Below are 279,432 nucleotides of genomic sequence, written 5' to 3'. Positions count from 1 at the left end.
GCAAAATTCTGGGCTGTCTGAAATTTGGTACAGCGGATAGTCCGCGGGTAAGAGGCGGACAGTCCGCCGTTCAGGAGACTTGTTCACCAGAGGCTCTGCAGAGAACTTCTTAACCGCCAAATTACACTGCGGACGGTCCGCGAGTCATCGGTTCATCCGGCAAGCTTCGGATACACCGGTGGTTTGCCACTGAGCAAGGAGCGGACGGTCCGGCATAGATCTGCGGACAGTACGCCTGTGTTGGGAAGAATTTACCAGAGGCAGTTTCAGTCGGGTGGCAGTGTAAAAATTCAAAGGCGGACGGTCCGCCAGGATACCGCGGACAGTCCGCGACTGGACAGAATGGTGGGGTCGGCCAGACTTGACTTATAATGGGTGTCCCTCTCACTCCCCCCACCAAACTGCACACATCATCCAAAAGCACTCTCTCTTTCTCTCTCAAGCACGTGGGGGAGACGACAAGGTCAAGGCTTTTTGGCGTGGTTCCCGGACGGTCCGAGAACATCCCCGGATTCTTCTCAAGATTGTGCATCATGTCCTCTCGGTATTTTGACGAATCCCTAACTCTTGTTCTTGGATTTCTTTATTGGAAAGAGTTAGGGTTAGATGCTCCGATCTGTTTTTGGACCATGAATTCTGGAAAATAATTGGGGGATCTTGTTCCTAGTGATGAGGAGATGCTATAGTTAAAATTTGGTTGGTGGATTTGAATCAAAACTCAAAATATGGGTGAATCAAAGTTGAGGGCGATTTTGTGTTCCTGCGCAGAACAGATGGGTCGCGGATAGTCCGCCTGCTAAACGCGGACGGTCCGCTGTGGTGGTTCATGAACTACGGACGGTCCGCGTTCAGAAGAGCGGACGGTCCGCCAGTGTCAGATTTTTCAGATGGCTGCTGAATTAACTTATATCATTATGGATTGATTCTATTGTTTTAGTAATTATTCTTATGGTTAAATCTTGATCTCATGCCATCCTTGAAGATCCTAAAGGCCACTGCTTCCAAAATCAAGAAGGCTATGATTTCCAAAAGACAAAGAGACAGTGATGACTCTGATGACGTGGACTATGCTCCCAATCTCAGTGAGATGGCTGCAGCATCTTCAGTGGGAAATGTTGGTGATGAATCTTCAGAGGAAGAGACTGAGGGAGTTGAGGATGATGTTACAGATCTGATGGGGCTAGATCTTCCTAGCCGACAGTGGACTGCAGAGAGCTATGCCAATGCTAGAGCAGTGAATCAGTTCAGCTTGCCTCGTGACACCAACATCCTCTTCTTCAAAACTGAGGTAAAAAAGATGCTTACTTTGGTCATCTAGTTAAGAAGAATGTATTCAAACATCAGACCATTGACCTAGGCTATATGAGACAACAACAAGTCATGTCTGATTTAGTGGATAGATTTGAGCAAATGGGGTTAGCAAATTTTCTGCAGCATAGATGTGATTGGAATGAAACAGTCATACGTCAGTTCTATGCCACCCTAGAGATCAACATGGTTGAGGAAACATTTTGGTGGACAACTGGCAAGAGAACCTATTATGCTACATTTGCACAGTTTGCTGAGGCTAATCAGTTGGATTATGATTTTATTACTAGTGAGCAAAGTGTGAATGTTATGTTAGAAAACCCTCTAGATGAGAATGACTACCCCATGTACTATGAGCCTGCACATCTTGGTATTGCTAGAAGCTTTGGGGGCACTCAGGGTTTGAGGCATCATCCTGCTGTGATTAATAAGATTGTCAGAGTCACATTCATGCCTAAGAGTGGCAACAAGGACAAGATTAGAGGGCTCTATTGGAATGTGATATCTCATGTCATGAACGGAAATAGAATAAATGTCATTGCTCTTATTATGGATCAGCTTGCAGATTTAAAGTTTAACATGGAGATGAACTTATATTTTTCTCCATATATTATGTCCATCATCAAAGTCAAGTCTAGCTTCAGAGGGATATGTGAAAGCAAGCACACTCCTTTCAGGCCATTCAAGAATGACAATACTTTTCTTTTGGGGCCTTTGACTCATTTCCCTGGAGATGATATGGATGCTGAAGCACAGGGGCAGGATGGTGCTGATGATAGTGATGATGATGCTCACATGGGAGCAGCTGCAGCTCAGCATGCCATGCCACCACCGCATCCTCCAGTACAGCAGCAGTGGGTTCCTCTAGCTGGCTACTTTGACCCTTACTTTGCATCCATGCAGGAGAGTATGTCCTCTCAGATTGCGGGGTTGGCTAGTCAGATGCAGAATCAGATGAACCTCAACTTCCAGAACATGCAGCAACAGATGTTCCAGCCCATGATGGCTCAGATGCAGGGGGTTCAGTAGAGTTTACACTCAGACATAGCAGCTCTTGATTCACGCTTTGAGGATTTGCCCTCTTCTGAGCAGTTTGAGCAGCTTGAGCAGAGACAACAGCAGCTAGAGCAGCGCTTTGATACTTTCAGCACAGCCTTCACCGGGTTTTCTGACCACTTCTACTCAGTATTTCCGGCTCCAGTGCCGCCTCCAGAGTTCTACCCGTACCAGCCGTTCCACCCACCACCACCTCCTCCACCGCCGATGGACTGACTTTCTTGGCAATTGATGCCAAAGGGGGAGAAGGAGCTTTGGAGTGATTGGATCTAGGGGGAGCTCATGGACTTCTCATGGAGATCATTCGCTTTCGGCTTCCGCTTGCTACTTGTGTTTATTTTGTGTTGAACTATTGCATTACATATTTATGATTTGTGTCTTGCATGAACTCGGTTTGAGACTTGTGTTTGGATTTGAACATTTGGTTTGTAATCTGTGATGAACTATGTTGGTTTGTGTTACTCTTATCTATTTATGTTCATCTTGTGGTTGTGAGGTTGTGCTAACCAAGCTAAAATTCATATCATATATATCTTGTATCTTGCATGCCTCGATTTCCACTTGTAGGGAAAACTCTATCAAAATTTTCAAATATATATATGTGCTCTTGGTATTCATTCAAATTAATATGCACATATCAAGGGGGAGTTCTCTCTTCTCATCGAACTTGGTGAATTTATTCATACCATATTCTGAAATTTTCAAGAAAAATGAGTAAGTTCTTCCAAATTTCAATTCCAAGTCCACCTTATGCCTAGTGTATAAAGTTGACTTGAACACTTTTATCACTCCAAAATTTAGTGTTGTCATCAATTACCAAAAAGGGGGAGATTGAAAGCATCTAGGCCCCTAATTCAAGTTTTGGTAATTAATGACAACAGTTTGTGGATTAACGATTTCATTTGAGATAATGAGTATAGGTTGATCCACGGATGAAAGAGATTTGGTTGTGAACGTGTGGAATTTTGGAGATGATGAGCAAAGCTTGGGCTCAAGGCAAAGGTATAAAATAGGGGTTTTTGTATTTTACCGGTCACAAGGTGTTAAGTGGATGAAAAGTGACCGGATTTGCTGGATAGATAGCCGTACTATCAAGAGGGGTCGAGTACTCATGCTTAACGGGTCGTTAGTGCCATTTTGCTCAAAATATCTAGGTGCATGCATCAGGGCTAACGACGTTTTGAAAAGATTTGAAAAAGATCAAGTTTGAGAGCTGACTGCACAAACGCGGACAGTCCGCTCCATGGAGCGCGGACGGTCCGCACTCGTACCAGAGAGCACGTTTGACTCTGGTGGAAATTAGAAGTGACTGGGGAACAGTCCGGCCCAGGTGGGTGGACGGTCCGCAGTTCTAACTCAATTTGTACCAGAGAGGGTGTTTTCTCTGGTTGAAGTTATGATCTGTGCGGCGGACGGTCCGTCCCTGGGGCGCGGACGGTCCGCCGGCTATTTGACAGTTTGTACCAGAGACATTGTTGTCTCTGGTGGATTTTAAGGATAAACGGCGGACGGTCCGCCCCTAGGGGGCGGACGGTCCGCCGGCCTTTTTCAAAGTTGTACCAGAGACGATGTTGGTCTCTGGTGGTGTGGAAAACATAACTGCGGACGGTCCGCCCTTTGGGTGCGGACGGTCCGCTAGGGCTGTAACGGCTAGTTCTGACACGCATTAAATGCACTCTGACTCACTGGTTTATAACTGCGGACGGTCCGGTTTTTGAACCGCGGACGGTCCGCGACTTCGTAGAAAAGAGTGTAACGACTAGTTTTTGAAGGGATGTCTATATATACCCAATGCCCGGCCATTGGGTGCCTCTCTTGGCCATTTGGACTGCATACTTGACACTATAGAGCTAAGGCATCCCTCTCTCACACACACTTGCTTAGATATTGCATTCTTGAGAGTGTGAGGGCTTTCTAGTGCATTGCATCAATAGTTTGAGCTTTGTGGCACTAGGAAAACTTCAAGCAAGCGTCATCGACTTGTTACTCTTGGGAGTTGCCGCTCCCTAGATGGCTTGGAGAAGAGGATTTCGTGGAGCTCCTCCAAGGAGATTGTTGAGGAGCCCCGATTTCGGTTGTGAGAGGTCTTGTGCTCACCTCACCGGAGTGGTGAAGAGCAACTCTAGTGAAATCGATGTGTGGAGCAGTTCCTTGATTCAAGCCGGCTCAAGATCAAGAGGTTTTTGATAGAGGAGCGGTTGATTCTTGGAATCCACCTCAACGTGGATTAGGGGTGACCGGCAAGTCATCGATACCACGGGATAAATTCTTGTGTCAAGCTTGGTTACTTCTCTTACTCACTTTAATTCTTGTTTTTACTTTGACCAATTTACTTTACTAGAGCTTGATTTGTATCTTGTCACCCTAGGTTGCAAACCCATCTAGAGATAGTAACAGCATGACATAGGGCTTTCCTTTGTTACTAATTAAATTTCTCTAGTGTTGTTGGCTTTAGATTTTAAACCATCTATTCACCCCCCTCTAGTCGGTGTTCTTGATCCTACACCGGGGGACTGGTCTTCATTCTGGTTTTACCACAAGGTACCCCTCGACCCGGAGACAAAGCGCCACCCTTTGGTTGTTCAGAAGCTTGGAAATTTGGGCGACACCCCGAAGGTTGACGTGGCTCGCATCCCTGCGAACGAAGCCTTCATGACCGTCCTTCGTGAGGTGTCAAAAGTGCTCAGCATGCGTGACATAACAGAAGAGTTCGTCGCATGCGGGTGCTTCCCCCTCAGAGAGGGCTGGACCATTTCCTCTTGGGCTCCTTCGGAGAGGGAAATTTATGGGCTTCCGATGCCCAACTTTAGCGAAACCTTCGGACTTCGAAAAGAACGTAAGTTTTTTTTTGCGAGGATAATAAGAACTTTTGTCTTCGTTTTGAGAAATAGATGTAGCGGAGGTGGAGACCCGCGCTGACGAGATGCTTGGACCAGTGTCCGGCAATGAATATGACTTGCTTCTGTCCAAACTTACCAGCGCGCGAGGCAATCGGGTGTTTTCCTTCTTCGGCATCGAAACCCCTCAGCGTGCTGCCGAAGCTCTTCTCGCTTTTCAGAAAGCAGGGGGAAAAGCAGGAGGCACCGGTGGCGTCACTGCCACACTTGAGAAGAAAAAACGGAAAAAGGGGGGCTCTGGCCCTGGCGGAGGGAAACGCTCGAAGCTTCTAGATTTTCTGACTTCCTCGCCCCTTCACAGCGCTGGGGAGTCCGAAGACAACGGGGGAGACGAAAATCCTATCACCGCTTCTTCGCCTCCCATTGCCACTCGCCCTATCGCGGCCGTCGCTCCACCGCCGAAGCCCTCATTGGCTTTAGAGTACAGCGCCATGGAGCCAGACAGCGATGACGAACTCGTCCAGGAGATCCAATCTGTCCTGGCGACCATGGAGCCCCATGCTAAAAATTCAGCCGCAGCCCCTTCGTCTCTGAGTTCATCATCGACGTCTTCGGATTCATCGTCGTCATCAAGCGGCGAGGACGTGGAGGGGTCCCGTCCTGGTCCCCAGGGACATGCCACTACCCCCGAGATGGCCCCGACCGTCGCTGTCGGCGAGGGCGGCCGGGTTCCTGCCGCCGGGTCTTCCAGCCGAAGGCCCGCGATGTTCACCTCGATAGAGAGCAGCGGCTACCACGTAAGCACCTCCGACCCTATAGAGGTGGCTGCCACTCTCGGGATGCCGGAGGCGAAGCTGATCGGGGGCAACATCGTCGGCAGTCTTCGGTTTTCGAGTAGCGACCGGGAGAGGAGATTCCTCGCCGATGCCGGCTCCTCCTTCGGCTTTCCCCTTATGGAGAAGTGCCTGATGTCCACCGGAGTGAGCCAAATTCTTCAAGCCGTCGAAGACCTCTCCTTAAAGGCCTTCGTCGCTTTGCGCTGCGCCTCCCGTCAACTCAGAATTGAAAACGAACGAACTTCGCAGTTGACGAGAATGGAGGAGCGTGTGGTAGCCCTGTAAAAGGAAAAAACTGCTCTCGAGGAGGCACTCGTTGCTGCACATGCTGAGGCGAAGAACCATGCCGAGGCAGCCGAGGCTGGTCGTCGGGACGCACTTGCTGCGGAGAAGGCCAAGGAAAATGCTGAAAAAGCTAAAGCTGAAGCCGAAGAGGCCCGGAGGGTTGCCGAAGCTCAACGTGCCCGTGGGAAAGATGTTGTTCAGCGATGGCGCACCGCTATCAGCTCCTTCACAGATTTGGTGCAAACTGACATTCACGGATTGCTCGCGAAGTTCGCTATTGACCCTCTGGAGATATCGCAAGAGGAGAACGTCGAAGTGGCGGAGCTCTTCCGCTGGATCCGTGCCTCCTTGGCGATGGCCAGATCTGGAGCGGACTTCAAATGCGAGCTGTCCGCTACGGTTGCGGCACGTACTCTTAGTGCTGCCGTCTGCCGTTTGCTTCCAGCGGAGAGCAGTGCCTCTTCGACGGGCATCGTGAAGGCTCAGCTGCGACTTCTTCGGGACTCGTGTTTTGAATGGCCTTCGCTGGACTCCTTGCGCCCCGAAGCCCTTTCTGCCCTGTCGAAGAATATCGCCAAAAACTTCGCGAAGTATTTCCATGAAAAGGGGCGGCTACTTGTCGATGTTGAGCTGGAGCGCATGAAAGATCAGGTACCACTTCGCGTTTCTCAAAGGTTCACTTTTTGTTACCGTCTTCGCTTATCGACATGCTTGATTTCTCTTAGATTCAAGAGAAGGCAGAAATCTTCGCTCGAGGCTTCCTTGGCGAGGTTGAAGCCGGCAACTTGCGCCGCGGCGCTCCCGGTGGTGGCGAAGACGGAACCCCTGGCCATGGCAAGGGCGAAGATGGCGGGAGGCAAGCAGATGATGCGCCGAAGATCGGCGAGGTGTGATGACTAAAGGCCTAGTGATTTTTGTAGTAGTGTAGTATTGAAAACAAAAGTATTACTATATCTAACGCCTTTGATGTCTGTGTAGGACCCTGCGTTGGCCCCTGCGCGGATCATCGAAGGTATAATTCCTTGGCGCTTGAACCGCGGGAATTTTTATGTTTCTGGTTTAACCTGGGAGAAGTTCCGTGCCCGTCGCCCTTGGCTTTCATTTGATGAGTTTTGGTCTGACCGAGAATGCGTATATGATTATCGGAACGCCGATACAAAATGTTTCTTAACGGAATTCCACCGCAATTCCGAAGAACACGCAAAAGTTCTGTCTGAGCGCCGGCTTCGCCGTGAAATAAAACGTCTTTTGGACACCGATAGGCCTTATAAAGCGCCCATGGGCATTCTAGAGCCGAAGCCGGAGCCTGTTGAAGATATGGTTGCTCCGCATGAATTCATGTATCGTCGCCAAGGGATTTTTGACGAAGGCTCTTCTTAACGATGGGGTGCCCTCGCTTGCAGGGGTTGAATTTGAAGCATTTCTTCGCCGGACAGCCGAAGAAATAATAGATGTTGCGGTCCGCGAAGTCATATCTGACTTGGACCGCCTTATCTTCGATGAAGAAATTTCAGATGTAACTTCATGATTTAGTTTTCGTGGAATCTTCGACTTAGCACGTAGGGAAGCAATTTGTACCTTTCTTCGCTTTTGTGCGAAGTGTACACGTGCGTTTTCTTCGCTATTATTGCGAAGTGTAATTTTTCTTGTAACGCGAACTGTTCTTTTTATATACAAATGAACATATTTATGCTTCCTAGTTTTATCCTTCGACTGTGCAAACTTGTATTTTGCGAAGCGCCACCCCCCCTTTTGCACGGGCGAGAGGATGAAAGTCATCGACGCAGCAGTCGAGCGTATGTACGTTTTGCGAAGCGCCACCCCCCTTTGCTCGACTTGCGGGGGGCGTTGAATTTTTACTCGAGATTTCGACTTTGGTACTTTGCTCATCGACTTTCCTGCCCTGGGATCTTCGCACATGATGATTTTTTGTCTTCGAACTTCTGCCTTGGGCTCTTTGCTCGCAAGGACTTTTCTGCCTTAGGCTTTTCGCTCGTAAGGACTTTTATGTCTTCGAATTTCTGCCTTGGGCTCTTCGCTCGCAAGGAATTTTCTGCCTTATGTTTTTCGCTCATAAGGACTTTTATGTCTTCGAATTTCTGCCTTGGGCTCTTCGGTCGCAAGGACTTTTCTGCCTTAGGCTTTTCGCTCATAAGGACTTTTATGTCTTCGAATTTCTGCCTTGAGCTCTTCGCTCGCAAGGACTTTTCTGCCTTAGGCTTTTCGCTCTAAAGGACTTTTATGTCTTCGAATTTCTGCCTTGAGCTCTTCGCTCGCAAGGAATTTTCTGCCTTAGGCTTTTCTCTCATAAGGACTTTTATGTAGTTGGAAGTGAAGCTAAGGGGAGCGAAGCCCCTGTCCGGGATTGCGTCCCATGCTTACTTCTTTCAAGCTTCATCGCTTGTTTTATTCGGGATTGTGTCGATTGAAGGCTTTATATCTTCCTCTATATTGTCCGTCCCTTCGGACGTCCTCCAAGATTTGAGCTTGATTTCTTCGGGCGTGACAGCTTCTTCGCCGTACAAGAGTTTGAACGGAGTAAACTTCGTTGTCCTTGACTCTGTCGTATTGTGTGACCAAATTACCCTTGATAACTCATCTATCCACTTCCCCTTCGGCAACTCAGTGATATTCTTCTTTATGCCTGCGAAGATGATGCCGTTGGCCCTTTCCACCGCGTCGTTCGATTGCGGGTGATAGACCGAAGAGAAATATAGCTTCGTCCCAAGCTGCGTGGTGAAGTCTCTGAATGTGGTGCAATCAAATTGCTTGCCGTTGTCTACGGTGACTTCTTTTGGTACGCCGAAGCGGCACACAATGTTTTGCCAGAAGAACTTCTGCAAGGCTCCGGCTATGATATCTCTGAGAGCCTTGGCTTCGACGCACTTCGAGAAATATTCTACCGCGACTGCAGCATACCTGTAGTTTCCTGGCGCTGTGGGCAAAGGCCCTACAATGTCGATGCCCCATCGAGCGAGGGGCCATACCGGGGGCAATAACTGCACTTCGTCTGGTGGAAATTTGCTGTACGGTGCATGCCTTTGGCAATTTGAGCATTTTCGGACCACTTTGTGCGCGTCTGCAACCGTCGAAGGCCAATAGAAGCCTTCGCGAATGGCTTTGCCTACCAATGCCCTTGTTGCAATGTGTGAAGAGCACATGCCTGCGTGAATCTCTTCGAGCAACTGTCGGCCTTCTTCACAAGAGATGCACTTCTGGAGGGGCGCGCAGACACCCCCTCGATATAGGTTTCCGTTGATGATTTTGTAGTTGCGAGCACGAAGAGCCATTCTCTTTTCTTCCTTGTCATCTTCAGGGATGAAATTCCCTCGCAGATAGGCCATTATGGTTGCCCTCCAGTCTTCGCTGGTTATGGCGTTGATGAATTTCACAGTCTCTTCGGCGCAGTTGACAGAGCTCTGCTTCAATGTTTCAAGGAACACATCTGGTGGCAGCGGATCATATTGAGCTGCGGCCTTCGCCAGTATATCGGCTTGCTTGTTTTGCGATCTTGGGAAGCTCCGTATGCTGAATCCGAGGAAAAACCTCTCCATGCTTCGGACGGCTCTATTGGTTTTATTGATGTGTCCGGTGATTAGCTCCGAGTCGGATCTGATCGACAGCCTTCGCGCTCCCAGTGCTCTTACCTTACGAAGACCTAGGAGCAGGCCTTCGTATTCTGCAACATTGTTTGTGCACCCTTTGAAGTCTAGCTTCGTTGCATATTTCAATTGTGTGCCCGATGGGGCAGTGAGGATTGCCGAAGCCCCTGCCCCATCTCTCTGGTATGCCCCATCACATTCAAGCTGTCATATTGATTCTAACTTCGGTGTCTCTTGCGAAGGCACCGCTGGAGTCCAGTCTGCAATGAACTCTGTCAAGACCTGGGACTTGATTGTTGTTCTGGGGACGAAGTCAATTGTATGCTCCGCTAGTTTTGTAGCCCATTTGCCTATTCTGCCGGAGGCCTCCTTGTTTTCAAACATATCCCAAAGAAGGAATGAAGTTGAAACTTTTATCTTGTGACTCTGGAAATAGTAGCGAAGCTTGTGCGAAGCCATGACTACTGTGTAAGCCATTTTTTCCATTTCGGAGTAAAGTAGTTTCGAGCCACTCAGGGCTTCGGAGACGAAATAGATGGGGACTTGCTTAAGTTCGCCTTCGATTAATCTCTCTTCGACGAGAGCTGCACTGACTGCGGCACCCGAAGTGGCGATGTACAGCAAGAGCTCTGCCTTCTTAGAAGGGCTAGACATGACTGCCAGGTTTTCTATAAATGTTTTCAAGGCTTCAAACGCCTTCGCTTGCTCTTCGCCCCATTGCATGTTGCCTGCTCCTTTCAGTGCTTTGAAGAATGGGAGAGACTTTTCTGCCGACCTGGAGATGAATCTGTTCAGCGAAGCCAATCGACCTGTCAATTTTTGAACTCCTTTCTTTTTGGTTGGCGGCTTCATCCGCCTGATTGCCTTGATCTTCTCAGGGTTCGCCTCTATACCCCTTTCTGTGATCATACAACCCAACAGCTTGCCTCTTCGAACACTGAAGACACATTTTTCAGGGTTTAGCTTTAGAACGTGCCGGCGAAGGTTTGCAAATGTTTCACGAAGATCTTGTATGTGATCTTCTTTTTTCTTGCTTCGAACGACCACGTCATCCACATATGCGGAGATGTTTCTGTCTAGCTGATCCCCGAGCACCTTCTTGATCATTCTGTTAAATGTACAGCCTGCGTTACGGAGGCCTTCTGGCATCCTGATGTAACAGTATGTCCCGAAGGGAGTGGTGAAACTAGTTTTCTCTTCGTCCCCCTTATTCCTGAAAATCTGGTGATAGCCGGAGAAACAATCCAACATGCTCAGCATTTCTGAGCCGGCCGCCGCAACGACCAATGTGTCGATGCGAGGCAAAGGGTATTCATCCTTCGGACAATCCTTATTGAGGTTGGTGAAGTCGATGCACATTCTCCATTTCCCATTCTTCTTCGGTACCATTACCACATTTGCCAACCACTCTGGGTATTGCACCTCGCGAATGACACCTGCGTCTAGCAATTTCTGCACCTCACCTTGTGCTGCTTTCTTCCTCTCTTCGGACATTGACCTCTGCCCCTGCTTTATCGGTTTTGCCTTCGGGTTGACTGTAAGCGTATGCTCAATGACTTATCGACTGACTCCTCGCAGGTCGGACGAAGACCATACGAAGACGTCTTGATTGTTCCTCAGAAACTGTATGAGTCTGACCTCTTCGTGCTCCTCGAGCTCCTTGCCGATGATCACCAGACTATCAGGCACATCTTCGTATAATGGTACCTTCTTTGTATGTTCTGCTGGTGAGACCCCTTCATTTTTATGGTCCCTTCGCACGTCTTCGGCAACAAATGTTCTTGTGTCTTCTGTAGCCTCAATGGTATGCACAATTTTGTTGGTGCTATACGCGTTATCTTCGCACCTGCGCGCTTCTTCTTGATTGCCATAGACGGTCACAACTCCCCCTGCCGAAGGTATCTTCATGCATAGATAGGGCTGATGGATTATAGCTGCAAACTTCACCAGGGTGTTGCGGCCGAAGATGGCATTGTATGGATAGTTGATGTCCACTACATCAAAGGTTATTGCTTCGGTTCTTTGCGTGACCCCTTCGCCGAATGTGACGTTGAGCTCTATCTTGCCGAGGGCCTCGATTATCTTGCCTCCGAAGCCAATGAGAGGGTATTGCGATTTTTCAGAGCTTGCTCTGTGAACCCCATCTTGACGAAGCACTGCCATACCAGAATGTCTGCGGAGCTGCCATTGTTGACCAATATCCTTCTGACGTCGTTCCCAGCGAAGTGTACTGAATTCTTGCCAATGTTGGTTCTGATGACAAGGGGATCATTGTGAGGGTAGTGTTGCAGCCGAAGATCAGCCTGTGTGAAGGTTATTGGGACATGCGACCATGGAGTTCGGAAACATTTGCCTTCGCTCACATGAGAGACAGTTCTGAAGTATTCTTTGCGTTGCCTCTTCGTCTCATGAACCGGTTCATTGGATCCTCCGATGATGGCGTTGATGATGTTAACCATGCTGCCAGATGGTCCGTCGCCTGCTCTTTCCGGTATCTGTCCTGGCTCGATCTTCGGTGGTGGGGGTAGAGGCGTGGAGCTCCTTGACCATGTGTTGGCGTACTGCTGAGTGGGTAGCATCGGCATCGACTGGTGCGAAGGTGGTGGCATGGATTGTTGCGAAGGCAATGACATTGGAGGTGTGTATGATGGGTTGTAGTTGTAAAGTGGGTATGATACTGGCCAATTTGGAGTTGGGGTCCAGGTGGTTTGTGGAAGAGGAACTGGATGCGGTGGTTGTGAAGTGTAATTTACTGGTTTTGCTGATTGTGCATTTTTGCGTTCGAGCTCTGCCTTCGTTTCAATTGCGATTGGGCATTCATTGGTCCAATGACCTTGGTCCTTCCCATGGAAATAGCAAAATTGTGTTTTTTTCCCCTTCGGCCCCCCTTTTCTCTTCGGCCTTTTTGGTAGCGGTCTTCGCGATTGTATCTTTCTTCGCGGTTGGACTTGTCATCATGGCTGGGCCTGTCTTCGCGGCTAGATCTATCTTCGCGGCTAGATCTGTCTTCGCGGTGGTCTCTGCCGCCCTTGTTCTTGTGGTGCCTGGTTTCACGTGACTCCTCCTCGGAGACGCTATTGACAGTTTTTTGCTTCAACTGGTCGGAATGACATGGCTTCTGGTGCGACCACTCGTTATTCCTTGACTTTCTCTTCTCATTCATTTCTTCGAACTTCTGCCTCTTCCCACGGTCTGATATGCAATATTCTTGCATTATCTCGAACAATTTGGTAACTGTCTTCGGCCTTCATCGGGTTAAGTATTCCCCGCATAGGCCGAGGCAGATCCCATTGACTACTGAGTCGATAATGCTCTGGTCAGTGATGTCTGGCCCTCTTGCGCGAAGCTTTATCAAGCTCTGAAGGTACTCCTGTAAAGTCATGCTTCCTTGCTTCAAGTTATGGAAGTCGCAGGATGTGACTTCGTCGGGCCTGACTGCTCGAAAACTTGAGCGCAACTGGGAACGAAGCTGGTTCCATGATAAATTGCTTCCTGGGGGTATGTTTGCATACCATCGCTGAGCCAATCCTCGCAGCGCGAGGACAACTGCCTTCGCCTTGCACGATGTGCCTCCTCCGGCTGCCTCTATGGTGGCTTCGTATTTCAGGAGAAACTCTTCGGGGTCTGACTCACCATCAAACTGAGGTAGTACTGCTGGGTTGAGGCGATGAGGCCATTGTATCTCTTCCAACTCTTCGGACAATGGCGTTCTTCGCGGGTGGCCCCTTCGATAATACCCTTCCTCCTCTGGCTCAGACTGGTCAGAGATCTCTTCGACTGGTATAGTCCTTGTTCGGACCCTTGCGTTTCTTGGTGGGTTCGTTGCGACCGTGCCCTTCGACAGTGGCTGCGGCGGCTGCGGTGCCTGCGTAACGCCTTGCAGCGAAGTTCTTCTTCTTGCAGCTTGTTGTACTGCTCTTGCCTTTCTGCTTCAGTCAACATTATTTCCTTCCCCTTCGCCCTCGTAATGATTTGAGGCTCCGCAGTTTCTTCCTGAAGAGCTTGTATCTTGGCTCTTCGCGCCTCTTCGAGGCGAGCATCAACCCTTTGCATTGCAGCGATGTCTTCGGCAGAGATGCCAAGGTCCAGCAGATCGACTTTGTGTTGACCTTCTGCGATGTCTTCGACGGTGATGTCTTCGTTGCCGGTTGCAGGCTCTTGTCCGGGGGCGGCTTCGTCTTGCGGAGTTGTCGTTGTTGTTGTCGTGTCTGTTGAAGTGGTAGTAGCGTCTCCCTTCTTCTTCGCCGCCATGTGGTGTGGCGTGGTGTGTCGAACCGACGGGTGGGCGCCAAACTGTTGGTGGAGAGTGCTTCTGGAACAGACGAACACTATAACAGTGAAGGAGCGCACCGGTCTAAGTGAACAACTCCAAGCCAGAAACGAGGCTTCGCACAGTAAATTAGATTCTCTCTCTGTATTCAATGTGTCCCATCAATGTACAGGGGTCGGGTATTTATAGGTGACGGTTCACCTACCACCCTCCGTTATTACACCGTAATGCCCTCTAACAACTATATTCCAGGAATATTCCCGGGGTACAACCGTATTTTTACATCATTTGGTAAATTACATCCGAGCCTCTTCTGCCCATTGGGCCCATTACAAGATTCCCTGCGCGGTTTTCGAAGCACTTACTCTCCGACGCCTTCCCTTCCGGTCTTCGACTTCGCAGTCGGCGCCCTGGTCTTCGCCGTAGGCGCCTCGGTCTTCCCCTCTCTCCGCTTCTCTTCGTCTTCGCCTGTGACGAACCGGTCTTCGCCGTAGGCGCCTCGGTCTTCGACACTATTCGCTTCTCTTTGTCTTCGCCTGTGGCGAACCGGTCTTCGCCGTAGGCGCCTCGGTCTTCGCCACTCTTCGCTTCTCTTCGTCTTTGCCTGTGGCGAACCGGTCTTCGCCGTAGGCGCCTCGGTCTTCGCCCGAAGTCTGAAACCCTTTGACTGCTCAGCTTGCCGAGCCGGGAGGAGACCTTGTCGTTCCATTCAAATTGCGCGCGGGCCTTCGGTCGATGGCCGAAGGTGGTGCCCCCAACAAGATTTCAACTATGTTTGCTGCTAGATTCTAAAGAAATTAGCAATGATGCTGTCCCACCTGCAGTATCATTAGGTAAAAAGCAGCCTTGATATGTAAAAAGCAACTGTACAGTGAAACACAGGTGCCACGGATGCTGATGTGGAACCTGTGCTCCGTTTCTATTTTCTTAACTTGGCTGTCAGCAAAGCAGTGATCAAAGATGTCTACATCTAGCTAATGGTCAAGTGGGTCAACATAAGCTATTTAGTTGGTCCAACCTAAGCCAGGGAAACCTTGGACTAAAATGATAAGTTCAAGCACAACAATCTTAACAGTCTAATCATGGGTTAACATCATAACAGGCTGCAGATCTAGCTCCAAAATGAGCTTATGTTGTTCTATCTTGGAGTAGGCATAAGACATATTCCTTCATTTGGATATGACCACTGTGTTCGATTTGTTTCACAGCTTGCAGCTTTACCGGCAATTTTTCCACATGACATTATCATTTTCCAAATTATGTAGTATTATAGTACTTGGCCACCTAATGCGAATGGCGTTCATTAGAAGGTGATCTGCACCTTGGCTTTGCAACTGAAGGCGCTGGGTTTATTTCACGCGTTGTTGCAGCTATAAACTGTATGATTAGGATAGTGGTTTTCTCAGAGGGATTCAGTCCTAGGTTTATTCTACGGCTAGGCTTGTTTCATACTTTTTTTGCATGGGTTCTGTGCATGGTTGTTCACTCTAGGACATATAATCTATCACAAAAGCAATGCTCATCCCCCACATTGTTAGGTATCTGAAGATGGATCTGATAACATGAATTTGAATTGGCATTATGGTAATGTTTTTGGTGTTTTGTTTTCAAGCGAGCAATAACGCGTGAGCAAGGCTTTATTTATTTAAATGCAATTTATAGCTAGCTTATAAGAATTGTTCACCAAACAAGGATAAAATTGTGCGAAACACTGGCTTCGTCTTGCAGAAACACTGAATTTATGTTAAGACATGTTGTTGCATGATTTAAAATATGAGGAATTAGGGTTTAGGGTTCTTTTCCCTAAAAAATTGCTTCCATTACTGTTGATAACATGCCACTCATGCTAGGTTCATATATTCTTCTGTTAGCTCTTTGCACATTTTTGGCATATATTTTATTATCTAAAATGTGAATGTCTGCTAGAGGATGGTATTGAAGATTTTAAAAGGCTTGAATTTAGATATAAGTAAGATACTATATTCTTTGTGCAGCATCATAAAAAATAATTATGATTAAATTGTTTATAATCTTAGGATAAAGGCATATTCAAATTGGTATGAACTTTGTATACATGGCTGATGCTCTACCAGTAATTTGGCCACACACCCGATTTCCTTCTATTCCTTTACGCCAGCTCGCAAAATAATTCAGTTTCTCCTACAAATTCAATTACAGATTCAATCGACTGGAGCTTGTGGCAGTGCATTACTGTGGTTTGAGATGTGCTGGCACCACGAAAGATGGTGCCCGAGTTCACTGTCAAGGGTCTCAAGTGGGTCTTCCTTGAGATTGATGATAGCAAGGTACGTGTGCTGGTATGCCTTGCTATTCTATCTGCATTTTTTTTATTGTGTTTACAACTCAAGATGACACTTTCAGATTGTTGTCGTTCCATGTTTTTCAGCGAGGCAGAATCTCCTTGGGTCTATAGTTGCATCAATTTTAGATGTATCACTGCCCACCTCCTCTGCAGTTTTGCACAGCCATGCACCTCATAGATATTATTTATGTTATCAGTTCATAATCCTGTCTTGCTGCCATGATACTTATAGATCGTTCCACTGTTTAGCTTTTAGCATTCTATATGCATCATCCTACCCTATGTTTGCTTACCTGGAGTCATGGACCATATGATAGATAGAATTGCATTTTTACACCATTTTTGCATTTTGTACATTTGCTGGAATTCAGAATTCTGTGTGTTACTCATATTTTATCCAATAAGTGGAATAATTCATGTATACTTTTTTTTAGATCTTTGGGGGTCTCCACTTCCAGCGCTAGAAAACACAGGATTGAGATGTTCAGGGTGGAAAGGAGCTTGAGGGTATTGTTCCTTTATCTCAAAATTGTGCTATAAGATATTACATCCCTCATTGCTGTTTGAGGTCTTAGTTTATATAATTAGTTTAATATATTTTTCCTGCTTGCACCATACAGGTCCCACATGTTGGTCACACTGAGTATGAGCTAATTGAAATTTGTAAGCTTCCAACTTCATTCAGCTTTGTGTTTCTCCCAACACCTTCCTGAGTTCCTGCTGATAATAGCGTCATGGATGTTTTATGGGTCACCCTTTTTATAGAGAGTGGCAACCCTGCAAGCCCAGGTTAGTGCATTGTTAATGGGGCAAAGCGCACAGTTAATGGGCCAAGCTTTGGCCTTTACTGCTAATGTTTCAATCTCCTCTTTAAGAACTTAATGTCTGCAGATCAGGAATGGATACCAATAAATGGTGCAAGCTTCGCCTCTACTGCTTCTGTTCCAATTTCTGAACCTCTTAGGCGCTTTGCATATAGTCTGCAGATCAGGAATGGATATGTCAAAGGAAAGGATCCCATCCATCCTAATTGTGATGTCCACCTTTGTTGACGAACAGATCTGTTCTCTCTAGGAGATTGGGGGCAAAGAGCTAGGCCATTGCTTTGCTCCTGCTGTTGCCTAGGATGATTGCTCTCTAGCGTTGGGTGAGATGCTGAGTCGAGATACATACATAGGCTTACATGTTATCAATGTTTTCATTTTACCTGTAAATCCTTGAGATGTTACTTGGTTATCTATCTTTGGTGTTTTTGAAATGAGTGGATAATGTACTCATCAATTGGAATGGCAGTGTATCTGTTATTAGGGTTGATGATGGTGACAGCCTCGCTGTGAAGGTTGTATTGCTCTTGAAGTCTTCATTTTATTCTATGTTTGTAGAATCACAATTGCTCTTCCTATGTTTGTAGAATCACAATTGCTCTTTCTTGTTATGTCCTCTAGATAGTAACAAGCACAATTATAAATCACAAAAAAAAAACACGGGTCCTACGCGCGCATGGGCGCGCGCATAATCACGTATGTTGATTATATTTAGCGGACAGCAAAAGCAGTCAGTGCTCTAAATTTTCAACTGGATCCAATCTTGAGAGATGGGATAATATATCTTGTCAGGAGACTGTTATAAAATAATTTAGGCAAATAGTTCATGTTTAAGCTGTCATTTTTGTACCTAATAAACAATCTATTATTTCCTAATAATGGTTTTTTCTCTTCCAGAATTTGTTGCACAAGTGATGGTTGATTGACTAAAACATTGATGTTGTTGATTCTCTTGTTTATCACATTTCTACCAAAATGTAAAACAGGTTGATGAAATGACAAAGTGCGCCCATATTCTACCAACTCTATCTTGTACTCTGTTTTACTAGATCCGCCAATTCCCAAGGCACCGTATTATATCTTCAACTCTCTATTGTGGTTTGCAGCATGTTAAGAATTCTCCTGGGATCTTAGCAGCTATAAGCTGATTATGCGTGTTAGGATTCTTGAAAGATGAGCTACTAAATATAGATATTGTAGTTACTAAAATGCTGACTTGGCTCTGTTGTTTTAGCCACCTGAAAATGCCTACAAGACCGTGCCATCCACTATCCAGCAGCTCATCATGACTGGCGAGTAATTGCAGCTCAGTTGGGGCCAACGAGCATAGGTGCAACAACATGCTGTGAAGCCCCAGATCTCTGCTGCCTCCAAATCAAAAGCGGCTTGCAGGGGTGCTGAATGCTAGGACCTTCTTCGTGCAAACTTTGAAATGCTTATGTGAAGTCTGCCCCTGCTTGGTCAGTTTCATTTCATTTGTCATCAATATGTAAATCTGCTCCCGTAAACTTCAGATTCTGCTCACAACACAGGCCCAAAGCTCTTGGGAACAGACCTAGTTTCAGTCGAATTGGATTTGTAATATGCACCTCTACACATGACGAGATATTTAACATGGAATGATCATAAACAATGGTACTTATGTAAATCTATTTAGCAATGATGTATCATAAATAATGACACGTGCGAAATGTGTCCCACTTGGCATCTGTAACAATACCTTGTGTTAAGTGTTAACACAACACGAAGAGATTTGGAATACTAGTCCTTGTAAAAAAATGTCAACATGTTTAACAATGGATCTTATGTCATCTTGAAATAGAAACAAATTTTCAAAGAAAAGGGAGAGAGTGCTAACAATACATGTCGTTAGTTATGAAGACAACACTTAATTGATGCTAGGTTACATACAATTGAATTTTTTCTGTTCACATGGAAATACATAAAACCTTGTGCTGTTACGCTTGAGGTCTAATGGTAGAAGTAAGTAGGATGATGTCACAATTAAATTGCAAGAATGAATACATGAACAGACGAGCACATATTGGCATGCCAAACACGGTATGTTTCTGGCCCCTCTACTCTTGCTCATTTTCTCTTTTCATACGGACAAATCACTCAAATACATTCCAAAAGTAGATGGTACTGCCAAAAGATTAAAAGAACGTAGTAACACTACCAAGAAAATAATAATAACAAGAACTGGCCACTTCTAGCCAATCTACTATGACATCATTTGTTCAGGCGTTAAGACCAACGCAACAAGATGTACAGTACTCAGGGTATCAAAAGATGCTTGTGTTGCGTTGCCTGTAAATGAACGCTGCCTAAATTTTATACTTGCACTTTAGCTCGCAACAGTCAACAACATGTGGCCTGATGTCTTCCGAATGCACCTAACCATATTAATTTCGCAAGCTGCAAAAGAGCTAACCATTAGTATATGCAGAATAATGATGTGTTATCAGAGGGACTTCAAGTTTGGTCGCAGATGATTTCACTTGTGAAATTTATAAAAAAAACCACTTCACATATTTATGAAATAGATAATATGCATCATAAAAATGTTATTGAACCAATTCCTTGGTCACCTATTATTATGTGTAGTTACCAAGAATTCAAGACCACTTGCTAGAAGTTTCTCATGTGAACAAAAAATAACCAATGTAATATTTGTGAAAGAACATGTATGAGTTTTGGATGGGCAAGATTCAGCCTAGAATGGTGGAACTAAAAAGTTCACAGGAGTAAGGCGTAAACATCAATAAACAGCATAAAAGCATGCGCGCATTATAATAAGGCATAACAGTAAGCAGTTCCTTGCAATAAAGTAGAATATAGGCATTAGTGCGTGACTGATACAGCATAAGAAGCTGAGCTATCTTCTATTCATTTCAAAATAGATTCACATCTTAGATAAAGCTTCTAGGCTGAGTTAAGTTTTTTTGTTGCATAAATGAGAGGGTATGATGCTTACTAGTATTCAACAAAAGAGGAAGAGATGACACGCTAACATTTCATCACTATCAGCTGTGCAGGAAAATATAGTATTCCAATATTTAAGTCTGGATTGAGATAGCTAATGCATCAACAAGAACAATTATATGCAAGCCTTGTCACAAACTACATTCTCCAAAATATGAGGTACCAATGGAGAAGCGAGTGTGAGCAGGTAGATAGAGAAGGGAAGAACTACCAAACACCACCTTAGTGTTATCCTGCAAAGAAATACTAGCACAAAGAGATGAGTGATCTACAGTAACAAAACAGATGATTCATGGCTACATCAGGTTATAGAAACAATGGATGAATGGATTAGATTTGTACAAAGCGAGTGACAGGTGAAAGGAGACATCACAAATCTGAAATATAAGAACTGAATAAGACAATGTTCCTGTTCTCAGGATGAAGATGTAAGACCTAACAAGAGGAAGTACCTCAAAATGATAACGTGTCTTTATCAGTTTGTGGCATAATCAAGACCATTTTGCTGCCTCCTCCCCCCCCCCCCCCCCCAAATGTGACCAAAATAACTTGAGAGCAGATAAAATCATTGAAATAACCTCATTCCCCTGCATACCGACGTGAAAACCAAAAAATCAATGAAATTTGTATTGATCTTGAGCAGGGAAAAAACTGTACTCTGACTGATTATGCAAAACAGAAAACTGATGGAGAACATGACACGCTAGGGCATCCTACTCATTACGACTATAAAATAACTACACTGAAGGAAACCCATTAGTAAGAGAACAATAATTATGTAAAATTAAAGGTTATGGTCAGAACGATTTGATTCACATGCCATACACAATAGCATGTTAGTCAGACCGCAAAAGGCTATTTGTTAGCACTACATTACACTACATGGAGAAAGGTACATGGGACCAGGTTTCCCAAATCACAAAGTTTGAGCTGCTAGAACATAAGTTTACATAAGTCGAGCAATGTAAGAACCTAGGCTGTTTTTTGGCAGCAAATACCAAGTAGTAATATGTACATCAAGGCCAAATAAAAAATTTCAGAAAAAAGTTGCGACAAGTACAAGAAGATACACTATCAGGTATCAAGAAGTCATCAGACAATAGATATGGAATATTAAAAATGTGATGAGTAGTTATCAATGGCCATTTATTGTTGTCAATCCAATGTATTTTTTTTGCATAGACAAGGTAGCATTTGTGATTTGTGGTTTAAGTTCCTTTTTCCTCTGACAGAATTGAGTTCATTGTACCCCTAAAATAGTGAGATCACTCACAAATATTAGGAAGTGTAAAAAAGGAGTCCATATAAAAAAAGAGCACATGGTAGTAAGAAGTGCCATAAGATAGCACACAAACAAATAAGCAATGAACACAAATCCTAGCTTGTATGAGCAGAAAATATTACCAGATTCAGAAATAATATAAGATGTGAACAAAAGGATATTAAAAATAGAAAGGAGGTTGTAAACATATGACTGAAACACAAATGCGAGGTTTGTGTGAACACAATAGTGCAAAGCATATAGGAGAGTAGATAGTAATACTTGCATCTGTGACTACAAAAGTGATGAGAAGAGTCGGAAATTACAGCAAATGCCTAATTAAATATGGCTCCACAGGGGAAATGTTGCTGATCATAGTTACTGCAGTGTTTTAACATAAAATTTTCCATCGCCATGATAGAAAGCGAACAAAATACAAAGTGCAAGCTATCTTACTTTATAAATGGAATTACCTATAATTCAACCCTGGAAAATAAGCATAGTGAACCTGCAGGAGTGCAGATTGGATGTGCAACAAGATAGCAGGATTACGATGAATGGTAAAATGAACATTTGAAAGACTAAAATGGAGTGTGAACTACTTTGCAACAAAAACACGATATAGCTGTCATAAAACTATGGGTTCATGAAACTATGACAGAACTAAACTGCACGATGAATATGTGATTATTAATGATGAAAGGCCATTTATTGGGAATCTGATCATTGTTGTGCTCACACAAGCTAGTACTTGAGCACTAGGTTATTATTCCCCAAACTCAGAGTTCAGCACATAGGAATTAAAAGCACGCCTCTTTTAACAAGTGTGATGACTGGATACCATATGATGAAACATTGCAGATTATAATTATCTAATTTATTACAACATAAATACCAACACTTATGCAATCAACAGTCGGACAATAAATATTTGTGATCAATAAATGAACCAATTGTGTTCAGAAACCAACACTTGTGCTAACTAAATATTTCTGATCAATAAATGGACCAATTGTGTTCAGAAACAATAAGGTATGATCACAGAGTAGAAACATTTGAATTTTTCTACCATAGATAGTAATTCGTATGACAGAAAATATAGAGTATTGGCTTCCTAATTATGCAACATAGTGTAGGAAAGACCTGAGGATCCCACGACCGCAGCGAAGAAAGAGTGATATACTGATATGTGCAGCTTTTTATTTAGTGGGATACTAATTACGGTGAGGCTGCAGTGGGGATCCAACGCGACAACGACCTGCACGGAGAAAATAGTCGGCATCGGAAGATTGGACAGACACGACCACAATGCATCGTGAGTACAACTTGCCGCCGCCGGAACGAACCTCAAGCCCAACTCCCAGGTGCTGGACGCCCAAAGGCAGAGTACAGGTCGAGCCGTCCGCCAGGCAGAGGAAGGGCCCCAGTCCGCCGCTCGACGAGGTGCTGAACAGAATGAGCCTAGGTGGAAGATGCTATCCAGCGCCGCTCAGAGGCCGAACCGTCGAGGACCAAGACCGGGGCACCGGGCGCGGCCGCGGCCGCGGGGCTGGGTCCGATCGGTGGGCGCACGGGGTTAGGTGTTGGATGCATCCGGTTGGCTGCATGCACGCCGCTCCCTTCTTATGGGCAGCGACGACCTGGAGAGACGTAGCTCCGCAGACTCTGGCTGAGCTCACTTCGATCACTTGCGGTGTGGCCGTGTGGGACCAGGGTTTACCGTTCCGTTTGAAAACAAAATCCCGCCAAGGACCAGAAATGGAATTTCGGTCGGAATTCTGTCGGAATCCGAATTTTTCGAACGGAATGGCAAATCAAATTTGGAAAACGGAATTCCGGTAAATCCGGGCGGAATTCCGGTGTTTTCCGCTGGAAATCCTGTGTTTTGAGCTGGAAAATGCAAAAAAAGCTAGAAAAACCTGGGAAAATCTATGTGCATACAGAAAAATTGAAAATTTTGATAGAGGTTTCCCTAATTATATGTATATTGACAGTTTATAATGCATAACATATATGTAATTCCACAAAAGCAATGACAAATACAATAATAATCACATAACTCATGTCCAAACTCCAAAGTCCACACATACAATGCAATGCGTAGTCCAAAGTCCATTAAAATTAGTCCTACATAGTCCAAAGTCCATTAGAATTGTTACAATCAAGCCATGTAGCAAAGGCATACAACACAATCACCATGTCATCCTAAGTCCATCAACCGACGACATAGTCCCTGCATTGCATTTTGTATCAAATGAACGGATAAATAGAGAAAGCAAAACATACAAATAAATACTATTGATATGATGAGTACCTACATTCTTCACTCCTCATATCTCTCTCCCGGTGGTCCCTCATACGGCTCACTTGGTGGTGGTGAAAGGATCAAGATGTCCAAGAAGGGGGGGAGTGAATTGGACTTCTAATTTCGAAACTTAAAATTAATTCCTATCGCACAAGTCCCAATTCACCCTAGTGCGAAAAAGAGTGAGACTAGAATTCTACTCGATACAAGGAGGTTTGCAACCTAGAGCCAAGCAAGTAAATCTAGAAAAGTAAAGGCACAAAGTAAATACGGAAATTAAAGGGAGCAAGAAGTGACACGAAGATTTGTTCCCGAGGTTCAGGGAGACCGCGGTCTCTAGCCCCTACGTCCTCGTTTGGTGCCCCTCGCAAGGCTTTGCTCTCGCGGTCTCCTCGTGAGGATTTCGGCCCCAAACCTCGCAAGGAGTGGGGTTGGCAAAGTGACCTTCGCAAAGGTCAAGCAACCTCTTGATCCGCGGGCCAAGCGCTCTCTTCAGGATGCTCTTCTCCTCTCCGGAACGGCGAGCTCCAAACCGCGAACAATGCCCTCGCAAGGACCTTCTTCCTTTTCTCCCACAATCTCCGGAGAGCTCGAGGATGGCACGACCACAGCCGTCTAGGTGATCGCAATCACCAAGAGTAATGAGCTTGGCTTCACTTGATGATCTTCAACCCTCAAAGTTCTCTCTCTCAAGTCTCTAGCCCAAATCTCAAGTGATTTGTGAATTTGTGTGGTGGAAATGACCTTTGAGTGTGTATGAGTGTTTCCTGGTTGCAAAGGTATGAAATGAGGGAAGGGGGAGCCTTTAAATAGGGTGAAGCTAAAAAACTAGCCGTTGGGAGCTCCAATTCCTTTTTTTGCGTACCCGTCGGACAGTCCGATGCGTTGCCACCGGACAGTCCGATGGCTTCTAGCGTTTAAACATCCCCATTCGCGCCATGGGCTGTAGAGACGGCAACCCGTCGGACAGTCCGACGGTGAGTTTAAGCTCTAGCCCGCTTGACGCCCCTCAGTCTATAGCGTCCGACGGTGACACCGGACGATGTTATACCGTCCGGTGGCTCAAGGAGTTGAACCTAGACGCGTAAAAATGCCCTCGGTCTATACCGTCTGACGGCGGCGTCGGACTGTCCGGTGGAAAGCCACCGGACTGTCCGACGGCACTTGGGAGTCCTGTGCCGAATAGTATAGACTCAACGCCGTTTTTATGCCACCGGACAGTCCGACGGCTACCCACCGGACAGTCCAGTGGTATAGAAAATTCAGTTTTTCAGCGCTATTTTTCAGATAGAGTTTTGAAACATTTTTCGAGGGTTTTTCTTTCGACTTTTGTGATAGAGATGAGTGTGTTGAGTTATGTTTTAAGGTACTTGAGCTCTAAGACATCAATGCACTCGAAAAGAGTAGAACATCAAGAGTCAAAGTCACCGAGCTACTCACCTCAACCCCTCTTGATAGTACGGCTCGACTAAACCTAGCAAAGAAACCTCTAAGTGCCCTTCTATCACCTTTGCGGCACTTAGAGCTAGAAATCCTTGATCTTCTTGCTAGCTTCATGAAACCGAGAGCCGTCCTTTAGAATTTGAATTTGGGGGACCTCTTTCGCTTAACCAAAAAAGCTTAATTATACAATATTAATCCTTCAAAGCATAAACTCATTAGAACGAGATTAAGTTGTCATTAATCACCGAAACCTCTACCTCTTAGGGTCATGTTTCTCACAATCTTCTCCTTTTTGGTGATTGATGACAACAAACAAGAGGAGCTTTTAAAGTAAAAAAAATAAACGCAAAGCTCAAGGTAAAACATGAATATAAACACATAATGTCACAAATACAACCACGGATCCATAGTCATGAGAACCTCAAACATGCGCAAAAGCCAAATGTCATGACATGGGTCAACATCCAAAAGATCCATAATACAACTAAAATAACTAACTGTCTAGCTCCCCCTGACTGAGCTAACCCTCTCTAGGTCTATCAACTCTCACAAAAGCTCCCCCTAAAGCTAACTCTTCCCCTTTGGCGTCAAGCACCAACAAGGGAGGCCTACTGAGCAGGAGGATCCTGAGGATCCGGAAGGGAGGTGCCACCCTCGGCGGCAGAGAGAAGGAAGTCAGACGGAGATCCCGAGTCACTGTCAGCTGCGGCCTCGTCAACTGCCTGCTCGGCGTCGGTAGGAAGAGAAGCGCCTGGTGCCTCGAGCGGAGCAGAGACGGTAAGAGTCGGCATTGTCGTCGTGGCCGGAGCAGTGGCACCAGTCGTCGAGCACGTGGTGGAAGCAGTGTGGAAGCTGGGCTCGGTCGACTGAGTGGCAGACTGGAACTCTGGAGTAGGCTCTGAGGCTGACGGCTCGGACGACTCAGGCACTGGAGATAGCTGAGGTACACTGCTGATCGGGGGCTGCCCTGAAGTCTGTATCTGACTGACTGGAGCTGAAGGTGCAGGCCCCGAGGGGGGTGGCAGATCTGGCAACCTCGGAGGAGTATCGAAGTGCAGGGTGCGAGCCTGAAGCTGTGTCATCTCCATCCGGGGCTGACTCGCGAGCAACTCTGAGTAAGAGAAATCGAGCGGTGAAGTACATAGAGTACCGAGCGTAGCGAACGGGCTCTGCAGGCTCGTGTCAGTAGAGGGTAAGGCCTGAGAGACGACAGGCGGCCGAGCAAGCTGAAACTGCTGTCGCAGGGACTCAATCTGCTGGTGAGTCTCTGCCTGGAGCCCGGCGACAAGCGAGGTAACTGTCGAGAGAAGTCGTGTCTGCTGCCCTGCTAACTGCTGAAACCGCTCATCACTCCGCTGCTGCATCTGCTGCTGCTGCTGTAGGAGTAACTGAAAACGCCGGTCACTCTCCTGCTACTGCTGAGCATAGCACTCATCTGCCCGCCTCTGCTGCTCCATCATCCTCTGTAGCACTGAGGCTATATCAGAAGCTGTAGCGAGTAGCGACCTGAGAGGCAGTGACGGCAGGCGGAGGTGGGGGTGGTGGTGGAGTACGGGAGCCACCTGCCTCACGATCATGAGGAAGAATGGGCAATGGTGGTGTGCGCTTGTCGTCAGAACTGTCATCCCCACTGTCCGTGTCTGCAGCAGTCGCTCCCCGTCTCTGGTACTGTCTCTGTTTCTGTGTCTCTAGGGGGAGACTCGTCTTGCGATCCCTGTGGAGGCACAGGCCCCTGCACCGGCGCTCTAGGAGCGGGCGGTACACGAGTCTTGTGTGTCGGGAAACTCGTGTGGACCGCACGGAACATCACCATCTGAGGTAGCGGCGGTGCCTCTGGATCGTGATCAATCCGACTCAGCATTGGGAAATGTAGTGAGCGAATGGGAAGCTCCTGGGAGCACCCATCCCTTCGGTGATCACGTCCTCCACCTCTGCTATCAGGAAGTCCACAACACAAAACCTGATCCTCTGCATAAGGGCCCTAAGCAGGTGCTGCTGAAGAGTGGTAATGCCCTCTCTGTATCCACTCCTAGGCATCAGTGTACGGCGCATGGCCCTGTGAATTATCCCTGACTCAGGAGTGAGCTGAGGTGGTGTGCGCTCCTGGGCACCCTCCCTGAACAAACTGCGCACCTCGTCGTCCAAGAGTACTGTCCGCTCATTCTTCAAGCAACGAGGTGGCTTCGAGTCACCGTATACGTCAGTGTGAAGACGACGGTCTGACAACTCAAGCCCAAGTAGAATCGCCACGTTCCCCTTGTATAGTTTGACTGGCCGACCCTGAAACATGAACTGAATGTACTCTCTATCTGGGCCGACATACAAGGTGGTGTAGAACACTCGGACCCAGTCCTCCACATACTTGTGGATGTGCTGAAGGAAGTCTGGTAGTCCAGGAATGTGATCGAAGTACTGAAAGAGGTTCCGCTGGATCACATTCCCCATCCTAGGGATAGCAAGAACTGCGTGAGGAAACAGACCCATCCCAGCGGCTCTGGAGCTCTCGTAAAGTGAGGCCTGGTCAAGGGTCTGGAAGCGGGGGTCCACTCTCACATCCTGCTCCTCTGGCTGCCACTACGCAGGTGTAATATAGTAGCGAAGCTTCTTGAGCTTCCTACCCTCATAGGCCCTGTAGTCTGACAACTGTGCATCACCAAGAAGTGTGGGAGGTGCTGGAACTGAGGAGAATGCATACTCCTACCACACTGAGGCAAAAGACTGCTCCTCCCCCTGAGTCTGACCCTGTCCCTGATCCTGCCCCTGACTAGAGCTGTAAATCTGGGCCGTGCTTAATGGGCTGGCACGAGCACGGCCCGAAAACCTGGGCACGAAGCCCGGCCCAGCACGAAAACAACTGGGCCGTGCTGGCACGGCACGAAGGGCGGGCTGGGCCGTGCCTGAGATTTCGGCACATCGTGCCACCCGGCACGGCACGGTGTCCTGGGCCGTGCCTGGGCCGGCCCGGTAGCTGCAGATGTGGAGGATCACTAGTGTTAACTTCTTGTAATTTTTGCCATTGTGGAAAAAAAACCTTTCAAATGGTGGTATTCATGATCTGTGGGCCGTGCTTGGGCTGGCACGGCCCAAAGGTGGCCCGACGTGCTTTTGGGCCGTGCTGGGCCGTGGTTTTAGGTCTTAGGCCCAGCACGGCACGGCCCGGTAAAATTCCGTGCCTTATCGGCCCGGCACGGTTCAGCCCGAAGCACGATGGGTCCGTGCCGTGCCGGCCCGGCACGGCCCAACTTTCAGCTCTACCCCTGACGCTGTGCACGTGACTGAGTTTGGACAGCTGCTCTGCGAATCCGGGCCTCCTGTGCCTCTACTCTGCAATGATCTCAGCAGGCGATATTTACCCACGTCTCTGTCTCTCCTGAGGCTGACGAAAGGGAGTGGGATGCTTCGTGCGGGCCCGGTGAGGAGAAGGAGGTGGTGGACGGCCGCTGCGAGGTGGGTCCTGACGAGGCTCACCAATACTAATCCCACCCCCACGCCGGCTCTGCATGGCGTCGAAAGCATCGACAGCTCGCTCAGCTGCCTCTGCCTCTCGCTCCTCCTGGGTCTTCCTCTTTTTCTGAGGTGGCTCGACGGCCTTAGCCTTGCCCTTGTCGCCCTTCTCACGACCCATCTGTAACAAATCACGGAATAGATAGAGACGAAGAGTAAGATGAGCAGAATTAAACTAAACAAGGTAAGACCTAGAGCAAGAACTGGAATTTTGGACTTGTGGCATGCATGTCAAGCTAATAACTTAGAGTAATTTTCACCAAAATGCGTGACCATCTCACATTAGGGCTAAATTACTCCATTCCATAGGTGCATTGACATTTAATTTACTCAATTTTCAACCACATGCCACAATTCCAAGGAGATTTGAAACCCTAGCCAAGAGAGAGCCTAGATAGCAAATGGGAAGAGAAGAACGAAGGCTCACCAAGATTGGAGGAAGGAGGAGCCGGATGACGATGAGGAGAAGGCCGGAGATGAGGACCCGGCGGCGGCGGTGGCGTGTAGGGAGGTGAGACGGTGGCGCGGCGAGGGTGCGAGGTGGCGCGGGGCGGCGAGAGGCGAAGTTGGGCAACACGGGGCGGCGGCAGGGAGCAGCGAGGGTGCACGCGATGGAGAGAGGCGCGAGGTGGCGCTGGGCGGCGCCGGGTGGTCGGGAGTGGGTTAGGGTTAGATGCGGGGGAGTGCCCCACGCACTAAGGATTTAAGTAGTAACACCCTAACTCTCGAGGAGCCACCGGACGGTAAAGAAATGGCCACCGGAAGGAGTAGAAACGCCACCGGACGATATAGACCGAGAAGAAAACAACAGAGGAACTCGGTTGAAACGGCCACCGGACAGTCCGGTGGGTCCGTCAGACAGAAGAGAGTGAGCCATTGGACGATATAGACCGAGCGAGTGAGAGGAAGAAGTCGGGGGAAAAATACGCGTCGGACAGTTCGACGGTTAGCCGTCGGACGGAAAAGGCTAAGCGAGAAGAAATAAAAGAGAAGGGTTACGCCACCTGACAGTCCGGTGGCTAGCCACCGGACAGTCCGATGGCCACACCCAGACTCTAAGATGCTGAACTACATCCTTTTCTTGTCCAACTTTTGAAGATTCGAACAAACACAAGTGTGGACAGTCCAAGGTGAAACCTTTACCCCTCAAACACTCAAAAATAGTTGCATTATCTCATGCTCTATATAGTTTTTGTATTTTCAAAACAAGAAGATCAAAACCAAGAGAATCTGGCAATTAAGAACCAATGAAATGTATGAGTCTTTTCCGAAGAGCTCAATAGAGATGGAAACTCTAGTCCTTCGGGAATATGACTCAATAAGCATGAAGAACAATGCTAGACCTTTGCTCTATTCTCTTTTCATGACTTGAGATGCTTGCATATGAAACAAGTCTCGATATCATCAAGAGTGCTCCTTTGTGACACTACCGGATGCAATGCAAGTGCAAGCTACAACAAGCATGGATTAGAAATGATACGTGCACATTTATATGACAAGGAATGCAATGCACGCGGAAGGTAAATCGATACTTGCCACATTTACTCCCCCCCACAAGCTTCTTCAAGAGGAGCCTTTCAACATGCCATGAGCGAGACCAAGTTCCACCGGCTCATGCAAGACCCTTGCTCCTCTCTATCTTGCAGCGGTTAGGCAAGTGACTTACTCCTAGATGATGCAAATTATATGACAAGCAACTTACATGATCGCTCTAGCATCTAACACGTTTAGCTCACCTCGTAGCCTACTAAAGGTACTCTCATCTAATGGCTTAGCAAAGATATCCGCCAATTGCTCCTTAGTTCCCGCATTTCGCAAGAGGATGTCTCCCTTTGCGATGTGGTCCCTTATGAAGTGATGACGGATGTCTATGTGCTTGGTTCGAGAGTGTTGGACCGGATTGTTGGCAAGCTTAACCGCGCTCTCGTTGTCACAAAGGAGAGGAACCCTAGAAAGCTTAACTCCATAATCCAAGAGCGTTTGCTTCATATATAGAAGTTGGGCACAACAAGACCACGCTGCTATATACTCTCGCAGTGGACAAGGATACACAGTTTTGCTTCTTGGACGACCACGAAACGAGTGAGCGCCCTAGCAAGTAGCAACCCCCGAAGGTACTCTTACGCTCAACCCGGCATCCGGCAAAGTCCGAATCCGAGTAGCCTAAGAGTTCAAAACTAGCGCCCTTGGGGTACCACAAACCTATGCTAGGGGTGTGCTTGAGATACCTTAGAATCCGCTTCACCATGGTGAGATGGGACTCCTTTGGATCGGCTTGAAACCGGGCACACAAGCACACACTAAACATGATATCCGGCCTAGAAGCACACAAGTAGAGAAGCGAATCTATCATGTACCGGTAGAGAGTTTGGTCCACCTTGATGCCACTTTCATCAACCTCAAGAGCGGTGTTTGTAGACATTGGGGTATCAATTGGCTTGCAATCATCCATCTTGAATCTTTTGAGTAGATCTCTTGTGTACTTTTCTTGATAGATGAATGTTCCTTCTTTTAATTGCTTGATTTGAAACCCAAGGAAGATGGTGAGCTCGCCAATCATTGACATTTCAAATTCCTTTGCCATCGGCTTGCCAAACTCCATGCAATACTTTTCATTTGTTGAGCCAAATATTATGTCATCAACGTAGACTTGACAAACGAAGAGATCATTATCCATCTTCTTGGTGAATAGGGTGGTGTCAACTCGGCCAATCTTGAACCCTTTCTCAATGAGGAAGTCTCTAAGCCTCTCATACCAAGATCGAGGTGCTTGCTTTAAACCATAGAGAGCTTTGGACAACCTATAGACATGATTTGGATTGTTGGGGTCTTCAAATCCGGGTGGTCGTTCAACATAGACTAACTCATTGATGTAACCATTGAGAAAAGAACTCTTCACAGCTCCAACTGCATAGTCACTTGCATCACACATGATCTCAAAAGGTAAGTTCCAATCTGGCGGTTGAATGATTGGCGCACTGATGAGTAACTCTTTGATTTTTTTGAATGCAATCTCACACTCTTCAGTGAATATAAATGGAACATCCTTTTGGAGTAGCTGATTAAGTGGTTTGGCAATTTTTGAGAAGTCTCTAATGAACCTTCTATAAAATCCAGCATGACCGAGAAAGCTTCTAAGAGACTTGATATCAGTGGGTGGTGGTAGCTTCTCCACTGTCTCTATCTTGGCCTTGTCAACCTCAATTCCTTTCTCGGATATGATGTGACCCAACACAAGTCCTCTTCTGACCATGAAATTGCACTTCTCCCAATTTAGCACTAGATCAACCTCTTCACAACGTTTCAGTACTTTCTCAAGATTTTGCAGACAGTGGTCGAAACTTGTGCCATGGACTGAGAAGTCGTCCATAAAAACCTCCATTATATCTTCAATAAAATCTAAGAATATTGCCATCATGCACCTTTGGAAAGAAGTTGGCGCATTGCATAGACCAAATGGCATTCTCCTATAAGCAAAGGTTCCGTATGGACAAGTAAAGGTAGTCTTGTGTTGATCATCTGGATGGATAGGGATTTGAAAGAATCTAGAGTACCCATCTAAGTAGCAGAAGTGAGAATTCTTCGCAAGCCTCTCTAGCATCTCATCAATGAATGGAAGTGGAAAGTGGTCTTTCTTCATAGCTTTGTTGAGTTTCTGGTAATCAATGCACATTCTCCAACCAGTCACTGTCTCTGTGGGATTAACTCATTCTTCTCATTCTTGACCACTGTGAGTCCTCCCTTCTTAGGCACGCAATGGACTGGGCTCACCCACTCACTGGTTGGTACTGGGTAGATAATTCCGGCATTTAGAAGCTTGATCACTTCCTTCTTTACGACCAGACAGTGGTCGAAACTTGTGCCATGGACTGAGAAGTCGTCCATAAAAACCTCCATTATCTTCATAAAATCTAAGAATATTGCATCATGCACCTTTGGAAAGAAGTTGGCGCATTGCATAGACCAAATGGCATTCTCCTATAAGCAAAGGTTCCGTATGGACAAGTAAAGGTAGTCTTGTGTTGATCATCTGATGGATAGGGATTTGAAAGAATCTAGAGTACCCATCTAAGTAGCAGAAGTGAGAATTCTTCGCAAGCCTCTCTAGCATCTCATCAATGAATGGAAGTGGAAAGTGGTCTTTCTTCATAGCTTTGTTGAGTTTCTGGTAATCAATGCACATTCTCCAACCAGTCACTGTTCTCTGTGGGATTAACTCATTCTTTCATTCTTGACCACTGTGAGTCCTCCCTTCTTAGGCACGCAATGGACTGGGCTCACCCACTCACTGGTTGGTACTGGGTAGATAATTCCGGCATTTAGAAGCTTGATCACTCCTTCTTTACGACAGTCCTTATTTCATTGCTCAACCTTCTCTGGTTGTCGACCACTGGCTTGAAGTCTTCTTCCATTGGAATACAGTGAGTGCAAAATGCTGGACTGATTCCCTTCAAATCTGCTAGAGAGTAACCAATTGCCTTCTTATGCTTCCTTAACATTGCTAGTAGCCTCCCTCTTCCTCCGGACTCAGCTCATTGCTAACGATCACTGGGTAAGTCTTGTCTTCTCCCAAAAAGTATACTTAAGTCCTTCAGGCAGTGGCTTCAGCTCAACATCTGGTGCCTCCTGGTGGTTTAGGTCGCCTAGGGGCTCTACTGGAGTGTCTTGGGTTTCCTCTTTATTTTGTTCAAGTTGATTAGTGGCAATGGTTGTTTCCTCAGAGAAGAAACCTTCCTCTCCTTCTAAGACTAGATTTAAAGGCTCTCTAAAAGCATTTATATAATTAATACTCTCTATCTCCTCTATATCGGGAGTGAGATTAATGGTGCCTTTAGATGCCGGTAGGAAATCAAAGTCATATTTTAAATTATTAACATTAATAGTGATTTTACCTTTTTCATTATTAACTACTGCATTAACCAACTTAAGAAAAGGTCTACCAAAAATTAAATTAAAATTATTATTGTAGATATTAATCACATAAAAATCAGTTGGTATAATTTTATCTGCAAAGTTAACTTCAACATTTTTAATTAACCCTATAGGTTTAATTATTTCATTGCTAGAAGTTTGATCCTAAGATTGGTAGAAACTAAACATGGTTTATCATTAAGCTTAGAATAAACTTCGTAGCTCATTGTACTTACCTGGGCTTCCATGGAGCAGTGTATGTTGTTGAAGTCTTCTTTGTTGATGGAGCATGAAATTCCAGTTGAAGATTCCTCAGCAGGTAGATGGACAATAACCTCTTATGTAAGTGATGACTCTGGCTTGACTCCGATCACTTGCTTCACTTCAGAGACAAAGTCACTATCCAGCTCCTCCTCTTGAAATAATTTTTGCAGCATCTCCCCTGTATCTTGACTATCAAAATTTCTCCTTAGTGGAATTTCTGGTGGAAACAGCTCTTCTTCCTCCTCTAAGTATTCTGGTGGGAGTGATCCTGCACACTTGAGTGAATCTCCAAATTCCACTGGCATCCAGCTCATTCTCTCAAACTCTGTCAGACTTTGCACTGGCAAGACTTCTGTACTCTACACTCTTGATATCCTCTTGAGGTGCAAAACTTCCGAACTCTTCCTCATCAAATGCATAAGGCACTGGAGCCTTTTGGACAGGTGGCTGGTCTTCAAATATAGCAGGTGTAAGCACCATAAGCTCCTCATCTGATTCTTCCACTTCTCTTTCTCTCCGTTCTCTTTCTTCCTTGGAGGTCAAACAGATATTGGATAAGATCTCTATAGCTTCACTGCTTGACTTGCTCATCAGTGATCCTCCTGCACACATGTTCACATATCTGAAGGCTTCTGATGTTAATCCGTAGTAGAATATCTGCAGTGCCATTTCTGATGTCACTCCGAGCACTGGTCCTTGCAGTAGCAGGTCGTTGAGTCTCTCCCAAGCTTCGTCAATATCCTCTTTCTCCTTTTGCTCAAAATTCCAAACTTTCTTCCTCAACTTGTGAACTTTAAGTAGAGGGAAGAACTTGGTGACGAACCGTTGCACTAGCAGTCCCCAGTCTCCTTGAGCTTCACTTGCGGCAAGTTGGTACCACCTCTTGGCTTTATCAACGAGAGTATATGGAAAGAGGTTCCACTTGACCCACTCTGCTGGAACTCCTTCTTGATGGAACGTGTGGCAGACTTGATTGAATTTCTCCAAGTGTTTGTATGGATTCTCGTCATCGTCCCCTCCAAAGAGATTTTCGGCAGCAATTCGGATGATTCCTGGCTTCAACTCGTAGGATCCTGCCGCCGACTTCACGTTTGATTCTTGAAGTTTCAGATCTTCAATTGTTGGAGTAGACAACTCCCTTAGCATCAGATTTCATAGATCTTCTCGCATAGTCGTCATGTCTAACACAAAAACAAACAAAGACACAAAAAAAATCTATGACAGCAAAGTTGCTAGGTTAGTCTAAACTATGAATAAACACAAGAACAAATGATGAACACAAGAACACAATTAGAGAAAAAGAATATAATTAGAGCACACTAAACAATTAGAGACTAAGATTAGAGAACACTAGACAATTAGAGAATAAGATTAAAGCACAAAGACTAAACACAAACTAAAGAATTAGAACACAAAAGCTAATTAGAACGTAATTAGAAAACTAATAGCACACAATTAGAATTAGATTAGCACACAATTAACAAACACACACTAACTATTAAAACTAGTAGTAAAAGGCTAATACAAGATTAATAATAACTTAAACGATAGTTTTCCCCGGCAACGGCGCCAGAAAAGCTTGTTGACGGCACTTAAGCACGCCAAACCTTATACTGCAAGCGCACAGTATCGGTGTAGCGTTTCCCCGATATGAGTATCAAGGGTTTGTCAATCCGTGGAAAACTAAGTTTAAACTACTATTAATCAAGGATTAATCGATTACTAGCTAGCTCTAATAGATCTAATAAGCTAAAGGATGATAAACGATAATCTAATCACAAACTAGATAAAACACTAGACTATAGAATAAACTAAATCAAAGATGAAAGCTTGTTTAGAACAAACTAAGCAAGATCAAGATAGGCTAAATACGGCTAAGGAATTAGCAAGAGATATGAGACAAACTTCTTATAAACTAAGAACCACCTTGAGCAAAGATCTAACATGCAATACAGAATAAACATGATAACGAACGTCATAGAATTACTAGAACCTTTCCCTCCAACCACTTGTCACATAAGTCAGGGTAATCGACAAACTAGCAAGCCTAAACCAAGTCTAAGCATGAGTAGATTCAATCAACTAATTAAAGTAAAAAGATCTACTTAAAGACACGTGGATATCAAATCTGGCCAGATCACATGTAAAGATGAAGCATTGCAAAGACATGGATCGTATATCATGTATAAACAAAGAACTAATAGCAAATAGACTACTTCATTGATCGAACTCAAGGTTTATCATAATAAAATAAGAACAGAGAGTTACTCGAAGAACATCATGAACTAGACTCGCAAAGATGTCGATTTCGACGAGACGAAGCACGTAGTCGAAGATGAGCTCGAGACTCCCTGGGAACAGCTGGGGTCGGCCGACCCTAGGGGGTTTGGTCGGCCGACCCCCTCTGTTCCTGCCTCCTCTCGCCGCCTCCTTTCGCAGGGATCTCCTTCTCGACGAGCTCCTTCTCGACGAGTTGTGCGACCATGGACCCTCAACCCTAACTTTGGAGCTCTTGTTTACAATGAATTGGATGCCTCTCCCTCTAGGGAGGCCATATATTTATACTCCGGAGAGTCCCCTATACATGGAATCTAATAGGTCGGTTACAAGAGTCCTAAGACACCTAAAGCATGTATCTTGAAGGTTCTTGGGCGTCCATGAAGCTTCCTTGCTTGGAGAAGAAGTCCTTGTCCTAGTCCTTCCCGAAATCAGCTTTCCATATTCTGCAGCCTTTACTATTTCGACCATAACTCCCTTATCCGAAGTCCAAATAATGCAAACTCGTTCCATATTCTGCAGCCTTGACTATTTCGACCATAACTCCCTTATCCGAAGTCCAAATAATGCAAACTCGGACTCTAAATTGTAGAGCTCGAAGAGATCTACAACTTTGGTATTCAAAGTTTATTCATTTGACGTCGTTAAGGTCTCCGAATTGGGCCCGCAAGGTGCTGCTGTCCTGGAATCCGAGAATATCTCAAGATTTAATTGGGGGTTGGATTGGACTCTTGATAAACCTTCCTTGTTTTCATAATCTTCATCCTCAAGCAATCCTTCGCCTCCAGAACCTTCTCCATAATGGGCTTGGGCCTTCTTTTGCTCTTCTTTTATTAATCCTCACCTCCATGGACTTGTAGCATTGATCCATCAACGAGCAGTTTTCTCAATTATTGCAATTATTACCTATTTTCCTGCAAAAATCAATATTGCACAAAAACAAAGAGCATACTCGAATATGGGGTTAATTGTTAGCAAATTAAGACTAAATCATAAGATTAACTTCTGAAAAAGCATAAAATTATTTAAAAATAGAGTATAAAAATCGTCGTTATCTTGCGTCAACACATTGGTGTATCTCCCCCAAACGTAGCCCACCAGGCTGCAAGTGAAGTTTTAGGGTCAATGGCCATTCGCTTAGCAATGTCTGTAGAAAACTCACCTTGCTTCCTCCTGAATGTTTCAAACTCCCGCAGTGCAATTGCAGCACCATCAGTATCCAACATTCTATCGAGTCCGGCGCGCATTAACTTCAACACACTCTGTGACGTGCCCATAGTGTAGTGCACATAAGGGTTGAGAGCACAAGCAGTCGGTATATAGGTGCCTGTCATGAAGGTGGTATCCTTGCATCTATCACTTGCATGAGCCTAGTAAAGCGAGGGGGTCATGAGTGAACCTGCTGCAATATGTCTGTCTCATGTTTTGATACTGCATTACCACCTCACCCAAATTTGGAGTCTTGTCTGAGTCAGCAAATCTCAGGAGCATGTAAAGAGGCTCAACATCATTGATCACATGCTCCATGTTGTTCCACCAATCAAGACTTGTCATGCACTGAAAAGCGTACCTTCCATTCTCCGTCTTGAAGTGGCAGGTGTTTCTGAACTGAGGTGAGATTAACCATGACATGAACTAGTCCTTCTTCTTCATCATGCTGTCAAGGAACATGTAGTTCATGCTGAATCTTGTTGCATTCCACTTGACCAACTCCCCATCAATAGCTTCCCTCATTATGCTATGAAGATTGTTGGAGTTGTAGAGCCAACTACAAATCTGCTGCCCACTTGGAATGCATGCATCATGTTCCGGAAACTTCCCTATGTCCTTGAGCATAAGGTTGATGGTGTGCATAAGGCAAGGCAGCCATACGATATGGGGAACTCATCCGTGAGAATGGTGCACGCCTTTTTATAGTTGGAGCCATTGTCTGTCACCAGCTGAACCACATTGTTAGGCCCCACTTTCATCACCATTGCTCTGATCTCCTACACAGGAATGCCAAGGTGAAATGAGTATGATCCCGATGGTCATTATGGTTCGGTGGATGAAGCAGGACTTACCTTCAATAAGATGCATGGTCTTGTATTTCCCCGGACGCATCGATCGACTTCAAGAAATACATAATGCCACTGCTATAGACCAAAAAATTGATAACTGAGTTTCGCATAGGCCCGGTCCAAGAATCACACATGAGGGTGACACCACATTCATCCCACTTGGCCTTCCACTTCTCTGTCTCCTTCTCTATCTCCTTCACATTCTCATCCAAATATTTTCCACCAATCTCCCTTCCAGTTGGTATTTTGATGCCAACACCTGCACTAAAGGAAAGAGAAAGTGTTTAGACCACAAAGATGGAAAGAAAACCATGACTCAAAATAAACGTAGTTACCTTGTTTCTGAGTCTCAATGATGGCAGCCTTAAAGTATGGGTCATCAACTTTTCGGCTAGGAATACCTACAACATGGCATGCCTTTGCCCATGCCCTCCCGAGAAGCTCCCTCGATGTCTTTCCCTTGACAGTCCATGGGCCAGTATCTATCCATTGCTGTCGTGGAGCTGAGTTCAACCCTAGGTGGTAGTCCCTAACCCTCTCAAGGACTTGTGACCGGATCCTAGTGAACATCGAAGGCAGCGATCCACCACTGGCTCCCACACCACTCCCTCGAACACCGCTCCCACAAACACCTACGGCCTCCAGCACAACTGCTAGATACAGATCCACCACCAATCTCATATCGTGGCCCAGCTTGCTGCATAAATTCATACTCTTGCCGTGACTAGCGTAAGTCAGCCTGCAACTTTGCATCCTCATCGTGCCCCTAGGCCTCCTCCTGCTCTAAGTCATCGTATGACGCCCTTGCTGCTTGGTCCCTCAGCAGCCTTTCTCGGGCCCTTGCTTTTGCTTTAGCCTTGTTCTTGTCCAACTGCTCAATGAAGAAGGTCTTAACCTCGGGTGGAACCGAAGGGCAATCCTTCACATCAGAACCCCGGTGTGCCAGATGCTCCTTTGGCCGGGTTGCCCCTCCCCCACTCTTCTCTTCCCTGCAATACTTGCATCTGAATCCACCCTTGACCTTGTGGCCATGCTCCCACACTGGGTCCACTATTTTCCTACAATCACGGAGGATAGTTCACATACTACCAAGTAATGTATCACATACTACCTAGTAACATGAAACCACTGGCCATTAAGTTCATCACTACTCACCAATCGTAACATCAGTATGCACTCAATGTAACAATAATAATTAACACTAATACTAACAGTAGTGGTTCCTTCCAAGCATTTATACTCAAATAACCTAGGTTCCGTATCATTAATATTATTCACAAATAAGCACTAGGTTCCATAAATCGACATAAAAAATCCTAGGTTTTCCAAGCATTTAAGCACTAACAATCCAAACCCTAGGTTTTCCAACTGCACACATTAATATTATTCACAAATAAGCACTAGGTTCCATAGATCGACATAAAAATGCATCAAAATCACCCAAACCCCTCTCCTTCCTTCGGATTCCAGGCGGCGGCGGCGGCTTCCCGCTCTCTAGAGGCGGATTTTCGGACAGCGGCGGCGGTTTCCCGTGCGGGAGGCGTCGGCTTTCCGCCTGGCGGGAGCTCGTTGGGATCTGGACGTCCCGGTAGGAAATCCAGACCCTGGTGGCGGTTTCCCGCCTCCCTGCGACGGAAGAAGGGCGCCGCGGCGGCGTTCGCCCGGGGACCGCAGAGGAGAGGCGTCGAGTGGACAGTGGGGGGATGTGGGGGACGAATGGTGTACGGTCGAATGGCCTGAGGTGAGTGGATAAGGTGGTAGATGCTTAACGGGTCCGAAGAATCCGAACCCAAATAGCAATTTTAACCAACCAAATCACCTTGGATTTGAACAACTTTTAGACCCAAATGCTCAGAAAAACACCTAGTTTTTTTATCATCATTGTTCCCGATTTTTTACAAATTTTTTTAAATTTTAAATTCGGAACAGAAAATGACAAAAAAAACCGAATTCCATTTTTCGTACATGTCCGGAAACGAATTTTTCCCCAAAAACTGCCGGAAAACAGTCGGAAAGTTTTTCCTTCTGTGGGACTGGGAGGCAAAGAGAAGGTAAGAGAAAGGGCAGGAGATGCATGTGGTGGGCCCCGCTCCATATGGAAGCGGCTCTCGGTAACCGGAGTGAGGATTTCTTCTCTCTCCTTGTTTCTCTTTCCTACGTGGGCTTGCTATAGCGAGAATCCATTGCGTTGTGAAAATGGATGCTCTGTGTAAATACTGATGCGAGCAAGCGGTGTCGTGGTGCGTGTGTGCATGGATGCTCAACCGGGTGGGGCATGCTTGTGAGGAAATGGCTATTGGAGTAGTGTTCAAACCAGCGGGGAAGAGCAGTGCAGCCGTACTGCTCTAGAAAGCTAGCATCTCACGTATTTGGCACACACGTATATATGACACACACACACGTGAGATTGGAATAGGATCTAAACCCAGACAAGACAATCCAGAGAAAGACACACACACACGTGAGTGGAATAGGATCTAAACCCAGACAGACAATCCAGAGAAAGTCTAGGTCCCAAAAGCCACGTATCCAATCCAAACCAATGCACAAATCCAAATCCAGTCTAAACATCCAAATTAGTTAGTCAAGATGGTCAGAGGATGCAGGGCGGACTAGTGAGCAGGAAAATCCCCATCCCAAATCCGTCGGACCCGCGGAGGTCGAGCGGGAGGGCCACCTTGCCGTGGAGCCGGCCGCGCTTCGCTCAGTAGCGTAGCCAGGATTTGGCACCTTGGTATTCGTTATAAAAAAATTTGTGCAATGCAAAATAGACTCATCCTCTAGAATCGAGTTATGGCATTCTATCGATCACATAACAGTACACACCTTGCCTTGAAAAAATCGGCTTCGCTCGCCGTCTCTGGGCTCACCGCTGCAGCGAAGGCGCCATAACCAGTGGTGATCACCGCTGCAGCTAACTGCTGAGTGCCTGTTGGCTGCTGCCCTTTGGCGTTTGCTTTTTGGGATGCCCTTGAAAAAATCTAATGAATGATAGTCATCCACTGAAGCAGAAATTTAGATGAATAACATAGATATGTATGCAATATATTGACCATAGATAATAGGTGCTTGATGAGGACAAGACCAATATGCATACGACCAAGGCCCAAGCAAAGATGGAGTTTGAAGCCCAATCCGAATTAAAACCCAATTTATTCACGAGTCCGGTTGCGTTCTACATATCGTTGGAAAGCTAAGGAGATAAGATTTAAAACCCAATTGGTTTCACGTCATTTGGACTTCGGATTCGACGGGAAATCACGTCGCAAAGTGACGGACAGAATCTGTCAGGGTGCTGCGACACCGGTTTTTGGGCCCGCTGGCCTTGTACGCCCTAGGGCTGCCCGGCCACCCCCTTAGCCACCCCCTATCCCTCTCTCTTCTATATACACAGCCGCTGCCATTAGATTAGATGGGTTTTGCTTAGATTATTCTGCTTAGACAATTTCGCCGTTGATCGGTTTGTGGAACCCCAACTTCGTGTGTTTAATCTTTTCTATTCGCAATTTCAGTTGCATCTACCGTGTTCTTGCTTGTGCTCTTCGATTCGCAGGCAGGGATAAGTCTTCGTGGTGAGGTCAGTTGTGTGTGCACGGTTGATAACCAGAGGAGACGTGGTGCTGCGATTGTAGGGTTCGAATCGTGTTGATTGGAAGCCGGATCGTGTGTGTCGTGCCTCCGCCAAATTGATAGTTATCCCCACCTGATGGAAGATCGGGAATCCCCGTCCCACTGCTAGAAAATCTCTCATTAGTACAGGTCGGGAACCCCCGGTTTGTACCGGTTTCCCGACTGTACCGCTCCTCCGGTACTAAGTACACGCGCACTTAGTACCGGTCAGCTGGCCCGGTACTAAACGACCCGTTTAGTACCGGTTGGTAACACCAACCAGTACTAAACTGGCCTGTTTAGTACCAGTTGGTAACACCAACCGGTACTAAACTGCTGGCCATGCTAGCAGCTAGTCCGAGCAGTTTAGTACCGGTTGGTAATACCAACCGGTACTAAATGTTTTTTTATTTTTGAATTAATTAGTATTAGTAGTCGTACTCGCAGCGGTTTGTGTATTCGTACTCGTGCTCGTATCTAGAATTCGTATTTGTATATGGAGCAAAGCAAATAAAAAAAATTATATACATATACATACATGGATAAAAGAAATGTTAGAAATTATATACATACATAGATAAAAGACAATAATATTTACAAGTATGAATTCTCATAAGTTTTCTCCGACAAATTCTTCAATAATTCTAATCATCTGCATCGTCATCGACACCGGCATCCTTCTTGCGGCGTTTGTTGAGTTTATCAGCTCGAGCCACACTTATTATTGGATCGGAATAAAATTCACCTTTTGGATTTATCACCTCATCCAACAGGAATCCACAGAGTGCTTCTTGAATTGCCCTGATTCTTTCCAGTTCGATGAGGTTCTCTTTCAGTCTCCAAATATGTAAACAACAAATAAACACCAATAGTTTAATTTAGTACCTGCATGGAATTAGATACAAGAAATTGTTACTAATGTTATACGTACTTCGAAGTTTTCTTGTGTCACCCTCTTGGTTTCTCTGCAAAAAAAGTGCATGTGCTCACATACGTAGTATCCGCAGAGGTTGGTTCCTTGTTGCTGTCTCAAACACTATATACATATATACATGTTATGAAATATTCATGCTGTTTGAATAAATGAAAGTAGATGTGCGATATTCGTACCGGCTTGTTATAGTTGAATTCAAGCTCATTCAGTGTTGACGCGACTCCTAATTGTGTTTTGAGGAACCGAGACCATGCCCTTTGCATGATGTCTACGAGATTTTGATATAATTCTGGTGGCTTATTCAAGGAGTCCCACACAGTAACTCGGGACCGATCGATTTCGATCACAAGTAGGATCCAGTGGAAACTGTTGATACATACATATGGATACAAGAAATGTTAGATATATACACTTATTGGCTAGTTGAAGTGACTCAAAAAGTGAAAGGACTCACTTGAAGTTGTACGGCAACAGAATGAATGTGCGATCGTGCTGCCCTTCCAAGGACATGACTAAATTATTCTCGGTCCGATTAGAATATTTGCGTACACACTCCTCATGTATAACATTCGGATCTATGAAGCCAACATTGTAAATCCCGCTCTTCCGGCATTCTTGCATTTTCATCCTGCACGATTACAAATAAAAGGAGGGAATGAGAAATCTAAACGGCTTAGTAGAGCTAGAGTATACAATTGACATAAAACACTTACATAGACCATACACTGACGAGGGACTTGTCTAGGGCGTCTTGATGGAATAGAAACAAAAAATGGTCAAAATCAATCCAAATGTCATCCATTCCCCGATAGAAATGGGTATGTTTAATTCGAGCAGCTAGCATTATATACCCCTCTGCACATGCTTTCAAGTACCACTGATGTAACTCACGCATTCTTGTTGGTAGGGTGTCAATCAACTCTGGCCACATCAGAGGTTCCCCCAGTACAAATGGTTTTTTCCTGCCCCTTGGTGAAGCGGGATTTTTTCCAGACCTAGGAGCTGAGCTTTTGTGAGGTTCGTTTCCTTGACAAACTCAGCAGTAGCTTCATCCTCATTTGAAAGCACTACTAGAGGGGGTACGCTTTGTTTGGGTTGTTCGCCGAGCGGGGGGACTTGGTTGTACCTTCGATTACTCTTCTTCTCCCATGATTTTGTAATCGAGCGGTCATAGTTCGACATCAGTGGAGGCTTTGGTTGGCACATCATGGATAGATAGAATTTCTTCGCTGCTGGATCCACTGGTTCCTTTGGCGGAGGCTTCTTTGGCTTCAACTGCTTGCGCACGTCTTCTTGCACCCAAGCAGTCAATTCCTCTGGAGTCATTTCGTAACCTGACTTCTCTGGTGCGGACTTCTCTTTCTTCTTTCGTGCTTGGGTCTTCTTCGGCCTTGGAGGTGGCGGTGGCGGCACCCAAGCAGATTTCTTCTTCTTTGCGCGCGGGGGGGGGGGGGGGGGGGGATGGCGGAGGCGGACTAACACTGGGCTCCCCGGAAGCGGCCGATGACGGCGATGGACTAACGCTGGGTCCTGGGCAGCGGCCGGTGACGGTGGATCCACACTTGGCCTCGGAGACCTTTGAGCAGCTGGCGGTGACCTCGGAGACGGGCTAGGATCCCTTCCTGCAATTCTTATGTACTGTTTCTTCCAACAGATCCAATTGTGGAGGGCCTGTCCTGACTCCTCTTCTCCATCGCCTCCAGGGATCTCCAGGTCGAGGTCTTCCCATCCATTCTCGACACGGGCAACCATGACTCTAGCATATCCTTCTGGGATCGCCATGCCATGGATTGTCCCGCCTTGAACGGGAACTTCAGCATCCCCGTGAGCAACTACTTTCAGTTTTTTCCTGAGCTGATATAGAAGCTCACAGGGGGTCCTCACGGCGATGTCGTCCACAGGGTAATGTTCCGCAACCGCAACTCTGCGCTATCATCTTGCACAGTCGTTTGTTCTGTCTGGTTATCATCGCCATCGCCAGTATCGTTAAGGTATTGGCTGCCATCGTCCTCGGCAGCATCCTCTTCGTTGTGGTGCGTGCCTGTACCAATTATGTCCGCAAGAAAGGCCTCGTTGTCATCACGGTGAAAGGGTTCCATTTCGTTTCCTATGTGAATCAACATATGTTTGATATGCAATTTTGTACTAATTGATAATGTATAAAAAATTTACAAGTGCATACATGGACAAAATTTCTAAAATTTACATCATATACATCTTATATACAATGTGCCCTAGAATTTTATAAAATGTGCCATGAATTTTCTAAGATTTTCAACTATTTTTCTACAATTTTCACCAATTTCAAAGATTTTCTAACATTTTCTACTAATTTCACCTATTTATAGTATAACAACATAAAATTTACAAAGAAAATTACAAATTCAATAGATAAAGCTGTACAAGACAAAATTCACATCATATACATGTCATAAAATACACAATTCAAAAATACCAAATAAAACAATAAATGTTAAGCCGTAAAGACATGAAGTTTTCTACAATATTCAAGATTTTTGTACAATATCCATAATTACTACAAGATATAAATGTGAAGCCCGTAAAGACATGAAGTTTTCTATGTATATATCTACCAATTTTTTACAAAGTTTTACAAATTTTGTAAAAATTTCAACAAATTTACTATATATTGAACAAATATCTATAATTTTCTACAAATTTTCTACAATTTCTACAATTTCACTATTGCGTATCAATTTCTAACAAAAGTATGATCAAGGAGCCACTTGCCTTCCTCGAAACGCTGCTGCTTAACGGCGTCTTCAAAGTCTTGCTCTTGTTGACCCTCGAACGGCGCGTCGTCTACGCATCACATGAGCACATACAAGCAAACACATACAACAAATAAGAAAAAGTACACCAAATAATATAAACAGTACAAAAAGAGGGTATAAAACTATTCTACACATTGCAAGGATTGCGTGAGCGCAAGAATCATTGAAAACGGATTTAAAACGGTGAAGTTATGGCTAAAACAAGGTGCTAAGGGCTTATTTGTAAAGGTTTTAAAACAACAGGGGCTAAAACATCAAGAAAAGGACTAAACTGAGATTATTTTTTTAAAAGGCTTGGACGGCGGGTTGATTTTAGAAAACCAGAGGGGTTCTTTTGCAAAAATGCCAGAGTTGACCGGCACTTGGCTGGTTGACTCGGCTTGGGACAGATCTGGACCCTTGGATCGATCGGGCGGCTGGTACGCGACGCGGCGGTGCGGGCGGCGGCGCAGAGCGCCGGCGGCGATGCTGGGTGGCGGCGGCTCGCCGGCGTAGGCCGAAATCGGCCTTCTGGGGCTCTTTTCGAGTGCGGTTTGTACGGGGAGAGAGCTCGCGAGATTGCGAACTCATTTAGGGGCTCGGACGGAGCGCAGAGGCGGCGGAGGGCTTGCGCGGCGACAGAGCGACTCGACGGAGGCGGCGGCGGCGTACGGAGGGATGGAGGCGGCGGCGGAGGGCTTGCGTGGCGGCGTACGGAGGGGCGGCGGCGTACGGAGGACACCTCCGGATGATGTGCTTGCGCGGGGGAGGAGGTCGGCGCCGGAGGGGACGACGACGGGCGGCGGCAGCGCGCGTGGGAGGGCGCGGGGCCAACGTCCGCGGTGCAGGGCGGCGTAGAGGAGGCTGGCGCGAAGGATGGCGGTGCAGAGGGCGTCGGGTGACGCGCGCAAAGGGGGCCGGACGGCGGTGGCGGCGTCGGCGACGGGCGACGGCCGGCTTCAATCGATCTCGTCGGGGGGAATGGCGACGAACGCTAAGTCCCCCAGGTTATATAGAGGAGGCAGTTTAGTACCGGGCCATGGATGCGCTCGGTACTAAACTGCCGATAGCGCAGTTTAGTACCGGCTGGTGCCACGGCCCGGTACTAAACTGCCCAGTTTAGTACCGGGCCGTGGCACCAGCCGATACTAAATGTCCCCAACAGGCGGGAAAAATTGGGGAGGCAGTTTAGTACCGGCTGCAACTATGGCCCGGTACTAAACTCCCAAAATGATTTTCCAGTTTTGTAATTGTTTTGTAATTCGTTTTATGTTTTATGTGCAATAAAATTCAATAAATGATTAAAAAATAGATATATGTACTATTATTAAACATACGTTAATCTTAATAAGTATTAGTCTTTGCACTAAATTCAAAGTATTGACACTAAATTTCAAATTTCAAATTCAATAAAAGCCTAGAAAATAGATAAATTTACTATTTAAGCACTTAATTTATCATATTAAGTTCAAAATTTATAACATTAGTGTGTCAAATGTGTTTTAGTGTCTAAAGTATTATAAAAATGCATATATTTAATATTTAAACACTTAATTAATCGTATTGAGTTCAAAATTTGTTATATTAATGTGTCAAATGTGTTTTTAGTTTGTAAAGTATTATACAAATGTATAAAAATGCATATATTTAATATTTAAACACTTAATTAATTGTATTGAGTTCAAAATTTGTTATATTAGTGTGTCAAATGTGTTTTAGTGTCTAAAGTATTATACAAAAGCATATATTTATTATTTAAGCACTTAATTTATCGTATTGAGATCAAAATTTGTTATATTAGTGTGTCAAAAGTGTTTTAGTGTCTAAAGTATTATACAAATGCATAAAAAAATGAAAAATTAAGTTTCAGAATCAAATCGATTGTAGGTTTACGCTCTGAACTAGTCATATTGAGTTCAAAATAAGTTTCAAATATATTACATCAATCACTTGGTTACATGAACATGAAAGTATAACATAATGATTACACATCATTGTTTAATGGAACGTTGACAACCTTTCTTTTTACAAATGTCCCTTGATCATGATCGAGGCGTAAGTAAGGAGCGTCCTCTTTGGACAACATGATGCTAGGGTCAACATCGATAGAGAATGGAGGACGGTCGTCAAACTGATCAAAGTCTTCTGACTTGTCCGAAATGTCTTCAACTCCAACGATTTTTCTTTTTCCTGGAAGAACTATGTGGCGTTTTGGCTCGTCGTTGGACTTGCCTTGATTTTTCTTAGGTTTGCTTGCCATGTCCTTCACATAGAAAACCTGCGTCACATCCTTGGCGAGGACGAATGGTTCGTCTTTATATCCAATCTTTTTGAAGCCCACTATTGTCATTCCATACCGGTCTATTGTTACACCGCCACCTGCTCGGTTCACCCATTGCCATCGAAACAAAGGAATCTTCAAGGGGCCATAGTCAAGCTCCCATATTTCCTCTATGACACCAAAGTAGCTGTCCTTATTTCCATCATGGCCTATTGCATCAATACGCACACCACTATTTTGGTTCATGCTCTTTTCATCTTGTGCTCTTGTGTAAAACGTATATCCATTGATCTCGTATCCTTGGTATTGCATGATTGTGGCCGATGGTCCCCTAGCAAGCCATTGTAGTTGTACATCAATCGTGCGGTCACCTATGAGTTTTCTTCTTAGCCAAACCGCAAAGCTATCTATGTGATGACGTGTAATCCATGCCTCAGACTTCCCTATGTTTTCATATCGGACAATATTGATGTGCTCATCCATATATGGGGCCACGAGGGATGAATTCTGTAGAACGGTGAAATTTGCTTTGTGGATTTCACTTTCAGGGATGTGCATATTAGATTTCTTACCTAGTGTGCCCTTTCCTTCCAATCGCCCATCATAGCGTGACATGGGGACCCCAATCGGACTAAGTTCATCAATGAAATCAACACAAAACTCAATGACCTCCTCTGTTCCATAGCCCTTGGCGATACATCCTTCTGGCCGAGAACGATTCTGAACGTACTTCATTAAGACTGCCATGTATCTCTTGAAAGGGAACATATTGTGTAGGAATACAGGGCCTAAAATGTTTATCTCTTTCACAATATGAACCAGGAGGTGGGTCATAATATTAAAGAACGAAGGTGGAAAGACCATCTCAAAACTGACAAGACATTGGACCACATCATTCTGTAGCCTTGTGATCTTATTTGGATCGATTGCCTTCTGCGAAATTTCATTAAGAAAGACACATAGCTTCACCACTGCTAATCTTACATTTTCTGGTAGAATACCCCTCAACGCGACTGGAAGTAATTGGGTCATCAAAACGTGGCAATCATGAGACTTTAGGTTTGTGAATTTTTTCTCTTTTATATTAATTCTTCCCTGCATATTCGAGGAGTAACCGGACGGTACCTTCATACTGTTCAAACAATCAAACATGCTTTCATTCTCCTCTTTGCTGAGAGTGTAGCTAGCAGGACGTAAGTAGTGCTGTCCATTTTCTCTCTTCTCAGGACGTAGGTCTTCTCGTTGTTTTGTTTCTTTCAAATCACGTCTTGCTTCTAGTGTATCTTTTGACTGCCCGTACGTACCAAGGAATCCCAGCAGGTTCACGCAAAGATTCTTCGTCAAGTGCATCACATCGATTGCATTGCGGACCTCCAGAACATCCCAATATGGGAGCTCCCATAGTATGGACTTCTTCTTTCACATTGGGGCATGGCCGTTTTCATCATTCGGAACTTGTTGGCTTCCACGGCCCTTTCCAAACACGACATGGACATCCTTCACCATCGAGAAAACACGCTTCCCGTTTCGGAATATAGGCTTAGCACGAGTTTCTAGTTCCCCTTTGAAATGTTTTCCTTTTCTTCTTAAGGGGTGGTTGAGGGGAAGGAATCGATGATGACCCATGTACACGACCTTCCTACAATTTTTTAGATACAAGCTGTCGGTTTCTTCTAGACAATGAGTGCATGCCTGGTATCCCTTATTCGACTATCCAGACAGATTGCTAAGTGCAGGCCAATCGTTGATGGTAACAAAAAGCAATGCTCACAGGTCAAAATTCTCCTGTTTGTACTCGTCCCAAACACGTACACCTTCCTTCTTCCACAGCAGCAAAAGTTCATCAACCAACGGTCTTAGGTACACGTCAATATCATTGCCCGGTTGTTTTGGGCCTTGGATAAGCACCGGCATCATCATGTACTTCCGCTTCATGCATAGCCAAGAAGGAGGATTGAACATACAGAGGGTCACAGGCCATGTACTGTGACTGCTGCCCCACTCGCCGAATGGATTCATTCCGTCCCTATTTAAACCGAACCTTATGTTCCTTGGGTCGTTATCAAAATCTGGGAAATCTCTATCCACGTTTCTCCACTGGGACCCATCCGCAGGGTGTCTCAGCATCTGATCTTGCTTACGCTCTTCTTTGTGCCACCGCATCAATTTAGCATTGGATTTATTTCTGAAAAAGCGCTTCAAACGTGGTATTACTGGGAAATACCACATCACCTTAGCGGGAACTTTTTTCTTGACGGCCTCCCCGTCGACCTCACCAGGATCATTTTGCCTGATCTTGTACCATTTTGCATCACAGACAGGACAAGCATCCAGTTTCTTATATTCTTCGCCTCGATAGAGAATACAATCGTTAGGACATGCGTGAATTTTATGTACCTCCAATCCAAGAGGGCAAACAACCTTCTTTGCTTCGTATGTTGTAGAGGGCAGTTCATTTCCCTCTGGAAGCATGTTCTTTACGATTCCAAGTAGCTCCTCAAATCCCTTATCGGTGACACCATTAGCTGCCTTCCACTACAACATTTCAAGTGTGGTACCCAACTTTTTAAGCCCCTGCTTGCAATCTGGATACAATATTTTTTTGTGATCCTCCAACATCTTCTCAAACTTCTTTGACTCCTTTAAAGTTTCACAGTCTCTTTGTGAATCCACTAGAACCTGACCTAATTCATCAGGTGGTTGGTCTTCTGCTGCATTTTCTCCAGCCTCGTCCATTTCTTCAGCATCATCCATGGGTTCATCTTCAAAGGCTCCTGCTTCATATAGACGAGCCCAATCTGCAATATTATGATCATCATCTTCTTCACCATCTTGCATCACAACTCCAGGTTCATCGTGCTTGGTCCAAAGAGTATAGTTATCCATGAAACCCTTTTCATAAATGTGGGCATGTAGAGTGCTCCTCTTAGAGTATTCCTTATTATTTTGGCAAACGCGGCACGGACAACACATAAAACCTTTCGATGACTTGTGGGCCTCCGCCGCATCGAGAAAAGACTTTAGACCATTAATCCACGGCATGGCGCACCGGTCGCCGTACATCCATTGTCGGTCCATCGATCTACATTTTTGAATTAAGTAACAATATTATTTTACTTGTTTTCATATCATTTAAATTGGCACATAACATAATGAAATACAAAAGCCATTTTTGCGAATTTAACATTGAAATACAAAATTAATAGAAGTCCAAATTAACAGATACATTACACTACATGCTTAAATTATAGAACATGATAAATAGAAGTCCAAATTAATATATACATTACACTACATGCTAGCTACCTAATACAAACTACTCATCATGAGATCTTTGGACCAATTAATGCCTCGTGAACTGCCTCGCGAAGTCTTGACACGGAACGGTCATATTCCGCCAGCCCCGACTCTTCACGTCTTGCATTATATAGAGCCATCAACTCACGATCATCATCAGTACCATGCAACTCGACATTAAATTCACGACAAAATTTACGGCTTTCTTTGCCAAGGGAGAATATATAAAAAGCTTTCTTAATCAAATGACGAATACGACCGCTAACAAGACCAACACGCTCTGCAGGGTGGAACTCAAGCTTTCTTAAAATGAAAACATAAATTGTAAACCATAATTATTTTGACACTCTTCAGTTCAATGCGAACACGTCGTTCCACGCCATAAGGGATGCGCAATCAATGTTCACGGCTTTCTTTCAGGCTCACTTTCTCTAAAACCATCGAGAAGAAAAAATATTTGTTTCGAAACATGTCTATGTCGTCAACATTGACCCTGCAGTGATAACACTGACATTCGGGGCTACTATTGACATCCACGACACAGTGAGGTACAATAGGACCAGATGAAGGAGTACGGCCTTGGTCCGGATAATTTCATTCTTAACTGGCTCAAAAGGTGTGGATTTCATAATTGAGACCAAGACCGTACTCCTTCATCGCGTCCTCATATATACCGCACCATATCGTGGATATCGATGCTAGCCCCGAATAGCAGTGTTTTCACTGCAGGATCAAGGTTAACGACATATTCATGATCCGAAACATATATTTTTTAAACTTCTCGATGGTTTCCATATGAGCCCGAATAAATACATCATTAGAGTGCCAAAATAATGCAATTAAATACATAATAAATACCAAACTAATTAACCATGCCACTTGAATAATGCAAAATCACATTAATTCTCAATCAAAAAAACCTGAATAAATTAATTGAGAGAAATATCTAATTAATTGAAATAAATCTCTATAACTCCTAATTATTTTGACACCTTTCAGTTCCAGGAGAACACTCTTTTCAATATCCACAAACCATCTAGAAGAAAAAAAACTTTATTTCGGAAAATGTATATGTCGGTAACCTCAACCCTGCGGTGATGACAATGCCTTTCGGGGGGACACGGTGCGGTACAAGGATGTCACCAATCGGCCAGTCGCAGCACCAATATTTCTGGTTAATAGGAACACAGCACTAGGCACAGGCATCATGCTCGTTGATATGCTCTCAGTGCAACAACGGCCACGCTGACTGCGTCAAATGCTGTCTTCGTATCAATCAGAAGTGCTGGTGATGCGACCAACCGATTCGCGACGTCCATATAGTGCATAGTGTTTCCCCGAAAGGTAGTGTCATCACTATTGGATGGAGATTAACGACGTATACTTGTTTCGAAATAAAGATTTTTTTAGCTTATAGATAGTTTCAATGTGAGCCTGAATAAATACATCACTAGAGTGTCAAAATAATCAATTCATAATAAAAAAATCTATTATAATTCTTTCATTAGTTCATTATAAAAAAATTAACTATCCACATTATGGTTATATCTACTACAATAACATGTTTTGTCTACACTCATTCTAAAAATTTCTACTATCCACGTGCTCATCTGAATCTAAAAATAAAAAATGTGCTACGGTCATTTGTAATATATAGAAAATGATTGAAAAATATGTCTATAAATTTTTCATATTCAACCTAGCCAATAAACATACTCCCACATTCAAGTCATCGGTTCTATATATCTCAAATCATTGTATAAATCAAAGAAATCATACTCATCCTCACTATTTCTAAAAGTCACAAATTTCTCCAACTATAGAGCATAAAACGAAGAATAAAGACTATCAATAAAGAGAGGATGAAGTCCAAATCACACAAAAAAATGGATCAAATAATGGGGGCGCAACTCTAATATGAGAGAAGAAACCGAGCTCGAGCTAGCTCTCTGGTGAAATGGGCGCTAGCTCGGCTCGGGGAGGAAGAAGCCCCAATTTATAGTGGGAGCATTAGTATCGGCTGGTGGCTACAGCTGGTACTAAAGCTCCCCATTTAGTACCGGCTGGAGCCACCAGCCGGTACTAAGTTTCCTGGCGCCAATTTAGTACTGGCTGGTGGCTCCAGCCGGTACTAAATTGTCGCTAGCCGTTCCAGGCGGCTATCGGGGGCTGTCGGTGGCGCACTTTAGTGCCGGCTGGAGCCACCAGCCGGTACTAAACGGCTCCCAAGGGCACTGTTTCTTTGACCCGGTACTAAATTTGCATGTTAGTACCGGCCGAAACCGTGACCGGTACTAACGGCCGCGGACGAATGTGCGTTTTTCTAGCAGTGTCCCCATCAAGTGGTCGTATGCGTATTGGTCATGTCCTCATCAGTGCTGACATGTTATGATCCCATACAAACATACTGAAATGTTGTATGATATGTACTCTAAAGACGGTCATCGAAATAATATTATAAAAAAATAATATAGCATTGACATGAATTCAGATTACCCTTTTGGCAAACAAAGTCATAGAGAATTGGTGGGAGATAAACAGCACCTAACTGATTGTTGAGAGAGATTAGGAACAAAAAACATAGTATGATTAAGAGAGCAAATGAGCAGCAGAGTTAATGAACCCAACATAACTGAGTTTGCAAACAGCCGAATTCAGTTAATTTATGTAAATTGTTCTAACTGAACATGGCATAATAATAGTTCAAGAAGCCAACGTACCTCTTGTGTTCACATACATCTGAATGCAGCTAATCCATATAGAATTGTATATGTTCTAACTGTAAACAATTGAGTGGCATAATAAACAGAGTTCCCAAAACCAGCACACTTCTTATCTTTGCAATAGTTGAATGCAGCCAACTCATGTAGATTGTTCAACAGTCAATAACTCAGGATATGGCTTTAATAATTTTTTATTGCTTTTCTAAGAAAACAAACTAAAAAAGTTTGATAAAAATTAGCAGAACCAATACATGATGCATACATGGGGGCATAAGTCGATGACCTCATGGGGGGAAGACCAATTAGGGGTTACATCACGATATGAAAGTTAAAAGAAATTTGAGGTGTAAAGCTTGATCAATATAATCCAATTTGAAATATATGGAGGTAGCAAAAGTATTAAATTAGTCGACCTACTAACCTGTATAATCAACACAGAATCAAAGTTTAGCTGCTGAGAGTATTTGGGTACACCAAGTATTTTGCTCTTGTGCACGTAAAATATTCTAAAAAGTTTTGTACGTGGTATCCTAAGGCGGACTGCGTGTAATTGTTTAACATGTTGGCAACTGGAGATCCGAACACCAACCTCTGATTAAGGGCAAAAAAAAAAAAAGAAACAGAGGGATGAGAACACCATAACGACGGTAACATAATTGGCAAGAAAACAAAAGAAAAATGTAAGAATCAAAGTTTCTCAAAATGAAAACCTTGAATGCGTGATAACTTGTAGTATATGAAATTTAAATTTATCTTAATAAGTGATACCTAAAAACCAATCAATCAATAATACAAATGAAGGGGACTGAATGATGGATCAACCAGACCTGAATGAAATATATGGCAAATATGTTTGCTGGTGGGCATCGATGATGAACCTGATAACGCTCAACGGACTGGACTTGGCGGCGAGGATGAATAAGCGTATGTTTTTTTACCTCTTGTGGGTAGCCACCATGGTTAGCGAGTTGGTTCTGAACAACACCGGTGAAGGAAGGGATGCACATCAGCATATATTGGAAGAAGAACAAAAAGATTAATAATTGGAAGTAAATCTGTGGCATTAGTGAACGGCTCGTAATTGCTCTTCATTGCACACTGGTGGCATCAATTTTGGAACGGAGGCACGCCTGTTGGGCTGCTGTGCAGCGGCAAAAGATGGAGGCTCAGGGACGTGTGGAGTGCGTTGGCGAGGCGGCATGCGTCTGGGCGAGGAGGTGGGCAGGCGCGGAAGGTTACGTTTGACGTGTGAGGATGTGATGACCGGCGTATGATGTAACGAATATCAGATGGCTATTACGGATGTCCGGTGAAGATCAACGGCTCAGACAATAGGTTTGAGAGAATTAGTAGTTGATGACATGTAGTGGGTTGCACTTATATAGGGTATATAGATATAGATAGATAGATAGATAGATTATGAATCATTATGGTCTCTAAGCAATGGATCTCGTATGTGAAGAGTGTACGCCAGGTTTGGCTGGCCCATAGTATGATGGGCCTGCTTTGGTGGCTCACATGTGGCTTCTCATCGTTCACTTGTCAGTTTTTTACAGTTTACTGAAAAAATGACCATGCGTTACAACGGAAGAAAAAACATATTTTATCATATTAAATATGTTTTATATCCATAAATATGCGTCAAAAGAACCTGGACTTGTATTTGACAATTAGTCATCAGGTATATATGTAACCTAATTTTTTAAAGATTTAAATCAATGTCTTATCTTATATTGATTTCAAATTAAGAAATAATGACTAACATAATTAAAGACTTGTGTTAACAGGATTAGTGGCTCCTGTCCTAACAGAATTAGTATGATGAAGTTTTTTAGCAATGGATGGACAGTGGAACCACTCCTTTATGTCGATCTGTATAAAGACCAGCGTGTTAATAGAGTTTTGAATCCACCTCATGATCAGTGGCGGACCTAGCGTTTCCAGAAGACTAGGGCCAAAATTTAACCTCATAAAACTACACATACGGGGAACCGAGCACAGCTCGGTTGGCAAGGCCAGCCGGAGCGCTGCCTGCCCACTCGGGTTTGACTCCCGTCTGGAGCAACCCGGGTGTCCCACCGGGGATTTTCCCCTGAGGGGAGAATGTGTGTAGGTGTGTGTTAGGTGTGAGTTGTTCAGTAGGCGCATCCTAGATCAACCAGGCAGCCTCACCTGCGTTTGAGCGCGTGGTCGGCGTAGGTGCCCAATCTGAATTCTTAAATGATGTACCAGTGCTCCTGGTGTAGTTCAAAAAAAACTACACATACGATCCATAATACAAGCCATATGAAGAAATTCCAAAAGTAGATGAAAATCTCTTATATTTCCGGTGATAGTTCAACTATATATGGTCGTCCTTAAAGGTAATGACTTTACTGCGGCCGGCGTATTTTGGTCCTTCCGCACGGCCACTCGTTTCCACCATCTATTTTCATCAAAAAGACTCGAAGCGCAAGAGTTCTTTTCCAGGCCACCGGCCAGCCCCGCTCGGCTGCTCCCTCACTCTTCAAAATCATTCCGTCTCCTTTCCTTCTCTCTCTAGGGTTCCTCTCTCTCCTCCTCAGATCCTCCTAGGCAACTTCACTGCTCGCATTCTCTTCACATCCCTGGTAGATTTCTACGTCTCCGCCATCCTCGTCACATCGCTCGGCGGCTCCCCCAACTCTGTTGCATAAGTGTGAAGATTTGGCGTGTGGAGGGTGACCTCCCCTCCTCCCCGGCCACTGACGCCAGGGCCGGCCGGCAAATAACCTCACCGCCGGCCGCCGGGTAAGTGCCGAGTATTCTGATGTATCTGCTTGCAGCGGCGTATGTGGATCACGCTCGAGGGGAGTACGAGCAGGAGAGGCTGCGAGGATCTGGGAGAAATGGAGTGGAAGCAAGCAAAAGCTTGTTATCATCGACCTCGTGTCCTCAATCCTCGTCTAGATCCTCGCTTATAGTCTGTTGCTTCGTGCCGTAGACCCGTGGAGGTGGAGCCGAGGTCTGTTGGGCAGATTGTGCGATGCCTGCGGTGCTGGTGCCTGCACGGAGGTCGCTCTAGTACGTACTCAATTTGGCTTTTTGGGACCGTGGATTCCTGTGCGTGCGGAGTACTAGATAATATGGTTGTGATTAATCTATTGCTGATTACTTCTCTTGCATATGTAGTTTCGACCGTGGCTGATTTTCCACTGTACGTATCCCTTGCATTTGTTTTGTTCAATGTTCATGCAATGCTTGTAGCATCATTTCCCTTTTTCTTTCAATGTTGAATGGATCTACATGAACATGGTTGTTTGTGTTCTCTTATTCCACATGATTGTGTGAGTAATGTGCACAATCTTCAAATGTAATAGTAGATAGTCACCAAATGTTCTACAATGTACTGACCCCCAATGCCGATTCCGCATTGCAATCTGAGTTTCTAATTTAGAGTTGCAAAATTGCTCCAAACTTAATTAGGCAATAATATGGGTTTGGAATAATATGATTCATTTTTATAGCTTAAATTGGTGTTGTCTAGCATGTTTTGGGCATTAAACAATGCTTTAGCTGCTCTTTCTAATTTAAAGTAAGCCTAAGCCCTGATTTGAGAGGAAAAGGAAGAGTTGCTAACATATTTGCTTGATTAGAGGGATGGAGAATGAGACTGGGGTTTGTGGGTGTTGAATTGGGGTAAAACTAAAATAAAGAAATCCAACTCAACTCAAAGATGGCGCCACGATGGGGATTAGAGGAAAGGAAAAGAATTTATAATTTTTATTTGTACTAATGATATAGAATTTTTCATTGTTAGTTTTAATTGATGATTTTTACCTATATAATAGGTTGTGCAATAATACAGCTCTTCATGTTCGCATTTTGATTGTAGGTAGCTTGTTCGGTTCTTCACATTTTATGCGTGGTTCTGCATTAGGCAATAATATAGATATGATTAGGTAAGAATGTGCTATTAGATAGGCAATGATAATTGTCCTAAAAGCAATAGTTATCCTACTGTTATTTTTTAAATTGTCCTAAAAAGCAATAGTTATCCTACTGTTATTTTTTATCTCCTCCGTTTATGTGTACATGCATGATCTATTGTTTTCAAAATCTTTAGTTAGTTGTTGGCTAATTCAGTTCCATCATACATAAACTATTGTAGCTGCCCAACAATTGCAGCTGCTGGCTCTAGATTTCCTTCCCCTCTTTTCTAGACACCATGCATCATTATGAGTTGGTGACCTGCAAATTCTGCATTTGTCTTCCTCTTTGGTTCAACATTCACCCCCTTAGACCTTAGCCTTTTCTCTTTTTTTGCATGCACTTAACTGTTACTTTTTCTGGTTCCCTACAATCCACTTCATTAAGCAATAGTATGATTATAATTAGGCAAGCTAATTAGCTGATTTAGTACAACATTATTGTTATATAAAGAATGTCAAAGTAATGAGGAATTTTATATAATTTTCCATTTAACCATTATATGCAATCAACATTGAAATTAGAGAGTGCATTTCCATGTTCATCGTTGTTAGCTATTTAAAATTTAGATCCAATTGAACCATATTTCTTTATCAGTGACCAAACTGAAAGATTGCTACCTCTAGTGCTGCTGTGGTGGTGGGCCAAATGACATGCTGAATAGTTCAATCATGGGAGTGTTTTTTCCTTAGGATGTACTTTCTTTGTTCTTCTATTTACCTGCAGCTTCCATTCAGTTTGATGACTCAAATAGAACTGAAAAGCTTAACTGGGGCTATTGATAACCTAGCTAAAATACTTTATCCCTATCTCGTATGATTTACTATTGATGTATGCTAATCAATTGGATTCTAATAATTAGTATTACAGTTAATATGAATTTTATGATATGACTGTGTGCCAAACAATACGTTTATTTATTAGACAAAATGATACACTTCATTAGGCACTCATATGGTTTTAGTTATGCAATAATATGATTTTGTTTAGGCAATAATATGATTTTGAAATCGAAGAATAATGCATTTCATTTGGTAGGGGTTTTTTAGCATCTCATATTCCCTTTTTTATTGTTTCCCTTTAGTACTAGGTCTACAATTGCCTTTAGATAAGCTAGCTCTTTAGTCTGTATGTATTTTTAGTCCATACTCTATGTGAGTAAAATGATGTGAATAGTTAATGTTTTACTTAGGAATAGTTAATGTTTTACTTAGGAAAAATAGTTCTTCAATTAATTTGGTATAATATTGTGACTTAATTAGTCAAAAATGCTATTTTAACTAGGCAAAGTATTGTATTGGCTAGGCAATTTAATGTTTTAGTTAGGCAAAATAATTTCCCAATTGATTTGCCATAATATTCTGATTCAGTTAGGCAAAAATGTTATTTTGACTTGGCAAAATTTTGTTTATGATTAGACAATGCAATGTTTCTAGTAGGCAAATTTAATGTGAAGAGTCGGGGTGGTGGGATAGATATATTAAATGCTATGCCACAAAGCACCATTTGGCTAATATTACTGAGAATTTGTTTAGTGTTTTTTTAGAAGTCGAATGGTGGCCATGGTGTCCTAAATTGCTGGTTTCAGGTGACGCGCTGCTCTAGTTTGTTGTTCATAACGCTACCTCTCTGAATAATTGCTAGTTTATCTAGTTGTTTGTTATTTAGTGTGTTGTCCTAAACTAGGTCGATGCTCGACCATTATACAGGAAGTTCCACTGGTGTATATATCTGAAATTGTGGCCTATCTGATCCGGCAATCTAGGCCATTTTTAGATAAACTTGGCACATGGAGAGATATGGAATGTTATGTTGTGTTTGCACTATCCATTGCTAACCATTTTATTCTTACTAATGTGATGCAGATCTGTGCCAAACTAGTGGTGATGCTATATAGCAGTAGAATTGGTGAGTTATTGTATCATTCCTCTCCAAAGGATAGCCTTAGCTGAGTTTGATCTCTAAGATTAAGAACCCACTCGCGTATCTCCATTCCAATTAGAACGTCAAGAAGCGGAGGAGAAATGTAACAATACTGTGTGTTTGTAAAGATGCCTGGTATTTGTATATGCTTGATGATATTCGTGTTTTCTGCCTCCGAAGCACAAAGAAAACAGCTTGCTACTAAAAGTGGAAAGAACGGATGCTATCGAGTGTTGACTTGCCAAAAGTGGTACGGCCGTGCGGAACATTTAAATTACGGCCGTAATTTAGCTGCGTCCGTCTCATGCCTTCATCGGCATGGACAACAACAATACATTTGGCGTCAAAACATATGAATAAGTTGGTAATAAAAATTAAACAAGGTCATAAGGACACAAACTAAAATTAATGATTTAAGTTTATATTGGTAATCCGAATTAGTTATTATTTTATAACATTATCACGTAACACTAGCTAACACCGGGTAACGTAAAATATAAACAAGTTCATATGGAATAAGAGATTAAGCCCTTGTTTAGTTACCTCCGTAAACTTTTTGAAATGGAATATTTTCACATTTAAAGTATTAAACATAGACCAATTATAGAACTCGTCTGTAAACTTCGAGACGAATTTATTAAGACTAACTAATCTGTCAGTAGCATATGGTTACTGTAGCAGTTACTGTATCAATTTAGTGTCTAATCATGATCTAATTAGGCTCATCAGATTCGTCTCGTGATTTACAAGCTAACTATGCAATTAGTTTTTTATTTTGTCTAGATTTAATACTCCATGCATGTAAGATTCCCGTTCGATGCGATAGATTTGGAATTTTGAATTTTGTAACTAAACAAGGGCTAAAATAGATTTCAGATTGAATTGTTCAGATAATTGAAACTTGAACCAGCTAAGCAGCTGCGGCAAGCCGGCAAGAGCTGCTGATCTGGAGCCCCGTGCGGCCGTGCGAGAGGCACCACAGGTCCAAGTGCGCGGAGCGCCGGAGCAGAGATAGAGAGAGCGCTCTGAAGACGGAGTCAGACTGCTGATGAGTGATGACCTTGTTGTCAGGCCAAAGACTAGGGCCATGGCCCTAGTGGCCCGTCCGCCCCGGCTCATGATGTACGACTGGACGTATTTAGCGACTCATCATGAGAACATGTCTAGTAGTTAGGAAAAACACATTTATAACCACAAATGCATGGACCATAAACTGAACACAAATGATGGTAAAAAAAATAGAAGGACGAACGTAGTTCCATGCCATTATTAGACCAAACTAGCTAGGTAAGTAACATCAATTAATATGGAAAAAATACGCCAAAGCAAAATATAGAAAAAATATCAAAACAATGGTTGGGTACAACTTTGCTCGTTGGCTACTCACCGACTGCGCGTGGCAGCAGTGGCGGACCCAGCTTCCATGCTAAGGGTATGCCAGGGCAAAAAAGATAGCAAAAGTAGCCTTCTCAGGATTTGAAGGCAGGTCTTTCAGATCCAAGCAATGGTGACTAACCACTAGGATAAGTAGTGTTTTGTGTTCTTAGGGTATGCCGTGGCATATATGTACAACTCCTTGGGCACCGCCACTAGTGCCAGACTTGAGCTCACCGGGCTGTGCATCACATACCTGAGGGCAGGTTGCAGGTCGATTGGCAGTTTTGATGATATGGGTAGCCACATATCTTCATTTTTGTGGAGCTCGACGATTCTGCATACTCGCCGCCTGCTCGGCAGCTACTTCCTCCGGGTCCCAAATAATTAAGTGTCGTTTTAGACATGATCTAAGTTAAAAATTTTAAACTTTGATTGTGAGTAATTTATAAATTATTTAGTTTTGAAAGTTGAAAGTCGCATGTTTAGATTTTTTTAAAGAGCACTTTTATAAAAAAACAAATTTATTATAATGTTCATTTATGTTTTAGTAGAAAATGTTAGTCAAAGATACATCTTCGAGACCGTTTCGCTGTCCAAAACGACACTCGGACTGTTCGGTTGAGCTACTTTTAGCTTATTTTCAGCTGTAGAACAATGTTTTCCTCTCACAATCATTCAGCCATGGAACAGTATTTTCAGCGCTTTTCAGCTCAAGCGAACAGGAAGACTTAATTTGGACCCGGAGGGAGTATGTACCACTGGTTCGTTCTCATCTAATGCCGTGCAGGCTCAGATCCCATATGCCTCGGTGTCCTCTCCAGCATCTTGTCCCCTTCCGCTTGTTATATGATTCAGCGTCGTCAAACATGGCGATGAATACAGAACGCACGGATCGGAAGGGAAGCAGGCGTTGCAGGGGCCGCGGCTGAATTTATGAGGGCATGCAAGGGGGCGCCATGGTGAAGTCATAGCGCAGCGGACACCGGAGATGATAATTAGACAAGAAATTTAACCACACATGGATCCATGATATATACTGTAGATAGCAAGGGACGCACGGATGAAAAAATGCATAATCGGTCCCACCCGTGAGGTATGTGTTATTTTAATATTATTATTTATTTACTTTAATATTAGAGAAATGGAGATTAGGTAGAGATAAGCGTGGGAAGCGCTGTTGCTAGCAGCCACAAGAGCAGCCTTCCTGCTTATTTTTGTAGTTGCATGTAGAAGAAACTGCTGACTGCTGAGAGAGTTGCAAACAGGGCCAAAGGACCTTGATTTGATGCACAGGCAATTGCTAAAGATGCTCTAACGCACTTGAATTGTTGCAGACACATAGAAACGACAAGATTGAAATATTCTAATACCTTCAGAAACAAAGTACACGAATGTAAAATCACAGTCACAACCAAAATTAGCAGTATGAAAACATATACAGTAATGTATATGTTTTTATTGGACCCGACCCTCACGAGCACCAAAAAGGAAGAGTCAACCTAAAAACAAAGCTGGAAACAAATACAACGTTATAGGATAACTACGGTACCTTATGACACTGGCTGCAAGGCCCCCTAACATTTAACTGAACTGCAGGGGGTACTCTTCCTATGATGTATATACTGACAACCCTGAGAGCTTCATGTGCTTCCAATATCATCTCCCTTGAAATCAGACCGCATCCACTGTATTTTTGGACACAACGCCTCCTACAATCGCCATGCTCAACCACTGTACCCTGATCAAACTGATCAAATATGGTGTCCAATGTAAGGCTTTCAAGGGATGTTGCATTCTCGAGAATATGACAAGTGAGCTCAACCATGCTCTTTGCAGAGCAGAAGCCAATGATCTGCACCTTCCTAAGCCTGCTATGCTTGTGTGCAGGAATCGACCCCACATGCAAGGCATTCCCAAAAACTGAATCATGCTTCATGTCATTCTGCTTTACCTGCACAGGATAAGATTAATGTCACTTAAGATTAACCACAGATATAAAAGCTTTTTTTTTCTAAAAAAAGATGGAATTGCATGAAGAACAACTTACACTCAGGATGAAAGTCTCCAAGGTAGGTGAAGCATCCAGAAACGAAACCAAAGACAGATAGTCATAGTCTGGGCAAAAAGCCTTAGAAAAACCAGTAAGATGAATCCTTAAGTACTTCAGATTGAGAAACTTGTCAGCTGCCATAGGTGTATTAACGATCTGCGTTAAGATACATCAGGTTACTAATACTTCAGGGCATGACTATACGCCATAACACTGGTAATCTGAAGTTTTAGAGTATACCTCATTAACCGAAGTTACTGTAAGAGTTTCAAGATTTGGCGCAGCAGAAGGAAGCTCGGTAATAGCATAAAGAAGAGAGTTAGGCCTATAAGCAAGTTGAATATCTAGATTCTTCACATGTGAAGATTCTCCAAGCGAGAGGCGTACTGGGCCACCAAAAAATCTAAAAGTGAAGAGGTTTGGAGCTTTGCTCTCTATAACTTGTAGCTTGTAGCACTCAGACACCACAAGGAAGCTGAGCCGCTCTAGCCACAATGGTATTTTCAGGAAGATTAGCCGATCGCAACATTTGAGTTCCAACTTCTCCAAAGCAAAACAATTGGAAACAAGAGACCCTAACTCATCACCTGTAATACGCACTTGATACAAATGCAGCTTTGTCAAGCTTCTCAAGCAAACAAATCCAACTGGGGGATGGAAGGCACACTCGGTGAGGCGGATGTATTTAATTGAGTTTCCACACCCACCAAATAAAAGCGAGCACGGGAAGCTGTATTTTTTCTTGTAATTTGGAGGCAGAAAAAGTGTGACTTCTTCAATCCCAGGTGTGATAGCAATCTGAAGCCAACGATTAAGTTGACAAGCATCAACTTCACAATAATAAGGGAAAGAAAGCCTAAGTGTCTTCACGCCGATGCCTGAGTGATTTGTAAGAATTTGGTTAACTGTCATGATTAAACGCCTTGCTATATAATCCTTTCCACTTGCATTTTGTTTCAGTGTTTCCTTAGTGAAATTTAGATAGGGGTAGCATCTCCAAGAACGTAAAAATGTGTGAGATATGCTGGCAGATTGAGCAGCATCTTGTAGTGACATTAGGGAAAGTATACGGCACCAGATATCCTGCAAAAGCATGAAAGAATAGTGTAACAGTGAAGTTGTAAAGGCAACATATTTTTTCAGTCTTTAAGCAACGGGATTACATGGGCATACTATCCCAGGCTCCAAGGTTATCTCTCCATGTTTGCACAAATGTGCAGCATCACAATGATACACAGTGGCAGAGGGCAGGGATGGCTGACAGAGGCAATGGCCACCTATGACTGAGTTCTTGACTGAAACAAATCCTTGCTAATTAAGTTGTTAGATGAAGCAGCAGTTTAGTTGAAGCTACTGTAACGAGGAGTGCCAAAATGCTGCCAAGATAGCTATTAAAAATTTGAAACAGTCTGCTTCAGGTTACAGAAGGACAATATTTCGCCATATGTTTCATCTTTTGCCTTCATCTTTTCTATAGGGGGGCTATGTTTATGCAGGCTGTGTATTTCAAATAGCATTTTCTGTAATGTTTTCATCTTTCTATAGCTAGAGGAGGCTAGAGCTTAGCCTTCACTGTCACAGCAGCAACAAAGTAAATACTAGAAGATCTGTTCACAATTTTTTACGTAGCTAGTATAGTCCCATCATTTAGAGCAACCATAGAGATGTTTTACTTGTAATATAAGCTTTTCATTATCAACATGTTATGACATACCTCAGGAAGGTTTGGCCCCAAATATGTGGATCTTTCACCACCTTCTTGGCAGAGCAAGTCCTTCTGTGGTACTAGAGTAATAGTAGATCCATCTGCAGCACACCATGCATGGTAATCAGACAGATATTAAGGTGCTGTTTGGTAGCCTTGCTCAGTACTATTTTGCCTTGACCATCGAGGATAGCCAATGAACTTGTGCATTTGGTAGCTTTGCTGATGCATCTCGGTGTTCGTGCGAGCAAGCTTTGTCTAGAATCTGGCGGAGAGACGTTTTAGCTCGCCGGGATGGGCAAGGATATCAGGGCTTGTGCCAGCGACGCAAGGCAACCCACGCCCGAGCACCAAACATGCCCTAACTTTAGCAACGCAAGCATATGGATGGAAGCAGAACAATCCAGTTTGTTTCTACCACAAAATTGTTGCAAACAAATCCCTCCAATCGCTAATATAGGACGTCCAGATTAAAAAAATAACTGCAGTACAAAATATATGTCCAGACATCATATATAAATATGTAATCAGGAGGAGGTAGTAATAAAATATATCTAATAAAAAAGTTGTTTTGATTCAAGAAAAAAACTACATAGGTCATAAACATTTGGAGTAAGCCCATTTTTGACCTTTGAACTATCATGAGACTCTCCTCTTAATCCTTGAACTCCAATACCAAATAACTTTAACGCATGGTAACGGTTTCACCACGTATGATACTGTTAGCTCGCCTTGATACTGTTAGTTCGCCTTGATTGTGAAGTATTTTCAGGCACCTGTATAATATCCTGTGTGCCTAAAAAAGAGCGCTCAACACTGTGCGGCGCTGTAGACAGAGAGGGTGGTAGTTGGAACAGTGGATGGGCATCCTGGTGAGCCTAGCCTAACATCGTGAATAGTAATGACAGATCTAAAAACCGTGACATTTTATAGTGGTGTGTATCTGATTAACCCAAAAAAGAGCATGGCTCTAAGTCCTAGAAAAAAGGGGCAACCTTGGTGTTTCGTTGCTTAGTATAGATCAATGTAGATGTAAAGTTTGGTTCTCCCTCCAAAGGACAGATTACCCCATGAAGTAATGTGAGTAAACATGAACCACTATAAAAGGCTAATCTTTTTCTACGAGGAAGCGCATACCTAGGGCAATGGAGCAATACTACGCAAAGCTTACAATAGATTTCAAAGAGAAGAATAACAGAGAGGTCGAGGGGACTAGGAGACGACTTACTGCGAGGTTGGGTTCGCCGGCGGCTCCACCGCTTCTGCTTGAGCGTGAGAGCTTGGGTTCGCCGGCGGCTCCACCGCTTCTGCTTGAGCATGAGGTGATTTAGCGACAGCATCCCCATGACACAACTGCCTCGGTCTGCGTGGGCGCGGCGAGTCTTTGTGTGCTTGTGTCTCCTCTAATCTACCCTATCCAATCCTTTAGATCTCTCAATTCCTAGTCTCTTCTATTCTCGTCTCTCTAAATCTCTCAATTCCGCGTCGCCTGCGCTCTCGGTTTCGACTCGAACTCGAGCTGCCAAGGGCGTAAATCGAGGTATGAAGGATACAGACCCGCACCCGCGACCCGCGACGGGTGGAAAGCTACGCCCGTACCCGTCACCCGCGGGTACGCCCGCGAACCCGCTGCGAACCTTGGAGATCAGGCCGGCGGACGGCGGATGCGGGTCGCGGGGCTCGAGCCGTCGGACGCCGGCACTCCCTGCTCGCCTCCTCCTGGGGCGCCGGCACTCCCTGCTTGCCTCCTCCAGGGGGCCTGGGGGGCGGGCGCGCGTCCGAGCCGGAGCGGGCTGGCGGCGGCAGCTTGGAGGAGCGGACGCCGGCGAGCGGGCTGGCGGCGGCGGCTTGGAGGAGCGGACGCCGGCGAGCGGGCTGGCGGCGGCGGCTTGGAGGAGCGGGCTGGCTTGCAGCGGCGGCGGCGGGGGTCAGGGTCGGGCCGTCGGGGTCTCGGCGAGTGCCCGAGCGGGACCCGTTAGAGGGAGGGCTGGCGGTGCCGCCGCTTGGAGGAGCGGGCTGGCGGCGGCGGCTTGGAGGAGCGCTGCTGCGCTGGCGCGGGCTGGCTAGCGGCGGCGGCGGGGGACGGGGGACGGGAGCAGGGGCGGCGGCTGTGAAAGGGAGGCAGGGAGGGGAACGGGGAGGGGAATGGAAGCAGAGGGCGGCAGATGACGGCCGTGGAGAGGCAGCTGGTGGTTGCCGTCGAGGGGACGGCGGCGATGGGGCCCTACTGGTCCACCATTGTGGCGGACTACGTCGAGAAGATCGTGCGGTATGCCCCTTTTCTGTCCTGTTCTGTTCTGTTCCCGGCATAGCTCATGCTTCAGATTCTAGTGCGCGAGACAAGCGGGGAGGCTTGGATGCGGAGGTGCTTGTGGGGAAATTTCTTGTTGCCTCTTTGCTAGGGTTCAGGGGGGAGGCCAGTCGCCCAGAGTGTTCGCCGTCTCTATCGCTGGATCATATCGTGGGAACCTGTGAGGACTATTTTAAGCTTTTGGGGAAATTCTAAAACAAATTAAGCTTCCAGAGATTGGGGTTGGATTGTTTGATGATTCCTGATTTGGTTTGTTGATCATTGCTTGTCGGAAAGGAGGGAATGATCTCTTTTGCTAGTGTTTAATAAATAAATTAATACGCTGGAGCACCGAGTTACTAACTGGCGATCAGACAGACCAAGTGACTATTAGGATTTAGGAGCTAGGTAGAAGGGTGTTACCTACCACTAGCAGGTTGTTGGCTTTGCAAACCATTTTTTGGAACTTCCCTTGTGGAGTTATCATCTATTTTATTTATCTGTAGTACCCATGCCTTCAATCTTCTGTCTTGTCACAACTATACACATTTTTTTTAAAAAAATAATAATCTGATTGGCATACCAAAAATCTTGGTCAGTGTTTTGAACAGTGTTAGCATAAACGCTAAACATTCGGTCACCCTTTGTTTAGCGAATAGTCAGACTACATGGCTGATTATATGGGCTAAAAACAGATTAAATGTGATGATATAGATTAAATGGCCGGCACGACGAACACAGTTGACTAGTGAGTAGCGTTTAAACAACATGTCATAATTCATTTTTCACACGACTCTGCTATGTGATTTTTACTTTTTTTGACTTATTTGTGGAGTGACTTATTTGTGGAGGAAATTCAAATATGTGCAGGAACTTCTGTGCAAGTGAACTGCCAGGGCAGGTAATTCTGTCCTAATGATTTGTTAATTGTATGTGTTCTCAGTTTGTGTATGCTATTCCAAGAATTGTGTCAATGTATAACTTGTTCTTCATGTGTGCAGAAGCTTGCAGGAGCACCACCTGAGCTTGCCTTAGTTGTTTTTCATACCCATGGACCTTACAGTGGTATGCCTATATTTCGTCCATGTCCATCACCATGTCAGCTAATTTACACTATCAAACAAGTACTACATCTGTCCCAAAAAGAATGCAATTCTAATTTTGGCCTAAGTCAAACTATCATAGGTTTGGCCAAAATTATAGATAATAATAGTATTACAATTTATGGCACCAAGAATGTATAATATGAAAATATGTTTCATGATGAATTGAATTATACTTATTTGGCACCATAAATATCCTGGACCCTACACAAGCGGGAGCTCATGCACTGGGGCTGCCCCTTTTTTTATATATAAACTTGGTCAAAAATTATAATTGTTTGACTTAGGATGAAGCTAGGATCACATTCTTTTTGGGATGGAGGTAGTAAGTTATTAACATCATTTTCCAATGCAGCTTTTGGTGTGCAGCGCAGTGGATGGACGAAAGATACCGATGCTTTCCTATCATGGTTGTCGGGAATATCATTCAGTGGTGGAGGATTTAGCGAAGCTTCTACTTGTGAAGGTCTCGCTGAAGCACTGACGGTATTGACATGTTGACGCTGTTTAAAATTTTGTTGCAAATGATGAGTTCCTCGTGGCCAAAAATTAGCAGTTAGGAACTTTTCTTTCACCCTTTATAAGATCTCAACATTGTGTATCTTCCAAGTTGTGTTGTTAAGAGAGAATGATGCCTGCAGTTAGCACAATATGCTTTCTTTTGCCATTGTTGCCTATGATTCCATTGCCTTGTTTTGTTGTTAACCAGTTCTCTATGAATAAAGATGTTTTATAGTTCCACTTGACGACAAACATCGATTCGTAGCTCTCCTTGCAGGTGTTTTTTTTTTCTAATATTGTTGTTTAATTACTTTTGTAGTTGGGAATAATATTGCACACGAATGATGATTATTTCAAATATAGGCCACAATATGATTTGCACAGGCTATTATTTGACTGAGAAAGTTTGAATATTGTGTTCACACTGTTTTGAATCCTGGACAGTTTAGTAAATGCCTTGATCAAAACACTGCCTTTCTTTTCTTAGTGTATATAGGCACCGTTCTTTTCGGTGGTGTATCTGTTTTCCGCTAAAACTGGTTTGCTACGGATGCCTCTAGACATTTGATTCTTTAAATGAATGGAGCAGATTGCTTTTGATCCTACCTGCCGTAGCTGACCGCAGACAGTGCTACTCAAAATAACGGAGCCATAGTATGGATCAGTAATAATTAGTTATTACTATTACTGGTAATATATTTGCATTACCCAGAGATAAGAATGGAGTGAAATAAGCATGATAGTCTGCTGCATTTTTTGGAGGGCATCATGCCATTTTGTTCGCAGGGATGAAACTTACGTGATGAAATCTTTGGTTACACAGCATTGATCTTTCTTTCATTGGAACATTAAATTAGCTCCTGTCCAATGTCCACAATTTTATTGATGTCATAATGGTCATTTTCTTATGTGCAACTAGATACTTCAAGGCAGTCCTAATACAACAACCCAAAGTCATCAAAACCATGAAGCACAAAAGCATTGCATACTTGTCACGGCAAGTAATCCATATCCTTTGCCTACACCTGTCTATCGTCTTCCTACTCAAAGCACTGATCACAAAGAGAACATTGAGTCATCAAAAGAGCCTTCTATTGCTGATGCTGAGACTGTTGCGAAATCATTTGCTCAGGTGCTGCACAAGTTCTGCCATAGCTTGTTATTATTTATTTCCTGTATCTCAAATTCTCAGTGGAATGCCAGTAACATTTGGTTTATTTTATTTAATATTTTGGATGCAGTGCTCTGTCTCATTGTCAGTGATATCTCCAAAACAGGTTCCGACATTAAAGGCTATATATAATGCGGTAATTTTGTCACTTGTGTTGGACTTGAACCTTCGTCTATTCCCTTTCTCTGATTCTTTTAGTTCTTTCATTAACCTATTGATGTACTGTACGAACTTTTGACTGCATGGATTCTTGGATGTCAAATAAAAAGAACCAAGGAGTACATTCAAGTAATAAAAACATACTTTTAGAGTACGATACGTCGATATCACTCACTTTAATGTACTTTCAATCTGACTTCTCATTTTAACTTCATGGATGTGGGAGTGGTTAATACATTGATTTTTGGAAAAAAAAAATATGTCTATGCCCACATCTGTGCACAAGTACTTATAGTCCCCTGATAATGTCTTTGGTGAAAAATGGTCTCAAAAACTGAATGAAATTGATTATCAAGTCTAGACTAAGCTTTTGTGACGTTTATATTACAGCGGAGGAGGCATTAAATTCATTGCTCCCTCCGGTCATTAATATATGATGTTTTTTAGTTCTAAATTACACTAAAAATATAATATATTAATGACTGGAGGGAGTAGTATTGATGTAGCAGATCGTTTGGCAATCGTAAGACTCGATAACTCGCCCTCCCTAGGAGGCTCTGAGTAGATTGAATCTATTTTATTGCCTGGCTTGAAGAGTCCAGCCGTGTCTCTTATATAGCACGGAGATTACAATTTTCCATAACAAACTCTAGTAATTTCTGAAACAAATCTACTAAAAATAGTAACAAACTCTATCCACTAGATGAAGGGCCAGCCGAACTGCCCTTTCTCCGGCGCTGGTACTGGATGCCTACAAAGGCGTCCACAACATTACCCCCCTCCTCGCGAAACAGCTCGTCCTCGAGCTGAAATTCCGGGTACGTCTCCCTGAATTCGTCAAGCTTCTCCCAAGTAGAATCTGATGCGTTTTGACCGACCCAGCGAACACAGAGCTCCCAAACGCCACGGTTAAGGCGAGCTCGCTTGACCGATGCTGGTGTAGGCACGACACGTCCATGAATCACCGGCGGCAAGGGCACGATTGCTGGAGGAGGATCACCTTGATGCTTCTTGAGAAAGACGATATGGAAGACATTATGAATCTTGGACCGGGGAGGAAGCTGCAGGCGGTAAGCAACATCACCTATGCGCTCAAGCACCAAGTATGGCCCGTAGTATTTCGGGGCCAGCTTGCCAGAAGACTTGTCGGAGATGCCGGCTGCAGAGCGGTGATGAAGACGCAACCAGGCCCAATCACCAACCTGCAAGGCAACGTCACGATGCCCTTTATCATAGTATTGCTTCATGGTGACTTGGGCGGCGAGGAGACGATCCCGGATCTCCTGCAGGAACACGTCCCGCTCCTTGAGCTGCTTGTCCAAGGCAGTGACGCGGGCCACTCCTGGCTGATACGAGGCCATGGTCGGCGGGGGGCGACCATAGACGACCTCAAACGGTGTCGCCCTCAGCGCTGTCTGGTACGAAGAGTTGTAGCAGAATTCCGTCCAGGGAAGCCAGCGAAGCCAAGAACGCGGCCGATCGCCCGCTAAACAGCGAAGGTACACGCCCAAGATGCGGTTGGTCACCTCGGATTGCCCATCGGTCTGCGGGTGAAATGCAGAGCTGAGACGAAGCTCGACGCCAGAGAGGTGGAACAACTCCGTCCAGAATGCGCTGGTGATGACGGGATCCCGATCGCTGACGATGGAACATGGAATGCCGTGGAGGCGCACGATCTGGTCGAAGAAGGCACGCGCCACCGAGGTCGCCGAGTAGGGGTGGCCGAGGGCGATGAAGTGCGCATATTTGGAGAACCTGTCGACGACGGTGAGGACGACCGACTTGCCGCCGACGCGAGGGAATCCTTCCACGAAGTCGAGTGCGATATCCTGCCATACCGCTGTGGGCACCGGAAGAGGCTGGAGGAGACCGGCGGGATGCAGATGTTCGGTCTTGTTGCGCTGGCAGGTGGCGCAGCCGTGGACGTAGTCGCGCACCAGACGGTTGGCGCCGGGGTTGTAGAACGAGGCGCGCAGCCGGTGCAGGGTCTTCTGAACACCCTCATGACCCACACCATGGGCCGTGGCGAGGATGCTCGGCCAGAGGGAGGAGGACGCCGGCACAAAGATTCGCCCTCTGTGCATGACGAAGCCATCGGTCATTCTCCAGGAAGCACCCGCGTCGCCGCGTTCGATTTCCGCCCGCTTGGCGACGAGCTCTGGCAGGGTAGACGCCTCTCGTCTGAAGTCCTCGAATAGCTCGATATCCGGGCGGGAGATGGCGCAGGAGGCCGGGAACACCACCGACTCGTCACGACGCGAGAGCGCGTCGGCGGCAGCGTTCTGGCGCCCCGGCTTGAACTCCACCGCAAAGTCATAGCCGAAGAGCTTGCTGACCCAAGTGTGCTGCGGAATGGTCGATAGCCGTTGATCCAGCAAGTATTTCAGCGCGAAGTGGTCCGTGCGGACGGTGAACGGGCGCGCCCAGAGGTAGGGACGCCAATGCTTGACCGCCTTGACGAGGCCGATCAGCTCGCGCTCGTAGGCGGCCAACTTGGCATGGTGGGGCGCCATGGCGCGGCTGAAGAAGGCGATCGGGGCGGCGCCTTGGTGAAGAACCGCACCGACACCTGTGCCGGATGCATCGCAGTCGACGATGAACCGGGCGGAGAAGTCCGGCAGGGCCAGGGTTGGCCCGGAGGTGAGGGCCGCCTTGAGCGCCAGGAACGCCTCAGTAGCGGCCGGCGACCACAAAAAGGCCTCGCGCTTGAGCAAGGCCGTCAATGGAGCAGCGATGGTGCCGTAATCCTTGATGAAGCGCCGGTAGTAGCCGGTGAGGCCAAGGAAGCCGCGCAGCGCCTTGACCGAGCGTGGCTGGGGCCAGTCCTGGACAGCTTCGATCTTGGAGGGGTCCATTGCGACACCCGTGGATGATATGATGTGGCCGAGATATGACACGCTGCGTTCTGCAAAGCAGCACTTGGATTTCTTGAGGAAGAGGGAGTGCTCGCGCAATACAGCGAGGACCTGGCGGATGTGACTCAAGTGCTCGGCCCATGTGCGACTGTAAATCAAAATATCGTCAAAAAACACAAGCACGAATTGACGAAGGAACGGACTCAGAACCTCATTCATCAACGCCTGGAAAGTTGACGGAGCGTTCGTGAGCCCAAACGCCATCACCAAGAATTCGAAGTGGCCATGGTGAGTGCGAAACGCCGTCTTGTGGATGTCGTCGACGTGCATGCGGACTTGATGATAGCCGCTACGCAGATCAAGCTTGGTGAAGAACATCGCCCCCTTGAGCTCGTCCAGCAGCTCGTCGACGATGGGGATCGGGAACATGTCGCGGACGGTGCTCGCATTCAGCGCCCTGTAGTCGATGCAGAAACGCCAAGAGCCGTCCCTCTTGCGGACGAGGAGGACCGGCGAGGAGAATGCGGAGGTGCTCCTGCGGATGATGCCCTGCTTGAGCATCTCAGCACATTGACGCTCGATCTCGTCCTTGAGGAGCTGGGGGTAACGGTATGGACGCACGGCCACCGGGGCCGTTCCAGGCAGGAGGTGAATCCTGTGGTCCAGGCGGCGCTGCGGTGGGAGCTGCACAGGTTCCTCGAAGACGTCGGCGAACTCGGCGATGAGGAGCGCCAGGAGGTCGACGGGGGACAGCGCGTTCACGCGCGGCAGTAGTGTCGAGGACGATCCCAGCCACTGAACGCGCTGGCCGTCGCGCCAGAACGTCATGGAGCGGCGCTCGAAGTCCCAGAGAATAGGACCGAGAGTCCTCAGCCACTGGCACCCGAGCACGACGTCGTACTCCTCGAGTGGAAGGACGTAGAGGTCGACGACGAATTGCTCGTGCCCGATGGAGAGGGACACCGCAGAGCAGAGGCCGGCGCACTGGACGCGGTCGCCGTTAGCCACACCGACCGATAGGCCGGGGCGTGGCGAGTAGCTGATGCCGAGCCGGTCGGCCACCTTGGTGGAGATGAAGGAGTGCGTGGAGCCCGAGTCGATCAGGGCACGCACGGTGGAGCCGGCGAGAGTTGTAGCGAGGTGCATTGTGTCCGCCGTCTTGATGCCCGTGAGCGCGTGCAGGGAGATTCCGAGGTCTTCGTCCGTGGCGGCGGCGTCCATTGGCGCGCTATCATCAAGTTCCATGAGGTAGATGCCCTTCATGGTGCACTTGTCGATGTGGCCTGGGGTGAACTTCTCGGGGCAGTTGAAGCAGAGGCTGTCGATGCGTCTCTGAGCCATCTCCTGCGGCGTCAGGCGCGTGAAGCGAGCGCCGGGCTTCGGTGGCGGCCGCGCGGGAGCGGACGGCGTCGTCGGTGGAGGGCGCGGGCCGTTGGTGCCGGAGGTGCGCGGCGCTGGGAGAGGGCGTCGAGGGAGACCGCGGTGGGGGGGCTGACCGCGCTGGTCCCCGCACAGCCTCCTGGACGTCGTCGTCGTCGATCTGTAGCCGGCGTTCGAAGGAGCGGGCGAGACTCATGGCGTCCTCCAGAGTCTCCGGCCGCTGCAACTCGACGTCCATGCGCAGTGGATTGCGGAGGCCGGCGGTGAAGAGATCGACTTGTTGGCGCTCGGAGACGTTGTCACAACGGGCGAGCAGAAGCAGGAACTGGTCCTGGTACTCCGAGACCGAGCCCGTGCGGCGGAGGTGCGCTAGCTCGCCCAAGGGGTTGCTGCGCACAGGCGGCCCAAAGCGACGGTTGACGAAATCGACGAACTGTGGCCACGTCGGCACGCCGCGGTTGCGCTCGAGGCGGTAGTACCACTGCTGAGCCGTGCCTTCCATGTAGTAGGAGGCCGTGAGGACCTTCTCATCTTCCGTCGTGCGGTGCGCCCGGAAGAATTGCTCACACTTATGAAGCCATCCGATCGGATCCTCGGCGCCGTCGTACTTGGGAAAACGCAGCTTGTGGGTTGGCGGAGGCGGAAGAGGTGGAGGCTTCTGCATGTCGTCGTCTTTGTCGTCGTTCTTCTCGCCGGGATGTCCGGACGCGAGCTTGTCGGACTGTAGACGATTGACGGCGACGGTGAGGCGGCTCTGTTCGCCCTTGATCGTGGTGATTTCATCCCGGACCGAAGTGATCTCGGCCAAGATCTTGTCCATGCTGGTCTTGAAGTCGGTGGCGGAGAGTGCGTCGCCCATCGTCGAGGTGGCGATGGCGATGCGTAGGTGCACAGCGAGAAGGATGGCGGCGGCGGTGGGAAGACGTGGAGACACAGGAAAGAAGTAGGCGCAGGATCAAGAGGATTGATACCAGATGATGTAGCAGATCGTTTGGCAATCGTAAGACTCGATAACTCGCCCTCCCTAGGAGGCTCTGAGTAGATTGAATCTATTTTATTGCCTGGCTTGAAGAGTCCAGCCGTGTCTCTTATATAGCACGGAGATTACAATTTTCCATAACAAACTCTAGTAATTTCTGAAACAAATCTACTAAAAATAGTAACAAACTCTATCCACTAGATGAAGGGCCAGCCGAACTGCCCTTTCTCCGGCGCTGGTACTGGATGCCTACAAAGGCGTCCACAACAAGTATACTAGCTAAAATTGTAAGTTATGACCTTTCACCAACTCTGATTTTCCTAGTTGACATTGACTATTCCTTTAAACTTATGTGATACAATTGGACCTTGTAAGGCCTTCAACAATTGTGATGAGCATGGACATGATCCTTACTCCATATTCTGCTACAGGGCAAGCGAAATCCTCGAGCTGCTGATCCATCAGTCGATCATGCAAAAAACCCACACTTCCTTGTTCTTCTATCTGAGAATTTCATGGAGGCGCGGACTGCTCTAAGTCGTCCTTTACATGGGAACATGGCCCCAAATCAAACCATAACGAAGATGGACACTGCACCTGCAGTTACAATGTCAGGACCAACTTCAAATGCCAATTCCTCAGGTTGAAAAGATGTTAATGTTAGGCATACTTTTTTCAATAAGTTATGTTTTTGGTTCTTCCCCTTATAGAAAGGAAATGTTGTTGATGTGATATCTGTGCGCAGAAGGGATGTTGGGAAAGTTTTATAAAAGAGGTTTAGGTATTTTCACCTAGTTTAGTGAGAATTGGTTTAACGAATACTAGTTTCAATTTGACTGAGGAAAAATTACCCAAGTGAATTTATTCTTGATGTGTCAATTTGGCCGGCATTCCTAACATATGGCAGAAAAAGTAATAATGAATATGGCCGACTATTTTGCAGCAGACAAGGGTTTTGAATATGCTATTACATGATCTAGTTTTGTGTAAAGAGTACCTTTGTTGTGCAAAAGGCTCAAAGGATTGTGCTTGTGATGCTTTATACTAGTGAGAACACATAAAAAATTGGATCACATTTGGCGCTGATATAGTGTGATTTCTTGTTGCACAGTGAAATCTACCTTCAGTTTGGTGAGTTGAAATATGTTTTATCCTGTAATTGCAAAAATGAATACACTAAACATAGAAGTTGATCACTATATTTCTAGCAGTTTGTATCACTGGAATATATTTCTGTCAGTTTGGGCAAATGTTTTGCTCAAGCACCATTATAGGACAGAGATGGTCACATATCCTAAAGGTGTTAACTGGCAATACTTGTGTTTCGTTCTGAGATGTCGATCTTTTTTTAAATCAGTCACATCTGAATTGCATATAGGTAGTAGTTGTTTGAAGGAGTTTGTCATAATTAACATGAGATTGATATATTGTGAGGCTTACACACATTAATTTAATGTATATGTACTGATATGTAAATGTACTACTACTGTGCATATGAATTCTTGTTAAGTGGCTGCATTATTTGTTCCATAGAGTAATTTTTTAGTATTATAAGTTGCTATGTGCCATAAAACACTGTTAGTCATATTTGTCAGTTTCAGGAGTTCATTTGTAATCTTCTTATAGAAATGGAATTATGATGAGTTGATCCACCTAATATTGCGATTTGCTTTTGCCTGTTAATCCATGTTATTGCATACCTTGACATGATGGCTAATTCCATCGAATATTTCCAGTGAATGGACCAATGATTGGCCGTCAATCAGTTGGAGTTGGAGGCATTTCTACTGCAACTATTGGGTCAATCAGTGCAACCTGTGGCACAAGGAGGCTTGATGGCTGGATCACAATTAGGACAAGGTGGAATTGGTGTAAACCAAAATGTGATGGGTGGCCAAGGTGGAATTGGTGCAAACCAAAATGTGATGGGTGGCCTTGGGTCTACTGCTATCTCTTCAGCACCTGCAATGATGCCGACACCGGGGATGGCCCAGCAGACTGGAGTCAATTCCCTAGGTGTGACTAACAATTCAGCCATGAATATGCCTATTGGGCAGCATCCCAATGGCCAACATGCACCACCAAAGTATGTCAAAATCTGGGAGGTAAAATCCTTGCGCCCGCACCCCACCCACCCACTCCCCCCACACACAAACAAAACTGCAAATTCTGTAACATTGATAAATTATTTATGTTTGCTGTCTATCTATATTTCAGGGGACCTTATCTGGACAGAGGCAGGGACAGCCTGTATTTATTTGTAAACTTGAAGTAAGTCTCTATTTGCATTATTGAACTCCCAAAAATTGTACATTATTTGTAAAAATTATTAAACCTTCCAGTAGTTTTTTTAATCTGCAGTATTACTAGCTGAATGAATTACTCCTGAGATATGGTGACACTTCTATGCTCATTCAGTTAACTCTTGTGTTATCTTGACCCATTTTCTTGCTAAGCTCATTGATATAGAGTACTACCTCCGATTTGGAATACTTGACGCCGACCAATTCAGATTTACACAATTCAGCATCATTTTTGTAAAAAATGGAGGAATTTGTTTAGATAAACTCCTGAATCTATAACATGGTTGCTTAAACTTGGTGTAAAAAAATTAGCTCTTTTTTCTTGTTGATATTTCTCACCCTTTCTCTGTCTGACAGGGTTATAGGAGCGGAATAGCGTCCGAAACGTAAGTGTTTGAATTATTGCAATAATCCTTGTATTTTCTTGAATCTCTATTTCATTAGTGTTTTCTGTTGATTACTATCACGGATCAGGAGTTATTGTTCTTAGTTGATGTCATTGTTGTCCTCGTCTGAAAAGAAATGAGTTGCACTAGAATTGTTCTTTTTTGGGTCTTTATATTCTATTGATGCTTATGCCATGTACAATTTGCTTGATGTGTTCTATGGGTATAATAAAGATCAATCTTTTTCTCCAATGTAACCCATTGTTGCTACTTTCAAATTGTGCTTCAAATCGTGCATGCTTCCTGACTAACTAGGAGACTGAAAGCCCTACCTTCTATGTATGCAAACTTGTAGCAGACTGGCCAGAAACTATGCAGATTGTTCGCCTCATAGTACAAGAGCATATGAACAAGTTTGTTTCTGAACTTAATTCTTTCCGATGTCGATTTATCTAATTGTCACATTTTCTTGTAATATGCCATGAGTGACACATTTCTGTGGTCATTCTGCAGACAATATGTTGGCAAGGCAGACTTTCTAGTATTCCGGACTTTAAATCAGCATGGGTTTCTTGGACAACTACAAGAAAAGAAGCTGGTCAGTGCCTGGTTCTAATCTTTTAGTATGTTTGTGATTCTGCTGTGGTTCATCTACTGTCGTCTCAAAGACTTTGTTTTCTGGCAGTTATTGTGTGGCTGGTTCTAATCTTTTAGTACCTTTGTGATTCTGCTGCGGTTCATCTCCTGCCGTCTTGAAAGACTTAGTTTTCTGGCAGTTACTGTGTACAGTTCTAATCCCAATTGGTCCTCAATTTCAGTGTGCTGTGATACAGTTACCATCGCAAACTCTGCTGCTATCAATGTCTGACAAAGCAGGTCGACTGATTGGCATGCTCTTCCCTGGAGTAATCTTGATTGTAGTTAAAAATATATATACTTCAACATAATTATCTGCATTTGCTGAAAGATTGCCTTTTTTTGTCCAGGACATGGTGGTGTTCAAACCTCAGGTATCAACTCAGCAACCACCAATGCAGCAGCAGCAGCTATAGCAACAACAACAACAGTTACAGCAGCAGCTGCTGCAACAGCAACACATGCATATGCAGCAGCTGCTGCAACAGCAACACATGCATATGCAGCAGCAAGGCCTTCCACTTCAGCAGCAGCAGTTGCCACTCTAGCAACAGCAGCAGCAGCAGATGCAGCCGATGCAACAACAGCAGACACAGATGCAGCAGCAGCAGCCGCAGATGCAACCGATGCAACATCACCAGCAGCAGCCTCAGCAGATGCAACCAATGCAACACCAGCAGCCGCAGCAGATGCAACCGATGCAACACCAGCAGCAGCAGATGCCACTCCAGCAACATATGCAGCAAATGCAGCATCAGCAGTAACAGATGCAGCCCCAGCAGCAGCCCCAGATGGTGGGCACAGGAATGGGGCAGCAGTTCATGCAGGGCCACAATCAGGCAGTGCAGATGATGCAAGGGAAGATTGCGCCGCAGGGGCCAGGCAGCATGCCTGGGGGAGGGTTCCTATCTTGAAACATCTCTTGTCAGCAGGGCATCAGATGACTAAAGGGTTTACACTGGCCCTGATGGTTGAGATGTTTCCTGGTGTCACCTTTAACTGACAATTTTAGAAAGTAGTCACTTGTGTAGTGGCACGTGATGGATAAGAGTTTATGCGGCAACACTATGTCAAGTAGTCAATACTACTATTGTACTGTAGCTAACCATGAGTACCTGACTGTAAGTGTAGTTTATACATGCACTTTTCATGACATGTTAACACTGAGTTGATGACAAACTGACGCATAATCTTGTGTGCAAACTCAAGATATATATCAGTAAAAACTAGTCTTTGCAAGACGATCATTTCATTGCAAAGACTGATTCTACTGTTCCAAAATATCGATTGTTGCAAAACAAAATTGAAAGGTCTGTGAAATACAAAAATTTTCATTGGCATATATCTTATATGCTAAACATGCACATAATTCAACTATTTTTGGCAGAAGTTTTCAAGTTCATTTTTTTGAATCCTATATACGGGCTATGTTTTCGTTGTTTTGGGGCACAAGGAGCATTTACAGTCATACGTCCTTGCTGCCCACAAATAGGAATACACAGAACTATGCGTGTGTGCGCACACGAGTTGGTTGAGTAACACTTGCTACAACGATCAACGACGCTGAGTATATTCATTAAATTCAAATATATACCTGAATATTATAGTTTGAGAGTTGCCTTCCGCAACGTGTGTTTTCAGCAACAACAATTAATACAATTGGCAATAGTCATGAATGAAACAATGACCCCCATTTTCTTCTTCCCTAGGAATCAATGGTACCCTAAAACTTTCACTCAAAGCACCAAAATTACTTCAGGTCCGTGCTTTCGTCTTGGAAACCTTGGAGGATTGTGTTGCATGCGTTCATGGTGCGGGCGTCTAGAAGGCTGTGGTTCTAGAGTTTGATCATGAAGAAACGCCAGCCCCTGTCCATCAAGCGAGGGAATTGTAAATCGGATAAGTAGCATTGCACATACGCACAGTACATGAGGTCTTGACTAATGTATTTCCAAATCAGCCACTTACCACAGTAGAGCAGGGTTCTGCACAAGTCGCCGTCCATGAAATTGGGAGAATGCCTCGCAGGCCCAAGGTACATGACCATCAGCTAGCGCCCTGCAATTTATATTTTCTGAAACAATTAGAATTAAGATCGAATGACATGGATAGTACTAGTCTCAATGCTTCGTTGGATCTACATATAAAAATGGAGCAATAAAGCAGTTCTATCCAGCCACGATAGGAAACAATAAAGCAATTCAGATGGCAAAAAGAAAGCTCAACACAGAAGCCGTACTCAACTAGAAAACAATCCTGGAGGTAAGGCATTAGGTTTGAGAACAGCGAATTCATCCAAATAATCAAACTTTAAAGCTTCAGAAAAAAAAAACTCAGCACGCATCAAGGAAGCCATTGTGAATTTGCGTGTTGGCTGGCATGGCGGAGATGATAGGCCACCGTGCCGACGTGCTATATTCTGATAAGGGTCATAGAAGTGGGGAGCTAACTTGTGACTGCCATCCACTGTGATTCCAGCAGCTGAATGATGATGCAGCGGCCGAAGCCACACCAACAAAATGCATAAGGATATTGTTAATGATCACATTGCCAATACAGCCCGTAACCAACAGTGATGTGCCATGATCGGGACCGGTGGGTATATAATGCGGTGGAAATGTGGGATCTGCAAAAGTTCACAGGAGGTGACAGCATTGAGGTCTAGTGGCGTTAATTGAGGGGATGGAGATGGTAGAACTGTCCTTGACTTGGACTGGCAACTGGCAAGAGAAAAAAAGGGGGCAAGATAAATTTGGAAGTATTTGTAATTTTGTACCATTTCTAAGTTCTAACAACAGAATTTTGACCAATGTTTTCACAGTTTTCCCATTTGATAAAATCGAAGGGGACCACATACAACTTAACAGCCAAACTTGATGAAGCACTTAACAGCCCAACTTGATGAAGCTTGTACACAAAAAAAGATGAACAATTTTTTTCAGCATTTCACTGAAAGAAGTTCTTGATAACTGCTGCTCATGTACACAGCTAAAATTGAACACATGAGAAATTATAGTTTCTCTGTTCACCAAGCTGCTTATTATCATAACAAACTAAGTAAAAATAGTAACAGCAGAATCAAACCACTCCTGCCTACTATGATAGACAGTTAGAACTAAGTAAAGATAGGCCTGACCTTTGTTTTCGAACAAATGAATTCCACATATGCATAATAAGCTTCTCATCTTTCGTAACATCAACAAAATCATCAAGCATCTGCACGGACTCAGCAAAGTCAAAATTCACAATAATTGAACAGCTAGGCAGAAATGACTGAAGCTCAAGCGGATATACAACATGCATAAATTGTATGTTTCACAAACAAGTTTGTCACTTACTCTTCTATCCTCAAAGTCAGCAATATCATTGTCAACTTCATCTTCACTATCACGGTCTGAGAACACTTGATCCAATTCCATGGGCTACAATGAATTATAATGATACAATCAGGCAAGACTTCAATGAAGGCATAACATATGTGCAGATTTAATTTATATAAAAACAGATAGTATTAAAAATCTAATAGAACAACATTTTTGTAGGAACAGTGCAATGGATCTAAGCCAAAAAAAAAGTTTGGTACCTTTTTTTTTGGAAAAATGTACTATTTGCAACTTGTTTCCCAATGTTATTAGTCATCATAATAAAATAACAAAGGGATCAAAATGTACATTACATTGCGAAAAGGTCACATATTTGAACTATGTAAAAAAAAAAGGGCGTACCCAGTGCCGTAGGCTTCCCGCACTGTGCGGGGTCTGGGGCGGGAAGCCTACGGCACTGGGTACGCCCTTTTTTTTTTACATAGTTCAAATATGTGACCTTTTCGCAATGTAATGTACATTTTGATCCCTTTGTTATTTTATTATGATGACTAATAACATTGGGAAACAAGTTGCAAATAGTACATTTTTCCAAAAAAAAAAAAGGTACCAAACTATGTAATATTTGAACTATGTAATACTATGATATTTGCTTGATTTGTTAAGAATTGCATTTGTAAAAAATAAGAAATTTAGAGCACCACCAGAACAAATAGGATGTGAGATAAATGGCATTACGCAAAGTAGGCATTGTTGGCTAAAAGTATAAAATGGAGGACCACACTCCACTATTTCTGCATGTCTCCCAGCTACATCACTGTGACTTTATTTCCACACAATTTGAAGTTTCTTGGAAATTAAAATTCTTAATCTTTAGTTTATTCTTTTGAAGGGTGGACCTGGTGCAGTGGTAGTCTCTTCACTTGTGGCCTGGAAGTTTTGAATTTGAACCAACCTCATTGCAAAATTGTACAAATAATTATGCAAGGGTAAGGCTGTCAAGAAATTGCCTTCCCCAGACTAATTTTCAGCACTAGGGAGTACACCATTTTTTTAGTGACAACCTGGATTTGTTAAAAGTGGAGTACGGCGATGCAAACCTGCTTTCAACATCCACTCACACAAAAGCCGGAAAACCCTAATTCAAAAAACAAAGATTAATCCCTTTTGCTGGTTAACAGTTTTCCTGTCACTCACTTAATGGTGTAGGCATAAATTAGTGACCTCATACAGATAGCTAGTGGAATTTGCCTAAATGCTAGAAATGATAGGAGCCATGTTGTGGCCTCTAAATCCATATTTTTCACCTAATACCTGATACTCCATCTAGTTTATTTTGTATGATGCACAAAAAGCAAACTTTAGTTAATTTCGAGCACAAATTTTTTTATCTAAAACGTCATACATTAGGGAATGGAAGTAGTAATTTGGAGGAGCATGGGGGCTCACAAGGGACAGAGGAAATGGATCAAAGTTTGTCCTCAAGGTGTTGCAAATTTTCAAACCTAGTGGGTCATCGGTTCAGGAAGGATTTAATATTCTGGTGCCATACTGATTCCCACCTTCAAGTTGTAATGCCAAACATCATGTTACATAGATCAGTAGGATTCTGGCAATGATGGATGGTGATATTGTACAGTGGTTAGAGATGTTCAACCGCGAGCTATCATTGTCATTTTCTTTTCAAAAAGATATTGTTCACATTGAGCTAGGTTCATAAGAGCATGTAGAGCCCTATAGTAAAAAACAAGGTTGCGATAGTTGAGGTCATGTACTTTCTAACACAAGATGTTTTTTTAGGAGATCACTACCTTCCACTTAGGTCTGCAAATATCCTTCCAGATCTTTGATTTCAATTCAAGAGGATTTAGAAGTGAAGGGAGTCCTTTAGTAGGCATCGGATTGGATTTTTTTTTCTAAAAGACAAGGTTCAGCTATTATTTTGTTCTTTGGACAAAATTATCAACATATTAAGCACAACAACCAAGAAAATTAAAGTATATATAAGCTTTTCCATAATCTTATGTACGCGCCAGAATTAACTAAGGGGTGGAATAATGGATCTATCAAAATACAAAAATGCATTATCAGTTTTGTTAGGTAAACTACATCAGATAAGTAGCTAAAAATAATGTAATTCAATCAACTGAACTGAACACACAAACAAGCCCTGCTTCTGCCACAAATGTGTGCAAACTACATAAAAGATAGTTGAAAAGAGATTAATAGTTTCCATTGACCTGTGCCCTGTGCGAATGGAAGAACTGCCGCTTTTGCAGGAGTTGCCGACTGCCAGATAATACAAACACAGGGAAACAATAAATCAAACAATTGCAGTAGCAGTACCTTAAGAAACAATGTTATGAGAGTAACATGATATCAAGAATGTAAACAGAAAGGACAACTTTCTAGGGTCAGCTCGCTCAGATAGCTTCCTTGTCTTCCCAAACTGTAGTACTGTTGGTAGTGAAAGATTGCTACCATGTAAAGATTGGGCAGGATCAATTGAAGCATTTGCTACAGAAGTCCCTGAATTTTACCATATGAGTCGTCAATAAAGGTAGGCAACAACAGAACAAGACCCAGAAAAATACTAGAGCAGGAAACAATAAAGTTTTTTGTAGCAAGCACATCAATGATAATAGTAAATCACAAACACCGAGTTCCAAGTTATTAAATAGGACACCAATTTTGGAAATTTCCCACCAAAAAACTAGAGGTTCAACTTTTATAGAACCATGAAGGCAAAAAAACGCTTCAACATAATGTGATATTGCACAAATGGTTCAGAATTTGCATATTTTCCAACTAATAAAATAGGAGAGACAAAAGATAGTTTTTTACAAGCAAAAAAAACACTTATAACAGATAGACGTGTTTGTGTCAGCTTTTTTCATAGATATAAGGATATAACAATTAAAGTGACCATATGATCACACTGTACCATTCTCCCCTTGCACATAGTCATCCTCAGATCCTGCCCGGGCATCTTCAGGTGACCCTGATTCCATAATATGTGAATGTACATGCCTAATTTTCTCAGTTGAGGTCTTCGATCATCTACACTTCTTAAACCTTGAGCTGATGGAACACAATTACGTAAGCCAGAGAAATAAAATGGTGCCAAAAAAAAAGGAGAATGAGCATACCGGTAATAAAATGTTTGGTGCCTTGGATCAACTCCCTCTGCAAAAAGCTGCAAGTAGGGATCATTAGTTATTACATACCAATAAAAAAGAGTTGTTCCATTTGGAGCAATATTCACCATGCATCCTAAGCATGTTAAACATTATCCACAGAAAACTTATTGAGTTGCACAACATGCTATTTCAAGAATTTTGGAGGAATGAAGATGTTAGATTTTCAGTGAGGCAGAAAAGTTCAGCTCTTTAATCCTTGGCTTCTGCACTCAAGAAAGTAAGAAAATCACAAAAGCAAGTAGTTGTGCTGGACTAAATAAAGTGCGGTGTCCTTCAAGTGACCAATTAAGTTAGGAGCCTCATTGTAAACTAACTTTAGAAGAACACTCAGGGACACGTTAAGTTGAACACGTGTAAAGTACTAAATTCGTCAACTGCATCTTCATATATAGCGAAATGAAATGTAACTGAAAAGCATCTTAAACTTCATCTCTGTCATCAATTTACCTCCGTTCTCCAGGCATCTGCCTTCAGGCTAACATTAACAATCTGGTACTCTTCAAATATCTGTGAGTAGCACATAAATGTATAATACTTATAAAACAATGAGGATTGAAGGAGATCATGCAATGGAGATTCGAAACGTTTACCAACCCAAAACTCATAGTGGAATAGGTCATGCGATGAGTTTAAATGGCATCCCAGACCCTTGTACACCAAAATAATTATATTAGATATGGCTTCAGAAAAAGAATAGGTTAATTGTAAAAACAAAGAAATCAAAATATAACAGGCTCACTAAGAAATAATATAAATTAATTGTGCACTGTGAGTAACAAAAGAATATGTGCTTTAATCATAAACATAGCAGGCACAATTGTGCTCCTTGTTGGAGTATGTGTATGCAGCCCATATAATGGCCCATGTAGGCCCATGTACTCTACTATTTACCCCACCCTCTAGGGTTTGGGATGAATCAATCCAATTATTCTAACACGGTATCATTTGCCTAGGGTTTCTTCCTCTTTTCTCTTCTTGCTCCCCAGCCGCCACCACCACCACCTCAGGCAGGCACCGCCGCCGCCGCCGCCGCCGGCCGCCGCCACTGCCATGGCTAGCAGGGAGCCACTGCCGCCGCCTCCCTCTTCCTCTTTCCCTCCCCTCCCCTACTCCACGGCCCTCGCCCGGTCCTCTGCTTCCTTCGCACCGCAGCCGCCGCCGCCGGTCTTCTCCACTGCGGCCGGCACCTCCGCGCCGCCGCCCCGCTCCTCCGCGCCGCCAGCCTCGTCTGCGCTACAGGCCACCTCCTCCACGGCTGCCGCCGCCACCGCCCAGGCGGCCGCGCGCCACTCGGCAGAGCGCGATGCGGCCCTCCAAGCCGCCGCTGCTGCCGCCGTCGAGGCTGCTGCCGCCCAGGCTGGTGCTCGGAGCTCCCTGCTCCCATCCCACGCCAGCGCAGGGTGGAGCACGGCTCCCCTGCGCTCGCTGGACTCGCTACATAGCCTCTGGACTGGGTCGGGCTGGGCCGCCTTGTGCCTGGGCGCAGAAAGGGGCCCCTTTGGCTCTATGTACACTGTCGGGCCGTCTTCGTCTCCGCCCTTCATCGCCGTCGGGGACCCTCCGGCCACCGATCCGCCGCTGACTGCCACCGCCCCTCTACCGGCCACCTCAGACTCTGCGGGGAACGGGGGTCAGGTCTTCCACGAGCTCCCCGCCGGTGCTGCACTGGCTGCCGCCCTTCGTGCAGCCAAGACTGAGGCCGCGGCAGCTCAGGAGCGTGCCCGCGCGGCTGCTCTTGTGTGGGAGCAGTGAGCGCGCTGAGGCGGATGCCCTCACTCGTCGTGTCGCCGAGGCGGAGTGCTTCCTCTATACCGCCGCCGACCTACAGCTTCACCAGGACAGTGCTGAGGGTGGGGCCACCTCTTCCCACCCGGCTCCGCCCCATCCGAAGTGCACCCGGCCTGACCCTGCCGACCCGGTGGTTGCCCAGCTTCACCTCCAGGCGGCGGGGGTCCAGAACATCCGGGCCATGGTTCCTGTCATCCTCGACCCGGGGTCTACCTCCTTTAGCCGCTGGCGGGACTTGGTCCTCCTCACCCTTCGCCGCTATGCCCTCGACGACCACGTGCTGCTCGACACTTCCGCCACGGATCGGGACCCGGCGTGGCAGCACCTCAACAGCATCGTCCTATCCTGGATCTTTGGGACCCTCTCCCAAGATCTCCAGGACATCGTCCGTGCTCCCGTGGGCACAGCGCGCCAGACTTGGCGGGCTCTCGAGGGCCAGTTCCTTAGCAATGCCGATGCTCGGGCTCTTCAGGTCGATGCGGCCTTCCGCACCTTCGAGCAGGGGGACCTTTCCGTTGGCGAGTACCGCCGGCGGATGAAGGGCATGGCGGATGCCCTTTATGACCTTGGTTGGCCGGTGAAGGATCGTTTCTTGGTTCTCAACATCGTGTGTGGCCTCAACGACACCTACGGCCACCTGAAGACCTGGATCTCCAAGCAAAAGTTGTTCCCCTCCTTCCTGCAGCTTCGGGACGATCTGGTACTCGACGAGATAACTAGGGGCTTCTCCAAGGGGTCCTCCTCCACCGTCCTCGTCGCCGCTCCTCCAGCTGCCCCTACTAGTACTCCCGCGCCACCTGCGGCTCCTCCGGCCCCTGCCACTCCTCCAGCACACTCCCTCCTCAGCGCTCCTCCCCCCGGGCCGAGCGGGGGGGGGGGGGGGCGTGGTGGACGTCGTCGACGGAGTGGGCGCAGTGGTGCCGCTCGTGGGAATACACCGATGCCTGCTCCCACCCCTGCTGCTACTGGTGGTGCCCCTTGGCCATCCTTCTCCAACCCATGGTCAGGGCGCATCTCCATGTGGATGTTCCAGGCCCCAGGGGGGTCCTCGCGCTCAGCACCAGCCATCGGCCATGTTCGCTGGCGTTGGTCCTCCTTTGCCGCCGGCATCCTGGCTTTCACCCGCTCAGCCTCTTCTTCCGGCCAGCCCTGCTGGATGGGACCAGGCTGCGCTGGCTCGCTCTTTCAGCTCCATGGGGTTGACACCGCTAATAGGTACCGAGTGGATTGTTGACTCGGGGGCCTCCTACCACACCACTCCGACTGCTGGTATACTCTCTTCTGTCCGACCTCCACCTTCTTCTTGTCCTTCTTCCATCATGGTCGGGAATGGTTCTTGTCTTCCTATCACCTCCGTGGGGGATGCGGGCAGTCTTGATTCTTTTCGTCTTCCCAATGTTCTTGTTGCCCCTCATATGGTCCATAATCTTCTTTTCATTCGTCAATTTACAGCTAACGGTTCTTGCACTGTTGAATTTGACTCTTCTGGTCTTACTGTGAAGGATTTGGCTTCCCGGCATCCACTTCTCCGATGTGACAGTGCGGGGCCCCTTTACACCCTCAGGCTTCCACCTTCCCCTGCCTCGCCTTCGATTTCGCCTCCGTCAGCTGTTTTCGCTGCCACCACCTCTTCTACTACTTGGCTCAGTCGTAGTGCAGATCTGCCTTGTACTCGAGCTCCTGATGAGCATCTTTGTCATGCATGCCAGTTAGGGCATCATGTTAGACTTCCTTTTTCTACCTCCACTTCTCATGCAGATCGCTTGTTTGATCTTGTACACTGTGATCTGTGGACATCCCCTGTACTCAGTGTTCCTGGTTACAAGTACTATTTGGTGGTGGTTGATGATTTCTCTCATTATTGTTGGACTTTTCCTTTGCGCTTCAAATCTGAGGCGTTCTCCATATTGTCGCACTTCTTTGCCTGGGTGTCTACTCAGTTCGGCCTCACCATTAAGGCTATCCAGTGTGACAATGGGCGTGAGTTCGATAACAACGCCTCCCGCTCTTTCTTCCTCACTCGCGGTGTCCAGTTGCGCATGTCCTGCCCCTACACCTCTGCTCAGAATGGCAAGGCTGAGTGCATGATTCGTACCACTAACGATATCATGCGCACCCTTCTGTTCCAGGCTTCTCTTCCCGCTCGCTTCTGGGCGGAGAGTCTTCACACAACCACCTACTTGATCAACCGTCTCCCCTCTACTACCTCCCCGGCTCCCACCCCGCACCACGCTCTCTTCGGTACTCCTCCTCGCTACGATCACCTCCGTGTCTTCGGGTGTGCGTGTTACCCTAACACCTCCGCCACTGCTCCTCACAAGCTGGCCCCTCGTTCGACTCGGTGTGTGTTTCTTGGTTACTCTCCTGACCACAAGGGGTACCACTGCTTTGACCTCATGACTCGACGGGTCCTGATCTCCCAGCACATCGTGTTTGATGAATCGGATTTTCCTTTCTCCTCCACCACCACCCTAGCCTCTGACCTTGAGTTGGAGTCCCTTTTTCCCACTGACCAGGCAGTTCAGCCACCCTTGTCTGAGCGTTCTGTAGGTTCTCTGCCGGTGTGCCTCCCTGATGTGCCGGCCCTGTTCTCGGTGGTCCCAGGTGTGCCACGTGCGGCTCTAGAGTCTCCTACTGCGCCACGCGTGGCCCCGAAGGCCCCTGCTGCGCCACGTGCGGTCCCGGAGTCCCCTGCCGCACCACGCACGGCCCCGGAGGCCCCCTCGTCCTCTGCTACACCACGCGTGGCCTCGAAGGCCCTGTCCTCCCCCGTCTGGCCACACGCGGCACCCATGCCTCCCCTGCGTTATGCGCAACCCGTGCGTGTCTACCAGCGCTGCACAGTGGTTTCTCCTGCTCCGACGTCGCCGCTGCCGGTGTCTCCTGTGCCAGCCTCATCTACGTCACCGCCTACAGGGCCGCCGGAGCCGCCTCGCCACCCTCGCCTTGCCGCCCGTGTCGAGTCGACGGTGTACCACCCGCCGGTCCTCGAGCGGGATCCTCGTCACCTACATCCCATGGTGACACGGCGGGCGGCTGGTGTTCTTCGGCCCGTGGCCCTCTCGACTACTACCGCGGAGCCGGGGGTCTCTCCTGTACCCTCCTCCATGCGCGACGCCCTGGCGGACCCTCACTGGCGCTGTGCGATGGAAGAGGAGTACGCGGCTCTCCTTGCCAACTCGTGGGATCTGGTGCCACCGCCGCCTGGTGGCAGTGTGGTCACTGGCAAGTGGATCTGGACGCACAAGAGGCGAGCTGATGGCACTCTGGATCGCTACAAGGCTCGTTGGGTTCTCCGGGGCCTCACCCAGTGCCTAGTGGTGAAGCCTGCTACAGTGCGCACGGTCCTCTCGCTGGCTCTCTCCCGTTCGTGGCCTGTGCATCAGCTGGACGTCAAGAATGCCTTCCTTCATGACACCTTGACTGAGACCGTGTACTGCAGTCAGCCGGCGGGTTTCGTGGATCCCGCTCGCCCAGATATGGTCTGCTAGCTCAACAAGTCTCTCTATGGCTTGAAGCAGGCTCCTCGGGCTTAGTATTCTCGGTTTGCCACGTTCTTGGTCACCTTGGGGTTTACTGAGGCCAAGTCTGACACATCCCTGTTTGTCTATCAACATGGAGATGAGATGGCCTATCTGCTGCTATATGTTGATGACATCGTCCTCACAGCCTCCAGTCAGCACTTGCTTCAGCAGATCATCACCTCTCTGCAGCAGGAGTTTGCTATGAAGGACCTTGGCGTGCTCCACCACTTCTTGGGTGTCACAGTCGAGCCCCGTCCTTCTGGCCTTCTCCTCCACCAGCGGCAGTACACTCTTGACATTCTGGAGCGAGCCGGGATAACAGACTGTAACCTCTGTTCCACCCCAGTTGACACTCAGGCCAAGCTATCAGAGGATGCGGGCCCTCCAGTTGCTGATCCTACTGCCTACCGTAGCCTTGCTGGTGCTCTGCAGTATCTCACCTTCACCAAGCCGGACATCACATATGCAGTTCAGTAGTTTTGTCTCCATATGCATGATCCCCGGGAGCCACACCTCATTGCCCTGAAGCGTCTCCTCCGCTACCTTCGGGGCACTGTGGACTACGGCCTTCTTCTTCACCGGTCTTCCTCCGCCGAGCTTGTTGTCTACACCGATGTTGACTGGGCTGGGTGTCCAGACACTCGCCGGTCCACGTCCGGCTACGCTGTCTTCCTGGGTGGCAATCTTGTCTCTTGGTCGTCCAAGCGGCAGCTAGTCGTCTCTCGCTCCAGTGCTGAGGCCGAGTACCGGGCTGTCGCCAACGGCGTGGCAGAGGCTTCCTGGCTCCGGCAGCTCCTGGCTGAACTTCACAGCCCGCTCGCCAAGAGCACGCTCGTCTACTGTGATAACGTTAGCGTGGTGTACCTCTCCACCAACCTGGTCCAGCACCAACGGACTAAGCACGTGGAGATCGACCTGCACTTTGTCCGTGACAGGGTCGCCATCGGCGATGTTCGAGTTCTACACATCCCGACCACCTCCCAGTTTGCCAACATCTTCACCAAGGGTCTCCCCTCTGCGGTCTTCTCCGAGTTCTGTTCCAGCCTCAACACCACTCGTGGCTAGAGTTGAGCCTGCGGGGGGGGGGGGGGTTATCCTGTGGGTGTGCTTTCTTTCTTGGCCAGTCTTAAACTCCGCTGCGCCGGAAGTTCAGACTGCGGGGAGGGGGGGTGTTGGAGTATGTGTATGCAGCCCATATAATGGCCCATGTAGGCCCATGTACTCTATACTATTTACCCCACCCTCTAGGGTTTGGGATGAATCAATCCAATTATTCTAACACTCTTTATGACCAGCACACGGCAGCAAGCAATGAAGTATGTGCAAAGATGATATGAAAGAAGTTTTACTTTCATACCTTGAAGCTTCCACATCGTACGTAGCAAAATGGGCAAAAAAAATCTTCAGTGACTGGTAAGAAGAGATCAATGATCATATAGCATAGTTAAAAATAAGTGTAATGAGAAAGAAGCAATAGGAAACTATCATGGAATCATAGATGGGAATAGTTAGATAAGAGTAATGGCCAATATGCAACAGGAAATTATCTCGATCAACAAATGTCGTTCGGCATCCTAACTGAAATACATTAGGTGATTGTGAAGTATCTACATCCAAATTTTGGCCATGACCAGCATTCTACAGAGTTGAAAATGCATATGTTTAACCATAAAGGGCTAAGTTCCATGTTAAAAATTATCATCAAAGAAATAGCAGCACACTCACATTTACTATCAACCATGCCAGCAAACGCATGATCTTTCTATCTAGAATAAGGAACTAAAGTGGTGGCTGTCTGCAAATCATTTTCTTAACATTTCTTCTTATAAATTATGACTACTGTTCCTCGATCCTTTTTAGTCTGACTGACCTGCATTACATGCGCAATAATTTGTTTTCAAGACAAAGAAACTCATTTGATTTTTCAGTTCATAGAAGCAGTTATTTACAGATCTGTGTTGTATTCCATAATATTTGAATACATACCTAAAGCAAACTAGCTCTCTCTGCAGCTGTTAGCATAGCTACAACATGAATGATTAGACAAAACAAAAAATCAATCACTCCAACCGGAAATTGATAGCTTTTGCTCTAACGAGTAGATGAGAACACATAAAAATTTCCCTATTGTTATGATGGTGGAGGTTGGTAGATGGAGGATGGCGCAAGGAGGAATCATATGAGGTTGTAGAGCGAGGGCCTGTACCACATGATCGAGGTTTAGGGGCCAGCAAAAACATTAAATTGCCTAGCCAATACAATACTTTGCCTAGTTAAAATAGCATTTTTGACTAATTAAGTCACAATATTATACCAAATTAATTGAAGAACTATTTTTCCTAAGTAAAACATTAACTATTCACATCATTTTACTCACATAGAGTATGGACTAAAAATACATACAGACTAAAGAGCTAGCTTATCTAAAGGTAATTGTAGACCTAGTACTAAAGGGAAACAATAAAAAAGGGAATATAAGATGCTAAAAAACCCCTACCAAATGAAATGCATTATTCTTCGATTTCAAAACCATATTATTGCCTAAACAAAACCATATTATTGCATAACTAAAACCATATGAGTGCCTAATGAAGTGTATCATTTTGTCTAATAAATAAACGTATTGTTTGGCACACAGTCGTATCATAAAATTCATATTAACTGTAATACTAATTATTAGAATCCAATTGATTAGCATACATCAATAGTAAATCATACTAGATAGGGATAAAGTATTTTAGCTGGGTTATCAATAGCCCCAGTTAAGCTTTTCAGTTCCATTTGAGTCATCAAACTGAATGGAAGTTGCAGGTAAATAGAAGCACAAAGAAAATACATCCTAAGGAAAAAACACTCCCATGATTGAACTATTCAGCATGTCATTTGGCCCACCACCACAGCAGCACTAGAGGTAGCAATCTTTCAGTTTGATCACTGATAAAGAAATATGGTTCAATTGGATCTAAATTTTAAATAACTAACAACAATGAACATGGAAATGCACTCTCTAATTTCAATGTTGATTGCATATAATGGTTAAATGGAAAATTATATAAAATTCCTCATTACTTTTGACATTCTTTATATAACAATAATGTTGTACTAAATCAGCTAATTAGCTTGCCTAATTATAATCATACTATTGCTTAATGAAGTGGATTGTAGGGAATCAGAAAAAGTAACAGTTAAGTGCATGCAAAAAAGAGAAAAGGCTAAGGTCTAAGGGGGTGAATGTTGAACCAAAGAGGAAGACAAATGCAGAATTTGCAGGTCACCAACTCATAATGATGCATGGTGTCTAGAAAAGAGGGGAAGGAAATCTAGAGCCAGCAGCTGCAATTGTTGGGCAGCTACAATAGTTTATGTATGATGGAACTGAATTATCCAACAACTAACTAAAGATTTTGAAAACAATAGATCATGCATGTACACATAAACGGAGGAGATAAAAAATAACAGTAGGATAACTATTGCTTTTTAGGACAATTTAAAAAATAATAGTAGGATAACTTTTGCTTTTAGGACAATTATCATTGCCTATCTAATAGCACATTCTTACCTAATCATATCTATATTATTGCCTAATGCAGAACCACGTATAAAATGTGAAGAACCGAACAAGCTACCTACAATCAAAATGCGAACATGAAGAACTGTATTATTGCACAACCTATTATATAGGTAAAAATCATCAATTAAAACTAACAATGAAAAATTCTATATCATTAGTACAAAGAAAAATTATAAATTCTTTTCCTTTCCTCTAATCCCCATCGTGGCGCCATATTTGAGTTGAGTTGGATTTCTTTATTTTAGTTTTACCCCAATTCAACACCCACAAACCCCAGTCTCATTCTCCCTCCCTCTAATCAAGCAAATATGTTAGCAACTCTTCCTTTTCCTTCCAAATCAGGGCTTAGACTTACTTTAAATTATAAAGAGCAGCTAAAGCATTGTTTAATGCCCAAAACATGCTAGACAACACCAATTTAAGCTATAAAAATGAATCATATTGTCTTCTCTTAGTTCCATCTTGTCTTCTCTTAGTGACAATGTGTTCAATTGTGTTTATTCTTGTGAAAATGCTCAAAAGCTATGGAAGACTATCATTGAGAACCATGAGGGCATGGAGGATGTTGCCAACGAAAGATATCATTTTCTCATTTATAAGCTTAATAGCTTTAAGCAACTTGATGATGAGAATGCCAAATCTATGTACTCACGTTTGAACACTCTTGTGAATGAGATCAATTCTCTAAGTGTAAAGCAAATTGAAGACTTGGAACTCATTCGCAAGATCCTTCACTCACTCCGAAGGCCGGACTATGATTTGGTGACCACAATTCTATATGAGAAAGATCTCAACACAATGACACTAAATCAAGTCCTCAGCAAGGTGATCGCCCATGAGCTCAAGTGATGAGGAAGAAGAGGATACAAGAAGCTCCTCAAGTGATGATAAAGAGCCAATGCACCCCAACTTCTACAAGCAAGTAAAGAAGATGAACAAATGCTTGAAGGAAATCAACTCAATGGGGTATATGGTTTTTCTCAAAGATGGGCCTCGCCATCAACTTATGAAAGTTGAGAAGAAGTTCAAGAAGAACAAGCAAAAGAAGGAGAAGAAGCCCAAGCATGAATCATTTGCCATATTTGGTGAATGGGTTAGCGGTGGTGAAGAATCAAGTGCAAGTTTAAGTGATGAATCAAACAAGAAATTCACCACCTGCATGGGAACATCATCCAACACCTGTTTTATGGCCAAAGGTATGGATAGCGATGTAAGTGATGATGACTCCGACTCTCCTTCAATTGATAAACTTCTTGACCTTGTTCATGAGCACCAAAAAGTCATTAAGAAGCAATCAAAAGAAATTAAAAACCTTAATGCTCTCAATGATCTACATGCTTCTATTGCTACAAATTTTGAAGATTTGATGTGCAAATTCAAATTGCTTAGCAAGGAGCATGAAGAGCTCAAATTAAAATTTGAGAGCATTAATGATACTAATGACTTTTTGGAAATGAAGCAAACTATCCCTTGCGCAATTCCAATTTCTAGGATAGATGCTTCAACTTCTTGCATTGATTTAATTGATTAATCTTGCTCTAACCCTTGCAATGAGAAATGCTATGAGAATGTTGTTGTAGAATCATGTGATGATCTCATTGCCATGGAGAATGATGAGCTCAAGCAAGAAGTGGAAAGGCTCATGAAGGACTTGTATAGATTGAAGGGCAAGAGCATAGAGAGCAATGTTCAACCTTCTCAAGATAACCGTGAAGACATAGTGAAGAAGCTTGAGAAGGGGTCCACCGTGACTTGCTCAAAGTGCCACAAAGAAGGCCACAAGTCCAACAAGTGTCCACAACCAAGGAAGAAGCTTTCGGATGAGAAGAACAAGAAGAAACTCACAATCAAGAGGTCTCTCATCTACACCAAGCCCAACCGGAGAAACAAAAGCAATAGCACCTCCTATGTGATCAAAAAGAAGACCAATGGCAAGGTGGTTGCTCACAAGGTTGGGAAGAAGGAAAGGAGTTGGAACCACTCCATTTGGGTGCCCAAGGACATCATCACCAACTTGAAGGGGCCTCAAATGGTGTGGGTTCCAAAGGAGACTTAAAGCCAAGAACGGCTTCGGGGGATTTGGAGGCTTAGCTTACAAGTTGAAGTGAAGGTTCAAGCCAAAACAAGCTAAGCTCACAATTTGGATATTTGTTGCCCAAATCCCCCATAAAGTAATGGAAGCTAGATTTCAATTCAAGTATCATGTAGACCCATTGCTTTTTGCTAGGATGTTTGCTTATATTGCATCTCCTAGTGTTATATATGGTGGGTTGCTTGTGTCATGATTCTAACCCATGAGCAACCTACATGGTTTGATAAGTGTGTTGAAAGCTACACAAGTTTACCCTTCATGGTACATGGACCTCATGAGGTATATATTTCATATGTGTATAATGAACACAAGCTATAGAATAAACTTCCCAATTGAGTCAAAATCAATGTGCACACATTTTGCTTGGTGATTCAAACACTAAATGCACACTAAATCCTATAGGTTGTGATTTTGAGACTAACATGTTTGCAAGTTTATCTTTTATAGTCTCTCAATGGAATTAACACTATAAGAGAATGTTATTCACGATTAATGTGAACAAACAACTCTATAAGAGTGATTAGATAGATTGTGCTTCATGCATATTGAGCCATGCTCTATTGAACTTAAATGCTCATATCTAAGTTCAAAGGCTATGTGCTCATACATTTGCTTAATCTTGGTGTACCAAGTGCTCTTTGTTTAAAGACTTTCTATTGGTTGCAAGTCACTTTCAATTGGTACATGCAAGGTAAAGAAAGTAACCCCCGGAGGTATGCAAGGTTCTAAACTCATTCAATTGGTATAATTGTCAATTTCTTATCTTTTTTAGAGCTACCTCCATGCATGATATGATCTAAGCTTTCTTGTTGAATCTTTTAGTTGTACACTTGATTTTCACATTATCATGTTGTGTACACACTTGTGGAAAGCTTAGCCCATGTCATGCTAGTTTCGTGATTTTGTGATCCATCATAGTAAATTTTCAATTGGTATCTTCATTGATATCATACAATTGGATCATAAGTCATGAAACTAACTCCCTATGCTACTAATCTTCTCTTGAGCTATATTGTTTTGCAAGACCTTTTAGGTGCAAGACCTTTTAGGTGATTTGATTCCAAAGGGGGAGAAATGTGGATCAAAGCAAGGTATGTTCCCAATAAAGGGGGAGAGATGTTCCCAAGAAGGAAAAGTATATTCCAAAGGGGGAAAATGCCGACTAGATCAAGTCAACATATGAGAGAAGAGTAGTAAATAGGGGGAGGAACAAAGGGGGATCATGGTTTTAGGGGGAGGCCAAACTGTCATTGGATGATGGTAAGCATCCAAGCAAGTGTAAGTGGTTAAATTTGTCAATTCTTGTAAATTTTATGCTTGCTTTGATTGTATTGTCATCAATCACCAAAAAGGGGGAGATTGTAACGAACATGGCACCATTTATGCCATTTCGAGTAATTTTGGTGATCGAATGACAATGCGGGACTAATGGTTTTGTTGAGTGAACATTTCTAGATCCCAGGAATGATGTAAAAAGGACATACAAACAAATACACGAAGAAAGAACTCAAAGAAACATTGAATTGGACGAGTTCTACTGAAACCAGTAGCACCGGAAGAACCGATGCCTATAGCATCGGTGCATCCGACGGTTGTCGGAAGATCCGACGGCCTGGCTTTGGTGCAAGACTGAGCGCCTCTGGAGATCAAGTTAAGAAAGAATGAAGCACCAGTCGAACCGACGGTGTCAAGAGAAGCGTCGGTGCAATCATCGTACTATGTTCCAGAGACGATGTCAAGCGCTAGGGAGCCGCGCTTTCAGCACCGGTTGAACCGGTGGAGTGTCGGAGCAAGGCGTCGGTTCAATGACGTCAGCAAGGGCAATGGCTACATGGAGATCAAGAGGCACCGGTTGAACCGACACTAAGTCATCGGTTAAACCGGTGGTTGCCAACTCAGCTGCAGAAGTGTCAGAGTTGCCAACGGCTACTTCAGAGTGCAGAGTGACTGGAAGAACCGATGCCCTATGCATCGGAAGTTCCGATGCCTACGCAGAAACTGGCTAACAGCTAGTAATGGCTAGTTCGAGTTGGTGGCCTATATATATGCCTCACCCCGGCTGTTTTGAGTTTGCTGGAGTTGCTAGAAGTCATACACACACCCAAGAACACCTCCAAGCCATACAAGAGCTCATGGATCATATCCTTAGGTTTTAGAACTAGCTTTGTAAAGTGTGAGTGCTAGATTAGCTCTTGAGTGAGTGAACAAGCAAGGTTGAGATGCTTGTGGCTGGTTCTAGAGTGAACCACACTTGTATTATGGTGCGCCGGTCTCTTGGAGCAATTGATAGCACGTCGGCAAGTCAACGACCCTCCAGCTTGGTGTGGAGCAGCGTCGATGACATTGTGAGGGGGACGGAGACCCCTCCTTCGTGGGCAATCTCTCTTAGTGAAGATCGGGATCAAGGTGACCATGATTGTGTTCACGGAAGAGACTTGATTACCGGGAAGCGATACTCTTTGTGAGTGCTTCAACAACATGGACGTAGGGGCGCCTTTGTGGCAATCCAAACCACGGGATAAATCCTCGTGTCGAGAGTTCGCTTCCTCTCATCCCTCTGTTTAAGCTTCCGCATTTCATGTTTCAACTTGTGTGCCTTTACTTTTTTAGTGTAGTATCTTGCTAGGTTTGGCCATAGGTTGCAAAACTCTTTTGGGATGAGGGTTTCACACTAAGGTGAACCGTAGTTGCACATCTAGAAAGCTTGTTTTAGTTTAAGTTTTGTGCAAACTATTTGGAGCCATAGGTTAAGGTTTTTAGAGTGCCTAATTCACCCCCTCCCCCTCTTAGGCTAGAGCACCCGATCGCTTTCAGATAGCCATCATAGCCAAGGACCGGAATCTTCCCGGAGTAAGTCATCGTCGCTACGGTTTTGTCACCCGTTAAGGTATGGAGAAACCTAACCGGCTCTGATACCACTTGTAGGACTGAGACGTGCGACTAGAGGGGGGTGAATAGGAGCACTTGAAAACTCAACCTCAAACCCCCTCGGTGCAAACAAACAAAATCAGAGCACTAGGCACCGTCCACTGATCGGATACGTACCTAGCCAAACACAGCGGAAGAACCTTGTCTCACCGACCAAGAGAATGATCGCAAGGCAAGTCGAGCAACAACTCATGTGACAAGTGTCTCACTTTGCCACTCCGCACCGAAATGCGTCTCACTGTCAAACAGCAAGCAAAGAGTATGGGCAAGAGGTGAGGAACACCAAAAGCAAGGTCGAAGCGAAAGCACGGAGTGAACAAACCGTAAACGCAGGCGAAACAGCAGCCACCCAGGCTCTGCCGGATAGTCCAGTGGGGCACGCCGGACAGTCCGGTGACACCGGATAGTCCGGTGAAGCCCACCAGATAGTCCGGTAGAGGTCCGGGCAGCGACCGGCACCGGATAGTCCGGTGGCCTGCACCGGATAGTCTGGTGAAACCGGATAGTCCGGTGATAGGGCCGGATAGTCCATTGAAAATCTGGAATTCGAGCAAATCAAAACCAAAATGTGACCAAATCTTGTCCAATCTTCATGAGCTTTTACACAGGCTATTCTGACACTACTCCAAAGCTTCTTCCAGAAGATCAACTCAAAATGATCACGGGATTAGCGGGAATTTCAGATCTCGTGAAGATGGCAATATTTGGGCAAGAAGGGGGAAAGCTCAAATTCAACTTGCTCATGGCAAACCTGAAGGTTTGAGATGCACTAGGGCATAATCTCCACGTCCTAGCAAGTCCAAAACACCGGCAAAAGAAGGGATTCACCCATGGCCAAAACAAGCACTCAAAAGCCAAGGATTGAACCCAAAAACCAAACTAGAGAAGGGAGAGGGAGAGGACTGCACACAAGCACTCAAATTGACGACGAATCTTGCTGGAATTGAAGTGGAAATAGGTTCATACAAGATCCCTATAGCCTACCACCCTTCATCCTTCCCTCTTGATGCAAAGTACTAGCCTAGGGGACTCCAAATCCTAGATTAGCACCCGATTTTCTCTCTAAGCACTTGGCTGCATGGAAACGTAGCCTAGGGTTTGTGTTACCGCCATAAATTAACAGGGTTAATTTATGGGCCGTAAGCAAGATGGGCTTAAAGCAGAAGATTAAGAAGGCTTGTAAATCGGCTCCTGCGTGAGCATTTGGGCCACATGGGCCATGTATCTTTAGATTTAGTTTAAGATTAGAGATAGAGTCCGATCGGGACAAGATTAGTTTAGATTGTTTCTCAAGTCTCCGGACTATAAATACGTACCCTATGTTATTCATGAAAAGAGAGAGAACGTCATCACGTCTCGCAAACAACAATCTTGGCGCATCGCCACCCCTAATCCTAGGGTTTCATCCAAGTAAGCGCCATGCTGCCCTGATCGCTTCTCGCGATCAGGGCAGTGTTGTTCTTGCTTTTACCTTGGTATTACTCGTACTGAAGCATTTTTGATGGTGAGTAGTACTAGTTATCTTCATGTTCGTAGCATGACTTTTAGTAGATCTGTTGTGCTTTGTTGCTTATCATCTACGAATATCATGTTGTCTTACGCGATCATGTCATCATCTTATACTAGCTCTTGTTGCATAGAGCTAGCTGCGTAAAGGCAACACCCTGCTTCTTTTATGTCTAGTAGATCTGATCTGTTATGGTTTGCTCTTATTCTCAAGAGTTGGCGTAATATCTGTTAGATTAGGCCTTGCAAACGGGTTGGACGATCCGGTGGTGTAGTAGATGCTTTATCTTAGCCTTAATAGGGATTGTTCCGGGAATCGGCTCTTGCTAGTTCTTAGGCCTCTGTTTTGGGTTTTGGTTTAGTTATCTGTTACGTTCATTTGGCCCAGTCACGTGTAGGATGTTCCGATCTAGCAGTGAAGCTTTTACCATCGTGGATTAGATTGACTAGATTTAATTGAAGTAGCTTTACAGTTATTTGTTTTATTCATCAATATTTGGATAGATGCATATCCAATCTGACACCGAGACTCGATCGGCTCTTTAAAGCCGATGCAAGAGTCGTCCCGGGGAGCCGACCACAGCTCGGACTTACGTTTCCACGTGTTTGTGTATGCAGGCTAATCGTTGCAAGCACGTTCGCACCTTCCTGATCAGGTATAGGTCAGGTGGCACGCCCTGCATCTTCACAAGCCGCTGCGTGCGCCAGAATTGCGGGCCATCGACGAGGGAGCAGTGCCTGCCAGCGCCCCGGCAACCTCCCGGCTCTTCATTTTGCCTGTCCCTGCTCGCCGGTGGGTTTCGACCGACAACACATTCTGGCACGCCCGGTGGGACACTTCTCGACGACAACGTCCCCTGCGACAATGTCTGGAGCTCAAGATCAAGAACCCGCTCCCAAGCCCATCACGTATGAAGAGCTCCCTCCTGAACACAAGAAGAAGTATGATGAGATCAAAGCTCTGTTGGAAGCCGATCTCATCGTCTCTTTTGAGAGGACCCACAACCATGGCATTAAGTGGAAGGGGTTCTCGCCTGAAGGTGCTCTCGACAACGTAGATTTGTCTGTACCATCAGAGAAGCGCACCAGGGCCCTACGTCAGGAGATGAACTACATGGTGGCCCATACGCTTCATCGGCACTCTCAGAGCATGATGAACGAGCTCGAGCGCGTGGCGCATCGCGTCATCCAGGAGATAATCAAGAACCAGTACTCTCCATCGGGACCAACCCTGGGGACTCACATAGAGGAAGCTGCACTGCATTCTAGGCTGCTATTGTTGTTCTCATTTGCGGCTCCAAAACCACAAAATTCGCCGATCTACGTCGTCCACAAGATCGGCGGTGATCCTGGGGAAGGCCAATTCCTCACCGAGCCACCCAAGGAGATCCCGCACAGCTACACGTGCGCCTACATCCCTGACAGCGTCAATCCAACACGCTCGGTGCAGATGGTAAACCCAGGAGCTTCTGGAGCAGACGCGGAAAAACAAGCATGGTTGGCAAAGTACTCTACCGGGCCGAATGCTGAGCCATCGGCCCCAGGAGTTCTTAGTGTGGAGCAGGTCAGTGCAATACTGAGAGACCAGTTTGGCATCCTGCCCAAGAGAAAAGCGATCGGCTATTCCTAGCTGTATCCAAGTGACTACGACTTGATCTCGTTGCCTCCCAAGTATCGGCTTCCTGAGTTCACCAAGTTCAATGGGTCAGAAGGAGCCAGCTCCATCGAGCACGTGAGCCGATACTTAATGCAGCTTGGGATTATCTCAGTATCGGATCCATTGAGGGTCCGGTTCTTCGGCCAATCTCTTACAGGCCCAGCTTTTGGATGGTACGCGTCGCTGGCTCCAGATTCTATTCGAACTTGGAGGCAGCTGGAAGATCAGTTCCATACCCAGTATCATTTAGAGGCTGCTGAAGCTGGAATTGCCGACCTCGCCCAAGTCAAGCAAAAGCGAGGAGAGACTGTGTCGGAATACATACAGCGCTTCAGAGAAGTCAAGAACCGATGCTACTCCTCGTGCATCACAGAGAAGGAGGCAGTCGATTTGGCTGTTCTGGGACTCGCTAAGCCGATCAAGGATCTGGCTTTTCAGTTGGAGTTCACCTCTCTGGCACACGTAAACATGGCCCAGGCGGATGAATCTGATGACTCTGGCGGGGAGCAAGAAGTGGCCGTGGCAGAGTGGACTCGGGGGGCAAACCCTGTCCCGTGCAAGTGGGTCAGACAGCAGGGGCTTGTGAAGGGCTTCGACTTCGACGTGACCAAAGCAGAGCAGATATTTGATCTGCTCCTCAAAGAAAAACAGCTGAAGCTCCCAGAGAACCACAAGTTATTGACGGCACAAGAGCTGCAGGGAAGGTTGTACTGCAAATGGCACCACTCATTCACTCATGCCGCGGGTGAATGTAAGGAGCTGCGTCGTCAGATCCAATCGGCTATCGAGCAAGGCCGATTAATTCTGGCTCAACACATGATGAACGTCGACACGAAGCCCTTCCCACAAGCCAACGTGGTAGAGTTGTTAGACTTCACTCCTACGAGCCAGAATTTTTCATTTCAGATCAACATGGCGGGGCCCGTACGCCATCGTGACGAGCAAAGGAGAGAGGCCGTTTCTGGCAAATGGCCCCGGGATCAAAATAAGTCAGGGCGACAGCATATTACTGAAGAGAAAGTGCGTCACATCCGTAATCAGCTTCCTGCTTCCGATCGGCTCCTGGAAAAATATGAATATCAGCACAAGTTGCGTCGCCGATATCAATCGGAAGAAGAGGAGTACGAGTGCCGCACAGGGAGGACGCTGGGAAGACGCCAGGCTATACGCGACCACTGGCATTGCCCGTTCTTCAGGTACTGCTGGAATTCCGGCATGAGCCGATTGCCCACCATAGATGATTGTCTGGAGTGAAGGCCTCGGACACGACAATCAGGCGATACTTCGGTGTTTCGACGCTTGGGGCCCAAAGTGCGTCACAATGAACATGTCGACCGGTCAGCCAGGGGTGATTCCGAGCCAGAAGAAGACAGGTACCATCGCCCACGGTGGTGTCCTGACGGGCTTAATCGCTCGCAGAAGCGCAGAGTGCAGCGCTTGCGCAATCTAGAAGAGGCAGAAGTGAAGTACCTTGACGTGCTGAGGAAGGCGCGTCCGGACCTCGCGGAACAAGTCAAGCACCCACGAAGGGTCGAAAGGCGCCCTCCAAGAAGAGAGTGGTGCCCTAAGCAGACAAAAGCCGATGAGAAGCCATCAGCTGATGTGAACATGGTGTTCGTGCTCCCAACAGAGTTCTGGGCACCCCAACCGGAGGACTTGCCTGTTGCACAGTTGGATCTTGGCCCCCAGTCGATCATCTTCGAGAAGCCAAAGGAAAAAAGCTACAAACATTTGAAGGGGCTGTATCTCAAGGGCTTCATCAATGGCAAACCCGTTAACAGGATGTTGGTTGACACCGGTGCTGCAGTCAACCTGATGCCATACTCAGTGCTGCACCGGTTGGGTCGTTCTTCTGCCGACCTAATCAAGACCAATGTAATGCTCAATGACTTCAACGGACAACCATCAGAGGCAATGGGGGTTCTTAATGTGGAATTGACAGTGGGCCGCAAGACGATCCCGACTTAATTCTTCATCGTCAACAGCAAGAGTACATACATGGTGTTGCTTGGGAGAGATTGGATTCACACCAACTGTTGTATCCCTTCCACAATGCATCAGTATCTCGTCCAATGGGATGGCGATGAAGTGGAGGTGGTCCGTGCAGATGACTCCAGCGAGGTCTCGCTCGCAGACATGAAAGCCTGGGATGCGGAAGGACAAGAGCCGATCTCAGGGATTGCCCTGGAAGATTGTGATCGGATCGAAGCGACAAAAAACGGACTGAGGCTGGTCTTATCCACTGGCCTCACAGAGTAGAAGCATCCGGGCATGCTATGGGGTATAATAGAGGTAGAAAGGCCGGTCCCATCGACCGGCCCCAAAAAATAGAAAAATCCTGTTCGAGGTCGGAATTGTTACATCATGTACATACGATGGCCTACTCTGGCAGTTGGCCATTCATCGACTATTTAGTTTTGGATAATGATGGAAGTATAGAAGCGGCCAGCCCGTGCGGTAGGCCAAATAATTTTTCTTGTCATCTCCCTGTGTTTGCCGCTGATCTTGCGGATAACGAGGACTCGCCTGCGTTCGCGGCTGGTTTTTCAGACGACGGCAAGCTCGGATACGGGTTCACGACAGCTGATGATTTGGAAGAGGTTGACATCGGTCTTGGTGATAAGCCACGACCGACATTTATCAGCAAAAAGTTGGATCCGGTCTTGCGTGAGGAGATGATTGCACTGCTGAAAGAGTACCGGGATTGTTTCGCATGGGACTACACCGAGATGCCCGGTCTAGACAGAAGCATCGTTGAGCATCGGCTCCCACTCAAGAAAGGGTTTCGGCCGTTTCAGCAACGAGCACGTCAGATGAAGGCCGAAGTCCTAGAAGAAGTCAAGAAAGAGGTGGAGAAGATGTTGGATGCTGGGTTCATCGGGCCATGCCGGTATGCAGAATGGATCTCTAGCGTGGTACCGGTGCAAAAGAAGGATGGCCGATGGCGTGTCTGCATCGATTTTAGAGATCTCAACAGAGCGACGCCAAAGGACGAATACCCGATGCTTGTTGCAGAGACATTGATCAACGCAACTGCCGGCCACAAAATGATGAGTTTTATGGAGGGTAATGCCGGCTACAACCAGATCTTCATGGCCCCAGAAGATGTGAACAAGACCGCGTTCAGAGTACCAGGCGCGGTCGGCTTGTTCGAGTACTTGGTAATGACCTTTGGACTGAAAAATGCCGGTGCAACGTACCAACGTGCCATGAATTATATTTTTTATGATCTCATCGGCAAATTGGTAGAGATCTATATTGATGATGTTGTGGTCAAGTCCAAATCAGCTGGGGGGCACCTAGAAGATCTGCGCCAAGTTCTGGAACGGACTCGAAGGTTTGGGCTCAAAATGAACCCAAAGAAATGTGCCTTTGGCGTGTCGGCCGGTCAATTTTTGGGATTCCTGGTGCATGAACGGGGAATCGAGATCAGCCTGAAGAGTCAAGAAGCTGAGAAGACGATGAAGCTCATCGGTAAAATTAACTTTGTCAGACGATTTATTTCTAATCTGTCTGGGCGCATTGAGCCGTTCATGGGTTTAGTGAAGATCAGATCCGATGATGAGTTTCGTTGGGGGGCAGAACAACAGCAAGCTTTCGATGAAATCAAAGAATATTTGTCAAAGCCTCCGGTATTGGTTCCTCCTCAGCAAGACAGGCCGTTCTACATGTACCTATCCGTGGGTGACACTTCCATTGCTTCGGTGTTAGTCCAGAAGCACGACGGCCAGGAGAGGGTGGTTTTCTACCTCAGCAGGCGCATGTTAGACGCCGAGACCAGGTATCCTGAAATCGAGAAGCTTTGCCTTTGCTTATTCTTTACATGTACGAAGCTTCGTCATATTTTGCTCTCGGCGGAAACAATTGTCATATGCAAATCGGATATCATAAAACACATGCTATCGGCTCCTGTCCTGAAAGGCCGGCTTGGAAAATGGATGTTTGCATTGTCAGAGTTCGATATCCGATATCAGCCCGCGAAAGCAGTTAAAGGACAGGCACTGGCGGATCTTGTTGCAGACAGAATCAGCACTGATATTGCCGCACTATTCATTCGTGCTTGGGCTATGTTCTTTGACGGATCGGCTTGTGATGATGGATGCGGTGTGGGAATTCTGTTGGTGTCGCCTAGAGGGGCGACTTACTCCTTCTCCATCAGGATGACTGCCCCATGCACCAATAATTTGGTGGAATATGAAGCCATTCACAAAGGAATGGAATTGCTCCTCGAAGCTAGTGCAGAAGCGGTGGAAATTTTTGGAGATTCAAAGCTGGTGATTTCTCAGCTCACGGAAGAATATAGATGTGAGAGCGAGGCTCTTTTTCCAATATGGATGCAGTGCCGTGAGTTGATGTCACAATTCAAGTACATCAATTTCCACTGGATACGTAGGACTCTGAACAATGAAGCCAATGATTTAGCACAGATGGCTTCTGGCTACAAGGATACATCCTTTTCTTGGTCAAGACTTGGGGCGCAACAATTGCAGAAGCTTGTCTTCGTTTGGAAGCCGACTGAAGTAAGTCTGGCTGAATAATCATTATCACTTTCTTCATTGATAGTGATCCTTTCCAGAAGAGTACATTAGGAGCAGTTGGAAGGAAGTGGAATGACTCCCCGTTGCTGGTCATAAGTTCTGGACCATCTTGTTGCTGCCAACAGGGTGAGCAGGATTAGCCAAGAGAAAGGGATAGAGGACTTGGAAGGAATAAAGTGCATAGATCCAGTACCTCTTCCTCGTGGATTACATATTTAGGATTAATTTGCTACAGTCGAGGACCTAGAGCTTTCCTAAATACATGTGTTTTCCACATTCCCCACCATGTGCTGAAGTCGATTGATGAAGAGGTGAAGGATAGATCGGCTGGTATTGGAATGTGGAGATCATCGAACATGATGTAGCATCTTGAGCTGGTGAGACCATCAGGCAGATCGGCTCTACTCTCCACCAAGTGGTGAATATGGAAGTGGGGATGGACCTATCCTAGGCCAAATTGCCGAGCTGCTATGACTGGTTGGTAAGATTCATAACCTGGCTTGATGATTCTATTGGAGGTGCTGATGCCAACAGGGAGGAAGCCAGGTCGAATCATCAAAGAGTATAAATGCCGAGTGCTGTTATCATCGGCAAAATTATCCAGTCTAAAGGCAGTTGGATTTTCAAAGGATTCAGATTCAGTGAATGGAAAGTAGAGTGGATTGTCCAGTCCTTTGTAGAAGACTCTGAACCAGTTTGCTGCATCTGCTGAATTCAGTTTACTGCCAGGGAGACTAAATAAAGCTTGGCCGCAGCTAGTACATCTAATTGGTTTGCCACTCTCATCAGGAAAGGAGTTCTTTGTCAGGCCTTGGAAGTTTGGGATGTGGTGCTGAAAGTACAGTTGTGCCCATAACTGAATAAACCACCAAGGGCCTCCAGTTCTCAGTTTCTTTTGGTTAAGCAAGTTAGATGTCATCAAATGGAGATATCTGTAGGTTTCTCCAAGGAAAAGTTTGCCTAGGCCGATGTGATTGCCATGGGCCAGGTGATAGGCCAAGGGAAGATAGTTCTTAGTAGGAGCTAGAGAAAGACCACAGAAGATGAAGTGCTCTAGCCAAAGATTTAAGAAGGCTGTGTGTTCCTTCTCAGTCACTGGACCTTTTGTTTTCATGTGCTGATTCATGTAAGTACCCCAGTTTGTGCAGTTTACTTTGGAAGAAAGTTTGAAGGGGACTTCTGCCATTTTGTGGGCAGCCGGATTAGGGGATCCAATGTCTAGTCCAGTGATCATGGTGACATCTAGCAGAGTGGGAGTCATGGGTCCATGACCAAAGAGGAAACAATTCAGAGCATCAGACCAGAAATAGCCGATGGTTTTTAGAAGGTTTTCATCTTTGTCAAGGGGTGATAATGATAAGCTAAGTGCATCGACTATGTTCAAATCCTGCCACAAGGGCACATAAGCTTTTGCTACTCTGCTGTACCATGTAATCCAGCTCTCAGGAGGGTTAGGCCAGGCTCTTAAGCAGTCGGCCCAGAGGTTCAAATCAATTTTTTGACTCACAAAAGGAATCCTATTTGCTTCACAAGAGATCAAATCTATGGGGTTTTCATGAGTTCGTGGGCCAAGACAGAAAGATTTTGGGTTGGAAGGATGTGGCAGGAGAATGTCTGACACCTGAGGATTCAGAAATTCAGAAGTGTGCATATGGTGTCAAGTTTCAGAAGTTTAATAAGCTGAGGAATACTAAAGGACTAGGCCAAATATTACCTTCGGGCCGCAGATTGCCGCATCATCAACAGTAGGATTTGTTGTCTGAGCTGCAGAGTCTGCCATGGTTCAGATCCGTTGACTTGGGGTTTAGTTGCTGTGGGCTCTGATTCGAATTCCGGATGCTTGGAGAGTTCTTGTTCGGATTTGTAGAGCTTGGTTTTCGAATTATGCTCGGATTTGAGAGCTTGTTTCGAGTTCAGTTCAAGGTGGAAGTTATAACTCTACTCTTATGCGGGTTGCTTCTAGTTTGAATTTCGTCGGCTCTTGGATATTTATAGAAGTCTGATGCGTTGCCATCGGCTTTTTGGAAAGTGAACATCAGATATACGGAATTGAAGGAAATTCGATTTCATTAATAAAAGGTCATTACAAGGAAAGCCGATTGTTACAAAGGAATTAATCCTTCGGCTTTGTGATCCTACCCCTACGATGCTACCTACTACTACTGATCGTAGGAACCTAGTACCTACGGCGCTTGGGGCTTCGGGCCGGTGCATCCCCGCTGCCGTCGTCGTCGCTGTCGTCATCGTCGTCATCATTGCTGCTAAAGGCGCTACTGCCGCCTTCAGACCCAAAGTCGCTCCAGCCATCGCCGCCGCCGCTCTTCTCTTCCTCGCTGTCCTCTTCGGAGGACCCGAGGAACCGAAAGGGCTTTCCGCCCATCGGCTCGTTGTCGTCGGAGGGGGAGTCGATCTCCTCTTCCGAGGAGGAATCGACTCCGTCCGAAGAAGGGTCTTCCTCGACGCTGCTCTTCGACTCCTCCTGGAATAGGAGCCGGAGGTCTTCTCCCTCGGTCTTGGGCTCGTCTTCCTCGGAGATGACCCCGAAATCGAACTCCTCTGCATCCCAATGCAGAGGAGCCAGCGCTTCGCAGGCCGCTGCTGGGTCCCACTCTGGCGTCGGCTCCCGACTCTCCGGGATCGAGTCGATGGAAGAAGCAGGGAGGGGGGAAGAAGAAGGAGAAGAGGAGGAGGGAGAGTCTCCGAAGGAGTTGGAGTCGGAGGAGGAAGAGATTGCCATGGCTGGAGGACTGGGGTTTTCTGCGCTACTGGCTTGGGAGGAAGAAGGAGTTTGCCATGAAGAAGAGCCGATTCGGGGTGAGACGGATTGGCAGTTTCACGTTCTACGAAGAGCCAGTTGCAGAGACGTTGCGTTTTCCTTGGTGGTTGCAGTGTGTTTTAATGAGCATTAACGGGAAGATGAAGCAACGGATTGGTTTTGTAACTATCATTGCCAAAACCAGGGGGGCATGTGTTACCGCCATAAATTAACAGGGTTAATTTATGGGCCGAAAGCAAGATGGGCTTAAAGCAGAAGATTAAGAAGGCTTGTAAATTGGCTCCTGCGTGAGCATTTGGGCCACATAGGCCATGTATCTTTAGATTTAGTTTAAGATTAGAGATAGAGTCCGATCGGGACAAGATTAGTTTAGATTGTTTCCCAAGTCTCCGGACTATAAATATGTACCCTATGTTATTCATGAAAAGAGAGAGAGAATGTCATCACGTCTCGCAAACAACAATCTCGGCGCATCGCCACCCCTAATCCTAGGGTTTCATCCAAGTAAGCGCCATGCTGCCCTGATCGCTTCTCGCGATCAGGGCAGTGTTGTTCTTACTTTTACCTTGGTATTACTCGTACTGAAGCATTTTTTATGGCGAGAAGTACTAGTTATCTTGATGTTCGTAGCATGACTTTTAGTAGATCTGTTGTGCTTTGTTGCTTATCATCTACGAATATCATGTTGTCTTACGCGATCATGTCATCATCTTATACTAGCTCTTGTTGCATAGAGCTAGCTGCGTAAAGGCAACACCCTGCTTCTTTTATGTCTAGTAGATCTGATCTGTTATGGTTTGCTCTTATTCTCAAGAGTTGGCGTAATATCTGTTAGATTAGGCCTTGCAAACGGGTTGGATGATCCGGTGGTGTAGTAGATGCTTTATCTTAGCCTTGATAGGGATTGTTCCGGGAATCGGCTCTTGCTAGTTCTTAGGCCTCTGTTTTGGGTTTTGGTTTAGTTATCTGTTATGTTCATTAGGCCCAGTCACGTGTAGGATGTTCCGATCTAGCAGTGAAGCTTTTACCATCGTGGATTAGATTGACTAGATTTAATTGAAGCAGCTTTACAGTTATTTGCTTTATTCATCAATATCTGGATAGATGCAGATCCAATTTGACACCGGGACTCGATCGGCTCTTTAAAGCCGATGTAAGAGTCGTCCCGGGGAGCCGACCACGGCTCAGACTTACGTTTCCACATGTTTGTGTATGCAGGCTAATCGTTGCAAGCACGTTCGCACCTTTCTGATCAGGTATAGGTCAGGTGGCATGCCATGCGTCTTCACAAGCCGCGGTGCGCGCCGGAATTGCGGGCCGTCGACGAGGGAGCAGTGCCTGCCAGCGCCCCGGCAACCTCCCGGCTCTTCGTGTTGCCTGTCGCTGCTCGCCGGTGGGTTTCGACTGACAACAGTTTGATAGTAGTGGAAGAGTCACCTAAATGACCAGCCACTTAGGTATATATAGTCCAGGCCTAACGACACCATTTAACACAAAGACCCTTACTCTAGAATACCCGAAAGGGGCTGAAATGAAAATGATACAATCGGACGACTACGATGACGGCTTGAGCATCTTCGGTTTCTCCGCCTCGCTTAAATGTGCGCCACGTAGCCAATAGTCCAGAAGCTTCCCCCGGTTTTGAAGTCAGAAATCGGGAAACTTTATTTTGCGGGCTTCCTGGGCCGAGTTGGGCCTGATCTTCTATCTTGACGAGCTTTTGATCCACTCGCCAAGTCTTGGTAGCTTGGGTGACGGTTTTGAGCCGAAGCCGTCAAAGCCTCCCTCACACACCTTCGCGCCATGTACTCGGGTTGGAGCACCACAGTGGCACACGACTTCTCCAGTCCATCGGAGTTGCCTCGCGGTCCATCAGAGGGCTTGCACCACCGTTGCCAAACCGCCCCTCCGTGTACCGAGCTCCCATGGCCGACCGATGCTGAGCTCTTGTGCCTCCGGTACATTGGAGGGCTTTTGCCTCAGTCCATTGAGGTCTTTCTCCTTCTTCTATCTCCAGTCCATCAGAGGGCTTGAGCTTGTTGACAATCACTCATCACACCAGGAGAGTAATGAAGCTGTTCCATTGGCTCTCATGCTGAAGGTCCCCTGACCACCCTGAGGCACAGTGAATGGAAGTGGTCCAGACATGCTCGTGGTGGCCATGGTGGTATGGTATCCTGAGTGACCTGAGTAGCCTGCGGTGTAAGCACCACTCATACCAAACAAGGACTGTGCAGCAGACTGAGCAAACGCACTAAGCATGTCTCCAGGTGGAGGTGGCTGAGGAAACTGCTGCTGGAACAACTATGAAGGCGGCTGAGAGAACTGAGGTGGATGGCTGTATTGTGGTGGTACTGACGAAGTCCCAGCCTGTCCCTGACCAAACTAGTATCCTGCAAAGGGATCCACTCGGAATTCCTCAACCTCTAACTCCTCCTCCTCAGGCTCTCTGTCTGGTGAGGGAGCTGGCTCTATGCCCAAGTGTCTCTGAACACTCTTCGCCCTATTATCTGTAACAATCTGGCGGTGACGGATCTCCCTCTTCTCTGCCTTGTCCTTGGCCCTGAAGCACTAGAGGGCACCCATGATGGCCTTGAAGGCCTGCACAACAGGTGAAGTGCTCCTTCTCCTCTCACTGGTAAACTGCCCTGTGCCTCTCCTCCTCTGTGGGGAGTGTCTCTGTTGCTGAGTCTTAGGCGGCACACTGGAGCTGGTAGGTGCACCTATAGCTGATGGTGCTCTAGAGATGTCTAGAACAATGGGACGCTTCGTCATCTTCACCTGAAAAGGCCGATGCTCAACATCACAGACATATGCTGTACTAGACACTCTGTCGATCATATCCATAATGAAGGGTGCATACGCACAACTCTGATATGGGTCAAAGGATATGGCCTTGATCTCCTCTCATATGAAGTTGGTCACACTGAATGGTCGTGCAACTTCCCTCATCCTAGCAAGCAGATTCTTGGCATAGTGGGAAATATTAGTGGAATCACCAACACGAGCGGCTAGGGTCTTTCTGAACATCCTGTTCAGGTATCCATAGAAGGTGTAGAGCCCCTGAGAATGACCAAAGTTGCCCTGATTGTTTGGAGGATACATAAATTTCATCTCACTATCAGGGAGACACTACTCTAGGTGAATCTTGGGCCTGTTTAGATCATGGTTATCCATCCCAAGCACTATAGCAAAATCAAGATAGGAAATAGAGTGAGTGTCACCTTCAGTCATCCATACCATTTGCCACTTCCTTGGATTTGCATCAGTGTCATCAAAGTACACGGTTGCATAGAATTGAGCAATGATCTCCTTATTCCAATCATGTCTAAAACCCATGATCTTCTGAATATGCTGCCTGTCACAAGCTGCAATTACCTGATCAAAAATGGGATCTTTCTTCTTTGTCATATAGTTCCAATCAATCCACTGATCATCTGTCACAGGATGCTTCTTAGAAGTAATCACTGTCTCATAGTAGTCTTCCTGAAACCTGGTGTGAAACCTCCAATCGAAGGCATCTCTCTGTTTAGCCCTGAAATCTTTCCTTCTTTCTCTTCTGATATCCTCAAACTTGCCTCTTGCATTGTAATTTATAGCTGGTTTGTTTGGAGGCCTGTAAGGTTTTGATGTTTTCCTTGCCAAATCTGCCTCTGGTGCAGGATTGTGATGAGGTACAGGCTCTTCTTCCTCTTCTTCTTCACCATCATTTCCCTCATGCTCATCATCGCTATGAGATGCCAGACCCTTCCCATGGGGCCTTTGCTGAACCCTAAAGGTGGCATCATCTGCACTATCATCATCTGATGAGGTAGTGTCTGCTGTCCTACCCTCATCCTCAATCCTCATCTGCCCTCGGGGGGTAGGCTGATGAGATCCATTGGTAGACCTGAGGGTTCTTCTCTCTTGAGGACCACCTGCATCGGTGTCCTCCAGTGGAGAAGAAGTGCTGCTGCCCCCGAAGCGGGACGAGATATTTTAGCTAGAACTTTTCTTCTCTGCCTGGTATACTACCTGATAGGTTCTTCTCCAGCCATCCTTACAGCCCTGAGATACAAAGATTTGGATTTTGAACCTTGACTTAGTCTTAGAAGGCCACTAGATAGATATGATTGAAAAACATGGTGAACCAAAAGATGGACATGATGTGCTTGTCACAAAGACAGGTGGAAACATATGGAAGAAATTTGGGGACTCATAGAACAAGTCTAGAGCCAAAAGACCCACAAACCTGAGCTCACTGGGTTCGACCGGATAATCCGATGGCCATCACCGGAAAGTCCGGTGACACCGGATAGTCCGGTGGCAGCTGCTGGATAGTCCGGTAGTGCCTAGTGACCCAGGTCTAGTTGATCTCCCAAACTATCCATGGAAAAGATTTGATCTCCTAGGGCATGATAGATAGACATAGTAGGAGTACTTCTACCAAAGGAAACATGAAGCATTGCACTGAGGAGAGAGATCGAGTCAAAAGTGCACAAAGTACCTTTGAGAGAGACCCCTAGGGAAAAACTGATGGAGAGGCCGGTGGAATCGGATGTTCTGGTGGTGCAGCGGCCAATCCCCACCAAAAGTTCCAACAATAGGGAAAGCAACTTTCCACGTAGGATGCACTATCATGTGAGCAAGTTTCCCTACAACTACAAATCTCTAGGGAAAACTTCTTTCTCTAGGAAAAACCCTAGGGCAATATGTATTTCCCGTCAAAAATTTCCCTACCAAAATCTATAGGGAAACTCGTTCCCTACGGTTTATTAATCCTTTCCCTAGGATTTTAGCCCTAGGGAAACAATCGGATTCTAGTAGTGAGTGTCCACATTGTTCACCAATCCAGAAAGGTTTTGTGGGAACACCCCATTTTTTCCAAAGAACGGTTGTAATAGGCAGCTAATCCTAGCTACAAATGATTTTTTACCAGGCACAACGCATTGTGGTGCAGTGGTTGGAGCCTTGGAGGCATGTCATGTTTATCAAATGTTCAAATGAGCTAGGTCATATTTGTTGCAAAGGCATTGCTCTAATATTGTGCCGTAATCTATGCATGGCAGCTCCAATGTTCAGAGGATCTATGATACACCACAAAATTAATACTTTCTTTTAGTTGTTATAAGGACAAATATTAATTAAAATAAATTCTGGTTAAAAAATATTAATTAAAATAAATTTATATGGTATTTTTTTATAATTGGAACCTATAAACCGAGATTAGGCATTTCTAGTAAATAATTGGTCTGTGCAACTTTCTATAGAATCTGGGATATATACTTACGTACATGGTATGTAAAGTTGAACTAGGAAATTAAAACAAATATTGTCCGCATTAGTTTGACAGCACTATAAACAGCTAAATTGTTGCTAGAAATACCTGAAGTATCCGTATAATGTGTTGTTTTTCGTATCCGTAGCGTTAGCACGGGCTAACTTAGAATCCGAATTGGATGCATGCCCACTTTGGGTTGTGTGCTGCTGATCAACCAGCAGCATATTATGTACATGATACAGCACTCTTAATAGTCAATTCTGTTGGACAATATTCTGCACATGCACATCACCTGTTCAATATAGAAGTCTTCCTTCTGTGTAAACCATATGATGAATGCTTGATCAATATAGAAGTAGATGCATGGGGAAGTGCATGAACACATGGTCAAGGAATCTTATGCCGGTGGCGGTTGTTTTGGTTCTCCTTAGGTGGGCCGTAAAGGGAGCAAGCCAACTGTAAAAGGCAAAGAAAATGGTTCCTTCTTGGATTGATGATTCAATCTGTTTCTGTTTCCCCAAGAAACAGAGCTGGCATATGCGCGGCACAGGCGGCGGCGGCGTTCGCTAGGTATGGTGTTGTCGCTCATGTGTTCCTTCTTGGATTGAGGATTCAATCTGTTTCTGTTTCCAGTCTCAATTAGGTGGATTCTCGTGGAGAATCCCAGTGTGCGTTACTTCCATTTTTTGGACAGCAGCTTGGAAGGGCACCGGCAGCACATGTGGATGGTCCACGCCATTGGCTGCCGGCAACAAGGCCAAGCAAGGTGGCCAACTCGACATACTCCAGCTTTACCTACAAGGAACTGCAAGAATGACTGGCTTGCGAGCAATGAAAAGCCATCACACAACCACGTTTCCTGCATTGCTTGCAAGGTGTTTGGTAAAATCTGTATACTCTAACTCGGTAATCCGAATTGGATGCATGCCCACTTTGGGTTGTGTGCTGACGCAGGTATTCCTACTTATATGCTTCTCCATTGCATCTAATATTTGAATGGCATGCTCTATGGTAATATAACAGTTTGACCATTGTTCTGCATTGAGAGGTCCTATTTAAATTTTCAGATTACCAGTTCTATCAATTGGTTATATCATCTAAGTAGCACGGGTACTGTACTTGAGATACCAATCTGAGACTATAATTCTTATTTCTTTCCCAATTATAAATGAATGCAAATTTAGTTGTTTTAATTTGTTAAGACATACAACACATGCTATATGACTGGGTAAAAATTTACTGGCATGCCTTTTTCTTTTAGACAAAAACACATACTAGAATGTGCTTCTGGTATGCTTTTTGGAGTGTGCAAAATACATTTCTTTATGTCATTGCCAGGGATGAATTTTGCATTACTTGGATGGTGTAGGATTTAGGATTTATTGTCAATTCTAAGGTAATATGATTAGCAGTGGGCCCTAAACCCTCCATCCTCCAGATGGCACTAAACTAAGTGTGTGATGCTCAATCTAAGACATGTCAAATGCTCTTTGCTTAGGCAAATTCTTCGAACTTTTTTCTGACTAGATGCTATAATCTTCTGTTGTGATGTTTTCATTCTTTTTAAATGTCTCGTTCTACTGACAGCATATCTTGGCTTATGGAGAATGGATCACAATATGTTTCCACATATTAGATGCTTTGCATGAGTTGAAAACCAACAACCAGCTACTGAAATTGTGTCCATCTGAATAAATTTATTTCAAGTTGCAGGCTGCACTTTCCTTTTGGTGGACAAATTGGAGATATAATCTTCAGAGATGAAAAGTAGATCAAGGCATCAAGACCTTGAAGAAAGGAAAAATAGGAAAAGAAAAAAAAGGGGGGGCGAAGGTATATGAAAGGATTACAGTTTGTCATTTGCATTTTTTAAAAGCATTCTATCCTTGTTCTGGAAGGCACGTAGTTCATTTTTGCTGAATAGCTATTAGAACAGCTACAGTATTTGCCATATGCATGCTTCATAGAACCAGGTCTCATAATAACAAATGAAGTTCTTATCAGTTCTTGTAAAGTTATATGTGAATCTACTTGCTTACAATGTCAATCCTAAAAGAGAGATGTTCAGAGACATGCGGTGCTTACCCTACAGGAGGCTCTGGAAGCATACTTGGTGGCTCCGTTCAAGGAAACAAAACTGTGTCATCCACACCAACTGCCCAAGGGCATTCAGCTGTCTAGGTGGATCAACGTGAGAGGGCTTAGGTTCTCTGCTATCCTATCCTAGGATATTATATGATCCAAATGATGCTATGAAATTAAACTGTGTACATGATGTACTCTCGGTTCAAATCTGTATTCTCTGGACTGTTTCAACTTTCACGTCCATGGATTCAGTAATATGGCATGATTTGCTCTTGTACCGTACCCAAAACAAATCCACTTTGTCAATACCCTTTCAGAAGTTATAGATTTTCCTTTTCATTGCCTAGGATTGTTTTTTGTAACAAATTATCTGCTCTTGTATACCCATATAAAATGTACCAGTTCCAAGAATACCCATATAAAATGTATTGATCCATGTAGTGTTCTTGGTCAGAAAAAATAGTGTGTTCTATGAAGCGGAAGAACACTTGCACTGAAATAATACTATGGCACTTTAGCTATCATAGGGCCAAGGTATATTTTATTTTTTTTGTTGTACGATACAATATAAGTGCTATGATGCAATAACATTAATTGAATTTTAGTTTGAAATCTGCATTTATTAACGGTTATTATGGTTGGCATCATATTCATGATTTCTGATTGACCAAATAAATTAATGGTTGGATATTCGCTCATACTGTCCACATCTTTTATGTCCTTATAGTCCAGGTAGGCCGTAGGGGCATTGGTGAATATTGATGGAAAAAAACTGGTTGAGTATGGTGACTATTGTAACACATCTCCAATGATAAGCATGGTGAGTAAGCTATCGCCTATTGATATTGGTTAACTGGTTATATGTCTATGTTGATAGCAATGTCTTTGTTGCATTTTGGTTGAATACTTTGATATGGATACCCGCTTGGTTGTTTGATTTGCATCACGATTTGTCTCCATATACTTGTTTTGTTCGCGTTAAAAAGAATTTGACTCCCGTAGCAACGCACGGGTATTCAACTAGTAATATATAAATAGTACATCTAACTTGTAAGAAATTATATATCATCTAAATTAAATAGCAAGTTGCAAATTAACACGCTTCACCAAACCCATGTTATGCACATGTTGTTGTGGAGCACTGGAGTGCAGTGCATCCTACCAACATGCGTACATGACTGACTGCTGCTGCTGGTTCAGTTCATTACAAATAAAACTGTTGAAATCACATCTTTCTAGAGCGTCGTATGTAGCTAATATTGGATCACTAGAGCGCCCAATGCATCCTTTGGAAAGAATGCAGAAATTGCTAGCACGGTCATTTGATTCCTTACAGTATAGATCTACATGCATGGTCGGAAGGTTCATCATTCACTAACAGCTACGACTACGACAGTGCTTTATTTGCATCGCGCGTGAACGTAGAAATGGCATACAGGTGGGATTCCACCTGATCAGCTCAGCTGCACACTCGCGACGCACAAACTCTAGTATTTCCCAGCAGATGCTGATCCAAAAGGTTTGTGCGGCATGCAGTACGGAGGAATGCCGACCAGCAGTTGGATTATTTTGAATTTCTTGGACATTTGGACTGGCCGGCCTGCCCTGGCCTGGCCTGAATAAGAGGAGCACCGGCAGCGATTGTTCCTTGTCCATCTCCATCTCCATCCATCCACCTGTAGGCTTCAGCAACGTAACCCAACCAAAAGCTAGCAGACGACGATGCACCCGGTGCCTCCGCGGTCGAGCCCCGGCAACATCGCCGCCGCCACGCGGGTGCACCCTTCCGACGCCGACGCCCTTCACCACAGCTGCCCCGCCGCCGCGGATCACCAGCCGGCGCTGTACACGGTGTGGAAGAGGTCCAGCATGGGCTTCCAGGGCACCGACGGCTTCTGCGTCTACGACGACGCCGGCGCCCTCGCCTTCCGCGTCGACAACTACTCAAGGCGCCGCAAGCTCTTCGCCGGCGAGCTCCTGCTCATGGACGGCCATGGCGCGCCCCTTCTGGCACTCCGCCCACAGGTCATTAGCTACTCCAGTTCATCTTTGCAAATTCCGCAATGCATGCCCTTTCTTGTTAGGTGGCCAAAGATATCTACTGTTGTTTTCTTTATATTTTGCAATGCGATCCAAAACTTCAGTCTGCGGTCTGTAAGAACCTTGTGATTGGCTTTCTATAAAAGCAGGACAGTACTCTGTTTCAAAAAAGAAAGAAAAAAACTCAATCCGCAGCACCCATTGTAGTAGTACTAAAAAAAAGTGATTCCTCAAATATGAATAACTACTTATTTCCTTGTACTCGTAAAATAAATTCAACTGCCTGCAAGATCATACAGATGCTGCAAGAAAACCTGTAAACCCTGTACTGCAAAAACACAAGCGCTAGCGTCCAAATGCTTGCACACAAAATGCTTTGTTTTCTCTCATATGCCTTTCGCCCATAATTTTCCTCTTCATGCTTTGTAATACATGTCACAGGCTTACAGCTGTAGTTTGCAATAAAGATACGACAATAGCAGCAAAATAAAATAAACATATTGCAGCATCAGTAGTATCTCCCCTGGACCCTGGTTAATTTTTCTCTGCCCGGCAGTTTTGACAAAGCAGAACAACCTTGCAACTACCAAATATTATGACACTAACAATGCCCCCTCTTGCCGCGGCAGATTTTCAGCATGCGCGATCAGTGGAACTGTTACAGAGCATCAGAAGAAGCTGGTGACAAGAGCTCCTCCAGGCGGCAACACCTCTTCTCCATGAGGAAATGCTCACTTGCAAAAAGCAATGAGGAAGCAGAGGTGCACATATCAGGATGCACCGCTTCATCAGATCATGACTCCCAAGCTCCTACCTTCAGGGTGCAGGGTAGCTTCTGGAGGAGAAGCTGCAAGATCCGAAAAGGCAACGGGGAGGAGGTGGCTAGGATAACTAGGAAGAAAGCCGGCGCAGTGTCGGAGACGGTCACACTTGGCGAAGATGTCTTCAGCCTTACCATCATGCCAAATGTCGATCGCTCAATGGTCATGGCTTTCGTTGTCATTTTGGATCGTATATGCCAGAGGCCATACAAACCTTTAATATGTTCTTCATAGTTCATGCCTTCCGGCTTCCAGTTGCCGAAGCCCTAATTGAACCCATGAAACTTGATGCTGAAAGTGGTAAACACTGAAATTCAACAAGGGCAATGAGGAGCTGAGGCAGTAAGATTGGACAGGTAGGGACTGCAGCAGCTAATTGCATCTGTCAACTGTCTGAAGCCAGCATGTAACATGTCCTAACTTTTTAAGCAAGAGATGGAAATTCAGAATTAAACTGGAATCTGGCATTGCAATGCATAATGGATTCCAGTGATGTAAATTTCAAGGATAGTTCATTGATGTTGTTAACAAAGATGCCACCACAATTTGCCAAGAAAACTTGAAAGAGAAACGTCAAAATCAGGGAATGACGCAACAAAACTAACAAAATTGGTTTCACCATTTTATCGTTCTTCTGTAAAAAGTTGTGCAATAAACAACATTTCAGACAGCAAGCATGAAAACACACTAAAACCTTAACAAATAGTAGGCAAACATATGAGCAGGTTGTACCACTAGAAACTACACTTCACAAGGAGTCTAGCAAAATTTGTTTTGACATTTTTAGAGCAGTACACAAATAACTAAGCATTTAAATCACTTTTGCAATATTAAAGCATAAGTAAATCTACAGCAAAGTAACATGAAAAAAAAATATTTTTATTGAGTAGGTCTAAGCTAGAGGAATCCAACAAAATTTAATTTGCATTTTTTTGATTTTTCTATGATTTACTATGATTTTCCAAAGTTTCAGCCGATTTATTGAAAAAGAGCCCTTCGCAGCACTATTCATATGAGTCTTGGTTTGTGCAGATAGACCCCTGAACTTTTTCAATTGTCGCGTGGAGCCCCTGGTCGCGATTTGGAGCAGAGGAGCTTGGTAAAACGCCGATTCCGGCGATGAGGTGGCTTGCCGGTGGCGAGGGAGGGGTGAGGGAGCATGAGGGACACGAGAGCTACCTGTGGGTGGTCTCGGTTGATGCCGGGGTGGCCGGAGGAGGGGCGGCGCCGGGAGCAGTACTTCGGATGGCGATGGTGGCGGCGTGTGGCGGCACTCCGGTGAGTGGCCGGTGACAGGGCGGCCATGGGAGGGTTCCGCAGGGCCGGACGAAGTGTGGGCGCTCGGCGGCGCGACACAGAGGCGCGTGCGCACGGCTCGCGGCGAACAACAGACGCACGGACGGCGCCGTGGCAAAGTTGGGCACGGGAGCGAGCTGGCCGGTTCGGGAGGCTTCGAGAGCGAGGATAGGCACGGGAGGAGATGACAGCTGGGGCCCACAACTAGGTAAAATATCAGGGATGTTGCAATGCAATGCAATGCAAGGTAGGCATCCGAGATTCATCCCAGCGCATGTACGCCATGAAAATAAATGGTGAAAGCCACGGATTGCGACTCGCTGGTCCGTGCCACAGCTTTCAGACGCCCTGCCTTGCTCCCTCATGTCAAAACTGTACTCCCCTTCCTCTGCCGCCTCCTTTCTCCCGGGCACACGTACTGCCTGCCGCCTCCTGCCATTTCCCACCCGCCCATCCATCCCTCTACCTTCCTTCTCAGACGCCAACACCATGGGCAATAGGATCCATCCGTCCGATGCCGGACGCGGCGGCATCGGGTCGCCGGCCGCCGGTGTACACGGTCTGGAAGAGGTCCAGCATGGGCTTCCAGGGCACCGACGGCTTCTGCGTCTACGACGACGCGGGCAGGCTGGCGTTCCGGGTCGACAACTACTCCCGGCGGCGGAAGCTCTGCGCCGGCGAGCTCTTGCTCATGGATGGACAGGGCACGCCGCTCCTGTCCCTCAGGCCGCAGGTGATTACTCTACCATTTCTCAAGCATCATCTAGGGGCAGCAAATGACTTCCTGCTTGTTTAATTAGGAGATGCATGCATTTTTTTTCCCTCAGCTTTCAAGAATCAGTTTCTATTGCCTTACTTGATTAAGGCATCAAAACAATTATTGCCAATACAGCACCAGACACTCATCGATTGTTCTTGAGGTTATCCTTTACGGTGTTCTTTTTCTTCCCTGTTAATTAGTAGTAGTTTCTTGGAAGCGACATATAAAGTAATAGCAAAGTATCAAATTTATTAATTAGCAATCCTTAAAAGCTTGATCAAAACTGGCTGAACTTTACAGTCTACTATTAGTGATGAGTTTCTTGAATTATTAGTTTCTTGAATCAAAATCTGGAGGTATCAGAAATCTATTATGCCCTCAAAAAAAATCAGAAATATATTATTAGTTTCTTGGATTATTATTTACAGTCTACATGCATGTAGTGATCAATCACAAATGTCAACTTTACATTTTTGCTATCTCCTTAATTATTCAAGCTGTCCCATTTAATCTTCTCTTTCCCGGAAAATGACAGCGGTTTAGAGGCCGTCAGATGAAATGCATTTACCCTTAATTTTGTTCAGTGGACTGGTACCTCCAGATTAATTCAAAGATTTGGTGACCTGGGACAAGATTTAGGTGCCACTGAGTAGGACGAATCCAAGGAAAATGAATGCAATCGCCTACCAAAACAAGCAAACAAAACTGCTTTCATAAGGGAAAAAAATCGTATACAAATGTCTTATTCTGATGTTGCACACACACACACACACACACACACACACACACACACACACACACACACACATATATATATATATATATATATATATATATCTTATTATTATTTTACTATATTGAAACCTTTTCTTTGCAACTTGCAACACGAAAAGCACAAGCATGATCACAAAACCAGGTTTACTGCATGTCCTTTCCGCAATCAGTTTTTGACTAAGCAAAACCAGAGCTACTAACCAAGGTAAAAAAAAAAACTGTTTTTTTCATTATTGTAACAGCTTCTCAGTCTGCACGATCGCTGGAATTGCTACATGGCAACGGAAGAAGAAGGCGTCGACAAGAAGCCGTCTCCCACATCACAGCAGCAGGTTTTCACGATGAGTAGGTGCTCAGCTCTGAAGAGCAGCGACGAAGCAGAGGTCCGCATGTCAGCAGCAGGCACCGCTGCATCGTCATCATCTGGCCTCAGCTGCGAGCACCCGCAGGCCGCCGCTCCGGCCTACCGGATCGAGGGCTCCTTCTCCAGGAGGAACTGCAAGATCCGTAGTGGCAGCGACGGCAAGGAGGCGGCACGGATAACGAGGAAGACCGCCGGCGTGGCGTCCAGGCCGGTGGCGACGCTCGAAGACGACGTGTTCAGCCTCGCCGTCCGGCCAGGCGTCGACGTGGCGACGATCATGGCTATTGTTGTTGTGATGGACAGGATCTGTCACAAACCATGCACGCCCATGGTGTGCTCGTCACAGTAGAGGTGTAGTCATGGTGAGACAGATATCAAGACAGTGTAAACCGTAGGTGTAGCAGTAGCTGAGAGCCAGACATCAACGCAGCGACTCCTCACTAACCCGTTTTGCGTCTCTGCAATGTTACCTCCAAGAAATTTAAGTATAGAGCATTTTGGTTTAATAGGTACGCATAATGTGACCTGAGGTTGCTAAGAACATGAGAAAATGGCATGCATTTGCTAGTGCCTAGCCTGGTGGATAACTGAAGCACTAAATTCTAGCCCATCTCTGAGGGTACTCTTGTTTCAGGGACCATGATCATTTTCAACAACGCCACAGAACAATAGCCTCGATTCCCACCACAGAAACAACCACTTGTTAACATTTGTCAAGTACTCCAGGGCAAGCACACGACTACATCCAGAAAATTGCCTGCTGCAGGTTGCCTAGTACATCGGCAATGTCCTGAGATAGCGGCATAGTACCAACTTGCCAGGTGCAAGAAGAAATAGCCACGTATGTCCCAGTTGCCCCCAAATCAAAACTAAACCAAAGCCTGCAACATGTGCATTTTCAACGTAAGCTAAGGCAAGCTTTTCAGAATGCAGCTCACGTCACCGCCAAGGCGCCAAAAACAAGCTCACAATGGGCTCCAGCTAGGAGCATCCCGTGGGAACAAAGTGATCTAGATACCAAGCAGGGCACAATGAAAAGGATGACAACGACTAAACTTAACCAAGTCAAAGATGCAAATCAGTAAAAGTGGGAGCTTTAAGATCTAACCAGTTACAAGAGATGAATTCACCTAAGCGTAAAGCAAGCCAAGTGTTAACATTCAAGACTAAGCAAAACTGGTGCATTCTTTAGATTCTTGCCGCATCAATTGGGATCAACGGATCATAGCCTCTCTACCCACAGCACGACAATAATAAAAACGAAGAAAAGAAAGTGCAAACCATGTTCGATGATTTTCAAACAGAACATTTGTCAAGAACTTACAATCAGAACCATCAGCATGGAGCCATGGAATAAAGTTTAACCAAGTCAGCCAGAGATCGTCAGAGTTCTGGAATTCATGAATCAGCTTAACTTTTGACGTTTGGACAGAAGCACGGGAAAACAGAAGCACCATGTTAAGAGGCAACTTATTCAGTGAAAAGGCCACTGCCGGCCAAGATTCTCCAAAGCACAAACATAATGGATAGTCGGCACTAGGAATAAAACTTTAGCTCACCGCAAAATAAGTACACATACATCTTTCGGTCCTAATCCATTTTATTTAAAACAGTATCAGTTTAACTATTAGCTGTGACTTTTAAAAAAAAAAACTATTAGCTGTGTAACTTGAGTCGTTCCAGACTTAAAGCATACTGAAGACAAAAATTTCCACTGAAAGGATTGATGGGGCAGATCTAACTACATAATATCAATGTACTTCCTGAAGTAGACCTATTATGAACAGAATATTGCCGTTGAACAATTTGAAAGGAGGAGGCAATCTCAATTCATGTCAGTGTTTAAAATGAGAAAAATATAAAGGTCATATGATTCTATAAGATACCATAAATTTTCTCCTTAGCCCTGAAGTATAACTTTTACTTTTACTTTTTGTAGGGTTTGGGCTTCAGAAAATGATTTAGCCAAAGTAACAAATGACCATAGTATTTTTGTACACTACTTGTGATTTGTGAGTCTGAGTCATAGCCAGAGCTACCAATCACTAATGGCTGCCTAATTTGATAACTGAAAATGGCTAAATTGTATATCCTCACTTACAGAGCTATGATTTCATAAAGAGAAAATTTGCAGTAAGGATATACTTCATCCAGCAAACACCTGATGCTCTGTAGTACATTAAAACTAGTTTCTAATCTAGAAGGTTTGCCCGTAAGAATGCAATCCTTACAAGAGATGACTATTTCCCCATAGTACACAACATAGCACATTAGCATCATTCTAGTTCACACCACTGAACATTAGTCCAACACCATATCAGTTAAATGATATCTGGATTGCAACAATGGAGACAAGGCAGCAGCAAGGCTTATTTATGAAAACAGTCAGATCAACCTAGAAACTAACTACTATAGAAGAGTTAATTCTAGGAGAAAAGAGCACGGTACTCATTGGCCTCATGAGCCATTTCTTCCATGCTTCTATCTTTTCTCTCAATGTCCAGGTCAAGCTTCTCCTTCAATTCTTTCTCTTTCACATCAATCTATTATACCAAGGAAAGGGGTAAGCTTTATTTGATCAGATGTCATAATAAAATAACCACATTGATGGAAAACTATGCCACGTACCGCATCATATATTTCATCATTTTTCTCAAAATCCCCTTTCTTCCTCGGGATGACATGAATGTGGACATGTGGAACTGTTTGGCCAGCTTGAGGACCATCCTGGTAAGTAATATCACTTGTTAACAAGCAACATCATGTTCGTCATTCATAGAATATAACAAGAACTCCAAAACAAGCTCCAAAGGTACAATTAGTAAAAGAGCAAAAAAAAAAAGAGTTAGCATAGGTTGTATACTTGTATGACATAGTATAAATATATATGATATTCTCCACAATGTTCATCATTCTGACATTTTAGACATTCAAATAGGACACTACTTTTGTATTGCATAAATTTGGGTCATTGAGTACTGAAAGGATGAGCTCACTACAACAATAAAATTGAAGCATATATCACACCTGAATAGCAAAGGTAAGTGAAGATGCTTTATGATACTGCTCAAGACGTACACCGACTTCCTTTGCAGTAACCCATAAGTCACACGTCTCATCAGAACTTAGATCAGCAAATCTTTTCACTTCACGCTTGGGGCACACAAGAACATGTATGTATTGTCAAGGGGAAAAAATGATGCATATAGAATAATTTTTTTTTCTCAATATGAACCCCACTCAAGTGGGAGCCGCCTGGCACTGGGTCTGCCCTTTAATATGTGATGCATCAAACTTCAAGTCGAATAAAACTTGTGTGTGATGTGACCTCTAAAACAGCTGAAAAACAGGTGTAAAAAGAAGAGAACCAATGCAAAGGTTTTGCGGAAACTTCCACTGCTCAGTTTATTTTCTAGAGTCATATTTGTTTTCGGGTGCTCTTCATGAACCTTACCGAAGTACCAGCAATCCATTAATTAGTTGTCTGCAGAGACAAAGGCGGTATTGGAATGTGGGTGCACAGGCATGTTAGTGATAAAAACTGCCCAAAAATTAGCTTCCAAGAAAGTGTTGTACCAGCTTTACTGAAATAAAAGGATATGACCTGCATAAGAAAGGTTACATGGTTAAGAAAAATCTGCAGAACCCTAACTGATAAAAATGAGATGCAATGTGGTAGTTTCCTTTACACAGCCTAATTGCAATGCCCATGAGGCCATGACAAGCTCTAGTCGCTAGTGTCAGGTTTCATTCATCAGGGGAACAATCTAGAATGTAACTGTAATGGCTTCTCCAGGTAGGCAGGGATTAGATCAAGTAGCATCAAATTGCCGGAAAGTTAGTTCAAATTACCATTTAAGCAGAAGGCATTGCCCATAATCCTTGCCTATCGAAACAATCCCCCCCTAATGGTACGGTAGTACACTGGCGCCTGGCTGAATTTATTATTAGGAGAGGCAATGGTTCCCAACAAAAAAAAAAGAGTTTTATTTAGCATTTGGGACTCAGTGTTTGATCAACGTAGCTTTCATCAGCCACGTTTGCGCAAGAAAGATGAGGAAAAGTTGCCCCTTTATCTCGCGATGGCTAATGTTCTAGCACCAACAAGCTAAAAATGATTGCTACGGCGTAGGGACTAGCAGTGAGCAAATGTCGGAGCGTGGCGGCAGGTACATGATCAACCAAGCAAAAGCATCGGCAAAGGCGAAGTGAAAAGAGAGTGGGGGGTATTACCAGGGAGGAGGGGGCGGAGGTTGACCATGGCGTAGGAGAGGGGAGTGGCGTGGAAGACCTCCCTGGCATCGATCTTGTAGGGCCCGAACTTGTAGGTGGTCTCCATCCCCGGCGGCGGCGGCGGCTGCTGAAAAGGGGAGGAGGAGGCGCGCGGGTTGCGGCAGGGGGTGAAGGAAGCGAGGAGGCGGAGCGACTGCGACTCTGCCTCTGCCTCTCCGGAGAGGAAAGCAAGGCAAGGACAGAGCACAGTTGTGGGCTTCGAAGTAAAGTGGGCCTAGATTTATAGGCCCATTCGCAAGTTTGTTCCCCCTCTGCTTGGGGCGCGTCTTTTTCTTTTTTTATATTTAAAAAAATAAAAATTTCAAAATTATATGTCGGTTTTGAAAATTTTCGAAAATACCCCCGGTCGCCCGGCCCAGGGGCGACAGGGGTCCTGTCGCCCAAGCAACGGGCGATAGGACCTTAATGTAATTTTTTTTGAATTTGCAAAGAGGTCCCTGGTCGGGGGGAGGGGGGCCTGTCGCCCCCCACGGGCGACAGGGGGCCTCCCACCCTATATAAGCCCCGGCCTCCATTTTCTTCTCATTTGAGCCCAAAAATTGCACCAAAAATTCAGAAAAAAAGAGAGGGGTGAGGAGAAGAAAAACGGCGAAACTCTGCCGAATTCCGCACTTGTGATCTACCGGTAACTTCCGTATGAATCCGTTGATATTGTATAACAATTTAATTTAATTAGCGGATTATCTGAATTAGATTTGATGCTTTAGAACACTCGTTTAGTATTACAATTTCAGTACTATTACAGACTTATTTTTAAATTAATTATGAATTAGAATAGAATTATGACAGTACCTTATTGATATTGCAGCATAAGGCAATGACTGCCTCCAATTGTGGAGGATTTTCATGGACCGAAGAAAAATCTAGTATAATACTTGATATCATGACCCATCTTGTTATCAGTAAGAAGTTGGATCTGTTAGCGGATGGTACGATAGAGATGGTGTTGTCCAAAGTAGTAGAGTTTAAAGATTTGACATTATTTCGAGGTATTACAACGCAAGATGTAAAGGGACACCTGCTAGAATGTCGGAAGATATACACGAGAGTATGTGAACTAACGAATCATCCTAATATCATTGGATTCTTACAAAGTTCTTGTAAGATATGGATGCGACCAGAAGTGTATGAGATGCACATTAAGGTAACTCTCATTCAGTTCTAATCCCGCCCGTCATTTGGAATCCATATGTTTGAAACAGTAACATTATTGTTTAATTATATGATAGGATTACCCCGAGGACACGGAGTTGATTAACAAATCGATACCAAATTTCCGTAAATTGGTATGTATCTTCGGTGGAATTATGCCGCAAACTAGGCGAAGAAGGTGAAGAAGATCTTCGGGTGATAGTACTTGGCCTCCACAAGAACAGATGACCGGAGGTTCGTCAAGTCATGCTGCAGCACCTCAAGCACCAAGTTGTGTTAACTTGGATGACAACATGGATGACTTCATGCCCCGCAAACCATGGCCTCCAACACATGATGTTCCTTCCCTTGTACATGAACCTAGATCCAGAAAAAAGATAAAGGGAAGAGGGAAGAGGTTCATCAAGTCATGCTGCAGCACCTCAAGCACCAACTTGTGTTAACTGGGATGACGACATGGATGACTTTATGCCCCCCCAAACCATGGCCTCCAAGTGTAGCAGCACCGTCCAAATTAAACTGGTTTAAATGCACTAACCATCATCTTAATACTTAATCAAGTTATTGTGCACTTAAAACGGTGTAACCTGACAGGCTGTCGGGTAAAATCCCGATTAAACTACTGTACTCCAGGATCAAAATTGCACTTAGACCCGTACGAAGACGAGCACAGGTGTTACCAGCATACAGAAATCTTCAAATTAATTTACAACACAGGTTTTACATAAAGTCTTAAATACAAACAACAGAGTTCAAACGCACAGCGGAAGTTTAAAACTGAGTTCGAAATACAATACGATAGCTACGACGACGATAAAAGGTGAGCTCCACATCCTGCCCACCGATGTGACGCCAACCTGCCCAATCTTCACGGGGAAGACGGGGCCCACTCGACGGTCCAACCTGGAGGAAGCGGCTGTCCAATCCAGGACGCACAAATCTCCTCGAAGTCCGCCGGGACACAACCTGCTCAGAAGGGTTACAACAACAACCCTGAGTATACAAATACTCAGCAAGGCTTACCCGACTCGGGGTATACTTAACCCATTACCTAGACATGCAAAGCTTTTTGCCTCTGGAGTTCTTTTGCTGAAAGGCTGCTAGATGTGAATCCTTACTTTCAATATTTTAGCTCCATTTAGTATATCAAGTATTAACTAAGTTCGCCTATTCATCTAAAACACACATGGTGGAACAGATTATCTTTTAGTAACTTCCAAACCAGTCTTTTCCAATCCGTTTTCATTCCACTTTCTTACTACGATGTGACAAAGAGATCAAGGCTCTCATAACCGCGAGTCACGGCGAATCGATCCGATTTAACCTTGCAAGGTGGACCTAACTCACACGACACATGTAAGCCCCGTCGGGCCATGCGCGTCAACTGTTTCCACATTACCACGGCATCTGAACTACGCCTGCTAAAACCCAGGTGATGGGCCCCTCGCAGTGAACTCCCGGAGAACCTGGAGGCGGCATCCTATCCAACACCCGCCAACTCCCACGCCCAGCGTAGCATGGCGGAATTCAAATCACCGCTATAAGGTGGTACACAGCTTACCGGTTTCGACTACCTCCCACTTCCGGTATGTGGTTAGTACTGTTCAATCCTCGATCAGCACTGCCAACAACGGAACGGTCCTCAATCGACACAGGCGGAGATTTCTTTTCATCCATTCTATACCAAAACCAACTCATTTCCGCCCGGTCTCCATTTCTCTTTACTCGACAAATCATTTCAAGCCAAAGCTAAGGGATCAAGATCCTAAACTCGCGAGTGACAGTAATCACTCGACTTCTACCGAAATCCTATTTAGCAAAGCAATTCTATCGACACCTGCATACTAGTATAGGCCCACGGTACCTAGGGAAACATGCATACTATGGTTCCACTCAACTCCTAGAACATAAATGCACAATACTTAAATAAACATTGAATAATTAAAATAAGGTTATGCTCCGGGGCTTGCCTTGCAGGTCAGCGGGGTTAACTAGGTCTCCGGGGGCGTGCCCAACGGCGTCCTCCTGCTGCACTCCTGCTCGTGGCTCCTGGACCGGCTCAGCAACTAGCTCGTGGACAGCGTCGTTCGTGGCGTCTACACGAATAAAATATGCCATGCAACAGATAGGACACAGAGTAATGCATAAGAGCTTATGATGCGAAAACAAAGTTCAAACATTTAGCCTAAAGTGTTTCCTTCGAAAACAACTACTAAAACGACTTAGGTTAGCATGGATTAACAGGAATTTGCTTTGCATGCATGAAACAATTAACTAACCCTAGCAAGTAAACGAAGTATAAATAGATCTACCCAAAAGCGCATAGCAACAGGCCATGAAACTTTTACAGTGGACTACATATGAAATGAGTAAGCCACTGCGAATTTTCCATAATTTTTAGAGCCATAGAACAAGTGGTACAAAATAAACTAGGTTAAACACAAATTGAATTTTTCATCAGAGAAAAAGTGATAAAATGCATGCCTAAGTATTTTTCCTCTAAAGAACATGATTTTAGAAACCTAACAAAATTTGTTTGGCATTTTTCGCATTTTTCTGTGAATTTCTAGGCAATTTAGAATTACCAGCCGAAATAATTGAAAGAAAAACATAAAAGAGAGGGGGGCTGACAGCCGGGCCCCACATGGCAGTGGGCGCCGGCCCAGCTCGTCCCCCTCCTCTGCTCTGCCCCGTGCGGGCCGGCGCACACCGGGGCGCGCCTGGTGCGCGCGCGGCGGCTGCTGGCGGGCCGGCCGGCGGCGCAGCGCTGGCGGGCCCGCGCGCAGGGGCCCGCGCACCCGCAGCCCGCGCGGAGGCGGCGCGAGGCGGGGCGACGCGGCGGCGGCACTCCAGTCCAGGGGCGGCGGCGACTGGCGGCGGCGGCGTGCGGCGTTCCGGCGGCGGCCGCGGGGTGGGGCGGCTTGAGCTCCGGGGAGGCTAGGCGTCCCTAGGGCGTGCGGCAGCGGCGAGGGGCGGCGCCCAGGGAGGTCCGGCGGCGTGCGCGCGGAGGCGGCGGCGCGTTCCGCGGCGGCGCGGCAGCGAATCGACGGCGGCGCAGAGCTGATTCGGGTGGGGAAAGCCGGGGAGTGAGATAGGGTTGCGGCCGAGCTCACCGTGGATCGATTTTGCGCGGAGGAAGGCTGGAAGGGGGTCGTCGACGTGAGGGCGAAGCTCGGGGCGGAGCTTCACGGAGGTCGACGATGGCGAGCGGCGGTCTGAGCTCGATTTCGGCCGGGGTAGGGCACGGTCGCGTTCGTGGAGGGATGGACGAGCTTCGGGGCGAGGTTGCGCAGCTCGGGGCGCGATGAATCGTGGCAGGGAGGCGAGCAGTGGCCGGTGCGACGAGCGACGGCGACTCTGCTCGACCTAGCTCCGCTCGAGCTCGAGGATGGGGATGGAAGGGAAGAACGGGACGAGGCAGGAAGGTTCGAGGGCGTCCGCGAGGTGAAGAGCGGCACTCACACGCGATGGCCGACGCGTGGAAGCTCGCCGCCGGCCACAGTCGCCGGTATGGCGTCGGGCGTCACAGTGACGAACACAGTGGAGACACTGTTTCTTCGTTTAAATGATTTTAGCCCGAGTTTGACTAGTTGAAACTCAAATTTTCATATGGGAACATGAAATTTGGCCAAAATAAAAGTTGTAGAGAAAAAGAAGATCTACAACTTTCGTTTTGGGCGAAAGTTGATTTGGAGCTCGGATCAAGGACAAAAACGAGATCGAACACAGCTAAGTAGATGTTTACTATGCAAACACGATTAGCGTTAACGACGAATTTGAGTTCACGATTAGCGAGTTAACTCTTGATTAGCGAGACGACTAACACAGGGGTGTTACACCAAGACATGATGTTCCCCCCTGTACATGAACGTAGATCCAGAAAAGAGAGAAAGGGAAAGGCAAGAGGTTCGTCGAGCCATACTACACCACCTGCAGCACCACCATCTGTCAACTGGGATGACGACCTAGATGATTTCATGCCATGATCTATAACATATGATGTTCATCGGTTCAAGATGTATTCGCATTTAGTATTGGTAATGTTGTATTATGATTGTATGTATGTCTCGTACCTAACTTGCATTCACTGGATATGTACATAATGTCGAGTTTAAATCGTAGTTAGTCCTAATGGAGCAGCGAAGCATAAACATACCATCTATCGTATGTGATGGAAAATACGAGAGTGATCAGAGGCGAATGTTGAAGTGTACAAATAAGCGGTCCACAGCTATCTCATTACAAATAAACATCAGAGATACAAACATCGGATATATCTAACCACCCCTAGGGCGTCGGACCCTCTTAGCCCTCAGCTGGGCACGGACATGGCCCTCGGAGTAGGTGTGACGATCCGGAGACCTCACCTGTGGCTCAGGACGCAAAAGGGGCTGCGGTGTCTGCTGCTGAGAGATCCCAAGTGGTACTCCTCCTAGCTGTGAATACCCCAAGACATCGGGGTCACCGTGCGCGCCAGGTGAGTCTGGAGTCAAGCTGTCGAGTTCCTCTAAGGTGGCGCCCTTGTTATCTGGAACAAACGTACTCGAAACAAACCCTGCGTAACATATAAACGTAAACCAACATATGTTGCGTGATAAATTAGTGAGTATATTGTGAGAGTGTTTTGTACCAACTAATTTACTACTACGTAACTAAAGTATCATTAAACTCCTACTTAAATGGTTCTACTATAGCACTAATTAAATTAAATTACTATACAATACCAATAGAAAAATACATAAGCTAAATGTAATAACCTGCAGATCACAAGTGCGCAATCCGGCAGGGCTTCGCCGCTTCCCTTCTCCTCACCCCTCTCTTTTTTTCTGGATTTTTGGTGGAATTTTTGGGCTCAAATGAGGAGGAAATGGGGGTAGAATGCTTATATAGGAGGGGAAGGGCCGGTCACCCGGGGGGGCGACAGGTCCCCCTGTCGCGCATGTGGGTGGGGGCCCCGGTCGCCCGAGGGGGGGGCGACAGGCCCCCTTGCGCCCGCGCGCCCACGGCCAGGGACTTTGTTGCAAATTTGAAAAAAAAATACATTTAGGGTCTGTCGTCTCCCTATAGGGCGACCGGGGTATATTTTTGAAATTTTTCGAAATGGACATATATTTTTGAAATTTTAATTTTTTTTAAATATAAAAAAGAAAAAATCGCGCTTGGGGCTGGGCCTGCAGTGAGTCCCCAGATCACCCCCATGTAAACTTGCAGCCCAAATAAACATTAGCTACAAGATGAAAAAAACAGATGAGCAGAGCAAAAGCGATGCAATCCAAGGGTGCATCAATCCGTTGACTTGCTGCTGCTACGATGCATGCAAGCTCAAAAGTGATGAGCAGAGTTGGATAGAGAAGGTGGAAGAAAGACGAAGTCAATCTAGCTAGGATAGGGACCGCCGGTATGTATGATGCAACATCCACTCGCATGCAAGAAAGGCAAGCTGCATGCTGTAAGAGCATAATGGCATTGTTTGTTGAGTTGACATGCATTATCTATAAGTTGTCCTGCAGTGTGCTTCCAAACACTAGCTAGCAAAATATAATGGTAGTGCATGCCGCGTCGGTTTTCCATTAATTGAATGGTGCATTGTTGCATGCATATGGAATTATTTTGTCAAAGGTGGTCCAGATTAGAGTTTCTATAATTTGCATACGGAGGCGGTTTGTATAGTATACGTTGCCAACAAAGTAAAGAGTCGTCATGCAATAGAAGTCAAACAGCCAGCAGCAATCGATCAGGAACTAACCGGACGGCTGCGATAAAAAAAAAAAGAAGTTTATCTAGCTAGCTAGAGAAACTTGTGTAGCTCTGTAGTTTAGCATCTGGACGCTCATACTCCAAAAGGTTTTTCTATTCCTGCACTACCGTTTCAGCAAGTGCTAGCTTAATTAGCCCATCCCCCAATAACTGTCTTCGCAGTCAGGTGAAGTGGAACAGCAGACTTCAGAAGAAACTGATGTTCCATTTTGAAGGATGGATTTCGTACAATATAATAATGGAGCACGTTCAAATTCGAGTATTCAAGAAAAAAAAACTGTGGGCATGCAGTGATGATATTTGCAGATGGTGGTACACAGAAAACTATCAAACAGAACACAGATTTGTACTATGTCAATGAAGGACCTATGCTACTCGTAGTGACAATACTGGTCTGGTACGTATAATACATTAATACCTAACATGGGCTATGTTGCGCTCTGCCTGCGACAGTGACAAACAACAGCGTCGTTGCAGTTGCATGCAGCTTCGATTCAATGTATGTATGGAGGATGACTGCATGTACCGAGACCTCGAATGGATTATTGAAATATATAAAGATGGGAGCAGAATAATCTCGGCAGAATATATATATTTGCTTGGAAATGTGTAACCACCCCAGCAACCCACGGTTTCCTGCAAGCTCATATTAGACTGACCTCAGCAGCTTCCCCCAGCCGTCGCCTTCCGCACACGTGGCCCAGCCAGCGCCCCGCCGCGTCCGCCCGCCCGCCCGCCGCGTCACCGTCTCGAAGCCTCCGGCACAAGCTGCTGAGGTCAGTCTTAGAGCAAGACTAATAATATAGCCAATTTACTGGCTCTAATGTTTATTGCAATTTTCTCTTAACTAGTACTCCCTCCATACTCAAAATAATTGACATTTAGGACAGCGACATGGTCTCCAAAATACAATTTTGACTTTTTATTTCTCTAAAAATATTTATCAAAAAGTGATATATGTATATTTTCATAAAAGTATTTTTCAAGACAAATCTATTCATATATTTTTTATATTTTCAAATTCAAAAACTTGAGAGTTATTCATGATTTATATTCTCAAGATTTGACTCAAACCTTGTCCAAAACGTCAATTATTTTGGGTATGAAGGGAGTAGTTAGCTGTTCAACTATTAATGCATGGCTCACTCGTTTCTCTCACAAAATTTCTTATTTTTTGTGCCCGAGCTGGTGTAAGTTTATATTTTATATTATATTTGCTCTTATTCAGCACCCATGCATCTGCAGGTTATTTGTACGACTAGCTAGCTAGCTGCAGAGTTCCAGAGTCTCAAGTTAGTACAGTGTGCAAGGGAGCTGCATTTTTTTTGTTTTACAAATCCCAAGTACTTCGAAGTAGATGATTAGTTGCAAGGAATTTATACCAATTCCAAAGACTTTAATAAGCCCATCTGCACGAGAGTCGCACCAAAAAATTCGTTTCAAGGGCGCCCATAAGAGCTAGCAGCATCCGAACGCGGAATACCTCTAAGGATTTATATATATACTATCCTTGAACAGTCCTATACTATTATCTCCGTTCTAAATTATAGTTTGTTTGACTTTTTCGACCCCAATTTTGACTACTCGTCTTATTCAAAAAATTTGCACAAATATCATCAAATTTAAGTCATAGGACCCGACCCCTCTAGTTATATCCATTTGCTCGAACATTCTTTACAAACACCGGATACATTCTTTAGCTAATAAGATGAACATGCATCCATATCAGTAGAGAGGAAAATAAAGTAGAACTTTGAGGGCTCCACGCAGCCATTAAACATGGAACGGGTCTAGAAGATAATAATAATAATAATAATAATAATAATAATAATAATAATAATAATAATAATAATAATAATAATAATAATAATAATAATAATAATAATAATAATGGGAAAAAACGACCACTAATCATTGTAGAGCAAGGCCCTTTCCTTGTACGTGCATTGCATTCCCTGATGCGCCCATGTCTTCAGTTGGTAGCTACACATATATAAGGGGCAAATAGGGATGTCCACCAATATTAGACAAAAAAAAAATATGAATATGTTGGTAGAAGCCACCGGATCAGCATGGTACTGTTCAAACATGTGAGCTCAAGATGAAAGACTAGCTATCTATAGTATGCTGCACAAGTTGGACATACTTATATCCAAATAGACCTAGACCTAGCTGATAAAAATATCATATCAATATCTTTATTGAACAATAATCATTGGAGCAAATTGTTGTATCGGCAAAATATTTAGCAAAATTCAAGTGTGTGTGTGTGTGTGTGTGTGTGTGTGTGTCTATATATATGAAATATTGCAGAACTCACACCGTATCTGGTACTGGGATTTCTTAGGCAAATGCATGAATTGCGGAGTTTTGTTACTCCTGCTGGTAATGCTAGACCGTGGCACACTCGGACACCTTTCGCCTAACATCTAGCGTAAGTGTTGCAGTATATCACATCAAAATCCTTATCGTATCTCAAGATCTCTCAGCTCAATTTCTTCATAAGAGTTGGCGGTGCGTGCATGCATTGTAGTGTCTATGTTGTGTTTGGTAAAAAGAAGAACAAAAAAATCCTTATGCAGCCTAACAAGTCATGACGTATGCCATCACAAAAAGGGCAAAGGTATATATGTGACTGTACAAAGCAGTAGATGTGACGCCTGAGAAGGTTACCATGCTGTCGATTTGGAGGGCAACAACTTTGTTCTCCACACCATTTGCGCTAGCTAGCCATATATGTAGCTCAAAGTTTCGTTTTGCTTTTATATTTGCCGATCAACCATGCATTATATTATCAACGGGGACAGGTACTCCTGGGAATGGATTGGATTTAATCCAATATCCAATTGGATTTAAGCACCGAATTTAGTTGGATTTGGACTTCATTGGATTTGGACATCCACTGATTTGAAAGTCCATTAGCGTTGGATAGTGTAGGACAAAAACAATGGATAATCCAACTTGAATTGGACTTCCCTCGACACACACAAACAGAGCCGAGTAGCACACCCCCTTCGCATCGCTGCGCGCCTGCGCTGCCCTCGCCTTCTTGTGCATGCGTGAGGACCAGGTGGGACTCCGGTGAGGGGTGGCCTTGGAGGCCGGAGGAGGGAAGGGGCGAGCGGGAGCTGTTGCCGGCCATACATGGGGGGCTGGAGGAGGGGTGGGGCGAGCAGGAGCCCTCGCTGCCCATGGGGGCCAGAGGAGGGGAGCTCACCTTCTTGTTCATGCATGAGGACCCAGGTGGGACTCCGGTGAGGGGTGGCCTTGGGTGCCGGAGGAGGGGAGAGGCGAGCGGGAGCTGTTGCCGGCTATGCATGGGGGCCGGAGGAGGGGTGAGGCGAGCAGGAGCCCTCGCTGCCCATGGGGGCCAGAGGAGGGGAGGGTGTGCAGGAGCGCTCCATCTCGGGTTCGCCGTGCCTGGATGTGGGACTCCAGTGAGGGGCGGCCATGTGAACCAGAGGAGGGAGGGGCGAGCCGGAGCGCTCCATCGCGGGCTCGCCGGGCCCGGATGGTTCACCGGCGAGCGGCGGTCGGGGGTCGGGATGGTTGGAGGAGGGAAGGGGAGGGGCACTGCACGCTGAAAGATTTTTTTTTTTTGAGACACACGCTGAAAGGATTGATTTGGATGGATTTGGATTTTTTATAGTTGGATTGGATTGGATTGGATGCTACAAATTCTGTTTTGAGTTTGGATTGGATGATGATTTTTTTAGTTTGACTTTTTGTTGGATTCAAACATTTGGATTTTGGATGCCAGTCCATTCCCAGGAGTAGGGACAGGAATAACTTTAACGGGGACAGGAATCACTTTGCAGTGCAACTCTATCTTGAGTAACGGAAGTAGTGGGATTAACAGGTCGTAAGGGAATGCGGTGTGGGTCCGCGATCCAAGAATAACTTCTTCCACCGAATATAATGCTGCATGGCTAGCTAAGAAATGGCTCTAGCTAGCTAGCTAGCTGGTATATGTAATTAAGAAAAACTAGTCTATCAATCCGTGCTCCCGCACGGGCTATTAGAGATATCTAATAATTATCTATCTCATGCTCTCTTAATCAATTAAATATTCTATTTCAGTACTGCAAAGATACATATTTATCATTATATAATTATAATAAATGTGATAGGTTTAGTTACTAACAATTTTTTTCTCACTTTGCATCACACCTCCATATATGTTTGATATGTGTTTAATTGAACAATTTGTTTGAGCTATGTGAATAATATGAAAATTGGTATTCTTATCTCTTCTCTTGTATATGAATATATGGTGACAAACACCTTATGGTTAGTATATGCTCCCTCCGTTCCAAAATGTAGGTCGTTTTGACTTTTCTAGATTCATATATTTTGCTACGTACCTAGACATATGTTATATTTAGATGCATAGCAAACACTATGAATCTAGAAAAGTCAAAATGATTTACATTTTAGAACGGAGGGAGTATGTTTAAATAATAATAGGAATAATAATTTAGAATTTTATATTGATGCACTTTAAAATTTTATTATAATAACATAATTTTGTTTCAGATTTGGGGTTGATTTTAACTTTTATTATGTTATTATTGGATAATATATATAAAAATTGAAGGGGTTATTTGATATTATTTTATAATGACATAAGTGGGTAATTTACATGAAGATTAGAGGGTTACTTTAGTTTATTTTTTATAATGGCAGAGGTGGGTAATTTAGACACATATTTAGGGGTTACTTTAGTTTATTTTTATAATTGCAAAGGTGGGTAATTTATTAAAAAAGATAACAGATCCAATGACTATTTTGATTAGAGTTGCCGAATTGATGGCCAATTGTTTCTGCTTTTTTGTGAGAATTTGTAGAATCTCTATTTTTTTAGACTGTCCACCTAAAATCCTAAGTGGTTTCACCTGGAGGCTTCAAAAGGAGCCTCCAATTAGTAATAGTAAAATAAGATATCCAGAGTCTTGGTCTCGCAAAAAAATAAAATAAAAAAGAATATCCTGATTCCTGCACGCCTAATCCCGCCCATGAAAACCGCTTTGAAAAGGAGTAGTCCATGCCGAGTGTGGTCGTCAGCAGCAAAGACCAGTACCACTGGCATTGGGCAGCAGAGGCCACATGCGATGCGATCATGCGATCCTGGGCCTGCGTCCTCTCATGCTCGTTGCTCGCCGTCCGTCTCCTCCGCGTCCGCAGCCGCAGCCGCCCACGCACTGACGCACTCAACCAGCTCGATCCCGCCCCCACCCGGTATAAATTCCCCACGTCTCTGTCTCCCCAATCAATCCCAAGCGCAGGCAGCAAACACAAACAGATAGAGAAACAGAGGAGGGAGGAGGCATGGCCAAGGTGCACCCCAACGCCGTCGCACCAGCAGACCCCGCCGCTGCAACCACCACCACCCGTCTCCATCAGCTGGTCGCTGCACTGTTCCCTTGCGCGGGGACAAATTAACAAGCTAAGGCCAACGGTTGAAGCACGCCGCGTGTTCCTTGGTTCAGGCACCGGATCCGGATGCAACCAACTCAATGGCCATACGTACATGGCTTTGAAAGAGAGCTGCACAATACATCTATCTAGTCTGAAAAAGTGTAGCCGCCCGTGCAGCCCCGTCTGAATCCATGGATCTTTCATTCCTCCCCTTCTGTCTCTCGCATTGCAGTGGGAAACGTAACTGCAAATAAAGCTTGCGTTTTTTTAAAAAAAAAGTTAAACAAATAGAGAATGGCATGCCATGGGATATTACAGAAGCAGGACGCGTGCGTTGGTCTTTGTTGACCTGTAGCTTTGGAGGCTACCAATGACTAACTTTGGTCCATCTCTAGGACATTCTTCGTTATCTCAAAGCTTCCCTTTTGTAAACACTACTGTGAGGAAAGTGGATGGGATGAATGGGTGGGCCAAGTGTGCGTGGGCGGCGAGGAATGAATTTGGCAGCATATACAAACGCTGAGACAAAAAAAGAGGCTAGCACTCAATTAAAAAAAAAAGCTTAGCCAGCCACCGGCGCCTCCGATCCATAGAGGGCAGGGCAGCGTGTGAGGTCAGGCGGCCGGTCACTTGTCCAAGCCTTGGACACGGCGGCCACCCAGAGCCGAGCGCAGCCCGCCCACGCAAGCACCCACCTACCTGGACCAGGATGATCGATCCGCTATAAAACTCCCCACCCCATGCCTTCTCACAACTCCTCCTTCTTCTCTTGCACCTCCAATCCAATCAAAACAATACTAATGGCCAAGGTTCACCCCAACGCCGCGGACCCAGAGCAGGAGGATCATCATCAGCAGGAGCCGCCCACGGTGCTGGTGCTCACCGTGTGGCGCAAGTCCCTCCTCTTCAACTGCCACGGCTTCACCGTCTTCGACGCCAACGGCGACCTCGCCTTCCGCGTCGACTGCTACGCCACCGCCTCCAGCAGGCGCGCCGAGGTCGTCCTCATGGACGCTGCCGGCAAGCCGCTCCTCACCGTCCGCCGCCGTAAGAGGCTCAGCCTCACACAACACTGCTGGGTCATCTACGACGGCGACGGCACCACAGCCAGGCCGCTCCTCTCCGTCCGCCGCCACGCCAGCCTCCGGTCGTCCAGCAAGACGCTGGCCCACGTGACGCCGCTGGGTTCTGCGGCCGCGGAGTACTCGTACGTGGTGGAGGGGTCGTACGGCCGGCGGGCCTGCGCCGTGCGCGACGCGCGCGGCGGGGGCGCCGCGGTGGTGGCAGAGGTGCGCCGGAAGGAGTCAGTGGGCGACGACGTGTTCCGGCTGGTGGCGGACCCACGCCTGGGCGCGCCGCTCGCCATGGGCCTTGTCATCGCGCTGGACGAGATGTTCGGCGCCGGCCATGGCTCGGCGCGGTCCCTGCTGCCAAGGACATGGTCCGTGTAGCAGCCGTGCAGGCGCCCAAGGACACCCACGTGTACAGACCTCTCTAGTCTCTGAGGCTGTGAGCGGTAGTACACTGTACATAGAGATCCCGGCTGTGAGCGGCAGCCGTTATTACTTTATTAGCAACAATACAGAGTCCGATGCTCTCAGCCAGCCCTAGGCAAATCTGGCTAATTTTGTATTAATCTCCCTCCAGGATTAATGTTTTCAGCTTCAGTTTGCTGATTCAACTTTTTAAAGTCAGGGTTCATACTCTGATCTGAGCTTGTATTATTGTCTGTTTTAGTTTCAGTATACACAAACCAATCTCTACTGCAATGCGTCTCTAGTGTGATATATGCAGTATTACAGTATGTCCAATTCAACTCAACATTTTTTTAAATGAGCAGAAAGCAGCCCGGCCTTTGCCAGCCTGCTGGCTACTCGTTGAGTCGTCTCTGTCAATCAGAGTGGCAATCACAGAGCCACGTTTTAATCGCCTCTGTGTTTTTGTTCGTTCAAGCAGGAAAATTATGGCAACGAGGAATTTGTGCAGACGAGATAGCTCCATGCATGGTCCAACTCTCAGTTCCGCGTCTGCTTATACTATTGTTGTGTGGGGGACATGGTCCTAATCTTCAGCGGTAGTGTATGTATTGGTCACATTAATTCAGGATGAGCAATCAGATCAGATCAGATGGCAGCTAGCTATCTGGGTTCAGGAGGAGAGCAGAAAAAGCAATTAAAAGATGTACTACGAGGATTAGTACAGTGATGTTGACCCATACTATAGTTTCTTTGTTTGTTCATTCAGCCAGATTCAGATTGTCACGATCTGGTGGTGAACTTTTGCGCTTTTTTTTCTCTAGCCGAAATGCAATGGGACAAGTTACCCAGGAAAGTCTGTGCACTTTTATTGACTAACTAACATAACATGCATTCTCCTATCCAGCATGCATGCATGTCCGTCCTTGTGTTCATCATGACTACTAGAAGCAAGAATGCAACTTCCTACGCATCAACAAGCAAATCGTGGAATGTGTGTGTCATGCCCTGCGTAGTATAGCTAGCCAGCCCAGATAGAAGCAGCAGCATCCAGAGTTCCAGACGAGACGACCATGCCTGCAGCGTCAAAATGGATTAGGCTGCCACTACTCCATCTTAGATTGTGCAAAATTTTGTGCACTTGCTAGCTCAATCATGTCAATGACAAAATCGAGTGACAGTTTCGTTCCTTGTTTGCGGCTTATCCATCCATCAATAAATTGACATTTTCGATCAGAAACCACCTACCGATGGTGCCACCTATAGCGGTGCAGTTCTTAATTTGTCTGAAATCTGAATTGTTTGGCTGCTCGATCATCCGTTCTGTTGGTTCATTTTCTTTGTTGCCGGCTGAGCCTGCAGGTTGTCATTTTCATGTGCCAGGAGGTTCATGCGACTTGTGGAGAGCTTTTGCGCTTTTTCCTAGCCGGGATGGAAAAGAATATCTGGTGCACTTTATGCAGTTTTTCAACCCGAAATTGGAGAAGAGTTGTGCAGAATCTCCCTACTTAACTATACAGCCTCACTCAGGTTTTCTATTTTGTACTAGGTTGTGGTGTACATAATCCAGAAGCTTTGTATATTTTCTGCATGCATGTTTGATTTATTTGTGCAAGCAGTTAACGTCATTCAGCAGGAGTAGGACAGACAGAGAGACATGTAGTGCTACGGACCTTCTCTTGAACGAAATTTCTCTGCTAACATAACACATCCGTCCGTCCACTCCAGAGTCGTCATTCGCAGGCGCTACTGTGTTGTTGAGATCGTTCGATCTCTGTTGCACTTTCTTCCTCTGACTGGCCCCCAAAACTGGAGGAAAATCTCGTTGCACCTAGCCTGGCTGAAACGCATGTATGATCAGAAGCAGCATCGCAGCAGCTGCCGGCCGCCTGCAAAGTCAGCTACGGCGTTCATCACAAGGTATGTACGAGGTGAGGTACATAACTAAAAGTTAAAGAAAACGTGGTCGATTTAATTCTGAAATGAATATGCATCGTAGCTAGTAATGGGAATTTTTGTTGTTGCATGCTCATCATTAAGCGTTGTTTGATTTTCAACCAGTCCTATTATTCACACCTTCCATTATTCAATCACAAACTATAATCTCCTCGCTCCGTCGTTCGCTCGCTCGCACCAAAAACTATAATTGCCATCTCTAATGATGTTTACAGATATATGGAGACGCGCGCCCTAGAAATTAAAGAAGAGATGATTCTACGAACTTTTTTCGGTCGGTCGAAAACATTGATCTATATGTTGCAAATCTTCAAATTTAAAGATCCGATCCACCTACAAAGTGGATATCTGGTATGCTCCACTTGTAGTATATATAGTATGTTCGCAAACCTTCAAAGTCTGATTTACATCCTCAAACTATCACGAAAGAGTCTAATTTTCAACCTTCTACTACGAAACCAAATAACATAGGCTATCCTATTGTTAAAATCGGGCAAATTTAACCCCTTATGTGGTTTTGAAAATGGTTTTTCATTTTGTGAAAAATTGAAATATTTAAATTTAAACTAAAAAATTGTAAGTAATTCATTTTAAGTAAAAAAAAAATACGAAATGGGTATCAAAAGTTTTCCAAAATATAATCTTTCTATTGGCACGATACTTGTCAATTGTTTAGATCTAATTTTTTATGTTTAGAATATTTGGTTGCTTGTAGTTATGCCTATTATTTTTTGAATAAGTAGGATTCAAATGGAGCAATAATAGATAGTTTAAATTTTTAGAAAAAATGATACTAGTTTATATTTTTCTAATTTAAATAGTTTAGTTTTGATTTTTTAGATCTAATCAGAATTTTTTATTTCTTTAAAAAAGTACAGAAACACCTTTGAAACCACCAAAGGGCCAAATTTGCACGATTTTGTTGCATGACCTATCTTATTTGGTTTTGTAGTTGAAGATTGAAAAGCGGACTAATGTAAATCGGACTTTTCCCTAAAACTAAAATCATCGTGCATAGATCGAGTAACATGTAGGATTAAATGGGAGGCTCTATGCCAAACCTCTTCTAAGGTTTCTTAACATTTATTAATATGCTTGTCAGGTACTATTGTTCTATATGTTCTTGTTTTGTTGAATATTTATTTTCACTTTGGTACTTTGAACTTACTAAAGTGGCACCTGAACTGATATCATAATCAGAAAACGAGACTTATCAATGCTCAATACCTACATGATCATGGAAATTTCAGAATTTATTTGTGTGCTAAGAGACTAAGATTCATGTTTTATGTTTTCCTATTAAGTTGAGGATTCTAAGATAGATATCATAACAAAATGAGCTTCATCAATGTTATGTGCCTACCAGCTAACCACTTCCATCCTCTATGACATATGTGCACTTATTTTTGCCGAACGAAGTATCATAAGTTGGTTCAAAGATTTGTAACCATTTAATATGGTATCCTTTATTAAGACTCTTATATTTATTTAGTGTTGTACCAAAGGATGTTGGATACCTGAGCATTTTTTAGAACAACTCGCGGATTCTCACATAAATAGAAATGTAGAGTTGGAGCACAGTAGCCTCGCTCCATCACAAAGCTTAATTATACACGATGGGCAGCATGAAACTCCTCCAACTCATCATGGTCGTTGGTGTAGTTGGTATCATGTTTGCATCATCGCATAAAGCTTTGGGCGAGCAGGATTGTTACGCGGATAAAAGAACTATTTTGAGGGTATGCATAAACAGCATCAAAATTAGTGGGGATTACGACCCTCCAAGTTATTTGTGCCGTCATCTGGTGGGGATATCTGACATGGCTTGTATATGCCGCGTACTATGGCCATCGGATGAACACATCGTTAGCGCAGCTAAACTAATTCGTCTTGCAAGTGATTGTGGCCAGGCGTTGCATGTCGGAAGCAAATGTGGAAGTAAGTATATATATATCTTTGACGCTATATATAAGTTATTTTTTTGTTCATAAAGCCTCATTGATGAGTAATGTAAACAATCCATATGATACTGATTATATATGTATGTTTCTCAGGTTTGACCGTGGAAACACAACATCGCCATAATAAGGCTGCGCATGTCCGTGAGAATTGAGGAAGACAAAGGGGCCTAATGAAGAATAATGTAAAGAAGAATAAATGTGTTCCTGGTAGAGCTTCATACTAGTATTTTGTATGAAGTGATGGCAATTCTAAAATATACGAGTACTTTGCGCGCGCCCTTGGCGCGCTATCGTTGTGCGTTTTCCTTTTTTGTGATATATGGGAGATAATAAGCTTATTTAAGGTAAGTATTATTGCAGATTGGTATGATTTGTGCATAACAGTCTGTATTTTGTGTAGACAATAGGATAATGATAGGGTAGTATAATTTAATAATATAAACAATATTTTCATAGGCCGGCGAGTTCGGATATAGATATCTAGTTATATACAAGCTCATAGTTCTATAAACATACATAAGTAGAGACATAGAAATAGGAGATAAGTTGGAGTCTTCTTTAGGTATTACAAACAAAAGGGACTAAGCTGTATCCGCCAAAGAAATTTCAGTATGACATTCTGCATGTTATTAGTACAAAATTTGTCACCTTAACCTGAGGTTTAGTATGCCATATAAATTAATCTATTGAAGCAACTAAATATTACAAATTCGCATGATACTACAATCGATGAAGAGGGAATGTTTATGAAGATTCATAATCTGAACGAAAATTGACGTGTTTTTCTTTACCTGGTATTAAGTTTATTCTTGTTCTACACTATTACTATCGAACTTTATTGGAATAGCAGCAGCTAGAGGATGAGCTAGACAACAATCGGAAAGAGAAATTACCTTATTAGCATTGCTGTTTGGTGAAGATCCACTTATCTTGCAGTATAGTATCACTGAAAGAGCATTGTTGAAACAGGTTTTACAAACCTCATATATGGAAAGGCATTATCCCCACAGTTGTAATTTGAACAGTTTGCAAATGAAAAGATAAGAGGTGAATGACTGAAACTATGATCATAAATGGCCCCAAAAAAAAGATCTGATCATAAGTCAGTTAAAATCTGCTAATCTCTGTGATTGGCACGTCGAAGAGGTCGATTATATTCGGTAATGGAACAAAAATACAATTGGCACGTCGAAGAGGTCGATTATATTCGGTAATGGAACAAAAATACAACTGTTAGTATTTTCAATAGGTATATGATTATCTGACCTTTTAGGAAGGATAGCACTATATTCTGTCACAAAGCAGTTGATAAATTCTAGTATACTAATGCCAAAAAAGGTCGCAATATGATATTGATCAGCAGAAACTATCACAAAATTCATTTATGCATAAAAATATAATGTATAAGATAAGCTTGCTATGTGCCTGTGAGAACTAACCTGTTTGGCCACAAGCAAAACATGTTGCTTCCATTCTGTGAAATATAATTGGAAGTATGGCCTTGATTTGTGTCACGGTACACCTGTTTATCCCATAAGATAGGCTATAAAAATTAAATGATGATTGATGAGAATATACATTACGCACAATAATGGATAAACATGAAATGTCAATATGAAATTGGTACTATGGACTTAAATCTTCCTTGGACTTAATTAGGGACAGCAGCTTGGACCCACAAAAGAAAGAGCAATGCCTCACCATTCGAATCATGTTCGTCCAAAATAGCATCGATACAAAATAGAGAGAGAGAGAGAGAGAGAGAGAGTATGAGGTTATAATTTTAAGTATCAATTCCGTCTTATGCTGTAGCTAACAAAATCGAGCCATTGTGACCAGGAGAATGACATTATAACAATGGCATGCTCATGAAGAGTAAAAATGGCTATAGGAATGCATCAATAGCACGGTAAAATTTGACAGGTGAATACAAGGGCAAATCAATCGAAAAATGTTAGGTGCTGTCTTAATAGATATTCCTGTTAACCCGTGCAGAATACTCAAACTCAAGGCACACATGCATGCAAACAAAACATCATATTACTTGGACCCAAGAAGGTAGCGAACAACACTGGATAACAATGTGGATAAAGGACGTCTAGCCCCATAAAGTAGGAAACTTATTTGGGTAAAACAAACTTGAACCAAAATAGTCAAATATTGTTTGGAAAGAGAGGTAGAAATATAAGAAACTTATTTGGTGTACCTGACCTTTCCAGGGAAATACTATATATGCCATAATACATCAGAACAATGCTTATATAGGCCTGGGTGAGGCAGAAAGATATGGTCATGTTTCATGTACTATATCAGAACAATGCTTATGTTGTGTTATCCATAAGCTTTGTTTCAATGTCATCACGATCTGTCAACTGTATCTATCCCTTTGAATTCTTTCATCAAATGCACATTTTTTGTTCCAAGGATTTATCACGTAGCGCCACTACATTGTATTGATATTACTTTATTCAGCATGTGTGTTCCTGTAATTTTGGCACCACCAGACTGCTACATGCCAGATTTCTTTATTCAGCATATGTACTATCAAATCACAGATCGAAGCTACATTCTTATCTTTTAAGTGGATTCCTGTCAAATTTCAACACTTGCAGCTTGGGCTCAGGCAATCCCTGCCGAGAAAAGCATCCACGAAAAAAGATTCAGTGAGATTGAGAACCATGCAATCGTGAGAGAAGTATTTTTCGCTTGATGCCAGTACATGTTATTTATCACAATCAGTGTGTGCTATGATAGAGTTCAGATGTTTGAGTTGGCCAGAACACCTACTACAGAATAGTATCTACAGATAGATTCAAGAAAGAGAATAACAAAAACGAAGGGTGGAGGGGAATACCAACTCTGCTGGGAGCGCTGTTATGTTGAGATGAAACACATCTTCTATGATTAAATAAAATTAAAAGTGGAGAGGGCAAAAGAATAGGCGCTACAGATGTGTACCTGGAAGAGCTCGTGTTGAATGAGGTTGAGGTTGCAGGGTCAGTTCGATACAGAGGTTTGCGGTCTTCACTGCAGGAAGAAGGAGAGGAGCAGAGGGAGAGCAAGTAGCAGAGGAAATAGTACTGGCAATGCGCATGAATGTTGGGGCAAGAAAGAGGAATGAAAGAAGGAAGAAATAGAAAGGAGAAAATGACCTCTCGCGTGGTCCGTCGCCGCCGACGGGTTGAGCTCGGTGGCCGGCGCCGGCGTCCGTGGCGAGGCGACTGTGACGAGGAGCGGGCGGACCCGCTCGTCGTCTCATCCATCAACAAGCTGAAGCTGTCCGGGGACCTCGCCGTGGCCTACTCCTTCAACGCCTTCTTCCGCAACGCAACCAAGAAGGAGGCCGCGGGCGCCGCGCGTGGCGGATGCTAGGTCGGAGAGCTCGGCCTTGCTTGCGCGACGGCGCTGGTTGGCCAGGGCAGTTGCGACGGACGCCACAATGGCTACGGCCGTGGCAGCCCAGCGCTCGTGGATCTGGATGTGGCGCCTCGGCAAAGCTCGTCGACCTCCCCCTTGGTGCTCCCGCTGATGCGGAGGTCCGCGCTGGGGCAAGGTCGAGCGAACGCGAAGTGCGCAGCCCCGAAGACCGCTACTGCTCCGTCGAGGATGACGACGACGATCACGACGCGCGGCGACAACCGCGTCGAGGCCGGTGGCGGCGCGAGGCGGGGTGGCGAGGGAGGCAAGCGGGGGTAGAGCCGGCGCGCGTGCGAGAAAGGCGGTGGGGCGGCGACGCTCACCCACAGCTCGAACGGCGAGGAGCAGCAGTGGAGAGGCGGCCCGACGGAGGTCGCCCTTTGATTGGAAGGGGTTATGCCAGCTTGGACGCCGCGCTGATCGGCCTCCATGGAGGAGGCTGCACAGACCAGATTTAGCAACCGCCCGATGAGCTCTGCCGCCGCGTCCTAGCCGTCGCAGGCGCCATCTTCGTCTGCAGTGGCCGCCACCACCTCCACTATTTGCTCGGAGGAGGTCAAGACGCGGGCAGGGCTGGATGTAAGAGGAGACAGAGGCGTCAGGAAAGATGTAGAACTCTCTCGACATTGGGACACGATGGGATGAATACTACTCCCTCCTTCCCTGTTTATAAGCCATACACGTATATCAAGATTCAAACCTTGTCATCTTTGACCAATAATTTGACTATTAAATTTTTATTTTTATAATGCAAATTTCATATGATTGGATTCATAATCAAATATATTTTACAATGATTATAAGTTTATAATCAAAAGTGATATAATATATGATAAATAAATGGTCAAAGTGTTGTTTAGAAGACCGTGTCATGTTCCACCATGCCTTATAAACGGGGAAGGAGGGAGTAAATGTTGATTTACCATCCAACGCTGTAAATTTTTTTTACCGACGTGGATAGTGTGGCTGGGGCCGGAGCGGTGTGCAAATGACATATAAAAATATATACCATTTGGCATGAAATATGTTGGACTCATTTGCTGCACAATTCGGCCATCAAATCGAAAAACTTGAAACTGGGGGCCTCTTAAGTAAGGCCTAGTAGTCAGCATGGCCCAACGAGAATGGTACACTAACTGATATGTGGACCCCACCTGTCACGTACACCTACTTCGAGTGAGATGCGAATGACGCGGGCCGTTCGAAATTTGAAACGGCCCCGTCTCTCCTCGCTCGCTACCCTCCAACGTCTCTCTCTCACGTCAGTCACGCAGGCCACTATGCTTCCAAATCGCTCCCCAAACTCCGATTTCTTCTCCCCACCTACCTCAACATCTCCTGCAATTCTTCTACTTCTACAGTCAGTTCCACCACCTCCCCCATCCAGGAGCAGATCGATCCGAGCAGCCATGGCGACGCTCACGCTGGGGGTGCTGCTCAAGCTCCTGCAGTCCATGCACACCGACGACCGCATCGTCGGCGACCACCACTCCCCGGTGCTCCAGGTCACCGCCGTCATCCCGGCCCTCATCGCCTCCACCTCCGACTCCCTCCTCCTCCCCTCTAATGGCTTCCTCCTCAACCTCTCCGACGGCCTCCACTCCACCTACGTCTAGCTCCCGCCCGCCGACGCCCTCCTCCTCGCCGTGCGCCCGCACCTCGTCGGCCACCTCGTCCACCTCGACCGCCTCCGCTTTGCGCGCCCCGTGCCCCGTGCCCTAGGCGTCCGCCTCGTCCCCTCCTCCCGCGCCCTCTCCTGTGCTTCCACCCCGGAGCCGCTCGTTGTCGGCCCCGCCGCCTGCGCCCGCGTGTACGTCATCCAGCCCGCCACCTCGCCCTCTGCCGCCGCTCATGCCGTCCTCTGGTTCTGAAACCAGTGATGCTGTCAAAAGGACGGTCCTTGGGCCCAAGAACGCCGCCGTCAAGCCCGCGCCGCCGCCGCCCGGCTCGATCGTCAAGCGTCGCTTCTCGTCCCTGGCGCCGTCCAAGCATCGAGATCTGTCGCTCTCCATGAAATCCGCTTCTGCCTCATGGGGGCCATCTCCATCGGCGAAGGGCGCGTCCTGGGCGTCCTCGCCCGCGGGGAGGGGCACGCCCAGGGCCACGTCGCCGGCGCCCTCCAAGTGCGTCGTGCCTAGCCTCTTTGTGGCCAAGAAGGAGAACCGCAGGGCGGCCAGGGAGCCGGCGATTGTCGTCCCATCAAGGTACCGCCAGCCTTCACCGGCGGGAGGGAGAGGGGGAGCAGTGTCTCCGTCCGTTGGTGGGAGGCGGGCATCCTTGTCCCCTAGTTCGCGGCGGCTGTCCGGGGAAGGGACTGGCAAGAAGAAGGTTGGGGTCCTGGTGGCTGGGATCTCCAAGATGACAGATTTGGGAAATGGGTCGGCCGTGAAGCCAGGAAGGAAGAGCTGGGACGATCCAACAACGCTGCAGGTTCTCTGACGAAATCCAGGGCCAAGGTTGACAAGAATACAATACTTAAAACTCAAGTCAGGATCCCGTTACTACATCATTGTGTTACATTTGCAACGTTGTGCTTGCTAGTTTATCTCCTAGCCTAATTGCTGCCAATAGTACTAGTGCCATATTTTTGTGAATATAAGCATAGGGAGGAATACTCCATTTGAGAACTCAAGGACTAAAACTCTGTTACTGCCTTCATTGTGACTAGAATAGGTAGTAAAACAATTGATCTAAAAAAGAATTAATTTATGAACTTTAGTTGAGAACAAGTTAAATTGAAACTGAGCTTGAAGTCGAAGATGTAAGTTACACATATTGCTATGCATATAAGAGATCTTGCAAGACATATTTAGATGTGATAAGAAATGGGTGGCTGTGAAACGCAAACAAGGTAAAATCTAGAGTAGGAATTGACCATGAACAGCCAAATGCAAATTGAGATGGGGTTACAAATAGATAACTGCCATCATATGAGCGAACTGTCCCCAGTGCTGGCATGATATTGAATACCCAATTAGCTCATTTAAATGGATTCGGAATAGATAGTTGACAAAAACATAAAATTGGTAAAAAGTTACTGTAAACATAATATTTGACTAATAGGATCATAACTTTGGTAAACTGTAATCCTTTTTGCATACTGTTCTGGGCAATGTTTTTTTTCCTTTGCAAATTTGGTATGTTGATATGCATGCAGTGATGGCAACAAGATTTATAAACCATAGCACCATGAAAGAAGAAACTCCAAGGACATGGTGCTATGATTACAAATTACAATCAGCTTGAAATTTTAAATATATTGAGACATGCATATACAATGGTGAGGCCATGTTTACTCTAATCACATTGTATATCAACCATTTTGCTGTTCAGAGATGATATCTGTCTAAATATAAATTCTGAGTAGCTATAAAGTTGCATACCTGTTCAGAGTACACTAGAAAGTTGTATTTTTACCTGTGCAGTAAGCATTTTTATTTGCATCTGTATCAACAGGAAGCAATATCAAGACGATTAAGTGATGCTACAACAGAACAATCCAGTAATGATGATTCTTCTGGTGATGAGCGGCCAAAGCCTCGTAAGAAGATAGACTCTACTTCAGTAAAGGTGAAAACCGTAGTTCCAAAAATTAAACTTCATGATCCTAAATGGACTGATGGAAGCATTCCATTGGATGCACTTTCTGATAAACTCTCAAAAATTAGAAGGGTAAGCACTATGCACTCTAGTTTGTCAGCTAATTATCTCCATTTGTTGTTCTTGACTTGAGTTTCTAACATAATTTCTTTACTGAATTTGCATGAAGCTATTGAGCGTAGAGATGCAGCAGCAACTGCTGCTACTAGTGCTCTGCAAGAGGCGATGCTCACTGAATCAGTTGTCAGGAACCTAAGGTATTGAGAGCTATCTTTTTTCTCCATCTGACCTTGTGAAGATAAAACCTATGCATTGTATTCATTTGAAAGTGTTGTGGATAATTATATTGTGTTGATTGTTGTCTATAGCAAGTTTTCTGAAATTTGCTCGTCATCAAAGACCTCCAATCCACTCCCAACAGTCGATATTTTCCTTGCTGTCTATGAAGATACTCTCAAGTGGAAGACAATTGCTGAGTCTATGGTGACCGTTGAGGCTGACGATGCATTCTTGGAGAAATTATCTCATGATTGGGCTCATGCTGCCTTAGCCGCTGATCTCGAAGTCCTCAAGCTACTGAATGGTGCCACTGAATCCATCTCTTGAATGAAGAGCACAAATAGGCCAAAGGCGCCTTCAGTGGAACCACCAAGAACAAGCCTGTCCAGGAAGCAGTCACTTGGATCTTCTGCAAAGGTCCAGCCTAAGGTCTCACCGAGCTCTCCAGCATGCTCCACATGGAACAACACTGAGAGCATGTATCAGACAGTTGAGTTTGCAAAGACCTTGTGGCGCGAGATGCATATGTGGTTCCTGAATTTTGTGGATGAGGCACTGGATGTGGGCTTCCACTTGTTTGAAGACGAATATGGCAAGTAAGGGAAAGAACAACAGCCATATAACAGTGGTTCTTTCACAATTCAAGAAGATCAGTGACTGGTTGGATGGAGTTGGGAAGATTGCTGAGGAGGAGAAAACAAAGGAGAAGATTGAGTGCTTGAAGCGCAAGATTTATGGGTTTGTCATTAGCCACATGGGGTCTGCATTTGAGAGCTCTGTCTCAGTTTCATATAGGAGTTGAGGGATGCTTCATGCTCTGAAGCTGTCTTCGATTGCCATTTTTTTCCTTTGGATTAAGGTTATCCAATTCTACAGTGAAGTGGTGTGGGCTACAATTGCAGTAGTGGTGTGTCTTTTTTTTTTAATTTATGACTTAAAGTCTGTGAATATGCATTGTTTTGTGGTTATGATCTGAAAATTACCGGTTATGAAGATAATCATGCCATTACCGTTTCATTGTTCAGTTTGCATTTTGTGTGACTTGGCCACATGTTAGTGAGCGACTGGTAAGATAGGATCCTTATGTTTTGTTTAGCAATATACTATATTGTTTGCAACTATATATATATATATATATATATATATATATATATATATATATATATATATATATATATATATATTTCTCAGAGCACTGCTAAAAGATGGGTCGGCACATTTTGTGAAAACTACCGCCTGAAAACCAAAATCACCCTCTAGACTTGCATCTTCATCTTTCATAGGTCGTGGAGTTCCATACTGAGGAACTTGTAGAACAATAGCAGCAAAAACAACAACCTATAACTATAGCTGCAAAGCCCTTTTTAAGAAAAAAAAATGTTTGTTCAGATGAGCAAAACAAATGTTTAGGAACTTGAACAGATTAGTGCTAACCTAACCATCATCATCACTGATGAGTCGAAAGCTGCAGCTGAGATTTGGGAACGAAGGAGACCAAACCCTTTCATGCAGACAGAAGGAGTGATTCTAAAAAAGAAAAAAAAATGCAGACTGAAGGAGTGGGCCCCGTGCGGAACGATCCGACCGTTTTGCCCACCCAATCCAACCGGCCCATTCCCACCCGCTCCTCTTCTTCCTCCGTCCCATCCCCCTCGTTGCCTTCCCGTTTCCCTCTCCCCCAAATTTCAAAATCCACCTCCCCTGCTAGGGTTTGCCTTTGCGGCGCCGCGCAGCCCCCTCTTCTCGCGATCCAAGGGCGAAGACGATGGAGATCAACATCGTGGACAAGTACGAGAAGCTGGAGAAGGTCGGTGAGGGCACCTACGGCAAGGTGTACAAGGCGCAGGACAAGGCCACTGGCCAGCTGGTGGCGCTCAAGAAGACCCGCCTCGAGATGGACGAGGAGGGCATCCCGCCCACCGCGCTCCGCGAGATCTCCCTCCTCAACCTCCTCTCCCACTCCATCTACGTCGTCCGCCTCCTCGCCGTCGAGCAGGCCGCCAAGAACGGCAAGCCCATCCTCTACCTCGTCTTCGAGTTCCTCGACACCGACCTCAAGAAGTACCTCGACGTCTACCGCAGGGGACCCAACCCCAGGCCGCTACCGCCGCACCAAGTCAAGGTAACCAACTGACAATACTCACCCATCGGAATTCTGATCACTTCTCTTTTTCCCCCCATCTATTACTGTTATTGAAAAAAAAATGCTCAATTCAACTCCATCAACTGCAAAAATGACACCTTGTCTACTGATTCTCCAGTTGATCTAAGCAAAATTGGCCACCTCGTGGTCAGAGATTCAGAACGAAGTAACCTGTGCTCCTGATCAGACTGAAAAAACGACGATCTCTATACTGATTCTCCAATTGATATGAGCAATTGATGACTTTGTGATCAGACCAAATCAGCCTGGACATTACGAACGCTATTTTCAGTTTCTGACAAAAGATGCCATCCTAATAGGACTGTAAAACAAAAACATTGGGTCATATAAATGTCGACCAAATGTAAAATCAAAGCACTTAACTGTGAAATTAAATGGGAATCTTGTGTCTCTATGTTGTTCTGATCCCGCACTGATTATGTAGTTAGCGATTGGAAACCGATATGTACCTATTATGTTTTGCAGTAAGTTGTATAGATGACGTGACAGTCTGTGGTTAAAATTTCCCAAATTTATGCTAAGAAAGTTAGGTTTTGGTAGCAATTATTAGTGATGTTTATTGATATTCTTGAGAAGACCCAGATTGGTCCCCAGTCCCCTTCATTGGCAATATGTGCTTGCATTGAAGAAAAAAGTTCTCACAGAACATATTTTGACTAGCGAAGCATTTTCTTGGATTAGTCTTGATAGCAATATAGCATTCTGTGCAAGCTTCATTACCTTGACTATTTGTTTATATTTTATAATTTGTAGTCAATTCATGATCATTAGATGCCAAGTTCACTCTCCCTTGGTTTCATTTGGACTAATGTACTTTCTTTACTTCCTTCTAGAATTTTTTGTTTCAGTTATGCAAAGGAGTTGCTCACTGCCATGGCCATGGTGTCCTTCACCGGTTGGATTTCTCATCTGATTTATGTTGCTCAACTCATCAGTCAAGCACAACATTCCATTTCATTGATGTTATTCATGCTCAATTTTTAGGGATTTAAAGCCTCAAAACCTGCTGGTTGACAAGGAGAAGGAGATACTGAAGATTGCAGATCTTGGGCTTGGTAGAGCTTTCACTGTGCCAATGAAAAGCTACACCCATGAGGTATTGCCGTACTGGCAGTTGTATGGTCCAACACAACTTTAACATTTAAAGTTTTCAACAGAATTTTTCTAAACAGATCCAGTAAACCTGTTCCTATTCTGCATTTTGTGTAGATTGTGACACTTTGGTATAGAGCTCCTGAAGTTTTGCTTGGAGCAACACATTACTCAACTGGTGTTGATATGTGGTCTGTTGGGTGTATCTTTGGTACGCAAGTTCTCCTTTTCACTCTGGATGCCATGTACCTTGTCATATATCATATATGTAAAGCGTGATGCACTATATGTAAAGCTTATGGAGTAAAACTGCAGTAAACAATGCATGACTTTGTACAAGGAATTTAATAATGCCTCACAATATACATTGTCTGCATTATTTTTGGATTTATGGTCAACCAAACTAAATAACATATTGTGTTTAGCCTTAAAATTTTGGCCTTAAATCTTCTTCCTAATTAAAAAGATGACGTGTTCAAAGGATTTCATATTATACTGAAAGCCTTTACCCCATTGTGATGTTCATAACTTTTTAATGCAGCTGAAATGGTCCGAAGACAAGCTCTCTTTCCTGGTGACTCTGAGTTGCAACAGTTGCTTCACATTTTCAGGTCCTTTTCTTCTCTTCTGCATTCAGACATTGGTGCCATAACATGAGTAATACCTTAGTTGTTAGTCAGGAATACACGACATTCTGTCTGAGTCTGGATTTCTTCATCAATTTAATTGTACTATGGATTGACTGAAATCTGCATCTGGAAAAGGTTGTTGGGAACACCTAGTGAGGAGCAATGGCCTGGAGTGAGTGGTTTGAGGGATTGGCACGAGTTTCCACAGTGGAAGCCCCAGAGTTTGGCCCGTGCTGTCCCAATGTTGGAACCCGAGGGCGTTGACCTGCTATCAGTAAGTTCTCTGTACTTGGAAGTGTTATTCCACCTACTTAAGAGACCTTTCTTCAATTATCTAACCTGAAGTTGATCCATTTCTTTTCTCACATTTGAAACGGGTCTGCATATTTTCTTTTGGTGATCCTGTATTAACATTGTAACTTGATTTATAGTTGAATGCATTTGTTCTGAATATGCTGCATTTCAGTTTATTGGTTCGTTTGTCACTGACAATATTGGCTAAATTGTCACTTGAGAAGTAGATCAATATCTTGTTATGCCCTAAAAAAAAAGGAAAGTCTGCTTATTGCTTTATTAGAATGTTTGACCATTCCCATGGAACAAGAAACTGAGTAGTCTTCCCCTCACCCCCAAAAGAAATGAATTGAGATGATGGTTTAATGGTTGATGTTTTGCAGAAAATGCTTCAGCTTGATCCTGCAAACAGGATATCGGCCATCGCCGCGATGGACCATCCCTACTTTAACAGCCTTGACAAGTCCCAGTTCTAGTCCGAAGCTGCTACTATCAAGAAGCGAGCTTTCCGATGGAGCTATAAATTTCACTTGCCATCTAGAGATTATTAGACTAGTATATGTATGTCTCGAATTCCTGAATCCTCATAGTCGCTTGGTCATTCTGCTACTACTGAAATAATAATTTTATCAAGTTGTCTCGAGTTTTAGAAGCAAGTTGGATTCTCTATCAGGAGAAAATGCAGCATAATTTATGCCGGGATATTGTTTACTCCAAATTTTAACATAATAATCGCCAGAATTTGTTCAAACTTGGACATGTGAGCTCGAACGATGAAAAGAGTCCAACGAGTCAACAAGACTGGTGCTGTCTTGGTGACTGACGTGTGGGCCTGTACGTCAACGAGGGGGGAGTCTTGTGTGCGGTTCCTCCGTGGCCTTGGGTCGGGCCATGCTAATTTACAGTCAACTGTGAGGAGCGCTCCTCACGGTCGATCTCGGACACTGCTCCCTAAAACAATAATCTAAAAAACATATACACAAAATATTTAAAAAAAATAGAAACAAACTTTTTGATAAATCTGAAATAAAGATTGGAAAAAATGTTCCCGAACAAAAAAAATACACAAAAAGTTGTGAACAAAAAAAATTAAAACAAAACGTTGTAGGCAAAAAGTTTGCGGAAAAATGAGAAAAAAAATTTGAAGATCAGAAACAAAGTTTTTGAAAGAAAAATGATGAACAAGAAATTGGGAAAAAAATTTGGCGCAAAACTTTTTTTCTGGAAAAGAAATGAGGAACAAACCCACCGTCGCTCCCGCGAGGGGAGGTCAACGGCCTTCCCTCCGCGCTCCTGGCGGCGTCGCCCCCCGCGACAGCCCCCTGCAGGCCTTGGGTCCACCTTGCTTCCCTTTCCGTCGCCCCCTCTCCTCCCGCTCCGCCGCCGCCGCGCCAGATGCGCCTCCTCGCCGCGGCGGCGAGGCAACCCAAAACACCGCACCCTCTTCTCGTCGCTCTCCACTGCCTCCTCTCCACGACGACCACCTCCTCCTCCTACGATCCAACCGCGCAGTTCCTCCATCCTGACCACCGCCGCGTCCTCTCGCTGCCGGCGTCGCTCCGCCATGACGCCCTCCTCGCGCTCGCGTGCCTTCTCAAGACCTCCCCGCAATGCCACCTCGCGCTTCACGCCGTCAGCCGCCCACCCTCCTCTGGCTCCCCCTCCTCCACCCCACTCGCTGCTCGCTTCGCCGCCGCCTCCCGCCTCGCGGCGTCGGCGTCCGCGCTCCGCCCCTTCGCCGCGATCCTCCTCGCGGCGCTCCTCCCCGCCGCCTCCCAGGACCTCCTTTCCTGGTCCTTCTCCTACGGAAGCGCCAGCGGAAGCGCTCGCGTGTGCTACGCCGCGCTCCGGCTCGCGCTCCACGCGTTCCTCGCCGCGGGCATGGCAGCTGAGGCGCTCCACGTGCTCGCACGCGTCCGCAGCTCCGGGAATACGCCCAGCCTCTCCGCGCTGGCGGCATTGCTGCGCCATCTATTCCGCAGCGGGGAGGTCCGCGCTGCCTGGAACGTGTTCGAGGAAATGGTCACGAGGGGCCCACGCCCGAGCCTTGCCATCTTCAACGCCATGATCCTTGGGTTGTGCCACAGGGGGATGCTGCGCGTTGGCTTGGGGCTGCTTGGGGTCATGGAAAAGAAGTTCGGTATCATCCCGAACGTTGTCAGCTATAACATCCTCATCAAGGGGCATTGTGTGTTTGGGTGGTCAGGGGATGCCTTTAAGCTGTTTAAGGAAATGCGCAGTTCAGGATGTGAACCGACGGTCGTGACGTATAACATACTGGTGGATGTTCTGTGCCATGAGGGGAGAATGGTGGAAGCGAGGAGGCTGTTCGATGAGATGGCACAGGTGGGGATCAAAGAAAATACAATAACCTTCAATGTCTTGATCGATGGATATGCAAAGACTGGATGGATGGATGAGGCCAGCGCAGCCTATAGGGAGATGAAAGTGAGGGGACTAGCGCCAGATTCCTGCACCTTCAACATCCTTGCTGCTGGAGCGTACAAGTTTGGGCATGCTACCCAGTTAGTCCATGATTGTGAAATATTTGGTTCACAGTTGCCGGCTGATGGGTTGAATGTGTTGGTCTGTAGGCTTTGTTGGGACAGCCGGTTGGATGATGCCTGGGAGCTTCTACGTGATGCTATTGAGCAGGGCGTTCCAGTTAGTGTTGCTGGATTTAATGCATTGATCGCTGCTTATAGCAAGGAGGGACTCCATGAAGAAGCTTTTGAACTATACAGAATTATTAAGAAGTTAGGGCTGGCGCCGTCAGCACATACTTTTAATTACTTGGTAATGGGGCTGTGCAATCAAGGAAGGCTTGATGAGGCGCAGCTAATTTTAGAACACATGGTTAGCAAGGGATACTGTCTAAGCACATCATTTACTATCTACTTGGATGCATCCTTCAGAGAGGGCGACGCAGTCCGTGCTTTGAAATGTTGGGATGATATGGAAAAAAATGGTCTGCAGCCTGATTTTATTGCCTTCTCAGCATTTGTCAATGGCCTATGCCGCTTAGATTATGTGAATGAGGCTTATCAGGCATTTGCTGAGATGACAATAAGAGGACTTGAACCGAACAATATTACTTACAACTCCATCATATCTGCATTTTGTCGGGCAGGCAATATGGCTGAAGCTTTGAAGTTACAGCAGAATATGAGGCAGAGTGGCCTTGTTCCTGATGTTTACACAAGCAACATTCTAATCGATGGTTTGTGCAGACAAGGAAACTTGAAGATGGTGGACAGCCTTTTATTGGACATGTGCAGTAATGGTCTAATCCCAGACACAGTGACATACAATACCATAATCAATGCGTATTGCAGGGCTCAGGATATGAATGGTGCTATGAATTTCATGAATAAGATGTTTGCAGCTGGTTGTGAACCAGATATTTTCACATATAATATTTGGATGCATAGCCTCTGCAGCAACCATATGTTGAACCAAGCAGGGAAGGTGTTAGATGAGCTTGTAACTAAGGGCTGTCCTCCTAATTCAGTTACATACAATACATTGATGGATGGCATTTGCAGTGATGTTCTTGATCGAGCTATGATACTGACTGGCAGGCTGATTAAGATGGCTTTTCAACCCAACACTATCACACTTAATGTTTTCCTTTCTCATTTCTGCAAGCAAGGATTTGGAAAGAGAGCCCTTATGTGGGCTGAGAAGCTCAGGGAAGATTCTTTTGTTTTTGATGATGCTACTAGAAATATAATTGACTGGGCACAAAGGGAAATGGAGAATGATCCGCAGGTTAGCAATAAGGACATAGATAGGTGCCTGTTTCTCGAGTTCTTGATGCTCATGACATATGAGACTATGCACAAAAGCAGATCCTCAAAGGCTAGACATGTGCCTGTGGATAAAGGTTTTGATCCTGCTAGCTGCAACATGATCAAAGTTTTGGATACTGGTTGATAAATGAATTTTATAACCGCATCAGGTTCTATCACAGATGCACTTACAAGAACGACATGATCAGTGCCCTGCCACAAAGCAAGTCCAGCAGAAGGACACCGGCGATCTACCATTGTTTTCTGCCAGTTACTTCAACCATCACACCTGCAGCACAAGCTCAAATCCCACTGGCAGCCGCAGCACTACAGATATTGCGCCGCAATCATCCTCAAGGAAGGCAGTATGAACCTACTTCAGCCCGCACACGGCTAGTGAGCAGGCCACATCCTTGATATCGTCAACTATGCTACAGTCCCCAAACATAAATTCTTTCTGAATATAAGCATAGGGACGAATACTCCATTTGAGAACTCAAGGAGTAAAACTTTATTACTGCCTGCATTGTGACTAGAATAGGCAGTAAACGAATTAATTTCTGAACTTTTGTCGAGACCAAGTTAAATTGGAACTTAGCTTCAACTCAAAGGCGCAAGGTACACATATTCAGAGTACACTAGAAAGTTGTATTTTTACCTGTGCAGTAAGCATTTTTATCAGCTTCTGTATCAACAGGAAGCAATTTCAAGACGATTAAGTGATGCTACAACAGAACAACCCAGTAATGATGATTCTTCTGTTGATGAGCGGCCAAAGCCTCGTAAGAAGCTAGACTCTACTTCAGCAAAGGTGAAAACCGTAGTTCCAAAAATTAAACTTCATGATCCTAAATGGACTGATGGAAGCATTCCATTGGATGCACTTTCTGATAAACTCTCAAAAATTGGAAGGGTAAGCACTATGCACTCTAGTTTGTCAGCTAATTATCTCCATTTGTTGTTGTTGACTTGAGTCTCTAACATAATTTCTTTACTGAATTTGCAGGAAGCTATTGAGCGTAGAGATGCAGCAGCAGCAGCTGCTGCTACTGCTCTGCAAGAGGCGATGCTCACTGAATCAGTTGTCAGGAACCTAAGGTATTGAGAGCTATCTTTTTTCCCCATCTGACCTTGTGAAGACAAAACCTATGCATGCATTGTATTCATTTGAAAGTGATGTGGTTAATTATATTGTGTTGATTGTTGTCTACAGCAAGTTCTCTGAAATTTGCTCGTCATCAAAGACCTCCAATCCACTCCCAACAGTCGATATTTTCCTTGCTGTCTATGAAGATACTCTCAAGTGGAAGACAATTGCTGAGTCTATGGTGACCGCTGAGGCTGACGAGGCATTCTTGGAGAAATCATCTCATGACTGGGTTCATGCTGCCTTAGCCACTGATCTTAAAGTCCTCAAGCTACTGAATGGTGCCACTGAATCCATCTCTCGGTTGAAGAGCACCAATAGGCCAAAGGCGCCTTCAGTGGAACCACCAAGAACAAGCCTGACCAGGAAGCCATCACTTGGAGCTTCAGCAAAAGTCCAGCCTAAGGTCTCACCGAGCTCTCCAGCAAGCTCCACATGGAACAACACTGAGAGCATGTATCAGACAGTTGAGCTTGAAAAGGCCTTGTGGTGCGAGATGCATATGTGGTTCCTGAATTTTGTGAATGAGGCACTGGATGTGGGCTTCCACTTGTTTGAAGACCAGAATGTGGCAAGTAAGGGAAAGCACAGCAGCCACATAACAGTGGTTCTTTCACAATTCAAGAAGATCAGTGACTGGTTGGATGGAGTTAGGAAGATTGCTGAGGAGGAGAAAACAAAGGAGAAGATTGAGTGCTTGAAGCGCAAGATTTATGGGTTTGTCATTAGCCACATGGGGTCTGCATTTGAGAGCTCTGTCTCAGTTTCATCTAGGAGTTGAGGGATACTTCATGCTCTGAAGCTGACTTCGATTGCCATTTTTTTTCTGTGGAGTAAGGATATCCAATTCAACAGTGAAGTGGTGTGGGCTACAATTGTAGTAGTGGTGTGTCTTTTTTTTAATATAATTTATGACTTAAGGTCTGTGAATATGCATTGTGGTTTGCCTTTGCGGCGCGGCGCGGCCCCTCTCTTCTCGCGATCCAAGGGGGCAAGCAAGGCCATGGAGATCAACATCGTGGACAAGTACGAGAAGCTGGAGAAGGTCGGGGAGGGCACCTACGGCAAGGTGTACAAGGAGGAGGACAAGGCCACGGGCCAGCTTGTGGCGCTCAAGAAGACCCGCCTCTCGAGATGGACGAGGAGGGCATCCCGCCCACCGCGCTCTGCGAGATCTCCCTCCTCAACCTCCTCTCCCACTCCATCTACGTCGTCCGCCTCCTCGCCGTCGAGCAGGCCGCCAAGAACGGCAAGCCCGTCCTCTACCTCGTCTTCGAGTTCCTCAACACCGACCTCAAGAAGTACCTCGACGTCTACCGCAGGGGGCCCAACCCCAGGCCGCTCCCCCCGCACCAAGTCAAGGTAACCAACTGACAATACTACTCACCCATCGTAATTCTCACCACTTCTTTTTTTTTCATCTAGTACTGTTATTGAAAAAAATGCTCAATTCAACTCCCTCAACTGCAAAAATGACAACACCTTGTCTACTGATTCTCCAGTTGATCTAAGCAAAAATTGGCCACCTCGTGGTCAGAGATTCAGAATTAAGTAACCTGTGCATTACACCAATTGATCTCAGCAATTAATCGCTTCATGATCAGAGCAAACTTTCTTGCACATTGCGAATGGTATTCTCAGTTTCTCACAAAAGGTGCAATCCTAATAGGACTGTAAAACGAAAATGTTGGGCCATATAAATGTCGACCAAATTTAAAATCAAAGCACTTAACTGTGAAATTAAATGCGGATCTTGTGTCTCTAACTTGTTCTGATGCCGCATTGATTATGTAGTTAACGATTGGAAACTGACAAGTACCGATTATGTTTTGCAGTAAGTTGTACAGATGATGTGACAGTCTGTGTTTAAAATTTCCCAAATTTATGCTAAGGAAGTTAGGTTTTGGTAGCAATTCTTAGTGATGTTTATTGATATTTGTGAGAGGACCCAGATTGGTCCCCAGTCCCCTTCATTGGCATTATGTGCTTGCAATTCAAGAAAAAAGTTCTCACAGAACATATTTTGACTAGTGAAGCATTTTCTTGGTCTTGGATTAGTCTTGATAGCAATATTGCATTCTGTGCAAGCTTCATTTTCCTGACTACTTGTTTAAATTTTATAGTCTGTAGTCAATTCATGATCATTAGATGCCAAGTTCAGAAGTTCACTCTCCTTTGGTTTCATTTGGACTAATGTACTTACTTTACTTCCTTCTAGAATTTTTTGTTTCAGTTATGCAAAGGAGTTGCTCACTGCCATGGCCATGGTGTTCTTCACCGGTTGGATTTCTCATCTGATTTATGTTGCTGAACTCATCAGTCAAGCACAACATTCCATTTCATTAATGTTATTCCTGTTCACTTTTTAGGGATTTAAAGCCTCAAAACCTTCTGGTTGACAAGGAGAAGGGGATACTGAAGATTGCAGATCTTGGGCTTGGTAGAGCTTTCACCGTGCCAATGAAAAGCTACACCCATGAGGTACTGGCAGTTGTATGGTCCAACACAATAACATTTAAAGCTTTCGACAGAATTTTTCTTAGCAGATCCAGTAAACCTTTGCTTATTCTGTATTTTGTGTAGATTGTGACACTTTGGTATAGAGCTCCTGAAGTTTTGCTTGGAGCAACACATTACTCAACTGGTGTTGATATGTGGTCTGTTGGATGTATCTTTGGTACGCCCGTTCTCCTTTTGAGTGCTGATGCCCAATTACCTTGCCTTGTACTGAATAATTGATGCATTATAGGTTCAAATGTACAATGTTTGGGTAAAAAAATGCAGTAACCAATGTTGCTGTACAAGAAACTTAATACTTCCCCAGAATCCACATTGTCTACATCATCTTTGAATTTATGGCCAACCACATACCATATTGTGCTTACACTTAAAATTTTGTCTTGCTCTTAATTAAGAGATGATGTATTTAAAGGGTTTGACATTTATAGTGAAAACTTTTACCTTATTGTGATGTTCATAACTTTTTAATGCGGCTGAAATGGTCAGAAGACAAGCTCTCTTTCCTGGTGACTCTGAGTTGCAACAGTTGCTTCACATTTTCAGGTCTTTTTCCCCCCTTCACATTCAGACATTGGTGCCATAATATGTGTGGTACCTTGCTTAGTTGCTAGAAGCCAAGGATAGTGTCGTTCTGTTAATCCTGAAGTTATTGTTCAATTATCAAGTTGATCTGATGCTGGCACTTGGCATTTGGTGCAAGAGTCGTATTAAATGAGTTCTTGCTTGGCAGAATCTGAATATGTTACTATATGTCATAATAGCTTGATTTTCGTTACTTGTCTCTGTTAGACACTACTATTAGTCTTGACTGTTTCAACTTTCAAGGAATAGCCAGTTATGCACATATAATCTCAGCCTGGATTTATTGTATCAATGTATATTGCACTATGGATTTACTGAAATCTGCTTCTGGAAAAGGTTGTTGGGAACTCCTACTGAGGAGCAGTGGCCTGGAGTAAGTGGTTTGAGGGATTGGCACGAGTTTCCACAATGGAAGCCCCAGAGTTTGGCTCGTGCTGTCCCAACGCTGGAACCTGAGGGCATTGACCTGCTATCAGTAAGTTCACTGTACTTGGAACCTGAATTTGATCCATTTCTTTTCTCACATTTGAAATGGGTCTATTATCTCTGCATATTTTCTTTTGGTATCTTGCCCTGTATCTAACATTGTAACTTGATGTATAGTGGAGTGCATTTATTCTGAACATGCTGCATTTCAATTTATTGGTTCGTTTGTCATTGACAACATTGGCTAAATTGTCACTTGATAGGTAGATTAGTATCTTATTATGCCCTGAAAAAGAAAAGTCTGCTTATGGATTTATTAGGATGTTTCATCATTCCTGTTGAACCAGAAACTGCGTAGTCTTCTCCCCACCCCCAAGAAAGAAAGGAACTGTGCTGATGGTTTTGTGATTGGCGTTTTGCAGAAAATGCTTCAGCTTGATCCTGCAAACAGGATATCAGCCATCGCCGCAATCGACCATCCTTACTTTAACAGTCTTGACAAGTTCTAGTTCTAGTCTGAAGCTGCTACTATCAAGAAGTGAGCTTTCCGATGGAGCTATGAGTTTCACTTGCCATCTAGGCAACTGGTTCATAGTCTATTAGTGACGTCTTACCGAGTGTAAAATTGGTGTGCCTACCTTTTCGTTTCAGGGTCTTTTATAGAGCCATGTGTGTGACTGAATAAACTATTATTCTTTCATGTACCAGAAGCTGTCTTGTAGCATAACACAAGTTATAAGTTGGAGGCACCTTTTTTTCCCTGCGAGGGTGAGTATTTGTTGTCCGTACGAATAAGTTGTGTGCTAAAGAAAACAAAGCTGCAACCACCTGTCGATCATTGTTTGGTGGGTTCTGTCTGGGCACGGAGAAGAGCAGGTCATCGGTTGATCCAGAACTGAGAGCGCCTGGATCAGGATGAGTGCCTGAAGTCCTGAACCTTTGCATCATACTGTATGTGTGAGATGCATTACATTGCAAAAAAAATGCTTCGGACTTTGGGATGTTGTGTGATGCCCTTTGAACGAGATGTTTAATTTATGTGTTGTATGTAGATAGAAAATGCGTCAGCGTGATCCTACAAACAGGACGAAAGGCCATTTGGCCAACTATACTTTTTACCATGTGATTCAGACAAAGCTGGTCTCTGAAGAGTGAAATTTGTTATGGGGCTATGGAATTCACTGGCAATGTAGGCAACTGGGTCAGGCATATTGGTAACGGTTTGTTTGCAATCCAGTCCAGCTAATTAATTTATTAAAAAAATCCAACTAATTAATAGTACTAGTCCCCCTAGTATGATGGTTAGGCAATTATTCATCTGTAGCTGTGGCGCCTTGTCCTGGACGGTGAATGAGGCTGCTGGAGCCTGGAGGGAGAAGTCAGAAGTCGCCCTCTCTCTTTCTCTGCTTGGATGTGGACGAGCGTGGAAACCTGACGCCTGCAGAGCAGAGCACGGGTAAGCAGTAATGTGTGGATGGCGACGTCCAACGGAACTCACGGACTTTTGTCCATCTATACAAACAGGTCGCCGATGGAATCCAACAGCGACCTGAGAAGCATCAAGCAAGCACTGGTGCCGGCTAAAGCGCTGGAATTGATTTGTTCCTGTGTTGTGCATCATATCATCCGACACAAGTCATAGTAGCAGAAATTCGGCTGATCCTTTTTTTTGTTGTTGAGAATTCTGATCCAATTTTGTTGTGGCAAAGGAAACAAATAAACAAGGATGGATGTTCATCTAAAAAACAAGGATAGATGAAAAACAGCTTTGCCGTTGGCTCCTTGGGTTGCGTTTGCGATCGCAGGAGAAGCAGTTTGACTGCTGGCCTGGCTTTGTTGGTTTCCAACACCAAGGCTCGGAGACGCAACGGGCTCTGCCTCTCTCGTCGTCAACTAAGAGAGCCTCCGTCGTATCGTCGTCAATGGAGGCCACAGCAGATAACAGTCACCCGTCAACCGCCCTCCCCACATTAACTCCCACCCGCCTCACAGCTCTCTCTCTCTCTCTTTGCGTAACGATCGACTTCTCGTGCTTTCCCTATATAATTCATCAGTTTTTATTACAAGATTTCATCCCCCAAATCCCTGGCGCCCGAATCCACCAATCAATCTATCCATCTCAATGGCCTCCTCCTCCGCCGCCGGTAACGGCACCGGCGGCATCCTCCCCACGCACACCGCCGCCCCCGCCTGGCCTTCAACTTCCAAGCCCCCGCCCACCAAGGACCCTCGCCGCCGGCGCTGCCTCTGCGTGTGCCTCCTCGTCACCCTGGCCGTCCTGCTCGCGCTCGCCATCACCCTGCTCGTCCTCTTCCTCACCGTCCTCAAGGTCCGCGACCCCACCACGCGCCTCGTCTCGACGCGCCTGGCGGGCGTCGCCCCGCGCCTCACCTTCCCGGCCGTCTCCCTCCAGCTCAACGTCACGCTGCTGCTCACCGTGGCCGTGCACAACCCGAACCCGGCCTCCTTCGCCTACGACGCCGGGGGCCACACCGACCTCACCTACCGCGGCGCGCACGTCGGCGACGCGGCCATCGACCCGGGCCGCATCCCCAGCAAGGGCGACGGCGAGGTCAAGCTGGCGCTCACGGTGCAGGCGGACCGGCTCGCGGCCGACCTGGCGCAGCTGGTGGCGGACGTGGAGAGCGGGTCGGTGGCCATGCAGGCCAGCACCAGGATCCCCGGCAGGGTCACCATCCTGGGCATCTTCAAGCGCCACGCCGTCGCCTACTCCGACTGCAGCTTCGTCTTCGGCGTCGCGGAGATGGCGGTGCGCAGCCAGCAGTGCCATGATCGCACAAAGCTCTGATGATTGATGAATCTGAATTGATGATCCATCATCCATCCAAGGAAGCATCTGGTTGCCGTGCCTGCTTGCTTGTCATCTGTTTGGTGCGGGTTCACGACACGTCACGTCATGTGGTGGCATGGCATCCATGCCAACCGTGTTGGTTGGTTTCCGTTTCCTGGTCGTGCTTGCCCGTCGCCGTCGGCACCGCCCACACGCACCCACATGCCCTCTCATGGCGTCGGCATTCTTCGCCTCATCCCACGTTGCAGTAGAGCACGAGACTGTATTATTACTAGACTACTACTACTTTGTAACAGAGACAACAGAGATTGATTAGGCCCTCTAGTTTTTAGTGGGTTATTATTACTGCTGTATGTATGATTCTGGGTTTGATCAATGCCCGCTTGTGTACATAAACACAATAGGTTGAATGGATGGATGTGCAGGTGCTTGCCTTTTTTGTCTAGACTACTTCTGTTACGTTTTGGTGACACCCTTTTCTTTTCTAATATACTGCTCTCGTATTTTCTTTGCTACTAGCTAGCCTATCTTTTAGTAAAGTTGTGGCTTTAGGAAAAATAAATAAATGAGCTTTAACTTTATATAAAATCGAAGACTTAACTTTATAAAATCAAAATAGCTTCAGCTTTATTTCTCATAATAAAGAAATAAAAGTGTAATTTGATCAAACACCCTCAGTGTACTCTTGAGTCATAGGCACGCAGCTCTTTAATTTTGGGACTTTGCTTCGAGATGAGATGATGGTGACATTCTTATGCCCACCTTCATACCTGACCTAGCACCACTACAAGGATGTGGGGACTTTTTTTCGAATCCCATATATAACGTGTCAATTACTATATATATGATATATGGGCTCACTTGCATTTTTGACAAAGGAGATTTTCTTTCTGGGCAAAATATAGTTTCACTTCCATATAGAAATAATGATTCTTTAAAAAAATAATAAAAATTTCGAATGTTCACCCCCCCTGTCAGAAGTGGGATTTGAACCCACGCCCTCGTTAGAGGACCAGAACTTGAGTCTGGCGCCTTAGACCACTCGGCCATCCTGACCTTAGCATGAACAAATTTGTGGTTTATTTTACTTATAAGATAATATAGGTTAGAAATAACCATGACCGAGCCTTGCTTCCAGCAGCTACCTATTTCAGAAATGCAGATGTCCGACAGCAAAGCATTCACGATTACCGAATTGTTCATCCCATGTAACATCCATAGCAACAAGCAACTAAAGCTAGAGTAACGTTCCAACAATTGAGACAAGAAGGGGAGGCACAAAGTTCTACTGTATACATACACCGACACCAATCATGGTTTAGTAAAGCTTCTTAAGAATCAAAGGCACGCCATTGCCAGGCTCAATGGTCAGTCTGAACGCTGGGCGATGCACGTAGCTTGGCGAAAGTGCAAACTCAAACTTTGACAGCACAAGTGATAGCACAACCTTGAGCTCAACCATGGCCAGGTTCTGGCCGGCGCAGGTGTGGGCACCCACACCAAAGGGAATGTACATATGAGGGGCCTTGCAGGCGCCTGCTATGCCGTTGGCAAACCTGCCAGGATCAAACCTGTCGGAATTGGGACCCCAGACAACAGGATCCCGGTGAGCCAGTGCAACTGGGATTCTGATGTTGGTTCCTTTTGGAATGTTGAGGCTGCCGATTTTTAGGTCGTTCAGAGCTTCTCGTGCCACAAACGCTGCTGGAGGGTACAGGCGAAGGGTCTCCTGGATCACCATTGTTATCTGCACAAGGATGATTGTAATTGTATAGTAAGCTTACGTTTGTCAGGTAAAGGACAAATACTTGGTTGATTGTGTTTATAATAGGCACACCATTTTCAACTTCCGCAGCATGTCAAATTCTATTGGTTTCTCTTGACAAACATCCAATAGCTCAGTCCGAGCGCGGGACTGCCATTCAGGGTGTGAAGCAAGAAGCATCAAGCACCATGCAGCAGTGGTTGAGGTTGTTTCATGCCCTGCGAAGTAGATGTTCTTGCAGTTGTCGATGATGAAATCCTCAGGCGTCTGTAAAGCGAAGTGGCGGGCTTTAGCACCCTTAATTATAGAGTGCAGGAGATCCTTAGTTGATAAGGCGACTGAATCTTGCTCGTGCTTCAGACTCCAAATTTCTCTATTGGTTTTTGTTGGCAAGTATCTGGATTTATATCATCATTTTCAATAAGGGAAAAAAAGATGAGTGGTGTTAGACACATACGTACTGAAAACACAATAAGGTACAATACTACAATATTTATTTAATTTGTCAGTTGGAATAGAAGTGACCCTATTGAGGGCCAATTGCTTAGCTTATGCCACCAACTTGAAAATTTGAGGAATTAGCAATCTTGTATTTGTATGGAGCTAAGCTAACAAGAGTAAAGCAAGGTAGTCATTCGCAAAGGCTAATTACACTCTTATAAAGCTTATTTGCAGTGTAACTAGCTCTGAACATTACTTTCTGCATTTCAAAATTCCATGTCTGACTTTCTAATATGAGTGCTAGAGCAGCAGTTGTGTGGGTGAGCATGAGCAGTAAGCAGACAAATACTAAACCTTTCGGACATGAAACTGTTACAAGATTTATTTCTTCAACATACCTTACTCCAGTAACACTAAGCATGCTTTGTGCTGCCATTGCAATCTGAAGTTGCCAAATTTTGTTGAATATCTCTTTACCTGCAGCAAAATTGCTTCCAAATGAAGTCCGTGATATGACGTCAGCTGAAAAGTTTCTCAAGGACTCATCCACCACAATCTCTGCATTGCCCCCTTCCTCTCCAGTTATGTTTTCCCATGAAGTCAACATTGGCATTGCAGCTTCGACCATAACGTGCAACATGCCCTGTAAATATTTCCAGGAAACAAGTAGATAACCGTCTGACATCCTTGCATAGGCCAATTTCATGACAAACTTCCTCTGATTTTAAGGCTTGATTTTACCTTAACCTTGTCCATGAAGAACTCTGGTGCAATCACCTTTCTTTGATGCGCCCAAAGCTCACCATTTGATGACAATATCCCCATGCCAAGAAGAGCCCCACGCTCTTTTTGCAAGAACACAGGCCTTCCAATATCAAAAGATTTGCAATTGGCCAGCTCCTTCACCATGTCAGGATCTGTCGTATTCAGAACTTGTATGCTCCCAGTTGAATACAAGAAGATGGAACCTGACATAGTATGAAATATACAAAAATTATTGGCATTTGAATAGGAAATGCAAAAGCAAATTCTCGCCAAGTCATGTCCAACCGAATTATCCGGTCAATATTGCCAAGTTCATAGTAATGCACTGGTTTGGTAGCTCAAAAGTGGATAAATTCAGACATGTGACTGTGAGGGGTTGACATGAAGAAACAAAAACTAAAGTCACAAAAGTGCACCTGAACAAAAAAAACAGATTCCAGGAGTCAGGAGAAACCATGAACTATGTATCAACAATTTTCAACCTAACAAACATTTCCATCACCGGCTTGCCAGATCCGTGGCAATGAAAATTCAGGTGGGGCTCAATCCTTACACAGTACACAGGGAAGCCAGTGTAGAACTTGAACGTCATCATGACATAAGACTGAAGTCGCAAAAAAAGAGAGAGAGATAAAAGCAAACAAACATTGATTTAGCGGTTTCACCTGCATCAAATCTTTATATGGCCAGAGAATTACCATCAAATGCACATCTTTTTCGAAAAAAATCAAATGCACATAATTCAACAGAGCATCCTAATCGAGGACAAGTCTGTGGTATTTCACATACCATAAATTCTGCTCCAATGGAGGAAGTAGGGGAACAGGGTGGCCGTATAATCCAAGGAGAACTTATCAGTGGTCCCTACGTGCAGTTCTTGGACAGACATGGCCAGTTCCTTCTGGATTCTCCTCATCTCCGCTATGTTTCCAAAGAGGAAAGAAGGCTTGGGCCCCTTCACTCCCTGGCTCCTCAGTTTCTCCCTGAGCCTCTCTGGTCTAAGCCATAGGATGGTGTACAGGTAGGAGAGGAGAGCACAGAGGAAGACCGGAGGTAGGAGTATCAGCCATTGGAGCGGTGAGAAGACTAGTTCCATTTATGTTTGTGGACTGGAGAGAGAGAGAGAGAGAGAGAGAGAGAGAGAGAGAGAGAGAGAGAGGCCTTGCTTCTGTGGTCCCATGGGACAAATCTGTTTTTTTGACCTGATCACTAAAGTCACAAAAGTGTACTAGAGATGTTTGTTGCGCAGCTGGGAGAGTAAAGGCTGGACAGCTACAGAAAAGCTCACGCACTATGACACGGCCATTTCATATACAACAAGAAGAAAGAAGAAAGAAACAGTAGTGGACATAAAACATTAGTTAACTTCTGTCTGCTTGCTATGACGAAACTAGTTCACGTCAACAGAACTACCCTGTGATAAAAAATAATATACAGCGAGCAAGGGATTAGAGATGTGGCCCCTTGATTAGGCGATATATATATATACTAATAACAAACTGCTTTGCAAGTTTTCAAACAACCGGGACTATAATTAAGAGTAGGGCGGCAAGAAGGTGTATTCATTTACGACGGAATTGCAAAAGACGCAGAACAAATCTAGGCAATCATGCGGACTCAAACGTGGTCATCAGTGAACTTGACTGACTAATATTATTGAACCCAGAATATGATAGTCCTAAAACAAATTCAACATCTCAAATTAACATTAGATACCTTTAAGAAATTCCTGAAACTTGGGATCATCTAGAACCACCCGACTTTTCTGAGCACGAAGAATCTATAGTCCAGACGCATGGAGGAGACAGGCTTAGTGTTGGAGTAATGGGCTTGGCCCATTCATTCTAAAATATTAAAAGAATTTAAAACCCACTATTAATGCTAGGGAATCAATGCTTAATTCCGTACCGGGAATTGAGGAGGATCTCAACCGACTTAAAAGGTGGACTTCGTGTACACCACTTGTGAAGCCGGTGAGAGGAGGACGGTGAACCACACGCGCGCGCGCTCGCTCGCCTCGCCGGGCCGGGCCGTGGCCGAGACGAGGCGCGGCCGGCCGGCCGGCCGGCCGGGCGGACGTGCGCGTGCGCGTGCGCGGACGTGACGTGACGTGACGTGCGGTGCGGCGTGGCGCGCACTATATAAGGAGTGCCATTCCCCTCATCCATTCTGCACCAGAGCACTGAGGCAACTCGGCTCCTCTCTTCTCCCTCTCCAGTTGCAACAACTGAGTTCCCCAACGCTAATTTCTGCGCGCACAGAATTAGCGTGAGCAGGCCTCCGAAACCTTGCTCGCCTTGAGATCCTGCACGGGATAGGCGGGCAATCAGGTTTTTGGGTAACGCTTTAGCGTGACTGCTCAAAAATACTAAGGCTTTGCCCGATTGTACGACTACTTCCTGGTGGACGAGTCGAATGACTACGTCGACTACATTCTGGTGGCCGAACGACTACGTCGACTACATCTTGGTGACCGTTCGCGGGACTGTACTGCGAACTTCTTCCTGCACCGATTTAGTTATGTCTACCCCTAAAACCAAAATTGCCTAGATATCTAACAATCCAAAAACCTGATTGTGTTAATAGGCTTTCGGTATCTAACTTTGCTGCATCAATCAAACCATCACCTTTTGATGGTTCAAATTACAAACGTTGGCAAGAGCGGCTTATACTGTGGTTAACACTATCGAGAGTGATCCATGTGAAAGAGGGTAAGCCTGAACAATTCTCTCCAGAGGAAGGGAGTGCGTTCGATGAGGCTGATATCCTCTTTCGAGGCTTGATCATTAGTGTTCTCAGTGATAACCTGGTGGATTCTTATATCCGGCTGCCAACTGGCAAATCATTGTGGGATGCTCTTGAGGCTCAATATGGAGTATCTGACGCCGAGAGTGAGTTGTATATCATGGAGCAGTTCCTTGAGTACAGGATGGTCGAAGACCGTTCTGTAGTGGAACAGGCTCATGAAATACATACTCTGGCAAAAGATCTCAAAAATTGCAGCAAAGAGTCCCCATGTGTGTTACCCAATAAGTTTGTGGCTGGAGGTATAATCTCTAAGCTGCCACCTTCTTGGAGGGACTTTGCTACTTCTCTAAAACACAAGAGACAGGAGTTCACAATAGATGGACTCATAGGGACTCTTGATGTTGAGGAGAAGGCGAGAGCAAAGGACATACGTGGGAAAGGAGTTGTTGGTGCTTCAAGTGCCAATCTTGTTCAGAAGAACAACTCCCACAAGAACAAGAAAAAGCCACCGCAGAACCAACCAAAGACTAAGAAGACAACCACTTTTAAGAAGAAGAAGAAAACGGGAGCTTGCTATATGTGCGCTAGTACGGATCACTTTGCTGCAAAGTGTCCGAACCGCAAAGGCAACGACTCCGCCAACATGGTTATTAGCGAGCCTGGAGGAACATCGGGGTACGGTAATTTATTACCTACTGTTCTTTCAGTCTTTCGTTCACCCGAGTGGTGGGTTGACACTAGTGCTAATATTCATGTTTGTGCTGATGCTTCTTTGTTCTCTTCTTACCAGACCGGCGGGACTTCCTCCTTGCTGATGGGGAACGGATCACATGCGCGTGTTCTTGGTGTTGGTACGGTAAATCTGAAGTTTACTTCGGAGAAGACCGTGCAGCTGAAGAACGTACAGCATGTCCCCACCATCAAGAAGAATTTAGTCAGCGGCTCTCTACTGTGTAGAGATGGTTTCAAATTAGTCTTTGAGTCCAATAAATGTATCTTGTCTAAGTTTGGTACTTTTGTTGGAAAAGATTATGAAAGCGGAGGCTTGTTCCGTCTTTCTTTGTCAGATGTTTGTAATAAAATTGCATACAATGTTATTAACGTTGATGAAACAAATGTTTGGCATTCGAGGCTTTGTCACGTTAATTTTGGTTGTATGATGCGCTTAGCTAATTTGAGCTTAATTCCAAAGTTCACTTTTGTCAAAAATTCTAAGTGTCATGTATGTGTTGAATCAAAACAAACTCGTAAGCCTCATAAGACCGCGGAGGCAAGGAGCTTGGCACCCTTAGAATTAATTCATTCCGATTTGTGCGAAATGAATGGAGTGTTGACAAAAGGTGGTAAAAAATATTTCATGACTTTGATTGATGATAGTACTAGATTTTGTTACATCTATTTGTTGAAGTCAAAAGATGAAGCTTTATACTACTTTAAAATCTATAAAGCTGAAGTAGAAAACCAACTTGAGAGAAAGATCAAAAGAGTTAGGTCAGATCGTGGTGGCGAGTATTTCTCAAATTTATTTACTTTATTCTGCGAGGAACATGGTATTATTCATGAGAGGACGCCTCCCTATTCACCTCAGTCAAATGGGGTTGCCGAAAGAAAGAACCGCACTCTAACGGATTTGGTTAACGCCATGTTAGATACAGCGGGGCTTTCCAAGGAATGCTGGGGTGAGGCTATATTGACTGCATGTCATGTCCTAAATCGTGTTCCTACAAAGAATAAAGAGATAACTCCATTCGAGGAATGGGAGAAGAAAAGGCCAACACTGTCATACTTACGTACATGGGGTTGTTTGGCAAAAGTGAGTGTGCCAATAACCAAGAAACGTAAGTTTGGACCTAAAACTGTGGATTGTATCTTTCTAGGTTATGCTATTCACAGCGTTGGATATAGATTTTTAATAGTGAAATCTGGAGTACCTGACATGCATGTTGGTACTATAATGGAGTCCAGAGATGCTACATTTTTTGAAAATATTTTTCCCATGAGAGATGAAACAAGTTCATCTAGACAAGAGTTCATCGAGGATGATGGCTCTGCTGAGCCGATAGAACACAATGAACATACACTTGTAGAAAATTCTGAGGAGAATAACAATGATGCTCCGAGAAAGAGCAAGAGACAAAGGACTGTAAAGTCTTTTGGTGATGATTTCATTGTATACCTCATAGATGATACACCAAGAACCATTGAAGAGGCATATTCATCTCCTGATGCTGACTATTGGAAGGAAGCAGTAAGGAGTGAGATGGATTCTATTATGTCTAATGGAACCTGGGAGGTCGTTGAACGTCCTTATGGATGTAAACCGGTCGGATGCAAGTGGGTGTTCAAGAAAAAGCTTAGGCCAGATGGTACTATTGAAAAGTACAAGGCTAGGCTTGTGGCCAAGGGTTATACCCAAAAAGAAGGAGAAGATTTCTTTGACACTTATTCACCAGTTGCCCGATTGACCACAATTCGGGTGTTACTTTCCCTGGCAGCCTCTTATGGTCTTCTCGTTCATCAGATGGACGTTAAGACGGCTTTCCTCAATGGAGAGTTAGAAGAGGAGATCTATATGGATCAGCCGGATGAGTTTGTATCAAAGGATCAAGAAGGAATGGTTTGTAAGTTGTTAAAATCTTTATATGGTCTCAAGCAAGCGCCTAAGCAGTGGCATGAAAAGTTTGATAGAACTTTGACTTCTGCCGGCTTTGTTGTGAACGAAGCTGACAGATGTGTGTACTATCGCTATGGTGGGGCTGAAGGAGTGATTTTGTGCTTGTATGTGGATGACATACTGATCTTTGGCACTAGCCTTAATATGATTAAGGAAGTCAAAGAGTTTTTATCTCAAAATTTTGAGATGAATGATCTGGGAGAAGCTGATGTTATCCTTAATATAAAACTGGTAAAAGAGATCAATGGTGGGGTGATTCTTACACAGTCTCACTATGTGGAGAAGGTGTTAAGTCGCTTTGGTTATAGCGACTATAAACCTGTCTCAACACCATATGATGCCAGTTTAATTCTTAGAAAGAACAAAAGGATAATGCGAGATCAGCTGAGATATTCTCAGATCATTGGTTCATTAATGTATTTAGCGAGCGCTACAAGACCTGACATCTCGTTTGCTGTAAGCAAACTGAGCCGGTTTGTTTCAAACCCGGGAGATGATCATTGGAAGGCTCTTGAAAGAGTAATGCGCTATCTGAAGGGGACAATGAACTATGGAATTCACTACACCGGGTACCCAAGGTTACTAGAAGGGTATAGTGATTCAAATTGGATTTCTGATGCTGATGAGATAAAGGCCACAAGTGGATATGTGTTTACACTTGGTGGTGGAGCTGTTTCCTGGAAGTCTTGCAAGCAGACCATCTTAACGAGGTCAACTATGGAAGCAGAACTCACAGCATTAGATACCGCCACTGTTGAGGCTGAGTGGCTTCGTGAGCTCCTTATGGACTTGCCGATAGTTGAAAAACCGTTACCGGCAATCCTAATGAACTGTGACAATCAAACGGTAATTGTCAAGGTGAATAGTTCTAAGGATAACATGAAGTCATCTAGACATGTGAAAAGGCGGTTGAAATCTGTCAGAAAATTGAGAAACTCCGGAGTTATAGCCCTGGACTATGTTCAGACGGCTAAAAATCTGGCAGATCAGTTTACAAAGGGTCTTTCACGAAATGTGATAGACAATGCATCTATGGAATTGGGCTTGAGACCCATGTGAGCCATTCTATAGTGGAAACCTGTCCTATGTGATCGGAGATCCCGTGAATTAGGATGGTGAAACAAACTAAAGTCTGACTGTGAGAAGAGAACCTTTGTGAAAAGGGCTCATTCCGTGTTTAAGGTGCATTTCTCTTCTAATCTGTATGGCAAGTTGGTCTATACCTTAATGTGTGCCAGGTGGTTTCTTTTAAACAAATGAGTTGTTTTCTTGAAACAAAGATGTTGTCCTACAGAACATCTGAAAGGAACACACCTATATGAGTTTGACCACTGGTCATGGTCTATGAGAATTGGGTATTCTCTAGAAACTCATGAAGGGCCTGGAGTATGACTTATAAGCTCCAAACCGCGGGGATGCTTATGCAGCCTAGTACCAGTGTAGGGCTCTGGTCAAACTTGTTTGCACAAAACTGGCAATTCAAGGCATAGTCCATTGCACAGTTGTGAATAAGTGTAGCCTTTGTCCTAGATGGAAGTTCAACTTAACAGTCTCTGTCGAATACTGGTATATCAATGAGGGAATGAGGGTATTTCTAGTGTGGCTTGAATTTCTTGGTGGGGATTGTTGGAGTAATGGGCTTGGCCCATTCATTCTAAAACATTAAAAGAATTTAAAGCTCACTATTAATGCTAGGGAATCAATGCTTAATTCCGTACCGGGAATTGAGGAGGATCTCAACCGACTTAAAAGGTGGACTTCGTGTACACCACTTGTGAAGCCGGTGAGAGGAGGACGGTGAACCACACGCGCGCGCGCGCTCGCTCGCCTCGCCGGGCCGGGCCGGGCCGGGCCGGGCCGGGCCGTGGCCGTGGCCGTGGCCGAGGCCGAGACGAGGCGCGGCCGGCCGGGCGGGCGGTGCGCGTGCGCGTGCGGGGCGGACGTGACGTGCAGGTGCAGTGCGGTGCGGCGTGGCGCGGTGCGATGTGATGGCTATTTTGCCGTTGACAGCAATTAATCGTGCGATTAAACGTGCAATTAAATCTCTGATGGTGTCCAGGTTCAACGATCCTGAGCACCTGAGTCACTATATAAGGAGTGCCATTCCCCTCATCCATTCTGCACCAGAGCACTGAGGCAACTCGGCTCCTCTCTTCTCCCTCTCCAGTTGCAACAACTGAGTTCCCCAACACTAATTTCTGCGCGCACAGAATTAGCGTGAGCAGGCCTCCGAAACCTTGCTCGCCTTGAGATCCTGCACGGGATAGGCGGGCAATCAGGTTTTTGGGTAACGCTTTAGCGTGACTGCTCAAAAATACTAAGGCTTTGCCCGATTGTACGACTACTTCCTGGTGGACGAGCCGAACGACTACGTCGACTACATTCTGGTGGCCGAACGACTACGTCGACTACATCTTGGTGACCGTTCGCGGGACTGCACTGCGAACTTCTTCCTGCACCGATTTAGTTCGACTACTTCGACTGAGGCCAACCGAGTAGATGTCTACTCCAGTTGGTAACAGCGCAGCCAATGCCTCCGGCAACGGCCCCGCTTCAGGGTACTCCCTGAAACTTTGGTTATTTATATTGTTTATGCTTATATGTGTGATAAGTATAAACATGTTCACATGTTTTATTTTACTCCTTAAAGTCATAGAAATATTGTTAGTTTATATATTTAATTTTGGAATTAAAATATACCGAAAATTGCCTAGATATCTAACACTTAGAACTGAATACACGGAATTGCTTCCAGAATTGAAAAAAGGGGGCAGGAGATAAGAGATTGAACGTACACGATGCACCGTGGCATTTCGCTTTTGCTTCATAGACAGGTCAAATTGGTTCAGAATCAGACAGACAGAATTCATAATTGCAGGAGAGCTGCCTGACAGCCTGAGTGCCTGACCGGTTTTACTTTCACTAGGTAGGCTTGGTACTCGGCGCATTGTCAGCAGTAGCATCACAAACATTGCAGCACATACAGACAAGGGTGGGAGCAATGATCACAACTTTGTCACCACAAGGGGCATGCCGAAGCCAGGCTCAATGGTCAGCCGGAACACGGGTGCGTGCCGGTACCTCGGCGACGGCGCGAAGGCGAACCTGCTCAGCAGGCGGACCAGCACCACCTTGAGCTCAACCATCGCCAGGTTCTGCCCGATGCAGGTCCTGGGCCCGTGCCCGAACGGCATGTACATGTGCGCCGGCCTGCACGCCGCGGCCACACCGTTGGCGAACCGGTCCGGATGGAACTCGCCGGCGTCGGGGCCCCAGGCGTCCTTGTCCTGGTGCAGCATCGATCTGGCCACCTGGATGATCGTTCCACGGGGGACGTCCAGGCCGCCTATCTTGACGTCCGTCAGGGCCTCACGCATCATCAGCGATGCCGGAGGGTACAGCCGGAGAGTCTCTTGGATCACCATCGTGATCTGCATGCATTTGTAACTGGTAACATTAGGCGTTCCCAATAATGCAGTGCGACGGATGGATGGATGAATTGCTCACGATTCTTAATCGGCGTAGAGCGTCGACATCAAGTGTTGCTCCTCCCTGGCAGACCTCTGCAGCCTCAGCTCGGGCGCGTTCCTGCCACTCAGGGTGTGCGGCCAGTAACATCAAGCACCAAATCATGGTGACTTCTGTGGTCCCATGCCCTGCAAAGTACATGCCCTTGCAGTTGCCCATGATGAAGTCCTCAGCATCACGCCCTTGCAGGTGACAACCTTGTGCACCATCGATAATGACGCGAAGAAGGTCATTGTCCGTGCTGTTATTGTGTTCCTTCATGACATCCAGGATCAGTAAACGAGCTTCCTCCTCCAACTTTCCTATTTCTCGGTTGGCACTGGTAGGCAGGTGCTTCCTGTAACAGCATTAACGACGACCTGTAACATCAATTATATTTCAAGTGCTTTCTTCTTGCCACAACAAAGTATGTACCCCTACTTACCAAAATGCAGAGAGTCCCACCAGGGCATCTTGCTGAGAAATAACTTTTTGAAGCTGCCTAAGCTTGCAAAATATCTCTTCTCCTCTTGTGAAACTGCTCCCAAAACAAACCCTGGCAATTACATCTGCTGACAGCTTCCGCAAGTAATCATCAACAACTATATCCCTACTCCCTCCCACATTGTCGAGAATGCTCTCCCATGATTCCAACAATGGAGCAGTTGCATCCTCAATCAGCTCTATCATACCCTGCATATACATATAGTATAGTTTTCTTTCATCCATGACGGCATTCCATGTTTTCTAGCACAAGATAGCATAAGCAACTGTGCTGCAGTACCTTAATCTTGTCCATGAAGAACTCCGGCGCGATGAGCTTCCTCTGAAAGGCCCATTCATCACCATTCACTGTAAGCAAACCTCCACCAAATAAGGCTTTGCGAGAAATTTTTAGATAATTAGGCTTCCCCAGCTCTGATGGCGTGCAGCGACCAATGTCCTTCACCAGTTCTGGATCAGAAACATGCAGTATCTCTAGAGCTCCCGTTGAGTATATGAACACCGGGCCTGTTCAAAATTAACAATTCACTTATCTCATTGTGAGAAGAATTAACAATTCACTTATAGAACTTTTGTTGTTCTACAATTCTCACTAATGTAGCAGATTTTCCATATCAATTAGCTGGGAAATGCACAATCTCCAATGGGAAACACAACATATAGAATCAGTGCGGAAATTTAATTCGCAAGTCAGCTGATGTTCCTTTCAAAGAAAAAGTCAAAAGATGATCATCCAGATGACTATAAAGAGGCGATGGCTATAATATTTCAAAGTGAACCCAAATTCCAAGTAAAACTGCATTTTAACCAGATTCATAAATAAAATGCATTTATATCCAGTGAAATTTCTAGGAAGATGCACACAAGCCCAGACCCTCAACAGCTGAAATCCTATCATATTTTAAAATGACCCCAGATGACAAGTACAACTATATTATTAACCACAGACTTTTCTCTGTTTCCAGTGGAAATTTCTTAGGAAGGTGCACCTAACCTAAGCCCAAAAGGTCAAGACTGTATATTTTAGAATGACATGACATTCCAAGTAAAACTATATTACTAAACAGTTAGACTTGCCTAATCAAATCCAATTATTTCCTGTAAAATTCCTAGGAAGGTGCATGTAAGCACCCAAAAATATCTATTCACAGAGTTATGTGCTACTAATGAATTTCATGCTAGTACTTCTCCACATCTTTAAATTAAAGAATTTCCTATTTATTCACAACTGAGTTGAACTAGAAGAAGAAAAGAAAAGGCTGTTTTAAACTGTTGATGATTCATTCATGTTTTTCATATAGAAAAGGAGTCAAAAGAGGTGAGTTGTCAGTTAAAATTTCGTTCCTCAAGAGAATGTGTCAATCCATGCTTAAGTTAACTACATTTTTGTAGCAATGGCATTCTAGAACTCATTCTGCATGGCAATTCATACTTCAACAGTTGTACCAGAATAAAAGAAATGTCTCCCCAATATATGATTGTTCAAAGACATAATTAAATATCATAAGTCTGATTGAACAAATAATCAAATCACAGTTATAACACTTGCAGGCATCAGACCTACCATAAGTTTCCCTCCAGAGAAGGAAGTGAGGGAATAAGGTGGACAAGTAATTGTTGGCATCTTGCATCTGCACAATCTTGAGCTCTTGCTGGATCCTCTTCATCTCTCCGGTGTTGCCGAAGAACACGGTAGGCTTGGGACCCTTTACACCTTGCTGCCTCAGTTTCTTCCTTATGTTCTCTGATCTTAAGCATACCTGGTGTAACAAGTATGACAGAACCAAGCTAAGAATAACAAGAGCAATGGTTAAAGCAGGCAAATCCTCCATGAGGCACAGGAAGAGAGAGGAAGAAAGTGTTCTGGGGAAATATTCAGATATGAGGCAATGGCAGATATGCTAGAGTACGCTAGGTCTTCAAGAAACCACCTCTATATAAGCATGTGAGTTCACTTGTTTGACCTTTGCACTTTTATATAGGCTCCTTCCAAACCTTGGCAACCATTAACAATCAGTTCACCAGATGACTTGTACGATATCATCCATTTATTAATGGCATGCTGATGGTTGCTATGTGTGGACATGTGCGTGACATCATTGCTCCTGTTGAGTAAAGGAATATGGGCCCTGTTCCAATTTCCAAACACTATGAAAGCACATAACAAATTTAACTGAAATAATGAAGGCTGAAGAAGAGATTACAGCAGGAAACAATACCTCAAGCTAATGTTAAGAAGAATAAATCAGCCAGCAACAGAACCAATGGAAGCTGTTCTTCCAGAATACTTAGCACTGGAATGTAAATTTCTTAATTTCACTACATGCAAGTAAATAAGAAATATAAATACAGTATTGTGATACACAACAGCATATACTACATCAAATATAAAAATATTAAGTACTTGTATAGTGCTCTAGCTCAAAAGCTACTTAGTACTGAACATATGAGTAATGGTTTGAATATATGAGTGATGGTTTGTCCTTTTTTCCTGACCTACCGTCCTTTTCTCATTGTTTAGATCGCTTTCCGATCCTGGGTGCAGGATAGATACAACTTGAAAACATGGCAAGTATTCATCAGTAGACTTGTAGCACCTTGATTTCTGGCTCTTTGCTTGCAAAATTTTACCTTCCCATACAGTAGTATATATAACTCTGCATTCTGTAACTGGCATGACATAGGAGACTAGATTATCTAGCCAACAGCTCTACATCAGAAAGAAAAACAAAGTTACAAATTAAACATATGCACGAGCTTCAAATAATAGATGAATCATCTTGGAATTACAGACTGGTATCATTTTTTTAACATGAAGGGCATGCCTGGAGCAGTGGTAGAGCTTTCCACTTGTGGCCTGGCAGCCTGGGTTCGAACCAGCCTCCTTGCACTGCAAGGGTAAGGCTGCTAGATAACACCTGTGGCCCTTCCCCAGACCCCACATAACGTGGGAGCACTCGCACTGGGTACGCCCCTTATCATTTTTTAACATAAGGCAAACATAAAAAAACAAAAAACAATTAATCATGAGTTAAACTTTAAGCATTACAGTCATATGTAGCAGTCAAATCATAGCAAGCATCATGATCGAGTCTTCAAGACAACAGATTTTTTACGCACTTACAGAAGAATGCATGAACAAACTTTGAGGCAGTCTTAGCTACATACTTACAGTTACAGTCTAAGCAACCAGACATAAGAAAACTAAAAGGAAAAGGTAATAGTCAAACAGCAGCAAGCAAATATATGTTCCTGAACTTGGTTACTAAAACACCTTGGTGGATCTCGTCAGCAAACACAAAGTTTAAAGTTCAAATTAAACTTGAAACTTTTCACACAAAAGTGACACAACACTGGCAACAATCATATGCCATCATACAGCAATTGGGGTCAACAGTTATGTAATGGATATTTAGAACGAGACCACCAACTTCTTCTTGTATCTACATGCTGTGTCATAGTTCTACTCTGGATCTACGGCACAGTTGCCTTCTAACATTGCCTGCAGAGTTGGTGAAGCGCAGTACTAGAGCTAATCTGACAAGACTTACAACTGGAAACTCTATACATCTAGATTTGCCAAAACGACCTACAATTTGGAATAGAGGGAATAATATTGATTTACGCATTCCAACACCATACATAGATGAAACATACCTTTTGAGGCATACCAAAGCCAAACAGATTCTGGAAACTCTACACTAGCAAATGTCAAGAGAGAAAAAGTAAAGTATGTGTACAATCTACGTAGCAGACTAACAGTAGTTTGGTATTTGTAGGAGGGAAATAATGGATGTATTCCTCCAAATCCTAGATGGGTGGGTATATATAGTCCTATACATAGGCCTCTAGATGGGCCTCTATACATGGGCTCAATATACTCCAACACCCCCCCTGCAGTCTGAACTACCGGCGCAGCGGTGTTCAACACTGGACAACAAGAAAACCAACACAACACCCCCCCCCCCCGCAGTCTGAACTACCGTCGCAGCGGTGTTCAAGACTGGACAGGAAAGTATAAAGGGCAAATACCCCCCCCCCCCCCCCCCCCCGCAGCCACAACTAGCCACCTGCTACGTTGAGGCTAGAGCGAAACTCCGAGAAGGTCGAAGAGGGTAGTCCCCTGGTGAAGATGTCGGCAAACTGGGAGGTGGTCGGGACATGGAGTACTCGAACATCGCCGATGGCGACCCTGTCGCGCACGAAGTGTAGGTCGATCTCCACATGCTTCGTCCGCTGGTGCTAGACAGGGTTGGTGGAGAGATACACGGCGCTGACGTTGTCGCAGTAGACGAGCGTGCTCTTGGCGAGCGGGCTGTGGAGCTCCGCCAAGACCTGTCGTAGCCAGGACGCCTCCGCCACGCCATTAGCGACAGCACGGTACTCCGCCTCGGCACTGGAGCGGGAGATAACCGGCTGCCGCTTTGACGACCAGGAGACCAGGTTGCCGCCCAGAAAGACGGCGTAGCCGGAAGTGGAGCGGCGAGTGTCCGGGCAGCCAGCCCAGTCGGTGTAGACAACCAGCTCAGCTGAGGACGAGCGGTGAAGCACCAGGCCGAGGTCCACAGTGCCACGGACGTAGCGGAGGAGACGCTTCAGCACAGCAAGGTGTGACTCCCGGGGATCATGCATATGGAGACAGACCTGCTGAACAGCGTAGGTGAGGTCCGGCCTGGTGAAGGTAAGGTACTGCAACGCGCCGGCCAGACTACGGTAGGCAGTAGGATCAGCCACCGGATCACCCAGATCAGTAGACAGCTTCGTCTGTGTCGACAGGAGTGGAGCAAGGCTTGCAATCAGTCATCCCAGCCCGCTCCAGAATATCCAGTGCGTACTGCCGCTGGTGAAGGAGAAGACCAGACGAGCAAGGCTCAAACAGTGACCCCCAAGAAGTGGTGGAGCTGACCCAGATCCTTCATAGCAAACTCCTGCTGCAGAGAGGAGATGACACTCTAAAGCAACTGCTGACTGGAGGCTGTGAGCACAATGTCATCGACATAGAGCAGCAGATATGCAGTCTCATCCCCACGGCGGTAGATGAAGAGAGACGTGTCAGACTTGGCTTCGGTGAATCCCAATGACAGCAAGAACGTGGCGAATCGAGAGTACCAAGCCCGAGGAGCCTGCTTCAGACCATAGAGAGACTTGTTGAGCCGATAGACCATATCCGGACGACTCGAGTCCACAAATCCCGCTGGCTGAGAGCAGTAGACAGTCTCAGACAGAGTGCCGTGAAGAAACGCATTCTTCACGTCCAGCTGGTGCACAGGCTAAGAGCGCGAGAGCGCAAGTGAGAGGACCGTGCGCACAGTAGCAGGCTTCACCACTGGGCTGAAGGTCTCATCATAGTCCACACTAGGCCGCTGAGTGAACCCCGGAGAACCCAGCGAGCCTTGTAGCGCTCCAGCGTGCCATCAGCCCGACGCTTATGCGTCCAGATTCACTTGCCAGTCACCACATTGCAACCAGACGGACGCGACACGAGGTCCCACGTCTGGTTGGCAAGAAGAGCCGCGTACTCCTCTTCCATCGCGCGACGCCAGTGAGGATCTGCCAAGGCGTCGCGGACAGAGGAGGGTACCGGAGAGACACGCGGCTCTCCCTCGGTGGCGGAGAGAGTCGCAGCCTGAGACGCCATCCGTCGAGTCACCATGGGATGGATATGCCGAGGATCCCGATGTATGACTGGTGGGTGGTACACCGCTGGCTCGGCTCGAGAGCGAGTCGGCGGAGGCGGCGGCGGCGACGGCTCCGGTGGAGGCGCCGCAGGAGCCTCCGGAGCAGGAGGCGGCGCCGGTGTCGACGCCGGTACACCTGCACCGGCTCAGCGTACTGCGGCGGCGCCGGTGTCGGCGCCGAGCGACGCTGGTACACCTGCACCGGCTGAGCATACCGCGCAGGTGCAGGGGAAGGCACCGGGGCCGCGCGTGGCGCAGCAGGAGACAGGGTCCGCGCGCGGCACGACTGGAGGTCCAGGGGCCGCGCGTGGCGCGACTGCGGGCACCGGGGCCGCGCTCGGCGCAACAGGGATCACCGGAAGCGGTGCCGGTGCACCGGTAAAATCTGCAGGGAAAGGACAGACAGGTAACGGTGGCTGAACCACCGGGTCAGTCAGAAACAGAGACTCCAGCTCGGGGTCAGGAGAAGGTGTGGAGGAGGTAGAGTAGGAAAAATCCGACTCGTCAAAGACGACGTGTCGAGAGATCAGAACGCGGCGAGAGGTGAGGTCAAAGCATCGGTACCCCTTGTGGTCAGGGGAGTGAGTACCCAAGTAACACACCACGAGTCGAGCAGGACGCCAGCTTGTGAGAAGCGGTGGCGGAGGTGTTAGGGTAACACGCACACCCAAAGACCCGAAGGTGGTCGTAGCGAGGAGGGGTACCGAAAAGAGCGTGGTGTGGAGTAGGAGCAGGAGAAGCAGTGGAAGGAAGACGGTTGAGCAAGTAGGTGGCGGTGTGGAGGCTCTCAGCCCAAAAGCGCAAGGGCAGAGAGGCCTGGATCAGAAGGGTGCGCACGACGTCGTTCGTCGTGCGAATCATCCGCTCAGCCTTGCCGTTCTGAGGAGAGGTATACGGACAAGACATACGCAGCTGAACACCCCGAGAGAGAAAGAAGGAACGGAAGGTGGAGTTATCGAACTCACGCCCGTTGTCGCACTGGACGGCCTTAACGGTGAGACCGAACTGAGTGGACACCCAGGCATAGAAGTGGAGAAGGGTGGGAAAGGTCTTAGACTTGGCGCGCAAAGGGAAAGTCCAATAGTAATGAGAAAAATCATCAACAATGACCAGATAATATTTATAGCCAGACATACTGAGAACAGGAGATGTCCACAGGTCACAGTGAATAAGATCAAAAACATGCGCAGCATGCGAAGAAGAAGAAAAAGAAAACCTAACATGACGACCTAACTGGCACGCATGATAGAGTTGCTCAGCAAGAGCTTTAGTACATGAAACATCGGTACTACGACTGAGATGAGCCAAAACGTCGCGGCCGGGGTGTCCAAGCCAGCGGTGCCAGGTGGTGGAAGACGGCGTCACGGCAAAAGCAGCAGACGAAGAAGTCGAAGGCGGAGCAGCGGAAGCAGGAAGCCGAAGAGTGTAAAGGGGCCCCGAGCTGTCACATCTGAGGAGCGGACGCCGGGAAGCCGAATCCTTCACAGTAAGACCAGAAGAGTCAAATTCGATAGAACAAGAGTTGTCAGCAGTAAACTGGCGAATGGAAAGAAGGTTGTGAACCATCTGAGGAGCAACAAGAATATTATGTAGACGAGGAGCAGAACCCACGGCGGTGACAGGAAGGCAAGACCCATCATCAACCATGATGGAAGAAGGACAAGAGGGGTGTGGGGGTCGGACAGAAGAGAGGATACCGGCGTCTGGGGTGGTATGGAAGGAGGCACCCGAGTCGGCGATCCACTCGGTGCTGACCGGCGGCGTCAGCCCCATGGTGCTGAAAGACTGCGCCGGTGCGGCCTGGTCCCACCCCCAGGCCAGGTCGGCTGCTGGCTGGGCTGAGCGGGCGGAGTCCAGGACGGTGCGAAGAGGGGAGCAGCGCCGGTGACCATGGCCGCCGGCTGGAGCTGAGGAAGAGACCCCCCTCCCGGACCCTGGAACGGCCACATCGAGATGCGCCCTGACCATGGGTTGCTGAAGGATGGCCAGGACATACCTCCAGGGGCAGGGCAGAAGCGGGAGCCGGAGCCGGAGTCGGCGGAGCCGGCGCGCCCCAACGGCCCCCACCGGTACCGGTACCCCCAGAGGCAGGGCCACCAGTGCCGCCGCCACCACGTCCCACCCGCCGCCGACGTCCACGCCCCCCCCCACCTCCGGTCTGCCCGACGGGAGCAGCACCAAGGAGAGAGGTGGCAGGAGCGGCGGAGGAGGCCGGTGGAGCAACGAAGAGCGCGGTGGGGGTGGACGAGGACGATCCGGGCGCGAGACCCTTGGTGATCTCCTCGAGGGCGAGGTCGTCCCGGACCCGCAGGAATGAGGGGAAGGGCCTCTGGCGGGTGATCCAGGTCTTCAGGTGGTCATAGGTGCTGCTCAGGCCCCGCAGGACATTCACCAAGACCCGATCGGACACCGGATCCCCGAGGTCGTGAAGTGCATCGGCCATGCCCTTCATCCGCCGGCAGTACTCACCAACGGAGAGATCCCCTGCTCGAAGGTGCGGAAGGTGGCGTCGAGCTAGAGGGCGCGGAACTCGGCGTTGCCGAGGAACTGTCCCTCGAGCGCCACCCAGGCCTGTCGCGCGGTGCTGCTGTGGGTCCTGACGAGGTCCTGAAGATCTAGGGAAATGGTCCCGAAGATCCAGGACATGGCGACACTGTCGAGGCGCAGCCACGCCACGTCCTGTGCCTCGATCGGCGTGTCGAGGAGGACGTGGTCGTCGAGGGCGTAGCGGCGGAGGGCGAGCAGGACCTGGTCCCGCCAGCGTCCGTAGGAGGAGGACGTCGGGTCGAGGAGGACGGTGACCAGGGCCCTGATGTTCTGGACGCCGGCGGCCTGGCGGTGGAGCTGGGCGACCATGGGGTCGGTCGGGTCGTATCGGGCTCCAGATCCAGCGGGCGGGGCCTAGCGGGAGGAAGAGGCATCGGGCTCGGGGACGACGGGCTGGCCGGAGGAGACGCGGAGGAAGTGCTCCGCCTCGGCGACCCGGAGAGCGGAGGCTTCGGCCGCGGCGCGCTCGCGCTCCCAGGCGAGGACAGCCATGCGGACCCGCTCCTGGGCCGCCGAAGCCTCCGACTTGGCGGCGAGGAGGGCCACGGCGAGAGCGGCGTCGGCCTGCAGCCCGCGGAGGGCGGCGGCGGAGAGCGTCGCATCCGCGGGCGACATCCCGAGCCCGGTCCACGCGGCATCAGGCGCGGCGTCGGCGGCGGGCCACTTGCCCGCAGTGACCGCGGCGTGGTGGGCCGCAGCGGCGGCGGCGGGATCATGCAGCAGCTGCGCTGCGGCCTGCAGGACGGCCGGATCGACGCCCGCGGCCTGCAGCAGCTGTGCCGTGGCCCGCAGAGCGGCCGGGTTGATGGCGGCGGAGCGCTGCTGGGCCTCCACAGCCCCCGCGCCCGCGCCAGCAGCTGCGGCGGCGGCGGCGGCGGGCAGCAGGGTACCTTGCTGGGCGGCGTTTAGCAGGGGGCGGCGCAGGGGGTCCTGCTGGGCTCCGACGGCGGCGTCGGCGCGCTGCAGGGCGGCAGCAGCGGCCGGATCCGCGACGGCGGCCTGCTAGCGGCGGGCACGGCTGGATCGGCGGCGGCGGCCTGCAGCAGGGCGGGCTGCGCGACCAGGGCGGCGGCAGCTGGGCGCCAGGCGGCGCCAGCAGAGGAAGCAGCAGAGGAAGGGGAGGGGGAGGGAAGGGGAGGGAAGGAGGAGAGAGGAGGGGGCGCCGGCGGCCGGCGGCCGGCCATGGCTGCCGGCGGCGGCCGGGAGAGAGGAGAGAGAGAGAGGCTAACCCTAGACTAATGATACCATGTAGGATGGAAATAATGGATGTATTCCTCCAAACCCTAGATGGGTGGGTATATATAGTCCTATACATGGGCTCAATATACTCCAACAGTATTATCAGAACGACCAGGCAAATCTGTACAACAAATAAATTGTGCTGCCTTTAGTACACATTCTTTTTGGTCTATAAAGGAATTCCAGCCCCTTTGTTCACGTCATTCAGCACGAATTTGGCTCGAATGCGCATGTAAAAAAGCAACTCAGGTAATCACTATCGCTCAATGGGGTTCAGTGGGTTCGGTCCTTGGTCCCACTAGTTGACGCCAGAGACATGAATGTTGCCTCCCACTCCGGCAGGTACAAACTCCAATTAGCACTTCAACAGGCACCAAGAGCTTCCCATCATATATGCTTCTTCCTCCTCGAAAATTATCACAAGAAATGCAAGTACTTTGATGCATCTCGATTGACTCACCAGCAACAATGTTCTCAGCAGAGCACCCCTGCTGCTGGACGACTGCTTGCTGCAAAACCGTCAACCTCCATCATAACCAGTATTGTAGGAGTCGACGTGTCTGTCCACTGAAACTGGCTTGCATAGGGGCTTCTCTCTGGTTGATGACTAGCTCTGAAAGAATTTATGTTCGGGGACTGTGGCATAGCTGAGGATATCAAGAATTTGGCCCGCTCACTAGCTGTGTGTGGGCTAAAGCAGATTGATACTGCCTTCCTTGAGAATGATTGCGCCGCATTATCTCTAGTGCTGCCAATGGGATTTGAGCTGGTGCTGCAGGTGTGATGGTTGAAGCAACTGACAGAAAACAATGGGGATCAGTAGGCAACTCAAGCAATCTCTCGATCGCTCAATGGGGATCAGTAGGCATGTCGCGTCCCACTAGTTGAGGCCAGATACATGAATGTCACATCCTACTCGGGCAGTAAAAACTCCACTAGGCACTTCAAAAGGCACCAAAAGCGTCACATCATATATACTTCTTCCTCCTCGAAAATTATCACAAGAAATGGAAGTACTTGATGCATCTCAATTGACTGACCAGCAACAATTTTCTCAGCAGAGCACCCCTGCTGCTGGACTACTCGCTCGCTGCTGAAAAACTGACAACTTCCATCATAACCACTGAATCTGTCTTGGAGATAGGGGAGCGGCCTCTCTCTAGTTGTTGACTGGCTCTGAAAGAATTTATGTTTGGGGACTGCAGCATAGCTGAGCATATCAAGGATGTGGCCTGCTCACTAGCCGTGTGCGGGCTGAAGTAGGTTGATACTGCCTTCCTTGAGGATGATTGCGGCGCAATATCTGTAGTGCTGCCAGTGGGATTTGAGCTGGTGCTGCAGGTATGATGGTTGAAGCAACTGAAAGAAAACAATGGTAGATCGCTAGTGTCCTTGCGTTGGACTTGCTTTATGGCAGGGCACCGATCATGTCTTTCCTGTAAGTGCATCTGTGATAGAATCTCTTGTGGTTATAAAATTCATTGATCAACCAGTATCCAAAATCTTGATCGTGTTGCTGCTAGCAGGAGCAAAACATTTATCTGCAGGCACATGTCTAGCCTTTGAGGATCTATTGTTGTGCATAGTCTCATATGTCATGAACATCAAGAACTCGAGAAACAGGCACCTATCTATGTCCTCATTGTTAACCTGGGGACCATTCTCCATTTCCCTTTGTGCCCAGTCAATTATATTTCTAGTAGCATCATCAAAAATAAAAGAATCTTCCCTGAGCTTCTCAGCCCACATAAGGGCTCTCTTTCCAAATCCTTGCTTGCAGAAATGAGAAAGGAAAACATTAAGCGTGATAGTGTTTGGTTGAAAAGCCATCTTAATCAACCTGCCAGTCAGTATCATAGCTCGATCAAGAACATCACTGCAAATGCCATCAATCAATGTATTGTATGTAACTGAATTAGGAGGACAACCCCTAGCAACAAGCTCATCTAACACCTTCCCTGCTTGGTTCAACATATGGTTGCTGCAGAGGCTATGCATCCAAATATTATATGTGAAAATATCTGGTTCACAACCAGCTGCAAACATCTTATTCATGAAATTCATAGCACCATTCATATCCTGAGCCCTGCAATACGCATTGATTATAGTATTATACGTCACTGTGTCTGGGATTTGACCATTACTGCACATGTCCAATAAAAGGCTGTCCACCATTTTCAAGTTTCCTTGTCTGCACAAACCATCGATTAGAATGTTGCTTGTGTAAACATCGGGAACAAGGCCACTCTGCCTCATATTCTGCTGTAACTTCAAAGCTTCAGCCATATTGCGTGCCCGACAAAATGCAGATATGATGGAGTTGTAAGTAATATTGTTCGGTTCAAGTCCTCTTGTTGTCATCTCAGCAAATGCCTGATAGGCCTCATTCACATAATCTAAACGGCATAGGCCATTGACATATGCTGAGAAGGCAATAAAATCAGGCTGTATACCATTTTTTTCCATATCATCCCAACATTTCAAAGCAGGACTGCATCGCCCTCTCTGAATGATGCATCCAAGTAGACAGTGAATGATGTGCTTAGACAGTATCCCTTGCTAACCATGTGTTCTAAAATTAGCTGCCCCTCATCAAGCCTTCCTTGATTGCACAGACCCATTATCAAGTAATTAAAACTATGTGTTGACGGTGCCAGCCCTAACTTGTTCATAAATCTGTATAGTTCAAAAGCAGCTTCATGGAGTCCCTCCTTGCTATAAGCAGCGATCAATGCATTAAATCCAGTAACACTAACTGGAACACCCTGCTCAATAGCACCACGTAGAAGCTCCAAGGCATCATCCAACCGGCCGTCCCAACAAAGCCTACAGACCAACACATCCAACCCATCAACCGGCAACTGTGAACCAAATATTTCACAATCATGGACTAACTAGGTAGCATGCCCAAACTTGTACGCTCCAGCAGCAAGGATGTTAAAGGTGCAGGAATCTGGCACTAGTCCCCTCACTTTCATCTCCCTATAGGCTGCACTGGCCTCATCCATCCGTCCAGTCTTTGCATATCCATCGATCAAGACATTGAAGGTTATTGTATTTTCTTTGATCCCCACCTGTGCCATCTCATCGAACAGCCTCCTCGCTTCCACCATTCTCCCCTCATGGCACAGAACATCCACCAGTATGTTATACGTCACGACCGTCGGTTCACATCCTGAACTGCGCATTTCCTTAAACAGCTTGAAGCCGTCCCCTGACCACCCAAACACACAATGCCCCTTGATGAGGATGTTATAGCTGACAACGTCCGGGATGATACCGAACTTCTTTCCCATGACCCCAAGCAGCCCCAAGACAACGCGCAGCATCCCCCTGTGGCACAACCCGAGGATCATGGCGTTTAAAATGGCGAGACTCGGGCGTGGGCCCCTCGTGGCCATTTCCTCGAACACGTTCCAGGCAGCGCGGACCTCCCCGCTGCGGAATAGAAGGCGCAGCAATGCCGCCAGCGCGGAGAGGCTGGGCGTATTCCCGGAGCTGCGGACGCGCGCGAGCACGTGGAGCGCCTCGGCTGCCATGCCCGCGGCGAGGAACGCGTGGAGCGCGAGCCGGAGCGCGGCGTAGCACACGCGAGCGCTTCCGCTGGCGCTTCCGTAGGAGAAGGACCAGGAAAGGAGGTCCTGGGAGGCGGCGGGGAGGAGCGCCGCGAGGAGGATCGCGGCGAAGGGGCGGAGCGCGGACGCCGACGCCGCGAGGCGGGAGGCGGCGGCGAAGCGAGAGCAGCGAGTGGGGTGGAGGAGGGGGAGCCAGAGGACGGTGGGCGGTTGACGTCGTGAAGCGCGAGGTGGCATTGTGGGGAGGTCTTGAGAAGGCACGCGAGCGCAAGGAGGGCGTCATGGCGGAGCGACGCCGGCATCGAGAGGACGAGGCGGTGGTCGGGATGGAGGAACTGCGCGGTTGGGTCGTAGGAGGAGGAGGTGGTCGCCGTGGAGAGGAGGCGGTGGAGAGAGACGAGAAGAGGGTGAGGTGTTTTGGGTTGCCTCGCCGCCGCGGCGAGGAGGCGCATCTGGCGCGGCGGCGGAGCGGGAGGAGAGGGGGCGACGGAAACGGAAGCAAGGGGACCCAAGGCAGCGGAGGAACGGCACAAGACTCCTCCCTCACTGACGTACAGGCCCACACGTCAGTCACCAAGGCAGCACCAGTCGCACGAATTCTAGAGGTAGGGGACGGAGCTGCCGTGTGGGGCCCACATGGAAGTGAGATGAGGTGCAGGACCCAGCTATCGGAGAGGGAGAGAGAGGACCAGATAGGGGCAGCAAGGATATTTCACCTAAGCTTGCTGACCGAGCGACAACGCGTGCGGCTGGTCGACGATTAGTCAGACGACTAGAGTTCTAGTCGAGGTAATCGAGTCGGTGGCCCTTATCGGTAGCGGCTGACCGATAAGGGTTATTAGTTGTGACTAATCACGATTAGTCGAACAACTTAAAAACATTGGGACGAAGGGAGAACTTGGTTTTGTTCATGGCAGCAGCAGGCAGCTAGTCAGGCACAGGTTTCTGATTGTGAAGCAAGTGCTGGAGCCTTTTGGCATGGAAACGGAATCTTTGCTGTCAATGTGCACGGGGTCGGTCACTCACACCAGATCATGTGCGCTGGCCTGGCCGCCCCATTTGGCGTTTGCCTGGCTAGGCTTGCGATCGCCGTAGTGGTGGAAGGTATGTTTGTTTTCTAATGGGAACGCTGCATCATGCCGTGTACTGGTTGGGGGTGTTAAACTACTCTAATTGTTGTTGGACTAGTACTATGCAGTTTGTGTTTGAGCTAATTTTGTATTGTCTTGGTGCCGGTGCCAGCTCTGCTCTGCTCTGGTAACTTGATGAGCATCGAGATGCGTGGTAGACTGATGAATCACCAGATCGACTAGCATACTATACTAGCTGTGATGTAGTATTAAGTAGTAATAACCATTGTTCCTAGTAAAAAACTGCTGCTGAAGCAAAGGATAATGTCGGCTACTTCATGGTACTAGGAATGCAATGCTTTTCAGACCTCACAGATGACGATCGATGTGCCAGTAAGTACTAGTAGGTACCACTGATTCTGATGATTAATAAGCTGATGGACGGGCTGCAGCAACAACAAGCGAGCAAACAGTGGGAACTCTGCAGCAGCGTTCAACAAATGCAGACAGGAGCAAGGCAGGACTCCTGCTGGGCTGCTGCCTCCCCTCCAACAAGAGCGATCATCAGGTGGGCTGTCTTGTGCCATAATACCTGAACTGGGTTTCTGTTGGCCCGTGCGCTGTTGCTGCTGGTTGGCCTTGTGGTTGTCCTTTCGGCTCGGCAATTTTTCGGGAACTATTTCAGCATTTTGTTTTTTTTTTTGCGAGGATGGATGGAAGTGTCATTGTCAGAAGAGAAGAAACAGCGGTTTTGGGAGCTACTTGCATCGCATCCAAAGAATGAACAGCAAAAATCCGCGCGCGTGAAATCCTTTGAAGAATGAAGACACGTTGGGGGACCCGGCCAAGGAGGGGGAAAAAATGGTCAGAGCTCGGCAACTTTTCTCGAGTTCCGTGCCTGGCCATGCGCGGGTCCTGCGATCATACATATGTTACGTTGCTCCTTGCTTCACAACGGGATGGGCGGATGGCTCGTCGGGCACTGAATTCCGCTGGATTGCTCTAGTAGTAGCTAGCTAGCAGGGCCTCCCTCTTACCAAAGGTCACCTTGCGTATAATATAATCATATAGACCAAAATATAGTTCACTTATTAAGAGCTAAACTCAATGTTTGTAAATGACCATGTGTATGTAACCAAAGGAATACGCATTTGTAGCAAAGGCAATGGGGCCCTTAATCATATGAATACAAGAAAGCCAAGGCTGATGAGTGAAAGGCAAAGTGAAAGGTGGTAAAGGGCACCAGCGTCCACTCGCTCTCCATCTCGATCGGTGGACAGCAGCGGCAGCAGCAGCAGCCAGGCAACGCTGCACAACCAACATGCATGCTACAACATCATTTCCTTTCTTCACCGACAGACGGCCTTCTACCCGACTCCACTCTATAGCTACTCTGCTGCTGCAATATAATACTACTCCTACTTTGTTTTACTTGCTTCATGGATTTCTTGCCACCTACTACATTGTTATTCTATCTACTCTACGTTTTCATAACTAATCCTAAAGCGTTTTGGAGAATTTAAACAGTTTCTTCAAATTAAAGCTGTTATAATATTTATGAAATTAAAGATGTTCATTCCAAATTGGATAACCATGGAAGAAAGCTGACCCATTTGTAGTGTTGTGAGGCGTACAAGTAGTTGACACTATGTATGGTTCATTTGTGCATCGCACCCTCTAAAAACAAGTAGGTTATTTTTCTTTGGATTACTCATCAATCGGGATATTTGGATAAGTGTATGAGCAATATAATTCTGCAAGGTACGAGCAATAAGTATCGTGGCTACATGAGCACGGCCGCACAAGATCAAGTAGCTCCAATGCAATCAAGCACACACAAGCTGACACTGGAGCAGGCCTTGTTCCCTAGTCACCCAACTATTGCTCCGTCGAGTCACTTTTCTCTGTTCCTCCTCAGCTAATCTCTCAATCCCCCCACATCAAGAGCAAGACACGAGAATACTCTGTCATAACCTTGCTGCTTTCTTTCTTTGAGAATTTGTTAATGCCACGCGCCGACGACCAGCCGTTATTCTTTCCCCTCGTCCTTTTCTCCTCCATTGCTCTCGCACCTCATCCCTAGGGAGGGAGGAGGCGTCTGGCGGCGGATCAAGGAGGACGACCAAGTAGAGGAGCAATGGGGATGGGCAGCGACAGCGCTGCGTTTCCCTTCTCCACCACCACCACGTCCCCGCGCTTCTGCAACCCCATCAGCCATAGGAGGTGAGGATTCCCATCTCTTGTTCTTTTTTCCCCACTTCCTTTTCCAGAGTTCAATCGGCTTTGCATACTTGGTTGGAGGGACAGATTGCAATGCCTTCGTATGTAGTCTTAGATCACCTCACCATTTGTGGAGCCGGCTTGTCCCCTTCGACAATTTTTTGCTGTGGCTGCTCAAGTTTGCATTCCACTGATTTCGACGACGCCCTAGCGCCACGGGCTGTTCCTTTGAACACGCCGCATTCGGCGGAACGGAAGTACGAAGAGGAGGCAAAATAAATGCTATCTCCAGGTTTCACTTTCACAACCAATTGAAAGTTGAACCAGTTGCGGGTTTTGGAAGGAAGCACCAAACTGCTACTCTGAAAATGCATTTGCTCCACCACTGCTCGGTCAAAAAAAAAATCCCCCCTCTGAAGATCATCAGATGGCACTCTGTCTTAATCAAAACATTAGATACTTTTTCTGCTTCCTAGAACGTCAAGAATTGTCTAGGTTCATGTCTGTAGGACATCCCTTCTTACACCACCTGAGCAGTTTCTAAAAAAAATCATCAACAAAGTTTTGGTAAAGCAGAGTTTTGGAACAGGCAGTGTCGATTGGAATTATTTGTTTCCATTAGTTGATTCCGCAGCATCTCATGTTCCGGAGAGTGTGTGGCAAAGGGGAAATGAACATTGTACTAGATGTTTATGCATTGCCATTTGGAATACTAATCTTGATGTTTAAAACTTTTCGAACATGCCCGTTCTGCAGGATATTTTCAGATGTTGCAGAGGATTTAACGGTATCAGTGGATGGACAGTCCTTTCTCCTGCACAAGGTTCCATTTCAATAGCTTTACTTATTTTTATTTTCTGTTTCCTTCTCAATACAACATTTGTCTTGTCTTTCTTTCTTTTGAATTTAGTACTTTAAAGTGTCAGCCTGTTTAGATTATTGTTACAATTGTTCGGGTGGTTGTATTTCTGTTCCCTAGCAATTGAATCCCAAATTTAATTCCGTATTGCACGGGTTCAATAAATTGAAAAAAATGTGCAGTTTGAAATGAACGTTGGTTATCAATGAGACATCAAATGGGATTTTTTCTTGCAATTTTGTTAGTGACATGGACAGAGTTCTTTTGTAGTGCCGTTAGTGGTTGAAGTATCAGCTTTTCTCGAATAGCTGAAAAGTAAACAATCAACGAATACATCAGGGGATTGACCCTTATCTATATTTCTTTTCAGTTATGATGCAGATGCTTATTGAGCTACTAGAAAACTATGAAAATTTTGTTGATTCATCTCTCTACATATTCCATGCAGACTACATAAACTGAAGCAAAGTTTTATGCTTCCTGGAATAAATTTCATCATACTTATCTGCCCCTGCACTTGTTTTGCAGTTTCCTTTAGTATCTCGGTGTGGTCGAGTACGAAAAATGGTAGTGGACTCAAAGGATCCAGATCTCTTAAAGCTGGAGCTTGTAAATGTACCAGGGGGAGCTTTTGCATTCGAACTTGCTGCTAAGTTTTGTTATGGTAGCAATTTTGAGATAACCACGGCAAATGTGGCCCATCTCCGATGCGTTGCAGAGTACTTGGAAATGACAGAGGACTATCAAGAGGAGAACCTCATTTTTAGGACAGAGACATACTTAAACGAGATTGTGCTCAAGAACCTTGATAAATCCCTGGAAATTCTTTGTAAATGTGATGGATTGGACCCATCAGTGGAGGAAGTCGGTCTTGTAGACAGGTGTGTTGATGCAATTGCGATGAATGCAAGCAAGGAACAGCTAGTTTCGGGCTTGGCGCACTTGGAATGTCATGTGGGATCTGGAAAGTTGCATATGCACTCCCAGGATTGGTGGGTTGAAGACCTTTCTGCACTGAGAATCGACCACTATCGGCGTGTGATTTCTGCAATGAGGAGAACTGGGGTGAGGCCAGAGAGTATTGGCACTTCTATTACGCACTATGCCCAAACATCTCTAAAAGGTGTTGAAAGACGCCATGTATGGGACTCAGGTCCCTTTGTGGGAGACGATCAGAGAATGGTTGTTGAAACACTCATCGATCTGTTGGCGACTGAAAATATTACGACGGTTACTTTGTCCTTCTTGTTTGGCATGCTAAGGATGGCAATTGAAGTTGATGCAAATCTAGATTGTAGAATCGAAGTCGAGAAAAGGATTGGTCTACAGCTTGAGATGGCATCACTAGATGATCTTCTGATCCCCTCCACTCAAACAAGTGACTCAATGTTTGACGTTGACACTGTCCATCGCATATTGGTAAACTTCTTGCAAAGGATTGATGAAGATGATTCAGGAGAGTTGTCACCTTGTGGATATGATTCTGAAGGACTAAAATCTCCAAGCCACAGTTCGGTCCTGAAGGTTGGAAGGCTGATGGATGGTTATCTAGCAGAGATAGCACCAGATCCATATCTGAAACTGCAGAAGTTCATGGCGCTTATTGAACTATTGCCAGATTATGCACGCATTGTTGACGACGGACTCTACCGTGCCATTGACATATACTTGAAGGTAATGTGCACTAGATTTGGCTGTTTCAGAAAATGCAGAGGTTCAATATACATATATTTGATTCAGTGGCAACGAATTCCATATTGTTAGTAGACAGGTTTCCCATCTAAGTACTCCAATACTACCATGTTCGTATAGACAAAATTATTCACTCTTGATGAAAATGTATGTGTGCAATCAAATAGAATAAACTCTAGCTGATTAAAACTTGCTGAATGCCTGAATCAATCTTGAAGTCTGAAGATAAACTGCATTAGAAAAAAAGCTAGTATCATAGATGAAAAAGAAAAATGTGATTTTTATATGACCAAAGTGAATATATTTAGCTGATCATCACTGGGCATTGCTCTCTCTGTGCCTGATTTTAAAAAAAAAATGTGGCCGGCCAATCTTTAATTCTTTATGTCTGACCAGATGTATCCTGTGTTTATTATTCATGATCAGGCACACCCATCCCTGACAGAATCAGAATGCAAGAAGCTGTGCAAGCTGATCGACTGCCAGAAGCTGTCGCCGGACGCGTCGAGCCACGCGGCGCAGAACGACCGCCTCCCGATCCAGATGGTGGTGCGCGTGCTCTACTTCGAGCAGCTGCGGCTGAAGTCCTCCTTCTCGGGCGGCGGCTCCGGCGGGCTGTCACAGCGGTTCATGTGCAGCAGCGGCGTGCCGAGCTCGTGCGTGTCCCCGCAGCGCGACAACTACGCGTCGCTGCGGCGGGAGAACCGGGAGCTGAAGCTGGAGATCTCGCGGATGCGGGTGCGGCTGACGGAGCTGGAGCGGGAGCAGGGGCTCATGAAGCAGCAGGGGATGCGCGGCGGGGAGGGGCGGGCCGGGGAGCACGGGCGGGCGTTCCTGGCGTCTCTGTCGAGGGGGTTCGGGCGGATAAGCATGTTTGGCGGGCCGGAGAAGAGGAGGAAGAAGAGCTCGCAGGGGTCGGAGGGGAAGAACCGGAGGCGGCACAAGGCGTCTGAAGCTTATTGGAATCAACACTGATACTCCGGATAACAGTGGAGGCTGGGGAAGATGCATGCCTGCGCTTTCAGTTCATCACTCATAGGATAGGATGGAGGAGCAGATGAAGATAGCTGTGCTTGCCACAAGCTTTGCTTAATTGCTTGTGAGCGAGATTTTAGCGGGAATGCAGGATCATGAATATGTAGACACCAACAACTGTACCTGTACGCATCTTCATACCTGACTGTACGTAATACTACTAGTAGTCTAGTATATGAGAGTATGCTTATTCTTGGTGAGGCTCCCTTTGCCCGAATGCAGGATTGCAAACTTTGCCTCTCATTTTTCAGTTTTGCTCGGCACTCAGGGAATGGATTTGCTTTAAATAAGGGCTCACGGCGACGAAAGCGAGAACTAAGACACGTCTCATGGTAACAATGATGGCACCAGAGGACGAGAGTGGTTAGAGACTTGAGTGAAGTGAAATCCAGGAGAACCATAAAAGGCAGGTGTTGTGAGGGTTAGAGTGAAATTCAGTAACGGTCTGTTTTCTACCAACAAGATAGAACTATTACTATTAGTGACCAAAATATCTGATCGGTGCTCATCCTTTCCATGAACATTCCTCGGCCAATCAGATGTGGAAACGTTTTTTCATTCAATTCATAAATTACTTGCATTAGAGAGCTATAAAACATTTCTGCTCAATTGTACTCAGCTCACCACCAACGTGCTTCCCCTCACATTGTAACCACAAGGAAATAGATCAGTTCGCAGCTTAAATTATTGGAATCACCTCAAGGATCAAGAGGTCCAGACCGTATGGTATCTTCACAAACAAGCAGCAAAATGCATTGACTTAAGTGCTGTCAGTTAATTTTGTAAACTGATTCTGCTGTAAAGCTTAAAGATAATTTTACCTGGAGATAAACACTTAACTGCACCAACACAACAGCATTTCTCTAGAGAAAAACAAATGGGACAACAGAACATTATAAGCAAATTAGAGCATGAGACATGAATAATTACTTCAACCAATTAACATATCCCATTATGATGTATCAGCATTGTTGGGAATTTGATTCATTGAACACAACACTCATTTATTGACACCCATAACAAAATGATACTTTTTAGGCAGGGACATCATTTGGTGATGATATTCCTCACTCGAGAAAACTGATATTAGCAAGGAAGTAGTGGATGCCTCAAGCGAGAAGTTCATCTCATCAATTTTGGAGAGGTAAGCACCAACCCTGATTATCTCACCTCTGTGCAACAGCCTCCTAACTAGAGCATTGAGCATACATGAGTCTAGAGTGCATCCACTCTTTTCCATTGCTAGAAACAGATTGTCAGACTCTTGGAGCGACCCTTCTTTAATGAGATTTTGTATCATTAAGTCATAGGTCACAACATCTGGGACTAAACCATGGGCAGAGACAGCAGTGAACATATCCATAGCATCTTCCTTTCTGCCACTTTTGAGCAAAGCATCAATCATAATGTTGAAGGTAATAACGTGAAGTTGAAAACCCTTAGAACATAGACTCTGAAATATTTTAAGTGCCTCATCAACACATCTATTTTTGCCAAGACCATTCAGAATTATGTTGTACGTGCGAAGGTTGAGTTGCATTCCACTTTTGACCATATTGAGATAGAATTCTTTTGCTTCAGAAAACATTCCAGACTGAAATAAACCGTGAAGTACCATGTTATAAGTGACAATTCCAGGCCTAACTTCACTGCTTAACATTTCTCTGAATAGTCTAACTGCATCATCTATCCTGCCAGCTCTACAATAGCCATGAAGCAAAGTATTATAAAAAAAAGGCATTTGGTTTCAAGCCAACTCGGACCATATCATCAAGTAACTTCATTGCTTCCTTCATCCTACCAGCTAAGCAATAGCCATCTAGTAACGTAGTATATGAGATAACGTTAGGCCTCACACCTACATGTACCATCAAGTCAAAGAGACTCTGAGCTTCTGTGACATGTCCTCCGTTGCAAAGGTTACGCATTAATGTGGTGAAAAATGTGGCGTTGGGATGGATCCCTTGATTCAACAGTTCAGAAAATAATTCCTCGGCCTTCTCCCATTTATCAACAGTGCACAACCCATAAACTAGTGAGGTAAAAACAACAATACCAGGAGTCACCCCTTCATAGATCATCTGATTGAATTTAAGCATCGCCTCATCCACTCTTCCCAACTTGCAAAGTGCATCTATTAATGTTCCATAGCTGACTGCATCAGGACTCGACCCTCGTTGCCTCATTTGGACAAATATATGCATTGCCTCATCTATCATACCACCATTGGCATATGCCCAGAAAACTATGTTGAAGGTACAATGGTTAGGTGAAATATCATTTGCTGCTATCAAATCCAAGAGACCATGCATATCAGAAAGAGATCCTTTGGTAGCATACCCATTGAGCAGAGTATTATATGTACTTACATTAGGTTTTGTTTCCTTGTCAATCATAGAATCAAAAAACTTTCTAGCCTCTATGCATCTTCCACTCTTGCAAAGATAGTCAAGCAACAAATTACAAGTGACAACATCTGACTGATGACCATGTGCGGACATTTCTTTGAGCACCCGAACCACCTCTTTCTCTTGTCCTGAAGAGCAATATCCATGGATCAGACAATTATATGTTTGAATATCTGGCTTGGCACCTTTATGAATCATCTGTTGAAGGACACCCTCAGCCTTATCAACTGCCTGTGCTTTGCACAGGCCATCAATGACCGTGTTGTAGGTCACAACTGTCGGCAAAATCCCGCGATCATCCATTTCACAAAATAGGTTGTAAGCTCTGTCCACTTGGCCGCCTCTAAAGAAGCCATTGATGACGGTGGTGTATGACACAACATTAATTTGGTGGGCAGCTACCACGTCCATCATCTTCCATCATGTGGAGCAGGTCAAGTGCCTCCTCAACTCTCTTTTCGTCTCATAAAGCCTTTAGAACTTGGGTGTATGAAAATACATCAGGCGTGCAACCAAACTCAGGCATTCGTCGGAGCAATACATCCATTGCCTCACTCACCCTCTTGCTGTCACAGAGACCTTTGATAAGCTGACTGATGACTATGTCATCCACCCTAAAACCCGTCTTAATGACGAGACCAAAGGCGGCGAAGCTGAGATGAAGGCAGCCCATGGTAGAGAAGGTGTAGATGATGATGCTGTAGGTGTGCAGGTCGGGAGCTACAGCTACCTTGTTTGGGGAGGCACGGACCATCCGGATCTGGTTGAAGAGGGAGACGAGGAGCGCAGAGCCCCTTCCCTGAGCGCGAGAGACGACCGTGAGGATATGATTCAAGGCGCTAATCGAGGCAGGCCTGGCGACCTGGAGCAATTTGTGGAACAGCTTGACGGCGTCATCGAGGCCGAGGCTTCCTGAGTGGAAGCGGCCGGTGATGACACGCTCCAGTTCCAAGCATCGGTCGCGCACGCGGCGACGGGACATGCCGACGGCGCGCTGGCCCTTCATCTGCCTCGCCTCCAGGTCGGCTCGAACAGAGGCGGCGAGGCGAGGAGGAACGCATGCAGAAAGAGATGGGAGTTGCAGAGGCGACGCCATGGCTGTGCCCATTTGTTAGGTAGGGAGCGCAGGGTCAGCTCGATGGTCTATGACCGGGCCGGGTCAAATGCATGCATGCATGCGTTTGCTTGCTAATAATAAGAAAAAAAAGGCCCAAGCACGCGGCTCTCTCTCTACAGGATATCTTTTTATCGAGAAAAAAGGGACAAAAAAAAGGAAAAGGGAACTCAACAAACCCCATCTCAAGTCATGAATATCTCTTCGAATCTTTTACTTTATTACCACCGCTCCTCCAATAATGAAAAAAGAAAGCTCTAGCCCAAGGTTAAAGCAAGCAATATTCGATCCTATATATAACTCCATTATTGTGTTTCTTTTGTGCCTATATCTTATTGCAAATTAAAACAGGGTGTTGAGTCCCGGCAAATATAATGCACACGATCTTAGCGCGCATGCACAACTTGTGTATGTCCGTCGTGATGTTGATTTGAGTCATGATTATTGCAAATTAAAACAGGGTGTTGAGGATGAATGTGAACACTAAATCACGAGCGAGGTTGAAGTGAAATATGACCCCTGTTGTTGAGTGAAATTCAGTAATCAAAATATGTCATCTGATTTGTGTGCAGGTCCCCTAATCGAGATAGTTAGGAGAAAAAGGATACTTTGGAGAAAAGGATAATTGATAAAAAAAGAGAGAAATCCAGTAACGGTAGAGAGAGAGAGAGAGAGAAGCTCCTGTGGATGGTGTTTTTCTACCACCAAGATAAAATTAGTGACCAAAATATCTGATCTGTTTTGCATTTGTACGCCGATTGCTATGGCTCTCTCTTTTTATGGAGGATATATTGAGTGTAAAAGCATACATCTTTATCAAGAAAAAAGGGACAAAAAAAGGAAAAGTGAAATCAACAAAATCTCATCTCAAATCATGAATATCTCTTTGAATCTTTTGCTTTACCACCGCTCCTCCAATAATGAAAAAAAGGCTCTAGCCGAAGGTTAAAAGCAATCAATATTCGATCTTATACTCCATTTTGTGTTTCTTTTCCTTTTGTCCGTCGTGATGTGATTTGAGTCATGATTGTTGGCCCAGAGGATGAAGGTGAACACTAAGATGCACTAGAACATTAGGCGCGCGATGCACGCCCTACCATTTAAATAATCAAATATCAGTAAATTGAAGTAATAAAAATGTGCAATTAAATATAAATAAAATCCACACCCCTGTAGCAAAGAGGCCTCAATCTGCTGTGATCCTCCTGACATGCATACAAGGTCAAGCTGAATCAATGATTCGCAGAAGAAAGAGAAAAAAAAATACTTGGGTTGTTATCAGCATCACTGAACTGCCTCAATCTGCTGTAACCTGATCACGCTCACCTGCTGTGTCCCAGAGGCCCGAGTTGACAGTGCTCCCATCCACCGAGACATTGGCACTGAAGACAGTGGGGATGTAATCCTGCAAAAGCACATAGAAAACCACACGCCCTTCATCGAGGGAGCACTGTCAACCTGGGAAATGTTGATCATGCAACTGAAGCTTTTCAACTCTTGAGAAATGTTGATCAGCTTAGCTACAAATTTTCAAATACATCCATTATGCTTGCATTATGTATCTAGTGTAGCAGTGGTTGATATAGCATGTATTTGATTAACACCAATTTTATTTTGTCCATTGTGATAGAACCAAGGTCGAGACAATAATAGTAGAGGCGATGCGTGGTAGGAACATTGATTGAGTAAACCTGATCAAATACACAAAGGCAAAGCGCAGGCTGTGTATATGTATGTAACAAAAGATAGTCCAGAAAACTATACCTCGTTTTTTAGATTGTGTAGCTCTTAGGATTAAAGTTAGGATTTGTGGTCACGGTCAATCTACTTAGGTAAGCTGAAGCTGTGAGCTCTGTCCATATATATAACCACCTAAACAAAGCATAGGTTAACGTTAATAGTAGAAAAAAAGAAGATGCAAGAGGACACGTGAAATTGATCCACTGGTCATCTCAGTTTTTTTTACACTGTTTCTTTGATATATCAATCTTTTATGCTTCTGTGACATGCAAAACACAGTTATTGAGCACAACTGCGTGTAGCACTGAGTTTGTGCCCTACAAATTATCTATTATACCTCAAAATTAAGAGTCGACAGATATAATTCATTAAGTATCAAATGCATGGTATTTTTGCTTGAAAAAGTTACTGCTTGAGGAAAAAAGAAAATTCATTTTTTTCAGATAACATGGTTACCTTAGCTAAGCACAGTAGTTCATTTTCTCTTCTTCTCCGTCTCTGTTTTCCTTCTATCATCAAAACAAAGTGCTTTCTGATGAGCTTCAGGTAGTTACATATCTTGATTAATGGCAAGGATTCTTTGTTCTGCAGAAACATGAGCATAGTTATTTGATTAGTTTGTTGAAATTAGCTATCATTCTTGCATAGATATACCATCGAGGACATGTTATCCATCCCATTCCCGTGCAGCAAGAGAGATAAAGAAATAAATTGGCAATTGGTTAACTCAACATTGTTACAGCATGCTCTTGATGAAAATAATCAGATGGATTCTGAAAACCGAAACAAAACAAGCAATCTGACTATCAACAACAGAAGTAAAAGAATGGGAATGTAGTAAATCCAACGCCACCTTTGCTCATGCAAATCCAATCAAGACTGGTACTGAATCTGCATTCCATTTTCTTGAAACCAGAGCTACCCAAATCCAAATCATATCAAGAGGAATCAAAATGCAGGAATAAAGGGGCGCAGATAAAGAATCGAAGATTGGAGTAAAATGGAGTGGATGGGGAGTCAGTATTAGCACCCTAACCGTGGGGAACTTGCAGGGGCAGCAGATGAGCATGTAGGTCTTCCCCATGGCGCCGTCGGAGGAACGCCTCCATCCGGAACCCGGAAGCGGCGGCGGCGGCCACAGGGTCAAGCACCCATGGCCGGACGGCCGAGGCCACGGCGGCCCCACCACGCCAGATCCCTCTGCTCCTCACGCCGGCATCCATGGTGCTGCACACCGGATCTTGCGGGGAGGAGAGGAAGGGAGGGGACGCCGCCGCCGATGAGAGAGATGCGAAGACTGGCAGCTAGGGTGTGGATGGATGGAACGGGGATTTCGGGAGGGGGGAGGCAGCGGCGGGGAGGCAGAGAGCAGAGAGGGAGAGAGAGTGAGGCGGCGGCGGGGAGCAGGAGGGAGGGAGAAGGGCGGCGGGGAGCAGGAGGGAGGGAGAAGGGCGGCGGGGAGCCGGGACTCGGGGAGGAGAGCGAGCGAGGGGGTTTAGGGTTCGCAGGTGCGGGAGGGGGTTAATGGAAAATTGCCCGTGGGGTTTTTTTGCAAATACGACGGCATTATCGAATTTCTCCTTCTTCAGGTGGAAATAAACGTTAGTTTAAGGTTTTATGTGAAAAATTTACAAACGCGGTTGCTGTGTGGGCTGGCTAATCTGAGTCTAGCTATGATTTTTAGAAAATTGGAGGACTTTTTTGAAAAAAATGCCGAACACTGTGGGAGATCGACACGCGTCCTGTTTTCCCCGTGGGACGCGGAGAGCAGCTCAAACAGGGGTAGGTTTTAATAACTCTGATTTGACTTGAGATCACCATGGCGCCCTTGCGCACCTCCTCCTACCATGTGCCACTGCATCAGATCAGGGTGTTTAAGCCGATAATGAAACATGTACAAGTATCACGAGCGAGGTTGAAGTGAAATATGTTCATACAGGTTGTTGTTTTTCAGCCACCTCTGTTGTTGAGTGAAATTCAATTCAGTAATCAAAATATATCGTCTGATTTGTGTGCAGTGCAGGTCGATTGTCCTTTTTTTTCTTTCCCCTAATCGAGATAGTTAGGAGAAAAGGGATACTTTGGAGAAAGGGGAAAGATTGATAGAAGAAGAAAAAAAGAGAACCTGAATCTCTTTGAATAATAACGTATCCAAAATCGTGAATATCTCTTTGAATCTTTTGCGCTGCTTCCAGCAAAAGAAGAAAGCTCCTGCAGGTGATGGAAGCAATCAGTATCTGATCCTCCTCCTACTAAATCTTTTGCGCTCATTGCGCTCATCACATTGCACCCCCCGAGATGCTGGTCCCGACGTGGCGAGCTCCCACTGGTGCAGCGTACGGCGGCTGGATTCTCGTGGGCCCGCAGCGTTATCCTCCGACGTGGCTGGCCGGAGTCCACTAGCTAGAGTCTCCGGCGAGGTCTGCTCCGGCCGGCGTAGGGCCCTGCATTGATTGTTTCTTTGCGCGGCGGCCGCCGCCGGAGATGTACTTGCTTGTTGCGCGAGTCTTGTACTCTTGCGCTGTTGAAAGCATGCAAGCTGTGGATGTATTCAGTTGAGACGGCATTTTCTTGCATTGGACGCTAGTTGACGTTGATGCTTGCAGTGCGTGGAAACGTCGCTGCAAAACAACATCACAAAGTGGCAATGGGAAACACTGATGAGATGCAGCTTACAGTACTTTGCTTTCTCTCATGATTAGTTGATCACTTTCTTTTTCCTGAACAATTTGTGTGCAAGTGAATAGGAGCCGTAAATACAGCTACATTTTTTTTGATATTGCATTGGAAGAGTATATGCATGCAACTAGATTGCATTATTTTTCTTCAACTTTAATTTGGATGATGATGTCGCACCTAAGCAAATAAACAGCGTTCTTGAGAACAACTTTGAAACAGCGAGACTGTAGGAGAACATGGAAATTTTGTAAACGTAGCCGTCAAGACGGAGGCCTGTCTGCTGATATCGTCCAAGAGACTGACTCGCAGCAAGCAGTGACCACTGGTTGAGTTGCCCAGAATTGAAACATCGATGAACAAGACCAGGACTTGCAAGTGGACGCCCGATTTTCTAGTTGCTCATTGATCGAGTTGCCGAGCTCCAATAAACACCAGCCATGCAAAAATCCTAGTAGGACGGACCCAATCAGATCTGCTTGGATCTTCCTTCTTCCCAAAATCCATTGCTTGCACTAAAATGAATAACATATACTAGTAGCTGAAAGAGAGAGGCCAGCATCTCTATACTATATGAGATGAGATGAGATGAGATGGGTCATAAAGACTGCCCCTCCTGCTCACCTCAGACCTTGCCTAGCTTCAGTGTGAGCTCCGTAGCTCATGCTGTGACTTGCTATCTTTTTCTGATCCTTGTATACAACAAGGCTGCAGCATCTCTGCTTCCGCCATGGACAGGGTCACCCAGTGGTAAGATATGCATCTTCAACAACTCGCAATCTCGTACATAATTCATTCATGGCCTGGTAGCTTGCTGCTGCAATCCAGGGTGAATGATGATGCTTATGTGCATGCGTTGCCTGCAGGGTTTCGTCCCAGCAGGATGTCCCTGCCGACCTTACCATCCGGATCGCCGACTCCATCTTCCCTCTCCACAAGGTACTGCGCTGCTGTTCCTCACAAAATGAATCCCCCCCCTTTTTTTTATGGCGGCAAAACATAACCGCTGTAAATTTACATACGATCCATCTCAATCTCAACAAAACAAAAGTTTGAAACCACGTCCTCTGACGATCACAGTAATCAAACTCTGCTTTTATTCGATCAAGGGAACGACTTCTGCTTTGAATTTTGATCGACACAATCACAATGAAACACGATCAGGAACGACGTCTGATGACGTGAACGAACTTTGTTTTTCTCTGTATACTCCCAGGCGGTCATGGTGCCCAGGTGCGGCTACATCCGCCGGGCCATCGCCAAGGAGGACCCCTCCGCCGCCGTCGAGCTCGACATCTCCGCGCTGCCCGGCGGCGCCGACGCGTTCGAGAAGGCGGCGCGCTACTGCTACGGCGCCAACTTCGAGATCACCGCGCTCAACGCCGCCGCGCTCCGCTGCGCCGCGGCGTTCCTCGACATGCAGCACCCGGCGGACCTGGCGCGCCGCGTCGACGAGTTCCTCGCACAGGCCGCGCTCCGCGCGCTGCCCAGCGCGGTGACCGTGCTGCGCTCCTGCGAGGCGCTACTCCCGGCCGCCGAGGAGCTCGGCCTCGTGCGCCGGGCCGCGGACGCCGTCGCGCTCAGGATCTGCAACGAGGCGCTGTTCCCGACCAGGACGCCGCCGGGGTGGTGGACGACCGAGCTCGCGGCGCTCTCGCCGGCGTCGTTCCAGAAGGTCGCGACGGCGCTGCGGTGCCGCCGCGCGGACCCCAAGGTGCTTGCCAACGCGGCGAGCGCCTACGCGGAGCTCGCGCTGGCGGAGGTCCTCGCCGACCCCCGGGACAGGGAGGACCAGCGCGCGCTTGTCGAGTCCGTGGTGGACGTGCTCCCTTCCGCCGCCGACGCGCCCATCCCGGCGGCGCTTCTCTGCCGCCTCCTCCACGCCGCGGTCACCACCGAAGCCTCCGCCAAGACGTGCCGCGACCTGGAGCTCCGCGTCGCGGCGGTGCTGGAGCAGGCCACCGCGGGGGACCTGCTGGGCGTCGCGCTCGACGGCGCCGGAGAGCGCGTGAGGAACACCGACACCGTGCGGCGCGTCATCGCCGCCTTCGTCGAGCGGCATGCGGCGGCGTCGACGGAAAGCGGGCGGAGCCGGCGGCGGGCGTCGCTGTCCGGCGGCCGAGCTGCAGAGGTCGATCCGGGCGCGATGGAGAAGGTGGCCAGGACGGTGGACGAGGTGGCGGCGGAGTTGGCGACGGAGGAGTCGCTGGCGATCTCCAAATTCGTGGGCGTGGCGGGGGCGGTGCCCAAGGAGGCGCGGGCGAAGCACGACGGCGTGTACAGGGCGGTGGACATCTACCTGAAGACGCACCCGGCGCTGGACGAGATGGAGCGGGAGAAGGTGTGCAGCGTCATGGACCCGCTCAAGCTGTCGTACCAGGCGCGCCTGCACGCGTCGCAGAACAGGCGGCTGCCGCTGCAGGCCGTGCTCAGCGCGCTCTACTACGACCAGCTCAAGCTCCGCAGCGCCGGCGCCGGCGGCGAGGACGACGACAGGTGGGACGACACGCAGACGACGGCCGCCGGGAAGGCCCGCGCGCAGGCGAGGGCGGACGCGGCTCTGGCGCGGGAGAACGAGGCGCTGCGGTCGGAGCTGGCGCGGATGCGGGCGTACGTGTCGGGGACGCAGCAACCCAGCAGGGGGAGCGGGTCGTCGCCGTCGGCGAAGAAGAAGGCGAGCTTCCTGGGGTCGGTGTCGCGGACGCTGAGCCGGCTGAACCCGTTCAAAGGCGGGTGGGCCAAGCAGGACACGGCAAGCATCGCTGACAGCAGCAGGGACGCCATGGCGCATGTGGTGAAGCCCAAGAGGAGAAGGTCCTCCATAAGCTAATCATTAGCCATCTCACGATCATGTTCATTTAGGAAGGAGAGTGTGGCTTGTAGTTTCGCTATTACTATATTTGTTTTTTTATTTTATTTTATGTTATTTAATGTTGTGATACATACTATGTGTATATAATAACTGTATAACATGTGTGCTTGCTTCAAAAAAAGAAACACAATAGTACTTGAGTCAGTTTTTTTCTTTCCAAAAGGGAAATTTTATTAATATCAAGTAGTGTTACATCGAGGTGATATAACAATGCTTAAACAAATTTTTGGACTCTGCTAGAAAATCACACAACCTATCAACAAAGAGAAGAAATAGGCACTCTAATGACTTAGACCAGATCGTCACCAATGTGCCTGGGTAAAAAAATTCTTAGCCATTTGTGCCAATTGTTGAGAGGCTATTGCAACTAGGGACTTGTTTAGTTCCCCGTCAAAAACTTTACACATCAATCACATCAATATTTGGACACATGCATGGCGTACTAAATTGCGAGATGAATCTTTTGAGCCTAATTAGATCATGATTAGACAATAAATTGCTAAAGTAAACATGGGCTAATGACTGATTAATTAGTCTTAATAAATTCATCTTGTAGTTTACAGACGAGTTCTGCAATTAGTTTTGTGATTAGTCTATTTTTAATACTTCAAATGCGAAAAAAATTACATTTCAAAAAAAAAAACCAGAGTAACTAAATAAGGCCTAGTTTCAAGTCAGCGGACACTTTATTTAACACCTTCTTCCCATTTAAACACACGCGACACTTTGTGTTCCGTGCTATTGATCTAGGGAACATATCAGGTGCAAACCAACCTCTCCGTGCAAACCATGTAAAATTCAATCTGGACCACCGGATACATCCAAGAGGTATGGGGGATTGGGTAATTTTACAATTAACCGCTTGCTTTTGGATTAGGTAATCACATTTTTGCAAATCTTCCCGCTCACTCCCTGTGCGCCCCCCTTGGATGTTGATCCGGTGGTTCAGATTGAAGTTTGCATAGTTTGTACAGAGATGTTGGTTTGCACCAGATATGTTCTCATTGATCTATCTCATAAATGGTCACCGGAGAAGGAAGACTATGGAAGGACCTGCATTCAATATTGTATTTTCTTAATTTCAGATTTTCCTTTTATAACTTGTTGATACAATTCTTCATAGTATTTAGGAAACAAAAAGGAACCGCTCCAAGGTGGGGAAAGTTGACGATCTCATTTTCTTTATCTTTAACAAAGATTGATTGATGTTTCTGTTTGATATAGGAGTTTTCTTTTTGTGTGTCCTTGCAGGAAAGAGGACACTTTCAATCAAATAAAAAAACACAGAGAAAGAGTGAGAATCGTTTCATTGTTGGGTCTGAATAAAGGGGCTGGGCTTTCGAAGCCCATTTACAAACCCAACTGGTCAACCAACCAACAGACATTCTGGACGCTGCTTTGCTTCGGCGGCCGCCGCCGAGTCTGAGGTATCTCCCAATCCTCATCTCCCCCCACATTCTTCCCTCCACCTGCCTTCATTCAATTCGTAAATCGTCGCCGTACGAGATCGGAAATCGGAATGGCTCTGCTGTTTCAGTGGCCGGGTCCATTCCGCACGCGCTGTCATGCACACAACCTGAAATTGTCTCCCTGATTCTGTTTCTCGATTATGTTGTGCTTGTCTGCTTGCAATCTGTGAAGTTGGTGCATCCGAGATATTGATAGGCATTGTAGGTGATGAACTATCATTTATCGAATCGAAGGGTTTGAATATTAGGCTGGCTTCCAATTCGTGTCTCCAAGGTGTTTGTTTCTATGCCTAGGATCCGACGCTGTTTTTTTCTACTTCATCTGATCTCATATTTGCAGGATGGCGCAAGTGCAAGGATCACCGCAATGGTCTGACCTTCCGCCAGAGCTCCTTGGCCTGGTGTTCCTACGCCTCCCTACCCGTGCCGACCGAGCCTTCTTTCCTGTCGTTCGCCGCACATGGTGCTCCGCGGCGCGGCAGTGCCGCCTGCCCTCGCCGTCACCAGTGCCATGGCTCGTGCTACCAGGCGGCAACGTCATCAGCATCCCTCACGGCGAAACCTTCCAGCTGCCGGAGGGCTTGCGCTACCACAACTCTTGTGGCGAGTGGCTTCTCTTGTCGCGGGATGATGGCAGCTGCTTCTTGATGAACCCATTCACCAAGGCCACCATGCCGCTTCCCAGCTTGTCTTCATACAGCTGCTACGAAGAGCCTGTGGAAGTCCCCGAAGATTGTGGGGCCGTTTAGTTGCAAAAAAATTTCACCTCCCCTTTAAACACATGTACGAAGCACTAAATATAATTAAATAACAAAACTAATTACACAGTTTGGATGTACATGACGAGACGAATCTTTTAAGCCTAATTAGTGCATGATTAGCCATAAGTGCTACAGTAACCCCACATGTATGTGCTAATGACGCGGTTAAAAACCTCAAAAGATTCGTCTCGTGGTTTCCAAGTGAGTTCTGAAATTAGTTTTTTAATTAATGACCGAAAAATCCTCCCGACATCTGGTCAAACAATCGATGTGACCTTTGATCCAAAAATTTTCACTAACTAAACACCCCTGTATTGTCCCAGACGATTAGATGCAAGGCACGTGGATGTACAACAAGGACACAGGTGACGTATCCGTACTCGCACTAGTTGTGTGCTCCACACGCCTCATTGCTGCCATAGTCGCTGTTGGGGATCTCGGTACAATTGCACTATGCCGGCCGGGGCTGCTGCATGGTCAGTGAGTGCACACGAGGACTGCAGGTGGCTCTCGCACATGGTCTTCTTCCAAGGGAAGCTCTGCGCTCTTGACGGCAATACTGACCCTGAGGATCTTATTGCCATTGACATTGTCGATGATGATGACTGCCACGAGCCAAGGGTGTCTAGAATTGAGCGCCTCATTGTAGGTGCCTCCTTGCCACCCCAAAATTATATTTTCTGGGAGGACTACCTCCTTGAATCACATGGCACACTACTAATGATCCGCAGAAAGCTTTACTACAAAGCAGAGCACCCGTCTGAAAGAAGACACGGCGGCATTTTTGTGGCTGGTAGCAGCGAGTAATCAAGTGTTTGAGGCTTACTTTGAGGAGGGCTTGTGGTCTGAGGTGAGGACTTTGGGGAATGACCAAGCATTGTTCCTTGGGCGAGGATGCTCGAGAGCTATCCATGTGTCTCCGTACGATCTTTCACGGGACTGTCTCTTCTTCCTAGATGATTACACCGACTGGATTTGGAAGAAAACAACTACATCTTGCGGAGTGTATGACATGAAAGATGAGAAGGTCTATTCGGCCTTGCCTATGGTATCTTGGAAGAGTGGAGATGTCCCAGCAACCTGGCTTTTCTGACAAGGTACACATGTTCACACTTTCCCCCCTGCAGGATTTAGTAATAGATTAAAACGTTATAATTGCTTCCATTCTTTCTCAGCAGAATCAAATTATTTGTCCTAGATTGGGAATAATTTTTTTTGAGGGTCAGACTCTGAATAATTGTAGGTTCTTTCCCATATGTTTAAATGTTTAGTAGGTAACTACAGTCTAAAATCATGTAAAGCACCAAATGCTAATGGTATAGCTATGTAGTTATAAGCAGGGTCTAAAACATACTTATTCGGGTATCTAGTGTGCTGACACATACAGATGTGCAATAAAACACATGCATCATACTGAAATATGAAGCTCTTCTTCCATGAAAGCTAAAGGCCCCTGCAACATTACCTCATGTTGAGGGTTATATGAGTATTGCATTATGATTTCCATAATAATGGGAAAATGACGTCATATTTTCTAGATGTAAATGTGTTTTAGTCAAGTCATATCCTATACACTGGAGCAATCCCAAGAAAAGAATTGACTCGAGAGTAGCAACAGCGTTAGAAGCGGCATATGTGGTAGTTGTCATAAAAAATAATCCTTATTGGTAATTTGAGGCACAAACACCATGTGATTTTGTGATGTTTGGCAAAATGCAGGTGAGACACATAAGCTGCAAGCAGCAGGGGAGCATCTGCAGGAAATTGTGGGACCAGAACAAGATGATCCTCAGATGCTGGACTATGGAGGGACTTGTGCTGCCGGTGCTTCTACTGCTCAGCGAAACTGCTAGGAAGGGTTGGTTAAAGAAATCTTCATGTAGCCATGTGTTCCTACACAAAAGGCTATGACAGTACTAAGGCACGCTTGGATACCACTAGCTAGGAGCTGCGTGAAAATAATGTCTGGCCTGTTGTTGCCGTTAAACTTGTGTTTTCATGTCTACGGCGTCACTTCAAACACCCTGTTCTAATTAAAGGTGCTCCTTACATTTGGTATGAGTGACTGCTAGTGAAGTCGATTACTGCCCGCAGTGGTTGTGTTTCTTTTCTTGAATCCTGATGATCTTGTCCTTGCATGATTTGTGTGTTTTTGAAACTCAATGGCTTTTATAACCGTGTTGCAAAGTTTGGAGCTGATGTGCTATATTATACATACAGCACGTTTGGTAGCGGTTTGTTTTTGATTTCTTGGTTGGTGATGATCGTGTGACTGGTGGAAGCAAATTCAGTGGGAGCCACCGGAGGCAATTGGCATGAGCTGAGAAATCAAATCTGAAGTCGTTTGCCTTGCCCAAACGAATTAAAGCCTAGGTAGAAACAAGAAAGAATTATGTTTGTTGAGGTAAAATGGTGTTAAGAATTTAGTCCAGATCGCAGTTGTTTGCCCTCCTGGCTTGGCTTTCTTTGTTGAGATTCAAATTGATTGGTTTTCACAGAAAAAGAGAGAGATCTGGTGTGGTGGGGGATCCAAAAATCCAATACTAGTAGATGGAATTCAGATTCCCCTCTGCCCGCCCGGCTGGCGAATTCACACCTTCCTTCCTCCTCCCTTGTCTGTTCTGTTCCTTCTCCCTCCCTCCCGTGGCCGCACCCCCCAAAACCCTTCCAAAACCACCACCTCCGATTCACTTGACGCAACGCAACCCATTCATGTGACGATCCCCTCAATTCCTCGCGATCCCGCCGTGCCGACCTCATCCTCGCCCATGGATGTCCCCGGCCACGTCGTCCGCGCCCACCTCGCCGACCCCGACGACGCCACCGACTCCGACTCCGACGACGGCCGCCGCCGCAGCGTCCGGGTAATCGATCTGCTTCCGCCCTCCGCAAGGGCGCCCCAAAGGAAGAAGCTTGTGCACTGCCCCAGCGACGATCGCCCGGGCGGGGAGCGGCAGGGCCAGGGGAGGGGCCGCCGCCAGTTCCGCGGCGTGCGGCAACGGCCGTGGGGCAAGTTCGCGGCGGAGATCCGCGACCCCAACCTCGGGAAGCGCGTCTGGCTCGGCACCTTCGACACCGCCGAGGAGGCCGCCGCCGTCTACGACGCCGCCGCGATCCGCCTCCGCGGCCGCCGGGCAGTCACCAACTTCCCCTTCTCGACGTCTTCCGCGACGCCGTTCTCGTCCGTGCCGTCGCCGATGAGCTCGACGGCAATCGCCCCTACTCCTACTCCTCCGGTGCGTTCCTCCGAGGCGGAGAGCTCCTCGGCCTCTCCTCCGTCCATCCAATCGTCGTCGGTGGTCGATGCGGACGAGGACGTGGTGGGGATGCGGTGGTTTGAGGACGAGCCTGCGTTCGAATCGATGGAGTTCTGCCTGCCGTCGGCGCCGACGGCTGGCCAGTGTGAGTTCGGCGACCTCGGTGATCTCGACGACCTCTTCTCGCCGGAGCTGGAGCCGGCGAGCCGTAATTTCCCTGGGGAAAATTTTCGTCTTTAACAAATCGTGAGATGAGAGGAGTATTATGTACAGAACTTGTCGCATAGTAATCTTGTTTTGTTTTGTTTGAGGAGGTTGGGAGCCGAATCAGTTTAGATTAGAAATTTAGAATGTCTGTATCTGCCCGCGAAATCCAACAATATTTTGACTCTTGTGCGATGTGCGATGGAACAACCTTTGCCTTCGCAACGAACGCCGCGCGTGTCTCTCCTCCGCTGCATCCTAGTCGCCTCCTGCATCACCGTCATGCCGCCGGACGCCGATGAGTGGGCCGTGGTCGAGCGCCGGGGCCCGCACCTGCTGGAGTCGGGGCGGCCCTTCGTCGTCCACGGCTTCAACACCTACTGGCTCATGTACTTCGCCGCCGACCCCGCCACGCGCCCCACGGTCACCGCCGCCCTCGCCGAGGCGGCCGACGCCGGGCTCAACGTTTGCCGCACCTGGGCCTTCAACGACGGCGGCGACCGCGCGCTGCAGCTGAAGCCCTCCTCCTACGACGAAGAGGTCTTCCAGGTGAGCTTTGGCTGCTTCGGGTGGGCACGGCACGATGCATGTTTGATGAAATGCGTGGCAACTTGCTTGGGATATTGATGATGCAGCCAACTTGCTTGGGATGCCAATTTTGATTGGGGAGTTTGGGGTATCACTTAAGGACGGGAGGTTCGGCAATGAATTCCGAGAATCTTTCATGGAGACAGTTTACACAATTTTCTCGAGCTCTTGGAAGAGTGGAGTGATTGGGGGAGGCTGCCTTGTTTGGCAGCTCTTCCCTGAAAGTGCAGAGCACATGGATGATGGTTATGCAGTTATTTTCAGAAAATCATCATCCACATTAAATGTGCTTTCAAATCACTCAAGGACTCTGGAATATTGAGAATGTGCTGCCTACTTTTCTTCTTACCTATATTACACGGTCCATGTTCTAAGTTTCTTTTTCAAGCCAAAGACATCTGAAAATTTGAATGCTCAGTGTGTAAATTGTAAGGCCCTAGTATATGTTGTCTTTTGGCTCTCAAAACTAATGTTATGTTATGTAAAGAAAAGCTAAAATACTAATTTGTAAGGTGAAATTCCATCCTTCCATCATGCACTTACCTAATGGCATCATAACAATATCCTTATGTACTGGAGTATTTTCTTGTTTGAATACAAACTGTTGTTTCATCCTTTATATGCCCTGAGTTGGTTGTCTATCATGAAATTGTTTGAAGTGAAAGTTATATTGTCCATCATCTGTGAACTTTTAGACATGTAAGAAATATGATTCCTTATAGATATGTACTTTATGACATCAAAAACTCATAAAAGGTCTTTGTTAGATTAACACTAACCAACCAAAGGCCCTAAGGTATATAGATCTGAATCCTCCGGTTCAATTAAAACTGCTACCGAAGTGACATGTATATTTTTCCCTTTTTCATGAGTGACTTGTGATCATGTTTAAAATGGAACAAGACCATATCTTAGTTGCACCCTTGAACCATTTATGCAGATGTACCTTGAATATTCACTTAGAAACATCTTTCACAAAAGTGAGATCCTAAATCTGGTGCTGATTATTGTGTGTGGCTAATATTACGAGTAGGGTAGGCCCCACACTGTAGCTTTCTGCATACTTGTATCATAGAGATTTGGCTATTAAATTAAAGAGCTGTTCTGGTGCAGAGAAGAAGGGACTGTGATCTGTATCTATGACCAAAACCTCACTGGGTGGCCACTTCTTGATCATGGAATCTTGCTGTTCAGGGTTCAGCATATGGTCACGCTCTGCCTTTATGAAAATCCGTTTGACTCGATTTAATCTCTCATCGTCTCCTTCAAAGCTTGCAGTACTAATAGCTGCTGCAGGCCACGGTCGCATCAGCATTGAAGCAAGGACTGATTCCTACCAGATAAAAAAAGTATGTACAAGTAAATTTCACATTAGAATTCACCTGTTCATTGGAGCAGATATTAAGTTTGTCAAGAAATTATTGCTAAAGAAATACGAATAGGAAGTAATAAAAAAATATCATTTCAGAAGTTGGATTATTGTAATACTATGTTTAGATTTTGGTCGTATAAGTAGTAGTTTAGTAAAGAGGGTGGTATGTTAACATTTTTCTCCCAAGGTACATTTCATACAACATAGATGTATAATACCTCTTCAGGGCTTTGTTGGGATAGTCGATCACGTTGGAATTCTAGTCTCAAGGCAACGGTTGTTGGAGGATCATCTGCTGCTGCACCAAATGTTAATTCAATCTCATTCTCAGGCAAAGTTGGTAATCCCTGTTACATGTTAATATTCAAAGGATGTAATTTGCCGCACATAATATTATGACAGAAGATTTTTAATAATAGTGAACTCATAAAGAAATAAGGTCTCTCCTGCGTGTTCGATTTTTTTTAATAAAAAATAAGGTAAGTTCATATAATTATTTCAGAGTTCTATCAAAATCTTCTGTACTTTTTGCTTCACGGCTAAGTCAATTTTTGCCCTACCTTCTATCATAAATAGTTTAGCTATTGCAACTATGTGATGCTCATGAGTTATTACATTTCGACCTTAATGTTGATGTTCTTCGCATTTGTGCTATATGTATCTTTATTTGTTGTATTGTTTATGGGTTACATTCTGATCAACTCCTACGGGGTCTATGCTTTAATTTACAAAGAAAGGAAAGTGAATGTTGAAAACATTACATCTTTCTTATCTTCATCAGTTTGCAATCCAAATGGTAGCATTGTAGCTGCCACAAAAAATGCTTGACTGATCCTGTCAACAAATTCATGCATTGCATGAATTACACTCAGCCCTCCAGCACCATGCCCGACTAGAATCACCTGGAGTAAGATTGAAAGTTAGCATGGTACACTGAGCATTAATCATAAATAGATCCTTAGTTAAGCATTTTTGCTGGAGCCAACTGTAATTCCTGACATTTATTAATATTGTATAGCAAGCGTGTAATTTCATCAGGTATTGTTGTAGATACAACTACAAGGATCATGACTTAAGTGCAATTAAGAGTTAGTTGAAACTGGTTCCACCTACTTTCATGTAATGTGTTTTTTTTTAAAAATAGCATAAATCATTATGTTTCTGGCCATTTCTGTTGCAATTCATATTACTAATATTATAGATTATATACCAAGATGTTACTCAACCATTTAATATAAGTTTTCTGGCAAAAAGGGAGAACAAGGCACACACCTTCTCACCCTCTGGCAAGGTTGAGATGAGGTCCATGAGCGGCTTGTCGTACTGCTTGAATGATTGGACAGTGTTGGGATCGGTAGGATCAACTCCACCTCCGGCAAGGTCAATGCATGTGACGCGGTAACCGGAGCCCTCAAGGAGCCAACGGAGCTTGAACCAGCACCAGGCTCCATGACCTTCCCCATGAACAAGCACAAAGTGCTCCTTTGCCATGCCCATTAGTTTGGCCTTTCCCTATCAATCCAAGTTTCTGTTACCATGGATATTAACTATTTGATGGACATGCAGCAGGGTAACTGCATTTGCATGGCCAATTCCAAATGTCAAACCAAGCAGGCATCCAGTGAGTTCTACTCTAAATAGAGGGGGTCTCATGCCGTGTCTCCATTTGTGGTATGCAAAACGGCTTAATATGGTAGATGACGCAGGGTACATTGTGTGGACCAGCTAGTTTTTCTCCTTGCGGTTTATGTGACTGATTGACATTTGGCCTTCTGATGGTTTTCTATCTCCTATCTTTCTGTAATCTAGTTGCTCGTTGGTATATTAAAGGCTCAAATATAGTTGATCCTTCATTACAAAACCTTGTAGTACATACAGGTAATATAGACATGCACCATACATATATTTAACTAATTATGTTTTGTGGTAGACAGCTGACAAACAATCTATTGATACATTGCAACTCAAATTGGCATATAACATAACTTAATGAGCAGATCAAGCCTCCAATTGGATTGCCGATACGGTTCGCCACCAGTCACAATGACCCGAGGATGAGCTCCAAGAGATGGTCTGGTGCAGAGAAGAAAGGACTGTGGTCTGTGTCCATGACCATCACCTTTCTCGGTGGCCAACGATGAATCATGGCCTCCTGCTGCTCCACCTTCAACGTACGGTCATTTGCCGTTTTTATGTATACACGATGGACTGCATTTACAGGGCTCTTGACACCATCATCGATGCAACCAAACCTTGCAGTTTGAAGCACGGCTGGAAATGGGCGCAGCAGAATGGAAGCAAGCGTGGAGTCCTGCACAAATGTTAACAATGAATGTGCTGGAAAATATCCTTGGCAAATGATTCGCTGCAGCAATTTATTCATTGACCTTGCATTATATTATACAAACCTCTTGGGAGCATTGTTGGTACAGGATTGGGCGCTGGAACTCCTTTCTTAGCACCATGCTTGTAGGCGGATGATCTTCTCCCAGACCAAAGTTCAGATCGTACACATCCCCACCAAACTCTGATAAATCAGGTACACCCTGTTCATTTTCCATCAAAGTTTTAGGCCGTGCATGCTAACATTTCTTATTCTCAGACACAAGAGGGATACTTGAACAAAGTTGTGACAAGAAAGCAGAGGGAAATTTTTTGAATCACATCTTTGATGTCTTGTTCTGTTTGGTAGCCAAACGGGAGCATGGTTGCTGCTATGAAGATTGCTTGCTTAATTTTGTCTCCGAACAAATGCATCGCGCTTAATCCTCCTGCGCTGTGTCCTACCAGAATTACCTGACAAACAACGATACAGAGTTGTCTCTAATTTCTGGAAGCAATGTATTGTCTGAACTGAAGTATTGACAAGATGTAGATGTTTAATTAAGAAAAACAAAGGGATATGATATAAGATCAGTGTGCCGTGGCAAAACGAAAGATAAGGAGACATATATAGGAAAGTACTAGAGAAACAGGCGTTTGGATCACTGAAATCACAAAACATGTGGTTGATAAAATCCACGTACGGTCTGTAAAACAAATCCATATCCACCTGTCATTGCAGTAAGAGCGAGGCTCGCTCATCTCACCCATGCGTCTCTTGTGGCTGTCATCAGTCAACCCTCTCCCTGTCGTGGATGGGCAACTGGCGGTCGCAAGACGTCGGCCAGGCCTCCATTTTTTTTTGTCATACAATTCGGCACTTGCTTGGGGCTTGAGCTAAGAAAGTAGAAGCCCTTTGAAATTCCCAAGGAAAAACTCTAATAATCCAAACAGAAGAGACCTAGATAAATGATCATCCAAGCTAGAGATATGATGATGCTCTGCATCAGTGAAGGTTGTTTAAGATCGATCGAGTACTATATATCCAACAGATGATGCTCTGAATCAATCAAGGTTTAAGGTTGTTAATAAAAACATGCTTCACGTAGTATATATGATAGGACAGATATGGCGGTCATGACCTTGTGGGCGTCCGGCAGGGCCGCCATGAACTCGAGGAGCGGCGCGTCGTAGTCATGGAACGATCGGACGTTGTTGGGGTCGACGAGGCGCCGGCGAGGTCGATGCTGGAGACGCGGTGGGCGGAGCCCTGGAGCAGGCACGCAAGCTTGAACCAGCACCAGGCGCCGTGGCAGGCACCGTGCACCAGGACAAAGTGCTGCTCCGTGGCCTTGGAAACATCGCTGCCGGCGTCCATCTTGAATAAACTTAATGGAGTGGAAACAAACAATATAATGTTAATCTTCTTAAAAAAAATAAAGGTGATGGTGTGGGCCCTCACTCCTCGTCAGCGTGAGGACAGGACACACACACGTCGTCGACGCGACGTGATGTAATGCATGGTGGTTGTCATCGCAGCTGAAACAATAATGAAAATCTGTGGTCGTCGCCACATATGCATCTAGTAGTGAACAGCATGTGGCTACATAGTACAACCTCTAGTCAACTTGACTAGTAGCTAGCTACTACTAGAATAGGGCCGTGTTTAGTTGCGCTCCGTAAATTTTTTGAAAAGACATCTTTCTACATTTGAAGTACTAAACATAGACTAATCACAAAAATAATTACAGAACTCGTCTGTAAATTGCGAGACGAATCTAATGAGCCTAATTAATCCGCCACTAGAGGTTATTTACTGTAGCATTACTGTAGCAATTTAGCATCTGATTACAGCCTAATTAGGTTCATTAGATTCGTCTCGCGATTTACAGGCAGCAGTCGCAATGCGTTTTTTATTTCGTCTAGATTTAAGTCTCCATGCAGGTGCCGGAATTTTTTTTTAGAATTTTGATTTTTGCATCTAAACACGGGCTAGATCATAGATCATAATGAAGTGACTACTGGAGGAAATGTAACCGTAGGTACGTGTGGACTAGACTTTGGATGTTCCGACGGTTTCTTCGCCCGCCGCCATTTCTTTCTTTCTACTACCTGGCCTGCGTGTACACAGATAGATGTGTTGATGCATATATATGCGATTATTATTCTTGCAATTATATTTTGACCCTTTTCATCTAAGTACAGCTGTAGTATCTGTTCATATATGTATACACACATCCACCCCTACACACGCACACCTCACACACACCACTATACACGTACAAACAGCCCTACAACTACACTCAGAATCGAAGACCGCGTCCTTCTCGAGATCACCAGAAGATTCCGTAGGCGACGGGTGCGTCGCATTTCCTTTGTGGCTCCACGCGTGAGAGCCTGCAGATTTCTCGAGATCACCGGGAGATTCCGTAGGCGACGGGCGCGTCGCATTCTTTTTGTGGCTCCACGTGCGACAGGCGCGTCGCATTCCTTTTGTGGCTCCACGTGTGAATGACTGCATATTTAATTAAAAGAATATTGTTCCCGGATGCGAATCCGCGCCGAGCAGCGCTCGAACGCGGGTGGCAGGTGCTCCCCTGAGCAGCCTTGCCAACGCGCTACGCGTGCGTTCGCTATTCTTGCAATTATATTGCTGTAAAGCTGTGAAGGTAGAATGAAATTAAATCAAAATGTTTGTGTCATATATAGACGAAAAAGCATGCATCTCAAGTATATGCATTCACACATATTTTTGCATTGTTTCCATGTGAACAACTGAAAGGCGTTATGCATGGGCGCTAACTTGTGCACCTATCGGATTTCAGGTAATTTGGATTCAGCTAGCAGCTGTCGTTCCGATCGACGGTTTCTTCATATATATATATAGAGAGAGGGGGAGAGAGCTGGGTGTTGGATTATTATTTAGCGCCCCTCCCCCTCCCCACACACACACCAGCCCTCAACCCGAAACCGGAAAATAGAATCTCAAAACTGAAAAATTCTTTGTTGAACCGGAAAAATTCATAAATAGGGACTTGAAACCGGAAAATGGAATCCCGAAATCGAAAAATTCTTAGTTCAACTGGAAAAACACATGAACAGGAATTTGAAACCCGAAAATAGAATTCCGAAACCTAAAAATTCTTTGTTCAACTGGAAAAACACATGAACAGGGATTTAAAACCGGAAAATGAAATCTCAAAATCGGAAACTTGTAATCTTAACCGGAAAAGAACATGACACACCTCTATTCAAGGATCTGGAACCAGAAAATGTATTTCTCAGACCAGAAAATTGTGACTTACCCAGAAAATTACTCGAGATAGGCTGAAACAGGAAAATAAAGATTCAATAACCATAAACGTGTTATTGTAACCAAAAAATTAAAATTTGTAACAAGAAAATTATGAATATCAAGCATATTGGACTACATAAGAAATCCATTTGCCTTGGAAAGAGTATGGGCCGTGGTCGGAAAAATCAAAATTTCTAACAAGAAAATTATGAATATATCAATCACGTTGGGTGTGGGATCACACTGAGGTTAGATAAGTTATTTAAATTGACAACATGGGTAGAAGAATGTTGATTTTTTTGCAACAGGAAAACAAAATAAGATGAAAACAAATGATTATTTGTCAAGGTTCCTGTTGATGTCTTCTAATGCCTCAGTTTATTTCTCGTAGGTTTGTTTGGACTTGGCCGTCGACTTTAGGAGCTTCATTATTCGGTTGCAAAATGAATGACCATGACTTAGCTAAATTTTTCGGTCGCACAGAATAATTTCCGGTTTGAACCTCCTAATTTTCTGGTTGCGGAATGGATGAGCTAACTTTTTCGGTCACACAGAACAATTTCCGATTTGAACATCCTAATTTTCCGATTGCGAATGGATACTTATCTTTTTTCGGTTTAAAGAAGAATTTTCCGGTTTTGAGATCGTATTTTTCCAATTTCAGAGTTGAGGGAAGGGCGCTGAATAACTTATTCTGCATCCTGGACCGACCCAGCGTGCATGCATGCCGAGGCTAGCAGGACGTGGCATAGGAGAGATAAAGGTGACTGACCCATGCATGCAATTATTTTTGTGTCTTTTTCTGCAATAACTTTTCATTCGGATCTCCAGTTCTCAAACGATTTTCACCACTAGATTACTGGAGTTTTTTTCATCATATGAGATCTATTTAGAATATTTTTTATAATTTTTTTGAAATTTAAATCTAGACATCATAGAAGCCCATAGTTATAGTCATATATTTGCAGTCATAGAAATATATGTACAGGGACACACATTCCCTCTGAAATTTAAAAATTGAACTATAGAAAAAAATATCTAGCATATCACAGAAATCTGTACATAGGACTATATTTATAGCCATTGATGTATCTGTCCTGAAATATGGCCATATTTATAGTGATTGATGTATCTGTCCTGAAACATGGCGTAGAACCATATGCGTGCAATCATATAAACATATGTATAGAGGAGAAGTTATCTCTAAAATTTGAAATTTATATTACAGAAACCATACCCAGAGGTTCCTGCGAAACATGGAGATAGAAACATATACCCGAAGTATCGGTGCTGTCGATCGGATGTCCGAATATATGTCTGGAGTATTCGGGTTGTCAATCGGATGTCCGAACATGTCTACCCGGAGTATCCGGACAATTGTATTGTGAAGTTTAAAATTGTAATCTAGTCACCACGTGAGATCAATGCCTTTTTGTTGGAATTTTAAATTTGAATCCATCTACTATAAAATCATAGGCATATAAACCAATATTAGCGGGCGTAGCATATAAATTGGATGCGCTCAACTAGCATATAATCCCAGTGGCAACTAGCATAGAATCGTTAATAAAAAATCTCCACATGCAGGAATTTGAAGCGTTTCTGCAGGTAAGAATTTTTTATGATTAGTAAAATCTTTCATCTGACCTTGTTTTGGCAACCATAGAAGCTTATAGATTTCAGTACATAAGTTTCAAGAATGCAGTGATGACTCCCAACAATTTGTTGATCATTTCAGATCATATAACCTTAGCCTAAGTAGCGTAGGAATACAATCCAATTTGTTCATGATTTCATATCATAGAAGCTTGACCGAAGTAACGTAGGAATACAATCCAACGATTTGTTGATGATTTCAGATCATAGAAGCTTAGCCAAAGTAGCGTAGAAATACATGCACGGATACTTCGCATAGTACCCCATCTATGGTAGAATAATTTATATGGTAGCATAGAAACGTATATCGAAGATGCCATGGAGGTATGTACATACACGCATAGAAAGAGACATGACATCTTGGGATGAAAATTTTAAATTTCGAATCTAACTGGAACAAAAGAAAACTATGACCATATGTCATAGATGCCATAGAGATATGTCATAGAGGAGCAGATCGGAGAGTTTCATGAGGCGGATGACCATCAGAGTGTTCCGCGGCCCTGGCGGTGCAGTGCAGAGGCGTGTCCCCCTTGCTTCTGGGCGTCGCCGTCGTCAGCAGGTCACTAAGCCTGCCGTGGATCTCGCTTGTGAACTTGAGATGGCACAGTAGGAAGCCGAGGGCGCCGTTCACCACCGCCGGGGAGGAGTCTAGGACCGCACGCCACCGGGTGTAACATCCCAAAAAATTACCAAATCAAATCACGCGCTAAATAATTTCAAAACCTCTTTTCAATCGTTGAGCTCAATCCATTCAAAATCGATCCCCGCCCGATCTCCCGAAAACCCAGTCCCGACATCCAATCGCCGCCGCGATCCCTGCCATCTCTCTCTTTTTCTCTCTTTTTTCTCTCTTTCCTTTTCTTTCTCTTTTTTCTTTTTCCATTTTCCTTCGTTTTCTTTCTCCTCCTCCTCCCTTCCTTCCCTCTCTCCTCTCCCGCGAGCTGCAGTCCGCTTGCCGCGCCGCCCCGACCACGCTCACGCACGCCCGCTGGCTATCCCGGCCGCTCCCCGTCCCTGTGCGCGCGCCCGCCCCCGGCCTGCCCATGCGCACGCGCACGCGCGCACGCACGCACGCGGCGCTCGGCGCACCGAGCCGCGACGCCCGTGCCACGCCGCTCGCCTGCTGCCAACGCGCGCGCCACCACGCGACGCGCGCCGCCCACCGTGCCACTCGCCGCTTGCGGCTTGACGCCGGCCGCCCCCGGTCCCGCTCGCCCCTGCTCCCACGTGCACTCGCCGCGCCGCCCGTCGTCAAGCTGCACAGCGCCGCCTGCCCCGCTCGCCGCCTGCCCGAGCTGTCGCGTCACCCCGTGCCGACCTCGCCGCCCGTGCCACCGCTCCGCGACGCCGAGCCGCACAGCAGCTCGCCCCCACCGCCATTAAAGCCGGCCACGAAGCCCGCCGGCCGCCACCGACGCGCCCCGCCCTCCACCGCCTCGGCCGCCTATAAAAGGGGCCGAGGAGCACCCCTGGCGCCCTGTAACACCCGTATTTTCAAATTAGGAACCTAAGTAAATTTGATTAGGTTTATTGTAGGCTCGATAAGGTTTCATCTAATTTATCTTGAATTTAGAGCATTTATCGCGAGCTTAAATAAATTATTTAGCCATAAAATAAATATAAGGAAAATAGGTGTGTGCATTTCATGCTGGTTTGCATTTTTTATTTGCTTGTTGTTCAACTTAAATTCAAATCTTTGAGTTTGAATTTAAATTGAAAGAGTTTGAATCGTTTTGGAAATTGGAAAATCATTTCTCTTTCTCTCTCTCTTTCAGCCCGGCCCACCTTTTTCTTTTCCTCTTTTCTCCTTTTATGCGGGCCGCTTTCTTTTGTTTTGGCCCAACCGGCGCCCCACCCCTTTTTCCTCCCCGCCGGCCCGTTCGCCACGCCTCCCGGCCCGTTCCGGCCCAGCGCCCCCTCCCCCCTCCCTGTCTCGCTGCCAAGGGGGTCCCGCCTGTCGGGAGCGTCTCCCTCCCCCGTCCGAGCCGGACTCTGGCTCGAGTCCGACCCGGCCACGCGCGCGCCGCCGTGTTCCCCTCGGGCCCGCACGCCAAGGCCAGCGCCCGCCCCTATAAAAGGAACCCGAGACACCCTCCTAGCCCTCGCCAAACCCGCAGCCGCCGCCCAAGCCCTCGCTAACCCTAGCTCCCAAAACCGCCGCCATTGTTGGAGCTCGGGGTTCTTCGCGCCGCCGCCGTTCCAACGCGTCCCCATCGACTTCAAGCCCTCCAGGAGATTCGCACCGAGGTAGTGAGGCTCATCGGCCTGTTTTTCTTCTCCTTCACGCTCCGTTTCGTCCGCTTTAGCTCGCCGGCGCCGCCGCTCCGCCATGCGCCGCCGCACGGCCGCTCCGCTCGCTTATGTTCCGCACAAGCTCCTTCATCAAGTTCGTGTGCTCGCGCGCGTGCTCCCGGTCCAAGACCCGAGCCAAACGAGCCCCGGACGGCTGTTTTAGCATACTCCGGCCGTCCCGCCGCCGCGCGCCGCCGTCTTAACTTACCGCCGGTCATTTCCGCCGCCGCCAGCCCGCACCAAAGAACCCTAGCCGTCAGATCTAAAACGCACGGCTCGGATTAGATCGGATCGAAGTCAACCTAGCCAGGAAAACGGTCAACCGTGTCGGTTTTGCACTAAAGCCCCTCTGTTTTTCCAAAATTAACCCGCCGTCCTCTTCTGTTGAAAAATATTTACAAATCAGCCCCTGTTTTTATGATCTAGCCCCTGCGTATAAGGTTTAATTACGATTTAGCCCTTAGATCTTGTTTTAGCCATAACTTTCTCGTTTTAGATCCGTTTTCGATGATCTTTGCGCTCACGCGATCGTTGCAACGAGTAGAATAGTTTAGTAACCTCTTTTTGTACTGTTTTTGTTGTTTGGTGTACTGTTTCTTATTGTTTGTACTTGTTTGCTTGCATGTGCGTGTGTGATGCGATAGACGATCCGCAGTTCGAGGAGCAGCAGCAAGATCAAGGCTTCGGAGGACCGGATCAGCAGCAGTTTGAGGAAGGCAAGTGGACCCTTGATCATACTTTTGACCCATGAAATCACTAAATCTATCACATTTACTTTTATGTTCATGCATGAGTCTATAATTTGATGGGAACCGAGTTAAGGACATGCCTAGTATTGTATACCTTATTCCTTGATCAACTTGGGTTTAATTTCATGTTGGGTAGCTTTTGCTAGTTGCTTTACCTTGGTTATGGGTGGATAATTTTACAAATGTTACACCTGTTTACTTCAAGTTCATGATGGTTTAATATTGTTAATCAAGATCATATGTGTTAAATGGAACATGGAGAACCACCCAAGAAAACAGTACAACCACAATTACTATATGGCTCTGGTCTTGGCTGATTAATTAGAAACTCTAGCTTGTGACAATCTTACCGAAAGGGCAAGAGGGGATGCATCGACGGGGTATAGCTCGGTCCTCTTGGGGCAATTGGTATTGTTTGATGGTCCTTTGGTAAGGTACCACCTCATTAGGACAGTGTTATGACCGCTTTGACTTGAAACCTTAGCGGGTTGTCATAGGTTAGGGAATCTTTGTAAAGGCCTCGTAGCATCCCTATGCAGTCATACCTAAGGAAGTGTGATATGGTGCTTGGCCCGCACTTGCATGGTTGGGTTTAAAGTTCTTCGGAGCTTTTACGCGAATTGTGGTGAAAGTGTACAACCTCTGCAGAGTGTAAAACTAACCGGTTAGCCGTGCTCACGGTCAAGAGCGGCTTGGACCCTCACATGATAATTGAACTTGAAGTTGATCTAAATCGATGCTTTTACTTATGGTTATGATGTATATCTTCATATATGCTTATCTTATGAGTTTAATGGTATATACTTATATCTAGTTAATGCTTGCTAATAAAATATGATCAACTAAAAATGGCTGAGTGCAGTTAAAACCGTGTCAGCTATTCCTTGAAATAGCCTTGCATATATTATAGTTGTTTCCCTACCACTTGTTGAGTACCAACCATAAGTGTACTCACCCTTGCATACTTGCTGCTCAGACCGTAATAACAACTGCCCGGAGTTTCCAGAAGACTTCGAGGATTTCTAGGCGTATGTCTCCCAGTCATCTGCCTGTGCTGAAGAAGATTCCGCTGCTACTCTTTAGACGTTTATTTATTCGCTTTCGACATTCGGTCTTGTAATAAAATCTTTAATACTCTCTTTACGTTTGCACTAGTTGTGATATTTACTTTATGTTTAATCATATGTGTGTAAACTGATCCTGGCGCACATATGAGATGCATTCGGTTTGCCTTCATAAACCGGGTGTGACAGAAGTGGTATCAGAGCAGTGTTGACTGTAGGACATTAGCCTAGATAGAAATGGTCGAAAATTAAGGTCTATCTTGCTTAGTAGCCATGCTCTTTCATGCTTATTTGCTTAATCCTTATTGATAGCTTTTATCTCAACCTTGATCGCATACTTGTCTTTTCTTTCAAGTATGTTCTAAAACCTTTTTATCATGTTCTTCAGATGGCCAGAACTAGGCAGACTGCACGCAAGCGCACCGGAGGTCGTGCCTTCGCCCGTCGCACTGTTCCTGCACCCGCTGAGCCAGTACCCGCCCCAGTACCTGCTCCAGTTCCAGTTCAGCCAGAGGAAGAGGTTGAGGAAGTGCCCGGGGTGGATTACTTCTTCGATGAAGACCAAGAAGGCAACATCCGGGAAGTCGATGCGGACGGGAACATACAACCATCCCTACCGTCGCCTACACCAGTACACGAACTAGGCCCGCCACTGGCCTATTTCGAAGCTCAGGTTCCAGCGACCGCCGTCGCTGAAGGAGGAGAAGAGGAGGAGCCCCTAGAGATGTCAGAGGATGAAGCCCCAGCACCGCCACTTGCACCTCCTGCTCCAGCAGCTTCAGCGCCTGCACCAGCTGGAGGAGACCCGGAAGGCCCAGAGGACCCGGGCGATGAGGATGATGAAGAAGATGATCAGAATGATAACCCGCCAGAAGAAAGGGGACTGTACTGCGTCTACACCTCAACCCACGAGGTGGGTCACTTCCCCCTGCTGCTTCGGGACGTGCTGGAAGAGCTTCACAACCCCGTGGCTCCCATGTACGAGACAAGGCATTATGAAGACCCAGCGCTCGGCGACTACTTCGTCACTCGGGTCCACATAAGGGTGGATACTGGACCCCGAGGCATGATGACCGTCTCCGCACATGATTCCTCGACACCCATGGCGACCTACCGTGCCGCAGTCAGCCAAGCTGCCATGAGGGCTCTCTGGTCTCTCAACCACACTAACCGCCAAGACTTGGAGAGCACAGACTATCAGCACCTTCCTCGCCGTGCTCGTGGGACAGAGCATACGGAGTTGACACTTGGAGAGGACGAGGAGAACCGCGTCAATGTCACAGTGCGAGCTCTCGCCGGAGTCGACACGGACTTAAGGAACGTCGTCATCCAGCTGGACGACACCCAAGACCGACTGAGGGAAACTCACCACAGGATTCGCCAGCTAGAGGCCCAGCTTGCAGGAGAGGCGCCTCCACCAGTTCCAGAGGAGGAGCCCCCGCATCCCGCCTTGTCACCCCCCGCGCAAGAGGCTTCGTTTTGGCGACCGTGGCTACCAGAACCGTTTCTATTAGATGATAGGCTTAAGAGTTTAGGTTGAGTCTTGTAAAGAGTCTTTTTGTAATCGCTAGCTCGTGAACGTTTGTTTAAGTGTGTTAGTTAATCAGTGTATTTGAATGCTTGGTTTTGTGAACATTTGTGAGTTGGTTTTTTTGTAATGATTGCGGTGTAATTATGGAGTGATGACCATAATTGCACCAAGTTTTTAATAAGGTTAGCTAGTTAGTAAAGCTTGGGGTTATCTATTTTATTTTATATTGTCCCTATCTCATCCTTGCACCTATATTTTACCATGGTTATTTCATGAGTCTTACTTGTCTAACCGGTCAGATGGTGAACACCAGGTCCGGATCAGGGGTTGATCAGCCACCAGTGCAGCGTCAGAGAAGAGGCAACAACCAGCAACCCAACAACATGAGTGGAGGCAACAACCAGAACAACGGGCCACCGCCACCACCAGCAGCAGGGATGGAGCAGTTCCTTGCTGCGCAGACACAGCTGTTGACTCAAATGGCCAATGCCATGGCCAATCTACAAGCTCAAGCAAATCAAGCTCCAGTTCCACAGCCACCACCGAGAGATCGCCACCGTGACTTCATGAGTCACAGACCTCCTACTTTCTCCCACTCTCCAGATCCTCTTCATGCCGATGACTGGCTCAAGACCATTGAGAAGATGCTAAATATAGTTCAGTGTACAGACAGGGAGAAGGTACTGTATGCTTCAGGCAGATTGGAAGGAACTGCAGCAGACTGGTGGGATGCTTATACCGCCGCCCATGTTGATCAAAACACCATCACCTGGGATGAGTTCAGGACCCAATTCAGGGAGCACCACATACCTGAGGGTTTGATGAAGCTGAAGAGGCAGGAATTTCTAGCTTTGAAGCAAGGTGGAATGTCCGTAAGTGAGTATCGGGACAAGTTCATCCAGCTGTCCCGCTATGCCTCCGCAGACGTGGCCACAGATGGGCAGAAGCAGGATTACTTCAGGCTAGGGCTGCTTGCACCCATCAGATATCAGTTGTTGGTGCACAGGTTTGATAGCTTTCAGAAACTGGTGGATAATGCCATCGCCGTGGAGAATGCTCGCAAGGAGATGGGCAAGCAGAAGCGGAAGTTCGAGTCACAAGGCCAGTCTAGCAATTCGCGCCCGCGCTTTGGACCCCCGCAAGGTAACCAGTACCGCACAGGAGGACAGAATGTCAATTTTGGGCAGAATCAGTATCAGTACCAGCGCCCAGCTCAGCAGTACCAGCAGAATCAGCAGTTAGCTCAACGCTCCACTCCCCAGCAGAATCGCCAGAACACTCCAGTCGGTACCCCTGTGAGAAACAACAACCCCGCACCTTCTGGAGGCAATGCTTGCTTCAAGTGTGGTCAGCTTGGGCACTTTGCTCACGCTTGTCCCAACAGGAATACCCAGGGTACGCCAGGCCAATCCAGTAACAGTGGGCAAAGGCAGACCCCCCAACAACAACAGCAGCAGCAGCCGAGGAACAACAACCAGACTCCCCAGGGTAACCGAGGACAGCAGAATTATGTTCAAGGGAGGGTGAACCATGTTGCTGCGGAGACCGCTCAGGAGGCCCAGGAAGTTGTATACGGTATGTTCTTAGTCAACTCCGCCCCTGCAATGGTTTTATTTGATTCGGGAGCATCGCATTCTTTCATTTCTGCTCAGTTCGTAGCAAAATATGGTATTCCCGTGCATTCTATGTCAAAACACATGCTAGTTAGTTCGCCCGGGGGAAATATGAAGGCTATGTACCAGTGCCTTGGTGTCGGATTCCAGATCATGGGTAGAGAATTCCGTGCCAACTTCATAGTACTGGATACTAGAGGAATCGATATCATTCTTGGGATGGGATGGTTGAGCAAGGTTGATGCAGTGATTCAGTGTGCCAAGAGATCAGTACTCCTCACTAGCCCAGACGGTGAGAGGTTTGAGTTTGCTGCAACCCCTCCAACATCAGCAGATTGTACGGTAAATCAGATGAAGGCTGCTCTGATAGAGGACATCAGGATAGCATGCGAGTACTCAGATGTGTTCCCCGATGACTTGCCAGGTATGCCACCTGAACGTGACATTGAGTTCATTATAGACCTTTTACCTGGCACTGCACCTATTGCTAAGAGACCATATAGAATGTCTGCTGGTGAACTAGAAGAACTTAAGAAACAATTAAAGGAATTGTTAGATAAGAAATTTATTCGAGCTAGTTCATCACCTTGGGGAGCCCCAGTGATCTTTGTGGACAAGAAGGATGGTACACAAAGGATGTGTGTGGACTACAGGTCATTAAATGAAGTTACCATCAAGAACAAGTATCCGTTGCCCCGTATAGAAGATTTGTTTGATCAGCTGAGAGGAGCCAAGGTATTCTCCAAGATCGATCTGAGGTCAGGGTATCACCAGTTGAGGATACGACCGTCAGACATTCCCAAGACCGCGTTCACTACCAGATATGGGTTATATGAATATACGGTCATGTCATTCGGGTTGACCAATGCACCAGCTTACTTTATGTACTTGATGAATAATGTGTTTATGGAGTATCTCGACAAGTTTGTAGTGGTGTTCATCGATGATATTTTGGTGTACTCCAAGAATGAGGAGGAACATGAGGAGCACTTGAGGCTTGTTTTGCAGAAGCTCAGGGAGCATCAGTTGTACGCCAAGCTCAGCAAATGTGAATTCTGGTTGAAAGAGGTTTCGTTTCTTGGTCATGTTATCACAGATGGAGGAATTGCAGTCGATCCCAGCAAGGTCAGAGATGTGTTGAAGTGGGAACCACCTCAGACAGTGTCAGAAATCCGGAGTTTCTTAGGACTCGCAGGCTACTACAGAAGATTTATAGAAGGCTTCTCCAAGATAGTGAAACCCCTTACCTCACTATTGGAGAAAGGAAAAGAGTTTGTATGGTCAGATGAGTGCCAAACCAGTTTTGAAGAATTAAAGAAGCGGCTGACTACAGCTCCAGTGTTGGCTATGCCTGACATTCACAAGAGTTTCGATATATATTGTGATGCATCTCGTCAGGGACTTGGTTGTGTGCTAATGCAAGAGGGACATGTGATTGCTTATGCGTCTCGTCAGTTAAGGAAGCATGAGCAGAATTATCCCACCCATGACTTGGAATTAGCAGCCGTGGTACATGCCTTGAAGATATGGAGACACTATTTGTTGGGACATAGATGTCAGATATATACTGATCACAAGAGTCTGAAGTACATCTTCACTCAGAATGATCTCAACCTGAGACAGAGAAGATGGTTAGAGCTCATAAAAGATTATGACCTGGAGATACACTACCATCCAGGGAAAGCTAATGTGGTTGCAGATGCTTTGAGCCGCAAGAGCCATGTAAACGCAATGAGAGTTAGGCAGATGCCTCAAGAATTGTGTTGGGAGTTTGAGAAACTCAACCTTGGTTTTGTTGGTCACACCGAGGGAATCACCATAGAAGTCGAGCCGACTCTTGAGCAAGAGATACGGAAGGGTCAGCTTGAGGATGATAAGATCAAAGAGATCAAGGAGCTGATGGAAAAAGGCAAGGCACCTGATTTTACTGAGGATGAACATGGAACCGTGTGGTTCAGAAAGAGGATATGTGTGCCAGAGGTGGATCATCTGCGAGAAAAGATTCTAAAAGAAGCCCATGATTCCGCCTATTCGATTCATCCAGGCAGTACCAAAATGTACCAGGACTTGAAAGAAAGATATTGGTGGTATGGTATGAAGCGTGATGTTGCAGCTCACGTGGCCATATGTGATGTGTGTCAGAGAGTCAAGGCAGAACATCAGAGACCAGCCGGTTTGTTGCAGCCATTGAAAATACCAGAATGGAAATGGGAAGAAATTGGTATGGATTTTATTGTGGGGTTACCACGTACAAAGGATGGCTATGATTCCATATGGGTTATTGTGGATAGGTTGACAAAGGTAGCTCACTTCATTCCAGTGAAAACCACTTACTCAGGAGCTAAACTGGCAGAGCTATACATATCCAGGATTGTCTGCTTACATGGGGTACCTAAGAAGATTGTGTCCGATAGAGGTACTCAGTTCACGTCACGGTTTTGGCAGAAGTTGCATGAGTCAATGGATACGAAGCTAAACTTCAGCTCAGCGTACCACCCGCAGACGGATGGGCAGACAGAAAGGACCAATCAGGTGTTAGAGGATATGCTTAGAGCTTGCGCTCTAAAGCACAGAGGCAGTTGGGATAAGAGCTTGCCGTACGCAGAGTTTTCATACAACAACAGTTACCAGGCCAGCTTGAAGATGGCACCGTTTGAGGCACTATATGGAAGGAAGTGCAGAACTCCATTATATTGGAGTGAGACGGGAGAAAGCCAGTTGTTCGGCCCAGAGATCATCAAAGAGGCCGAACGACAAGTACAGATTGTTCGAGAAAATCTGAAAGTGGCACAGTCAAGACAGAAGAGCTATGCAGACAAGGGACGTAGAGAGTTGATCTTTGAAGAAGGAGATTTTGTGTATCTCAAAGTGTCGCCTATCAGAGGTTTGCGCAGTTTCAAAGTTAAGGGGAAATTGTCACCTCGTTACATCGGACCATTCAAGGTCTTGGCCCGGAGGGGTGAAGTAGCTTATGAGCTAGAACTACCGGCCCGATTGTCCGATGTGCACAATGTGTTCCATATATCTCAGTTGAGAAAGTGTTTGAGGGTGCCAGAGGAGAAGTTGCCACTGGAGGAACTGAATGTGCAGGATGATCTAACTTATACTGAGTATCTGGTCAAAATTCTAGACACATTAGAGAGGATTACTCGGAGTAAGAGGATACGGATGTGTAAAGTTCAGTGGAGTCATCATGCAGAGGATGAGGCTACTTGGGAAAGAGAAGATGAGTTACAGGCAGAATTCCCCCAGCTCTTTGCTAGCCCAGCCGAATCTCGAGGACGAGATTCCTTTTAAGGGGGGTAGGTTTGTAACACCCGTATTTTCAAATTAGGAACCTAAGTAAATTTGATTAGGTTTATTGTAGGCTCGATAAGGTTTCATCTAATTTATCTTGAATTTAGAGCATTTATCGCGAGCTTAAATAAATTATTTAGCCATAAAATAAATATAAGGAAAATAGGTGTGTGCATTTCATGCTGGTTTGCATTTTTTATTTGCTTGTTGTTCAACTTAAATTCAAATCTTTGAGTTTGAATTTAAATTGAAAGAGTTTGAATCGTTTTGGAAATTGGAAAATCATTTCTCTTTCTCTCTCTCTTTCAGCCCGGCCCACCTTTTTCTTTTCCTCTTTTCTCCTTTTACGCGGGCCGCTTTCTTTTGTTTTGGCCCAACCGGCGCCCCACCCCTTTTTCCTCCCCGCCGGCCCGTTCGCCACGCCTCCCGGCCCGTTCCGGCCCAGCGCCCCCTCCCCCCTCCCTGTCTCGCTGCCAAGGGGGTCCCGCCTATCGGGAGCGTCTCCCTCCCCCGTCCGAGCCGGACTCTGGCTCGAGTCCAACCCGGCCACGCGCGCGCCGCCGTGTTCCCCTCGGGCCCGCACGCCAAGGCCAGCGCCCGCCCCTATAAAAGGAACCCGAGACACCCTCCTAGCCCTCGCCAAACCCGCAGCCGCCGCCCAAGCCCTCGCTAACCCTAGCTCCCAAAACCGCCGCCATTGTTGGAGCTCGGGGTTCTTCGCGACGCCGCCGTTCCAACGCGTCCCCGTCGACTTCAAGCCCTCCAGGAGATTCGCACCGAGGTAGTGAGGCTCATCGGCCTGTTTTTCTTCTCCTTCACGCTCCGTTTCGTCCGCTTTAGCTCGCCGGCGCCGCCGCTCCGCCATGCGCCGCCGCACGGCCGCTCCGCTCGCTTATGTTCCGCACAAGCTCCTTCATCAAGTTCGTGTGCTCGCGCGCGTGCTCCCGGTCCAAGACCCGAGCCAAACGAGCCCCGGACGGCTGTTTTAGCATACTCCGGCCGTCCCGCCGCCGCGCGCCGCCGTCTTAACTTACCGCCGGTCATTTCCGCCGCCGCCAGCCCGCCCCAAAGAACCCTAGCCGTCAGATCTAAAACGCACGGCTCGGATTAGATCGGATCGAAGTCAACCTAGCCAGGAAAACGGTCAACCGTGTCGGTTTTGCACTAAAGCCCCTCTGTTTTTCCAAAATTAACCCGCCGTCCTCTTCTGTTGAAAAATATTTACAAATCAGCCCCTGTTTTTATGATCTAGCCCCTGCGTATAAGGTTTAATTACGATTTAGCCCTTAGATCTTGTTTTAGCCATAACTTTCTCGTTTTAGATCCGTTTTCGATGATCTTTGCGCTCACGCGATCGTTGCAACGAGTAGAATAGTTTAGTAACCTCTTTTTGTACTGTTTTTGTTGTTTGGTGTACTGTTTCTTATTGTTTGTACTTGTTTGCTTGCATGTGCGTGTGTGATGCGATAGACGATCCGCAGTTCGAGGAGCAGCAGCAAGATCAAGGCTTCGGAGGACCGGATCAGCAGCAGTTTGAGGAAGGCAAGTGGACCCTTGATCATACTTTTGACCCATGAAATCACTAAATCTATCACATTTACTTTTATGTTCATGCATGAGTCTATAATTTGATGGGAACCGAGTTAAGGACATGCCTAGTATTGTATACCTTATTCCTTGATCAACTTGGGTTTAATTTCATGTTGGGTAGCTTTTGCTAGTTGCTTTACCTTGGTTATGGGTGGATAATTTTACAAATGTTACACCTGTTTACTTCAAGTTCATGATGGTTTAATATTGTTAATCAAGATCATATGTGTTAAATGGAACATGGAGAACCACCCAAGAAAACAGTACAACCACAATTACTATATGGCTCTGGTCTTGGCTGATTAATTAGAAACTCTAGCTTGTGACAATCTTACCGAAAGGGCAAGAGGGGATGCATCGACGGGGTATAGCTCGGTCCTCTTGGGGCAATTGGTATTGTTTGATGGTCCTTTGGTAAGGTACCACCTCATTAGGACAGTGTTATGACCGCTTTGACTTGAAACCTTAGCGGGTTGTCATAGGTTAGGGAATCTTTGTAAAGGCCTCGTAGCGTCCCTATGCAGTCATACCTAAGGAAGTGTGATATGGTGCTTGGCCCGCACTTGCATGGTTGGGTTTAAAGTTCTTCGGAGCTTTTACGCGAATTGTGGTGAAAGTGTACAACCTCTGCAGAGTGTAAAACTAACCGGTTAGCCGTGCTCACGGTCAAGAGCGGCTTGGACCCTCACATGATAATTGAACTTGAAGTTGATCTAAATCGATGCTTTTACTTATGGTTATGATGTATATCTTCATATATGCTTATCTTATGAGTTTAATGGTATATACTTATATCTAGTTAATGCTTGCTAATAAAATATGATCAACTAAAAATGGCTGAGTGCAGTTAAAACCGTGTCAGCTATTCCTTGAAATAGCCTTGCATATATTATAGTTGTTTCCCTACCACTTGTTGAGTACCAACCATAAGTGTACTCACCCTTGCATACTTGCTGCTCAGACCGTAATAACAACTGCCCGGAGTTTCCAGAAGACTTCGAGGATTTCTAGGCGTATGTCTCCCAGTCATCTGCCTGTGCTGAAGAAGATTCCGCTGCTACTCTTTAGACGTTTATTTATTCGCTTTCGACATTCGGTCTTGTAATAAAATCTTTAATACTCTCTTTACGTTTGCACTAGTTGTGATATTTACTTTATGTTTAATCATATGTGTGTAAACTGATCCTGGCGCACATATGAGATGCATTCGGTTTGCCTTCATAAACCGGGTGTGACACGCCCCCACAACCTGTAGCTCCGCCCAGCCCAGCTCCTCCCTGCCTCTAGCGCCGCCGCCACGCACGCCTTCGCCGGCCGCCGGCCCCGCCGCTGCCCCGCCTTCTCGCCACGTCCCAGTCCAAGGTGAGTGGGGGAATCAAATCCTCTCGCCTCCCTCTTCCTTCCCCCCCTCCACGGCCGTCGCCGGAGCTCAGGCCCGCCGGATTGGCCGCCGACGGCGCCTTGCCTCCCCCTCCCCTGTTTCCCAGTCAAAAGGAAGGAGAAGAGGGCAGATTTGCCCTTGGCCCCTCCCCTTCTCTCTTTTTCCTAAAGAGTCCCTCCCCCTTTCTAACTATTTTGCAAAAGAAACCCCCTCTTTTATTATATTTCAAAATAAACCCTTCCACCATATAAACTTAATTCTAAATAAACCCCTACCTTTTCCAGAATAACCCAAACACTCCTCAGAATTCTAGTCAGGTCCTTTCACTAATTACAAACAAGTCCCTGGATCCTTGTTTAGACCCTAAACACCACGTTAACTTATCATTTTATGCGCCAAACAATCTCCAATCGACCTGAAACTTTACCACGCCAAACCTAACATAATTTTGGTCTTGCCATTAGGAAACCGCCCAAAAATATTACTCCTATCTCCATATCTCAATCGTTTCCGATTCAAGCTCAACGATAAAACTTTTATTTCTTTTTCCTGATTGTGTGCTTGCTTGTGTGCGTTGTAGATCACGGTGTGAACGAGGGAGAACCCGTCGACGAACTGTACTGCGAGCAAGCGAACGAGGACCAGTTCCGCGACCCCGAACCCGAAGGACAGTACCTCGAGCAGGACTTCCCGGAAGGCTTCGAAGACGGCAAGTTCAATCCCACCCTTTGATGCATATTTTGTCCTAGTTTTTATAAACACAACCTATTGGCCTGTTTTATAAAACTGCATATGTTTTGCCTGCTGAAAACATGGTTGGATAGCCACCCCTTGATTTGTTATAACCATTCCTTGACCACCTAGATTAATGTCTGAATGTGTTTGGACGTTAATCGCCGCTAGAACGCTTAGGACCTTAAACACAATACAACTTGTTTTATAAAAGGAAAATGTGTGAGTGTGTGGGAAGGAAAAAATGTGGGATTTCGAAAGATGAGATTAGATGAGATGTATGGCACTTCTGTGTGAATTGTCGAATGGTGTGCTCGCGCCTGTGTGGCAGAGCAAGGAAGGGAGATATCCATCTTGTCACAACTAAGGACCGAGTTGGTGTGTCATCTCACCTAACTCCACTATCGTGCAAACCACTCGACTGTTGAATGGACAACGGCTTAGCATAAACCCCACTAGTTAGTCTGATAGCCATCAGGAGAACTGAGAGCAACGGGTGATCAAGGAGAAGGGATTAGCTCTGTGTGACTTATGCCCTGGTTAAAACCTCTGTGATAAGTCAATGACCCCTTGGTGGATCCTGTGATGGCTAGTCAGGTCTAGCTAAGGTGGGTAATGACTTTGTTGGGATCTGCACCGACACTACGGTGATCGAGCTGTGGTACCCCGCTTGTGGGTAAAGTTGCACACCTCTGCAGAGTTAAAATCTATTCGAATAGCCGTGCCCACGGTACTGGGCGAGTTACGGTGTGGTCACATAACTAGTGTTTCTTCTGGGAATGGACGGGTTGGCGTGAGTTGTTTTGGGAAAAGTGTCCGGCAGTTATGCCGTGTGCTATGGCGGATGAGGAGTCTGGTAGCAACTTAAAACTTGGATCCTGTGTGGATCAACACTACGTGTTACTTGGTACAAGAAAACTTGCTTTGAAAATCCTTTCTTTCAAATGAACCCCCGCATAAAAATTAGCTTTCCGCAAATTAAACCCTCGCCTTATCCTTGATTTACCCTGTGCATTATATTCTGTTTATACCCCCTCCGTGGGTGTGGTTGGACTTGCTGAGTACGTTTGTACTCACCCCATTCTAAATTTTTATAGAGGAAGATCCAGACTTCGTTCCCGAAGATGTTGAGTAGAGGTCCCGTCTTGCACCCGACCTTGCCTGTGGATAGGGTCACCCGCAGAAAGTTCCGTATGGCGCAAGACTGTGATGACACCCTTTTCGTAGTTAATATCGTTGTGTGGGTGTTAGTCATTATCCTCGCGATAGTGGCGCTTCACTGCCCACTTCTGCGTAGAGTTGTATGGTGATGTACCATCTGATGTAATAAAAGTGTTATCAGCCTTCTGGGATTGATATTGTATCACTTTTAAGTCTTCTATCATGAGGGGACGCTTCACCGGGGAAGGGGCACCTTCACACCGCCGGGACAGGGGGATTGTTGAGTGCTGCCGCCGCACCCCAGCCAGAGGACTCCAACAAGCCGCCTCCATACCAATCCACTCGATGCCACTGCAGCCTCCGCCTCTTGGACAGGGGCCGCCGCCGACGCTCGACGCAGCTTGCAGGTGATGCCGCCGTGTTGTGTGGCCACAGTGACTGCACCTCCTCGTCATTCGGCGCACGCCGGAGGGGCGGCGCACCGCGGGGGGTGGGGGATTGCCATGCCGCCATGGAAAGGGGACCGGGACCGCCGCACACCGCCGGAGAGGACACCGCCACGCCACTGGTGGAGGGCGCCAGTGGCCGGATCTGCTGGACCCGAGCTGCTGCCACTCCACCCCGCTGCTCCTCGCGTGGCGTCCTTGCCGCGCCGCCGCAGCCGGCTTGGCTGCCCTCCCTTCCCGCGCGCCTCGCGTTGCATGCCCTGCTCGTGCCGCCGCCCTGCTGGGCCCGCACGCCCAGCCTCCGCCGGTCGAGCAACTCGTCAGGTCGCCGCGCCCTTCCAGCGCCGCCGCATGCCGCCGTCCTGTTGGGCCCACGCGCCTGGCCGCCGCCGGATCTGTGCCTCCACCGGCCGAGAGCGTCGCCGGTTCGCCACGCCCTGCCAGTGCCGCCACAAGCAGCCGCCCTGCTGGGCCTGCACGCCCGGCCGCCGCTGGATCCGTGCCTCCACTGGTCGAGCGCCGCGCCGTGCCGCCGCGCCCTTCCAGCGCCGCCGCAAGCCGCCGGATCTGTGCCTCCGCCGGCCAAGCGCTGCGCCGGGCTGCTGCGCCCTTCCAGCGTCGCCGCAAGCCGCCGGCGGGGGTGCTGGAGGCATGTTGAGGGGGGGAGGAGATTAGGGTTATTGGATGAGGTGGATGTATTTATATATGCCTGGGTCTGGGCTGGGCTCAATGGGCTGGTTGGTTGAGGAGTTGATTCCGCCCAGAAAGCAGTTGGTTAGTCGAGGCTTTCATTTCTTATTGAAAGCCTTAGGCTCCTAACATATATATATATACACACACAGCCACCCACCCTTCTTTCTTTCTACCTGGCCTTCGTGTACACAGCAGATAGATGTGTTGAGTGACACTTGTGGCTACAAATAACAGATAAAATTTATTTCTACAATGAGTAAAATAATGTATGTAATCTACTATATAAGAGTTCCTTTCGTACTCCAAGACCCTCAGTTAATTAACTACTAGAGACGATCTCTCTCTCCTCTGTTCGTCGATCTTCACAATTATTGATGCATATATATGCGATTATTATTCTTATAATTATATTTCTGTAAATATGTGAAGATAGAATGAAATTAAAGCAAAATGTTAAAAGGCATGCATCTTAATTATATGCATTCACACATATTTTTATTGTGAACAACTGAAGGGCGTTATGCATGCATGGGCGCTAAATTGTGTACCTATCGGATTTCAGGTACCCATAGCCATCTCTAAAACATAGTGGAACTACAGTAACCAATGCAAGACTCACACTAGAATTACGAAATTAAATTAGAGATGCGGCTAGCAGGCGTCCTCAGCTAAATTAAGTTGAGAAGACCAGAGCGTTAGTTGCGTGCAATATATATAATCTAGATGCATGCATGTTCCATAACTGCGCGCTTGACACCGATCAACCGTACATACTCGAAATAATTAAAGACTGTACTTAGAGATGCAAGTTCCAATTTTTTTGGATCATTGGGTCGACCGAAAACATGATAAAATGAACTAGAATGTCATGTTATGTAATTAATTTAGGAGAGAAAATGAAGAAATCCAAAAACACTAACGGGGTACTCACTCGCATCCCTAGCTGTACGATCTTGCATATACACGTACGTCATGGTGCTTGCGTCACTAGTATACGTGTGCACGCATGCAATTGCTGGTGGAGCGCATGCATGCTGTGCCGAGCCGAGCCGAGCCGAGCAGCTGGCCAGCCTTTATAAACAGCAAAAGCTAGCGGAGTATGTAGTCAAGCTAGCAGCCGGCCGGGGACGATGACGCTACTAGTAGTAGGGCCGCAGCAGGGTGATGATGAGCTCCAGGCTCAGCTCCGCGACCTGATGCTCTTCTTCATGCCATCTCCGACGACGACGAAGGTGGATGATGATCAGTCGTCGTCCGGCGGCGGCACTGAAGGCGGAACAGCAGCCTCCAGCGCCGTCGTCGTCATGCTGCGATGGGAGACGGCGGCGCCCGCGGGGGAGCAAGAGAGGCCGGCCTCAAGACGACGACAGCAAGTCGTACAATGGCGGCGAACAACACCTGGAGCCTCCTCGTCATAAATCCTGCAAAACAAGGTACACTGGCTTCTTCGATTTGCATTGCACGCATGTATCATGGTAGCATGAACGATAATATATGGATTGCATTTATTTGAGCTGCAGCAGGAAGCAGCAGAATAAGCAACGGCGGCAGAAGATGAGCGGCGGCGGCGGCGGCACGTCGTCTCTCGTGACATCCGTGCCCGATTTCGATGGGTACCAATGGAGGAAGTACGGCCAGAAGCAAATCGAAGGTGCCATCTACGCTAGGTACGGTAAAAATCTTTAATTTAATTACTTCCTGCTAGCTTGTTCGTTAAAAAAACCAGAAAAGGAGCTCGATCGCCCTAAGATGCCATTTGCCCATGCATTTCATGCATATATATTGTTGTGTATCGAAAGAATTTTTAGAGATTCTCTCTGGGTAGTCTCTCTGGTGGGTGTGTGTGTGTGTGTGTGTGTGTGTGTGTGTGTGTGTGTGTGTGTGTGTTTGAAGCTCCACCCAATAATCTTTATTTGGACAGTGACACTAGCTAGCTGCTGATGGATGCCTGACGATGATGCGCTGTCCCTTTAGTTCCGTTTGGTCCCGGCCCCTCGCTACCAACGCTAGCTGCAACACAAATGATGACTGTATCTGTCATGATACACGTTAGGCCTTGGTTGTCGCATGTGTTTCAGGACCAATATAATGACCCAGCGATTGAGACAGTACGTAAGCTTGCAAATTTGTATTTTCAGAAGAATAATTGAGCTGCTAAAAGTTATATACAAGTATGAATAATTCTTGAGGGAAAGAAAAGGAGTAAGACTTGCACACTACATACTGATGATCGAGTTTAATTAATTTGTTCACACGCACGCATGCACGCAGGAGTTACTACAGGTGCACCCGGAGCGCGGAGCAAGGCTGCCCGGCCAAACGGACGGTGCAGCGCAACGACGGCGGCGGCGGAGCTGCGGCCCCAAAGTACACGGTGGTGTACATGGGGGAGCACACCTGCACGCCCAACGACGATTCCATGGAGGCGCCGCCGGTCATCCTCGAGACCACCGCCGTCGTCCCTGCAGTTATTAAGAGCACCAATAACAGGAGAACCCCTCAAGATCATCATCATGACGACACCGTACCATTACTATTACTAGTGTCGCCCCAACATCATCATCAGGCGGCTCTTATTGTTCTAGCAGCCCCAGCACCAATAACACCGTTACCGCCGGGATTGATGAGTCTCCGGCGTTCTCGGACGACATCACCTACTGGAGCAGGTTGTTCGGCGTCCATGACAGCTGGGCCCCAGCAACGGCTGCTGCGTTGCAGGAGATGGAAGAAGATTATTTCACCGGACCAATCCGGTCACCGGTGCACATCGCCGCAGCGGATGCTTGTTGGACGATTGATGACCATCACTTGCTGCTGCAGCAGCTAGCTAGTAATGATCAGCATCATACTGTTTCCCATTTCTCCTTCTAGCTAGCTAGGTACTCCCTCTGTTCTAAAATATAGATCGTTTTGACATTTCTAAATTTATATATTTTGTTATGTATGTAGTCTACACATATGATATATCTAGGTGCTTAACAAACACTATGAATCTAGAAAAGCCAAAACGACCTACATTTTGGAATGGATGGAGTATGTATTATGCGGTGGTGAAGGGCGATCCTTGTACTGCTGTATGTACTTACATGGATGCATGCTTGCTTGAGTTAGTTGCTTATTTGTTTTCTTTCTAAAAAAATTCAAATTAGGCTAAGATGATAATTAAATACTTGGCCACTTCACCAAACAATAACTCCTGCTCTGGAAAATATTATGCACTCAAAACAACTTTACATATATCATACAGTGATATATACGTACTTAGGCCGTGTTTAGTTTCTTTGGCGTAATTTTTTTAAAATAGAATCTTACTATTTCGGATTACTAAATAAAATTTATTTAGAAAACCTTTTGCACATATAGGTTGTAAATCGCGAGATGAATCTAATGAGCCTAATTAATTCATAATTAGCGAATGGTTACTGTAGCATCACCGTTGCAAATTATATATTAAGTAGGCTCATTAGATTAGTCTCGCGATTTACAACTCATCTGTGTAATAAGTTTTATAAATAGATTTATTTAATACTCCATGCATGTGTCCAAACATTCCATGTGACGAATTTTAGGGTAAATTTTTTGGATGTAAACACGGCCCTTAGGATAAACCAGACGTAAAGCGTAATCTTAATGTTCCCCACAAAATATATAAAACGGTAATCTTAATGTTCCCCACAAAATATATAAAACGGACCTAGTCTGACTATACAAATACGGGCCCTTGATAGAGGTACGCATAGCTCAATTTTGGTAGGCGACGTAGCATCTGTGATGACTTTGCAAATATCGAGGATCAACTGGCTCCATCCCTCGGTGATATTCACAAGGATAGGGTTTTATTTGTGTGTTTATAATTGTCAGTGTGTGTGCGTGTTTATGATCGTTTGCATCTGCACTATCAAGAAAACAATGTGCCTCGAGAAAAAAAACACGGGCCCTTGATGCATGGGCCAACACGAAAGTCGGTATATATGCTTACTATGCCCTGGTAGACAAAATCGTCAAGGTCCTCCGTTCCCTCCAAAAAAAAAACCCCCGTCAAGCTGGCCTGGAGCCCAGCCCAGTAATCACTATCGCTTTAAATAGGTGGCCCCACTGGCTGGACCAGCAGCCCTGCACGAGATGCACGATTTTTCCCAGGCCATGACATCACGCCCGTGGCGTCACTCTATTGCCGTGTGCAGCTTACGGCCACTGGCCGCCTAGCTAGCTTGCATTATTTGTATCTGCGATCACTATCACTTTATTATCTTGTCATTTACTAGTACTTTTAAGCTAATATATATATATGTGTGTGTGTGTGTTTGTTTGTTTGTCAATTATATTCAAGCTTAGCCGATCAACCAAAAACACAAAAACTATCCTCTGTTTTCTAGAAGCATACGGCACATACTCCACGAACATGACATATATACTCATGCATGCATGATACCGATGTGTCCTATAGCTAGTCATAGATTCTTAAAATCTTTTGACCGGTCAACCTTATTATACACTATTAATTTTTTATTTTGCTTCATCAACACTCCGTCCTTCCGGACAACGCTACGACCGACGACTACTCGCTCCCGCCTAAGACAAGCCTAGCCAATGGTATCTATCTGAACTTGACCGACAAATCACAGGCCGACCTGATTTCAAGAGTCGCAAACTGAATATAATGACGGAGGAATTCTCCGTTAATCTCACGTCCTTCCTCGAGGCCACGTCGAGCATCTCTACTGCGTCCTTCCTGAAGCCGACGTCGGAAATCTCTACCGCGCGGAAGGCATTGTCGGGCAGTCCCTACAAGGATGCTTGCTTCGGCGGTGGCTGCTTCTGAAAGGGCGCTTTTCTTTCTTAGTTTTTCTTTTCTTTTTTTAATTTCCAGTCTACGATAAGTGTTGGCTGTGTGGTTGTTCGTGTCGACGTCCCAATCCGATCGGACAGAGATCTCTTGAGACTCGTGTTGATGTCGCAATTAAACCAGACGGAGTTGGGACCTGGGTCGATGTCCCAATCCGACCTGGGCGCGGTGGTGTGGTCGTGTTGTTCCCATTCCAACCGACCAGGATGGCGTCGTCGATATATATTCAAATCCGATCGGCTTTAGTTGTAGATGTAGCTGTAGGTGTTGTAGTTTTGGTGTGTGGTTTTCGGATCCAGTTTACCTATAACTGGATCAATTCTTTTCTTAATAATATATATGCCGGACCGCAAGGTTCATGATCTTTAAAAAGAAAATCTCCGTTCACCTAACCTTCAAGTGTGAATTGCATGGTTCTTATCATGTTGTGTAGTGTACTAGTATATGTGCCTGATGTATATGCAGCGCTTCTACCTTAATTTAATTTTGTTCACTATACTATATATCTCAAGTTGTTGACCAGAAACGTGGTTAATTGATGAAAGAATATGCAAGGACAACATAAACCCCGGCTCGTGCGGGCGTACCCACAAAATTTTGAAAACTAGCTATTACTTCTAAAATATCACCATATAAACTCAAACATAATCCATATGATCTGAAATGCCGCACCCCCCCTCAGTTTCTCTCTAGCTCCGCCCCTGGCTCCTAATTATAATGTTTAGCAATCATGCATGTTTTCCTTGATGTCTCTAAAAGAAAAATATAATTGATTCAATAACTATGATGATCAGAACCTACACAATGCAATTGATAGTATGATATTTCCGATTCTTCTTATCTTATGAGATTTTTAGAATTTCTTTCCTAGCGTCACTACAAGAAGTCCCTGGATGTTAGTACCAGTCATAATTTAGTCTCGTACTAAAGTTGTCACGAAGCTATTTTAGTATCGGGTCCAAATTTAAAAGCCTCCGGAGCCATTTTAGTATCGGATCATAACACCACCCGGTAATAACGTCACCTTTTAGTATCTGTTGGTGTTTTGGCCAGGTACTAAAATGACATGGTCATTTAGTACCGATCAATGACACCGACCGATACTAAAGGGTGACATTTAGTACCGGTCAGCGTCTTGGCCCGGTACTAAATAGGCATCCACAGCTTATTTAAAAGGAAAGCATTTCGCACACAGTCACATGTGATGCATAGGTGTGATGGCAATAGAAGTTATACACGAGGTTTGAGGTTGTGGGTTTGAATCCTCACAATCGTGTGTATTTTTTCTTCTCTTTGGGTGGTGCGTTTAGTATTGGTTGGCTGTGCGTGTTTAATTAATTAACCTTCAGTTAGTAATATATAGTAACCCTTCCATGTGGTCTAAGTGAATGTAGCCGATCGGCACATGCGCATGGTATAGTGTGTTGAAAGTCTGACCTCCTGGCTCGTGCATGCTCGATGGAATGGAGAGATGGAGGTCATGCTCATGCACGCCCATGCGTTCACACCACGAAATGGATGTCTCACTGCTTCTTTTTATCCATCTTCCTGAATACCCCTATATAAGAGCCATATTTACTGACTCAGCAGCACGTGCCAATTAAGCTTGACATCACACACAGCATGCACATTCGATAATTCTAGCACTAGTACTGTATACACATATATAACCAAGTGCATGCTGATGGCCGAGTACACACTGCACGACCTCTACCTATTAGCTAAGCTACCAGCTGCAAAGTCTCGCTGTGTCCCTCTCTCTCTCTCTCTCAAAGTCGCACCCCAGCGAAAACTACCTGCAATCACAGACGCAGTGACAAACGCAAACACAAATAATTGAGAGCGTACATACTGAATGGATCGCAAGAGCAGCCTAACGCTGCGGCCCTGCTGCCATGGCTCAGAGTCAGAGATGATGTTGATGATGGAGAGCATGAGGAGTCAACAGGAGCTTCTGATGCAGCTCCGAGCGCTCGTCCTCCCCCTGCTCCACGGTGTCCATGATACCTCGGCTGACATCGCCGCCCAGCTCTTTGACGACGTGATCGGCTGCAACGTCAGCGTGGCATCTATGCTTGAAGGGTGCCTCATCATGAGTACGACCGGAGATGATGATGATGGACCAGCTGTAGAGCTCGTCGTCGACGACAAGTCGAAGAAGTCGTCGTTGGCGAGGAAGAGGAACAGTACTATTACTGGTGACAGGACGACGGATCAGGAACAAGCCAAGCCTAATAATAGCGCTGGTCAAAAGAGAAGGTACGGTGTGTAATTATATATGCAGATGCGCGCTGATGCATCAATATGAATTATTCCCCAGCTGCTTTGAACATAATCTTCATATATATGTGACCAGTATTGGTAATAATACTAACATTAATTGAACATATCTTATATATATTAACTATCTCATGCATGTTCAACAATATGTATGTATATATAGGAGTTGGTAATACTAATGCTAATCTTCTGTAACATGCATCACCAATATAATTGATCCATTTTTGGCTCATATATGTATGTTATATATCTATAGGAGGAACGACAAGCAGCGATCAAGAGCCCTTGTAACACATGTTCCACATTATGATGATCATCAATGGAGAAAATACGGGCAGAAGAACATCAACGGGAGGCAACATCCTAAGTATTTATATTAACCGCCCATGCATGTATCTCTTTTATATATGCGTCATATTCTTCATCATCAGCAAATGAACGAAGCTACGTACGTAGTTCCATGGGAAAAATTATCTAATTCTCCCTTTGCAAAATCAGGATATATATGGTCTCAAACAAACTGATGAACACACACATACATACATATATACTAATAATAATCGTATCACATGATCTTTTGACTGAGCAGGAACTATTACAGATGTGCCTACAGAGAAAGGAACTGCTCAGCAACCAAGACAATTGAGCAACAGGAACAAAATAATGCCGGTACCAGTAGTGCCATTGCTGGAGTGGAAAACGCCAAGTACACTGTTGTGTACTATGGAGATCACACTTGCAAGGACCATAACATCAGCATGGTCCAGGCACCCCAGCAGCAGCCTGTTAATATGGATCTTCAAAACGGGGAAATGGCTCAAGCAACAGCAAATGTTCAAGAGCCTGAGACAGACTTGGACTTGCCAGCTTTACTAGAGGTGTTTGACAACTCTCTCGTTGAATGGGATGACGGGAAGATGTGATATATCTGGCTTATGCACCATGAGTTGTAGGTTTACAAATTTTGGCTACTATACTGATTCAGTGGTGTGTAAATTGGTTAACCAGTATATACCCTCGAATATTTGGACGGTGAATGAAATTGGTAGGTTTTAGTTTGAAGAACCAGCTTTAGCAAACAGTCAAATTTATGCTGTACACGGATTCATTATTTAAATAACAGCTCAAAAAGCTACAATATTCAATTCCTGCAATGTGAAGTCGGCAATTATTTAATTATCCGTTAGGAGTAGTATATATTCTTGCATTGGCTTAATCATCAATAATGTAGATTAATTAAATCAGTTGATTTTTAGAATGCTTCAGATGGGAATACAAAGTTTCAATATTAGAACCACTCTTCTTGATTCCAAATACATAGGCAGTTTTAGTCTTGCTACTCTAAGCATGGTAAATAAATATTAACATTTAAGCTATTTTTGGGTGCTATTGTAGTTTTTGTGTGATTAAATTTGCGCCATGTGTTGGCTAATATATAACTGTATTATGGGCACCCCAAATAACAAAACATTTTTAATGCCTGCTTTATTTAGAGTGTTTCAGATGTGCCTATTTCTTTGTTTTGGAAAACTAAGTATGGCTAGCTACAATTTGGAAAGATGGGACAATTTATATTAGCAGTTTAGAACGGTGGGGGGGGGGGGGGGTTGTGTGTAATTGCCTTATTTCATTATAGAAAAAAAATAAGCACAGACATAATAGAATGGATGTAGCTAACTTACGGCAGGCCGTAATATAAATCTGTCTTGCGGCTGCTCCTTTATGGGAAAGGAGAACACCCCCACGTGCCATCTTTCCTTTTTTTAGCAATAAAAAACCCAGCTGCACTAGTTAAGATTAAAGTCCTGGCAGAACCAAATCTTCACTACCGCTTCCTCCTATTTTGCCTGCTTCCGAATGATTCTATCCTCTTATTACTAGTAATTTAACTCAACATCTATAATAAAAAGCAACTTTTGGGAACATAGCAGGCAAAGCTTCGAAAAGCTGTAAGCAAATTTGAACATATACAAAGGTATTTTTGACCATCTAAATTCTAAACTTTCACAAAAAAAAATCTCAGGCATCATTCTCTATCACCAAATTGAAAAAAAAAGGAATGGCTCCATCATCAAGATTTGTGTGAGCTTACTATAGCACCTAAGCACAAAAGCACCAAATACAATCGATCGCTCTGTTCCATGGCTGGTGTTCTCTAAAAATTTTACTTGGGTGCAATGTCCTTTGCTCACAGATATGGTCCTCCCCCATGGCTGACTGGACAGTCATCAAAAGGTGCTTGCCCTCAACTCCATCCTTGATCTAAATAACGAAGCATTGGATTAGTAAGCATTTTTTTTTAACAATCTTATCACGGTCAGCAATAACAGATAAACGTTGATACTTTTTGGTTAACAAGACAGGAAAGATATGTATAGTGCCATGATGACATGTGAAGCAAAAAAAATGAAATTTTCAGGTAGATTGTGTGGAACCATCCAACAAGAAACTCACAGCACAAAATTAGACATGGGCGCATAAAAACTAATTTGGCAATGTTAATTATACTTGGCAATCAAGTAGGATGCCTAACAAGGAAAATATAATAATTGCACAAAAAACCGTCCATCCTCTAGTTCTTTAAAGGTCTTACTACTTGACTTTGCTCCATGCAAAACCTGTAAACAAGATACTCAAAAGGGACAAACTACCCAAATAACTGAAATGTACAAGATGATTGTAGAAATGATTTACTATTTTCCAGGTAACTGAAATGTACAAGAATTGTCCAGATAAATGCACTGGGTTTGCCTTGTTCTTAACGCATTATTTCCTAGATAAATGCATTGAGTTGCGGATATGAAATGAGAAGAATTGCTTGGATAAATGCACTGGGTTGCCTAGCTCACTGATTAAATTATTATTTAGCAAAACAGAAACCCTAGATAAATGCACAGAGTTCTAGATACATTGTTCTACTTATCAATTTTCTAGACAGTAGACAGTTCGTAATAACTAAACCATGGAGCAAATGCTGACTACAATTTTCACCCAAAATCCCTAAAACGATGAGGACACTATTCTGAAAAGCATGGCACACAGTGGTTCATGTCACTCTTAAGCTGCGCAAAGGCATCATCAAATCACCAAACAAAGAACAATTCCTCACTTCACCGACCAAAATGAAAAAAGAGTCCTACCGCATCCTAGATCACCTCGGGAATTAAGGAACAATCCTAGCTTGCCAGATCTAGCATTCCGGAAGGTTCCAGAAACGAATCGGGTGAGGAGGGTAACCTGTAGGTGTCGCCCATGCGGCGTGGAGGATGTATCGCCCTTGTACATTGGCACCGAATCTGAGAGTGATCTTGTTGAGGCCTAAGGAACAAGGAGAAACCAAACCTGAAAAGAGATGTGATTGTGTTGATAAATGATGCATAAAACTGAAATAGATGCCTAGTCAAGCTAAGATAAATGCTTCTATAATTGATAGTTGCCTGTAGGAAAGTACTGAAAATACTTCTACTGTTTGACAAAAATGTCTATTGCAAAGTACTGAAATGCCTAAGACAATGTGAAAGAGATCATACCTAAGATCTTGCCCCTCCCAGGGATAACAAGCTCTGATGTGTCAGCATGGAAACACTCAAGTTCAGTTGATAATTTTCAAGTTCAGTTCACTGTAGCATGCAAAGTCATTAACAATCGCTACAAATTTGAACTGTATGTCAAGAGACAATCTAACATTAGATGTGCTATCTATCTATGACAAGCTGAAATTAGATGTTCAGTAACGTTGCCTAAAAATGTAAACTATTTTGTCTTTCTAGTGCCATATTATTGCCTAATTGAGAACCACATAACTGTCTAATTTGGCCCATAAGTGAATATGTACTCTCAAGATGACTATACACAACATTTACTCCCATATGGTCAGATCAGCTAAAGAACTAAGTTCTATGTTAAATACCAGTTCTGATAGTTGATATTACCTAGTACTTCAGGAACCCAATGAAAACAAATTATAAAATTTTAAACTAAACATTGGCTAATGAAACTATTTTGCTTAGTTCAGAGCCATATTGTTGACTAATGAAGTATACTGTTTTGGATAATATAGAATTAGCTTAACTGTAACTAGAGAAATGCTGAAGTCTCGAGCTGTAATTGCAAAATTATAATATATTAGTCTAAAATTTGCTAAGATGCCATAAGTAAAGTGCTTAGCTGTAATTAGAAATATGCTAGAGTTTTAGACTATAACCGCAAACAATACAATATACACGAATGACCTTACTAATAACTGGAAAAGAAAATACTAGATAGCCAGACCATCCACTTCACATAGCACTTGTGGCAGGCTGGCAGCTATACTACCCCTAACCTTGTGAACACAACAAACTGATCATAAAAGAAAACTTAACATAGCATGAGGTGGGGTTCTTACTATTTAGCATCACATTATATTATCCACACCTAGTGACAACCTCCTCAATTGCAGAGCTGAACCTCCTCACGAAAACTGCCACATAACTGCAGGAAAAGCTGATCAATCTTTAGATAATGCTAGACTTTTCTCAATATATTTGAAAATGAACTATTGCCTAGCAGAAAATAGTAGCACATGTGACGTACTATTATCAACACAATGTGCATATTTTCTTGTCTAAATCATGGAGTTGAGTGCATGTATGTATTTATATCTGTTCTACGCATTTTAGTTAATATTAAGTAACATTTTAATAGTACCAGTTAAGCATTTTAGGAGTTTAATATCGTCCGCACGAATTTATACCCAATTTCAGATTCTAACTATGCTCGCCTGGTTTCAAATCCAAACCACCAAGTATATCCATCCAAACAAAGTAGCAAAAATTCAAATAAATGCTTGAAAAGATATGCAGAGCCCATCCTGAATATCTTAGCTATGAAAGAATTAGCACACCTTTTTTTGGAAGCAACTAAGTATGATAATTGGCAAGATTTTATTCAGCTCCAGATTTGGATCCCTACAATTAGAAGACAAACCAACAAAGGGACCTGCCGACCTAACAACCACCAAAGGCATCCAATTAAGTCTGATAGACGGTTTCGATTGAGCACATACCGTGTAGCTCTCCGCTCCACCGCTCCAGGACCAACATGAACCAACAATTAATCAATAGAAGTGGGAGAGGGGGGAGAATTACTTGAGGAGGCAGAAGAGGTTGCAGTGAGCGGTGTAATGATGGGAGCCGAGGACCCTCGAGATAGAGATTCGGTGTGTGCTGACGCACACCTCGCCGGCCACTTGCCCCACCTGATTAAACTAGTAAAATTGACTAGTTCAAATTTATATCCATAAGAGGGATCCAGTGACTAGCAGCTTTCGATGGTGTTTAATCATGAGAACATGGAATCAAAACAGATACATCATGAATCAAAACCACAACTCGAATACTTGCTTTACTTGCCCTACTAAACAGATGCTGCCTGAGTCCCCATGCCCCATTCCCTGACCCAACTAACGCATCACACCTAATCACCTAGCCCGAAAATGCAAGTCTGCAACAATAGGTCAATGTGCAGAACACCAATTCCTAAATCCTCTCTAACCTTCTTGCCTCTAATCCCCTGAAGCTAGAATCCAACATGGGATCATAAAAAAGCATTTTAGTTAATACTAAGTATGCATTTTAATAATATCAGTTAATCATTTTACATTTCCGTTATGGGTAGTTTCAATAAATCAAACACATCATAATCTTGTAGCCTTACACTGGACCATACCAATAAAAATAAACACCTAGCAATCCGATACATCACTACAGGACTACCAAAAAAACATGGACCAGTCAATACTTTCCAATACTCTCCTGAATATCATAAACATTTTGACAATACTCTCTTGAATATCATAAGCATTTTGATTAGTATTGTGTAGGCAATGATACCAGTTCAGCATTTTAATGATATTAGTTAAGCATTTCAACAATTTACTCTATTGTTGCCAACTAACACAAGGCTCATGGTTGCAACAGACAACTACAACAAAAAGTTCAATTCCTGAACAAACATCAAACAATAAAAATCGTATGTACTGCAGAATCCTAAACACAGCCATCCACATCTCCAGTTCTTCACTTGCCATCCTCTAGCTACAAATATGGATTGGTTGCATCGCTCGATTCCTATGAGCCAGCTCTAGCACCAAAACAACAAGCACACAATTGATAAGTAGAAATGGTAAAATCAGAACCACGTCGAACAACTAGATCCCTAGCCCCCTCACCTCGAATCCTCGGTGATGGAGATTGAAGAACATCCATCAGGGCTGACGGTGTGGAGACCTCCACAGCCAGCATGGTCGTTCACCTCCCATTTCTTCTCGTGGATCCAGGAAGCTCTATCGGTACAGCTCCGCATAGTCACCCGAGCGCCACCGCTGCTCCTCTTGATGCGAAGTCGACAGATCCAGTGAGCAGGGTGGGGCCTTAGGGTTGAGGAACATTCGATCCGCCACTCCTCACGCCACGCGGCCCATCCTCCTCCGCACCGCGCACCGCGGCCTGCCCTCACGCCGCCGCTGCAGCTCTGCACCGCGCGCCGCTGCGGCCCGTCCTGCTCTGCGCCACGGCCTGCCCTCGCGTTGCCGCCGCGTCTCCGCACCTTGCGCCGCCGTGGCCTGCCCTGCTTCGCGCCGCGCGTTGCCGAGGCCCGCCCCTGCGCTGTCGCTGCAGCTCGATGGCGCGCCGCGCAGCTCCGTGCCGCATGCCGCCGCAGCCCACCCTCGTGCCGCAGGGGAAGGGGTGCGGAGGGGGCGGCGCCGGAGAGAAGGCATGATGGGGTGGGGAGAGGTGCGGCGCGGCGGCCAGGGAGGGCCAGCAGGGTCGTAGGTGAGAGGTGAGGTGGGATTGGGGGAAGAGAGAGAGAGGTGAATAGGATGGAGGAGGAGAGGGATGGGGAGACAGACGGGGAACGATCATTTAATCAGAGGAGAGCGAGGAATCGGGTGGACCGGCCGTGCGAACATGCGAATGTACGGCCGGCTTAAAACTAGTCTTTACCTAATAGAATAGAATAGACATAGGAATATATATCGTGTCAAAAACAACCGATATTTATGTGTTGGTAGCACTATGCTCCGAAACATATGTAAGATCAACTCCAACAGCATCTGTAAAGTAAAATGGATAGGTAAAAATAGCAAAATTAGGATAAAAACAGAATCCAACAGCTTCTCTATCTTGCTTCCCTCGCTATCATATTCGGTATCCCATGCTCCGCGTGAGGCATTTTTCCCGAACGGATCCCATTCACCATCTTCCTTCCTACCGCATGGAACCACCCTCCCCCTCCTCTGATTTTCCATGGACCTTCCACGGACCGAGATGTCCCGGCGCCGTCGCCGCCGGCCCGCCGCCCCTCGCCGGCGCTGCCGTCCCCGCCGACCTGGGCCGCCTCCGCTGCCCCCATGTCCCGCATCTGCGCCGCTGTCCCGTGCCGCCCCCGACATCCCTCGCCGGCGCGCCCCTCCGGCGGTAGGGGTGGCAACGGGTCGGGTTCGGTTCGGGTGGAGTGTCTGGACACCCAAAATCGAAACCCGAACCTAAAACCCGAACCCGCCCCAAACTACTGTTGGGGTGAGAATTCATTTCCAAACCCGAAACCCGCGGATACACGAAACCCGACGAATAACCCGAAACCCGGATAATCCAACACACGCACAGTACAGACGCCTCGAGCAGTCGAGCACCAGCCGCCGCCACCGTCCACGGCGTGACCTCGAGCAGTCGAGCCAGGCCGTCCACGGCAGACCCGCGCCCAGGTCCGCGGCGACGGTGCCCACATCAGCGCCGAAGGCCGTGCTCGTCGAGGAGTAGGCACTCCTCCGGCGTCGCGGCGGCGAACCCGACGGCACCACTGCCGCCGCCACTCCTGTCCTCCATGGAGGAGACGAGGCGGCGCAATGCCTGCGGATCCTCGGCGACCTTGAGGAGGAAATCGTGGCGACGCGGCGAACCCGCCGCCGTCGCTCCCAGCCGCCATGGAGGAGATGAGCCGCCGCAACACTTGCTGGTCCCCTGTGACCTTAAGGAGGAAGCCATGGCGGCGAACTCGACGGTGGCGGCGCCGCCGCCGCTCTTGGCCACCATGGACGAGACGAGGCGACGCATCATCTGCAGGTGCGGATGGGTCGGGACGGGAGGGGTAGGTGAGGAGTTGAAGGATTTCAGCCTTATATAGCTAGGGTTTCAAGATGGGCTTTTACTGGGCTGAAAGACTTCGGAGGCCCAATGGAGCTCCGCGGGTACAGTTTAGGATCCGCACCAAACCCGAAATATTTCGGGTACCCAAACCCGCAAATCCGCGGGTGAAAATCAGGAACCAAACCCGAAACCCGCGGATATCCGCACCAAACCCGCCCCGCTGCCATCCTTATCTGCCCCCCCCTGCCGCCTGCTGCGCCGCGGAGCAGCTCATCCCGCACGAGGAGGGACGTCGGCAATTTGCGCGGGCGGATCCGTCGTGGTACGAAGGGACCTCCACGCTGCCGCCTCCGCGGAGCGCGACGTCGTGCAGGTCGCTGGATTCAGCGTGGAAGGCGAGCTCCGGGAGGCGGGTCCGGCAGGCCGCGAGGAGGAAGCTCCGGCGGCCTTCGGCTCCATGCGCCGGAGCTCCGCCTGCTGCCCGGCGAGGCACCGGCGGCTAGCAGGAGGCAGCAAGAAGGGGAAAGAAGGCAAAGGAGTGGGGATGACGACTGGATCCCAGGTGTCATATCAATTTTTTTGGAGTGGAAGAGAGGGGTGGATGGAGAGGCTGTTGGATCTACCAGCTTTTGGCTGGCTTTTTATTGTTTTACCTAGTCATTTGGCAAGTCATTTAGCTAGAAATTTTAGCTAATCTGTTGCTCTAAGTCAACACTTTTTGCCTTCAATATCTGATGTTGATCATTCGCACCTAAAAAATTTCAAAGATTACAAAGATGCGCACCTATGTTCTTTGTCATGATTAGAATGTGCCTCAAAACAAGATCATGGCGACTGTAGTCTCTAGTCATAGCAAAACATCATGCTTTTACATGCACCTCTTAGGACGTTATTTCCGTCTCCCGTAGCACCACACACATGCACAGCTACTAAGAAAAAATAAATAAAGCATTTCTTTTAACAGAAAATCATGGCACTAACTTGCACATCTGTAATTAACTAAGGACATCCGTTTTTAGCATTTCAACCACAGAAACAAGGATTGTAACACGAAGAATTTGATGCTGTTGGCTACAAACTCCGTCAAAATCACAAATGGAGTCAATGACTGAGGGGCAAAAAAATCATGGAGCATCATTATCATTTGAAAGCTGATATTTCCTCCCTTAAACGTGTGATGATGCCATCAACGCTCATTGTGGATAGGTTGGCACTGTCTCTTACCCTAACACATACCTGCAATACACAAGGGAGCCACGTAATTATCTCACATGAACCAGCAAGGATGCTTGCATCAATATCTGAGGATTGGTACTCATACAGAATTATACAGAATGTACAAAGAAAAATGGCACAAGGAAAAGAAAACGTACATTTCCAGTCTCTGCCTCTTGTGCACCTACAACAAGAATGTAGTTGAATTGGGCTAGCTGGGCTTCCCGTACCTGCAAGAAATCGGTGCATTATTATTAAGATATATATGAACCCCGTTGCTTAAACATCAAAGACAACTTTGCTCACTGTATGGACAAGAAAAATGACATGGATAGTCCTAATAATGTTATAAATGTCATTACTTAACTAACCATCTTTTAGTGCAACATATGAAACAAATACACTTGCTACATGTAATTTCTTACCTTGTGACACAGAATTTCATTAAATAAGGATGAGGAAACAAATATAAAAAACCAAAAGAAACTGGTAAAAGAGAATGGCTACAGGGAAGTACCTTCTTTTGGATTGTTCTGTCACTAATGTCAATATCAACATGAAAACCAGCTTCATGTAGCCTGGCAAGGACCTGGTATCAGAAAACCGAAAGATCAATTAGCAAGTTTGTAAAATAAGCACAGTCAAGTTTGCCTAAGTCTGTAAAAGGGAATTTATTGGGAACATATATTACATGAAACCCATATACCACAGCAAGTTAAATGATCAAATGTTGAGTTTAAACAAACATAAGTCATAATCCTCATCCACCAACTCAAAGTTAGCAAAAATATTTGTTGTATGAATTAGAGACAAAATCTAAGTAACTTCACACCAGTAATCGCAAAGAACCATCTAAGATACCATTTCACTAGGGAGGACCACCAAATGGAATAACTAAAGCAGTTTTTTTTTGGTAGCATCAGCTACCACAGAGAACTATGTAGCTTAACTCAGTTTGCAGATACGAGGACCATTTACCTGCTTTCCATATTCCGCTGAACCAGAAGATACCGAGCAAACAATGACCTGGCGAGGGCTTAGCCACAAGGGCCATTTACCGTTGTAATGCTCCAAAAGAATGGCAAACATCCTTTCAACGGATCCTAAGATTGCTCTGTGTATCATCACAGGTCTTTCAAGTTTGGCTTCATCCTCGGCAGAGTAAGTCAGCTTGAAGCGAAGGGGGAGCTGAAAATCCAGCTGTAACATATAATATATAAGTTAGATACATGAGACTATTTTTAAAAATCTAAAGTTAATGGCAGAATAATATTCAGGTGAACCTGTAGGGTTGCACATTGAAATTTCCTCTTGAGGGCATCAAACACACCAATATCAATTTTTGGACCGTAGAAAGCACCATCTCCTTCATTAATCTGCATTCGAACATCTACATAAGTCCTCTGAATACAAGCAACGGCTAAACAATTTTGCAAAATGTATATGCGCTTCCTTGTAGAGCAACAGAAAAAACAAAAGAAGTGTACTCTTGCATAGCAACTAAATCAATCAGAATCAGAGTAAGCGTGATGACAAGATTCCAATACTTCAGTCCCAAGATGAAGCGAAAACAACATAGTTGTTTCAACATCAAATATTTTAAAGCTCATTAGACGTTACTCGTAATTTCATCCCCAGAAATCAGCAAGAATTAATTAAAAGCCCTAGACTCTTCCCCAAGGATTAGACTTGCTAGCATCCATGAATAACAACAATCAAGACAAATGATCAAAATTACAGAATTTTAACAGCATAATTTACTGAAAACCCCATTTACTGCAGCAAAATAATGAATATTGTGTACAAATGCAGGTCCAGCAGCATAATGGCATGGCAAGAATAAGGGGAGAATGGCTCCTTCATAGTCTTTGCGTAGGTACCTGCCACGGCTTCCCAAATTCATTCAAGGCTTCTGTCAATTGTTGCTCTGCTTTATTCCAGGTTTCAATATCACCCAAATACTTCTCTGGTCTCTGGTAAAAACAACATTATGATCAGGTTAGAGTATGAACTAAGAGCAACAAGTAATATCAAGGGTTATCTTTGAGGCTCAGAGAATTCACATTATGCCCCCAAAGATTATGTCATAATGGGCAATAGCAAAGATAGAAAAGAAATCGCCGTCACAATTTAACATGCAATTACTCAGTAATTATGAAAATAATCAGTCTTTTGAATCACCATAAGACAATATATCAATCCAACCAAGATGTCCAGAATTAAAGACAGACATGAACATCAAATGCTAGAAGAGAGTTTGGGAGATCATGCCATGAACTTTACCAACTCCAAGTTAAACAAGAATGCAACATACATATCTAAATACAGTTCACTGAGATAATAAAAGGGATGCAACCAGCAACCATGAACAAACTAACATGATTACCCAGATTTAAATAGGTCTGAAAGAGAAGTACGTGATGGTATAACCCTAGCAACATTCATTCACAGATACACAAGTTATCTTGTGATTCTAATTCCTTAATGGTTAAGAAAATAAAAGGGAAAAGAACAAGGCTGTTCATCAAAGTGAACTTAATCATGCATATTAAAATTGCAACTTAAAGCCCCCAATCCGTCATCATTTCGTGCCAATTTTCAGACATAGATTCTGGTTCCTATGAACCTATAAATGCTATCAGTATACGATAAGAATAGAAGAATACCGTAGACAACTCCAACTCGTATTTGAAGCCAAATATCTCGTAAACATGATTGATGAACTCCAAAACACCCTTAACTTCATCCTTGATCTGCAACAAAAACAAACTTTAATAAATGTAGGCAACAATACTGGGAAAGATATCCAACTAATCCAAGCCACAATTCATCTACAGTCAGAAAAAGGAAGGCATAGCTAACACACTATACAACTTAGTAATGCAAGTAGGGATGCAAATTAGAATGTATGCAGAGTGCTGGTCTTCACTCTTCAGCATGCAAAAGCAATCATCATAACATCATACACTTTTATATAAATTATAGAACAATTGACTATTACTGAATAAAGTATTATATAATTCATTCTAGAGGATAGTAAACAAGTATGGTCTATCCAAATAAAGCTTACTTGGTTCTCTCTGCAAAAGATATGAGCATCGTCCTGCCGGAAACGTAAACATCAAAAAAATAATTAGTATGGACAGAACAAAATCATTAAATATAACTGAAAACTCACAGAACAGCCTCCTTACCTGCTGGAATCTCCTAACACGTGTCAAACCTGTAAGTGCACCACTAAGCTCATTTCTATGAAGAACTCCAAAATCAGCCATACGAAGAGGCAACTCTGTAGAGCATTTCAAAAGAGAAGAAAGGCTTGCACATGAGATTTGTCAAAACCAACGGATGCACAAGAATGATAAAAAAAGGATCCACTAAAAATCAAGATAATAAAAAAAAGGGTGAATGGAATAGGAACAATCAAGCTTAATTACGCATGTGGTGCCATCTGGAGTTAGCATCAGTGACAGTACAGGCTTCTTTGGATCCATTCTAGCTTCGATCCGAGTTCGCTTAGGAAAAAGTTTAGTATGAGTTGATTTGATTGCATTTCATTGAAAGGCCCTATCTATCTCATTTCAAGGCAAGCCGTGAAATTATATCCGATACAAAAATGGCAAACCCCTCACCCTGTAAGCATTCTATCTTGCCCAACTCAGTTCATGGTTTTTGGAGTCCTGCACATCAGTAGTTTCAATTGTGGCATGCCCATAGTGTCCCTTGCCCAAGGACCATCTAATGTAGATATTAGCATGATTTGGAGTACTGAATAAAACAGGCTCAAATCTAATATCTTCATAATTCTACAGCTCAAGTTCTATTAGCATGATATGAAGTACTGAATAAAACAGGCTCAAATTTAATCTCTTCATAATTCTAGAGTTCAAGTTCTTTTACCAAGAAAAAGTACTTAAAAGAACATATAAAATGTGATTATAGATGACACAAAGAACCAAAGATTAATAATAAATACCGACCTAAGGATAACAAGAAAATATACAAACTTTGGCAGAAAACAACAGTTCAGAAAAGAAGAAGCTTCAAGGCATTATTGTGAAAGCAGTATGACTCACTTGACATAAAACAATTTAGAATAGAATATCAAATTAGGAGGAAACTCACCTCTGTATGAACGAACTCTATTATCAAACATTAGACAGTGGCCAGGGCAATTCATCGGCTTCAATCCAAATTCCTGCTTCTCAATCTGGAGAATCGATCAGACAAGCAACCAGCAGAAGTTAGTAACTCACTGCTGAGTCTATGGCATATGTAAAATAACCAACACTTATGATTGTGCTGTATCATCTGTAGATGCGCCTACCTCAAAAACGAACATGTTCTCCTTGTAGTTTGCCGCATGTCCAGAAGTTTCCCAAAGTTGCATATTGTAAATATTTGGGCTCAACACCTATACGTCAGGCGTAAGGAACAGAAACAGTGGAGTTGCACAACAATCTCATTGAGTAAATAACAACTATACCTCTTGGTATCCTCTATCTCTATATTGCTGTCGCAAAAAGTCCATCAGTTTATTATATATCCTAGCACCATGTGGAAGGAAGAAGCAGCTTCCAGGGCTGCATAATTGTAAATAAATCAGCAATTCATTATTAACCAAAGATGTCGAATTGAGATATGAAAGAAAGAGAAGAGAAAATCATAAAGGAGTGCTAAGGTACAGGTACCTAAGCGGATGGAAAAAGAAGAGTTCCTGTGCCTGTCCTAGTAACCTATGATCACGTTTTTTAGCCTCCTCTAAAAAATGTTTATATTCCTGCAAAATATCATGTGATAAATCATAAATATAGATGCAAAAGGAGAGACCAGTGAAATGAAAAATGTAAACACATCATTCAATGGCATATTATTATGATAGAAGATTTAAAATGCCCTGTCTTGATATACTATATTCATAGAGATATTTTATCCGAGGCTCTGAGCTGAGCAATACTAATGCCTCACAGAGATATTCCCAGTAAGTTTTAAAAGATTACCATACAGCATGGCGTGCAAATTATCCCCAACCCCATACCCAACAGGCATCGAAAGCCGCAATATCATAGATACAGTTTCAAGGTACTGATTCTATGAAAAGTTGTCATATCATGTCTGTAAAACTATCTTGCTAAGTCGGCTGCAACCCATGGATCATGAAAAAATAACTTATGCCATTATCTAAAATGCAAGATTAAGAGATGCGTTCAGCAGGGTTTATTGATTAGGAACCAGTTTACCTTGAGACGTTTAGAATCAGGGAATGAAATTCCGTACACTCTCTGCAGGCTTTCGCGGTCTGCTTTTCCTCTCCAATATGATGATGACGCCTGATTTTTGCATGCAGGTTTAAATCTGAAATAACCAGTTGGACTAAAAAGAGAAAGTTGAGGTTCACACATAACCAAAGAAATCATTTCACCTTCAGACAAGCGAAAGCTTTGACAAAGGAAGTATTCGGGATGTGCGGCCCACGGCATAGGTCCACTAAAGGACCACACCTGTATACTGTAATGGTCTTGTCTTCGGGCAACTCATTAATGATTTCAACCTAAACATATAGTCCAATTTTTTTTAAGATGAATGGAGGTCACATAATATTTCAAATAAGCAGCAAGAAGATATAAAAAAATGAAATAAACAAGACAGGAGCAAGGAAGGTTGCCTTGAATTTATTTTCAGCAAACATTTCAAGAGCCTCTGCTCTGCTGACCTCAATTCGTTCAAATGGCTGTTTTTCCTGCATCAAGTAAACTCTAATAGTTTAAGAAAACAATGTTTTTTTGCTGGAGTACTTCAATTGTGTGTTCCACACAAAAAAATGCAAGATATTGATACATCATTATGAATTCCAAATTTTGGAAACAAAGTGATACAACATTAGCAATTCTAAAATTTGGGATCATCATATGTACTTTGTGATCCACAGAAGGAGATGTACTGATACAAGCCTCAGCAAAAACTAAAATGAAATGAATTAAAAGTTCACAGCTTACCGTGACAGCCTTTTGAGCTTGGTTTTCTATGATACTAAAGTGCTCCTCATTCAATGTCAGATCATTGTAGTAAGCATCATAGTAGAAACCCTTTAACAAGTTAAGAGAAGATATTAGAAAACAGTTTAACCACAGACAAGACGGGTTAGTTAATTCATTACGCTGATTGATCCTCATATCATTTTCATACCTCCCCTCTTGTAGTGCAAGGCCCAATACACAGCTTGCAGCCATATGCTCTCTCAAGAGCCTACAAATTTAGACCTGTAATTAGTGATAATTAAACTGAAAATGGATTGTCATGTACAAATACTGAAACTCATCATTTGAAGATAAAAACAGCAAAAAAAAAAGAGCATCATCAACATGCAAAACGCCATCTCACCTCTCCAAGAATATGAGCACTTGAGTGCCAGAAGGTGTCACGCCCTTCGTTGCTATCAAACTTGAACAACTGCAATTTACAGTCACCTTCCAGTGGCCTCCCCATATCCCAGAGCGTTTCGTCCACTTGAGCTATCAAACAGCTAGCTGCCAATCCGCTGGATATCTCCTTGGCGATATCCATTGGGGTTGTTATCCACTTCTTCCCTTCCTTGACAGCGCCATCGGGCAGAGTTACTCTGAAGGACATAATAGCCCCCAAACAGTGCTTCAAAGTGTGAAAATCCAGCGTAATAATACAGCGAACAATAGGCAGTTGATGTGAATATCAAAATCTAAACTTGAGTGTGAATATTGAATCTAATTCGGCAACAAGCACGGAAGCAGATGGGTGAAATAAAGCTCTCACTTGATGGCCTCGCCGCCGATGTTGAGCCGGTGGAGGGCCTGCCTTGCCTGGATCTCCTCGAACATGCGGACCCTCTTGTTCGTGACGGCCTCCAGGTAGGATTCATCGCGCGCGACGACCGGGGCGGAAGCCGCGGTGGGGGCCTTGGGCTTGGCCTTCCCCTTGGCGTCCTTTCCGGCAGCGGAGCCCTCACCCATCCCGTGGGCGGCGGGGAGGTGGTGGAGGAAGCGGCGGGCGGGACGGGGAGCCGGCGAGGGAAGGAAGCGGGGTGCGCGCTGCCTGACGAGCGAGAGGCCTCGCCGGAGGCAAACTAGCATATGGGAGGAAGAGAGCAGGGCGGCGGCCGCCGGGGTGGAGACTGGACAAGGTAGGGTTGGACGGAAAGAAGAAAAAAAACGGTTCGATTGCTGACGTGGCAGATTTATGGGCTGTAATTTCTCCCGGAAGCTATTCATTTCCCAAGCTTCCTTTGGGCTTGTCCCACTAAGCCCCTGTTTGGTTCCTAAAAGTCCATGAGCTAATTTTAGTCTCTGGACTAAAACAAAAAGTCCCAACCTGTTTGGTTTGAGGTGCTAAAGGGATTAGAGAACATTAAATGAAGTTGTGAAAGAACACAAATACCCTTGCCCAGTCCCCACTTCTTCAACCCCGCCACCCCGATCCATCCCCGCACTCCACCTTCTTCTCCCCCGAGTAGTCATCTGTTTGTCCCCAACAAAAAAATCCCCACCAGGCCGGCCACCACCAAACCCCACCCCCATCCGCCATGGCTGCCGCCGGCTCCGACCCCGCCGCCGACTCGCAGCCCCCGCCGCCGATCCACCACCTTCCGCCCGACGCCCTCCACAACGTCCTTCTCCGCCTCCAGCTGCGCGACGCCGTCGTCTGCCGCCCCGTCTCGCGTCTCTTCCACGACACCCTCTACGCCCAGTTCCTCGCGCTGCTCCCCACCCTGCGCCTCCTCCTCCTCCGCCACCCGCGCCCCGAAGGTGGCGGATGCCTCCACGCCTTCGATCCCGCGCTCCGCCACTGGCTCCGCCTACCCTTCGCCCACTTCCTCCCCTACCACTCCTTCTCCCCCGTCGCCTCCTCCACCTCCCTCCTCTACCTCTGGCTCGAGACCTCCACATCCACCTCGCCCCTCCTCCCCTCCACATCCACCTCCACCTCCACCTCCACCTCGCCCGCGCACCCGCCCAAATCGCTCGCCGTCTGCAACCCCTTCGCCGGCACCTACCGCCTCCTGCCCCCGCTCGGATCTGCCTGGGCGCGCCACGGCACCATCCTCGCCGGCCCTGCCGCGCTCGCCTTCCTGACGCGCCCCCGCGCATCCCGCTCAAAGGCCGCCACGTCCTCATCCCGGGCGGGTCCAACACATCGGGCTCGCCATGGCCGCGGCCCGGGAGGTCGCGCGGGTCTCCAAATACCCCTCCTTGCAGAGCCATGCCGCGCCGTGCTCCTTCCGCTCGCGGCCGCCGCGAGGAGTTGCTGCCATGCCCCTGGTCTGCGCCTCCCTCCACGGCCCGAGCTCGAGGCTCGCCATGGCTGCCGCCGCCATGGCCTCCGAGCTCAAGCAGGAGGCTGGCCGTGCTCCGCCGCCACAGATCCTCTCGAGGCCGGCCGGAGTAGCGCCGGAACGAGGGAGGGGAGTGAGCAGGCCGAGCTCGGAGCGCCGCCGCCATGACCCCCGCGCCCCGCCGGCGAAGGAGTGGAAGGGAGCTCCGCGGGGCGCGCGCGGGTGCCATGAGCGAAGTCGTCCATGGTGGAGGCGCTCGGATCTGCAGGTGGCGGCGGCGGCGGCGGCGCTGTTGGCGGCGTGGAGATGCAGGCGGGTGGAGCGGGGCGCAGGTGGCGCAACGGCGTGGATCGGGAGGGGGAGCGGGAGGGGGTCACGGGTGGCCTGGACTCGCGGTGGGTGGACCCAGGGGCAAGGGTAGAGTGGAATCTGGATCTAAAAGTCCCAAAAAGCACCTCTTGAGAGACTTCTCAAGTTTTAGCCCCTATCAGGTTTTTAGTCCCAAAAAGTCTCCCATGTTTGGGTTTTTAGTCCCAAAAGTCTCAGGAACTTATGAAAAAGTTCCTGTAACCAAACAGGGTAAAACGTGGGCTTCCATGGCCTTCTTGCTTCTTCTAGCGTGAAGAAGCTGCAGAGAAGCCCAACCAAACAGTTCTATTTTTTTCTTTTGACAGCAAACAAACAGTTGTAATTAGTAACTGATTTTTCGCGAAAAGGCCCGTAGCCTAGTGGTTACAAGAGTCTCGGTAGCACCTGAGGTTCTGAATTCGACTCCTCATGGGAGCGAATATTGTGGGATTTAACGGCGTTGTGCATTCAGTGGTAGACGACGTTTGAAGTTGTATTGTGTGATCTAAAAAAATAACTTGATTTTTTTAGTATAGTTGGCATAGGCTGCCCACACTTTGGCAGCCTTGGGTTCTGAGTGCGTTGGAGGGGAAGAGCTAATCACTAGTTCTATTTCTGGAGATGTCCATGTAATTGTCACTGACAACTTATCAAACAAGTAAAGAGATTGCCAAGTTTTAAAAAAAGGTTTATGTCATCATGGTGTATGCTGACACAGGCTTGCCCATCATGTTGTATGCCATCATGTTCAGGGCATGAACAATCACGTTACTAATGAGGTGATGATCAGTTAATTAATTATTAGGAAATTGATTCTCGGTGCTCCGGCCCCCTAGCTGCATGCAATCCATTTTTTGGCCGAACGGAATGGGACAAGACGACACGACACGAGAGAGACGACGAGAGAGATTAACATTTAACAATGCCATGCCGGCGGAGTCCCCAATTAAGCACTTGAGAGCGAAAACTGAGAGGGCAGGGCCGGCCATGTCCTTGCCGTCGTCCCCTCCCCCGGAGCAGGACTTGCTGCTAATCTACTCGTCCTCATCGGACGACGACATCGACGACGACCTCGTCGCCGCAACCGACCAAATCTACGGCGGCGATGGAGAGCCTCGTCGCCCCTTCGCCGTGCCGCCGGCCCCCGCGGTGGTGTTCGCGCCCTGGTTCGGCATCGGCGGCGGGCCGGCCCCGGCGCCGGCAGCGTCCATCGACGCTCTGCCAACGGTGGAGGTGTCGGAGCCCGGCGCCGTCTGCGCCATCTGCAAGGAGGAGCTCCCCCTCGCGGCGGCCGCGCGGAGGCTCCCATGTGGTCACCTGTACCACTCCTCCTGCATCGTGCCGTGGCTGGAGGTGCACAACTCATGCCCCGTCTGCCGCTCCCGCCTCCCATCATACAAGTCGTACAACCCTGCTGCAGAGCCCAGCAGGGACCGGGAGGTGGTGCTGCCACTGCCGTCGTCGGAGCAGGATCCACCACCCCCTGCTGACTCTGATGATCAGCTCCGTGCGCCGCCGGCAGCTAGCTAGTGAGCCTGAATATTCTGATCAGCTCCGTGAGCCTGAAAATTGGAAAGATATGTCCTGTATGTTGTTGTCAGAGGATCGGAGTTGTGTTTAATTACTACCCACCTTGCAATGCAAATTATTAAGTAAGGAAAAATGTGATGAAATAATGAAGGAATGCTTCGATAGATGCTCAATCTCCTCGGATGGATGGATGAAGGGATGCAGGGTGCTTGTCTCAACTTACTCCTTTGATCCTTGTGTAGCCGAGAAATTTGCATAACCACCCCCCATGCAATTTGTTATGGAATGGAAACAATGATGATGCTTCAAAGTTCAAACCATCTGGATATGATGCATGTTTTCCTAAAATCGCTATTATTTTATTTACTAGTATATCGACTCTCGAGTCTCGACAAAGAATCAATAACCTAGCTTCAGAGAGTAGCATGGTGTGAGTGTACGCTCCCTCCCTTTTCTTCTCCTTTTTTAGCAAGACCCAAATAAATGGTGCGACTATATCGAAAGTTTTACCACTGATGTTGCTCTTTGATCTGCTTCGTGGAAAATCATGTCAAAAGCTAGCCACTGATCTGATGTGGTCGGCACAAAGGGACACACATGTGCTAGAATGCTGAGAGAACCACCATCCACACAACATTATTATGCAGCACAAGTCTACATACATTATTTGTGTGGGTAAAGTCTGTTTTTCAACCTTGAACTATCACGATCGTCCGATTTTGGTCCTTGAACTACAAAACCGGACATCCTACACCTCCAACTGCCAAAACCATTCGAAAAACAACCTAGTCTCAGCCTAAGGTGGTTTTGCTATAGTATAATTTCCAAATTTCTTGGATTTCACACCTCTCACAATTAAATAATAGATAAAACATAGTTAATATTGTCTAAAAATTGTGATATTTTACTGGGAGGTAGAACAAGAGAAAGGAATCTATTTTGGCTAGATGTGATACATTAGACATAATGGAATTTGAATTATAAAATTTCAAAAATGGGTAGAATTCAAAATTCCTTGAATTTTTAGGTCAACTAAACCTTTTCTAAAAATGCATTAAAAATATGATAATTCATATTTTTTTATTTAATTTAAAAATTTATTTTTTTTATTGGTCTGATTTTTGTTGAAAGTGTTTGAATTCCTTCACAACGCTTAAATTTGAATCAAATTTGATTCCTCAAATTTCTAATTTGTGAATTTTCTATAGAACTTCCGCCAATAAAAAATAATTTGTTAAAATAAATATAAAAGTATGAGTTATCATCTTTAATACATTTTTATCAAAGTTTCAGGTTGCTTAAAATTTCAAGGAATTTTGAATTCTATCTACTTTTAAAATTTTATAATTCAAATTTCTTTATGTCTAATGTAGCACATCTACTCAAAATAGATTCCTTGTCTCTTGTTCTACCTCCTAGCAAAATATTACAATTTTTAGACAATATTAACTTTGATTTCTCTATTATTTAATTGAGAGAGATGTGAAATTCTAGAAATTCGGAAATTATACTGTAGCAAAACCACCAAAGGCTGAGGCCAGGGTTGTTTTCCAAACGGTTTCATCAGTTGGAGGTGTAGAATGTCGGGTTTCGTAGTTCAAGAATCAAAATCGGACGATCATGATAGTTCAAGGTTGAAAAACGGACTTTACCCTATTTGTATTGCTCCTTATCGATCTGCAGCTCATTGTTTACTATACTGCTCCAACTAAGAATTAAGCGCCCTTGGAAACTAAACAGTACGCTGTGGTGTAAACCACCATTACTAAATTGTTAATAAGTCGCTAACAATGTGGACCCCGACCAACACGACATTTTTACAAACAGCGTTAGGAAGATTTTGGATGGACTTTCGAGCTTACACGAAATGCTAGAAGGTGACGAACTTGTGCGGACATGAGCTTGCATCTGTCAGCATGATGAAATCCTTGGCCAAAACCTATTGTCTCCAAGCTAGTAAGCTATATACATATACCATGAATATCCTTATGAGATATAAATGATGAATACCTAGTACTCCCTCTATTCCAAATTATAAGTCATTCCAAAAATCTTGGAGAGTCAAACAATATCAAAGTTTGACAAAAAATTATAAAGAGAAATATAAAGATTTATGACATCAAATAGGTGCACTATGAAAATATAGCTAATAAAGAATCTAATGATACTTAATTGGTATTATAAATGTTATTATCTTGTCATATAAATTTGGTCGAACTTGAAAAACTTTGACTCTCAAAGATTCTTGGAATGACTTATAATTTGGAACGGAGGGAGTATATATATGTATGTGGAGAGTGCTAATTTGGATGCAACTATATATCTTAATTCACTTCAGATATATTAAAACTAGAGCCTACAAAGTAAAGACACACAAGTACTTTTTTGCAAATATGTGGGGATCAGGGCCAAGCCCATTCAGGGCTCAAGGTAAAATGAACTGATTCCAATCCCGGCTTATTCAAACAAGATACTAGAGAACTCTTCAATTAATGCGTGCCAACGAACCGTGGTTAGATTTCAAGTGTACGGACGTCTTGTGTTCTTTCTTCCTCTGTGTGTGTATGTGCATCTGGGATTGTTGGAATTGGACTGTAGTGTAGGACAGAACAGTAGAAGGTGAAAAGTTCAGGTGAGAACTGAAGGCAACTGCTTACTGACCAGACTTGTTTGTTTTGGGAGAAGGGTGTACCTGGTGAGCACAAGCGACAATTGATTACGATGAAATTTGCCAAATCAATCCGTGTACCAGGTTAATTCCTTTGACTACGTACCCATCACAGTATTGTTTGCTAACGCGCGGTAGCTGCCAAGTCAGAGTCCTTCCTGTCTCTTTCCATGTGCTCTGCACCTGCCTACGCATGCGGTTGATTATATTGCTGCCCAAGTTGATCATTAATTATGGGGTGCCATACCACTCCCATCTCTGTATATAACTGCAAGGGATTAGGAGTAACCTTATCGCCATAGCCAGCTGACAATTAGCTTCCTTCCTTCCTCCTCCCACAACTTCAAGAGAACGAGCCAGCAGTTAAAAGCTTCCCTCCTTCCTGTGTTCAGAGCCTCAGTCTTCTTCAGACACAAGAGGAAAGCTAGCTAGAAATTATTAGCAGAGATGAAGCAGCACAATAGCAGATGCCTTCCTCAATCTTCACCTTCTGATCGCCCCTCTTTTGTCTCCGACCACGGGCCGGCGATGAAGGAGATTGCCAGGGGGCAGTCTCTGGTGACGCAGCTGAGGGCCATCGTCCTTCCTGCGCTGCAGGCGGACCAACGCTGCGAGCTTGTTGCCCAGATGTTCCAGAACATACTGGATTGCTCCAGCAGGGCCATAACTGAGCTGCAGCTGCAGCATCAGTCTGATGCTCGACCTGATGACTCAATGGTGGATGACAAGAAGAGAGTGAGGAAGATTTCTTCTGATGACTGCATCAAGGAGGAGGGTGCTACTGCTAACCCCCATCATCAGCACAAGAGAAGGTATGTGGATATATGTGACCTGATTAATTCAGTTTGAAGTTTGAACTAGCGTAAGTTTAGATTCCTTTTGGAATATACTTCTCGATGTTGCATGTGATTAAGCTATTTCATTTATTCTCCCAACGCAAACAAATTTTAAGCAGGAGGTCTATTGATACGGTGTCACTGGAAACGCCTGTTCCGCACTATGATGGCCGCCAATGGAGAAAGTATGGGCAAAAGCACATCAACAAAGCGAAACATCCAAGGTACCTTTTCTCTTCTAAAAGATATGCGTAAAATTTCTGGTTCTCCAGGAGCTACTACAGATGTACTAAATTGGACTATCATTAATCTGGTTCTCCATGAGGCAGGAGCTACTACAGATGCACCTACAGAAAGGAACAAGACTGCAAAGCAACAAAGACGGTGCAACAGCAAGATGAAAGCACAGGTACTGATAATCCCGTGATGTACACAGTTGTCTACCACTTCCAGCATACCTGCAAGGATAACAATGGCGTCGACTCAGGCACCGATGAGTCCGAGACAAACACCCTAAGTAGCAGTGATAGCCGATCCAGCATATCGACCACCTGTACAGATCCTTGTGATCATCAGACATCCCTATGTGACAATAAGCTGATCGAAAAATCTGCAGACTTGGTCACAAAGAGCCTCTACGAGCCATTGAACATGAACCCATTTGCACCCTTGGATTTGGACTATTGGGAGTTGGATGCACTCCTAAGATTTCATTTGGAGCCTGATAATTAAGGTATCAACTAAAAGCTAGTTTGATAAGACATGATAATGATCCAAAGAGAGAGATGCTTGTTCCTAGTTGTGAGTGAAAATATTATATTTATATAGCCAGATTGTATAATGCGTCAGTTTTGTGAGTTTTTGTATCAAGCAACCATGAAGAGAAGAAAAAGATCTATTTTACAACATTCGACTATAGGCATGGTGTGATTTTCAACTTTTATATTTTTATATGCATAACAAAGCATTAAATGAAAAAAAGCATGTTGTGACACCCTCGATCGATTGCAGTCCGAATTTGATATGCATGACAATGCAAGGCACTTTGCTGCCGATCCTACTGAGCACCAGAGAAAACTGAAGCTATCTTTTTATGACGTGCTCCATACACATCAACAGCAAGATATATACATATTGTAGTTGATTTGTGAATTCCTTCTATTTTCATTACTTCTATTTTTTCTAATTTGCCACTTCACTAATTATAGCTTAACAAAAAGCCCCAGCAAGCACCACAGCCACGTTTTACACTATTGCCTAGAGTTTTGAGGGTGTTCAGGGTATCAGTAGTTCATTAATTGCCGGTTGAAAATCAAGAGATGCTTTTTCTCAAAGATGAGCTAAAATTAAATGCTAAACTTTAGCATATATTAGTATTCATGCACATGCCAAAGTTTTTGAGTCTTGGCTAAACATTAGCCCACCCCATTAACACTCCCGTTTAGAGGGAGCTAGTGCTAAAGTTTAGTACTTTCACCTGTTAGCACTTGGATCTAAATGGCCTCAGCATGTCTCCACCTGAGGAATGTTGAGTACCTTCTCCTGGCTGTGATGAGTGAATTATCAACCGTGCGGTGTGATCGTGTGCTTGGTCTTTGGTTGCAGGTACACGGGCGTCGAGTGTCGACGGAGAGCTGCCGTGGAGGTGCTGTGGCCGATGGACCGTGCGGTGGACGGCGGTGAAGGGCAGCCGGGACCAGAGCTCGGGCCGGGCGGCAGCTGTGGCGTCCACTCCTGGATCGAGGGCGCAAGCACCGGTGGATGGCGGATTTCTTGGTTTGCGCCACAAAACCAAGTCTGGCGGACGGCGATTGAAGACGCCAAGTCGTGGAGGCACGGGCGTCGGTCTCGGGACTGGCGGAGGAACGGGCGTCGACGGCGTCTAGGGCCTCGCTGCGGGCGAGGAGGTGACGGGCGTCGGGCGGCGTCTAGGGCCGTCAGAAGGCCGAGGTGGGAACAGCGTCCAGGGCCACGGCGTGGAGGCGGGAATCTTCCCACGCGTGGAATTTTGGCGGTTTTCTCAAAACCGGCCACCTACCCGGGTTTCGCGGACCCTCCAAAACCGTGGACCGGATCTTCATCCCCACGGCGGCATCGCGGAGAAGACTTCGACTCGAAGAAAGAACCTTGGCAGTCGGATGAGTCCTTGTATCTCTTTCCGGTTTTGCCCCTACGGGCTTTCTAGTGTCTAGTTAAGTCTAGGGGTAGTTTAGTCTTTTAGTTCTAGAGTTAGTGGGCATAAATATCTACTCACCCACTCTCTCTCTCTCTCTGGCTCTCTCTGCCTGGCGCCCAGACGAGCCGCCCCCTCCCCCTGGCGTCTCCTTTTCTTCCTCCCTGTTCTTCTCCTCCCCTTCATAGGAGTAGATCTTAGGGCTGTGGTTCTTGAGACTTTGTACTGGGATTGATTGGGAAAGGAGGCCCTATCCTCCTCGTGCCCTTCAGGTTTTTGATTTCGAATCAATTCCATACTTTGTGTGCTTGTCTCTGCGTTGATTTTCATTTCCGCTTTGATTGTTCTTGAGCACAAGTTTGTAGTGATTCTTTGAGCATCTTGTAGTGAATCCATACTCTCTTGCCTAGTGCAAAACCCGCGGGATTCACGAGCTCCTTTAATTTGACGTTCCTGAGCTTTTCACAAAACCCCGCTCTTGCTCCGATTTCCTTCAATTCCTCTTTATTCGTGAGGAATTTCACTGAAATCTTTTGGGGATGTGTCTTCAAAGTCATCATCTTCATCTCCCCAAAATTTGAGCTCCTCTGGACTTGATTTGATCCTCCAATCATCAAGTTTTCCAAAGGTTGCGGGCTGAAAAAGCAGTTCTGCGCTCGGGAAGAATTTCCCATATCACCGGTTGAACCGACGCACGTCAATGGATCAACCGGTGTGTTCTTAGGGTTTTTGGGGTTTTCGCTTGGTTGCACCAGTGCATTCTCTCTCTAGTGCATCGGATCAACCGGTGAAGCTATACCAGAGACCTCTGTGCGTCTCTTTACTCGTTGCACCAACGTATAGGTTTTTCTTAGCGTCGGTTTAACCGGCGTTCGGTGTGATACGTTTTGTTGCCTCTCTGGACAACTGCACCGACGTTGGTGATTCGATTTCATCGGTTTAACCGGCATTCACAACGTCCATTTTGTGGTGACTCTGGACAACTGCACCGACGTTGGAGTTCTATTCGTCGGTTTAACCGGTGTTGTCTTTTTCAGCTGCCGGCTCTTGTCACACCCTGAAATTTTTGGATTTCAGGATGTGATTAAAAGAGACCTTAGGTTTTCTAGTAATCAACCCGCGGTCCACTTTAGTTCAAAAATAATTGCATATAAGCCCTTTTCTTTTTAGTTTAGCCCCTGCCTTTTTGTAAAATAGAACCCGTCGTCCTTGAGCTGGAGTTTTGCATGCTAGCCCCCGAGTTTAGGGTTTAATTATGTTTTAGTCCCCGGTTTCTTCAGATCTAGCCCCTGGAAGCTCTATTTCTTCGCAAATAAGCCTCTAGACCTCTGTTTTAGCCATAACTTCTCCATTTTAGCTCCGTTTTCATCGATTCTTGCGCCCACGTGATTCTTGCAATGTGTGCAATAGCTCTATCATCCTGTTATCCTTTGTGAGCACACTTTATTGTGCCACACAAATCCTTTTTGCTAGCCTTTCACATTTATAGTTAATTGCGACTAGATCCCTGAAGCACCGTTTATCCCATAGAATCGCCGTTTTAGCTCCGTTTTCCGCATTTCTTGCGCTCTCGTAACCATAGCATCGAGCCCTATCCTTTAGTATATTCTTTTAAAGCCTTTATTTATTTTGGTGTATTGTTCTTAGTTGTATCTTTTGTTTGTTGCTTTGTATGTTTGCTCGTTGATTGCCCCGAGTAGAAGGATCGTCGTTTGAAGATTGAAGATCAAGTTCTCCGAGTGAGCAAAAGCTGAAGAGCAGTAAGAGTAGCTTTTCATTGGTGAAAGGCAAGTGACCCTAACCATACTTCTGTCTATGCTTTATTTATAAGATTATATGTTTAATTGGAACATAGAGAACCACCCAAGAAAACAGTACAACCACAATACTATATGGCTCTGGTCTTGGCTAATTAATTAGAGACTCTAGTGTAACACCCCGGTGTTAATTTTAGGTTTAAACCGCTAATCTCAAGCCTAAACGGGTCATTAGCATTAACTGAGTTGGAATGGTGTACTCCACTTTAGCTAGGTTCAGTCGTGTTTTCCCCCCTAATCTAAGCTTCAAATCAAGTTTTGCCCGAAACAAAAGTTGTAGATTTTCTTTCCTCTACAACTTCTATTTTGGCCAAATTTCAAGTTTCAGTATAAATTTTTGAGTTTTGGATCGTCAAATTTGGGTCAAAATCATTCAAATGTGTTCACTATGATCCCCTGACCACTGGGCCCGCTTGTCATCTCCTCGTTTCCTCTCAAAGCTCCCGGATCGTTTCCGTCCTCAAGTCGTCCACGGCACCGCTGCTCCTCTCTCTCTCTCTCCCTCGCCTCTCTCTCACGCGCGAGCGCCGCTCGCTTGCGCTGCTACTGCTGCCTGCGCTGCTGCCGCGGCGCCAAGCCCACGCGCGCGGCCACGAGCCCGTGTGCCCTGCGCCGTCGCCCCTCGCGTCGCCGATGCACGTCACGCGCCGTGCGCGCCTGAGCCACGCCGTTGCCGCCATGGCCGTCGTGGCCGCGAGCCGAACTCGCCGCGTGCCGCTCCGCCCCGCTCGCCCCGCCTTCCAGCGCCGAACCATGGCCGCCGCGGCCACGAGCCGAGCTCGCCGCCGCCACCAGCTACCGCCGCCACCCGCCATAGTCGCTGTCGAGCGGAGCTCACCATGCAGCCCCTACCTCCGGCCTCCTTCCTCCCCAAACGACCACCCAGCCGCGTTCCCTACCTCCCAAGGAAGCTCATTGACCAAGCCGCGCCCTCCCTTACTCGCCGGAGCGTCGCCGCCGCGACCTAGCGCCGCCACCGGCCGCCTGCTCGCATGGCGCCGCCACCACGAGCCACCCCAACGCCGGCCAAGTCCCTCTACAGGTTCGCCTGGACCCCCTCTAGCTTTCCCCCAACGTCTCCCTCGCCGCCGGCGATCACCGGCGCCGGAAAACGGGCCGCCGCCGCCTCCCCTGTCTCCAACCCCGGCCAAGGGCCATTTTGTAATATCTTTTAAGTTTCCAGGGGCCTGTTTGCAAAGTTCCTTTTCCTTTTTAGTTTTAAAAGCAGTGAACTTCTAAATTCAATTAAAAATCATAGAAAAATTGGAAAAATACAAACTAAATTTTGTTAGGTTTCTTAAATCAAGATCTACAGAGGAAAAATACCCATGCTTGTGAAATGTAATTTTTGCCCCTGCTAAAATTTTGGGTTGTGTTTAATCTAGTTTATTTTGTATCTGTTGTTCTGTTTGTCTAAAAATATTGAAAATTTTGTGGTAGCCTACTCTTTGCATGTGTAGTTCTCTGGAAAATTTTCAGGTGCATAGCCTAGGTGCATGTTTGTAGATTTATTATTGTTGGATTTCCATCCTAGGGCTAAAATAAATGCTTTGGGTCATCAATAAATGTGGGAAAAATTATGTTGCATGTTTTATCACTAGCTTGTCTTGCTGGTAACTTTTTGTTACTAAATCATGGCTGTAAGTTAAGTTTTTGCATTGTTTAGTTCCAGCTCTAGTTTTCTTTTATGTTGTTAAGTAAATCCTTTATATGCATGTGTACTTTTCAGAAATGTATTTTGCTTAGTTGTAAATCTGTCGGTGTCCCGACCCGGGGGCCTGGATCCCAACTAGTAAATGCTGCGTGTTCCTCGTCCCAGATGATGATGCAAGAGGCAATCACAGTAACGCACGGTTTTATCCTGGTTCCGGCCGCGGGGCCGTACGTCCAGCAAAGGGGGTGTGCGAGGGCACTGTATTATCTTGCACCCGGGGTGCTTGTAGTAGGGGATACAAGCGAGGCGAGAGAGGGAGGGGAGCTCCCAAGTCTCTGCTAGGAGTGGAGTCGGTTGAGATGAGTGATCAGTAGTGCTGAGAGTTCTCTTGGGAGATAGAAACCAGAGAGACCAGCAGGCTAGAGTCCAGTTAGAGCCTCGCGTCTAGATGAGCCCAGAGGCCCTTAAAGGGGGTCCGCCTCCCACTTTTATAGTCACAAGGAGGGGGCGGCGTACACAAGTGTAGGGCGCGGAATTCGTCGTTTTCCCCCGAATCGCGGGTACAGTGGTCGAACACTGTAGGAAGTACACTGTGGGAAGACAGTGCGTGTTGCTGTTGTCCTGGATTTCGTCCTTGGTCCCGCGGGGACGGCGCCGGTCGTCCTGCAGTGCCTTGGCGGTAGTAATGGCGCGAGTCGGCCCCGGACCCCCTGTCGGAGTGCGGGTGTGCACACTAGAAGGTCCGGGGGACACGTGACGTCGCCGGTCCCCTTCCTCAGTGGGGGGCGGGTCCGGAAGGTCGGCGGGAGTTGTACCAGCCTGTCTCGTCCCGCATCGCAGGTCCCAAGGCACTGCTACAGTGTCCGGGATGGCGGAGTGATGACCAGGGTCAGCGGATAGGACCCCGGTCACATCTACTGTGGGAGTGGCGTTCTGACGCCGCCCGTCCTTTGAGCCGTGGCGGAGTGGCTGGCCTTTAATGCCTTCGTACGGCGGGCGGTTGGGCGGCGGGGCCGTTTGTCCCTTGTGCCGAGAGATGGCCTCGAGCGAGGCGGAGATGAGTTACCCGCTCGATGGTAGATCCGCTACCCTCGAGCGAGGCGGAAGTGTGTTGCGCGGTCGAGGGTCCGGGGAGGGGGGGTCCTCGAGCGAGGCGGAGAATGAATCACCCGCTCGAGGGTAGATTCGCTACCCTCGAGCGAGGCGGAGATTGTCCAGCGGGC

At 45.9% G+C, this 279,432-nt stretch overlaps 28 protein-coding genes, 5 long non-coding RNA genes, 1 other non-coding gene and 3 pseudogenes across 50 annotated transcripts; 21 read left to right on the top strand and 16 right to left on the bottom strand.

The window, feature by feature from the left end:
• Positions 1–25,943: 25,943 nt before the first annotated feature.
• On the bottom strand, positions 25,944–26,423 carry LOC120646463 (classical arabinogalactan protein 9-like). The gene has a single exon (XM_039923025.1). It carries the CDS (start codon positions 26,421–26,423, stop codon positions 25,944–25,946), a length of 480 nt encoding a protein of 159 aa, XP_039778959.1.
• Positions 26,424–62,556: 36,133 nt separating this feature from the next.
• On the bottom strand, positions 62,557–66,596 carry LOC120643458 (F-box/FBD/LRR-repeat protein At1g13570-like). 2 transcript variants are annotated; one of them, XM_039919817.1, is made up of 5 exons: positions 66,201–66,596; positions 64,982–65,073; positions 63,508–64,350; positions 63,265–63,423; positions 62,557–63,168 (listed from the first exon to the last, which is right to left on the bottom strand). In XM_039919817.1, the coding sequence occupies exons 1-5, from the start codon at positions 66,316–66,318 to the stop codon at positions 62,758–62,760; spliced, it is 1,623 nt and encodes a 540-aa protein (XP_039775751.1). In that variant the 5' UTR covers positions 66,319–66,596; the 3' UTR covers positions 62,557–62,757. The 2 variants fall into 2 exon arrangements, with proteins under 2 accessions (XP_039775751.1, XP_039775752.1); XM_039919818.1 differs by having other exon boundaries at positions 66,246–66,596.
• A 206-nt stretch (positions 66,597–66,802) lies between these two features.
• On the top strand, positions 66,803–79,649 carry LOC120643459 (annotated as a pseudogene).
• A 923-nt stretch (positions 79,650–80,572) lies between these two features.
• Positions 80,573–85,069, bottom strand: LOC120646089 (polycomb group protein EMF2B-like). Its single transcript, XM_039922806.1, has 7 exons — positions 85,003–85,069; positions 84,464–84,587; positions 84,299–84,347; positions 82,074–82,157; positions 81,872–81,951; positions 80,704–80,793; positions 80,573–80,603 (listed from the first exon to the last, which is right to left on the bottom strand). The coding sequence occupies exons 1-7, from the start codon at positions 85,067–85,069 to the stop codon at positions 80,573–80,575; spliced, it is 525 nt and encodes a 174-aa protein (XP_039778740.1).
• A 1,239-nt stretch (positions 85,070–86,308) lies between these two features.
• Positions 86,309–87,010, top strand: LOC120646462 (clathrin coat assembly protein AP180-like). The gene has a single exon (XM_039923024.1). The coding sequence runs from the start codon at positions 86,309–86,311 to the stop codon at positions 87,008–87,010; it is 702 nt and encodes a 233-aa protein (XP_039778958.1).
• Positions 87,011–115,842: 28,832 nt separating this feature from the next.
• Positions 115,843–117,400, top strand: LOC120643457. Its single transcript, XR_005663015.1, has 2 exons — positions 115,843–116,731; positions 116,991–117,400. It is a non-coding gene; the product is annotated as an uncharacterized LOC120643457 (long non-coding RNA).
• Positions 117,401–118,591: 1,191 nt separating this feature from the next.
• Positions 118,592–120,114, top strand: LOC120643455 (protein LURP-one-related 5-like). The gene is made up of 2 exons (XM_039919816.1): positions 118,592–119,008; positions 119,653–120,114. The coding sequence occupies exons 1-2, from the start codon at positions 118,706–118,708 to the stop codon at positions 120,076–120,078; spliced, it is 729 nt and encodes a 242-aa protein (XP_039775750.1). The 5' UTR covers positions 118,592–118,705; the 3' UTR covers positions 120,079–120,114.
• LOC120643456 lies at positions 119,381–121,403 on the bottom strand. Its single transcript, XR_005663014.1, has 2 exons — positions 121,024–121,403; positions 119,381–120,135 (listed from the first exon to the last, which is right to left on the bottom strand). It is a non-coding gene; the product is annotated as an uncharacterized LOC120643456 (long non-coding RNA).
• A 52-nt stretch (positions 121,404–121,455) lies between these two features.
• On the top strand, positions 121,456–123,648 carry LOC120643453 (protein LURP-one-related 5-like). Its single transcript, XM_039919813.1, has 2 exons — positions 121,456–121,873; positions 122,917–123,648. Exons 1-2 carry the CDS (start codon positions 121,655–121,657, stop codon positions 123,385–123,387), a joined length of 690 nt encoding a protein of 229 aa, XP_039775747.1. The 5' UTR covers positions 121,456–121,654; the 3' UTR covers positions 123,388–123,648.
• Positions 123,649–125,154: 1,506 nt separating this feature from the next.
• Positions 125,155–127,491, bottom strand: LOC120643454 (bifunctional bis(5'-adenosyl)-triphosphatase/adenylylsulfatase FHIT-like). The gene is made up of 4 exons (XM_039919815.1): positions 127,270–127,491; positions 126,066–126,212; positions 125,667–125,765; positions 125,155–125,581 (listed from the first exon to the last, which is right to left on the bottom strand). The coding sequence occupies exons 1-4, from the start codon at positions 127,375–127,377 to the stop codon at positions 125,465–125,467; spliced, it is 471 nt and encodes a 156-aa protein (XP_039775749.1). The 5' UTR covers positions 127,378–127,491; the 3' UTR covers positions 125,155–125,464.
• Positions 127,492–140,298: 12,807 nt separating this feature from the next.
• LOC120643452 (protein LURP-one-related 8-like) lies at positions 140,299–141,427 on the top strand. The gene has a single exon (XM_039919812.1). It carries the CDS (start codon positions 140,399–140,401, stop codon positions 141,107–141,109), a length of 711 nt encoding a protein of 236 aa, XP_039775746.1. The 5' UTR covers positions 140,299–140,398; the 3' UTR covers positions 141,110–141,427.
• Positions 141,428–142,579: 1,152 nt separating this feature from the next.
• LOC120643450 lies at positions 142,580–149,068 on the bottom strand. Of its 7 annotated transcripts, none has more exons than XM_039919810.1 (5): positions 148,203–149,068; positions 148,009–148,077; positions 146,490–146,572; positions 145,944–145,996; positions 142,580–143,034 (listed from the first exon to the last, which is right to left on the bottom strand). In XM_039919810.1, the coding sequence occupies exons 1-5, from the start codon at positions 148,307–148,309 to the stop codon at positions 142,867–142,869; spliced, it is 480 nt and encodes a 159-aa protein (XP_039775744.1). In that variant the 5' UTR covers positions 148,310–149,068; the 3' UTR covers positions 142,580–142,866. The 7 variants fall into 7 exon arrangements, 4 of the variants coding, with proteins under 4 accessions (XP_039775744.1, XP_039775745.1, XP_039775742.1 ...); XM_039919811.1 differs by having other exon boundaries at positions 142,580–143,022; XM_039919808.1 differs by having other exon boundaries at positions 148,009–149,068.
• A 660-nt stretch (positions 149,069–149,728) lies between these two features.
• On the top strand, positions 149,729–162,387 carry LOC120643446. Its single transcript, XM_039919806.1, has 3 exons — positions 149,729–150,897; positions 151,924–151,979; positions 161,848–162,387. The coding sequence occupies exons 1-3, from the start codon at positions 150,319–150,321 to the stop codon at positions 162,242–162,244; spliced, it is 1,032 nt and encodes a 343-aa protein (XP_039775740.1). The 5' UTR covers positions 149,729–150,318; the 3' UTR covers positions 162,245–162,387.
• On the top strand, positions 151,986–153,363 carry LOC120643449. The gene is made up of 3 exons (XR_005663010.1): positions 151,986–152,139; positions 152,237–152,324; positions 152,516–153,363. It is a non-coding gene; the product is annotated as an uncharacterized LOC120643449 (long non-coding RNA).
• LOC120643448 (cyclin-dependent kinase B1-1-like) lies at positions 153,979–157,243 on the top strand. Its single transcript, XM_039919807.1, has 7 exons — positions 153,979–154,468; positions 155,344–155,405; positions 155,495–155,606; positions 155,720–155,813; positions 156,144–156,213; positions 156,367–156,505; positions 156,909–157,243. Exons 1-7 carry the CDS (start codon positions 154,112–154,114, stop codon positions 156,999–157,001), a joined length of 927 nt encoding a protein of 308 aa, XP_039775741.1. The 5' UTR covers positions 153,979–154,111; the 3' UTR covers positions 157,002–157,243.
• Positions 162,324–165,768, top strand: LOC120643447 (annotated as a pseudogene).
• Positions 165,769–166,790: 1,022 nt separating this feature from the next.
• Positions 166,791–168,248, top strand: LOC120643445. Its single transcript, XM_039919804.1, has 2 exons — positions 166,791–167,857; positions 167,962–168,248. Exon 1 carries the CDS (start codon positions 167,114–167,116, stop codon positions 167,798–167,800), a length of 687 nt encoding a protein of 228 aa, XP_039775738.1. The 5' UTR covers positions 166,791–167,113; the 3' UTR covers positions 167,801–167,857; positions 167,962–168,248.
• Positions 168,249–168,775: 527 nt separating this feature from the next.
• On the bottom strand, positions 168,776–168,859 carry TRNAL-CAA. Its single transcript has one exon. It is a non-coding gene; the product is annotated as a tRNA-Leu (tRNA).
• A 107-nt stretch (positions 168,860–168,966) lies between these two features.
• Positions 168,967–171,941, bottom strand: LOC120643440 (cytochrome P450 714C2-like). The gene is made up of 5 exons (XM_039919800.1): positions 171,564–171,941; positions 170,751–170,977; positions 170,408–170,652; positions 169,641–169,965; positions 168,967–169,550 (listed from the first exon to the last, which is right to left on the bottom strand). The coding sequence occupies exons 1-5, from the start codon at positions 171,868–171,870 to the stop codon at positions 169,122–169,124; spliced, it is 1,533 nt and encodes a 510-aa protein (XP_039775734.1). The 5' UTR covers positions 171,871–171,941; the 3' UTR covers positions 168,967–169,121.
• Positions 171,942–178,976: 7,035 nt separating this feature from the next.
• LOC120643439 (cytochrome P450 714C3-like) lies at positions 178,977–190,270 on the bottom strand. 7 transcript variants are annotated; one of them, XM_039919799.1, is made up of 9 exons: positions 190,132–190,268; positions 183,002–183,181; positions 182,708–182,917; positions 182,139–182,526; positions 181,772–181,967; positions 180,488–180,714; positions 180,149–180,396; positions 179,704–180,061; positions 178,977–179,627 (listed from the first exon to the last, which is right to left on the bottom strand). In XM_039919799.1, exons 5-9 carry the CDS (start codon positions 181,872–181,874, stop codon positions 179,202–179,204), a joined length of 1,362 nt encoding a protein of 453 aa, XP_039775733.1. In that variant the 5' UTR covers positions 181,875–181,967; positions 182,139–182,526; positions 182,708–182,917; positions 183,002–183,181; positions 190,132–190,268; the 3' UTR covers positions 178,977–179,201. The 7 variants fall into 7 exon arrangements, with proteins under 7 accessions (XP_039775733.1, XP_039775729.1, XP_039775727.1 ...); XM_039919795.1 differs by having other exon boundaries at positions 181,772–182,355; positions 182,427–182,526; XM_039919793.1 differs by having other exon boundaries at positions 181,772–182,336; positions 182,427–182,526.
• On the bottom strand, positions 189,769–193,841 carry LOC120643443 (protein Rf1, mitochondrial-like). The gene has a single exon (XM_039919802.1). It carries the CDS (start codon positions 193,481–193,483, stop codon positions 192,566–192,568), a length of 918 nt encoding a protein of 305 aa, XP_039775736.1. The 5' UTR covers positions 193,484–193,841; the 3' UTR covers positions 189,769–192,565.
• A 2,319-nt stretch (positions 193,842–196,160) lies between these two features.
• On the top strand, positions 196,161–200,365 carry LOC120643438 (BTB/POZ domain-containing protein At3g08570-like). Its single transcript, XM_039919791.1, has 4 exons — positions 196,161–196,539; positions 197,293–197,359; positions 197,924–199,069; positions 199,514–200,365. Exons 1-4 carry the CDS (start codon positions 196,454–196,456, stop codon positions 200,060–200,062), a joined length of 1,848 nt encoding a protein of 615 aa, XP_039775725.1. The 5' UTR covers positions 196,161–196,453; the 3' UTR covers positions 200,063–200,365.
• Positions 200,366–201,344: 979 nt separating this feature from the next.
• On the bottom strand, positions 201,345–202,968 carry LOC120643441 (protein Rf1, mitochondrial-like). Its single transcript, XM_039919801.1, has one exon. The coding sequence runs from the start codon at positions 202,942–202,944 to the stop codon at positions 201,847–201,849; it is 1,098 nt and encodes a 365-aa protein (XP_039775735.1). The 5' UTR covers positions 202,945–202,968; the 3' UTR covers positions 201,345–201,846.
• Positions 202,958–203,704, bottom strand: LOC120643444 (protein Rf1, mitochondrial-like). Its single transcript, XM_039919803.1, has one exon. It carries the CDS (start codon positions 203,636–203,638, stop codon positions 202,994–202,996), a length of 645 nt encoding a protein of 214 aa, XP_039775737.1. The 5' UTR covers positions 203,639–203,704; the 3' UTR covers positions 202,958–202,993.
• Positions 203,705–208,400: 4,696 nt separating this feature from the next.
• On the top strand, positions 208,401–211,079 carry LOC120643436 (root phototropism protein 2-like). Its single transcript, XM_039919790.1, has 3 exons — positions 208,401–208,810; positions 208,927–208,999; positions 209,277–211,079. Exons 1-3 carry the CDS (start codon positions 208,791–208,793, stop codon positions 210,888–210,890), a joined length of 1,707 nt encoding a protein of 568 aa, XP_039775724.1. The 5' UTR covers positions 208,401–208,790; the 3' UTR covers positions 210,891–211,079.
• Positions 211,080–213,490: 2,411 nt separating this feature from the next.
• Positions 213,491–215,220, top strand: LOC120643437. Its single transcript, XR_005663007.1, has 2 exons — positions 213,491–214,259; positions 214,882–215,220. It is a non-coding gene; the product is annotated as an uncharacterized LOC120643437 (long non-coding RNA).
• A 710-nt stretch (positions 215,221–215,930) lies between these two features.
• LOC120646461 (pathogenesis-related genes transcriptional activator PTI6-like) lies at positions 215,931–216,659 on the top strand. The gene has a single exon (XM_039923023.1). The coding sequence runs from the start codon at positions 215,931–215,933 to the stop codon at positions 216,657–216,659; it is 729 nt and encodes a 242-aa protein (XP_039778957.1).
• Positions 216,660–216,664: 5 nt separating this feature from the next.
• LOC120643435 (mannan endo-1,4-beta-mannosidase 8-like) lies at positions 216,665–217,830 on the top strand. The gene has a single exon (XM_039919789.1). The coding sequence runs from the start codon at positions 216,825–216,827 to the stop codon at positions 217,248–217,250; it is 426 nt and encodes a 141-aa protein (XP_039775723.1). The 5' UTR covers positions 216,665–216,824; the 3' UTR covers positions 217,251–217,830.
• Positions 217,831–218,126: 296 nt separating this feature from the next.
• LOC120643434 (methylesterase 17-like) lies at positions 218,127–220,172 on the bottom strand. The gene is made up of 4 exons (XM_039919788.1): positions 219,856–220,172; positions 219,345–219,485; positions 218,802–218,930; positions 218,127–218,544 (listed from the first exon to the last, which is right to left on the bottom strand). The coding sequence occupies exons 1-4, from the start codon at positions 220,078–220,080 to the stop codon at positions 218,281–218,283; spliced, it is 759 nt and encodes a 252-aa protein (XP_039775722.1). The 5' UTR covers positions 220,081–220,172; the 3' UTR covers positions 218,127–218,280.
• A 206-nt stretch (positions 220,173–220,378) lies between these two features.
• LOC120643433 lies at positions 220,379–222,283 on the bottom strand (annotated as a pseudogene).
• A 19,497-nt stretch (positions 222,284–241,780) lies between these two features.
• Positions 241,781–242,461, top strand: LOC120646460 (formin-like protein 6). The gene has a single exon (XM_039923022.1). The coding sequence runs from the start codon at positions 241,781–241,783 to the stop codon at positions 242,459–242,461; it is 681 nt and encodes a 226-aa protein (XP_039778956.1).
• A 1,033-nt stretch (positions 242,462–243,494) lies between these two features.
• LOC120643432 (transcription factor WRKY19-like) lies at positions 243,495–245,518 on the top strand. 3 transcript variants are annotated; one of them, XM_039919787.1, is made up of 3 exons: positions 243,495–243,841; positions 243,932–244,075; positions 244,680–245,518. In XM_039919787.1, the coding sequence occupies exons 1-3, from the start codon at positions 243,645–243,647 to the stop codon at positions 245,233–245,235; spliced, it is 897 nt and encodes a 298-aa protein (XP_039775721.1). In that variant the 5' UTR covers positions 243,495–243,644; the 3' UTR covers positions 245,236–245,518. The 3 variants fall into 3 exon arrangements, with proteins under 3 accessions (XP_039775721.1, XP_039775719.1, XP_039775718.1); XM_039919785.1 differs by having other exon boundaries at positions 243,929–244,075; XM_039919784.1 differs by having other exon boundaries at positions 243,923–244,075.
• Positions 245,519–249,166: 3,648 nt separating this feature from the next.
• On the top strand, positions 249,167–250,457 carry LOC120646459. Its single transcript, XM_039923021.1, has 2 exons — positions 249,167–249,513; positions 250,124–250,457. The coding sequence occupies exons 1-2, from the start codon at positions 249,167–249,169 to the stop codon at positions 250,455–250,457; spliced, it is 681 nt and encodes a 226-aa protein (XP_039778955.1).
• A 975-nt stretch (positions 250,458–251,432) lies between these two features.
• Positions 251,433–256,433, bottom strand: LOC120643431. Of its 2 annotated transcripts, XR_005663005.1 has the most exons (6): positions 255,746–256,432; positions 254,664–255,657; positions 253,922–254,007; positions 253,065–253,154; positions 252,772–252,876; positions 251,433–251,796 (listed from the first exon to the last, which is right to left on the bottom strand). It is a non-coding gene; the product is annotated as an uncharacterized LOC120643431 (long non-coding RNA). The 2 variants fall into 2 exon arrangements; XR_005663004.1 differs by having other exon boundaries at positions 252,772–254,007; positions 255,746–256,433.
• Positions 256,434–258,491: 2,058 nt separating this feature from the next.
• On the bottom strand, positions 258,492–266,041 carry LOC120643430 (threonine--tRNA ligase, mitochondrial 1-like). The gene is made up of 20 exons (XM_039919783.1): positions 265,668–266,041; positions 265,260–265,497; positions 265,065–265,124; positions 264,875–264,964; positions 264,544–264,618; positions 264,301–264,429; positions 264,119–264,208; positions 263,570–263,658; positions 263,365–263,461; positions 263,206–263,292; positions 263,004–263,088; positions 262,073–262,167; positions 261,949–261,981; positions 261,545–261,631; positions 260,759–260,851; positions 260,162–260,254; positions 259,857–260,078; positions 259,396–259,467; positions 259,037–259,108; positions 258,492–258,899 (listed from the first exon to the last, which is right to left on the bottom strand). Exons 1-20 carry the CDS (start codon positions 265,982–265,984, stop codon positions 258,804–258,806), a joined length of 2,220 nt encoding a protein of 739 aa, XP_039775717.1. The 5' UTR covers positions 265,985–266,041; the 3' UTR covers positions 258,492–258,803.
• A 2,417-nt stretch (positions 266,042–268,458) lies between these two features.
• Positions 268,459–269,371, top strand: LOC120646458 (E3 ubiquitin-protein ligase RNF126-like). Its single transcript, XM_039923019.1, has one exon. The coding sequence runs from the start codon at positions 268,459–268,461 to the stop codon at positions 269,059–269,061; it is 603 nt and encodes a 200-aa protein (XP_039778953.1). The 3' UTR covers positions 269,062–269,371.
• Positions 269,372–272,042: 2,671 nt separating this feature from the next.
• LOC120643429 (WRKY DNA-binding transcription factor 70-like) lies at positions 272,043–273,471 on the top strand. The gene is made up of 3 exons (XM_039919782.1): positions 272,043–272,541; positions 272,685–272,789; positions 272,895–273,471. Exons 1-3 carry the CDS (start codon positions 272,177–272,179, stop codon positions 273,295–273,297), a joined length of 873 nt encoding a protein of 290 aa, XP_039775716.1. The 5' UTR covers positions 272,043–272,176; the 3' UTR covers positions 273,298–273,471.
• Positions 273,472–279,432: the final 5,961 nt, after the last annotated feature.

Source organism: Panicum virgatum, chromosome 8K, assembly GCF_016808335.1.
Source record: "Panicum virgatum strain AP13 chromosome 8K, P.virgatum_v5, whole genome shotgun sequence".
In the NCBI taxonomy this organism is placed as follows: Eukaryota; Viridiplantae; Streptophyta; class Magnoliopsida; order Poales; family Poaceae; genus Panicum; species Panicum virgatum.
This window is presented reverse-complemented; position numbering and strand designations above follow the sequence as displayed.

Bases quoted from the DNA above. Each gene is read 5' to 3' on its own strand.
- LOC120643454 (XM_039919815.1), bottom strand. From the start codon at position 127,377: ATGGAGACCACCTACAAGTTCGGGCCCTACAAGATCGATGCCAGGGAG. The intron at 126,213-127,269 runs AATACCCCCCAC...TGACAATACATA, and splicing joins TCCGCCCCCTCCTCCCTGGT to CATGTTCTTGTGTGCCCCAA. The intron at 125,766-126,065 runs GTGTGATATATG...ATTACTTACCAG, and splicing joins CACTTACCTTTGCTATTCAG to GATGGTCCTCAAGCTGGCCA.
- LOC120646462 (XM_039923024.1), top strand. From the start codon at position 86,309: ATGGCTAGCAGGGAGCCACTGCCGCCGCCTCCCTCTTCCTCTTTCCCT.
- LOC120643443 (XM_039919802.1), bottom strand. From the start codon at position 193,483: ATGCCACCTCGCGCTTCACGACGTCAACCGCCCACCGTCCTCTGGCTC.
- LOC120646461 (XM_039923023.1), top strand. From the start codon at position 215,931: ATGGATGTCCCCGGCCACGTCGTCCGCGCCCACCTCGCCGACCCCGAC.
- LOC120643455 (XM_039919816.1), top strand. From the start codon at position 118,706: ATGCACCCGGTGCCTCCGCGGTCGAGCCCCGGCAACATCGCCGCCGCC. The intron at 119,009-119,652 runs GTCATTAGCTAC...TTGCCGCGGCAG, and splicing joins TTCTGGCACTCCGCCCACAG to ATTTTCAGCATGCGCGATCA.
- LOC120646089 (XM_039922806.1), bottom strand. From the start codon at position 85,069: ATGGAATCAGGGTCACCTGAAGATGCCCGGGCAGGATCTGAGGATGAC. The intron at 82,158-84,298 runs GTCAATGGAAAC...AATTCATTGTAG, and splicing joins TCCATTCGCACAGGGCACAG to CCCATGGAATTGGATCAAGT. The intron at 80,604-80,703 runs GTAAGTGGCTGA...CTTGATGGACAG, and splicing joins CAGAACCCTGCTCTACTGTG to GGGCTGGCGTTTCTTCATGA.
- LOC120643436 (XM_039919790.1), top strand. From the start codon at position 208,791: ATGGACAGGGTCACCCAGTG. The intron at 208,811-208,926 runs GTAAGATATGCA...CGTTGCCTGCAG, and splicing joins ATGGACAGGGTCACCCAGTG to GGTTTCGTCCCAGCAGGATG. The intron at 209,000-209,276 runs GTACTGCGCTGC...GTATACTCCCAG, and splicing joins CCATCTTCCCTCTCCACAAG to GCGGTCATGGTGCCCAGGTG.
- LOC120643448 (XM_039919807.1), top strand. From the start codon at position 154,112: ATGGAGATCAACATCGTGGACAAGTACGAGAAGCTGGAGAAGGTCGGT. The intron at 155,406-155,494 runs GTTGGATTTCTC...CTCAATTTTTAG, and splicing joins GGCCATGGTGTCCTTCACCG to GGATTTAAAGCCTCAAAACC. The intron at 155,814-156,143 runs GTACGCAAGTTC...TTTTTAATGCAG, and splicing joins GTCTGTTGGGTGTATCTTTG to CTGAAATGGTCCGAAGACAA.
- LOC120643430 (XM_039919783.1), bottom strand. From the start codon at position 265,984: ATGCTAGTTTGCCTCCGGCGAGGCCTCTCGCTCGTCAGGCAGCGCGCA. The intron at 263,462-263,569 runs GTACCTGTACCT...ACAATTATGCAG, and splicing joins TTCTTTTTCCATCCGCTTAG to CCCTGGAAGCTGCTTCTTCC. The intron at 263,293-263,364 runs GTATAGTTGTTA...CCTGACGTATAG, and splicing joins GAGATAGAGGATACCAAGAG to GTGTTGAGCCCAAATATTTA.
- LOC120643439 (XM_039919794.1), bottom strand. From the start codon at position 182,039: ATGGAGGATTTGCCTGCTTTAACCATTGCTCTTGTTATTCTTAGCTTG. The intron at 180,715-181,771 runs GTAGGTCTGATG...AATTTTGAACAG, and splicing joins TCTCTGGAGGGAAACTTATG to GCCCGGTGTTCATATACTCA. The intron at 180,062-180,148 runs GTAAGTAGGGGT...ATGCTGTTACAG, and splicing joins GTGGGACTCTCTGCATTTTG to GAAGCACCTGCCTACCAGTG.
- LOC120643453 (XM_039919813.1), top strand. From the start codon at position 121,655: ATGCCGGACGCGGCGGCATCGGGTCGCCGGCCGCCGGTGTACACGGTC. The intron at 121,874-122,916 runs GTGATTACTCTA...TTATTGTAACAG, and splicing joins TCCTGTCCCTCAGGCCGCAG to CTTCTCAGTCTGCACGATCG.
- LOC120646463 (XM_039923025.1), bottom strand. From the start codon at position 26,423: ATGGAGATGACACAGCTTCAGGCTCGCACCCTGCACTTCGATACTCCT.
- LOC120643450 (XM_039919808.1), bottom strand. From the start codon at position 148,313: ATGGATGAGACGACGAGCGGGTCCGCCCGCTCCTCGTCACAGTCGCCT. The intron at 146,573-148,008 runs GTACACATCTGT...TGGGATAAACAG, and splicing joins TTCAACACGAGCTCTTCCAG to GTGTACCGTGACACAAATCA. The intron at 145,997-146,489 runs GTTAGTTCTCAC...ATGCTCTTTCAG, and splicing joins TTTTGCTTGTGGCCAAACAG to TGATACTATACTGCAAGATA.
- LOC120643444 (XM_039919803.1), bottom strand. From the start codon at position 203,638: ATGGGCACAGCCATGGCGTCGCCTCTGCAACTCCCATCTCTTTCTGCA.
- LOC120643432 (XM_039919784.1), top strand. From the start codon at position 243,645: ATGATGATCAGTCGTCGTCCGGCGGCGGCACTGAAGGCGGAACAGCAG. The intron at 243,842-243,922 runs GTACACTGGCTT...CATTTATTTGAG, and splicing joins CATAAATCCTGCAAAACAAG to CTGCAGCAGGAAGCAGCAGA. The intron at 244,076-244,679 runs GTACGGTAAAAA...GCATGCACGCAG, and splicing joins GAAGGTGCCATCTACGCTAG to GAGTTACTACAGGTGCACCC.
- LOC120643438 (XM_039919791.1), top strand. From the start codon at position 196,454: ATGGGGATGGGCAGCGACAGCGCTGCGTTTCCCTTCTCCACCACCACC. The intron at 197,360-197,923 runs GTTCCATTTCAA...CTTGTTTTGCAG, and splicing joins AGTCCTTTCTCCTGCACAAG to TTTCCTTTAGTATCTCGGTG. The intron at 199,070-199,513 runs GTAATGTGCACT...ATTCATGATCAG, and splicing joins CCATTGACATATACTTGAAG to GCACACCCATCCCTGACAGA.
- LOC120643441 (XM_039919801.1), bottom strand. From the start codon at position 202,944: ATGATGGACGTGGTAGCTGCCCACCAAATTAATGTTGTGTCATACACC.
- LOC120643440 (XM_039919800.1), bottom strand. From the start codon at position 171,870: ATGGAACTAGTCTTCTCACCGCTCCAATGGCTGATACTCCTACCTCCG. The intron at 170,653-170,750 runs GTAAAATCAAGC...AAATATTTACAG, and splicing joins TCTTCATGGACAAGGTTAAG to GGCATGTTGCACGTTATGGT. The intron at 169,966-170,407 runs GTATGTTGAAGA...ATATAAATCCAG, and splicing joins CTTAGTGTTACTGGAGTAAG to ATACTTGCCAACAAAAACCA.
- LOC120643435 (XM_039919789.1), top strand. From the start codon at position 216,825: ATGGAACAACCTTTGCCTTCGCAACGAACGCCGCGCGTGTCTCTCCTC.
- LOC120646460 (XM_039923022.1), top strand. From the start codon at position 241,781: ATGGAAAGGGGACCGGGACCGCCGCACACCGCCGGAGAGGACACCGCC.
- LOC120646459 (XM_039923021.1), top strand. From the start codon at position 249,167: ATGATGTTGATGATGGAGAGCATGAGGAGTCAACAGGAGCTTCTGATG. The intron at 249,514-250,123 runs GTACGGTGTGTA...TTGACTGAGCAG, and splicing joins AGCGCTGGTCAAAAGAGAAG to GAACTATTACAGATGTGCCT.
- LOC120643429 (XM_039919782.1), top strand. From the start codon at position 272,177: ATGAAGCAGCACAATAGCAGATGCCTTCCTCAATCTTCACCTTCTGAT. The intron at 272,542-272,684 runs GTATGTGGATAT...AATTTTAAGCAG, and splicing joins CATCATCAGCACAAGAGAAG to GAGGTCTATTGATACGGTGT. The intron at 272,790-272,894 runs GTACCTTTTCTC...TCCATGAGGCAG, and splicing joins AACAAAGCGAAACATCCAAG to GAGCTACTACAGATGCACCT.
- LOC120643458 (XM_039919817.1), bottom strand. From the start codon at position 66,318: ATGGGGATGCTGTCGCTAAATCACCTCATGCTCAAGCAGAAGCGGTGG. The intron at 65,074-66,200 runs GTAAGTCGTCTC...GGTGTGCTGCAG, and splicing joins CCGGCGAACCCAACCTCGCA to ATGGATCTACTATTACTCTA. The intron at 64,351-64,981 runs GTATGTCATAAC...ATGCTTTTGCAG, and splicing joins TGGGGCCAAACCTTCCTGAG to GATATCTGGTGCCGTATACT.
- LOC120643452 (XM_039919812.1), top strand. From the start codon at position 140,399: ATGCCTTCTCACAACTCCTCCTTCTTCTCTTGCACCTCCAATCCAATC.
- LOC120643446 (XM_039919806.1), top strand. From the start codon at position 150,319: ATGCCGTCCTCTGGTTCTGAAACCAGTGATGCTGTCAAAAGGACGGTC. The intron at 150,898-151,923 runs GTTCTCTGACGA...CTGTATCAACAG, and splicing joins ACGATCCAACAACGCTGCAG to GAAGCAATATCAAGACGATT. The intron at 151,980-161,847 runs TTCTTCTGGTGA...ATCACTTGGAGC, and splicing joins GAACAATCCAGTAATGATGA to TTCAGCAAAAGTCCAGCCTA.
- LOC120646458 (XM_039923019.1), top strand. From the start codon at position 268,459: ATGCCGGCGGAGTCCCCAATTAAGCACTTGAGAGCGAAAACTGAGAGG.
- LOC120643445 (XM_039919804.1), top strand. From the start codon at position 167,114: ATGGCCTCCTCCTCCGCCGCCGGTAACGGCACCGGCGGCATCCTCCCC.
- LOC120643434 (XM_039919788.1), bottom strand. From the start codon at position 220,080: ATGGGCATGGCAAAGGAGCACTTTGTGCTTGTTCATGGGGAAGGTCAT. The intron at 219,486-219,855 runs GTGTGTGCCTTG...ATCTTACTCCAG, and splicing joins CCTTGCCAGAGGGTGAGAAG to GTGATTCTAGTCGGGCATGG. The intron at 218,545-218,801 runs GTATTATACATC...TTTATCTGGTAG, and splicing joins CCCAACAAAGCCCTGAAGAG to GAATCAGTCCTTGCTTCAAT.